Consider the following 279,313-nt stretch of genomic DNA (forward strand, 5'->3'; position numbering starts at 1 on the left):
TTAAAGAGTTTTTTTTCCTGTTGTAGGATTAACTACTGGCTCCCTCTTTGTAAGAATATATCATGCTTCCCATATCAACATATTATTACTTGGTAATGCTCCCTTAAAAAAAAAAAAGTGAAATTAGCCAAGGTATGATACTTCTTTTGAGGAGAGGGTGATAAAACTATTCTAAAAAGATTGCAATGTGGGTGGCGTAATTCCATGAATATGCTGAAAATTCACATCTGAAATAGCTGAGTTATATGACGTGAATTATATCTCAATATAATTGAATTTAGCAAGGATATTGAACATAAAACAAATATACAAGTCAATTGTATTTATATTGACCTGCAACAAATAATTAGAAAATGAGAATTTCTGAATGAAACCATTTCAATGGCATTAAAAAACATCCAATACCTATTAATAAACCGAACAAAACATTCTAAAAACTGTAAAACAGTTCTTAGGGTATTAAGGAAGACCTAAATTAATGAAGGTTTAGAGCATACTTATCGATAAAAAGACATATGTTACAAAGATAAAACATGTACTTGTAGATTTTGTTATAACCCCAATTAAAATCGCAGCAGGGGTGTGTGTGTGCATGTGTGTGGTGAGGCTACTGCCAAGCTGATTCTGAAGTTTACATAGAAATGCCGAGGGCCCAGAATAGCCAAAATGATCTTGCAGAAAACCAAAGTTAGGGACTCCACCACCAGATACCAAGGCTCCGTACAAAGCTCCAGGAGTTAAGACTGAAAGTGGGTGAAACATAGATCGATGAGGTGGAACGAAGTGTCCACCTAAGGACACACATGTATGTGGGACACTTGATCTACAGTAAATGTGCAATTACAGAACAAGAGAAAAGAAAGATCTCTTTAATAAATAGTTTCAGGTTAGTTAAATAGTCACATGGAGAAATGAAATCATTTCTCAGGTGGGTTGTGGGTGTACACAGGAGAGCTAAAACAGTGATGCTTCCAGGCGTCTGCAGTCGGGGACAGCCTCAGAGCTGGATCCTGGGGTCCGTCAGTAAAGAGGACAAAGTGCCCACCCTTAATGGATGGAAAGGACACAGAACAAATCCAAACAAAGCATACAGAACAGAGAGCACGGAAGCTCGTGGTGGGGATGCAGGTGGGTGCAAGGACTTCGATTACAAGGTCAACAGCAGAGCAAAGAAAGGCAACAGCCCCAGTGGTAACCAGTGAACGTTGCCACAGCCTGACCGTGGACTATTACACCACCCTTAAAAGTGAAGGTCTACATGCACTGGCTCTGGAAGAAACCCACATCTGGATGGTACTGGGTGTGTCTGGGTGGAGGTGAGAGGGTCCCGTGCCCTCCGGGAGGTGAGGGGGGCAGGGGGCTTGGCAGCCAGTGGGCCCACCTGGGGGTGGACACAACCACCCCCCGAACCCACTCTGGGCTCAGCGCTCACGGCAGAGGTGCTCTAATTCAGTCACAAGGATGAGAACGGGAATTGGAGTGAAGTTCAGGAGCCCTCAGTGACAGTGCTGGTGGCCTGGTGGCCTTTGCTCGTGTAAACACCCATCGTCTCCGTCCGCCCGCATCCAGGGTCAGCCAGCGGCAGAAGCTCTGGGAGGCTGTCCTGGGGGCTGCGCAAAGTCCAGCTCGTCCTCGGTCCGCTGGAAGGAGCCTGGACTCGAAGGCGGAAGAGGAAAGTTCGACGCACACCAGAGCAGACGAAGGCGCCTCGTGGCCAGCCGCTGGCACTGCTGGCCAGCCAGTGACCTCCGGCCCTTCTCGTGCCCCGCACCTCGCCGGCCACGGGGAGAAGCAGTGTGAGGGAGACCGAGTTCCCCGTTGGGAATCTGCCTGCTTGTCTGGGGTCATCACACACGCTCTGTCTCTCTTCGGTTTCAGGCTTCTGTGACCCCACGGGCCCAGCACAGCGGTCACCGTGTGCCTGTTACATAGAACAGCACGGGGAACCAAGTCCAGCAGAGGCACCGACCGTACATGACGACAGTTAGGGGCTGAGGCGACCGTCCAGCCACGCCCAGGGCAGGGATCTCTCAGACGTCCTACATGGTCTCATGAGGCCGTGGTCCCTGCTGGCGGAACCTGCCTTCTGGCCAGAAAGCCGGGTTAAACTGAGTTAGCCCAAGTTGATAGTTTTGCCTTGGGAATCACAGAAATATATAATTCAATGACAAAAGTAAACAAAAATAAAAAACAAAGCAACCCCTAAAAATGCAAAACAAATGAACAAAGTTTATATCATATAGGTGGTTTAATCACATAGAGAATAATTTCAGCTGAATTTTAAACACAAACGTTGGAGTATACACCCCTTATGGCACACATCATAGGAGAAAAGGAAACATACGGAAATATTAAACTGCATTTATAGTCCAATCATTGGCAATCGTACTGGTTTCATTAACTTTAAACTGCAAAAATACAGTTTCAAATAAAGCATGTAAGGATGAAAACAGAAAATATTGTGTTAATGCAGTTAGGAACCAAGAGTCCAGGGTTAGAGAAAAATAGACACAAATGTAAAACCAGAGAAGCTGAATTCGAGTACTCTCGCATTCGAATCGGTTATGTCAGCATACACGCTTGGACTCGCACTGTATTTTCCGCCTGTAGGAATACATCTTTCCTTTTTGCCCTGGATGGTACGTGAGCGAGGAGAGTTCAGGGGCTGAGGTCCCCAGCACCGAGACTGCGGCCTCCACACGCCTCTTCCCACTAAAAAGACCAGGGCTCTCTGGAGTCGCGACCAATGGCAGGGCCGGACGGGGCAGGAGGCACCCTGACCGCTCTCTGCCTGCGAGCAGGGCGTTCTCGGCACCCGGGGTCCCGCTACAGGGACATGGCATCAGCCTGAACGGCCCCCACCCGGGCCAAAGCTGAGGCATTTAGCATCGAATAGACCCATGGCAGCAATGGGCTGCAGAACACCGAATGTTTTTAAAACTTTAAAATCACCTGTGCCCCTCGGACGCTCTCAGGGAGACCAGCAAACAGAAGAGAAGAGGAAAGAACAAATCACGAGTTTGCCCTGGTTTCCTGCAGGAGCTGGTCTCACAGCAGCTGCCTGGCTCCAGGAGAAAGTTCTGTAGAGGCGTTGCCCCTACGTGCAGCAGGAACGGCGGGAAGGGACACTCACCCTTTGTGCCCGCTGCGGGGGGTGCGTGGGGGCGGCGTGCCGTGAGCGGGCCCGGAAGCTCCGGGTGGGGGGTGCTGCGTGGATCAGGCAGACCCCGCATCGGGGACCCCTCTCCAAGAGACGCAGGAGGAGGAGCCCCTACCGCCCGTTGACCCCAATCCGATTCGGACTCCAGACCTACCCCCAGTTTTCAGGAATTGCGGAGACAGAAGAAGTGGAAACCGCGCGAGGTGGGCACGGTGACAGCATCCAGAGCAGGGCGCCCACGGGGCACAGGCCTGGTCGTTCAAGGAACGGAGATGAACGGGGTGAAAGAGGAGGCACGTGCGGGAGGGAGGCTGCGGGGATCAGGCTCCACGGAAACAACCGCAAAACAGCAGAAGCAGCCAGAGAAACAAGCAGGCAGAGGACCCGGGAACTGACTGAATCGCGTGCTTTAAGGGAGGCCCTTCCCTGTTCCCGGGACACAAGGTCGTCCCGGCTGCAGTGACCTGACGTCCCTGATTGGATTGAGGACGTGCCACAGGAGGACACACGTGAGGTTTGTTTTCCTAATAAAAGCTTTACAAATTACCTGAGTGGATAAAAGAAGGACATTAAGCCAAAGAAGTGGAAGGAGATAGGACTTACTGATCAAACTCGCTGGTGGTTTGCCCGTCCGTCCGGCTCATAAATCACGTTTCCCCACGGCACGACGTGTGGGTCAAGAAGCTGCAGGGGGTGTGGGGGCCCCAGACCCCAGGGACCCTGGGTGGTCGCAGACTCCCTTCTGGAGGGATCACCTGTCACAGGACAGGGTGTCCAGGGGCCCCTGCAGGAGCGCCTGGCGTCCCGACCCGGGACAGGACCTCGTTGGCCTCCTGGGAGGCTCAGGATAGGGGGCAGCGTGGAGCAGGGACGAGGGCCCTGCGTGCACGCCAGGCGGTCACGCTCCAAACCGTTTACCTCCCCGCCCCCGGTGAGACCTTGGGCAAGATCACGACCTTGCTGGGCCTCGAAGTCCTCGTCTGTAAAATGGGACCCTCCTCACAACAGGGGGTTTGAAGAGTGCGTGGGGGTTTGCCTGGCACACAGCACCTGGTCTGTGGTGCTTGAGCCCAATTCCAGGGACTCTGACACTGGAACCGGGGTCTGGCAGCCAGGACCCTGCGTGTCAGAGAGACAGACAGACTGCCCCGGTCAGCAGCAAGCCCTGGAGTCCCCACGCCCGGGTTTCCACGCCGCGCCCTGCACTCATGGGAGAGAGGGTACCCCAAACGGCCCCGGGCTGACCCCCGTGTCTGCTCTGATTGGGCCGGGAGGTGTCTGGGGTCCTGCACCCCCGAGGTGGGTGTTCCCTCGTGCCCAGGACCACTGAGCCGCGAGAGTGACAGGCCTCAGCACCAGGGGCAGGACTGATGCACAACGATCAGAGGCTCTTGGGCCGGAAGATTCCTCCCACCTTCTGGGTGCAGGACAGGCTGTGGTTTTGGCTCCACCCACCCGGGCATCTCACGCCTGCTCTGCAGAGGAAGTGCCTTTCTGCACCTCCTGGGAGCTGATGGGGCTGCTGCTTTGGGAGGCGTGTTTGGTGCAACCGTTAGCAGTGGGATCCATGGTGTGTGTGGTGTGTGGTGTGTGTGGGGTGTGTGTGCATATGCTTGTGGGGTGTGTGTGTGGTGTGTGTGCATATGCTTGTGGGGTGTGTGTGATGTGTGTGGTGTGTGTGTGGTGTGTGGTGTGTGTGTGGTGTGTGGTGTGTAGTGTGTGGTGTGTGGTGTGTGTGGTGTGTGTGTGTGTGGTGTGTGGTGTGTGTGTGGTGTGTGTGTGGTGTGTGTGTGGTGTGTGGTGTGTGGTGTGTAGTATGTGTGTGGTGTGTGGTGTGTGTGTGGTGTGTGGTGTGTAGTGTGTGGTGTGTGGTGTGTGTGGTGTGTGTGTGTGTGTGTGTGGTGTGTGTGTGGTGTGTGGTGTGTGGTGTGTAGTATGTGTGTGGTGTGTGGTGTGTGTGTGGTGTGTGGTGTGTAGTGTGTGTGTGGTGTGTAGTATGTGTGTGGTGTGTGGTGTGTGTGTGGTGTGTGGTGTGTAGTGCGTGTGTGGTGTGCGGTGTGTGGTGTGTGTAGTGTGTGGTATGTGGTGTGTGTGGTGTGTGTGTGGTGTGTGGTGTGTGTGTGGTGTGTGGTGGGTGGTGTGTGTGTGGTGTGTGGTGTGTGGTGTGTGTGGTGTGTGGTGTGTGTGTGGTGTGTGGTGTGTGGTGTGTAGTGTGTGGTGTGTGTGGGGTGTGTGTGCATATGCTTGGGTGTGTGTGTGTGGTGTGTGTGCATATGCTTGTGGGGTGTGTGTGATGTGTGTGGTGTGTGTGTGGTGTGTGGTGTGTGGTGTGTGTGTGGTGTGTGGTGTGTGGTGTGTGTGTGGTGTGTGGTGTGTAGTGTGTGGTGTGTGGTGTGTGTGGTGTGTGTGTGTGTGGTGTGTGGTGTGTGTGGTGTGTGTGTGGTGTGTCGTATGTGTGTGGTGTGTGGTGTGTGTGTGTGGTGTGTGGTGTGTGGTGTGTGTGTGGTGTGTGGTGTGTGGTGTGTGGTGTGTGTGGTGTGTGTGTGTGTGTGTGGTGTGTGGTGTGTGGTGTGTAGTATGTGTGTGGTGTGTGGTGTGTGTGTGGTGTGTGGTGTGTAGTGTGTGTGTGGTGTGTAGTATGTGTGTGGTGTGTGGTGTGTGGTGTGTGTGTGGTGTGTGGTGTGTAGTGTGTGTGTGGTGTGCGGTGTGTGGTGTGTGTGTAGTGTGTGGTATGTGGTGTGTGTGGCGTGTGTGTGTGGTGTGTGTGTGGTGTGTGATGTGTGTGTGGTGTGTGGTGTGTGGTGTGTGTGTGGTGTGTGTGTGTGGTGTGTGGTGTGCGTGGTGTGTGTGTGTGGTGTGTGGTGTGCGTGGTGTGTGTGTGGTGTGTATGTGTGTAGTGTGTGGTATGTGGTGTGTGTGGTGTGTGTGTGTGTGGTGTGTGTGTATGGTGTGTGGTGTGTGGTGTGTGTGTGGTGTGTGTGTGGTGTGTGTGTGGTGTGTGTGTGGTGTGTGGTGTGTGGTGTGTGTGTGGTGTGTGTGTGGTGTGTGTGTGTGGTGTGTGGTGTGCGTGGTGTGTGTGTGGTGTGTATGTGTGTAGTGTGTGGTGTGTGGTGTGCATGGTGTGTGTGTGTGTGGTGTGTGTGTGTGGTGTGTGTGTGTGGTGTGTGGTGTGTGGTGTGTGCGGGGTGTGTGTGTGATGTGTGTGTGTGTGTGTGGTGTGTGGTGTGTGTGTGTGTGGTGTGTGGTGTGGTATGTGGTGCGTGTGTGTGTGGTGTGTGGTGTGCGTGGTGTGTGTGTGTGTGTGTGTGTGTGGTGTGTGTGTGGTGTGCGTGGTGTGTGTGTGGTGTGTGTGTGTGTAGTGTGTGGTATGTGGTGTGTGTGTGTGTGTGCACACAAGCATCACTCTGGAACCTTCCCAGCTGCGGAGTCCAGTGCCTCTCTAGAGAGGCCCGGGCCCGTGCAGGCCTGGAGGAGGGAGGACGGGCCAGCACAGGCGACACAGCCAGCCTGAGGAACACTCCAGAGCCTCTGTCTGTGCTCATTTCCACGTCACTCAGGTGAGTGGCCCTGAATTTTAAATGTACATGCACACACGCACCTACTACATACACGCCTATACCATACACTATACACATGCACGCGTACGCATACCATGTGCGTGCACATGCGCACCTGTGCATATACTATATTCACATACACGTGCATTCACATACACAGCCCGGGGCCCAGGCCAGCCTGCCCACCCGCGCTGGCCTGGAAGCGTGTCCTCGGGAGCCAGGGCCCTCGGCCCTCCTGCACGCTCCCCGGCTCAGGACAGCCAGGCTGGTTTCTGCCGCGTCTGATCCAGTGGGGCCACCCCTACCCCCAGCCGGTCCTGACCTGGGTTCCTCCAGGGAGGGCCCTGCCTCGCGCTGGGCGGGGGGCTCCCCTCTGGGTGGGAAGGGGCACCTCCCTCAAGCCTCGGTGGCATCACCTGGGTGACTATCCTGGGGCAGAAGCTCCGCGGTGTCTGGGGAGTGAGGAGGCTGGAGCTGTCGGTGTGAGTCTGGGGAGGCGGTGTCCGGGGGCAGAGGTGACGGGGTTGTCATCACGGCCCGCTGGGGGAAACAACAGGGGAGCGGCCGGGGAGCACAAAGTGGGGCTCGGCCCGGCCCGTCCCCCAGGTCTCCAAGGCCCCGGCCACTCTGCACCCTCCTCCAGTCAAAAGAAAAGTTGGTGCCATGCTTTCCAGGTCACAGTCCTGACTGTGACACCCACAGCAGAGCCCCCCGCTCCCCCGTCTCCAGACGCCATCATCGGTGGGTGCCTAACGTCGCGGGTCTGGGGACGCTTGGCTCCTCCAGCCAAGACCTGCAAAATCAGGCCGAGATGCACCTTGTGGGGCGGTGACGCACCCTGCAGCAGCTCTGTGAGGCAGTGCTGAGTGCCTGCTGTATGTAGAAGGCGGTCAAGGGAGACCCCAGGCCGGGGTCGCCAGGGCTGCATCCCGTGGGAAGAGACACACAGCGAAGTCCTGGTGGGGACAACGTTGCCATCCACCCTCCCCCATCACACCTCTCCTGATCTCTCCTAGCTGGAGAGAACCTCCCCTGGGTACCAATAAACAGGTAACTTTGTTAGAAAAGTCACGGAATTTAAGAGCAGGGTTTTATCAGACAAGAGGTGCCTAGAGGCCAGAAGCCTGAGCAGGGAGCTTCGATGTGGATCAGGGACCTTGGATGCAGAGCTGGTGGCTGGGTGGACACAGGGGGTGAGCTGGGCACAGCAGAAGGGTGCACAGACAGCCTCCGGGTGGAGGACTGCCTGGAGGCAGTGAGGCTGGACAGATGGCCTGTCCTGGAGGGGCCGTCCTCCCCCCAGGGCGTCCGTGGCTCTTCTCTGGCTGCATGAACCCTGGGCTCCAGTGGACAAGAACATGCCAGGATGAGCTGGGGGAGCCGAGAGGACCCAGGAGGGGTGAGTGAGGGGCCTCCAGACGCTGGGAGTCGTGGGAACCAGGGCTGGACGGCAGCGGGGGGCGGGGGGGCGGCGGACAAGATCTCCCTCCATTCCAGGAAGGTGGCTGCTGAGAAATAAGAGAAACCCAGCACACTTCCCTGAATGATGGTGAAAGACCCCCAGCCTGGCATGTGGGGCCCTGAGGCTCGTGCTGGGCCGGTGTTTGGCTCACACTCAGGGCCTCCGGAGCAGCTTGGATCCGAGGCCAGCAGAGGCCACGCCTCCCCGCCTCCCACCCGCCCGCCTGCAGCACGTCCCAGGCCCAGGAGACTGAGTGGGGAGCCCCGCTTTGGGGGCACTGGGTCTGTGTGCAGCTGGACCGGCCAGCTCACTTCTGCACCCGCCCTCGCAGGTGCCCTGGGGTTACCCGGGGCCCACCGTTTCCAGGGAAGGCAGGGTCCACACAGAGTGTACGTGGCCCTCCCTGCGGGGGCAGGAGGGCTTATCTGCTCCTCCCAGGACCGCTTCCTGTCTCCCACACCGATGACCTTGGGGGCACAGCCCTGGAAACTCTGACCAGCGAACCGGGGCCAACCCCTCTTTCCATACGTTGAGAAGCTCACGCCCAACCCCGCTCAGCAGCATCTGGGACCCATTTCCTGCTCCTCCTGCACGGTGTGGCCTGAGCCGCGGCCAGCTGGCTGGCCTGGGGCAGCCCCCAGCCATCCGTCAGCCCCGCGCCCTCTGGACAGCCACTGCCGGAGGCCAGAGCCCGCCTTCTCTCCAGAGCGGCCACATGCGTGCTGGGGGCCTGGGGACCTTGTGGAGAATACGCCAGAAATAAAAACAGCGGAAACCAGACCCCACATCTTGGCCCTTCCATCCTGCTGTCAGCCCCCTCAGGCTCCGCGCTCCGTGGGGCTCTCCCGCCGGCCTCCTCTGGCTCTCAGCTTCGCATCTCTGTCCTGGTGCCCAGCAGTCACCTCTGCAGCATGGTCACACGCCTGCCTGTGGGGCCCATCCCCAGCTGTGGTGGGTGACCCCCTGCCCATCCAGGTGCCCACAGCCAGGGCAGCAGGAACCCATTGCCCTGACCCCAGCAACCTGTGGGAAAGTCACCTCCAGGAGGGGTGGGGCTGGGAAGCAGCGGCCAACGCCTCGGGGTGGGGAGGGGGCACCATAGGGGGAGGCCACGTGCCCGGCCCCCTGGGCCCCCCCAGCAGGTCCCGTCCCTGCACTGGACCCAGTTTCTTCATCTGTGTCCTGTATACACAGTTACGTGGTTTCCACACACAGACATGCACACATGTATACATGTACACACATATACATGCACACATGTATGCATGTATACACATATACACATACACACATAAACAGGCACACACGTATACATGCACACACTTATACATGTACAAACATATACACGCTGTCATGGGCTGAAATGTGTGCCCCCAATTTGCATATTAAAGTCCTGGCCCCCAATATTTCAGAATGTGACCTTGTTTGGAGATAGAGTCTTCATAGGGTGTCCTAGCTTGGGCGGCCATGGCAGACACCACAGATGGGGCTTAAACAACACGCATTTGTTTTCTCACAGTCCTAGGGGATTAAGTCTGAGATCCAGGTGTTGTGGGGCTGGCTTCTCTCGAGGCCTCTCTCCTGGGCGTGTAGATGGCCATCTTCTTCCTGTGTCCTTGCACGGTCATCCCTCTGTGCATGTCTGTCCCCCAATCACCACTTCTCATAAGGATGCCATTCATGCGGGATCAGGGCCCATCCCCCATGACCTTATTTTACCTTAATTACCTCCTTAGAGATCCTGTCTCCAAATATGCTCACATTCTGAGGTGCTGGGGGTCAGTGTCTCAACATATGAATTTGGGGGTGGTGGTGGTATAATTCAGCCCATAACAGAGATAATCAATTTAAGATGAGGTCACGAGGCTGGACCCTAATCCAATATGATTGTGTCCTTTTAAAAAAGGGAGATTTGGAGAGAGACATGCACCTTGGAGAACGCCATGTGTAGATGAAGACAGAGACCAAGGTGATGTTCCCACAAGCCAAGGAACCCCAAGGATTTGGCAGAAGCTACAAGAGAGGCCTGGAACAGATTCTCTCTCAGAGCCCCCAGAAGGAAGCAACCCTGCCAACACCTTGATCTTAGACTTCTGGCCTCCAGAGCTGTGGGAGAATAAATTTCTGTCATTTAAGCTGCCCAGTTTGTAGTACATTGTTACAGCAGTTCTAGCAAACTGATACACAGACATGGGCACATACATGTACATGTGTACATGTACACATGCACAGGTATGCATATGCATATAGGTACACACATGCATACACACAGGTACACACACATGTCAGAACTTACAGAAAGCAGCCAAAGAAGTGCTTTGAGGGAAATTCATAGCTTTAAATGTTTACATTAGATACAAACAAACAAAAAGGCCTAATTATCTAAGTTTTCACCATAAGAATCTAGAAAAAGACAAGCAAATTAAATACAAAAAAGTAAAAGAAGTAATAAAAATAATAACAGAAAGTAATAAAAAAAAGAAAAAGTTAATAAAGCAAAAATTGATTTTTTGAAAATTATAAAAATTAACTCTCTAGCAGGATTCTTGAAAAAAATAGAGGAGACAGAAATCAAGAATGAGAGAAGGGATAATCAATACAGATCCTTCAAGTAATAAAAGAGAACAAAAAATATTATGAACAGCTTTATGTCAACAAGTTCAACGTAGGCAACACAAACTCTGGAAAAATACGGCTTACCAAAACTAACACAAAATGAACAGAAAATCTGAATAGACCCACGATCACCTTTAAAAATTGAATTCATCATCAAACCTGTTCCCACAAAGAAAGCTGCATGCCTGAAGGTTTCACTGTGCATTCCATCAAGGATTTAGGGAGGAGGTATTATCAGTCTTACACAGAATCATCCAGAACATAGAAGAGGAAACAATTCCCAAGTCACTTCATGAGCCTGGCATAACCCCCATCCCACACCTGACAAAAGACATCATAAGAAAAGAAACTTAGAGATGGATAACATTCATGAACATAGATACAAAATACCCAACAAAATATTAGCAAATCAAGTTCAGAGATAAATGTAAAATGAAACCACACAGTGTGATCAAGCATAGTTTAGCCCAAGAATGCAAGATGTGTTCAGTACTTGAAAATCAATCATTGTAATTCACCATATTAGTAGAATAAAGGAGTAAAACACATGATCACCTCAGTAAATGCAGAAAAGTCATTCAAAAAAAATTTAACACACATTTATGATAAAAGCTCTATTCAGGCTAAGAATAAAGTAGAACCTTCTCACCTGATACGGTCCCTTCATGAGACACGTACAGCTAAAATCCCATTTAGTGGTCAAGTACGAAATGTTGACCTCCGAAGTCTAGGAACAGGCAAGGCTGAGCGCTTTGCTGTTGTGACCACGCTATGCAACGTCGTGTGGGAAATTACAGCCAATGCAATCACAGGGCCGAGAAATCAGAGGCACACAGTGTGGAAAGTGTGTCTGTTACTAAGGGGCCGTCTTCCACCCAAACCCCTCTCTGCTCTCAACGTGGGGTTGCCAGGCTGAAACTCTGCCAACGATTCCCCTTTGCCCACCAGCTCACATTACACTCGGTCAACAGCAGATGCCAGAGAGAGCCGGGAGGGGCCCCGCACCTGGAGCAGAGGGGACGACCAAGCCCAGTGTGAGCTCCTGGGCATCACCCCTGATGGGAAAGAGCACTGCCGGACCCTTGGCAGAAGCTGAACAGGGACCGTCGGTCATGTGATCGTGTGCTGTTATCCGACAGTTGCACTGAGGATTTGTAGGGGAGAGTCTGTGCTCCCACGAGATTACACGGAGGGGCCCACGGGCATGGGGTCTCCCACGTACTTTCTGTTGGTTCTAAAAGCACTTCGGAGAGAGGGTGTGTGTTGAAGGAAATGGAATACAGTGTAGGAAATCAGTAAGTCTGAGTTAAGGTTACACAGAAAGTCCCCTCTTCTTGCAAGTTTTCTTGAATTTTCTTTAAGTTTGAAATTATTTCAAAATAAACACTAAAAAAAAAAGAAGAGCAGTTAAGTCAGGGACAAAAATCTGTTTCTCTCAAGGAGGCGGCCACGTGCCCACAAGCGCAGCAAGCGAGGAGGCTGTTTTGCTGTCGGACTTGCTGAAGCTGCACGTTTCAGCGTTGACCTTAGCTCCCTGGAGCCGCATGTTTCCAATCGGATGTTCTTTCACAGAGGAGGAAGGTTCAGTTTCTCGCGTCGGCCTCCCCATTAGCGATGCTTTCCGGGTGCGCGCACGCCTCTCTGCGGAGAGCTGAGTTGGCTCGCCTGCTGGTGCCAGGCACTGGCTGGGGGCAGAGGGTGTGGTGGGCGACCTGGGTGAGCTCTCCACGGTTGTGGCACTACGGGCGGTGGGTGGAGGGTCCCTGCTTATCTCCTGTCAAATATGGAAAGAATAATCAAATCGCCTGCTATCTCGCGGTTTTCAAGTTTTTTGTTCAGTCGTGTGAACACCAGCATGGGTGTAAATGAAGCCCATGTGTAACGGATGCAAACACGGACCGTCCCTGCTGCGTGGGAAGCCGGACTGAGCTCCTTGTGGTTCCCTGGCCCCTCTCCTGGGCCCTGTCCCTAGGCGGGCGGCCACCCGCGGCAGCCGAGGACCGGCCCAGGGCTCTGGGAGGGGCGCAGGAGACAGATCTCGCCCGTCGGTGACGGCCTCCCCTGAGGGCTCAGCACGCAGGCCCGCCCAGGCGGCTCCTCGTCCAGGTCTCCTTGCTGTGAGGACCGTGGGCCCCCGTAGGCCCCTCCTTCCAGCAGACCTGACCGGTGGTGACCGACACGGTCCCAGGGCCACTTCCACACAAGCACCAAAGCTCCAGGACCGAGACGGGCGCTCGGATCAGAGCCAGAGTCCGCGGGTCCTGCCGGTCCTGCCTTCGCCGGGGGCCTCGGCGCAGAGCCGGGCGGGCGGGCGCTTCCCGGGCGCGGAGGGGCTGGGTGGGCTCGGCGCCAGGCTGGTGGGTGCGGGTTCCAGGGCTCACCTCGCGGAGACCCCGCCGCAGGTGCTGCCGTCATCCCGTCAGACGGGGAGGAAGCGCGGGCACCAGGAGGCCGCACGGCCGGGGAGCTCGGAGCCTGGGTCTGAGGCCCTGACTCACCTGGCATCCAGCTGCCCAGAGGACCAGGCTGGGGGCGTCAGCCAGGGTCCGGCTGTCGGGGTCCTGGGGCAGCGCAGGAACGAGCGGCGGGAGCGGGGCTGGTGGGGCTGCAGCGGGGGCTGCACCCGGGGACGGCGGCTGGGCCGCGTGCAGGGCGCAGACCAGTGCACGGGGCGCCCCGCGCAGGACCGCGCTCGCAGGCAGCCTGGGGGTCGGGGCCGCGCCCGCAGACGGTGCGGGGCCGGGGGTGCCCCCCTCAGCGGCGGTCAAGCCTGGTCTGTCCCCCCATCCTGTCCCCGCTCTGCCCCGAGTCCCGCGGAGGCCACCCGCCCTCTCACCAGCCAGAAGCCTGCGGGAACAGACAGAGCCTCCTCCGCAGGCCATCGGCAGGCCGTTCACGGCCTGTGGGGTCCAGCAAAAGGAGACGTTCAGACTGTACGGTGAGCGTCACAAGCCTTCAGCCCGAGGCGCCTTCGTCCACCTGGTGGGGGCCGGGGGGTGACGCTGGGAGGTTCACGGAGTTTAGCGCATTTGTGGAGAGCCTGCGGGGGTGGGGCGGCCCCGCGAGACCCCGGGCACAGGCCACCTGCCCGGCCTCCTGGCCCCCCACGGCCACGTCCTCGCGAGCAGCAAGGAAACGAGGACCCGCAACAGCTCTGCTTAGGCTGGAAGGCGGTAAACGGGCCACTTGGGATGGGGTCAGAGGACCCCCTGGGCAGGGGACGCTCCCAGGAGACCCAGAGGGACAGCACCAACCTCCCCGCAGACGGGACGGCAGAAGCCAATCCCCAAAGGAACCCTTGTGAGCTTAGAGTGACTGTGAAATCTACTTTCTACCTAGACACTGGAGATTACAGAGGAGTATGTTAATGACAAGGATGTAGGGGAGGTGAGTGTCCTCAGCTGGAGAGCACCCTGAAGACCCGCGTGGAGGAGGCGGCCTTCCGGACGGGAGCCTGCCACGCGGTCCTCGGGTGTTAGAGACTCACCCCCTGGACCGTCACTCCAGGTCAGCCATCCGCCATCCCCTCATCCCTTCCGGGGGAGGGGGAGGGGGCTTCCAGAGCGATGGGACCACGTCGGCACACACAGCATTAGGGGTTTTACAGGGTTAGCTCACCGCCAGCTCTGCGTGGCAGGAGCCGCGGTGCGGCCGGCCCCTGCCTCCTGCCTTGAGGGAAACCTGAGCATCTCACACCAGATAGAACCTCAGGCGCGTAAGTCCCGGGGGGGACAGAGCCCCCGCCCCCCGCCCCCAGGAAGCTTCCATAAGATACAAGGGAGTTTTGTTAGAACTGGGTGGTCAGCAAAATAAGGGTCCCCTAAAGAGGCCCTGGCCCACGTCCCTGGAACTGTGAGCACGTGACCTTGTACAGCAAAGGGGCTTTGCAGATGCCACCAAGGTTGGGGACGGTGGGAGGGGAGAGAATCGTGGCTTGACCTCACGTGACCACAAGGATCCTCACAGAGGAGAGGGGAGGCTGGGGAGGGGTGGCCGCAGCAGGCCCTCCCGGGAGCCTCCGGGACCACGGCCCGGGACACTGTCAGACGCCCGTGCTGCTGAAGCCACCAGGCCCGTGGTCCTTTGTCACAGCAGCTGCGGGAAACTCAGAGAGATTTGAAAGCAACTCATTTGGGGGGAATTGCAAAGAAGCTACAACGGGAAAAGTGTCGCAAGCGAAGTGTTTTAATTCATGGGCATCGCCTAGATGGTACAAAGCGTCAGCCTCTGTAAGTTCGGGGGAGGTGGGCCATGGTCCCCGAGAGTCAGGACCCGGTCAGGATTTCCAGGCTGAGGTGGGGGCAGGGGGCGGGTGGCGCCAGGGACCCCCCAGCGGGGGCCCCGACTGGGTTCCCTGTGTGCTCGGGTGAGAGGCCCGGCAGCTGCGGCCTCCTGGTGGCCGGTGCCCTCGGCCAAGATCGGCCTCCCTGTCTGCGGGGAGCAGGAGGTCAGGGTTTGGGGTTGCAGAGACCCGGTGCCCACCGAGGAGCCCGGGGACCCCGTGCGAGGAGGCCCCCACCCTCCCGGCTCCCAGCCCCACATCCTTCCTGTCACAGAGATGCCTCTTTCCGTGCCCGCTGCCCGAGGACCTCAGCGGGAGCTCGAGCCAGCACGTGGGGGACCCGGGGGCCCCTGCCTGGCCCTGGGCCCCCTGCTGTCTCAGCGGTCCCTCTGCAGCCTGTGCGGCCCCGGTCACCCACAGGGGATCCGGCCGAGAGGCTGGACGTCCAGGTCACCCTGGAGGGGCCCCGGTGCAGGGCATGCCGACAGCGAGGGGACACAGCGAGATTCGGGGTCGCGGTGGGAGGTGTCACTGGCCGGCCTCTGCCCAAGCCCTCCCAGTTTTGGCCTTGGCGACTCCCTGCCTGGCAGGGTGGGTCACAGGTCCCGGGCCACCTCCTCCCTGCTCGCCCAGTGCCCCTGGTGCTGGCTTTTACCGTATCGTCGCCCCTGAACCAAGACTCATCCTGTGCTCTGTCCCCCCGACCCCCGCGGGCGCCGAGAGCGGGATGGCCCTTGGGAGCCGTGTAAGGGGGGTGGGCGGCACCAGAGCTCCTGGTGGGGGAAGCCCCCTGCCCGCCACCCCGGCCGAGGGGCCCGCCCGCGGCTCCTGGGGCAGGCGGCCCCTCCCACGCTGCAGGACTCTGCGGGTGTAGCCCGGGTTCCTGCCCCCCAGGTAGGGGCAGCCAGAGGGGAAACTGCGTCTGTGGGTTGGGGGTGGGGGTCTTGGTTTCTGCGGAACAGCTCAGAGGTAAGCGTCAGATAGCCGTGCTATCCCCGCAGGAGGAGCTGGGACTCTGCCTTATCGCTGACTATGGTGGACGCGCTCCCTGCTGCTCTGCACGGACTGCTTCTCCCGGGTTTCTGGTTCCCGCACGTCTCTAATTAGTAACTGCTTCAGTCTGCTCTTCGGAGCTCAGGGCAGGCCTAGGAGACTAAAGCTTTCTCTACAAACAGGAAATGGGGGACAGGGAGGGGCTTCTGTCCCCAGGAGGGCCTGCAGGCTCCTGCTGGGTTTCAGTAGCTGCCCCTGGGACACCCCGTCCTGTGCTCCTGACAGCCCCCACAGGGCAGGGGCCAGGAGGTGCGAGGTGACCGCCTGGCACCCCTCCCTGCCCAGGACAGGCGCAGCCCGGGGGGGCGAGGGTGGTGGAGGGCAGGCTGCTGGCAAGGATCTGTGTGATGCCCCACTGCGTGGGCCCCCCAGGAATCCTCACGCATTTCGGCGTCGGGGGGCTGCAGAAACACCCTGGGCGGAGCCCTTCGAGTGGCAGAGTCGGGGGAGGGAGAGCGGGGGGCACCACGCCCGGGACCAGAGGCCACAGGAATAGCCGCCACACTGCCGGCGGAGCGCAAGGCCCTGGGCGGCCGGGCGGGCGGTGACCTCCGTGGGCACAGGTCCCGCTAAGTCGTGGAGCTGCATGTGGCTGACGCGGTAGACGTCTCTTCCCTGAAAGTTTCCTTGAAATTATTTTTCCTTAAAAACTCTGATCTGATTTTGGACTGAAGGAAATTAGAACACACCACCCCAGAAGAGGCCACTTTGGCATGAGGATTATTTTGAGCTGAAAGTGATTAAGAAACAACAAACACAGGAAGGGTCTCTGCCCTCTTTTCTTCCCTTTTATAAAGATAATTCCATGTGCAAAAAAGTGTCCTCAGGAGATCATTCTTGGGCTTGAGTCTGTATAGTAAACAACCCCTGTTTCCATAGTTTCCTAGTCACCTTCCCACAACTTACCCGCCAGCCCACACCCGCCCCCCAGTCTGTTCTCCACAAGTGTCGCCCTTTGTTAAAATGATTGTATAACCACCACCACACACCCTGCCTCTTTGGAGTTTTCTTTTCTGTGACACACCCCCCAACCATGTGCATGTGAAATAAACCTTTTCCTCTGTTAATCTGGCCTTTCTCAGTTTAATTCACAGGCCTCAGGGACAGAACTTAAGAGGGTAGAAGAAAGGACTTTGTTCCCCTCCTACAGGACATTTAGGTACCCACATACAGTTCATATTGCTTTTAAACTTTGAGAAACCCTCAAAAATCTTTTCTTTTTAAAATTGTACAGCCCCCCAGGCCAAATGGCAGGGCGCCCCATCGGCCGATGGGGTAACGAGAAAGTCCAATGTCCCCACAGATGTTCTGCAAGGTTGTCCTGACCCACAGAACCCGCTTCTCGAGTATTAGAGGTTGCTTCACTATCCCAGAGTACATCATGTCCCGTGTCGGGGAGTGCACGTCCAACTTTTGCAGGAAAAGATACAACACAACTGGCCACGTCGTGTGTGGGTGGATATTCCTTCCCCACATCCTGCAGCCGACGGTGCGGGTCTCCAGCCCAGCTCCGAGTCACGGCCTGCTGGGCGTCCACACCCAGGCCTAGGATTTAGGGAAGCAGGTTTTGCTGGATGTTGGTCTGTTACGAGGAGTACTCCTTAGTCTTTTTCCTTCGAGAGAATGGGAGCTGGGATGACAGCTGGATGGCGGCCCCAGACGAGTCCCTACCGACCTCTCACAAAGCTGGGGCCGGCAGCCACGCAGCTCCGTGCTCTCTGGCTGGGTTCCTACCGCGGCCGGCTGCGCCCACGTGCCGCACTGACTCTGGGCCCTTCCCTCTGCTCCTCCTACAGACCTTCCAGTCTGCCAACACCCTCGCCTGCCCTGGGCCCGGGGCTGCCCAGGGACCACCCGAGGGCCGGTCAGTGGGAGCTACCAGGGCAGACGCAAATTCCTCCCTGTTGAAAATGAGAGAAGAGACTCCCCCTCCCCTCCCTTTCCAGAACGTCTTCCTCTGTCCTTTCCAAATGTTTGTAAATCTTTCTAATGGCTACATAAGCCTCTGGCCTGTCTCACCACTCAGGAATGTCTCCTCAAGGCCTGGGAGCCAGTGCCTTGAACTGTGATCTTCAAGGAAGGTGACTCCCTGACTCCCATTTCCTGGGGGGTTGGGGGCAGGCGGGGCAGGAACGGGCCTGACGCGTCACAGACTCAAACCGCAAAGCCTCTTTATTGCAAAGAGTGTGGTTTCTTCTGTCTCTGCCGTGGCCCCTGCAGTGGCCATGCTGTGCGTCACTCTCTGGTTTAATGCCCGCTCATCGTGGAATTGTGTCCTTCTCTGCTGCCTTTATGGAGAGGTTTCCTGGGTTGGAGAGAGACTTGATTTTCATGCTGTCCCCCATGGAGTCCTGGCAGTGGGAGGAGAGAGGGGTCGGGGCGGCCCCTCCCTGGTCACTCCCTTACCCCGCAGGCCCAGGCGAAGCCGCTCCCGGGGCAGAGCCTGGCTACTGCATCAGTCCTTGTAAAGAGCCTTTGCCAGACTCGCCTCCCCTCCTGGGTGTGTTTCCCTCCGCTGGGCACCCATTCCCCACAGCCTAGGACCCGCTTGTGCCGAGGTGGCCACTGTGTCAGCTGCATCTGATCCTGGGGGTCCGGACGTCCTGGCAGATGGGAGGCCATATGGGGGTCCAAGGCCCCGAGGGAAGCCACACGTCTTCCTCTTCCCCCCCCACCCTGGCCCTGCACACGCTCTGTGAGGCCGGACCTCACACGGCCCCACCCCCGGCCTGTGTAGCCCGCACGCCTGCACCCAGGGCCAGGGCTCCGCCTGTGCCCCTCCGTCACCAAGGGCGTGAACCTTCCCTCTTCTGCCCCAGTGCCCTCTCGCAGCCGAGGTGCGCCAGCAATTTAGACCAGCTATCCCCGCCGTGGACAGCCCCGGGCACACCCCACGTCACCCCGTCACCCAGGCCGAGCCCCACGTGGAGCCGGCCAGCTGCCTCTCAGCCCCGCAGCCCCTCCACGCCGCCTGGCCACCCTCCCACCGCAGGGACCCCCGGGAACGCGCTCCCGGCCCCCTGGCTTCCTCGGGTCTCTGGCTGTGGGGGGGTGACACGGGGCAGGAGGCGGAGAAGAGGACCTTCAGCGGAAGAGCCCCCCACAGACCCCCTTGGGAGGTGTAGCCGGCCTCACACCAAGAATTCGTGCACATGGACACGCACGCACACTCGCACACACACGTGTGCGCACAGTCACACACATGGACACACATGCGTGTGCGCACACATGTGCATGTGCACACACACGCATGTACATGCACACACAGTGCGCACACACGCACACACGTGTGTGTACACATGCACACACATGCACGCGCACGCACACTCACTCTCACACTCACACACGTACATGTACACACACGTGGACCTGGAACGCGTGCTGGGAAGGGTGCCCGCCTGAAAGCTGGTGCAGAAGCCCGGGAGGAGCCTGGCCACGGGAGGAGCCTCCGCCGCTGCCCTCGGCAGAAGTGACAGTGAGAACAGCAGCCCCGGGTGGGCCCGGGCTCCCCGCAGACCTGGGCTGTGGGCCGAGAGCTGGAATGGTTCCCAGTGTCCAAGGCCGGGGCCTCCTGGCCCTCTGAGCCACAGCCCCGCTGTCCAGGGCAGGAAAGGCCCAAGCTCACCTCCCCCGCCAGGCCGGCCCAGTGCCCCCAGGGCCGCTCCAGTTCCCAGGACCCCTGACCGCCAGGCCCAGCTGCTCTGAGCCTGGAGGGCTGCCAAGGGCTGATTTTCCTTCCCCCACCCCAGCCCCGCGCCGGCACCTTCCACGCGCCCCACCCCGCGGGCTCTCCCCGGCCCTGAATCCCCTGAGGACGGGTGCGGTGGGGAGAGGCCGACTTTCCCTCCTCCCTCCAGCCTGTGTGCGGCCATGGGCCCGAGGGAGTCGCCTGAATCTGCAGGAAGGAGGTTGGGCAGCGGGGCCGGCCCCTCCCGCCCCTGCCTGTCCATCTCCCCAGGGCCAGTGGGAGCCTCTTCCCCCAGAGCAGCCCGTCCCGCCGCCCAGCTGTGTGCCCCCCGCCTGCGGGCCTTGAATCTCAAAGGGGACGGGCTGGGAGGTCGGCCTCTCCCCATCGCCGAGCCCACGGGGAGTCTGCGGGCAGAAGGAATGAACAAGACGCTGGACGCAGAGCCAAACGATCCTTGGCCCGCTGGGCCCCAGAAACCTGCACCTTCAGTTTTTCTTATTTGCTCAAGTCTCAGATAAAAGAGAGCTGAGAACTTTCATTTTTCACATGGAGGGTAAAACCCCCAAATGTCATGAAGGGTAGGAGTGAGCTGGATGCAAAAGTGGGTTTGACTTAATGGCGGAAGGTTTGCTTCCAGATCTCCTGGGGCTCAGACGCTAGGGAGCCAGTGAACGTCCCCCAAACCACTCAAGATGAAAGGAACCGAAAAGACCCCCGCCCGGTCCCTAGGTCGTCTGTCACAGGCCCTGAGCCTCAAGGGCTGCTGATGGTGGAGACGTTCTCACTTTCCCTCTTGTCACATGAGTCTATGAGCTCTCGGTCAAGGCACGTCATAGGCCCCGGAGGACGGGTGGGTTCCTGAAGTGGCTGAGGTGGCTCTGAAAGCCCCGCGCTGGGCTCGGATGTGCGTGCGGGGTGGAGGTGGGGTGGGGGTCTTTGTTTTCTATTCCGCCCTCCGCTCCGGCTCAGGCCCTCTCAGGGCGATTCAGTCCCCTCTGCTCAACGCTGGTCTCTTGGGTTTGTACAGCCTCCTGGGCGATTCTGGGTTTCTCCCCTCCCGGGGTCTCCACACCAGGGTGGGCTCCTCCACAGAGCCAGACGCTCCTCCGCAGGCAGGTGGCCCCGGGGTCTCCTCCCCCAGGACTCCGAGTCCAGACGTCCCTCCTCCCTCCACAGACGCCGAGGGCTGGCCTCTCCCCTCTTCCAGCCGGGGCTCGGCCCAGCTCCGAGACGGGGGGCTCAGCTCCCACGAAAAGAGGGGCTGCGGGCAGCAAAGACGCAGGGACAGACAGCGTGCTGGGAAACGCTTCGGGGGACCGAGGGTGCTGGTCCCTTGTGAACCCAGAGGTGCGAGGACAGAGGGACAGCGCTGACAGCCACGTGGGCGTGGGCGGCGGGGGCTGCTGGAGGCTCTGCCTGTCCCCTCCCCTCCTTGCCTGGAACGAGCTGGTGAAGGGGCCGCCTGGATCCACGGGAGGAGAGTGAGACGGCTCGCAGACAGCCGCCCTGCGTTCCCGCCCTCGTGGCCGTCGGTGCCGCAGCCGACGTGGCCCCACGCAGCCGGTCTCGGGAGCCCTCAGGCGCACAGCCGGGCTGCAGAGTGAATCCCAGCCTCACCGTGACCCCCCGAGAACGTTTCGGGCGTCGGGCCCTCACGCTCGTCCCAGACCTCCCTGTGCCCGCCTAGGCAGCCCGGGTGCGAACCCCCAGCTGTTCCGACCAGGCCTTTGCCTTCCCCGGGCCCGGCCTCCCGTCGCTGGGCCGTGGGGCCGCCCCCTCCCTGTCACTCTGCAGAAGGTCAGGCCCGGATCCCCCCGTGCCCCCCGGGAATGGCTGGCCCGCAACACATCCAGTGACTGTCCGTGGAGAGGCTGATGCGGGGACCTTGTCAGCCCGAGACGCTCCAGGGACCTTGTCACGGGCTCCCCGTGTGATGAGGAAAAGCTCGAATCAGGCCATCCCGACGTGGCCGGCCTCCACCTCGCCGTTCACGCTTCGGCTCCCCACTTCCGCTGCTGCTAAATGAGCAGAAGTGCTTGGCGCCTGTTTACCCCGTCAGCGGTCAGATGACCTGCGTGAGTCACATTCCGGCCACTTCTTCTGGATGCATCTACCAAACATCCACTGTTTCAATCCCAGAGGCCAAGGAACTTCCATCTGTTGAGCACACACCATCTAAAACGCATCCAAGCCCAGAGGAAGCTGTGATTCAGCAGAATCCCCAGCAGTTACTCACCAGGGTCAGTAAATCTGGCCTTGAAGCTTCTGGCTCAACATTCCTCTCCTAATTCACCCGTGGATCCTGGCCAAGCGGCCGTGAAGTGCCAGCACCGTGTGGAGGGGCTCGGAAGGTCCCCGCTCCCAGGAGCGGGCGGCCCAGTGAGGGAACAGGCGGGTGGTGACCACCTGAGTCCAGCTGCCGTCGGGGCGGGGCCCGGCGCCCAAGCCGAGTGGAAGCGGGCGCCTCCCCCGGGCTCCAGGCCCACCCGTGCCCCCTGGGCGCAGCTCCTCCTCACACCCAGCTCCTCGTGCGTGGCTGCTGTGCCCTGCCGTGCGCCGGCGAGCAGCCACGTGGGTGTCCCGCGGTACGCAGTGATGTGCTTCAATCCTGCGCACAATTCCACCCGGTGGCCATACCACAACCCGTCCACCGTGGACATTTAAGGTGTCTCCAGTGTCACGCTGCTGTAAATACACTTCAGGTGAACTTGAGTAGGGGCTTCTGTAAGGCACATACCAGGGAGTGGAATCTCAGATCACACCTTAGAGGAAGGCGTCAACGATAAATTGGAACGTGCCTCCTGCCGGTACGAGGACGAAACCACACTGTGCTGCAGCTGCTGACCTTCCACGTCCCCTGAAGGGAAGTCAGGGCGGAGACCAGGAAGGAGGCCCTCTGTGCTCTGGAGGATGGGCGGAGCAGGTCTTCAGATAGTTAGATGTCTTCAGGAGCTGATTCTGTGAGCCCAACCCTTGCATCTCCTCATCTCTAGAAAAGCACTAAAGCCCTGCACGGGGCCGTCTGCTCCTCGAGACTCGCAGAAACCGCCTACAAAAAACTGTGTTTGATTGCATGTCCTCCTCCTTTACCAAGAATACAGATATACTAATCTTCCCCCCCTGCCTCTTTGGAACAGTTTCCCAGAGCTGTCTGGGATGCTGTCTCCTGGGCTGCCGTCCTCATTTTGCCCCAAATAAACTCAACTCACAACTCTCACGTTGTGCCATGTTTTTGCGTTGGCAGAGGTGACCGCTGGTTTCCCAGACGGCCTGCAGCAATCTGCCCGTCCACCTGCGTCACGTGCGGGCTCTGCCTCCCCGTGGCCTCGTGGACGCTTGGAACGGTCCGTCTTCCCACGTGAGCCATCCCGGTGGGACGGTGTCTCGTGGGCTGACTTGAATTTCCACGGTGCGTCCCGAGACTGAGAACCGTCCACGTGCTCACGGTCAGGTGGGCAGGTGTGAGAGGGGCCAAGGCCCCTGCCGACCCCACTCCCGGCCTGTGGTCACGGACCATCCCCCCGGCCTGGCCAGCAGAGCCCCCGGAGCTGGGTTTACCTGCGGACCCCTCCTCACAGGAGGAACTTGGGAAGGGGCCCGGGGGGCCATGTGGAGAGACGGCAGCCGAGCCCCGGGAGCGGACGCCCCAGAAGTCGTGGGATGCCACGGGCTGGTGCCCCAGAGCATCCCGAGGGACAGGGTGTGTGTCAGCCCCGGACCACCCGCACGCTGCCCCCGACAGCTCTGGGCTCCCACCCCTCGTGAGAGGGTCCAGCTTCCTGATCACCAGGTGGAGTCAGCCTCAGGCAGGAACGGGGGTGGGACTGGGCATCTCTGGGGAAATCTGAGGAACCCAGGAGGGCGGCACTTCCTTAGTGGGACCCCAGCCTGGGACGGGGCCAGAGAACACACCCGGGGCCACCATGAAGCTCCCAGCACTGCCTGGAGCAGAAGGAACCCCTGGAGGCGGGCGCTGCCCGGAGGGGTGCTCCGGCCCACAGAGGAGCTCTGCAGGAGGGAGAGGGAGGCGGACGGCGATGGAGTCTGTCCTCTGGGTGATACCGCCCCTCCCACCCCCGCGGGGAGCCCCGAGAGCCACTCAGCTCCTGCCGGGCTCCAGGGCCCAAGAGCCCACTGCCCCGGGGGATGGGGCCGCACAGCGGAGCTTAGCGTCCCAGCGTGACAGCTCTTCCCTGCACTTTACCTCTCCTCAAGTTACAGAAAAAAAGAGGGTGGAGGTCACTCAGCGGGCTCCAGTACCCGACCCTGGACGAGGACGGGGCGTCCAGCAGGGTCTCAGCCTCCGGCGGCGGGGGTGGCCCACGGGGCCGCGGGGTGTCGGGAGCCCTGTACATTCTGCGCACACGGAGCGGGAGCTTCGGCTCCTCAGAAAGAGACTCAAGCGTCTGGATGGCTTTGCATCACTGACCACAGGCCTCGGGAGGTGCTGGGAGGCCAGCGGTGCCCCCGGGAATGGGCCCAGGAGCGGCACACGGGCCGACCCAGGTGCTCCTGCTGTGCTTCTTCCAAGGAAGAGAGAGCTGGCGCCCGCCCCGCGCTGGTGTGGGCGCGTCAGTCCCGTGCCTGCGGGACAGGCCTGTGTCCTTTCCTCCTCAGTGCTGCTCAGGAGGTTGGAATGTCTCTGTCTCCCATTGTCTTGGCGCAGGGGGAGGGGATGGGGCGGGAGATGGGGAGGGGAGGGAGGTCCGCCTCCTGGAATTGTTTGCTGCTTGCTGCAGAGGCCACCATAAAGGGGGACGTGCTCACGGGTCTGGGGCTGCCGTGTCCTCACCTGACCTTCCACCATGGCCCCAGACTCTTGTGGCAGCGGCCAGGAGCCAGGAACGCTGGGACGCCTGCGAGACAAGTGGCCAGGCTGCTGGTGTGTGCAGGGGCACGTTGGGGGGGGAGCGTGATCCGCTCAGACGTCCACGCTTCCTTCCGCTCACTCAGTCTGGGTTTTCCTTGGGGAAGCCTCCGAACGGGGACCCGCATTCGCAGACATGCTGCTGTGTGGGGGCATCCCCTGCTCCAGGCTCCGAGGCTGAGGCCCCCGACAACCTAGGAGGCCTTCGTGGGGGGCCACCGCTCAGCAGGGTCCCCCGGGTCCTCGGGGAGACGCATCTGCAGGCCCGCCCCCCCCCGCCATGGCCCCCCAGCACCCAGGGCTGGGGATCAACTCACCTCACCGTCTCGTGCTTCTTAAGACACAGATGTGACGTCAGGTGCTGGCCCTCCCTGCAGCGTAGGGGGCTTGAGGACGGCCCCCCAGGCCAGAGAGGACGCTCTCGCTCAGAAGAGGGGAAAGTGCCGGGGGGTCCCGAAGGGTTCGTGGAGGAGACGTTCCAGGACGTTCCCCCCGGGGACCGATCTGGGGGAGAGGAGGGGGAGGCTCATTTTTCTCCCTCCATTAATCACGAGTACTTGGGTTTATGGCTGTGTTTTCTCTGACATTTGCTGAAGCCAGTATTTATTTGTCAAAGGAAAACAAACATTAAAACACCAGCTCTGTTGCAAAATGAAAGCCACATTCCAGGAAGCAACAAAGGCCTTTGCCCACCAAGAAGACTGTGAAAGGGACCCGCCACCCCACCGTGAGCACAGCGTCCCTCACTGGACGGAAGCAAGAGGCCCCAGCCAGCCCCACGCTCTCCTTTCCTCCCCCTTAACGAACCGGAGGAGAAAATCTTCATCAACGAACACGTCACTTGAGCTGGACTCTTACTGAAAAGTTAAACCAAGCGAGTTGGGGGGCCTAGAGCACAGGCCCCCCGGCCGGTCCTGGGGGCGTCAGGCTTCAGGGGGCGAGGTCCCTGCCGTTCTCACCGCAGGACCCGCACGTGGACCGTAGGAGAGGGGCCGCCGGGCTGTCCAGGCCCCGACTGCGCACGAAGACGGCCTGGGGTCTGAGACCCCGCCAGGCTCCCAAACCAGCTCCCAGAGAGGACCCGCCCGACTCCCCCACGTCCCCTCCCAGCCCAGCCAGCCTGGCCTCCCCAGGGCCCAGGCAGGGGAGCCCCCGGCACTCAGGTCACCGCCGCTGTGCCCGCCAGCACGCGCCGCCCGGGGTCACCTCTGCCGCGTGAGGGCTGTGACCTGTGGCCTCCCCTCCCGGGGCGCCCGGCGGCCCCTCGGCCTCGGCCCCGCCTCCACCCCACGTGGCGGGGGCCCCCCCGCAGCCCTTCCGTCCGCGCTGCCCACACCTCCCCAGGCCCCGCAGACCCAACAGACCGCGGTCGCACCCTTCCCCCTGCCCCGAGCCCGACGCCTGCCCGCCCCGCGCCCCACCAGGGAGGCGAGGGGGCCGAGGACCCCCACCACCTCCAGGGCAGAGCGCGTGCGCACTTCCCGTCTGTCTGCCCCGACGTCTCCTCTTGGCCAGGGACCTCTGAGTCTGAGGCGGCTCACCTGGGAGCGAGGCGGACATTCCCAGCTCCCTGTGCCGCGCACCCGCTGTCTCTCACCACGCGTGGCCCCGAGCGTCGTCCTGGTCTCCAGATGTGCCACGCGTGGTCTCGATGCAGGGGGGACGGGCGCGCACGACAGAGCCCACGGCCCGCAGGACAGGACACGCCCGGGGCTCCACGGGGCCCAGACAGGGAAGGCCCGTTCTCGCTCCCGGTGCGGGCCGCCCTCGCTGCAGGGGATGACCTGCGGCCCGTAGATGCCTGGTCACGCAGGACTGCTGCTGAAGGACGAGCCGCAGACGGAAGACAGAGAGGCGGGGGCGCACGTGGGGGAGGGGCACGGGGGCACGGCATGGGGGGCGTGCCGAGGAGGGGCAGCTCGGGCAGGCAGCGAGGGGTCCTTGCAGGAGACAGAGAACCCGGGCCGGGTTCAGGGAACCCTGCGTGAGAATGAAATTTCAGGGGACCCTTGCTTGGCTTCCAGAGAGAGGCCGAGAGCCGGAGGAAGCGCGTGGGCCCAGGAACCAGGTGTCCCTGCCGCCGAGGGACGCGCCAGCCCGGAGGCACCCGGAGCCCCACAGCGGCGTGGTGGCCACAGCGGGGATCTCAGCCGCCAGCCACCTCCGAAAAAGCCTCCTTCCCGTGGGTGCCGGGGCCACCCTGTCTTCCACGGGCCCCAGGAAGCCACTGCTTCTCTGAGGGCAGGTGCCCCCCTGGCAGAGGACAGGGAGCGACCGCCCGCAGGGCCGTCGTCTGTCCCGATGGGGGCCCCGGCGTCCCTGCCAGGAGCCGCTCAGGGGAAAACGGCCCCAAAGACGTGACGTCTGAACCCCCAGACACTCGAGTGGGAGCTTACTTGGAAAGGGGTCTTTGCAGATGGGATTAAGTGGGGAAAGGTCTTGAGAGGGGACCCTGGACTGTCCGGCGACCACTCAGGTCTGGACTTTGGGCCTCCGGGCAGCGAGACGGTAAGTCTCTGCCACCCTGAGTCGCCCGGTGTGCAGCAGTTTGTTGCCGCAGCCCCAGGACGCTCCCAGGACAGAGGAGAGGCAGACGGGGGAGAGCTGGCAGCAGTGTTGGAGGTGGAGCGCGTGCTGGGAGGCGGGCAGAGGAGGGAGCTGGGAGCAGGGGCGGCGGCCCCGGTGACTGTGAGGGGACGTCGCCCCTGCCCCGTGGAGAGGGCTGTGGCTGGGGCGCGTCAGCCCGTCCCCGCACCCGCCTGTTTCCCCCCTCAGGCCCCGGCCCCCAGCAGGGGCCCGTGGGCCACAGGCTTCCCGCTGCTCCCTGCTGGCCCAGGCCTGGCTTGACCTGCACTCTGCAGAAATCGAGGTGCAGAGGTTCGGTGGCCTCTGTCCTTCTGTCCCTGCCTTGGGCCCCACTCCTCTCTGGCCCACGTCCCCCAGGCCCCTGTGGCCGGCTCGGCCGGAATGCTGGCTGCTCACTGGCCTCTCCACGGAGGGGCACAGGCTAGTCCCCGCGATGGCACTGGGGCTGGGGACGCAGCTCCCCCAGGCGTGACCCTGCGGAAGCCAGTCGGCCTCTGAGACAGAGGCAGTGACCCCACGTGGGGACGGCCTCACCCAAGGATGACGGCAGGGGTGAAGCTCAAGGGGGCCTTTCCCCACCTCCAGCTGCGCCCGCAGTGGCTGGTGACACCTCAGTCTCCGGGCGAGGCTGCTTCCTTGCCCTGCGCCACCCTGGGGTCACGCTCCCCCTGGTCCAGCGTGCTCAGCCCGGGCGGCACAGAGCCTTCGCCAGGCACATGTGTAACCACTAAGGCCCCTGCACGCAAGGCCCAGCCCCTCCCCCATGGGTGGCCCGACTTGGGTGGGTTTTCAGCTCCCAGGTGACCGCCTGCGGAGCACCTGGCCACGCTGGCCCTCGGCTTCAGCGGAGAGGACCCTGGCGCGAGAGGGACGCACCGCGGGGGACAGAGCAAAGGCCGAGAGCCCCGAGGGCCCACCGCCTGGACCGAGGTCTCAGCCCCCGCTCTCTCCCCGCCCCCTCCCTCTGCCTCTTCCTCTGCGAAGGCGGGTAACCCCTCCGAGAGGTCCCGAAAGGGTCGGCAGGGGAGCCTACACCCTGCACGTGGTGGAGGTTCCAAGAACAAGAGTGGCTCTTTTCATGCCTAAGAGGCAAATTTTTAGGTGAAATAAAACAACAAACCAGATAGGGATGGGAAATCTCTATCGCTGAAATAGAGGTGTCTGATTTCTCTAACTCCGTTAAAACAGTGCCAAGAGAAACACGGTTAATGGTGCCAACATCAGGAGGTCTGGAAACGAGGAGTGGGGGAGAAAGTGCACTGCGGGCCCTACCTTCCCTTCGTGTGGTTACCTGGGGGTGCTGGTCACCTTCGGTAAACGGCAGGTGCAGGCGTGTGCACACCTGGTGAGGCTCCTTCAGGGAGGTGAGGGGCTGCCTTGTGGCCCCAGGACCTGCTTGTATGCTGTTTTGTTTATCTGCCCTCAGCTCTTGGTGAAACAAGTTCTCTGGTTTCATTTTCCCACAACAAAATGTGCTTTCTCAGTAAAGACAAAAGCAAACTTATGTTCTGAGGCACAGACGCCTCCAGCAAGTAGGAGAAGAAGGTGCCCTTATTTTCTGGGCGCTCACGCCCTGGGGTCAGACCGGCACACACGCCACCCCCGCCCCTGGTGTTTCCAACTCCCGCTCCACATTCCTTCCTTCCTCGCCACAGGCTTTCACCAGAAGCAGCCGCCAGTTCCCGGCCCCCCTGCCCTCTACCACCAGAGCCGAGGGTGTGGCCAGGGGGGAGGGGGGAGAAGTTAGGAGATCTGGGACTGGCCTGGGCTCTGCCCCTTCTGGGCTTTTTTTGACCGCGGCCAGGTCATGGCCTGGGTTAGCCATCATAGACCATTTGCAGAGTCTGCCAGCCCCAAGGCATTTGTGACCACCTCTCAGGCCGCTTATTTCTTAAGATAGATGGAAAGATCTAAAGATAGAGCTAGACTCAAGATAGAGATGGAGGTAGAGATGAAGCAGAGATGCAATGGAGAAGGGACGGGGATGGGGATGAAGATGGAGATGGAGGTGGAGGTGGAGGTGGAGGTGGAGGTGGGGACGGGGACGGGGATGAAGATGGAGGTGGAGGTGGAGGTGGAGGTGGAGGTGGAGGTGGGGACGGGGACGGGGATGAAGATGGAGGTGGAGGTGGAGGTGGAGGTGGAGGTGGGGACGGGGACGGGGATGGGGATGGCAGGAGCCACCCAGATCGTAAGGGAGCAGGCTTTGTCTTCCCACTTCGGTAGCTGCTTTAAGGCCCGGGGGGTGCGGGGCCCATCGGACCACGCTCTTGAGGGACCCCAGTCAGATGTGCCGCAAGGCATGGGCCGTGTCTTCAGAAGCCACATCCTTCTCAAGAGATGCTGCGGACAAACGGCGATGCCTCGCTGGGGGCGGTGGATGTGTCTGACGGCTCCCTGGAGCCTCAGGGGCTGACCTGGCCCGTGCATCCCTGCTGAGCAGAGGCAGAGTAGACAGGTGTCTCTGCACCCGCTATGGTTTCTCTTTCCATGGAAAGGAACAATTTTGTTTTAAAAGAATGGAAACAAAAGTTGAGAGACTATTTCCTACACAGATTTGATCAATTCCCGCATCTCAAAGTCTGTGGCCCATGACGGCTGACCCCGAGGTGGGGCGGGGCCCGAGGCCCAGGGCACAAGAGCAAGTTTAAAATGCACAGATGTGTTCTCCAAGGAGCCATGAGTCCCGGGAGACAGATTCCAAGCACCACCCCTGTGCTGGGCTCCCACCCGCCTGGGGCTTCTGAGCTATGTGAGGAATCTGGTCCCGGGCAGCCCCCCGCGTGCACCAGCGAGGTTGTCCCTGGGAACGGGCACAGCGGGGTCAGGCGCATCCTTTCGGAAGGAATTCGGCCAACACGTCAGGGCTTCCAGGCAGGCGGGCAGGTGGCCCCGGGTGGCCACCTGAGCCGGTCCTCGCCTGCTGGGCTCACAGCTACGGCCGTGTCGGGTCTGTGGTGCCAGGTGGGGGGACACACCGGGGCTGTCCTTTCACAGGAAATGCTTTTACAGAAGGCCCTTAACCTTTAAGCTTTCAATCCTGTTTCACCACAGCAGCTCCGTAAAGCGCTCTGCAGATAAAAGATGTTTTGAAACCAAATCTAAATACCAACGCGGGCAAAGCGCCGGGACGCTCCCCGGCCTCCCTGCAGAGTCCCAAGCGCTCGTGCATCTCAGGCCTCACGTTGTCCTAAAATAGACCTGGAGACGCACTGCGACCTTGAAAAAGGGCCAACTATTTTTACATTAGCCGTCCCAGGGGACTGCTGTAGATGACACGTCCGTGACGAATCTTTCCTCTATGTCCCTTTGAAACCTTCCTCCCACGCCGTCCAGGGATGTGCAGCGCGCAGGGAGCCTGACGGTCCTGGCTTTCACACGGTGGGGGGTGGGGGGAGCCCACGTCATCACGTGCACCAGAGGGTGGCCCCGTGGCCCGTGGCCCCGCCGGCCTGCATGGCTGTGCCCGGGCCCCCACGGACCTACGTGGGCCGGCGGAGCCCCAGGGCCTGGCTCCAGAGAAGCTCCCTGAGGGCTTCGTTTAGTTAGAGCAGCAGCAGCCCTGGGAGCTCTCACGACGTGGCGCCTCTCAGCCACCGAAGACCTCGGGGTGGGGCCCGCCAGGCCTGGAGGTCTGATGGGCGCGAGGGTGGGGGAAACACACCTTCCCTGAAGCGGTTGCCTTATTATTTCCAACCTCTAAGTTTTCCTTCAAGGAAAAAACTCTCAGTTCCACGATTCACAAATTCTGCTCTTGCAGAGTCTCCGACTCCCTAAGGTTTATGGTGTTCGCAAGTCAGTTCTGTGGGCACCCGGGGTCCCTGGCCACGGGCATCGCGCAGCGCTCTGGTCCGCTCCGGTCCCGGTGCCCGTTCCTGGCTGACGGGCAGCGGCCAGCTCTGCCTTGGCACTGCAGCTCCGACTGTGGGGTGTCCTCTTCCAGGTCTATGTGGTGCCCACTTCCTGCATTTGCTGGTGGTTTCATTTTAAACACCGCCCGTGCCCCCGCACCTGGGGCAGGACCGAAGCGCTGTGGAGACTCTGGGCACAGGGTGCACCTTGTGGGGAAAGCCCATGTTAGGCATGCTCCCCGCAGCAGCGTTCACGTTACTGCATCAACAACACGTTAACCGAGGAGGCTTTCCACGGAAACAGGCACGAAGCAGGTCATCTGTTGGCTGGTGGATAAAAAATGTGACTCTTTCCCCAGGAGCGAAGGTTCAGTTACAGCTGACGTGCTGTTTGAGGCCACTTGCTAGAACACGACCACGCTGACACTGAATTGACCCCACCGAGAACTTCTGAAACCTCACAGATTTCAGCCTTCCACCAGATTTAACTCTTTCCTGTTCTATTTCACGTTTAACACCAAGGTGACTGGGGCCAGAGGCCTGACTGGGGCCCCCCTCTTGGGCTCAGGGTGTGCGTGTTGCAGAGGCAGCTGCAGCTGGGCCACAGAGGACGGGCTGCTGTGCGCTTGAGTGCACGTGTGTGCAGATGTGTGGGTGAGTGCTCGTGGGCCAGTGCTCTCTGCGGCACAGACACCCCCAGGCAGGCACCTCTGGGTACATGCGGGCTCTGTGCTGGAAGCTTCCGGAATAAAGATGTGCTGTACTCCCCCAAATAAAACTGAGCTCAAAGAGAAATGACAGATGAGCATTTTACCGCTCTTTCTGGGCTGGAAGGAAGAGCTAAACATCAAATCATGGCTCTGGGATTCCAGAAAGTTTCCTGAAAATCTCAGGCCTCTGAGGCGATGTGACTTGCCTGGGGGCCGGGCCATGAGCAGTGCCAGGGCTGGTGACCGCTTCTGCCCGCTCCTGCCCTGGCCATGTCTTCCGGACACTGTCCTTGGTCCCTGGAGAAGGGGGAGGACAGGCCATGTGCAGACTTCCAGCTTCCCTCTCCTGGACCAGCTGGGCCAGGCTTGTCCCCGTCAGAGCACACCGCCCCCCCCCCCCCCGCCCCAGGAATGGCCCAGCTGGCTCCCCGGCAGCACTGCCTTTAAAAGCAGCTTCCCCCAGGGACTCTCGTCTTGGGAATCCCAAGCTGAAGTTGGAAGCAGGAATCCAGGCCCTAGGGGCATCCATCCTGTCCCCCAAGATCTTCTCTGGTGAGGTCACGGCCCTCTTCAGCTCTGAGGAATTCTGGATCCTTCCCAGGGCAGAGGCTGACAGGCAGGATTGTTCTGGGACAGGAAGAGGCTGTGGTCTCGTAATCCCGCCTGTAGCAGTGGGGAGCGGAGGGGGGGCACTTAGCCCGGGAACCGCTCAGGAAGAGAGGACAATGGGGAAGCTGCCCCTGCCTGCCCCGCCTCCAGGCTGCAGTGCAGAGCCGGCTCGTGGGGGTCCGTGACCCCAGGCTCTCCCCCCGCTGGCCCTCGCGTGGCGGCTGCTGGGCAGGAGTGTGCTACTTTGTCTTAAGCCTCAGGACAAGCATTCACCCCAGGAGACAGGGTTTGTCCTTGTATATTGGGGTGACTGTGATACTGGTTCCTGGTCACCATGCACCCATGACCCCCCATATTCAGCTGTGTCTGTTGTTGGCACATTATAGCCTCTTTCAACTTTCTCCCCCGTGACCCAGCCTGGCCAGCCCACCACTCCCTCCCAGGTGTGCAGGTCGTCTCCGGCTCCTCCTCGCCTCCTGCAGCCCCTTGCGCCTGTGCTGAGGCGTGATGGGGGCCTGCACCCTAGCGGCTGCACTGCGGCTTTGGGTGAGCTCCTCCCTGCGAGGCGCCAGCAGGAGTTAAGGCTGGGAGCTGGGTGTGGCTGGGGACGGACCCCACAGGTCCCCACGCCAGGTCATTGAGGGTCCGCGCGTCCCTCCACCAGAGGCCACGGCTTCTTCGGGCCCACTCCCCACAGTGCCCTTTGGATTCCTGCAAAGTCCCTCCCGTTCCTGGTGTTACCGCCCAGGGTGTCCTGCATCCTATTGGATTCCTTACACACTGCCCACAACCTTGTAAGTGATCTCCTCCTAAAATTCTCCACAAACGATTTGTTCTGAGTGTGCCCTGTTTCTCGCCAGGGCTCTGACGTGGAGAATGGTCCAAAGCTGTGCACCATGCCTGTGAAATCTCTTCCAACCTCAGTGTCTAAAAGAGAGTCATGCATGTTTTCCACTTAGAATTTAGTCTTTGACATTTATGTCCTCAACCCATGGGGAGTTAGTTATATCTTTTTGGATGTGAGTAGCTGTTTTTTTCTTGCCCCATTGACTGAGGGTATCTCCTCCCCCATCTTCCCCCGACCCACCTTTCTGTCTTTTTAACTCACATATATGTCTGCTTCTGAGGTCTCTATCCAAACCCAGTGCCCAGTTGTCTATTTGCACAATAACCTTGAATCACCTCTTACTACAATTTCATGGTGATCGCAATGCATGGTGGGGAAATCCCACTCCCTCTTCATAAATGCCCTGGATATTTCCAGCCCTTTATTCTTCCAGGTACATTTTAGCCTGATCCTAGCACATCCCATGAAATACCCTGTTGGAATCTTGATTGGAAATATAGTGAATCCATGCAACAATTTGGGGAGAATTGTCATCTTTATAACATGTTCCCCTATCCATGAATATGGTATGTCATTCCATGTATGTCTTTGAAAATTTTATCTTAGTGAAATTTTATAATTTCTACTGCAGGAGACTTACACTTTGCTAGATTTATTGTTAAATACTTGATATTCTGTGATTCTACTGTAAATATATTTTCTCTTTATTTGTTTTTATTTGGGGAGGGGGATTTCTTTACTACTCATGTACAGAAATCCAGCTGACTTTTGCATATCAACCTTCTATACAGTGACCTCACTAAGCTCTCCCACTTATAATAATATGTTTGTAGACTCTTTCATTTTTTGATTGAAACAATCATAGCCCCTGAAAAATGACAGCTTTACTTCCTCCTTTTCAGTTCTTGATGGTGTCACACTGAATGTTTGATGAGGTAGAAGTTACAGGGCAGTGGATTGAAAATTCATATGAGAAGGAGCTTTCTATCAATAATGCAGCACAAAACAGAGGGCCTGCTGACATCATTTGTGTTCTTTGTGAAGGGAGCATGAGTGAGATTGGGGCACCCCATTCCTCGGGAAGCAGGAAGGAGGTTGGTACAAAGGTGATGCTGAAGTGCATTCCAATGCCCCTTTTTTGAGATCCCAGTGCACATTTCCCCTCCCACGGGTGGCAGTGGTTCTCAAAGTCTGAGAACTGAGTTTCCAATACTCAGAAATCAGAGGTGCTTGGGGCACCTGCCTACTGTCTGGCTCACAAGTTCCCTGCTGCCTGAAGAGCAGGGGCAGCAGAGGCTCTGAAGTCCCACCACACCCTGAGCCCAGTGGCCCAGCTAGAGGCACACTCCCCCCCGGCTGTGGCATTCAGGGCTCATGGGCATCCTGCACCCTCGGCATGGAGGCTGGGCACTCAGGGTGTCCACACAGACCTGCCCTGCCCAGTAGCTGTTCCCCAGGTTGGCCCGTTGTCAGAACCTCTCAGGGGCCCACAGGACAGCCACCCAAGCCTTTCTCTGCAGATTCTCACTCCATAGGGCCTTGGGTGGAGCCCTAGCATCTGTACTTGTAGAAGTAACTCTCAGGTGATTCTGAAAACCCGGACCCAGCCCCTGAAAGGAACCACCCCAGGGTCATCCTATGGGACCACCCATGGTGAGGTGACAGGCTCCAGACTGCACTGAATGAGATGTTCTTATCTTAACATGGCCCATGCTTGCCTACAAGGAGGTTTCTGGAGACCAGGAGAGGGCCCAGGCAGGCGCAAGGAGGGGCTTAGGGCAGGGATTCAGTCCTGGGGTGGAAATGGGAGAGAAGAGTGATGGTGTCCCCAGTAGAGGCGCTGAGCCCTGGGGCGCATGTCTTGTCTAGTGGTGGAGGGCTTGCTGAAGGGAAGGGAAGTCAGGGCTGAAGACGTAAGGACCGCCACGCCAATCATGCTTGTGTTTGAATTCCTTCAGCAGGTCCCTGTCAGGATAAGATGCAAACCTCTCAGCAGGGGCCATGAAATCCTGAGAAACTTAGGCTCTGCTTGGTCTGCAGCCCAGCTCCACCCATTGCCTCACCCAGGGCCAGCCAGTCCCTTGGCAGGTACCCAGGACATGAGCTGTTTTAAGGGCATTGGGACTTGCTCTAATCCCATGTGGTATGACATGCAGACACAGACATGATGTCACGAAAGAAGAGGTTTATACACACAGAACCCAAGAATCAGGAGACACGGAACACCACGCAGGGCCACATGGGGAAGCACCAGGGTTGGTCAGGAGGCAGAGGGAGTGAGAGGAAAACGTGGGCAAGCATTAGATGGTGGCCTCCACAGGAAGGATGGGTGAGACAGGGTCAGCAGGCTTGGGACTGGCTGGTCTGAACCATTCCAGCAGGCTCTGGGCTCAGGGGCTGTCCCCGGGTATTGGTACCTGCCCTGGGTCATTAGGGCAGATGGACAGAAGCCCAGAGTGAGGGCCGCATAGAGGAGGGAGTTGGGGTGTGGGCTCTGATTGGCACCTTTGCATTTGAAAGAATTGTTTGCTGTCTCTAGGATTAGCTCACCCGGGAGGGGCAGGCCCTCCAGGATCAGCAGAGCCCTGATGTCAAGGCATAAGACAGAGAAAATAAAAGCCTGTGCTCAGCACAGGTGCACACCGGGACGTGTGGCCATGGATATCCCCTGAGCTTGGAGTCGGCCATGCTCGTTTGCAGGTGAACTGACGTTGGTGCCCCTGGAGGTGCTGGGCGAGTGGGAGGGCTGAGGCCCCGCTGTCCCTGAGGGAAGGGGTCCACTGTGTGTCTGGAGATCCCAGGCACCTCTTGCTCCACCTCAGGGCTGCCTGGGTGGTCAGGGGCATCCTCTGCGGCCAGTTCCCGCCGGGGACCCTGGGGACCTTCATTGTCACCGAGGCTTCCTCTCCAGGCCTCCTCAAGGGGCCAGCACCTCTGCCACCAGCTCACGGGGTGGGGCCCACACAGCCAGGAAGGAGCTCACACCTGTCCAGGGGCCTGGGCGGCCCCCGTCACCATATTTCTGTAGCTCGCAGCCTGTGACTCAGGGCTGGCTGGCTTCCCGGGCTGGTTTCCTTTTCCTTTTGCCATAAATACAACCAAGACAGGCTGAGGGCGTCTCTATGGGGTCTTTGCACGGACTTGTCAGGGCGCAGATGAGGGCCCTGCAGTGGGAGGAGTGGGACCCTCCAGAACCCCCTTCCAGCACCAGACGGGCCCCAGCGAGTCCAAAGCCAAGTTGGTCGGAGGGAAGGGCTGAGCCCAGTGTCCTGCAGGCCTTGGACAGAGGACACGGCTGGCCATTGGCACCCCCTCCGCCTGCCAGGCCCTGTGCCCGCCCTTTCCTCCTCCTTCATCCACAGAAACCCCAGAGGGATGGGGAGGCTGAGGTGGAGAGAAGGGCCCGACAGAAAACAGGAAAAGGGGAAGCAGATGGGGGAGCGGGGTGTGGGCGCAGAGGAAAGGGCACAATGGGAGGGGAGGGGAGGGGGACAGAGTAAGGAGGGGGCTGGGGGAGGGAGGCGCAGGGGCGTCTGGGCCCACTCCCTCCTGGGCTCACCCCCAGGTCGCCCTCCACAATTCAGGGGCCAGGAGCGCTCCCGTGTCCGGTCACGGGTCCCAGCTGCACAGGACAGGACGGGACAGGACAGCACAGGAAGGGATGGGAGAGCTTTCCTGGAGAGCCCACATTCTATCCCAAAAATTCACCCCCATTTGTAATTCTGGCCTTACAGGTTTTTATTTACTTTTCTTGTTGTAAAAGGCATCATACACCCAAAAGTGTGTCTACAAGGCATACGCAGAGTTTAAAGAATAACATAAGAATCACACCCAAATACACCACTGTCTCTTCTGGTGGCTCCAGAAGCCACTCTGAGATGAGGATTCTGGCCAAGGAGGTGACCCTAGGAGACACAGGTAGGCGGGAGGTGGGGCGGGGGGATGGGAGGGAAGCAGGGACCAAGGGCTGGTGACCAAGCTGGCTGCCGCCCTGGGTCCTGGAGAGCCCCTGTGGACCCCGGGGCTCAGGGACACCCCCACAATGGCGAGGCAGCCGGCACGCTGCTTGCTGTGTGTGTCTGAGAAAGCCCTCAGGCAGGCTAGGAGCAGGTGCTGCTCCCAGATTCCCCAGGGGGTGCCCTGAACTGGCAAGGCCCCGGGACCTGGGGGCCCCCAAAGGTGTCTGCCGCCCACCCACCTTGAGAAGAGGGACAGTCCCGTACCCCACCGGCGTCTCCCCGTCCCTGTTCATGGTGAACACCATGGGCACGGAGACGCGTAAATCCCTTGGTTTCACTTTCTGAGCTTTACAAAGAATCGGACTGTATGTCTTCTACTGACTTTCCCCGCTCAGTTATTGAGAGAATTTAATGCGGGAAGCTGGACACGGAGGCAGCAGAGGGCTGAAATCTCAAGCGGGCGCTGTGAGGCTGCCAGGGGTGAGCAAGGGAGGAGCTTGTTACCAGGGCCCGAGCCGTGCTGAGTGGGGGTCCTGACCCAGGAGGGGCTGTGACGGCTCATCTACAGGCCCCCTGGAGCCAGACAGATGAGAGAAACCCTGGCTTCTCCCTTCTTCCCACCTCTGGTCTCGCCCAGCACGTCCGTTGGCTGAAACCCCACGACAGCCCACTGATAAGGGAGCCCGGGAAACGTCGTCCTCGGGCGCAGAGCAGAGAGGGGTGGGGCGTGGGTCTCAGCGCCCGCAGGCCCTCGTCTGAGTCCACGTCCACGGCTGCAGAGTGCTCCCTGCCTGGGCGATCGGGGTTGGCCCCAGTTTTTTCTCCCATAAGCCTTCCTGTGCATCTCACCTGACACACACGTACCAGGTGTGAGCATTTCTCTAGACAGGGTTTTCCGAACTTTCTGACCCTGATATGTTCATGGTGACCCAGGGTGCACACACACAACTGAAACCCCTGGTTATGAAGCAATACTTACCCTACCGTGCGCAATGTTGATATTTACTAGTCTCTTTTCTTATCTTATTGCTATTGTTCTTGCCATCATCACCATCACCATCACCACCACCATCACCCCATCACCCCATCAACCCATCACCACCACCACCACCACCACCATCATCACCACCATCATCACCACCACCACCACCACCACCATCACCCCATCACCCCATCAACCCATCACCACCACCACCATCACCACCATCATCACCACCATCATCACCATCACCACCACCATCACCACCACCACCATCATCACCACCATCACCACCACCACCACCATCACCACCATCATCACAACCATCACCACCACCATCACCACCACCATCACCATCACCACCATCATCACCACCATCACCACCACCATCACCATCACCACCATCATCACCACCATCACCACCACCACCCCCACCCCCACCACCACCACCATCATCTCGACCACCACCACCATCACCATCACCACCGTCACCACTGTCACCACCACCACCATCACTGTCACCAGCACCACCATCACTACCACCACCACCATCACCGTCACCACCACTGTCACCACCATCACCACCACCACCACCACCCACCACCACCATCACCTCCACCGCCACCACCACCACCATCACCACCACCATCACCACCACCATCACCTCCACCGCCACCACCACCATCACTACCACCATCACCACCACCACCACCACCACCACCATCACCGTCACCACCATCACTGCTTGTGTCCCGTGAAATTGATTTCATCACTCACTAATGGGTATATATTTGAAAAACATTGCTCCAGAGTGTATGTCAAAGAACGGCATTGTGGCGTGATGCAGCATGTGCATCTCCGGCTCTACTGGGAACTGTCAGATAGTTTTCCCAGGCAGCGCAGGAGCGTTCCTGCTCCCCACCCCAACCCACGCGTGGCCAGCACACCGTGGAGTCTCTTCGCAGGTTTAATTTGCATTGTTTACTAACGGGAAAGAACAATTCTTCCTCTCTCTACAGGCCATTCCTACATCTTTTCTGTGACATTTGTTTTTGTATTTCTTTTGTCATTAGCTTTTCTCCTTTTAAAATTTGCAGATGTTCTTTATATATTCAGGACGTGAATCCTTTGTGGCAAATGTCTCTTCTCAGTTTTCGGCTCGTCTTTTCACTTTCGTTCTTGTGTCTTTTGATGAACGGTTCTTTACGGTCATGTAGTTGTCTGTATCAATCCTGTCATTTTTGGATGACTCTTTTCTGTCTTGTTTGAGAAATCCTTCCTCCCCATGTGATCATTAAATATTCTTCTATATATTCAGTTTAAAATATTTTTCCTTTTGCATTTACATTCCTTTAATGTCGTTGGAACCTATTACTATTTTTGAATCAAATTCTGAGGGAAGGATTCAGTCTCCTCCTTGACTACGCGGATAGATACTAGCATTCCTGCACCCTTTGTAAGGCCGATCCTCTCCCGCTGAGTGGTAAGTGCGTAACTGCATTCCTTTCCGTATCTGTGAGGGTGGGCTTCAGGGCTTTCTACTCTGTTTGGTTAATCTCTTTGTCTATCCCTCTGCTGACACTACACTGTCATAATTATTGTGTTCTTTCATACATCTTGATACCTAACAGGGCAAATTCCCCACCTGGTTCTTCTAGATAGCGTAACAATTCTTGGACATTTGTTCTTTCATACAAGTCTTGATTCCATTTGTGAAGTTCCAAAAAACTTTGGTACTTTATTTGAATTGCATCACATCTGAACATCTTTAGAGACACTGGACATCTTTACGGAGATTTGGTCTTCCTATTCATCAACGTGGTATTTCTCTCCGTTTATGAATGTCTTCATTAATGAATCTCCAGGGGAAAGGAATCTGCTGTATTTAATCAACAGCTTGAGAGCTGCTTGTGGGGTGGGTGTGAGGGTGTGTCAACTACTTAAGCCAAGAGATGCAGGTGCTGGCGTTGAATTGCAGTGACCTGTGCTGAGCCTCTAGGGGACACAGGGACGCCACAGCAGCTGCTACCTGCCAGGAGCGGGATTTTAAAGAGGGAATTCCTGTAAGTGCGAGAAAAATCCACTTGTTCCAAGCCTACTCATTTGCTACAATAAGCTATTTATTTTTTCACATGTGGACGCACATCAAACGTTTCATTTGTCATATTTTCGAAGTGACCTTCTAGAAAACAGTGGCCTTATGTGTCCCACTACTGCTGCCACTCCAGAGTTTGGTGTACTGAGTTGAACGGTGTCCCCACAAAGTTCACATCCTTCCAGAATCTCAGTACGTGGCCTTATTGGGAAATAGGGTCTCTGCAGGTATAATTAGTTAAGATGAAGTCACACTGGAGTGGGCCCCTGAATCCAGTGTGACTGGTGTCTTCGTGAGAAGAGAGGAAGAGACGCGGAGAAGCGCACAGGGAGGATACTCCACGTAAAGACAGAGGCGGGGACCGGAGTGACGGCTCTAAAGCCAATGGACACCAAGGATCCCGGGAGGGAGGCCTGAAAGATTCTCCCTCATGGCCTCAGAGGGGTCCAGCCCTGCCAGGGCCACCCCAGGCTGCGGCCCTGTCATCGGTGTCCCAGCGCGGTCAGGAGCGCTCTGCGAGGCCAGCAGTTCCGGGCTGGGGGTGAGGCGGCGGCCAGCCTCCGGGCTCCTCGCGGGGTCGCAGGGAGGGCCGTGGCAGAAGCTGCCCCGCCGCCCCGCCAACGGTGCCCGCGTCCGTGACCAGCACGCGGCCCCCTCGTGTGACACCAAAACATATCGCAGCCCCTCGGTGGCCATCACCCGACACGGAGTCCATATCCAGGACCCTGGACCCCTCAGGACACATCCCTCTGGGGTGACAGGGGCTGTGCCTGCAGTGGTGGCCTTGTACGGGGAGAGGCAGCCGGAGGAGGGCGTCTGAGCGCCCTGAGCTGGGCCGCTGGCGCCCCCGCACCAGCCGCACGGCCCTCCTGCCCGCGGCAGAGATGCACCCGTGTGGCGTGGGGAGCCCACCCCCGGGCCCGGCTCAGGGGCTGCTGGACCCCCCGGCACGTTCTTCAGCGGCTCCTGATGCCCCACACCAGGTGTAGCCCAGCCAGTGGGTGGCCCCTGGCGCCCAGGGTCGGGAAGGAACCACCCGGGAGAAGCTGGCGTCTCTCCTGGAGCCGCTTCAGAACCAGCCGCTTCAGCCCGGTCGCTCTCAGGCCAGGCCTCCCACGGGCCCCTTGGGTCCACTGCCCCCCTGCCCCCCGGGCCCGTACATCCCCTAATGAGGTGGTGGCACGCCCCCCAGCCCCGCACCAACACACGCCCACGAGCCCTGCTGCCCTGGGGTCTCTACGCCCCAGGGTCCCTCTTGTTCCCACCTGCCCTCCTGCTCCCTGCTCTCCATCCTATGCCCCAACCTCCCAGGGTAGCCTCGGGCCTCCCAGCTCCTTGGCTAGTCTTAACCACACACGGACTGGCCCTAAAGACTGCCCAACCTCCCAGCCACTCCCAGCCTCTCCAAGCGCCTCCTCTTCCAGCCCAAGATACCCACAGCCTCCGGCCCACACCCCAGGGTCCCCCAGCTGAGCCCTCCTCTGCCCAAGGGCGGCCCACCCCGTCCTTCCTGCAGCTGCAGCTCAGGGGAGCACCTCCCCTGCCCTCAACAACCCCGTTTACCCACCACCTCAAAATGCTCCCCAGCCTCCTCCAAGCACTCCCCACCCCGCAGGCTTCTCGCCCACCAGCCCAGCAGCCAGCCGGGTGACGGTGCTGGGGATCGGAGGGTGGGCAGACACCGCAGCTCCTGGCCGGGGCAAGGGCAGCCTCTGCGGGCCTTGCGCCCCCTCGCCGGGTGTTGATGGAAAACCATTTCTCTACACACAGCACGTCTCACACTGAATGTGTGGGCTCCCCCACCAGGCAAGGCTGCCACCGACCACCCAGAGTCAGGGCAGACCCCACGGGCTCAGGGCTCCGTCCCTCAAGACTGTCCCCCCAGACGCCACTTGCCAGGGTGGGGTCCCTGGTGCCCACAGCTCTGTCCAACTGGGCTGCAGATCAGAGGTTCCCACCCATACCTCTTCCGTTTCAGAGATGTGCTGGAACGGCTCACAGCACTCAGGAAGGCCTCTTACTTACTGTCGCCCGGCTAGCGTAAGGATGCCAGTGAAGGGGAGATGAGGGCCCAGCAGGGTCCCCGGCCCAGGAGCTCTGTCCCCACGGCGTAGGGGGCATCGCCCTCCTGGCAGGCGGGTGCGTTCCCCAAGCCAGAAGCCCTCCGAGCTCTGGACTCCTTCCGGAAGGTTTTAGTGGCAGCTCCGTACGCAGGCACAATTGATTAAAGTATTGGCCGTTGCTGACCAGGGCAACCTGCGGGCGCCCGGCCCCCACGGTAACCCGTGGCGGCTCCCCGGCCACAGCCCCATCCTCCCAGCGTCCTCTCATCAGCATGCACTCGGGCGTGGATGGAAGGGCTTGCTGTGAAGAGCAGGGACCCCCTCTCAGCCCTCCCCCCACGCGGGGAGTTCCACGGGTTCTAGACGCTCCGAGCCGGGACCTTTGCTACGAAGTTCCCCATGAGGCTCCGGGTGCGTTTCCGACGGGCTTTCTGTCTCGGCCCTACGTGTGCCGTGTCAGAGCCCTGGGCCCAGCTGTGGGGGCCTCCCTCCTGCCCCCCGCCCCCCGCCCGGCGTCCCCCCCTTGCCTGCGGCTCGACGGGGGGCGTCGGGAGCCCTCACGGCAGTTCCGGCCCAGGGTCCTTCCGTCCGAGCGGTAGGAGGCGCAAAGCTAAAGTTTCCTTTCACCTGCTATTTTACTTTTTGAGGTTTCAATAAAGTTTACTAATTTTGACCACCACCACCAAAGATACAGAGTGGTGTTTGGTTATAATCTCAGCTAACTGCTGTTTACCGTGTGCTCCCGACCAGGGGGCAACTGTCTCCAGTGAAGTGTTTTTAATGGCTTTATTGACATGTAACTGACCGCAACGAGCTGGCGATAAAGTGTGCCTTTGCTGTGGGTGGTGTCCGTGCACAGCCAGGGACCCACCCCCAGCATCCACGTGGTGCACAAGCACACGGGTGTGCGGTGCTCGGAGGTGTCCCGGCCCTGTGTCATCTGTGCTCCCTGTGCCCGCCCCGCCCCGCCAGGCCCGGGTGCACCCCCTGGTCCTCCCAGGACCTCACGTGCACAGAGCCGGAGCATGTGCTTTCCACCCGGCTCCTCTCAGGCGGCACGGCGCTTTGCCAGTTCCCGCGTTTAGTACAGATCAGCAACTAACTCCTTTTCACGGCAGAGCGGAGCTCGTCTGCGGAGGCTCCACAGCCTCTCCATCCGCCGACCTCCTGGGGACACCTGCTTGTGCACCTTCGAGTGAGGTCCCTGTGTGGACACGGCTCCCATCCCCGCACCAAGGACTGCGTGGCTGGGTGACGGGTAGGTGTACGTTTAGCTTTTCAGGGAACTGCCACATGGGTTTCCAAAGCGGCTGTTCTGCTTTATACCCACGATGAGTGGCAAGAGTTCCGGTGCCTCCAGACGCTTGGTGACATGTGGCCCAGTCATCCTTAAATCCTGGCCCTTCCATTAGGGGTGTGGGCATCTCCCCGGGCCTCAGGGCACGTCTCCGTCTCCTCGACGGCGGGATGGACGGACGATGGGAGCATCTCCTGCGCTCCCCCGGCTGGGTTGTGGTCTCTCTCTGTGGGAGCGCTTGCTCCCCTGCCCCGCTCCATCCCCTTCCCCCGCCCACACCCTTCTTCTCAGGAAGTACTGTCGGGTAGAGGGTTCCGCAAGCATCAGTGAAGTCTGGGTAGTTGATAGCATTGCTCACGTCTTCTGTGCCCTTATTGATTTTCCTGAGAGTAGAGTGTTGACATAACTGCTGTTGGGACTCTGTCTCTCTCTCCTTCCAGTCCTATCAGGTTTCACTTCATGTATCTGAAGCCTGTTGTCCAGGTACGTGCTCATCTATGACTGTGACGTCCTCTTAGAGAACCGACTCCTTCACCATTACCTAATGTCCCGCTTTATCTGTGATAATATTCCTTCTTCTAACGTCTGTTGATGTCGAGACAGCTACTCTGACTTTATTTTGGCTCACCATTGAATGGTGTATTCTTTTTCCTCCTTATACCTGAAACCTACATATGTCTATATATTTTTTTTATTAATTTTTATTGGAGTATAGTTGCTTTACAATGTTGTGTTAGTTTCTATTGTACAGCAAAGTGAATTAGCTATATGTACACGTGTATCCCCTCTTTTGTCTTTATATATGACATGGATTTCTTGTAGACATACAGAGGTTTTTTTTTTTAATCCAATCTGACCATCTCTGCCTTTTAACTGGTGTGTTTAGACCATTCAGTTTTTTTATATATATACAAATTTATTTATTTATTGGCTGCTTTGGGTCTTTGTTGCTGCACACGGGCTTTCTCTGGTTGCGGCGAGCGGGGCCTACTCTTCGTTGTGGTGCGCAGACTGCTCATTGCCATGGCTTCTCTTGTCGTGGAGCACGGGCTCTAGGCGCATAGGCTTCAGTAGCTGTGGCACATGGGCTCAATAGTTGTGGCTCACAGGCTCTAAGAGAGCAGGCTCAGTAGTTGTGGTGCACGGGCTTAGTTGCTCCGCAGCATGTGGGATCTTCCTGGGGCAGGGCTCAAAACCGTGTCCCCTGCGTTGGCAGGCGGATTCTTAACCACTGCACCACCAGGGGAGTCCTAGACCTTTCACTTTTAATGGGATCATTGATGATTGGATTAAAATGATAATTTTGCTAGGTGTCTTCTATTTAAGCTGTTTTTTTGTCTTTTATTCTTTTTCTGCCTTCTTTGGGTTCATTGAGCATTTTTTTTTATCGTGCTGTTTTATGTTCACTTGAATTATTACTTTTACCTCTTTAAAAAATTTTAGTGGTTGTCCTCAGCTTTACAATATAAATCTTAAATTAGTCAGCGTTTACCTTCCAATAGCTTTAGGCCGTTTCACATGCAGTGCAAGGGCCTTTCAGTGATACTTTCCTGATTCCTCACTTGCTTTCTGATGTTACTGTTGTAGTTTTACTTCTGTCCGTGCTATCCATGCAACACAATGCTACTGTCTTCTCTCTTGATAGCAGCTGTACTTTACAGCAATTAAAAATTAGGGAAAAAAGAAGTTTATCTTATCTTCATTTCTTGCATTTTTGGAACTCTTCATTTTTGGTGAAGATCCAGCTGGCAGACTGATATTCTTTCTGATGGAGGAAGGTCATTTATCATGTCCTGGAGAGTAGGAATGCCAGCAGTAAATTCCTGTAGTTCTTGTTTGTCTGAGATAGTCGTTTTTAATCCTTAATTTTTAAAAGATACTTTCACGGGTATAGAATTCTGACCAACACTTTTTTCTTTCAGGCCTATAAAAATATTCCTTCACTGTCCTCTAGCTTGCATGGTTTCTGAAGAGGATTCTGCTATAACTCTTATCTTTATTTTTCTGCATGTAATGTATCTATTTTTTCCTCTGGTTTCCTTAGAGATTTTTTTTCTGTCTTTTTTTTCTTGGCAGCTCGAATATGCTATGCGTAGGGGGGTTTTCGTTTGGTTTTGTCTGTTTGTTTGGCTTTGGGGGGGCATTTATCCTGAGGCAGCTGCTCTGTGCTTCTTTGATCTGTGGTTTGGGGTCTGTCGTTACCCCTGGAAGATGCTCAGCTGTGTTCCTCCAGGTATTTCCTCCACTCCTGCCACCGTCTCCTTTCTCCGTAAAACTTTATCCCAGTTTGATGGACGTTAGACGGTCTATCCTTGTCCCACAGCCCGTGGACGCCCCACACTGCCCTTTTTCTCGCTCTGTTTTCTCTTTGTGTTTCAGTTTGGATAACGTCTGCGGAGCTACTCTGAGACTCTCGGGTTCTTCCCTCGGCTGCGGCAACCTCACTGACCAGCCGACAGGACCGCTGTCCGCCTGCTTACTGTGCGTCGCCCGCTTCCTTCCGTCTCAGCAAACGGCTGGAAACGACTGAAATCTCATCAGTGGTGGGACCGCTCAGTACGCCGTCTCCATGCCGTGCGTGTGCAGCCTTGTAAGTAAATGTGTATGTGCTGGCGTGTCGAGAGCTCCTGTGCTGATAAAGCGAGCTTTAGAGCCTCGGTGTTATCCCGCGTGTGTTTTTAAAATTCCACAAAACAACCTTCTACGTTTCTAAAATAACAAATATCTATAAAATGCGTGTTTAAGCGCCAGCAGAAGGGTAGTGGGGGGCCCTAACTGGGCAGGAGGCGGAGGTGCGGGGGCGGGGGGGGGCTGGGGGACCTTAGCTTTATTTGTAACATTTGTTGTTGTCTTTTTAAAGATTTTTCTTACGTGGACCATTTTTAAAGTCTGTATTGAATTTGTTACAATATTGCTTCTGTTTTATGGTTTTCTTTTGTTTTTTGTTTTTTTGGCCGCAAGGCATGTAGGATCTTAGCTCCCCGCGCAGGGATCCGACCCGCGCCCCTTGTATCCGACGGCGAAGTCTTGACCACTGGACCAGGGAAGTCCCTAAGATTTGTTTTTCAGTGCGCTGTAATCGAGTTAGTTGCACGTCTTCAGTTGGCTCTCTCTGGATCTTACTGTGGGTGAGGGAGGGTGGAGGAGAGGAACCGGGAAGGAGGCTGGAGGCTGTGTTAGGGACAGACCGGTCCCGCCCCGGAGGCCCCGTCCTGGGGCTCTGGTGTCTCTCGTGAGAACTGGAATTGCCCTTCTCAGCAGAACTATGCCCGTGTCCTTCCTTCTTCCCTCCCTCCCTTCCTTCCTTCTGTCCAGTGATGCACGAAGCAAAGACACCATCCCTTGGTGGGGAGCTGAGTTCTACTAGAGGGAAGTGGGAAAGCCACAAGCAAATAAATGGACAACTGAACAAACAAAGGAGCAAGAGTATTAGCCATGAGGGCTTTCTAGGAAAGCAAACCAGCCCGACGTGGAGGCAAGCGCTGGGCTGCCCTGAGGACCAGGCGGTCAGGCTGAGGTCTGCGGACCCTGAGGACGGGAGTGGGGCGGGGAGGACAGAGGCCGCAGCCCTGGCACGAGTCAGGGTTGGAGGTGTTCTAAGGCTGATCTTGAACATGAGCAGACCCAGGCTGTGTGGGTCGTGTGTGGTGTTGGGGGGTGTACACAGAGTTGGGGGTTGGTTTGCACTGAGCAGTCACCCCAGCTCATCTGGGGTGGGAGGACAGGCAACTCTCTGATTAACTTGTCTGAACACGGCGGCTTCGTCGTGGCCGTGGCCGCGCCCAGGGAAGGGAAGGGGCTGGGGTTGCTGTTTGTGCTGGATGGCTGCCAGGCAGGCAGGAAGTGGGGGTGGGAGAGTCCCCCAGACCCTTCCTCCCATCCACGGGTCTTGGCAACACATCTTCCGTTGTACTGATGGGCTTCAGTGGGGACAAGGCGGTCCTTGAGAGACAGAACGTCCCTAGAATGTCCCAGGCCATTAGAAGATGCACTTGAGAATTCGGGGACCGCTCCCCTTCCCCCGTGACTCAGCAGGAGCTGCGGCGTTTCTGCGCAGCAGTGAAGCGAGGGAGTGGCAAGCTCAGAGTGCACAGAAAAGTGTGCGGTGAACCTCGGACAGTCGCTTCTACCCGCGGGCTTGGCACCTCCTCCAGGCGTGTTTCCTATCGCGGCACCACGTGACATTCGTGGTGTGGATGTGGTTTCTCCACATAAACATTTCTCATTTGATTAGATTTTTCACGGGGACGTAACAAGCCATCTCATGTATGTCTCATCGTTCACTTGCTGTTTCCAAACTCTGCTCTGACAAACCGCCCCCCCACTGTGAAAACCGGCTTCGTCGGCTGCCCGGCCCCGGGGCCCGGGGTCTGCTGGTCGGAGGCTGACGTCCAGGTGCTGCTGACCGGAAGGGCTGAGACCCGCTGGCTGCTGAAAGCACAGGCTGTTCCCGTCTTTCCTCGGGCAGGTAATTATGGAGAATCTCCCAGAGGCAGGCACCGCCCCAGGAGCTGCAGGTGCACCAGGTGTGATGCCCGGGCACGAGGTAGGGGCCGCTGCGAGGGCACCAAGCACAGAAGCCAAAAAGTGTACCGTCTCGCTGACACAGCGAGAGGTGGGGCCGTGGAGGAGGTGGAGGGCAGAGGCCGGCAGGGGCCAGAGCCCAGGCCCAGGGCCTGCACGTCCATCGTCGGGCTGCAGCTGCCTCTCAGCTGCAGGGGGCCAGCCATCAGCGCCTGAGCCCTGATGTGTGACGAGATACACTTTTTGGATACACTTTGTGTTTTTCACAGCAGCTCTGCCTACCACGGAACTTTTCTTCCTCTCCTGATGAAAAGTTACTTTCATAGCACAGCAAGCTGGTGGTGTCTCTTTGTTTTTCTTGTTTTATTTTTTCTTAAATTTATTTATTTTATTGGTTGTGTTGGGTCTTTTTCGCTGTGTGCGGGCTTTCTTTAGTTGTGGTGAGTGGGGGCTACTCTTCGTTGTGGTGCGTGGGCTCCTCATTGCCATGGCTTCTCTTGTTGCGGAGTACAGGCTCTAGGCACATGGGCTTCAGTAGTTGCAGCACATGGGCTCAATAGTTGTGGTGCGCAGGCTCAATAGTTGTGGCACATGGGCTTACTTGCTCTGAGGCATGTGGGATCTTCCTGGAGCAGGGATCGAACCTGTGTCCCCTGCATTGGCAGGTGGATTCTCAACCACTGCGCCACCTCGGAGGCCCGTCTCTTTGGACACAAGGAGAAGATACAGCACGGGCAGAGGTCAGGTGTCCTGCCCTTTCCTTGTCCCTGGCCTTGCTCTGTGCCCCTGGCCGGAGGCCTCTTCCTTATACGCCCCCTCTCTCCTCGCACAAACCCACGTCCCACCCAGGACGCGCCCACGGAGCAGGCAGGAGCCCACTGTAGAGGCCCCAGGCTTCAGCGGGGGGTCCAAGGCCTTGTGTGGGTGGGCGGACATCCATCCAGCGTCCCGGGCTCGTGGGTCCCTGCTGGACCGTGCCCCGGAGGCCCCAACCCTGCGTGTCACACACTTCTCTGTCATCTGTTGTTTCTCCCAGCGGGAGAAGCAGCGAGACCCGCCGCAGCGGGGAATGGGGAGCGGCACGAGGAACTGGGAGACAGAGGCTGGCGCCCAGGTTCAGGCCGGTCTTGCAAGGGCACCGCGGGTTCTAGATCCGCATGCGCCCAGGGGGCCCCCTCCCAGGCTCGCTTCCCACCCAGGCCTTTGCTCCTGGAGCCCCCGCCTCCCCCCCAGCCCCTTGTGGAGCCCCCGGGGGCCGGGCCTCCCCCGCGGCCCAGACTGTGCTCCAGGGACCCCGCCCAGCACCGGGCACAGCCGCTCCTTCTCTGGGGGTTGATTTGGGCCCGTCCCGCCTGGAGGTGGGGCCGCCGGCTCCCAGCTGCGCCCAGTTCCCCTGGAGGGGTCTTTGTGGAGGAGGGGAGCAGGCACAGCCCAGTGCTGCTTACGCACATTGGGGTTCCTCTGTTCTGTGTGCGTGTCCACAGTTGGCATTTTTCTACAGCGATCACATATTACTAGTGGATATAAAAGAAAAAAATAAAACTCTAATAAGGGACCTCCTAGGTGGCACAGTGGTTAAGAATCCGCCTGCCAACGCAGAGGACACGGGTCCGGGCCCTCCTCTGGGAAGATTCCACATGCCGCGGAGCAGCTAAGCCCGTGAGCCACAGCTATTGAGCGCATGTGCCGCAACTATTGAAGCCCATGCGCCCGGAGCCCATGCTCTACAGCAAGGGAAGCCACGACAATGAGGAGCCCACGCACCACAGTGAAGAGGAGCCCCCGCTCTCAGCAACTAGAGAAAGGCCGTGTGCAGCAATGAAGACCCAATGCAGCCAATAAAAAAAAACTCTAATGAGAAAAAGATGAGAAAGCCCCAGGAACTGTGGGACACACAGCAGGGAGCCTGTGATAAGACGTTCAGTGACACAAGTGAGCACGAGATGCTTTCACAGCAGTCACAGTGTTTCACAGTAAAAACTCTCACTTCTGTATTTTTTGTTGTAGCACTTTTCATGACACAGAATGCCCTTTCAAGCTGGCCCTCCCCACAAAGCCCACAGGCGTGGGCTCACCCCCTGCCGGGGGGCTCCCAACCTGGGCGAGGAGAGAGATGGTAAGCCCCAGGGACACAGCAGGACACAGCCCCGCCTGCCCTGTTCCCCGCCTCTCCTTCCCAGACCCACCTTCAGGCCCAGTGGGTTGGCTGGGAAGGGCAGGGGAGGGGGAAGAGGTGGAAGAGCCCCTGCACCGCAGCTCTCTCACCCTGGAGCAGGGCTGCAGCCATGGACAGACGGACAGACGGGCCACAAGGCACAGGAGGGGACACTGTCAGGGCCCAGGACGTGCCTACCACACATGCGAACACACCACACATACAGGGCCGTGAATACACTGAAACCCAGCAGGAGCCTGCAGGCCCTCCGGGGAACAGAAGCCCCTCCCTGTCCCCCATTTCCTGTTTGTAGAGAAAGCTTTAGTCTCCTAGGCCTGCCCTGAGCTCCGAAGAGCAGACTGAAGCAGTTACTAATTAGAGACGTGCGGGAACCAGAAACCCAGGAGAAGCAGTCCATGCAGAGCAGCAGGGAGCGTGTCCACAATAGTCAGCGATAAGGCAGTCCCAGCTCCTCCTGCGGGGATAGCACGGCTATCTGACGCTTATCTCTGAGCTGTTCCGCAGAAACCAAGACCCCCACCCGGTGGAGGATGGTGACCACAGGCTGCCCACCAGCACGGAGACCCCAGACTGGCTGGAACCAGAAGGTGGATGATGTTGACTCCCGATGACCTCACCACCAGCCAATCAGAGGAAAGTTCAGGAGCTGCAACCCTCACCCCAAACGCTGCCTTCCCTGAAAGCCATTGGGAAGTTTGGGTCTTTTGAACACGAGCTGCCTGGTCTCCTTGCTTGGCACCTGCAGTAATAACCACCATGCTTTTCTTCACCACAACCCAGGGTCAGTAGGTTGGCTTTGCTGCGACCAGGCTAGCGGACACAAGTTTGGTTCGGTTACAACGCCGACAGACACACATGCACACACCACACACAGTCAGAAAGAGCTCACACACGGACTCACATGTCCCCTTCACCCACACCCATCGACAGACACACATGGCTCATGGACCCCACCCTGCCCCTCCATCCACATATACAACAAAAGTTTTGCATTTCAATTCAATGCTGTTCTCTTTCATTTTTAAAAAATGTGGTCACAGTCCTCTAAGTTGCTTTCTCTCCTCGCCGTGGACCACGCACACACTTCTCACCAGATCTGGAGGTTCAAAGTCAGGTGAGGACGGAGGAGCGAGCAGGTGGACGTGCCGCAGGCCAGGCCCGGCAGGGCCCCCTCCTCCCGCCTTTGAAGACCAAAGCAGACAGGAGAGGGGGGATGATGCCACGGGATTGGAATCCCACAGGCCCTCTGCTGTGGCTGGAGAGCCGGCAGAGGCAGAGGGAGGGGCTGCAGGGCCGCCTCAGGAGGGCCCGGGAGGAGCCCACTGGCTGAGGCCCAGGGAGGTGGTGGTGGAGGATGGGTAGAGGTGCGTGGAGGGCGCCAGGCTTGGGCCAGGCCAGGGGCTCGGTCCCTAGGTGGGGTGAGGGTGAGGTCAGTGCAGCAGGGAGTGCCCAGCAGGGTGCACGAGGGTGGGGCGGGGGAGAGGTATGGAGAGGCCCAGAGAGTCTACACTGCAGACACTGCTCAGGGGTCCAGGCAGGACAGGACCCTGGATCACCCTTCCCCCTGGCAGTGGGGGAGGAGAGGGGTGAATCCAGGGGGCCAGCAGACTTACTGAGCCAAGGGCGATGGCTCTCCGGGGCCCCTGTTTTCTGCAGACCTCGAGGGGACCAGGTCCAGGGAAACGCGAGTTCACTTTAAGAGTCGATGCCAGGGGCTCTGCCTGCCTGAGAGGCCTGTGGGCGGTCTGAGGACTGGACCCCTTTCCACTGCCTGGAGGAAGGAGCTGGGACCTGAGGTCAGGCAGTCAGGTGGGCGTTGGGGAGCACTGGCCTGAGGAAATGGAAGCGGCCACACAGAACTCCCAGAGCTGCGGGGGGCCTGGAAGGCTCTGGTGGGGGGGCAGCTGGACCGCCGGCAGGGGGAGGGGCCTCCCGGGCCAGGGCTTGCGGGCAGGAGCACCGGGGCAGCCATCTCACGTGGGGTGCAGGGCCCATCCCCTGCGAGAGCTTCAGGTGGGGGCACAACGTGAGGAGTGGGGCGTGGGGAGCGCCACCACCCTGGGTCCCGAGCGTGGAAGCAGCGAGGCCGGGTGCGCTGCCACGACGCGGCCACTGCACCCAGGAGAAGCCTCGCTCCCCTTCCGTCCATCTGCCGGCCCTGGCGAGGAACGCCTTTGCTCCCGTCGCCCGCCTGCCCGCTGCCCCATCGGACTCAGGGCCTGAGGACGAATCCTCTGGTCACGGTCACCTTCCCCAAGAAGCGCCTGCTGGACACACTGCGTGTCCCTGGACCTTGCCCCCGGTTGCAGCCCGAGTCCCCGCTGCCTCCCTGGGCAGCTCTTCCCGAGGAGGGCGCGCGGGGGCCCACGCTGCCTGGGGACTCGGGGTGGGGGGAGAAACCGCGCGCCTGCAGCGTCAGGGGTGCGAGGCGCCGGGGAGCGGCCGCGCGTCGGGCTCCCGGCCCGCACCCGCTAGGCGCAGCGTTGACTGCGCGCCCGGGCCCCACGCCGCGCGCCGCGCCGGGCCCCGCCCCCGCCCCGCCCCCTGGCCGGCCCCGCCCCCGGCCGGCCCCGCCCCCCGCTTGGCCCGGGCGGCGCCCAGAGCGCCGCTGGCCCGGCGGGCGCACCGCGGCGGAGGCGCAAGCATCCCGCGGCACAGACGGTCCGGCGCGCTGAGCATGGCGCCGAGGTGCGGGCCGCGCGGGCCGAGGATGGGCGGGGGCCGCGGGGTCGCGCGGGCGGGGGCCGGGGGCGCGCGCGGCGCCTAACCTGTGGCCCGTGCCCTGTGCCCGCAGGTGGCGGTGGCTGCGGCCGCGGCGGCGGCGCCTCCTGGACTCGCTCGCCTCCCTGGTCCTGCTGCTCGGGGTCAGCGCGGCGTCCGCGGAGCCAGGTAAGGGCGGCCGGGACGCGAGGGTCCGCACCGCGCCCGCCGCCGCCGGCGTGCTGCGTGCGGGTCTGCGGCCGGTCCCGCGGCGACGGCCTCGCCCCGGCCCGCCTGGGCTCGGGTCCTGGGATGCGGCCGCGCTCTGCGCTCTGCCCACGCGCGCGGGGGGCCCGCGGGACGCGGCCGGGCCGGGGCCGTGTGTCGCGCGTGTCCCGCCGCGGCCATCCATTGCTCGGCCGCCGGAGTCCGCTCCACCTGGCCGCGCCGCGGGACCCGGGGAGCGGGCCGGGCAGGGGCTGGTGCGGGCCGCCCGCGTCCTGAGGTCCTCGCGTGGTGACCAGACTTCGGCGACCCTGCGGGGCAGTCGGTGCGCTCGGCGGACGGGGCTGCGGAGCCGAGGTCGTGGTGGCGGCCGTTACACGCGCGGTGGCTCGCAGACGCCCGGGCATCCGACGCCCGCCCGCTGGGCCTGTGTCGCCGTCGCCGGCCCGGTTCCTCTCGGCGCCCGAGCGGCCGCCGCGGGTCGCGCTCCCGGGCCCCGGCGTGGCCGCGCGGAGTCCGGCCGGTCTCCAGGGAGGGCAGCGCGGTGCGGAGCGCAGCCGTGCGGTTTCCAACCTGTTGAGGCAGAACTGCCCCGGGTTCCCCAGGGCCAGCCTTTGTGAGCCGCCAGGCCTGCGTCCCCGCGCCCGCCGCGGTGTCGGGTTGCGCGCGGTCCCTTTGATGCGGCCGAGCCGAGCAGCCGCGGGAGAACAATGCGCGGGGGGCCCCTGCTTGGCGGGGCCCGCTCCCCGCTTCCCCGGCGAGGACCGCGGACTGCGCTCGCCAAGGCCGTCCCAGCCGCGCGGACACTTCCTGCGCCACCGGCTTCGCGGGCCCCGCTCCCAACCGCGCGGCCGCCCGGGTCCTCCTCCCAACAGGCCCAGCAAAGGCCCGGGAGGAGCTGGAGGGGATGGGGGCGGTGCCAGACCCGAGGGGACCCCCCGACCCCAAAGAGCCGGTGCTTTATCACAGGTAGAAATAGACCGCTTGCCCTGACGTCCCTCCCGGGCAGCCCGCTCCCCGCGGCCAGAGTGAGTGTTGCCTGTGGTCACCGCAGCAGCCACACACCTGCCGCCACAGCTGGCCCGGGAGGGGCCACAGCTGGCCCAGGAGAGGGAGCCGCTGGAGGGAAGTGTCCTGGGGAGAGAGCCAAAATAATTCGTTTCATTGTTTCCAGTTGGCTTGGTCACCAGGTTAAATAGCGGCACAGACCTTTTAAAAAAGTAACCACCGCATAAATAGATCTAGGAAAGCACCTGTGTGTAGAGTAGCAGATAATTCGCGCATCTGTGTTAACCTCGGGGCTGGGGGCATTTAGGGAGAGTTTGTCCTTACAGGGTTCTGTGGTCCCCGGGGTTCTTGGGGTGCGTATGACCGCCTGGGACCACTTCATGGCCTCAGGGGCCGCCCCCTCAGACACGTGCAGGAATGGCTAAGCCTGAGCCTCTTTTATGTCTCATGGGGAAAAGGAAAGACACTGAAGCGTCCACACCCCAGCTCATGAAACTCTGTGATCAAGGAGAGGAGATCAAGGGTGATGGCTCTGAGCCTCAGAGAAGAAAAAATAAAATGTTATGTCCGTGAGCTTTGGTGAGGTGAGATCTCGTAGGGTGTTCAAGTTAATGCAGACTTGGAGGAGGTGCGGTGGGAGGGAGTGACAGTTCAAGGAATGCTGTTTTCTCTCTGTCCCGCCACGTGGCTGCGGTGGGGGTGGGGGGTCGCCATCGTCTCAGGGCCTCCGGAAGGAAGGAAGCCCCTTCCAAGGTGCCTAATGGAATGTGGCTCTTTCTGTTCCCTGGAGCTTAAAGCAGGAAGCAGGCTCTGTGGGGCGCGTGTGCCGCCCACCCCTCCCCCTGTGCGGAGAGAACACAGGTTCCTTTCCCTGCTGGGACCAAGTCCCCTTGGAATGGGATAATAATTGCCCCCCCCCCCCCGATGTTGTTGGAGAAGAGCTAATGTGTGTGAAATCTGGACTTAGCAGGGGCTCAATTTGTTCAAGAAATGCTTCAAAATTACCCGTTTGCTGACTTGAACATTTTTTTCTGACCCCAAATGATGCATTTCCCCATGTCTGTCTTTGTGCCGCACTTGATGCCCCCCTGCCAAAAAAACGTCTTTTGCTGTTTTGGTTAAACTTGGCTGCTGTGGTTCTCATGCTTCTGAGTGGCACCGTGTGCTTTCCCCCGCCCCACCCCCTGCCGGTCACCAGAGACCCGGGGGACTGTGCTGGGCAGGCCTTGTGGGCCTGGAGGCTCAGTGCTGCCTGCGGCCCCCCCTCCGGAGGAAGTACCGGAGTCACACGTGGCCATCTAGGGTGGCCATCTGCCCATGGTCAGTCCCTCAGGGCCGAGGAAGAAGGACCTCGCCTGGTGGGCATTTGTAGGGCGCCCCCTGTGGCCTCGAGCCACCTTGCCTCTGGCCTCCCCCCCGCCCCCCCCATCCCCAGACCCGCATGTCCCGCCCTCTCTCACCACTAGGCCCTCCCGGGGTCCACCAGTGGGTCCAGGTCTCGGCTGATGGCCGTGGTCCTCCCCCCCACCAACTCCCTTGGTGGGCTTGCAGGGTTTATTTGGAACAAGACGTGGCCAAGACCCCGTGGGTCCGTGTGCCTGGGGGTGTCTGTCGTCCTGAGGTTCCCGGGGACCTGAGCTCAGGGAAGGAACTCTTGTCCGAGCCGGGCTTGTTTCGAGGGGCAGCGTCCTGTCAGGGAGTCTTCAGGGTTCAGGCGCAGGACCTCTGAGATAGTCTTGAATTTCAGCAAAACTTGTTTTTCAAGGCCCTCTTGTTTTCCTTTAAAAGAAGGAGGAGGGAGAAAGTCCTTGCAAGGAAACCTAGAAGGAGAGAAACTGACTCTGTCCAGAGCGTGAGGGGCCGGGAGAGCCTGCCCCACCCACCCTGCTGCACCCTGAAGATACAGGTGCGCACGTACTCAGTGAATGCGCACATGGGCACACACACGTGCACACACGTGCGCACGCTCACTTTCTCCCCACCAGAGTGCCCGGCTCTCTCTTCATCCGGGTCACGGAAAACGTCCTGGGGCCCCATGGCTGACGGAATGGGGCACGACCCATCTTCTGACACGATGGCCGGTGGACCTCCCTCTCCCATGGCCTGAGCGCTGCTGGGAGGGGCCGGTCCGCGGAGGGGTGGCCTTCAGGCCCGGGGCTGACTTCCTGCCAGCGCCCGGGGATCCCGTGAGGTGGGTGACGGGCAAGCTGGTCGTGCCGCTGAGCAGGCCCCGGGCCCGGCTCTGTCCGCGGCGGCCGGCCGTCGCCCCACGGCACGTGCCCACCTGCGGCCCTGGTGGAGGCCGGGCCACGGCACCTGCGAGGGCCAGCCCGTGGACGGCACCCTCGAATCTCAGCTCTCTGCTCAGAGCCTGGGAGCCTGTGGATTAGCTGTTGTCTGAGAGAACCCCCAAACAGCGGCCCCTCTCCCCAGAACGCAGCTGGCCAAGCACCAGCTGTCTGATGTCTGGGTAGAAGGTGGACACTGCAGGGTGTGACATGTGAAACTACCTGGAACTTGATGCTGTTGGTGGGAGGGAGGGATAAATTATTGGGAAAATTAAAACGTATGTTTGGCGTGCTCATAAGATGACTGAGTTTGACACATTTTGACAGCAGTGGCCCAGAAGGACAATGAGAACGTGGTGGGGAGAGGTGCCTGCCGTGTGCCCTGGGGTCCCCACAGCTCTGCTCACCCGCCAAGTCACGTGGCTTCTCTGGACCCCACACCTCCCATCCCTGATGGCTTAGGGTCTGGGATGAGTCCTGCCAGGCCCGCCTCCTTCTCAAGAAGGACTGGGCCTCTGATCCCCTCCATGTCCTCCTGCCCATCTTGGGAGGAGCGTAAGGGGTGACGGGCGCTGTGTCTCTCACTCATGGTGTCTCCACATGTCCAGGACCTTGCACTGTCCACTGCATCCCTTGGGGATGCTCGGGGGAGACAGGGCACCCCGTTGCACAAGGAGCTTTCTCTGTCCCGCTGCCCAGCCCCGCCCTGTGCCGGCAGGGTGTGGACGGGTGATGTGGGCTGGCCCGAGGGGTCATGTTTTCGATTGGCAGGTCTGGGCTGCAAAGAACAGCCGTCGGAAGGAGCTTTAGATCACGGATGCACTGAGTCAGATAAAATTTGGGGGCCGCAGGGCAGTGTCTGTGCCCCGCCCGCTGGCCTGCAGGGGCGCGTCCTGCCACCCCAGCTCCTCCGGCAGAGGAGGCAAGCCCCAGCACGGCCTCCTGGCTGTCTTCAGTGAGTGCCCAGGAAGGAGGACTTGTTCGCAGGCTGGTACACCTTTCTGGAATTCTGTGCCGGCAGACGGGGACATTCCTGGGCTGATGCACCATGATGAGGCCGGGGGCACAGGGCAGGGGCGCCCAGCACTGAGCTGGAGTGACGGGTGGGGCTCTCGGCCACCCCTGGTTTCTGGAAGACCAGGAGGCTCTGTGGGGGTGCACCTGGCCCAGGCACTGGCCACGCGTCAGGGTGGATCTTTGCAGGGTATTTGCTCACAAAGGACATGAGACCAAAGCCAAAGGCTCAGGGACAGGGCTACAGGGCGAGTGTGACCAGAGCTCGGTGATGGGGGGGCCTGGGTGCAAACCACAGAAGCCATGTACGTGCTCTCGGGGGGTTGGTTTGGTGGTTCGTGGAGCCCGGATGGGGCATCTACAGATAACGCATGTTATTAATTTATTTTTTATTCGTTCAGTCATTCATTTAAATGTGGTCCGAAGTACTCAGTTTTACTTTTTATGCTGTTCCTTGAATAGATTCAGAATAAGGCACGATCAGGCCTCCTTGTTTTGAATCCAAGCTCAAATCTTGGAGCCGGTACCAGGGTCCGGCAGCTGGGTATCCTGTTTGCACAGAACCGGCTGGTGCGGGCTGGTCTCCGTGAGCACGAGAGGCGCCCTTCTGCTCTGAGGAGACGTGAGGCGATATGATATGAAAGCAGTGCCTGGAGGGCACGTCCCAGAGGCGGTTTAACCATGTCTGGGTGCCCAGAGTGCGAAGTGAGCTTTTCTCCTTCTGGGAACGTGGAGGGCCCGGGAAGAGCATCCGCCTGGCTGCTGGGAGCTGGAGGCCGGATGCGTGTCTGCGGGGCCTGGATGCGGAGGGACCGTGGCCTCTTAAGACGAAGGGACACCTTTCTTCCCCGTTTCCTTTAGGCAACCAGGGGACTTCACCTTGGGAGGAAAACCGTGGTGATTTACGTGGATGCTGCCGCTTTGACGGTGTCAGGAGGGGCAGGGCCGTGGGAGGAGAGGCAACGTTCCAGGACCCTCGGTGGGCCGGCCAGCCGCGGGCCTGATGCAGGGCCGGCCTGACCCTTGGAGATGGCCCTGCCTACCCCTGAGCGCCTCTGGACCAGCCAGTTGGCCCCGTGGAGCCAGCGTCTCTTCCAAGCTGGGGCTCACGAGTCTGGGGCTGGCAGTTGGGGTTCGCGTTGGAGGAAAGCTTGGGAAGGCCTTCCTTTCACTCCAGCTGGCCTGGGGCTGGGAGGTGGCAGGTGGTGAGCTCAGCCACCTGGCCCCTGGGTCCATTGAATTCCTCTTTTCTGAGTCATCTTTGAGCACCTCTGCGTGCACCCTGCCTGCCCCGCCCGAGCAGGAAGGTAAACAGCAGTGTCCCCAGGTGACCGAGGGCAGGGTGGACCGTTATACCCCAGGCCGGCCGAGCGCGTCCACGCTGGGGTCTGGGCTCCTTACCTGGGGAGGCCCCTCGGCAGTGCTGGGGCTGAGCGGGGCGCTGTGGTTGGGACCTTCGCGAGGGGGCCGGCATCCCTCCAGATGGACATCTGTTACGTGCCCGGGCTGAGCACTGTCACTTTGAAATCTTGCTAATGTGGTAAACAGAGAAATACCATTTCTGTGCTCTATCTTGTGAGTTTCCGTCTAGCGAGGATGAAGGTTCTGGAGTGTTCTTTGGCCTTTGCATCTCTCTGCTTGCTCTGACACCCATTCTCTGTCTGTGCTGTCTTCAGTGTCATGTCTGCCCGTGGTGTCACCTCGCGGGGGGCATATTTGGCTTGGTTTTCTAGTTTGTAGGGGATGTGGAATTTCTTAAAGCGTGGAGTTGGTTTTTCCCCTTACTTTCATGGCCTTTTCCTGGAGAGATGGGCCGTGTGTGAGGATCATGGCTCAGGGAACGGCCAGGGCTCATCCCGTGGCGGGGGGGGGGGGCGGTCGGGAGAAGTCCGAGAGGAGAGCTGTGCACGCCGGTGGACACAGCCCTGGGGGCCATGTGCTGCTTGCAGCTCTTAGCGTCTTCACTCTGCCCTGGTGGACGTGGGCTTGGAGCTAGTCCTTGCAGAAAACGAGTGTAGAGTCACTAAATCGTGGTCTCTTACAGCTAGCAGGCAGCCTGGCCGGCCCCTTTGTGTTTGCGGATGGGACGCCGTCTGCTGTGAAGCTGAGAGCCCAGGCTCAGCTTCTAATTCCAGCTCTGCTTCTGGGGGCTGTGTGACCTTTGGCAGATTCCTCGCTGTCTCTGTGCTTCTGGTCTGTGGACTGGGGAGGGCAGTGGGGCTCTGCGGGACTGAATAAGCATTCCTGCAGGGAGCTTTCTGGGATGTGTCCTGACAACCCCTCGTTGGGCTCTGGGGACACTGCATCAGGGATGGTCCAAGCCAGCCGTCAGGGCGGGGCCTGGAAGGAGGGCCTGGTGAGCACCGAGAGCAGGAGGCGGGTCCACGTGACCGGAACACGGTTTCTGTGCTTCTCACTTGGCCGTGGGCTGCGCCTGCTGAAATGATCATGTGTGTCAGACAAAGCAGCCCACTCGCCCCCGCGGCCCCGAGGTCCTCCAAGTGTCCTGGGCCGGGCGCCGGCGTGGCCCGCCCACCCACACATCCCGTGGGAGCGACTCGGGGAGCGCAGACCTGCCTCTGCCTGTTGGAGCTCGTAGAGGCGGCTGTATCTTGAGAAACTCTCCTGCTGAGATTCCACGGGGCCTCTTCTCTCTGCGAGCCAGGCCGGCTCCTGGGGTTCCTGGATCGAGGCCCCGTCCGTGCTGGGAATCCACGCTCAGCCTGATGGGGTCGACCGGGCAGCGCCTGCCCGGAGGACGGCAGACAGGACAGCGTCCCTCCTGTGCTCTGTCAGCCAGCCTTCCAGGCAGGACGAGGGGCGCCACCCTGATCCCGCCCGTGCCCACCTTTGGGGTCGGGGTCTCCCCACCTGTCCTGGGTCCTGAGGCCCCTCCAGCTGCTCCAGCCCAGGCCGCCAGGCACCGCCCGCAGGGGCCTGAGGGCTTTCCAAGGCAGGCCCCCGGGAGAGGACGGATGGGGCCCCGGCTCCGGGAGGTGCCCTGTGGAGCCAGCCCACGGGTGGGGCCGGGAGAGGCTGTTTGTACTATAAGTAATGATTCCAACGAGACAGAGCCCTGTCACCCTGCGCACGTCCACACCGGCACTGAGCCACCTCTGCTCCTTGGTCTCTGGGCGCCCGGAGAGGGGGACGGCGCTTGCTGAGCCAGATGCCCCTCCGGGGCCCGGCCCTCCTGCCCCGCGTCCAGGTTGCGGCTGTTGCTTTGATCGCTTCCCGGGCCCTGAGGCTGACCCGTGTTGTCTGCGGGGTGGCCGTGCCCCCGCGCCCGTGGGCAGTGTTGGCAGCGGCCTCTGCCTGTCCGGGGTCCTCGCACAGCCGCCTCGTCCCCCGGGGGCACCGGGGGACCCATCTTGGTCCAGGTCACCAGCGTCCTTGGGGCAGCCGGGACCTCCTGGTTTTCTGGCTACAATGGGCCTCCGTCCCCAGCGCACTCGGGCCGGCCGGAGCTGGCTGGGAGCCTGCGATGCCCTGCTGACCCTCCCTAGCTTATGCTGGGGCTGCAGGTGAGAGTGCCGTGGAGGTTTGGACCCCAGAAAGAAAAACGCCCCGTTCCCACGCACCCCTCCCCGTCGTCGTGGGGGCCGTCGGGCGTCTTCAGCAGACCCGGGCTGCCCTCCCTGCGGAGCCCCACCCCGGCCCGTGCGGACAGCCCCTCTGGCGCAGAAGCCCGAGGCCCACCCGGAGAGCCAGCTGCTGCCCAGATGGGAAAACACCACACTCACCCCCACTCCCGGACCGTGGGCTGGCCTCCCGGGCACCTAACCTCCCCGCGTTTGAGACCCTAGACGCGTCCCACCCCCTCGTTCAGACTTTCACGTCCCTTGGCAGGTGGTCTGCGGCGTGTCAGCCCCCAGGGCGCCCCCGTCCCGACCCACAGGCCCAGGCGTGCTGCCTTACATGGTAGAAGGACTCGCGGTGGGATTAGGGCCCTGAGCTGCGGAGATTATCTGCGTCGGGAGGGTGGGCTGCGTGTAATCCGGGGTCCTGAGAAGAGGTGGGGGAGGCGGGGGTCAGGTCTGGGGGGAGACGTGGCGATGGAGCAGAGGCAGCGCCTGGACGATGCGGGAGCGGGCCCCGGGGGCCTCTGGAAGGCAGCGCCGTCGCGCTGGCCCGGGGGTTTCAGCCCTCCGGCCTCCGGGACTGTGCAGCCCAGCCGTGGTGTTTCCAGACCCTGGGGTCACGCGCTGCGGCGGCCGCAGGACCGTGTTCAGCAGGCGGGGTGGGGCTGTGGTGACGGCAGATCCCCTCTTGTGAAGCGATGTTCTCAACAGGGTGACACCTCTGATGTGTTCGAAGGGCGTGGGACCCCACGCCTGTACAGGACCCCGCACGTCCTTCCTGACCCCTGCGTCCCGGCAGTCGACGCCCCGCCCTGCGCGTCCAGCACCCTGGGCTGGGGGCTCTCTGTGGAGAGGTTAGATGGGCTCCGTCCCAGGAACCTTCCAGAGCTCAGTGGGACCCCGTTCTCAGGCCCCAGGATGACCTCCCCATGTCCCCAGGTGGCACCAGGGGCTCCGACCTGCTGGGGCTGGGCTCCGACTGGCTGATGGACGCTTGAACGGGGAGGGGAGGCAGTGGGCAGAGGGCGGGTGAGTGGGGCCGGGGCAGACGGCAGGGCCCCCGAGAGTGCCTGGGTGGGCCTGCAGGCGGGGGCCCTGTGAGGGGTGCTCTCCTGGGACTCTCGGCCGGCTGGCCCTCGCAGGGCGGGCAGGTGTACGCGTCCACGAGGTCGGACAGCGACCTGCTCTGTTTGGAGAATGAGGCAGATGGCACAAAAGCATGTTCCCAGAAAGTGCCAGCTCTGCCTTGCACCCTGGCGTGCTGCAGAAAGATTCTATAAAGTAAAGATGAGCGGCTGCCGAGCAGGTGGACAGTACTCAGTGCGTGTCGGTTGGACCAGCCCCTGTCTACCTCCAACCATCTCAGGTGCCGGGTGGGCCTTCAGTTATGGGAGGTGGGCCTTCAGTTATCTGAGGTGTGCCTTCAGTTATCCAAGGTGGGCCTTCAGTTATCCGAGTGCCAGGTGGACCTTCAGTTATCTGAGGTGGGCCTTCAGTTATCTGAAGTGGGCCTTCAGTTATCCAAGGTGGGCCTTCAGTTATCCGAGGTGGGCCTTCAGTTATCTGAGGTGGGCCTTCAGTTATCTGAGGTGGGCCTTCAGTTATCTGTGCCAGGAGATTTGAAGGACAGTGAGAACTGGTGGCCAGACTTGCTTCACTTACGAAAACGGCCAAACTGGCCCATCCGTGAGGTGGGCCCCTAACATGCAAACTGCACCTTCGTTTGCCTTCACATGCTGGGTGTTGTCACCTCTCCGCCTGCGCAGGGACCTCTCTGAGGTCACACACGTTCAGCGAGGGCAGGGGTGTGCAGGCAGGGCGTGTGGCCCAGAGCTCAGCCTGGCTCCTGCGGGCCTGGCTTTGTGTCCCTGGGTGGCAAGAGACAGAGCCCAGGGTGGCAGGCAGCCGGGAGGGGCTGGGAACTGTGTCGTGGCGTCCCGACTCCTGGAAGTTGGGACGCCCCCCTACGCCCCCACCCCGGGCCGTCTGCCGGCCATCTCAGGAGCAGCCAGGGCTGGCCCAACCCAAAGGTCACTTCCTGGCCGGTGCCTCGGGGAACTCTGCGGGGAGGCCGTGCAGCTCCTCCCCGGGGTCATGGGACAGGGGAGGGGCAGGGGGCACGTCTCTGCTCAGATTCAGAAACCCAGGGCCTTGGGCGGCAGCGTTGTCCGTCGTGGCGGGTCGCCCTGGTCTGCTCAGTCCCCGCTGAAGAGCCCCACTCAGCGCATCTCAGTGCAGGTGGAGTTGGGTTTTGACTCCTAACTAGTCCGTAGACAATAGAGAGTTGAATTCCAAAGCCGTGGCCCCCACCTGCCCACTGGATTGGAAACTGCCCGCCCATCCTCATTTCCCTCCGTTTCCCCGGTTACACGCGAGTGCCCCTCGGAAATGGTCCAGGATCCACAAGGGCTCCCAGGGGCCCGGCTCACTCGGAGTCTCAGGTGTTTGGAAGCCTCTGATTTGACCTTTGCCCTCCTCGTCCACAGAAACAACCCTCGTGCCTTAATGTGCTCTTCCTGAAGGGCCTTTTTAAGCGATGAGGAGTTCCTGCTGTCTTCCTGGCTCAGGACACGTGTGTTTGGGGAGCCACTTGCTACAGGGCAGTGCTGGGCCTGAGCGTCCGGCAGACTGGGGCATGGAGACGGGGGTGGGATCCGTGGAGACCCCTCCCCGTGCCGCGCTGCCCTGAGCGGCCTTCGCCACATCAGTGGTGACTGCCCGAGCCTCAGGGCACCCTGCTCTCGGTCCCTGTGCCTGCAGACCAGCCCCCGGGAGTCCCCACTACACCTGTCCCTGTGCCGGGGCCTGGGGTCCCCGCGACCTCGGTCCTGGGCGTCCTCGTGCTTCTCTGAGGTCCACAGCTCTGGGTCCTGGCCCGGCCGCCCCCTGTGCCGAGGGGTCTGGGCTGTGCGTCCTGCGCCCCGCCGTCCCCCGGCTCCTCCTTGGTCGTCACTGTGCCAACCCTGCCCTTTGGTGAGCGAGCCCAGGACCTGGGCGTGCGAGTCGGGGAACGCACGGCCGTGGTGTAACCTGCTCTTGGGTAAGCCTCTCCCTCTGTAACCTGTGGTCACGTTGGCGCAGGTGGAGCCACGCCACCTCCACCCCGGCCCCCCCCGTGTCACACCTGGGGCCAGGTCGAGGCGCCGCGTCGTGGCCTGTGCTGTTCCCGGGGCCGGTGGCCGACCGCAGGGACGCCAGCGATGGGGGTGGGGCTCCGGCTGGGGCCCCAGGTGGGAGCAGGTGCAGGCTGCACCGGCTTCACTTGCACCAAGTACGGGAGCTTCTCTCTCGCGATTCATGTCCCTCTACCTCTGAGCTCTCTCATCACCCGCTGAGGACGTGAGGCCCTCGGATGAAAGCCCCTTTGTGCGCGGCCTGCGGCTGGCTCCGCCCTGGGCTGGCGCGCGCGGCCCGAGCAGGTATGATGGTCCTCTCGCCGCAGGAATGTCCCCACGAGGCCCCGTGAACAACGTCGCCCTTTATTCGCGCTATTAGCTCATGACGCTGCGATTTGGGTCCCGTTTTATCTGGAGAGGGAGGGGAAAGGTCGCGCTGTCTAGACACTAATCCACCACGATTGCGTTTCTTCCTCGCCCGTATCCTGGCAACAGGATTACAGCTGGCGGGATGGCATTCCCGCGGCCCTGTGAGAGCGGATTCCCAGTCCTCTCGCTCTCCGGAACCTTCTGGGGCCAGCGGTGGGTGTGGGCCGGGAAGGCGCTTGGAGCTAGGTGTCCTCGGGCCGCCAGGAGTCAGCCATGCGGGATTCCAGCGAGGAGGGGTCGCGGCTCCAGACCCAGGGGCCTCCGCGGGCAGCGGTGCGTGGCGAGTGAGGGCCCTGCTGCACGTTCCGGCCTTTCACCGGGAAGGGCAGGGCTGCCGATGGCCCGCCTCTGCTCCTCCGTGTGGCCCCCCGAGCCGGAAGGCTGGCCCCCTCTGAGGCTCCCGCCAGGTTCCCCAAGGGTGTCTACCCTGGCGCCTAGTGTATTAGGTTAGCTGGTGCCCGTGCGGGTCCCGCTCAGCACACGCTAGGCTCCTCGAGGACAGACGGGCGGACAGATGGGCTCTGGGTGAGACTGTGCTTTGTCTGCGGGAGTGTCTGCAGCCCTGTTTCGCCCTTACCGGAATTTACTGCCCCTGCGAAGAGACGCTCGGCTCTCATGTTTGAGGACCACCTGTGCATCTGATCCCAAGAATGAAGCGGGTGGGTTGAGCAGTGGGAATGGTCCCATCGCGGGGTCAGCTGTGGTCGGATGGGAGGAGGAAGAGGGTGAGCGGTGGCTGGGAGGAGGTCCAGCGTGTACGGAGCAGCGAGGCTGTGCTGGGGAAGGAAGAGCCCCGACACTTTACCTCGGAGCAGAGCTCCACGCGGCTGGCTGTCCCGTGGCCCCTGACGCGGCCGCGCAGGCGGGGAGGCGGGGCTGCAGGGTCCCGAGCACACCCTCCTTGCTGCCCACAAGGCCGTGGGTGGGAGGGGGTTGAGCACGGCTCCCGTCTGCGTCTCCTGGTGCTTCCACTCCTGCCGGCGAGCCTGGTCTGCAGCTGGCAGGTTCCAGAGCCGCTCGCGGTGGGAAGCGGGAGTCTCCGCCCCTTGGCTGTCGTGCTTTCCTTTGATTAGGAACGGTCCCATCCATCTGGCGGTCCCTGCAGGCGCCTCCCGTGGGGTCGGAAGGGGTGGGCGCGTGGGCCGTCGGCCCGGGGTGTCTTTGCTCTGAGCTGATCGAGGCTCACGTGGTTTTAAGGTCAGCCACGTGCGTGGGGTGCCTTCCTGACACGGAGCCCCAGGATCTGGGCAGTGCCCGGCAGGCGCTGGGGCTGGGAGGGCTGTTGAGATCTTCTGGGCACCGGACACCGGGGACCTGCTTGTGTGGGAGGAGCGAGAGCTCCGCGCAAGTGTCCTCGGCTCCCGGGGCCCCGGGAGACGGCCTGGGGGACTTCTGAGCGGCTGTGACTCTCACGCCTACAGGGGAGGGCACCGTGGAGCCCGCCCCACCCTCGACCCGGCCCCCGGCTCCTTTCCTCCCCCTTGACGCGTGTGCGCACACACACGCACACACACACACGTGTGCACACGCGCACACGTGTGCGCACACGCACGCACACACAGGCTCACCCTGAGGTTTAGCTGAGTGGCACTTGCACCTCAGGGTCACATCCTGCACACGCTCTGTGCCCCCGCAGCCTCGGCCCGCCCCTGCACGCGGCATCCTCTGAGCTGTCCGGCCGCCGTCCTGCCCTTCATCCTGGGGGGCCCGGGCAGGGGTGCCTCGGCTGGTCGCTGCTCCAGCCCGGCCCGCTCTCCCCAACCCTGCGCCCACCTGGAGGGAAGCGGCTGCGGGCTCCTCCTGGCCCCTCATCCGCACCTCCGTATCTGCCTCTCTGTGGCCTGGGAAAGAGACCATGGGTTGTGGCCCACGGGGCACTGGGATGGCCACTCCCGGGGACACCCTCCTGTTTGACACACTCCTTTGGGTATCCACCTGCTTCTCCTTCTGCCCCTCCCCTGCCCGGTGGACATCTGCCCCCAGATCCGGCGCCCGCACCCCCCACTGCGGCCGCCAACCTTTCCCCTGCCTGGCGCCCTGGGCGTCGGGGCCCTGCCTGCTGTCCTCCCCCGGGGTGGGGACCCAAGGACCCCCGGCACCTGATGTCGTGCCTGGCACACAGCTGGGGCTCGTAAATGCTTCTCAGATGCACGGATGCTCTTTTGAGGGTTTCTTGAGAACAACGGCTCATGGATTTGGCCGGAGCACACGGCCGACCCTGCCTGAGGTCCTGGCAGTGCCGTGTCTCGGGGCACCGGCCTGGTCAGGGCACGGGCCTGGCTCGGGACGTAGAGGCGTTCCCGCATCCCCAGGTCACGAGGGGTCTCGCCCACTCCTGTGTGGACTTCAGCGGTGCGGGGACGGACGCCCGTCGTCGTGGAGCTGCAGGAATAGGAGAGAGATGTGGACGCCCGCGGTCTGGCCAGGCTCCCCTTGCTGGACGCCGGGCGTTCGCAGACACGGAGCGGACGCGCGGGTCCCGCTGCAGGAGGCCAGGTGGTGCCAGGAGGAGCTCGGATGGGCGGTGTCAGGGTCGTGAGGCTCACGGGCTCTTCCCGCCTGGAGGGGGCACTGTCCCCACAGGGAGGTGGGGGCCTGTGGGGGAGACCCCTCCAGCCTGGAGGGCAGTTTCTAGGAGGTTCGAGAGGTTTTAGGGGCCCCGACGTGTGGCCAGCCGTCACTGCCACCTTTTCCTCATCCTCAGGGCAAATCGGGCTGGGAGGTGGGGCCCCGAGCCTCAGGTCTGAGGATGCGCTCTTGCTGGGGGTGGGTGCCTCGAGAGCGCCCGTCTGTCCTGGTGTCCCCTGGCGGGACGGGGCGTGGGGGGCCGCGTCCGCAGACCGGCCTGCGCTGCCTGCCTCACTGGGTGGCCCTCGGCTCCCTCCTCTGAGGCCTGGCCTCCTAGGGTCTGCCGGGGGCGGCCCTCACTGCCGTGTGGGCACCTTGTCCCGGCCCTGCTGTGAGGCCAGGTCAGCGCCAAGTTCCTCCACATGAACACCCAGGCCCCCCAAACCCTCCCCGTTTCTGGAAGGATGACTTTGTTCTCACTGCAGACGTGCTGTCGGCAGCTGAGGAGGCACCGTCCCTCAGGCCTGTGGTCCCCAGGTGGGGCCAGGGCCTTGGACCCAGGGGACCAGGCTCTGCAGTGCAGTCCCTGCAGGTGTGGCCGGGTGCGCCCAGCGCCCCCAAATCAGACGTTCCTGCCCTGCATCTGATTTGGAATCTAAGGTGGAGACCATGCACGAGGCTCGAGAGGGTGGACGGAGGACGTCCCCCGGGGTCTGCGTTCCCAGGGAGCCCACGTCCGGCTGGCTGTCCCGCGGCCCCCTGGCTGGAACAGTCTGGCACGCTGCGCTGGGCCTGGTGGAGCCGGGCCATCCCGGCCGCCCCGGCAGGGCCGTCCCCGAGGGGCCGGCGCTGGTGCCGTGGGGTCGGGAGGGAGCCCGGCTCGAAGACGCTGGTGGGCCGCCTCCCTGCCGGGGTCCTCGTGATGCCCGTGGTGACGCAGCCGGCACCGGACGGGGAGGGAGGCGTGGACTCACACCGCAGCGGGAGAGCGAGCCCACGTTTACTGAGCGCCTTCCGTGCGGCGGGGTCCTGGCCGCTGCGGGGCTGCGCGCGCTCGCTGCCACCTGTGGGGCACGTGTCGGCCTCCGGGAGGGGACAGAGGACCCCTCTTGCTGGGAGGCCCTGGAGCGGGTGGGGCGGTGGGCGGGCTGCGGGGAAACACACCTGGGGCCCAGGCGCGTGTTCGGGGGACGCCGTGCGTGGTCAGCCCGTGCTGGCCCGGGGACCCTGCAGGGTGTCGCCGTAGGAGGGGGTGGCCTCTGTGTCCGCGGTGCTCTGGCTGAGAGGGCTTGGGAGGGGGACGTGGCGGGGGCAGGCCCCGCTCTAACGTCAGCCCCCAAGACCCGGTCCGAGGTGTGGACCGCTCCCCGCCGTTCAGAGCACAGGGGGATCGTGGCCGGATCCCTGTGGCTTCCGCCCCGCGGTTTGGAAGGACAGGGCGCTGTCCCACCCAGCTCCCTCTGGTCCACCGCTCACGGCCCTCCCCGGCCTCCCACAGGCTGACGAGGCCTGAGCCTGTCTCTCCCCCTTCCCGCCTGGTGACCTGCTTCAGACGGGTGGTGGCCTGGGCGGGGCCGTCGGGCGGGCCTCCGCGGAATCCATGCTGATTAGGACGGTGACAGCAGCAGGCCCGAAACTCCCAGAGGCCAGAGGCTGCAGCTGGACGCTGTCGGTTTTACTGTCACTTTGGGAAGGAGTTTGAACGTGTGACTCTTGGCCTAGAGGTCTTCTTCCCGGGTGTCCCATCTGGCGTGTGATCCCGGCCCCGCCTGCGGTTTCTCGTTTTCTGAACCTCGTTTTCCTGCTGCCAGGACCCCTCCAGTGCTCGGATGCCTGACGGCCCTGCGGGGCCTGGGCAGGACCGATTGGCACGCGTAGGAGCTCGGCTGCCCCCAGGGGCCTCCCGCAGGGGCCACGGTCCCCTGGCGTGTCCTGCCTCCCTGCCTTCCGCAGCCGTGGCCCCTTGCCTGGGGAGGGCTCAGCGCTGGGGCTCCACATGGGGGGGGGGGTGCCAGGAAGGAAACGCCCCTGCCTGAGGGCTTGGCATGGGGTGACTGGGGGCCTGCGGGGACCCCCTGCTGCACAGGACCCGGGGGGCTCCTCCGAGGCCCCTGAAGGACACGGCTGTGGCTGCTGCGCACCTAATTCTGCCTGCCTTTAAGCCCTAATAACTCAGAGAGAGAGACAGACAGAGAGAGAGCGACGGCGGGGAGGCTGAGCACTGACGTCCAGGCCACAGGCGCCCTAAGCCTCGCGCAGAAACACGGACACCCGGCCGCGTGGGCCCCGGCTCCTGGCGCAGCCACACGCGTCTCGCCTGAGCACCACGGAGCAGCGTCCGTGGTTCCGGTCGCTCCTTTAACCCGGGCGAGAATCCGGGAGGGCTGCGCGCGAGTCCCTCTGGATTTTCCCGCTTTTGTGCAGGTGTCCCGCCCGGCGTCTTTCTTAAGCCGCGCGTCTGCGTCCGAGTCTTTCCAAAGCCCCGGCCCCTTCCGGGGCTGACGGCCGAGCCCCTGTCTCGGCTCCCGCGGTGCCTCAGGACGTCCAGCAGCTTCAGGAACGAGCAAGTGGCCGGCGGAGCTGCTGCCGGGGGGCGGGTGCTGGGGTCGGTCCCAGCGGGGCTGGGCCGAGGGGACCGGGAGGCCAGGGAGGCGGCGGCCGGCGGAGCGGGACCGCGGGCCGCGTTTTCAGGTGAGGGGCGGCCGTGACCCCCGGGTCCTCCTGCCCGCGCCTGGCTGGCCGCTCTGGGTGGGGTGAGGACGCAGGTGGACGGCCGCAGGGTTGGGGGCCGACAAGGACCGGCTCTCAGGGCCCCGCCCAGGTCCGCCCGGCGACCGTGTCACCAAGGGCAGCGGGGACGGGTGGTGGCGTTCGTCCCCCAGACCCCACGGAGCCGGCAGGGCTGTCGGCTGCACCCTGTTGGGCGAGCGCCGCGCCTTCGAGGACGTGCCCGTGCCCTCCGTCCATCCCAGGCTGGGGCTCAGGGCCGCCTGCAGCCTCGGGGGGAAGGGTCCTGGCAGAGGCGCCCCACCCGGCCGCCCGCGGGGTCCCTGACCGGAGGGTGGGCCTGGAGGCCAGGGCTTCGTCCTGCGCCCTCTCCTCCTTTCCTGCACCGACTACGCGTGGGGCCCGGCGCCTTCCCCGCTGGGTTTCGGGGCCACGCGCCTCCTGAGCAGCCCTGAGTGGAGACGCGTCTGAAACTGGGCTGTTCCTGCAGCAGCCAGGGCTCCAGGCTCCTGGCTGAGCCGCGTGCGAGCCCGTCCCTCTCCGCTGGCCGCGGAGGCGACATCCTGCTGTGATAACTCCCGCACCCCTGGCTTGGAGTCCAGCCGTGGACTCGTGGCGTCCGTCCCCTTTCTCCCTGGCCTGTCCCTCCTTGCAGACACAGGCTGCTCGGGCCGCCCTGCGCCCCTCCTCACAGTGTCCGGTGGCCCCGGGGCTGCTGGCTGGGGGGTGGGAGGATCCCAGACCCTGGGAGTTGCTGGGTCTCACCCACAGTCCCCGGTGGTGGGAGGAGCTGATGAGGGCCCTGCAGGGAGCCTCGGGGCGAGCAGAGGTGGGGCTGTGACAGTCACCGGGCAGGCGGGCATCTCCCGTCCTGCTGCCGGCCGGTCCCCGCACTTCCTGGGACCTCTCTTCAAGCACTGTACGCGTGTGCATGTGTGCGCGTGGGTGCACGCGTGTGTGTGTCAGACCAGCCTCCTCCAGGGCGCTTGCAGGGCCGGGTCTGCTGACACTGCTGCACGCCGTGTGCCCCGAGTGGAGAACGGCCAAGCTTGCTGTGTTGATATTTCCTCCTGTCTGCCTCCATCTCACCGGAGCTTTCATGTCAGAATGTCTGCCCCACCCCCCAGTCCCTCTCCTTCCCACGGGTGCACAGTGTTCCCGGAGACACCCGGACCGGAGCCCCTCCCACCCGCAGCTTCCGGGCGTGGACCCCAGGAGGCAGGTTCGAGGCCCCTCACTCACGGCAACCCCGAGAGGGACCTCGCTCCCCGGCCTGACTGCCTTTGCTGCCCAGATCCCAGACCCCAGACCCCACTGGGCCCATGCCGCTGGGGTGCCGCTTGGCGAAGGCGCCGCCTCCTCCAGGCAGGCCCCCTCTTGCCCTGCATCCACCCAGCATGACCTCACCTGCCTGCCTGCGTGTCGGGGCACCGTGGCCCAGCCAGGCGTGTCCAGGTGGAGCTGCCCACGTTGCACTGGCCCCTTGGCTGGACGGTGGATCTGAGTGGCCAGAGTACCGCTAGGATCAGGGTTCTGGTTTCCGTCTCCAGATGTGTGGGCTCTGGCTTGTCTGCGCTCAGCCTGGGGCTCAGGGCCGGGCGCCTCGGGGCTGACGGGGAGGCGGAGAGGGAGCGGCCCTGGGGCGCAGGCTGGCACCTGGGTGATGAGCTCATGGCCGAGCAATGAGGTGCGGCAGCTCAAGGCCCCAGGGGCCTCCAGGGGCCCCGCCCTCTGTGGTGAAGGCTGCTTCCCGGCATCCTCCCGGAAGCCAGAGCATCCCAGGGCTCCTGGGTCGGAGCTGAGGCGGGCGGCTGTTCACACGCCACCTCCCCCGTGCAGCCCTCCTGACTGCTCCCCCCCCACCCCCTCCCACCAGGCGCTCCGAGGGTGCATCTCACTGCATGGTGCCCCTCAGGGCTTCAGGGGCATGTGGGTGAGGGAGGCCAGGGGCCATGAATGTGCTGCACGATGGGGTTGAGCACATCCCAGGGGCTGGATGGGGCTGAGCCGGCGGGAGAGGCGGGCCACCCTCGCCCACGGGTGCAGGTGGTGACCGCCTGGGCACGGGCAGGGCTGGGACTGGAGGTCAGGAGGCTCCAGGACACGGGTGTCCCGTGCTCTCTCTTCTGTAGGCTTGGAACAAGCAGGTTCCTTAACTTGTTTATTGTTTTAACTTTTATTGTTTAACTTTATTTATCCACATAACATAAAACTAACCACTTTAACGTGAAAGATTTGGTGACTTTTAGTACATTCATTGTGTGATACAGCCACTGGCCCTGCGGTTGGAGAGCGTTCTCATCAGGAAAGCTTGTACCCACTGGCAGTCGCTCCCCCCTGCAACGCATCCCCCTCCCCGCGCATCCCCCTCCCCCCCGCCTCCCCCTCCCCCCCGCGTCCCCCTCCCCGCGCCTCCCCCTCCCCCCCGCATCCCCCCTCCCCGCGCATCCCCCCTCCCCTGGCGCCTGGCCCCCTTTATCTGCTTCCTGCCTCTGGATGCTCCTGCCCTGGGCGTTTCACTGGATGGAACCCTCCGCTGTGTGACCCTCTGCATCTGGCTTCTCTCACTGAGCGTTGTGTTTTCCTGGCCCACCCCCACTGTAGTATGCCAGTGCTTTGTGGGTTTTTGTTTTTTTGGGTTTTGTTTCAATGGCTGAATAATACTCCAGTGCAGGTCCTTTCACTTTGAAAGCATTTTCTGTGTAACTGAACCGTCTCTGGACTCGGGGCTGTGGCTTTCCCTAAAAGCTCCCAGCTGTGCCTGAGGGTCCTCCTCCTACCAGTCCCGGGGGAACGTGTGTGAACAGGAGAACGGGACCCTGACGGCGGCCTCCCGAGGACCTGCGGCAAGGATGGAGGGGCCCCGCTGTCTCCTTGCCACGCGGGGCGCGCAGAGGCGCGGGCGGGTGGAAGGACAGCTGCTGTTGGGTGGAGGGGGTGGGCACAGCAGGTCAGGCGGAGGCTCCCCGGCGTGTGCGGCCGGCCCGGGGTCCCTTCCTTCATGGCCCACCGTCCATGCACGCCCACCCTCTGTCACAGTGCTGCAGGCCCTGCGGGCTAGAGCTGCAGCGGGGGCCTCAGTTCCGGGTCCCCTCTGTTCCCTCCCCCGTGGTCCCTGGGGGGCTGGAGGCGGCGTCTTCCGGCTTTAAGCTCTGAGCAGGTGCACAGGCTGCAGGCAGACAAGCAGGCCCCGCAGGTGATGAGGCACCTGAGGGCAGGAGGGGGCAGGGGTCGCGGACCCCAGTGCTTCCTGGGCTGAGGTCGCTGTCCGGTCGGGGGTCCCGCTGCGTGGCCGGATGCTCTGCTGGGTGTCTGGGTCCCTGTCACCAGCGTCTCGTGGGTGCTGTCTCAGCCTCATTTTTGACCACCGCCGCGCGACCTCAGCCGCCGGTGCCCCTCCCCACCTCCCCGGGGCCCGTCCGCACCTGGGCCGGGCTCCCTGGGTGGCCGCCTCTGACCCCACCCGACGGCCGCCCCCAGTCCTCCGCAAGGGCTCCTGCTGCCAGCTCATCGCTCCTACGCTGGTGCAGGGGCCGGGAGTGTCGTGACCGTGAGGTGGGGGTGTGGGCCCAGGGGGTCTTGGTTGCGTCCCTACCAGGACCTTCTGTGAGGGGGGTCCCAGCAACATTTCCAAGCAGGTGGAAGGTCTCTCCCCAGCTCCAGTCACTTTGCCGCCCTCGGGACAGGCAGCTCGAAGCGATTAACGTGGCAGGAACAGGGCACCTCCCCGTCGCCCCAGGGGCCTCCGCCACCTGCCTGGGTGCCGGGGAGGGGGTTCCGGGTGGGCGCCCCGGGCTCCTCCACACCTGACCTGTGCGAGCTGCAGAAGGGGGGCTGGGCCTGCCCAGGGCGGACGCGGGGGTCCCTCCTGGTGACCCTGGGTCCGGTTACAAAGGCGAATGGAAGCCCAGGAATGTGGAGACGGCTCGACCTGGCCTCGGGTCTCGTGCTTCGGCTCGGCGGGTGAATTTGCTTTTACTTCTTGGCAGAGACCACACGGAGAGACCGTCTATGGCAGACGCCCCCGCTCTTTCATGGAGCAGGCTAAGGTCAGCGGGGACTGGCCAGCCCAGGGAGCCGGGGTCACCAGGCTCTGCGGCACGGTCACCCACCGCCCCCACCCCCAGTCACCCTGCACGGCGGGTGTGCTGGGCGGTGCGGGGACCGGGGGCGGGCACGGGAAGGAACCGCCAGAAATGAGTGGGGAGCCCACGCCCGCCGGGTCTGTGGTCTGTAACCTGTGGGGACTGTTGTGTCCAGCAGGCGCCCAGTCATTTGTCTTCCAGGTGGTTTATTTGCCAGGCTGGGCCTGCACCCCCGGGGAGGTCGCATTCCACACACAGCAGCTTATCTGGGCTGTCAGGCAGCCTGGGAGGGGGCCCGAGAGAGCAGAGCTGGCGCTGGGGCCCAGGGCGGCGGGGGTTTGCAGACACCTCCGCTGAGCGCCGGCGGCGTGCGGCGGCCGTGTGCAGCCCCCACCTCGCGTTGCTTCCTGCCCAGGGAGGGGGCGGGCGGGACCCACCCCATCCAGCGGCCCCAGGGGCCCGGGTGGAGGCCAGGCCCTGATGGCACGCGGTGGGGCTCGCGTTCTGACGGGGGGGGGGGGGGGTCCCACCGCCCCCAGGGGACGGGAATGTTCTCAAGGCCCCAGGAGTCGTGCTGGGTGTGTTTCTGAACGCGGCAGAATTCCGGCCGAGGTCCTGGGGAGCCCCCAGCCGCTCTCTGAGCTTTCGATATCTGTTACCTGGGACAGTTTCAGACACAGGCCCAGGACTAATGCAGAGGCCGGTAAGGGCCAGGCAGCCGGCGGGGGCTGGGTCGGGGGCAGGGGTGGACCGAAGTGGACCTTGGAGGAAAGTGAGAAGGGAGGGCCACCCAAAGGATGCCCGGCTGGCCCTGCAGGTACCTGGCAGGAGGCGCTGACAGAAGGCCTCGGGGACCCCACCCTCCTTGTCTCTGGGGACTTGGTCCAGTCAAGCTGCTGTGAGGCTTAAATGGAGCAAATGCTTCTAGGCCGCTCTGCTGAGGGGCTCAGCCTCGGGGTGGGAGGGCGTCCTGCAGGGCCTGGAGCCCCGGGGATGGGCAGGCCAACCTGATGCTGGGACCCCAGCGGGGAGCCCCAGGGATGGAGGGAGGCAGCCCTGGGGGCTCTGCGGTGCCCACGGCCGTGTCCAGGCTCCTGTGCTTGAGGCACCTCGAGCAGCCTGGAGCAGGCCCCCTGGGGTAGGACCCCTCTCCCACGCCCCGGCGGCTCCACGCGTTGAAGACGCAACGTGGGACCCATGTGAGGTGCCCCCGAGAAGGGCGCTGTCTCGTCCCCTTCTGCCCGAGGCTCGCTCACCTCTCCGTGGACGGAACCTGCACAAATCAGACAGACCCCCGGGCTGCCCGCCTTCCTTCCAGAGTGATGTCAAATGTGCGGTTGAAGGCCCCCGAGAAATGCCCCCTACAGGGCCCCCTGGCCCCCTTCCTATCAGGGCTGCGTGAGAAAATGCCAGAAAGGTTCTGGAGAAAAACAGCAGCTTGCACAGATGTTAATCCTCTTTGAAACTTGACTTAACGGTTTAGCCAAAGAAAATAACAACAGCGGTTTCGTTTTGAAAGGGGTCACGGACTCTTTTTAATGTTTGATTTCTTTTGACTCTCCAAGTCTCATAGAAGGACACAGAGGCAGAAACATGCTGAACGTGTTCAGATGGCGGTAGGAAGCTTGCTGGTAGGCTGGAACATTTTGTTCAATCTTCTAAAATTTAAAAAACTCCTTTATTTTTATAGGTACATTCTGAACAGACTTTAAGATACTGGGTTGTCGCTACCTGCAGGTGTGCAAATAGGACTGTCCGGGTCCCCAGGGAGACGGAGGCTCCGTGGACGCGCCCCCCCCCATCCCGCCTCGGGTGCTCCCAGGCTGGGCTGCTCCGGGGAGCTGGGAGGGCTTTGGACGGCCCAGAAGCGGCTGGCCTTTGCGGACGTTGGGCTGGATTCGAGTTAGACCTCTTCTCAGGACCTGCAAGGAGGCCCCTACGGTGAGGCCTCCACAGTCTCCCGCCTGTTGGGGGGCAGGTCTGGAGGAACCTCTGAGGGGCCCCAGCGGGTCCCATTCCCTGGATGTTTCTTTACACGGCGACTGGCCGTGTGCCTGCCCGGCGCCTCCACCCAGGAGGGGCTGTGAGGCTGTCGTGGGGGTGCTGAGAAGCGGGCAGCTGGGGGACAGGCGCCGGCCTCTCTGGGGACCCCCCAGTCCCATCGGTGAGCACCCTGGAGCCCAAAGGGCGTGGCTCCTCGGGTGGGGGTGCAGCAGCCTTTCTGCCCTTCGACACCGGCCTCAGGGAGCTGGATGAAGGTGCCCGCATGTGGGCACAGGTGTGGGGGCTCCTGAAACTGCTTCTCTCAGCTCAGAGACCAGGTGCTTCTCTCGTCTGACCCCAGGTCAAGGGTGACACATGCACATTGGGAGGGTGTGCCCCTCCTGCTCAGCCTGTGCCGGGGCCCCAGATGCAGCAGGAGACAGATTTGCAGCTGGGCCTCCTTCCTCAGCCTCCTTCCTACCTACGGACTGTCAGCGCAGGTGGTTTCGGGCATGTCTGAGGGGCAGGCTGGCAGCTGGGCGGAGATGGGGAGCGGCCGGGAGGTCCAGAGGCTGCCCGCATCCCCGCCCTGGAGGGCCGCGGCCTCCGAGCACAGCCTCCTGCAGACACGTGCCTTCACTGGGTGGTGGTGCTGGGTGACTCTGGCTGTGGAACAACCCCGGGGCCTTTGAACAGGCTGTTCTAGGCAGCCTCTAGACTCCAGGCTCTGCAGGTCCACATTACCAGTCAGGCTGCCATTTAAGGAGAGCCCAGGCAGGAGAACCCTGTCGGGGTGGGGGTGGAGCCAACAGGGAGGCGGCGTCTGACCCCATGGCCTGCTGGGGCCTTGCTCGGTGGCCTGCTCTCTGTGCCTGCAGCCCTGGCCCCCGCCAGACGGCACCCCCAGGTGGAGGCCGCCCCGTAGGTGTGGGGCTGGGGAGCGGGGTGGAGCAGGAGGGGGACGGGGGGACACAGCTCGGTGCCGTGGGCCCCCACCCTGGCCCCCAGAGGGAGCAGTTTGGTCCGAGGCCCGGTGGTCAGGGTGGGTGTGGAGGGCCCGTGTCTGGTGCTCAGCTGTGGCCACAGAACCATCCGGAAAGGGCAGCCCTGTCCTCGGGGAGCAGCGGGGGCCGGGGCGCTCCGCATCCTGGCAGAGGGGGCCCAGCGTGGCCTGAGCGTCCGAGGGTCCAGGGTGAGCCCTGCAGCCCTGCCGAGACCCGCCGCTGTGGGACAGATGGGCGGGCCGGTTTGCAGAGGGACCTCGGAGGGGCCTGCAAGGGGCGGGGCCTGCGAGGGGCGGGGCCCGCGGGGGCGGGGCCCGCGGGGGCGGGGTGGTGAGCAGGGGGCGTGGCTCCCACGCGGTGCGCGGGCGGAGGGGTTGGCGCACGGGGCAGGCTCCCACTGGGAAGGGGTAGGGGGGCTGGGGCCCCCCTGGGGTCCTGAAGACAGGTGGTCCCCTCGCGGGCGTGCGTTCTCTGAGCACACTTCCCCTCCGACGCCCGGGGAGCCCCCCGATGGCACGTCGCCCGGGAGCAGCGCGCGGGTGGCCTGGGCAGGGCGGGGCCGGCGCGGACGAGGGGGCCCCGGCTCCCCTCCTGGGGGTGCCCTGCAAAGCCGGGCCGATTCCGGGCCCTTGCAGGCAGCGTCCTCGGAGAAGGACCGTTTTCAGAGGGACCGCATCCGCGGCTTCCCTGCTGGGCCCGCTCGCACCCTGCCGTCGCGGCGACGACACCGGTTGTAACTGTTCCTTGATCTCCTTGGGCCTCATGGGCGGGGACCTGGTTTGAAAAGGGACCTGTCAGGACGGGGTGGGGGGTTGCTTCACTCTCCAGGGGCCTGCGGCTCGGAAGCGGCCGCCCTCAGTCCCGGCCGCCGGCCGGCCGCCCACGAGACAAAGGGCGGGGTGCGAAGGGGGCTGCGCCTGGCGCCCCGGTGAAAACAAACCGTCCTCAGATGAATGAACTTCCACTGTTGCAACTTCCTGCGGACCACATTTCTCGTTTTCTCAAAGCGGAATGGAATATCCGTTTTCAGTTTTCATCGGGAGCCAGGGGGGCTGTTAGCTAGGGGAAGGTCGCCTTTGCTGGGCGCAGGCTGGGCTGAGGCGGCGGGCACAGCTCGGCGCCCAGGCTGCAGCCGGTAAGGAGCCCTTAGAGCGGACCGTGTCCCCCCCCCCCGGGGGAGAAGGACTGTCCCCTGCTAGGGGCGGGCCGGTCCAGCTGCCTGAGTTCTGGAGGTGGGGTGTGTGTCACACACACGCTCCGGGGAGGGGGTGGGCTCCCAGAGCCGGCTCATGGGTGCGGTGCCGTGGGGCTGGGTGCACCGGCTGCCCGTCCTGCCCTTTCGGCCGATCCCGCCTTTCCCTCCTCCGGCTTCTTGTGGCCCCGCCAGCCCCAGCGGTGCCCAGGGCTGTGCTCTCCGTAGGGCTGCTGGGCCTTGTTTGGGGGCAGCTCTTCCCCAAGAGAGGGAGGGGGCAGGGTCGCCGGGCTCGAGGCTGCCCGCAGCCCTGTGCCATGTGCCTTAGCGGTTGTTCCCTGGGAGCGGCGGTTTGCTTGCTGACCGGCGTGGGCAGGTCTGTCCCTGCAGCTGGAACAAAACGACTCAGGTGCCACTGCGGGTGGTGACCCACAGCCCCTGGGAAGTTTGGGGTCAGAACACGGAGCACGGAGAGCGCTTGCTCATTTGTCATCGCCGGGACGTTTTTACTGTATTTTGTAAAGTGTTGGCCAGGACAGGGCCGGGGAAGCGGGTCCTGGCTGGTGGTTTGAGAAGCGATGGTCTGAAGGTCCCCGTGTTAAGAAGGAAACTGCGGGGAATTCCTAGGTGGCGCAGTGGGTAAGAATCCGCCTGCCAATGCAGGGGACACGGGTTCAATCCTTGCCCCAGGAAAATACCACATACCGCGGAGCAACTAAGCCTGTGCACCACAGCTGTTGAGCCTGCGCTCTAGAGCCTGTGAGCCACAACTATTGAGCGCATGTGCTGCAACGACTGAAGCCTACGCGCCTAGAGCCCGTGCTCTGAGATGAGAGGCCACCGCAATGAGAAGCCCGCGCACCACAATGAAGAGCAGCCCTGCTTGCCACAACTAGGGAAAGCCCGTGTGCAGGAAAGAAGAGCCAACACAGCCAATTAAATAAATAAATTTATTTAAAATAAAAGGAAGCTGCAAACATCAGGCTCATTCGGGACGAGGTCAGTGGCCTCCCAGTGGGGGGCTAACAAAGGACCCTCAGCCAAGAGCGAGGGAGGGAGGGTCGATCACATGAAGGTGAAAAATTGGTGCAGAAGGAAAGTGAGAACAATCCAGAGAAAGTGTTCGCAAAGTGGAGTCAGAAGGAAGCCTGTGTCTCCACAACCAAGGGTGCCCGCGACCCGTACCCCAAACATGGAAGAACAGGGCCGCGTGGAGGAGGCCCCCAGCGTGGAGGTGCAGGTGCCGCCGACAGCGGGTGAAGAGCCCACCTCAGCATGTGGGACACGCAGAGCGGCGGAGGGTCCAGCGGCCACCGTGACAAGTGACCACAAAAGTCATGCCTTCAAACGACACAGGTTGATTCTCTGAGTCGTGGAGACCGGAAGTCTGACGTGGGTCTCGGGTCTCTTAGGCTAAAATCCAGGTGCGGGCAGGACTGATCCTTCTGGAGGCTCCTGGGGAGAATCCATCTCCCACCTTTTCCAGCTTCTAGAGGCTTCCGCATCCCGGGCTCTCCGGGCCCCTCCATCTTCAAACCCAGTGGCACTGGTTCAGTCTTTCTTGTGATGCCGTCTCTTTGGTGTGGCTCTCTCGCCCCCCTCTTCCCTATTTAAGGACCCTCGTGAGGGCCGTGGACCTGTCCAGATCACCCAGGGTCCCCTCTTTATTTTAGGATCGGCTGACTAGAAGCCTTGATCCACCCGCACCTGAATTCCCAGCAGTGGTCACAGGCCCTGGGGAGTAGCAAATGCGCAGGGTCTTGGGGGGGCATGATTCTGCCTGCACATCCTCTCTCTGGCCCACAGATTCACGCCCATCCCACGTGCAGAATGCGTTCCTGTCCTGCCTGCGCCCCACACGGAGCAAGCACAGAGTGCCATCCCCCACCCTAGGGATCCCGCGTCCCCTCTGTCACCTGCGCTCTGGGAGCTTGTCTCTTGGACCCCGTGACCCCATTGTGGGGAAGCACTTCCTGTCGGCAGCATCAGAGCAGCCAGACCAGACGAGACCCACCTGGTCCCAGCGCCTGTTCCGCCGGGTGGGCGGGGGAGCTGGCCGGAGCTGGGTCCCCTCAGCCCCGCCGGGAGGCCCCGAGGTTCAGGGTCACCGAGGGTTAGGGGTCAGAGAAGGAGGGGGCGTCCCTGGGCTGTGGGCGGGAGGGGCTGCTTCCCAGGCCTTTGTGGTCACAAAACGTCGGTGCTTCGATTCTGTGAGAGGACCCCAACGTGACCGTTGCGGGGACACATCCCTGGGTGTGTGGCTCCCCCCGGTGGCCGGTCCCCTGCGTGACCGCCCTGCGCTCCCAAGACCTGGGGCCCCTTCGGCACACAGCGCAGACGGTGGCTTTCCGCCAGTTCTGGACGCGCGGAGGGCGCTCGGCGGGGGTTTGGGGGCAGTTTACCTGCACGGAGCCTGGCGTTTGAGGGGTGCTCCGTACAGACGAGCCTGAGCAGGGACTTACAGGCCCCGGCTGCGCGTTCCGCGAGAGGGGGACGTTGGAGCCCGTGGCCTGACCCGTCCTTCCAGCCGTCCACGTTGACTGCACCCTCCAGGCAGGTGCCACTCGGCGGGGGCCGGGGGCGTCCGCACAGCGTCGAAGCCACGGGGGTCGGGGGCTCTGGGGTCCCCCTTTGGCCTCACAGCCCGTGGAGTGGGCCCGAGTGGGGGGCCCGTGCAAGGGGCAGGGTGGGATCCCCGCACGCCCACCAGCGCCGACCTCTCCCTCTGGGGTCCGGTCTGCATGGAGCCCTTCCTGGCGGGCACGCACCCTCTCTTCTTCTCCCCTCGCCCCGACCTGAGGCCGGGGCGCAGCGACCCCACGGTCCTGACCCCAGGGCGGCTGAGGTCCCGGTAGGTGAGGTGGGTCCTGTGACTCGGGTGGGCGGTGACCAGAGGCCGCCTCCCGGGAGAGGCCACGTGGTGCCTTGACCTCTGTCTGGGCCCGGGCGGCCTGCGAGGGAGGCTGGGACCGGACCGTGTCCTCATCTCCTGGCCCGCCGAGGGTCGGCCTGGGGAGGGGCCGGGGTGGGCGGTAGTGACCCCGTTCCCTCTGCCCCCGCACGGGCCTCGGCCTCACGCGTGTGAGCCTGACCCTGGGTGCCCGGCCAGGGGCCGTTTCCACCGCGGACGTGGGCCTGGTGCTGTGGGTGGGGGTCCCCGGGAGGTAGCCCCGGCGGACCAGGAAGCCGTGGGGCTCTGGGTGGGCTTGCTGCCCACGCCTCGTACCCCACTCTCCCCCACTGCTCCCACCTGCCCTTGGCGACCCTGGGCGTCTCCCTGGGCGGCCGTCACAAATGACCACACACTGTGGGGCCTGAGACAACAGAAACCTCTCCTCTCCCGGTGCTGAGGCCGGGGGCTGGGGCCGGGGTGTGGCAGGGCCGCGCTCCCTCCAGGGGCTCCAGGGCAGGGTCCTTCCTGCCTCTTCCAGCTCCGGGGGCTCCCGGCGTCCTGCGGCCGCATCCCTCCGGCCTGTGCCTCCGTCTCCACGTGTTCCTCCCTGTGTCTCGGGTCTCTCGCACGGACCCTCGGTGGAGCGATCTGGGGCCCAGTTGGGATGATATTGCCTTGAGATCCTTAATTACACCTGCGAAGACCCTTCTTCCTGATAAGGTCGTGTTCTTGGGTACCAGTGAGGTTTAGGAGGTGGGCATGTCTTTCGGGGACACCACAGGCACTAGGGTGTCTCTAACACTTCCTCCTGCCATCTGTGAGCCCCCTGGGTCCCCGGGCTGTGGTGGGATGTGTGCTCACACAGCCAGCCTGTGGACCAGGCCGCCACCCTCGCCCACCCGCTCCCGCCCAGCGGAGCCCTGCGGGGCTGCACCCCGGCCCCGGCCAGAAGCTGCTGCAGGTCAGGGCCTTGCTGGAGGGCGGGGGCACTCGGGCCCAGGGCCGTGGGGGGCAGGGCCTGGGTGGGGGACGGCTGGGCCAGGACGGACCCGGAGGACGGTCCAGGCTGGGGCGGGCGCGGCTCACGTGTAGCGCCAGGACACAGCAGCCGTCCTGCAGGGGTGCGCGCGTGCCTGTCCTTAAAATAAACCCAGGCTGTGCCCTCGCTGGGCTGGTCCTGCCCGGGCACCCAGCCCGGCCTCCTTGGGCCGCTACCCTGAGTCTGGACGCCGCTGGACGCTGCCCCCCCGCCTGACCGCGTGGCGCCCACGTGGCGCAGACCATCGGCTCTCCGGCCCCTGCACCTTCCTCTTTTCCTCCTTATTTTTCATTGTTTATGAGTTCTGTGTTTATAATTTTCAAAAACATCTGCTAAGAGCCAGGATCAGGTAACCGCGGCTCTGCTCCCTGCCGTTTACGTTGCCACAGTTGCCACGGGGACGCCCCTGTCCCCGCCAGTCACCGTCCAGGCTGGCCGGGTCCCCGCCCCCCTCCCGGCCCCCCTGTGGCTCGGGGCTCCCCTGCATCGCGCCGCGGCGGCCTGGCCAGCCCTCTGGTGGGCGAGCACGCCCAGGCCCTGCCCCAGGGCCCGGCTCTGCGAGACGCGTGAGGGCCCTGCTCCGGGACGTGCTCGTGGACGTGAAATCAGAGGGGCGGCCGTGGCCCCTGGAGCGTCGGGCTCTGCCTTGATGGGTCAGGACGTGCGCCCCAGAGCCTGGCGCCTGCGGGGACGGTGACCCTAACCAGAGTGGTCGCCGGTGGGGGCCGAGCAGGCTGGCCTCTGCCGTGGGAACCGGGCCGGGGAGGTTGCCCTCCAGCCGTCCGTGAAAAACCCAGTTAATGAGCAACCACAGGCCCTTAGCAGCCAGTCAGGCCGCGCGCTGCTTCAGAGGCCCCCGCGGGCCCTCCGCGTCCTCCCTGCACCCCCGCCGGGGCCCCCGCCCGCGGAGCCCAGCTTCCAGGGGGTGGGGGGGCCCCCGGCCAGGCCTCCTGTCCCCCCGCCTGTTCTCACGGGTTCTAGAAGGTCACGGGGGCTGGGGCTGCCCTGTGCCAGGACGAGGGGTCGTGTGTGGGGACGCGTCACTGAAGAACGGAGCGGTGACGTGACGCTCTGTGGCTCCCCGTCCCTGGGACTCGTGGTGGGAAACGCTAGTCAGACGTTAGCTTCCTGGGTCAAGACCCTTCGTGTGAAACGCTGGCCCCCTCGTGCCCTGTCGTGTGTGTCACAGATGTGACGCTGAAACTGCAGATGCCGAAGGACCCAGGCCCTCTGGTGACGCCGGCTGTGGTTGACCTCAGGACTCCTAGAGAGGGGACGTGCTTCCCGCCGGCCGGCAGGGCCTGCCTGTCCCCTCCCGGCTGGCCGAGCGGGCGTCTGGCCCTCCCACGGGGCAGGCCACGTCACCGCACAGGACTTGGGTGCCGGCGTGCGGGGAGCCGCGTCCCCGGGGTCTCGGGGACCCCGCTGTGTTTGTCTTCTGAGAGGCACCTTCCCTCTGCCCCGCGTGCTGCCTGCACGCTCACCCCGTGTGTGTGTCCCTTGCTCTCCCGGCCGGTTCTGCTCCTTCGTGTCCTCTTCGTGGTGGACTCTTCCCGCCTCGAGGCTGACGCATCTTCAGCGCCCAGAGCCGGGCTGGGCACAGCAGGAGCTCAGTGCACGGTTGCTGAATGAAGGAAGGGACGATGTCCCAGGAGGTGGAGAATTAGGGACGTGGCTACCCATTGGGCCCTGAGCCGGAGGGTCCTCGCTCCTGGTCCCTGCTGGGGGCCGGCCCCCCTCCTTCCCGGGGCTCCGGACGGGATGGAGGGTGGTGGCGAGGTTGACGCCACCAGGGCGGGAGTGTGGCTCCCACGTGCCCTGTGCAGAGCCGGCGCCCAGTGGTGTCAGCCCCGAGCCCGCGGAGCTGAGCAGCTGTCAGGCAGCTCTGCGGAGGCGCCGGGCGTCCAGGGCCCGAGAGGCCCCGCGGGCACAGAATGAGCGGGAGGGAACTTGAGGCTCATTAACCGTAAGAACCTGGGTTTTGTGAGAGAGGCTGTGTGATGAGTTTGAAAAACATCATTAGCAGCAAAGAGGACCTGTCACCATATCCTTGGTTTTTTAAAAAATGGCAAATACTCCCTTAGAAAAGGAGCAAGATGCGTAGGAACTTACAAAGGAGAGAGATGTTTTCATTGAATATGTTCAAAACCTCAATCTCACAAAGAATCGAATAAATGCAAATTAAATAGCATTTAGGATTGTGTGGTTTGAAAAACATCACAGTGTCCCTCCGTTCTTTTTTTAAACAGCTTTACTGAGCTGTCATTCCCATGCTGTAAATTCACTAAAGTGCACGATTCGGAGGTTTTTAGTAAATTCAGAGATGTGGCAGCCATCACCACCGTCAGGACATTTCCATCGCTTTGAAAAGAAGCCTTGAATTTCGCCGTTCGCAGCAGCGTGCATGGACTTGGGGGCACTGTGCTCAGTGAAGTAAGTCCGGCAGAGAAAGGCAAACGCTGTCTGGTGTCACTTATATGTGGGATCTAAAAAGTGCAACACGCTCGTGACTATAACAAGAAATGAAGCAGAGCTGCAGATGTGGAGAGGAAAGCATTTATCACAGTGGGGGGGGAGTAGGAGGTACAAACGAGCAGGGATAAAAGAAGCCACAGGCCCGTACCGTACGGCGCAGGCAGTATCGCCAGTGTCTTATAAGAACTCTCAGTGGAGCACAGCCGTCAAAACTGTGAGTCACCGTGGTGTACCCCCGTGACGCATAATATCGCACATCCGCTCTACCTCGGTGCGAAAGGACACCTGTTAGCTGCCACCCCCAGCCCTAATCAGCCGCGGATCTGCTTTCCACGGACGTCCCTCTTCTGCCCGTTTCATGTAGACGGAGTCATTTGTACGTGACCTTCCGTGTGTGGCTCCTTTCACTGAACGTCACGTGTCCCGGCTTCGTCCGTGCTGTGGTGTGTGTCAGGACCTCGCGCCTTTTCGTGGCTGAGTCACGCCCCGCTGTGTGGACGGACCTCCTCGCGTAGCCGTTCGGCAGCTGGGGACACGTCTGTCGTTGCACCTTTTGGCTGAAGGGAGTAGCGCTGTTGTAAACATTCACGTACAAGTTTCTGTGCGGACACGTGCTTTCCTTCCCTTGGTGTGAACCTAGAGTGCAGCTTCTGGGGCACAGGGCTGCTCTGCTCCATCGTTTGAGGCACTGCCGGCCTGTTTTCCGAAGTGTCTGCCGCGTCTTGCACGCCGGCCAGGAGAGCATGGAGGCTGTGATTTCCCCACGTCCTGTCAGCACTGTGATCTCGTTTTTGATGCTAGCCATCATGTATCTCGCTGCGGTCTCCGTCTGCATTTCCCCGACGACGGGCGCCGTTAAGCATCTTCTCACGTGGCTGTTGGCCATGTGTAGGTCCTCAGCGGAGAAATGTCTATTCAGGTTCTTTGCCCCCTTAAAAAACGTGGATTGTCTTCTTATTGTTGGGTTGTAGGAGTTCTTTGTGCGTTCTGGGCACAGGTCTCTCGTTGGATGTGTGATCTGCAAACGTTTTCTTCCATTCTCTGGGCTGTCTTTTCACTTCCTTGTGTCCTTTGAGGCACAAAGTTTTCAATTTTGATGAAGTCCAGTTTATCTATTTTTTTGCTCATAGTTTTGGTGTCATATCTAAGAATCCTTTGCTAAATCCAAGGTCGTGAAGATTTATTCTGTGTCTTCTACTAAGAGTTTTAGCTCATATTTAGGGCTTTGATCCATTTTAAGCTAACTTGTGGGGTGAGGTGAGGGTCTACTTGCATTCCTCTGCCTGTGGCTGTCCAACTGTCCCACCACCTTTTGTTGAAAATCCTGATCTTTCCCTATTGAATGCTTTTGGCAACCTTGTCACAGACCAGTCGACCACAGATGTGTGAGTTTACTTCAGAGCTCTCAGTTCTGTTTCGCTGATCTATCTCTGTGCCAGTACCCTGCTCTCTCGGTTACTTAGCGCTGTAGGAAGGTTCGAGCTAGGGAAGCAAGTCCTCCAGTTTTGTTGTAACCCTACACAGTGTTCTAACCCAATACTGTGAACAATTCAGTGTTAACAAATTATGTAACTTAGGTGAAATGAACAAATTCCTAGAAAAACACAAACTACTGAAATTCAATAAGAAATAGATGATTTGAATAGATCTGTAACAAATGAAGAGACTGAATTAGTAATCCAAAAACATCCCGAAAAGAAAAGCCCAGCTTCACTGCTGAATTTTACCAAACATTTAAGGAAGAATTAAAACCATGTCTTCATAAACTCTCAAAAAATAAGAGAAGGGGAACACGTCCCAGCTCATTTTATGAGACCAATATTATTACCAGGATACCCAAACCATACAGATGTCACAAACAAAAACTACGGACCAACGTTTCTCACAACACAAAACTCCTTAAACTACTAACAAACCAGATCCAGCCACGTAGGAAAAGAACTAAACACCATGACCCAGTGAGCTTTATCCGGGAACGCAAGTGTGGTTTAGTGTCTGAAAATTAGTGTAACACATCAGACCTACAGGATAAAAGTGAAAATCACGAGATCTTCTCAACAGACACAGGAACGGCGTTGAAGGAGAGGCAACACCCTTTCACGATAAGAACATCCAGCAAACGAGGGATAGAAGGGAACTTCCTCACGCCAACAAGCAGCGTCTAAAAATCCGCCCCTAACATCGAGCTTTCTGGTGAGAGGCTAGACACTCCCCCCAAGATTGGGCACAAGACAAGGGCGGCCCCTCACCACTTCTGGTCAACGTTGTACTCTGTTCACAGATGACGTGATCTTATGTATGTAAAGTCCTGAGGAATCTGCTAAAAAACTGTTAAAACTAGCAAATAAATTCAGCAAGGTTGCAGGATACACGATCCACACAAAAAATTCAGTAACTTGCAGTGAATCATCCAAAAGTGAAATTAAGAAAAAAATTCTATTTACAAACGCATCAAAGAGAGTAAAATGCTGAGGAATAAATTTAACAGAGAAGTGCAAAACATATACTTTGAAAACTAAAAAAACGGCATAGAGAGAAATTAAGGAAAAACATCCCATGTTCACGAATCGGAAGACGTGACGTTGTTACGACAGCATCACTCCCGGGAACAAGCTCCAGCCCGTGCAGCCCCCGCCCCATCCCAGCGGACGTCTTTGTAGGGGCTGGCAAACCTATGCTAACAGCCATATGGAATTTCAAGGCACCCGGAATAACAATCTTGAAAAAGAACAAAGTAGAAGAACCCCTTCGTTCTTAAGGGAGTTTTCAGAGCCTGTAAATGTGTCTGCTTCGCTTTGGGGTGGAGCTCGGTTGGTTCCTGTGGAGTCTAAAACGTGGCTGAGAGAGCATGTCTGGATCTTTGTTTTGTGAAAGTAAACCTAAAGGATGTCGGGTAAGGGGAATGGGTGGTGCACCCGCCACGGGCGCTCAGGGAGGGCGGGGCCCCTCCCAGCCCCGGGGCCACCTGCCAGGGGGTTCTGGACGCTCTGCGGGGTCAACACCCACGTGTGGCCCCGGGGACCGACGTGCCTGGAAAGAGGTCCTGCCACCCTCTGCTGAGTCACCCGCATTTCCGGAGACAAAGCGGGTGGAGGGAGTGTTCCAAGCGGACGCGGAAGGAGAGCACTGCTTTCCCTGCGAACTTCTCTTGTGGGAGCGCTTCAAACCTGCAGACGCGTCGGAGGGACAGCGCGGGGTTCGCTCACGTACGTCCTTCACCGTGGCTCCCCTTGGTCCCCAGGCCTGTCCGTGCCTGTACCAGGGTGCACAAAACCCACACACCCGTGTCCTCGAGCGCATCCACACGCACATCCCCGTGCAGGTGCACGCGCTCCTGCGTGACGTGGGTGCTGCGTCCCGACCCGCTGTCCTGCTCGTCCACGTGCATCTCCTGAAGCGACGATGCCACAGCCGTCCACCTGTCCTCTGACGTACAGGCCACGTTCAGGGGTCCTCGAGGTCCCAATAGCGTCCTTTAGGAAGCTGGCCCTTGTCTCTGCTCGGTGGTCCTGGGAGCACGGAGGCGCCCCGTGGCACTTCGTGGCCGTGGCTCCTCCGCCTCTTACGCTAGAGCGGCCCCTGCCTCCTCGCCTTCCCCACGTGGATGTTTTTGGAGAGTCAGGACGCTGCCTCGTGAAACGCCCCGTCTGACTTGTCCGGCTGCTTCCTCACGTTTGGATTCAGGCTTCGGGTGAGTGCCCTGGACAGGCGACCGCGTGGCCTTCCGTCCGGTGGTGGGAGGGCGCGGGTGTTTGGTTTGGTGGCGTCGCGCGGCCCTGGGGGGGTGCCTTTTCCCTGAGGTGTGTCGGTGACTCGAGAGTCCCTGCTCTCCAACCACACGGCACCCGCCGACCCCTGCAGCAGGGGGCTGCCACCTGCCGTGCTGACCTCCGCAAGGGCCGGCCCCGTGGGGGTCGGAGGGTCCTGTGTTTCTGTCACCCCAGGCTAGGGTGGGGTTGCAAGAGCAGCCCCCCAGCTGAGTGCAGGGCGAAGCTTGGTGCTGATCTGGGAGCCAGAGGTTCCTGTGGGCTCCGCTGTCACCCGCAGAGGAATCTGGGTTTGGGGCTGGGACACCCTCCTTCCCCCCAGGCGGCACCTCCCCCACCCGCTCTGCCCAGCAGTGGGGTCTCGGCCCTCGGGGGAGCCGGGGGCTCAGTTGAGGGGGTGCACCCGGGGCCCTGAACCCAGGGCCCCCACTTTCCCGCACGGGGAGGAAATGGGTTAAAGGACACCCGAGGACAGAGGGGGTGGGCTGGACAGCCTGGTGGTTAAAAATTAGACGGTGTCGCAATGTCCCCGCTGCCCGAAGTCCTGGCGTCTGTGTGCTCCGCTCTCACTGGTGGTGCGGCCAGGCAGGTCCCTGGGTGACCGGCACCCCCGGGGGGGAGATGTCCTTGGGCCTTGACCTGCAGCCCAGCCGCCCGGCCTCCTGGGTCATGTGTGGGCAGCCGCAGGCCCGGGACGGCGGCGTCCCTGAGACCCGGGCCGAGGCCGCCCTCTGAGCGCGCAGCCTGGGGCCTCGGTCCTGGACACGCTCACCGCTTTGTTTCTTGGGTTTGCTCTGCTCACGTGTGGGTGTTTTGTGCTTTTTGAAAATGAAAATAAAAGACCACATTATTCAGGAATCCAAACCAGACGGGCCAACAAGACAGAACAGACCCTGGCGCAGGGCGGGGCGGGAGGCGGGGCGGGAGGCGGGCAGGTCTCACAGCTGCGGGAGGCAGAACCTTCTGGAAGTTCTGGGTGCTGGGTCCCCTTGGAGGGGGTGGCCGGCCCCTCGGCCCCCCGGTGCTTGGATGGGGGCAGGATCCTGAGCCAGAGAGGCCCGTCCGGTGAGGGCAGCGCCCAGGGCCCCCGGGGAGGCGGAGGCGGGCGTGTGAGAGGGTGGCCTGGAAGGCCGCAGATTGGGGGCGTCATTCCCGCGAGAGCGTGTGAGCCGAGCAAGTCCTAACGCCCGTCCGAGGGTTGTGCAGACCCCGGCCTGGCGGGACTCCCCTGCTCACCTGGAGCCTCCTAGGTGTCCAGAAACCCAGAGACGACCGTGTACACGGGAGTGAGTGGACACGTGTAGGCACAGACCCAAGACGTGCACACGTGTGTGTACACAGACATGTACACACGCTCAGATGTAGTCATATGCCTGTCAGAGACACACGCACACACACCGATAGACGCACGTGCACCCGTGCACCTGGCGAGCCCTGGGGGTGAATTAACAGGGGTGACGGTGTTCGCTGCTTTGGGCCACGAGCCGCTGTGTGTGTTGTGGATGGAGCAGAGGGGAGGGCCTTTCAGGAAGGTGGGGGGGTGCCCCTGCAGGAGGAGAGAAGGGGCATCCACCCAGAGCTTTGCTGGGGGTCACCTGGCACCCACGAGGTGCCTTCAAGGGTTCTGGCCGGCTCGTCCCGTCCCCCAGGTGCTCGCAGAGCCCGTGGAAGAGAAAGCTGCCTGCTGTCTCCACCTGCCCCGGAATGCTCTTCTGTGATCTAAATTACCCTTGTTCTGTTCAGTGGCATCCAGGAGCCTTCAGACAGGAACCTGGTGTCCTCCAGGGGAGTTTTCAGCCACCAGAGACAGTTCTGCAGGCACGGGGAAGGGCGGGGTGGGAGGAGGAGCCCGCCCACGCAGGAGAACTTACCTCAAGTCAGGACACAGCAGGTGGACCCCAGGTTAAGAAAGAACAGAAGCTACCACACCATCGAGGAGTGGGCGTCGTCACCAAGGCCGGATCCAAGGCAGGAACAGCGAGCACAGAGGATGGGGGCTTGAGGGACGTGTGAGAGTTTGCCAGGTGGAGACCACAGCAGGAATCATGCCGTCATTGGCTTTTGGCCCCGGACCTGGTGAATCCCCAGGTCACCAGGAATCCCTGGATCCCGGTCGCTCCTGAACTGGGTGCTGGGGGCCCGGGGCTCCTTGGCACAAGCGGGACCTGCCGTGGCTCCTCAGAGGTCAGCCCTCTGGGCAGCCCTGGGCTGTCTCCCTTCTGGGCACCTGTGTGTGGTCCGGTGGGTTCTCCAGGTGGCCACTCTGGGAGCTTAGATCAGCACATGCATCTTCCCAGGTGCCTCTCAGGCTTCCCCAGAGGCAGTCCCGCCTGGACGCCGAGCTGCTGCCCACGTCTGAGCTTCGGGCCCGGCTGGCGGGCGGCAGGCAGCGGCGAGCCCACGTGTGGCTCTGTGGACACTGTGGCCATTCCTTGGTGGGGCAGCGCCCTCAGGGTCCCCCAGGGCCAGGTAGATGCTCAGACTCCTGGAACCCTCGAGGCCAAACTTGGCCGATGGGCCCAGGACAGAGCTCAGCTCCCGCAGGGAGGGCCGTCCTCAGGGCAGGAGGGCCTTCACCCTCAAGCCCCGCAGGCGTTGGCGTCTTGGCCAGGGTCCCGCCAGGGCCTGCCTGGCATGGAGTCACCGCGTGCAGGGAGGCCCTGCGATGGCTTCCAAGGGCCGTTGCAGGCCCGGCCTCTGGGCTGGCCTCTCTGGCATCACGGTCCCCGCTGACACCATTGCCCGGGTTTCAAGGGGACGACGAGGGAGTCACCCACGGTCACAGGAGCCCAGGAAGGCTGCAGACGTTGCTGGGCAGCCTGTGGTCCGCTGCGAGGCCCTTGGCCAGCGGTTCTGGTACGTGAAGCCAGCAGGGAGCCCACAGAGCCTTGAGGGCGAGGAAGGGGCTCTGCAGGGCCCGCGGGGTCCCAGGCTCCTCTGGGCTCCACAGGGGCCTGCCCGTCCACACGTGCGTGTTGGGGGAGTGCGATTAGGGGCTGCTTCGTTTCCCGAGCTCCCCGAGAGGTACCTGGGGACACAGGCTCCGTGCTCCTTGCTGGGAGCGGCTGGGACCTTTCCCAGTGGGTGGGAGCCCCGGGCAGGGCACACAGGGTGGGGTGGGTGGTCCCCTCAGCCCCGAGGCGCTGGGGCGCGCCCCCTTCAGACCTGGGCCTCTGCCCTCTCATCTGGGCTGAGGAGCTGCAGGGAAATTGGCCAAATCCCTGCCGGAAAGGAGGCCGGGACCTGGGAAGCAGGGTCCCCCGGGCTGCTGGGGGCGGCGGGGAGGTGGTAAGACCCGTGGAGGCTGCGCCCTTGCGTTCTGATTGGACAGCGCTAAGTCACCATGAAACTTTCCAAACTGCATGTAAATGCCTTTGTAATACCCTGCGCCTGGGGAGAGGGAGGAAAGCCCAGGTCACCAGGTCGCCGTGGCGGGGGCGGGGTGGGGGGAGTGCTGGCCTAGGCACCCCCCAGCCCCGCCTGTGCACCGCTCAGTGTCTGCTCTGATTTCTCCCCGTCTAGGGCACGCAGATGAATGGGGGGGACCCAGGGGCTGCTCTCTACATGATGGGGGGGCACAACTGCCAGGGCCACCCTAACCCAGGGGTCTGCGCGCTCTCTGGGCCGGGCCTGGAGAACAAAGTGCTTTTGGAATCGTGGCATCTGACCCAGAGATAGCTGTGTTTCGACCATGTCAGATGGTTTCCCTCAAAACCCGTTTTCCCCTCCTTCTCCGCCCCCATGGGTGACTCGGGGAAGATTGTCCCACCTCCACGATGGGCACGGACGCCAGAGAAACCAGCGCCGACAGGACCCTCCGCACGGACGCGGACGGGAACTCCGTCCGGGGCCCTGAGGTTCAGACCCCGTGTGTCCGCGAGGGGCTGGGCCCGGGCGGGGCCTGCTGCAGCCACCGTCTGCCGGGGGAGCCTGGTCTACGCCGTAGGCTCCCTGAATGCTGCGGTGTCCGCGTGAGCGTGTGCGGGCACGTGTGCACGCGAGTCTGTGCACGTGAGTGTGTGCGCACATGTGTGCAGGGAGCCCCCTGGACCAGCACCTCAGCAGGTTGCCTCCTGGTGGGAGCTGAGTCCTGGGGCAGAGCCGTGCTGGCATTCTCCAGAGAAGGCGGGCGTGTGATGTTCCAGGAGCGCTGGGAGGCGACCGTGGCCTCCAGAAGGTGGGCAGGAAGGGCGAGGTCGGGGGGATGGGGGCTGCCACTGGATGGCGGTGTGCCGCTCAGGGCGGCGGGGCCCACAGCCACCGTCCCCTTGGCCCCCCGGTTCCGTACTCCTGGCTCTCCTGGGAAGCGCGAGCGTGCCGGTGAAGGCAGGGCCGGGGCTGGGGAGTGGCCCCTGGGAGTAACCGGGGGCCCGTCGGGGGGACGAGGGCGGCCCCACCCTGACGGGCTCAGGGGCTCTGCCTCAAACGGGCCGCGAGTCCCTCTCCAGAACGTGCCCGGAGAAGGGGAAGGGCCTTTGAATTGCTGTCCTGAGATTTTCCAGAGACTTTCAGGCATAAAATCACATTAGCGGCAGCGAATAGCAAGACTATTCTCTGGGCGTTTCTAAGGGTTCTGGGATGGGTGGGGGGACCCAGATGTTGGCACACGGGGTGCCCCCTGCCTTTCGAGAGGGGACCCGGTGTTCAGCTGTCCTGAAACATGAGTTCTGATCCCAAACAGCCCAGCCCTGCCCTTTGGACACCGCTGACCGGTGGCATCCTTGGCGTCCTGAGCGGGGACCCCCGACCGCAGCCTGGAGAGGACGGGGTTCCGAGGGGACTCGGGCGGAAGGGGTGGCTGCGTGCGGGGCCCACGTGGGGTCTAGCGTGGAATGTGGTGGTAAGACCCGCGTGTGTGTGTGCACGTGTGCGGACGCAGAACGCGGCCCACGGTGGAGGTGGGAGCTGAGCCCTGGCCTGGTGGGCAGGCGCCGGGCAGGGAGGGGCAGCCGTCATCCTGGTCAGACACCTGCACAGGCCGTGGGTCCAGGCGAGGCTGCTCCTGGCGCCCGGGGCTTCTCCCCAAACCTGAAGCTGGCGCTGGTAGGACTTCAGGCCACGGGGCAGCATCCCGTCGTGTCTTGGACAGAGGAATTGTGTCGTTTGAGGTTTTATGAAGGGCAGGAGGCGGGGCTCGGTGGAAAGAGTCCAGCTGCAGGCTGGCCCGGCTAACCTGGCCTCCGGAGCCGTCCCCAGGGTGGGACACCCCCAGAAGGGGTGCCCCGCGATGCCTGGAGGAGGCTGGCACCTGGGGGCTGCGGGCAGGGCTGAATCCCTCAGCCCCCCAACCTGCACATGGGCTGAGCTCTGAGGTGTGGGGGTGGAGGGGGAGGACCTCTGTCTGTCTGTCTGTCTGTCTGGAGCCGTCAGTCTTGCCGGGCCCATAATCTCCCTTTGCCCTTGCATCGACTCCCAGCTGCTATGCTCTGTCCCTTTGGCGCGATTCTCAGGAGTTGACCAGAAACCCCCAGGCCTCAGCGAAGCGCTGATGGGAACTCAGACGCCGGCAAGCTCAGCCGGGGCGTGCGGTTCCAGCCCGTGAGGCAGAGGGCCTGTGCGTTTGAGCAGGTTTTGAAAAGTGAAAGAGGCCGTGATCTCTGGCAAGATGGAGCGAGAGCGGTCGGGTGTCTGCAAGGGGACAGAGCCGGGAGGGCTGGGGAACACTGAGCAGGCCCCCGGGACTGGACGCTGACCGTCTCAGGGCAGCAGCTGCAGCGGCAGGATGGACTCACAGAGAGTCCAGTGGTTTCTAAGCTCCAGCTTTGCCCCAGAGCCGTGGCCAGAGGCCAGGCTTCCAGGCTGTTCCCAGTCGGAGCGGCTCCACGTGCAGAGGGTGCTGGCAAGGGGGGCCGGGGCTGCACCCCGGTGTCCCGAGGTTTCCGTCCCTGCCCAGGGCGGACGCCCCGAGAGCCTGTGCTAGGTGCTTTCTCTTGGGTCCGGGCTCTGCAGGCTGCAGGGTGAAGAGGAGGGTCCTTCTCGCAGCTCCAGAGCACGCAGGAGGCCCCCCGCCCTGGGGGACCCGACCAAGGTGCTGGCCTGGAGCCCTCCCTGTGCATACACCCCAGAGCAGGCCCTCATGGACAGTTTGGGGGGCCCGGGACGGTGCCAGCGTCCAGCAGAGGGGGCTGGGAGTTCCTCGGACGGCTCTGCCAGTGCCCTTGGCCTCTGGGTCAGGGGTGGGGTGGGGGTGGTGTCTGCAGCTGCTTTAAGGAGGTGTGAGGCGGTCTCGGTCTCCAGGGGGCCTGTTTCCCTCCGAGACTGGAAAGGTAGGAGGAGGAGCCGCCCGGAGGCATGAGCGGGGCACCGGCTGCCGGCCTGGGGGCGGGCGGGAGGCGGGAGCAGGCTGGCCCCACCTCCGGGCAGCAGAGGCTGCCCGCCGCTCCGCGGTGCACACAGCCCGATGGCTCCCGAGCGCTGCGGCCGCCGCGGCCCCTGCGGCCCCTGCGGCCTCCTGCTGCTGCTTGCCTGCTGCCTCGCGGCCGCCCGGGCAGACCTGATATCCTGGCTGTGGTCCACGGCCACGCTGGGCTCCAGGCCCCAGGACAGCTCCCCCGTGCCGCCCACGGGGGACACCACCACGCACGTGGCCCCCCCGAACGACCCCACCCAGCGGTGGAGAGCCCCTGCCAGCCCCGAGCCGCCTCTGGAGAGGCTGGAAGGCGGCCGGACCCAGGCCCCCGCTGCCCCCCTGGCCTCCCCCGCGAGCCCGGACACGAAGGAGGAGAATGTCGCCGGCGTGGGAGCCAAGATCCTGAATGTGGCTCTGGGCATCCGGAGCTTTGTCCAGCTGTGGGATGACACCACCCCCACCGAGAGCTCCCCGAGGGCGGGGACGCCAGCCCCCGAGAGCCCCACGCACCCCGTCGCCACTCCCGGACCCTCCGGCGCCCCCCAGGACGACGGGACCACCCTCTGGCTGAGCACCGGGGCCCCGAGCTCTCCAGACACCCTGAGGACCGAGGCCGGCTCCCTGCCAGCACCCACCCAGCCTCCGCCCTCCCCGGGCAGGCCCCAGGCACTGCTCAGGGAGCCCGCGGTGCCACTGCCGCCTCCAGGTAGAGCTTCTCTCTCCTCCGCGCCGGCTGGGGAGCCTCCCTGGGGAAGCCAGCCGCCCCCGGGGCGGCCCCAGGAGCTGGACGGCGAGGGACTCTTGCCCGCGGCAGCGCGGCCCGGCCCGCAGCAGCGACACCCTGACGACCGCAGGCTCACGCCACCTCCGCTTCCCCTGGTGACGGGCTCCCCGGGCACGCACGCTGCCCCCTGGGCTCTCCCCTCTGGCCCCCCCGCCAAGCTGTCTCAGGTCGCGCTCTCGGCTCTCATCGGGGACGGCGGTGCCTGGGCTCCCCACGCGGCTGGTCCCGCGGGGCCTGGTCTCGCTCACCGCTCCGCTCTGCTCGGGGCTGCCGTCCCCACCGCCGCCGGCCGCTGCCTGCCCCTGCCGCCCTCCCTGGTGCTCTGCGGCCACCTGGGCATCTCGCGTGCCTGGCTGCCCAACCACCTGCACCATGCGCGCGACGAGGAGGTGCAGGCCGCGGCCCGCGCCTGGGGGGCGCTCCTGCGGACCCGCTGCCACCGCTTCCTGGCCTGGTTCTTCTGCCTGCTGCTGGCCCCCCCCTGCGGCCCGGGCCCGCCGCCCGGGCCCCCGCCCTGCCGCCAGTTCTGCGAGGCCCTGGAGGACGCGTGCTGGAGCCGCCTGGACGGCCGCGGGCTGCTGCCCCCCTGCGCCTCGCTCCCGGCCCGCGAGGACGGGCACTGTGTGTTCATTGGGCCGCCCGCAGGTATCGGCCGGCCCGCCGCCCGCCTCCCGTCGGTCCGGCCAGGAGAGCTCGGCCGGGGCTGCGTGGGCCGCGCCGGACCTCGTGCCCCCGGGAGGCTGGGTGGGGTGCGCCGCCTGCTCTGCAGGGGGAGGCCGAGGTCTGGGGAGGCCAGGAGGTGTCCCTGAGACCAGAGGCTCTGTGCGCCACGGCAGATGCTCTGAGGTGGCCTGTCGCACTCCTGCCGGGGGGGGGGGAAACCGAGGCACAGAACGGTGACAGGACTTCCCACAGCTGCCCCGGCCACGGCGCCACAGCGTCTGAGTCCCCTGTGCCCCAACCTGCACGGTCGAGGGGGCCGCGGGGGTGGGGGGCTTGCTGCTCTGCAGGTCACGAGGTCCTTACCGTCCGGTGGTCAGGGAGCACGCGGGGCCCACGGGGGAGCCCCGGAGCCCCCCCGGGAGCTCCAGAGCGTCTCCGCCTCAGGGCAGCGGGAGGGCCATGCCCTCCTGGGGGCCACGTTGCCCACCTGGACCGCGCCCCCATCGGCACGTGCCCAGTAGGGGAGAGGGACCGGCCTCCGCAGCCCCCTCGGCCCCACAAGCCCCCTCTGCGTCTGTGGCGGGGCTGGACCCCTGAGCGGGGCCTGCTCCGTCTGCACTGGCCGGCCTGTCCGTGCCCCGCGGTCCCTGTCCTGCTCCCACCCCCACCGTGGTGCCGTGGGGAGCAGCCTTGACCCGCTCCCTGCTCTGCGAAGGCGTTGGGCTTTGGAGCTGGGCCAGTGGGGGTGGGATGGTTGTGCTGGACCCGAGAGGGCTGTCACCTTGCTGGGCCCTGAGGGGTGTGCGAGGCTGATTCCCTGGCCAGGCCTGGCACGCAACCAGGAGGTGGCTGCCGGTGCCCAGGCCGGGGCAGGGCAGAAACAAGCGCCCGAGGTGGGTGGTCCCCACCCCAAGGAGGAAGCAAACCAAAGGCTGGAGTGGAGGGGGGCGGGGCCGCGGCCTCACAGACAGGCGGACGGGGACGCTGCTCCGGGGGGACGGTGGCTGAGCCCTGTGTGTAAGCAGGGTGACCAAGAGGCGTGTGCGGAGCCCAGGGGCCCTGTGGCCGTCCCCGCGAGCGGGCCCAAGGGCGGAGGAGGGGCCGTGCCCAGGGCTGCTGGCACAGAGGTCATGGATCGCACCCCGGAGGAGGGGGCTGCAGTGAGCTGTGTGTCCCCATGGCCCCGCACCGCCAGTGCCCGGACGCTGGGCTAGCCCGGGCTCCCAGGCTCTGCGCCCCAGCTGGCTGGGCCTGCCTTGCCCTGTGCCCACCACGCACGCAGGGCGGGGGCAGCCCCGCAGGCCGGTGTCCTGCCGGGGGGCCCCTGTCCCCACGCAAGGGCAGCTCCACCGGGCAGGGGGAGGGGAGAGGGGAAGGACCAGGCCCGCCCACTCAGGGCCCTGGACACACACACCTCCTGCTGGGCCTCAGGCAAGGCCCAGGTCCCTGGGGTGCGGGTTCAGCCACCGCGGGCCAGGGGCTGGGGCGCGGGGCGGGCCTGTGCCAGCAGGGCCCAGGCAGGGCTGCGTGCGGTGTGGAATTTCCCTGACTGCCGCTGGCCCGGTCCGCAGAGTGGCCCGAAGCGGACGCCCCACTGGACGTCTGCGCGCTCTGGCAGGGCCCCGGCCTGGGAGGGAGGCCGCGTCCTGGCGGAAGCCTGCGGCTGTCTCCTGTCAGCCGGCTCTGTGTTCATCGCACGAGGGCCCTCCTGGGTGTGGCCTGGCCGGCGCTGTCCCACGGGGCGTCCTCCCCTTCCTCCGGCCTCTTGGTGGGGGACCACCCGCTGCCGGCCCCTGTGCCGGGCTGGATGCTCCCTCCCACCCCAGTGTGCCGGGGACTGGGGAGGCGGAGAAGACGGGCCTGGTGGGGGCGGGCTGCCCCTGGGATGTGACTGACTCTGGCCGAGCGAGGTCCTTGGGGCCGAGGGGCAGGGTTCGGGGAGCAGCGCAGCTGTCTGGGGGTGGGGGAGGCCCGAGGCTTCCTTCTCAGGGCCCCACCCCCATGACACCAGCACCCCCGTCCCTCCCCTCCAGGGTGTCCTGCGGGCGGTGGCAGACCCCGGGCAGACACGGCCCGCTCCCCTCACGGTGGCCGGTGGTGCGTGCACGGGCTGCAGGCCTCAGTGCCGGTCCCGAGGAAGGAGAGAGCAGAGCGGCCAGAGCTCAGAGGCGCCTTCCTCCCGCAAGCCCGGGCCGTCCGCGCCTGCCCCTCAGCCCTCAGGGCCGCTCTGCTCTCGTCGCGTCCTCCGCGGCTCCTCCCCGCGTTAGGTTCTCACCCCAGACCTAGCCGTGAACACACTCATCGAGGTCCAGGACGCGCAGGGGAGGGCTGGACACAGCTCCCTGCTGGTGGGGCATCTCTGTGCGTCTGCACAGATGTGGCGTGTGACCGCAACTCGGGCTGTGGGGTCAGGGGTCCGAAGTCGGTCTCTCTGGGCCGAAAGCAAGGTGTGTGCGGGGCTGCGTTCCTTCTGGGGCTCCAGGAGGATTCTGTCTCTGCATCTTCCGGCCTCTGGAGGTGCCCACGTTCCTTGGCTCGTGGCCCTGCCTGCAGCGTCGAAGCCAGCAGTGCGGGTGGCCGGGGCTTCTCAGGCCGCGTCTCTGACTGTGTGCCCGGCTGGGGAGGCTCTCTGCTCCGGGCGTGGTTCGAGTGGACAGTCTCCCCATCCCAAGGGCTGTCACCGTAATCACACCTGTGTGTCCCCTGTGCCAAGTGCAGCGACACTCACGGGTTCCAGACGTTGCAGGACGGACACCTTTGGGGCCCGTTGTTCTGTGGCGGCAGCGTGCGTGCACGTGTGCGCCCACATGGACTTGAGAGTCCTGCTCCGTGGACGTGGGATCCCGCTCTGTGTCCCTGGAAGTTCCCTCTTCCTGCATAGAGTCTGGGAAGCGTCCCTGTCCCTGGAGGGCGGGTGGCCCTGCTCAGCCTCCCGATTTCTCGGTTCCTCACCTGTTCACGTCCGTGTGCACGACTCGGGGCCTGAGACCCCCCGTGCGGCCCAGCTTTGGGTGCGGGGTGACACGCCCCGCTCGGAAGGCCCAGCCTTCTTCAAAGACTCCTCAGAGGCCCTCGGGCATCTTCTCTCCTGGACCGTCAGACATGTCCCCGAGGCTGTGATTGGTGGTGATGGACGTGGGCGCAGGCTGGAATGTCATAAACGTGTGGGCACGTCCGCAGGGATGGGGTCGCCTCCCCACGTGCCTAGGATGCTGCCCAGCCCTGCGAGTTTCTGAGATGTTTCTTCTCTGTGTGCTCCTCTGGGGTGCTGAGATGAGGTTCCCTCCCCCACAGCCGTCTCGACCCGGGGACTGCTGCCGTGTGTGAGGAAGGGAAAGCCTGGACTTCCTTCAGACACGTGATCCGCTTGTCTTACCGCGGCGACTATGTCCCATCTTAACAGGAAGGTGGGGCAGGAGAGGCCGGGGTCTGCATCCTGCCCTCCCGCGTGCGTCCCGGGTGCCCGGGGTTGGTACCGGCTCACCACATCTCACCACCTGTCAAAATCACCCTCCACGTTGTCCCACTCACTGCCTTTCCTCTTGGATTCTGTTCTTTCTGATAGTAGTGCTGCAATATTTGCTCACATTTTGTTATTATTTGCCTAACTTTTTTTAAAAGGCTTTACTTTTTAGAGCAGTTTTCGGGTCACAGCAAACTGGAGAGGAAGGTACAGAGAGTTCCCGTGTGCCTCCCGGCCCCGCCCCCATCAGCACCCCACCCAAGGGCGCACTTGTCGTTACTGCTGAACCTGCACTGACACATCCTAATCACCCAGGGTTCAGGGTTCACTCTCGACACGTGCAGGGACAGGTAGCCACTGTTGTGGCATCACACGGGGTATCTCCACGGCCCTGCAGACCCTCCGTGCTCCCCGTTCACCACCCTCCCGCCCCCGCCAGTTCCTGGAAACCGCTCATCTTTTTACCGTCTCCATGGTTTTGCCTTTTACAGAATGCCGTAGAGCTGGACTCATACAGTCCGCAGCCCTTTCAGATGGCTTCTTTCGCTGAGTCACAGGCATTTACGTTTTCTCCATGCTTTTCTTGACTTACTAGCTCTTCTTTTCGGCTGAATGATATCCCGTCGTCTGGATGGACCACGGTTTGTGTATTCATTCACCTGCTGAAGGACATCTTGGTTGCTTCCAGGTTTTGTCAATTATGAGTAAAGTTCCTAGAAACGCCCATGGTTTTGTGTGGACATAAGTTTCGACTCCTTTGGGTAAATACCCAGGAGCATGCTTGCTGGTTTCTGTAGTGAGAGTGTGTTTAGTTTTGTGAGAAACCACCAAACTGTCGTCCAGCCTGGCTGCACACCCCGCGTTCCCACCGGCAGTGAACGAGCCTTCCGGTTGCTCCCCGTCCTCCCCGGCATTTGGTGTTGTCTGTGTCCTGGATTTTGGCCGTTCTGATAGGTGTGTAGTGATATCTTGTAGTTGTTTTATTTTTAGTTTTTATTTTTATTTTTGGCTGTGCCACATGGCTTGTGGGATCTTAGTTCCCCAACCAGGAACTGAACCCTCGCCTTGGCAGTGAAAGCGCTAAGTCCTAACTGCTGGACCGCCAGGGAATTCCCTCATTGTTTTAACTTGCATTTTTCTGATGACAGCCGATGTGGAGCATCTTTGCGTGTGCTTATCTGCCATCCGTGTATCTTCTTTGGTGATATGTCTGTTTAGATCTTTTGTCCATTTTTAAATCAGGCTGTTCATCTTCTCATCGATAAGTTTCAGGAGTTCTTTGTAGATTTTGGCTAACAGTCCTTTATCTGATGCGTGTTTTGTAATTTTTTTCTGCCAGCCCGTGGCTTGTCTTCTTATTCTCTTAACTGCGTCTTTTGGACACAGAAGGTTTTCATTTTTAGGAAGTCCAGCTTGTCAGATCTTTCATGAATTGTGCCTTTGGTGTATCTAAAAACTCATCACCAAACCCAAGGTCATCGAGAGTTTCTCCCATGTTTCCTTCTAGGACGTTTGCATTTTACATTTAGGTGTGTTAGAAATTGAGTTACTTTTAGTGAAGGGTGTAAGACCTGGGTCTAGATTCTTTTTTTTTTGGGTGTGCTGCCCAGTTGTTCCAGCACCATTTGTTGAAAAGACTGCCTTTTCCCCATTGTATTGCCTTTGATTTTGTATTAAAGATGAGTTGACTGTATTTGTGAGGGTCTGTTTCCGGGCTCTCTGTTCTGTTCCAGGGATCTGTTTGCCTCTTCTCTCGCCAGTACCACACTGTCTGGAGGACCGTAGCTCATCCTAAGTCTTGAAGTCAGACGCCGTCAGTCCTCCCGATTTGTTCTTCTCCTTTCAGTGGTGCGCTGGTCTTCCCCCTCTCCCTGTAAACTTCAGAACTGATTTGTTGATAGCCTCAAAATAACTTGCGGGGTCTTGACTGGGATGGCATTGCGTCTATAGATCAAGTTGGGAAGAACGGACCTCTTGACGTCGTTGAGTCTTCGTACCCACGAGCAGGGAGTCGCTCTGCATTTATTTAGTTCTTTGATTTCTTTTGTCAGAGGTTTGTAGTTTTCCTCCTGTGGATCGTGTGCAAATATCTGTCACATTTGTGCCTGGTGGAAATGTAAATAAGCATTTCATTGCAGGAGGTGCTAATGTAAATGGTATTTTGTTTTTTTTCAATTTCAAATTCCACTTGCTCTTTGCTGGTATATAGGAAAATGATTGACTTTTGTACGTTAATCTCGTGTCGTACAACCTTGCCATAATCACTAGTTCCAGGAGTATTTTTTGGACAATTGTTTTGGATTTTCTACATGTTGATTTTCCTGTCATCTACAAATGGATGGTTTTGTTTCTTCCTTTCCAATCTGTGTGCTTCTATGTCCTTTTCTGGTCTTACGTCATTAGCTGTTGAGGTGAGAAGGAGTGGGGAGGGGGCACCCTTGCCCTGTACCTGGTTTTAATGGGAAAGCTTCAAGTGTTTCACCATTAAGTATACCATTAAGTATGATGTTAGCTGTAGGTGTTTGTAGACAGCCTTTATAAAGCTGAGGAAGTTCACCTTTATTCCTCGTTTACTGAGAGCTCTTATCATAATAGGCACTGGATTTTACAGAATGCTTGTTCTGCATCTCATGAGAAGACCATGTGATTTTTCTTAAGTCTGTTGATGTGATGGATTCCATTAACTGACCTTCAAATGCCGAACCGACCTTACGTCCCTGGGCTGAATCCCACGTGGTCCTGGCTGGCCTGTTTGCTGAAAGGGAAGCTGTCTTCCCTAGCAAGGCCCCCGATGCCTTGATCCGAGGCGAGTGTGGCCCACCAGAGGCCCCCCGGCTTGTGTAGCTCCCGCCCACTGTGTCCCCAGCGAGGCGTTCCTCTGAGCTCCCAGGGCCCGGCTCTCTGCCGCGGTGCTGGTTTCCTCCCCAAGACAGCTGGGCCAACAGCGTGGGCCAGCGCCTCCAGCACAGCAGCTGTCCGATCTGCGCGGAGGGGTGGCCACATCCCCCGTCAAGACTCCTGTAATTGGAGAACGGAGCGGTGATCTTAGGGCCGTGGCATTCGGAGGCTGACGGCAATGGGAACCATGCAGAATTTCACGGAGAGGAAACGGGAGAACTTTGGGAAGGAGCGGCTCACGCATCTCTGGGGTCCCTGGGGTTGTGCCTGTAACACGCTATTGTCTTGCAGCCCAAGACATCAACGGCTGCGGCATCTTGCGTTCTTCATGAATCTGGAAAAGTTCTCGTTGCCCGGGAGGAAGGCTGCTGCTGGGGCACAGCCATGTTTAACTTTGGGGACAGCTGGGTTGGGACAGACTGGCACTCAGTCTGGTGAGGGTCCCGTTTCCTAATCTTAGAGCATCTCCCCGCGTGGACACTTGAGCCCCGGGCACTTCTGATGCAAAGGGACCATACCGCAGCCGCCATCTGGGTGGACAGCAGGGTCTGTCTCTGAGTGGGAAGGGACTGCTGGCCTCCCAGAGCCCAAGGTCTTCGTGAAAGTCCCCCTGCCCCCGTGAGGGGCTGTCTGCCCTGGGCAGCTGCTGCGGCCAGACCACTGTTCCGCGGGTGCTGCTGTCTGCACTGCCCTGGTGTTCCCCACTTCTCGCCGGCATAGGGGTAGGTGAGGCCGAGGGGGAGTCCACGTGGCGGGAAGTCGGCGCAAACAGAGCCACCGCCATCCAAGTAGGACCAGCCTGGTGGGTACCCAAAGCCCTCGTCCTCGTGCGGGTGCCTCTTGTCTCTTCTCTTTTTATATTTTGTCCTCAAGGGGGTCTTTGAAAGACACAGCTTGTCTTAGGAAGTTGGGATCCAGCTATTCTTCCCTCTGTCCGTCCCAGGAAGTCTCAGGTCAGCCTGACCCTGCGCGCGGGGGCCAGACGCCAGGCGCCCACCACGCACGGATGCACTGACACAGCCACGCGGTCACCTTCACACACAGCCACGCGCACTCGCGGGTCACCGGTGCCTTGGTCAGGACACCGGCACGCCAGCAGCCGCTTCCCAGAAGAGCGTCTCCTCCTCATTTTGGAGGCAGCGTACACACAGAGGGTGGGGCGGGGGGGCCGTGGCCAGACCGCGGCCCCCAAATCCCTGCTCTGCCCGGCACCGTGGGTGTTCTGGGAAGTCGCTGGTGAACGGGCCTCTCCCCGCGTTGGTGTTTACTCCCTTCTGTGTCAGCCAGTGACCACACCCCCTGGACAGAGTGGTAGGCCTGCCCCCCTAGCCCCGACACCCCTGGTCCCAGAGATCATCAGTCCAGGCTATTGGTGGCCCCTACCACCCAGGAAGTAGCCCCATCCGTGCCGTAGCCACGGCTTGGGCAGGTCCAGGCACCGTGGCTGTGTCCCTGCCTGGGCCCTGGCCGCCGCGGGCGCTCCGTAGCACAGGGGGTTGGGGGTGAGAGCCTCAGGGGCATCGGAGAGGACGGGCGAGGCCGTGTGGGGCTGGAAGTGTGAGCGGGGAGGAAGAAGGCCGGCCCCCCTGCTGGGTCGCCCCTCACGCAGCCCCGTCTGGGTCGGGCGGTCGTGGCACCCTGCGTGGACACGGGGCAGCGAGGAGCCCCGCGAAGCAGCCACCGCCGGGTAGACCCCCCCACAGACCTGGGAGGCCCCGGTGGGGTTTGCTGTCCCGAGGGTGAGCCGACATGGAGACCACAAGCGAAGAAGGGCCCCCAAGGAACACAGCCCCTTTTGTGGCCTCCCTTCCTAGGAGTGTCATTCGTTTCCAGGCTGTTTCGAGCGTAGACGCGGCTCAGGGCACCCTGTGTGCACCTCTTTCTCTTCTTCCTAATGTTTCACGTCTTTAAGGGAAACAAACACCTCGCCCGGGTGGGGTGAGGATGCCTTGGCCTGTGTCTGGAGCATTTCTCCTGTGGTTCCAGCGTGGGAGTGGGGGGGGACCAAGGACCAGGGTGAGGTCCGAGCATGGCGTGGGACTGGGGGCGGGGTCTGAAGGGGGGGTGGGGGCGGGCTCGAGCCTGCGGGCACCGGGCAGCGGGCTCCCCGTGCTCATGGGGGCGGGGGCCCGCCCCTCCCGCCACGGTACTTTGGGAGTGTCTCTGCGCCCCCCTTGCAAGCAGTGAGCCCACGGGAGCTGTGCGGCGCCCGGAGGGGCAGGTGGCTGTCGTGTCCCCTCTGGGGCGGGGGCGGGGGCGGGCTCGGGGGCAGTCGGGCCTGTTTCCCCGGGGGCGCGCGGCCTCACGGCTCTCTTTCTCTCCGCAGAGAGCCAGGTCGCGGAGGTGGGTCTGCAGCAGCTGCTTGGGGAGCCCCTGCCGCGGCACGTGGCCCTGGTGCACGACCCCGCCGTGGGGCCCGCCTACGAGTTCGGCGCAGACGGCGGCGGCGGCGGCGGCGGCCAGGCGGCCCGCAGCCTGGTGCCCGGCGCGTCCTTGCGCGCCTTCTCCCTGCTGGCGCGCGTGCGGCCGGCCTCGGCGCGCGCGGGCGTGCTCTTCGCGGTCACGGACGCGGCGCGGGCGGTGGTCCTGCTGGGCGTGAAGCTGGCGGCGGCGCGCGGGGGGCAGCAGGAGCTGCAGCTGCTGGCGGCGGAGCCCGGCGCCACCCGCACGCGCACGGCCGCCAGCTTCACGCTGCCCGCGCTGCACGGCCGCTGGACGCACCTGGCGCTCAGCGTGGACGGCGCGCGCGCCGCGCTCTTCGTGAACTGCGAGGAGGTCGAGAGCCAGCCCCTGGCGCGCTCCCCGCGCGGCCTGCCGCTGGAGCCCGACGCGCGCCTCTTCGTGGCCCAGGCCGGCGGAGCCGACCCAGACGAGTTCCAGGTAACCACGACGGCCCCCGTGCCCAGGGCCGGGGACGATGCCCCTTCCGCCTGCCGCAGCGGCTCGGGGTACCGGAAGGCCCGGGCGGAGCCGGCTGCCAGGCCTGGGGGCCCTCGGTCCACCGGCTCCGCCTGGTCGTTGACTTCCCTGCTGCGCTGGCACCGCCGTCTCCCCGGACGCCCACCTCTGCCTCTGTCAGGGGCCCCACCCTGTCTGTGCACGTGTGCCTCTGCGTGTGTGTGCCGTGCCCTGCGCCGACCCTGGGGCTCCGGGCCCCACGTCCAGGTCCAGCAACAGCCCACGCACCTGGAAATGAAGACCTTGAAGACGCAGCTGCAGAGTGCTGAGAGTGGTCCTTCCGGGGGCCGGGCCGGGGGTTCATGCCATGCACCAGCAGTCACCGTGCTGGTTATTATTTTTGCCAAACTGTGAAAAGGCCCCACGGCCGGTGAGCCTAGGGCGGGCCTCCGCCTCAGAGCAGCAGGGGCAGCGTTTCCCCAGCAGTGACCCGCATGTGGCGGTCCCCACCCTGTCCCCTGTTCGCTCAGGCCTGGCCCTGGGCTTCGTGTCTGGGGGGAGGCAGAGCCCAGACCCCTAGCGGGGTCTTTCTCCTGGGTCCTCGGCCCCCACGCGCCTGGGAGCCTTTGCTGGAATCCCATGTCCTGGAAGCAGCGTGTGGGCACCCGCAGCAGGCGTGGACACACAAGTCCCTGAGTCTCGTGTTGCGGCCGCCCGGCAGTTGGCACGGCCCGCCCAGCCGTCCAGACAGGGGTCCCTGTGTGTGCGGATGGGGGTTGCGTCCCCGGGGGACAGACAGTTAATTATTACCCAGACAAAGGCTGCTTGGTTAAAGTTGTTAAAGTCCTGGTGACTCGGTTCTGAAAGCTGACCTTTCACCTTTGGCAGGAACTTTCACCCCTGGGGTCTGGGAGCCAGCAGGACTTTGGTACCAAACTGGGCCTCTTTGTGTTTTCATTTTGATCCTCAAACTTGATTAACTGGAGCGAAGTCCCAGGGAGCCGTGCTCTGGGGAGGGGCTGTGCTGACTGGTGACTTGTGGTGAGATTTCTCAGGCTTTTCTAGACGGAAAACTCCCCTTAAGTTCTGTGACTAACACTTTAACAGAAGAGTTGCTCATGTGCTGGTGGGGACAGGGCTTGCCTGTCTCACGGGGCTAACAGAGGACACCACCTTCCTGTGGCGGGGACACCCAGAGGGCCTTGCCAGGCTGGGGTCATCTGTGCAAAACACACTTGCCGGTTAGATACGTAGGCAGACAGTGTCTGGGTGTTTTGATGTGCATTTCTTGGTTGTGAGTGAAAACAAACTTTAATATTTTATGTGTTTACTGGCTGTTTGTATTTCTTCTTGTGACTGGCCTGTTTCTGTCCTTTGCATTTTTGTTTTAATGGTTTCAACTGTTTCTCATTGGTTTATATGAACTCTTTATATATGAAAGACACTGGTCATTTGTTTTATACACTGCAGATTTTATTTCTCAATTTTTCATTTGCCTTTTCACCTAGTCATTTTTTGAAACCACTGGGGTATTTAAAGTGTTTATGTAGTTAAATCTGGCCTGGAAAAGACATCCAAAAAATCTTGGAAAATTAGAGATACAGAAGCAGAGAGGACTGTAGGGTCCTTCTGTCCGCCTCTGGCTGGAGCCCTGCTTACCCTGGGCAGGTGCTGGCCCCCTCCCCTGGTGTCACTTGTGTCACTTCCAGCCGAGTCCAGTTCCCTGTGGCTCCTCTGTCCCCACAGACTCCAGTTCCAGGAATCTCTCTGTGGGCGTTTGATCAGACTCCAGCCAGGTGAGAGGTGAAGCGTGTTGCCCGGAGGAGTAGACAAGATGGGTTTAGGACAGGGTTTGTCGGCCTTTCTGAATTCAGACTCTTGGGAAAGACCCTCTCACGTGTGCGGTTGGTAAGCCTTGGCAGAGGTGAGCACAGAGTTTAGGGTGCGTGATGAGCCGGGGTGTCCCCGCCGACGGTCACCGGAGCGGGTTGCTCAGCCTCTCGTCGACCACCCAGTGCTCAGCCCGGCTTCCTCCTGACGATCCCTGCAGAACCTTTGTTGTTTTCTCCCGTCACAAAAATTGTGACCGTCCTTGGTCTTTCCGGTTCATTCTTCTTCTTGAGCTTATTTGGTAATAAATATCTCTTGGGAAATCCCTAATGCCACTCAGTTGTTGCAACATTTTGCTTAAAATGTTACTTCCAACTCTTTTTCAGTGCTTATTGACCTAATTCTTTTTTTTTTTTTTTAACTATTTCAGATACTCTGTACTTGAATTTTCTTGACAATTTCTCTTTGTTGAGTGTGTCCCTGTTTTCTCATTCCTACTTGTTTTTCTCTTTATGAAGCCATCTTCCTCTTCATCCAGATTTCTGTTGAGGCTTAGTCATCTGTTTTCTCAGGCCCCCTGGGTCCCTCGTCCAGAACCGGTACTGGGCCGGGGCAGGACTGTGCTTGGGAACGAGAGTTGTGGCCCAGCTTCCCAGGCTGCGCTCCAGCTGTGCACCTCATGTTGAATGTTTGCTGCTTTTGTTCTATGATGAGGGCGCTGGAGGCTGTGAATTTTCCTCAGCAGGCAGCTTTGTTGGCCACGTTATATAAGAAGTAAGCAGTTGGTCACTGAGGCCAAGAGGGTGCCCACCCCCCACACTAGGTTTGGGTGCTGAGGGTGGCACACAGCAGGCAGGGAAAGTGCTGGCCTCCTCTGACACCCCCAGTCCTCCCGCTGTGACCCCCAAGTCCAGCCACAGCAGACCTGCTGCTCCTGACTGAGGGACAGCTCGCGGCGCCCGAGGGTGCTGTCACCAGCTTTTCCAAATACCCCTCTGTCAGTCATCGGAAGTGACCTGGACCTGTAGCGTAACTGGTTACAGTCCTGCAGCAGTCACGCAATTTCCTGACTTCATGGGATGGAGAAATAGGGGGAGGGTTGCTTGTCATAGAATTTGATGCAGATAGTCGAGGAGGTGGGGCTTGATACAGGAAGCTGGTCAGAAGCGCTCAGCCCAGGACTTGTAGGAAATGAGGCAGCCTTGGTGTGGCCCAGTCATAGCGACAGCTAGGGTAGGTGACAAGGGACCAGGCAACTGGGGGTCACCCCGCAGAGGGTCAGGGGCCAGGCAGGGCCCACCCAGCCCCTGTGCAGGCTCGTTCAGCCCCACTGCCCAGGGCCGGGTCACGACCCTTCCAGATGGAGCAGACGGGGTGGGTGGGAGTCCCTGGAGAACTCTGGGGTGCCCGGAGTTGGGGTCCCAGGGAGGCAGCACCAACACCAGTGACTAGGGACGCGCTTTCGTGGCCTGCGGCTCTGGTCGTCTGCACACAACTCTAAGACCCGTGGCCCTAGCGAGGCAGTGACAGGACAGATTTGAAGCGGTCTGGATTTCACAACCTCTGGCTCCAAGGCCGCCCAGTGTTGGCGGTGGGTCTCGTGGCCTTTGTGCGCTGGTGTCTCCCCGGCTGAGCGTGGCCCCGGGCGGCTCCCGCCCCGCGGCCGGCGGGTCCCTGCTCCTCTGCTCCGCGCTCCTCCCGGCGTCTGGCAGCCTCGTGCCGAGCGGCCAGCCTGGTGCCGGGCGGTGTGGGGCCAGAGCCCCGCAGGCCTGTGCTTGTGGCGGCCCTGGCCTCGCGGGGCAGTGTCAGTGTGGGGACAGTCACGCCCGGATGCCCGGCTCCCCAACCTCCACCTGCCGGGGGCCTCGTGCCCTCCCCCGATGGCTGCCACACACAAAGTGCCCCCGGGGCCTGTCTAGAATTTTAACGTCGGGCCCCTCTTTCTGCCCCGGGATGACTCTCTGTCACCTGGGGACCCCGTCCCTCCTCCAGCAGGGCTGGGTGGGCCCGAAACTTCCATCCCTGACACGCTGCTGCCGCTGCCCCGAGCTCAGTGGCCGACCCCCTGCATTTTTATGTCCAGAATGGCCTGTGCTTCCCGCAGGTGCTGGCGCCTGGACGGGGCGGGCGCCTGTGTGCTGCCCTCACGGGAGGGCAGGCGTGATTGCGGGGTTCCTGCTCCTGGCCTGAGCCTCTCCACACGCGTGCTCCTGTGCACACACACACGTGTGTCCTCCCACACACAGACCCTCCACACGCCCTTCCCAGCAGCTCACTGCCCTGCATGGTGGTTGGAGCATCTCAGGATTCTAGACCAACCACTGCCCACAGCTGAATCCTTTCCCCGTGGCCGGGTGGACCGTCCCTCTGCAGACCAGAGCTCCAGCCCGGGGTGGCCTGCCTGCCGCCAGCCCCTCGCGGCATCTCCTCTGTCCGCAGCCGGGTTCTGCCCTGAAGATCCACATACCACACGGGGCCCCCGGACCCCGATGCCTGCTAGATAAACTCAGCACAGCCCTGAGCGGTCAGTCAGGCCGTCCTGTGACCTGCAGCCCTGGACACAGCCCGAGTTCCCCAGCGGCCACTGTGAGAAGGGCCAGCCCCACTCTGACCGTGGGCCTTACAGGGATGCTTCAGGCTGGTTCGAGGCCCTAAAGGTGGCATTCTTCTCTGGGGGGGATGGTGGCGGGGGACCTGCGGGAGGCGAGGATGGAGCTACATGTGAAGAGGCAGAAGCAGCTTTGGACACAGGTGTTTGCGCTGGTTCAGCTGAAACAAGGGACCAACCTCAGGCTGAGGGAGACAGTGCTCCGTGTGCCCGGTCACTTCCAGGAAGACGCTGCCCCCCCCCCCCCCCCCCCGCCGTGCTGCCACCCGCCTGCCAGGGGCCAGGCCTGAGGACGGCAGCGCTGCCCGTGACCCCACCTCTCAGCCCTGTGGTCTGTCAGCTTCCCCTGGAGGCCCAGACATCAGCAGGCAGGTGCTGGACCTCACCAGGCCTTCCTGCAGAACCTTCTGGAATCGCTGGTCATCCCCAGTCTAAGAACCGTGTACCTCCTGCCGTGGTGTGGGGGTCGGAGCTGCAGGAGGGGCGCCCCGGGCAGGCTGGGCCTTGACCACAAAGACACGGGCACTTCTGCTTCAGAGCTTCTGGGATGAGCTGTGGTCAAGCGGGGAAGACAGTGAGAGTGACCCGGGGTCCCACCAGTGGACACTGTTGTCCTCGCCTTCGGGGACCGACCCGTGGGAGGAAGCCGTCGTCAGCGACCTGGTGGCCCCGTCGGCGGGTGAGGCCACGGCCGTCTCGGGGACCCCGAGCGGGGCCCGCCCCCCCGATCAGCCCGCGTGCGCACTTGAGAAAGGGGGGGTCACACGTGCGCGGCGGAGCTGAGGCCGCCTGCCTGCCCCCCGCCTGCACCCTCAGCCCCCCCATCGCAGGCCTGGCTGGGAGCTGTGCTGGGGACATGATGACCCCATGGGAGCTGGGGGCTGTGGGGGCCCCCTCGCCCCCACCCCCCGGGCCAGCTGACCTCATTCGCCTCCCAGGAGCAGGTGTGTGCCTGAACACGCTCACCCACGTGTGCACACACACACGTGTGCATACCTGCATGACACATGTACACACTCCCGTAGACACGTGCACACACAGGGAGGTGGGGTGTCCCACCCCGTAGGCCTCGCCGTCCGTGGGGGTAGAGGTGCAGGGGGAGTATGGAGCCGGGCAGAACTGACCCTCGGGAGGCAGTCCAGGGGGGCTTCCTGGAGGAGGCAGCCTGGGCTGGGCCTGGAGACAGGAGTGGGGCCCTCAGGCAAGGGCTCAGAGGGACTCTCAGGGGTGTTTGTGGGCTTGTTGTCCCGTGGGGAGCAGGACGGCCGTGAGCCGGGGGTCAGTGGTGAAGGGAGCGTGAAGGGGACTTAGGGATGGAGGGGAGCACACGGCCCAAGCACGGCCCCCGCCCACCACCCGTGTTTATACGGCTCGCCACCTCGAGAGGCTTCTGCATGTTTCAGTGGTTGGAAAACCAATAGAAGAAGAAGATTTTTTGACGTGTGAACATGTCGGTGACCCGTACAGCCTGGTGGGAGCAGCCGTGTCCAGGGTCCGCAGACTTCTGTGGTCCACTTCCCGGCACAGCCGCACAGCAGCGGCGACACACACCTGGAAGTGCGCACCGTCTGGCCGGTGACCCAGGAAGCTCACCAGCTCCTGCCCTGAGCCGGTCCGTAGTAAGAGCTGTGAAGTGTGCATCTCCGCCTCGGTGAAACGTGTTCTCTGTTTACACGATGCCCTGAGTCCCTGTGGGTTAAAATGTTAAGTAGGAAACAAGAAATGCCAGAAGAGCGTGTGTGAACACCCGTAGCCTCCAGCGGCCTCACGCGTGTGGCCCCCACTCTCGGCCTCGATTCAGAACCTGCGGTCGTGCCACCCTCTGGGAGCAGGGGGCCTCGCGGCGAGGACCCCGGTGCAGCCGGGCTGGGGTCCTCAGCCGTCGTGCCGTCCCAGCCGCTGGCGGCCCTGCCCCAGCCTCGGGCCTCGGGCTTCCCCTCAGGGCAGGGCTCCCACACCCTTGCCACGGGCTGACCGTCCACACTCGGGGTTCAGGATGCCGCCCAGCAGGTGCCTGCTGACCCGCGCCTCCCCCACCTGGCGCCGTGTGCCTCGTGCCCCGAGGGCATGCCCCCTCCAGGGACACTGCGCTTTGCCGACCTCTTCTCGCGCTGGGACCGGAGAGGGGTATGCGTGCTGTGTCCTGGCACCTCGCGCGGGGCCGGGACCACGGGCGGGAACGTGGAGCTCGGGAGAGGATGCTAGGCGTTCGTGTGGCGGAGGGAGGGAGAGAGGGAGTGACGTCACCCGCTGTGGCATCACCGCTGTGGTGTCACCTGGGGCCGTGTCACCCCTGGAATCGACCGCGTCGTGCCTGGTTCCGAGCCGGCTGCGGCCCGAGTTGGGGTCTCCTGGGCTCTGGGCCTCCTGCCTCAGGACCGCCGGCGACCTCCCCCTCCCTCTGTGCTCAGGGCCGGATCTCGGAGCTGAGGCTGCGCAGGGACCCCCAGGTGCGCCCCCTGCACTGCCTGGACGAGGACGAGGAGGACGATGACGACGGGGTGAGTGCTCGGGGGGGGCCCCTCCCCTCCCCCACCCTGAGGGAGGAGGGGCCCAAGGCTGGGGGTGGGTGGCCTTGCCTGGAAACCCAAAGTGCTAGGACCGGAAAGGTCTCTTCTGAAAGATGCCACTTCGGGCTGATGTTACCTGGGGTTACGTTTCTGTCTACCTGTGACGTCAGAGAGGGCCTCCCTTGCCTGGAATTTTCCACGTAGATACACGTATGGAACCCAAAGGTTAAAAATCACCCCTAGGAGAGCCAGCCAGTGACGGAGTCACCAGTAGTCGCTGGAGCCAAAGTGTGTGAGTGTGTGTGTGTGCCGTCGTGTGCGTGTGCCGTCGTGCGTGTGCCGTCATGCGCATGTGCAGTTGTGCGTGTGCAGTCCTGAGTGTGTGCAGTCGTGCGTGTGCAGTCATGCGTGTGCAGTCGTGTGTGTGTGAGTGTGTGTGCCGTCGTGCGTGTGCAGTCGTGTGTGCGTGCAGTCGTGCGTGTGCGTGCACACTGTCCCGTGGGACCTAAGGCAGAAAACACACCAGGTCTCGTGTGTGAAGGACAGACAGGCGGGAGACCTGCGTCCCCGGGGCGGCTGCAGGTCTTGGCCGCGTGCAGCGAGCAGGACAGGCGCGAGGGGTGCAGCCTGCGCGCTGAGTCAAGCCCGAGGGTCCCTGCGCGGGCCCCCCCTTTGGGCCGTTTCCCAGGACAGGATGGCCAGGAACGTGTTCCGTGCGGGGCTCTGCACGTCCAGCCAGTAGCTGAGCTGGTTTCCCAAGGGCCCTTCTTCCACGCGGTCTGATGGACACGTGCCCTGTCGGGGACCCGGCGGACCCACGCACAGCCCGCCCTCTCCCCCCACCCCGAGCTCCCGGGGGGGCTGGGGGGCTGTGGTCACCGGCTTGTTTCCTGTCCACCCCGCAGGCATCTGGAGACTTGGGCAGCGGGCTCGCGGACACCCGGGAGCATCTCAGGGAGGAGTCGGTGAGAGCTGGGGGCGCTGGGGTGGGGTGTAGGACACGTGTGCACACGCGTGTGCAGCGTCTCAGGGCTCCCTGGGTCACTGAGACAAGTTCCCCCTGGGACGGGGGGCTGGGACTCGGGCTGAGTCGGGGACGCGCCTTCCCGGCTGTGTGTCCTCTTGGGAGGGCATGTTCTTTGCAATCCGCTGTCTGGTCCAGACCTTCCTCGGGCGTCTGAGTGACCTTGACGTCTGTTCGCGTCTCCCGTCAGCTGTGGGGCCGTAAGGAGCTAAGGAGCCGACCCTGTTCGGCAGCCCATGCCGCCCAAAGCCGCGTGCAGGGCTGGGAGTGACAGGGGTGCCACCTTCTCCCGTTTGGACACATTGTGTTGACCCCACCCGACCCCGCTCCAGCGTCATCTCCTCCCAGGGCTTGGGCGTCGAGGGGCCACGATGGGGCGGACTGCTGCGCTGTCCTGCGGTGCACGGTTGGTGGCCGCCTGCCGCCAGGGGCCCCGGGGCCCCCTGGCCCTGCACTGGGTGGAGCCACTCTCGGGCGGCAGCGCTGGCTCTGGCGCCCGGCAGCCCCCTGGACGGGGTCAGTGCCCACGATGGCCATGCCTGGGGTGTTGTGGCCTGTCCACTCCTCAGCTGTCTCTACCCAGGAGTCCTGGGCGCAAACCACGGAGACAGCGGTGTCCCCACTGTGCTGGAACCAGGGCGCGAAGTGCTGCGGCCACGGGGCCTCTCTTAAGAGGCTGGGGTGGGGGTGGGGGGGGCCGCTGGAGTCCTGCCGCCTGCCGTGCGCTACCCAGGAAACCATCCCTGCCAGCTCCTGCTTCAGGAAGCCCGGCGGAGGCCGTGGTGAGGGAGGCTGGCGGGGCCGCACGGAGGCCTCTGCAGGGCTGGCCTGGTCCAGGGCACGCACGGCCTCCCGGCGCCCCCTGCACTCTCCGTGGTCCCCTGGCCCTCCGCCCTCCCCACGCACAGGGTCTGCGGTGTCAGCGTAGCTGGCGGGCTTGGGGTCCCTGGGAAGCTTCCCTACGGCAGAGGGTTGCGGCTGGAGGGCGCGGCCTGGTGTCCAGCCCCGGGCACCGCCTGTCCACCGGGCAGTGGGGGAGCCCTCGGACGGGCCCCACAGGGGTGGTGGGCCCGGGCGCCTGGACCTGCAGTGTCTCCCGAGCGGTGTCGCCAGGGGGCATCTGCCACGTGTGGACGCGCGGCCGCAGGAAGCGTCTTCAGGCGCCTGTGCCCACGTCCGCGAAGCTCCGTGCACCTCTGGGGACAGGAGTGGGTTTTCAGAGCAGAGCCACCTCGCGCCCTCGGGTCGGGGGGTGGAGAAACGGGGCTGTGGGTGCCGGGTCGTGACCCTCGCCGAGGACACGTGGCAGCGGCCTCCCCCCCAGCAGCAAACTCGGAGGCTCCCTCCCTCTGCGGCGCCCACCGTGGTGATAGCCACGCGCCCACCAGGCCGCGGGCGCAGCCGGGGCGCCCTGGGTCTCCGAGGGGCCGTCCTGAGCCTGAGGGGGGGGGGCCGGGAGGGTGCTCGTCCCGTCCCTCCAGGTGTGGACGTGCCGCCGTGCAGGGCGAGGAGACCCTGCCCCCGAGCGCTTCCGGAGAAATCGGCTCTGGAGGCCCTGCAGCCCCGCCCCCCATCTAAGGTGGAGCCCCTGGTGGTTCCTTCCTACCTTCCCCGAGATGCGTGAATGTCTCATTTTGCGACCAAACGCGTGTAAAGCTGACAGCTCTGCCGGCACCTGCACTCGCGGGCCACACGCGTCGCTGAGTGACGGGCCCGCCTCCCCCTCTCTCCGCAGGGCGCACCCCTGGGACCCAGGCTCCCCGAGGCGCCTCCAGTCACGTCTCCGCCCTTGGCTGGGCTTGGCTTCGGGGAGGATTTCAGAACCGAGGAAATCGAGGAGGAGACCACCGCATCTTCATTAGGAGGTACAGCTCTGCTGAAGTGGTGTGTGTGTCCGTGGTGCGTGCATGTGCATGCGGTGTGTGCTCCCAGCACGTGTCTGTGTCTGTGTCCGTCACACGTGTGCCCCGTGGGGGAGGCTCCGCGCCTGCCCTGCCCCCGCGCTGCCCTGCCTGCCGGTCCCCAGCTGCTCCGTGGACGTGGTCTCTCCTGCATTCTGTTTCTCATCTGCTGCTGCTCCTGAGGGATTTGTGGGCCCGTCCCGAGGGTGCTGCCACTCCCCAGCGTGGGGACAGTGGGGTTACCAGGAGGACATGAGGGAGGAGGTGCAGAGGTGCCTCTGGGGCGGCATTGGGGGGTCGGGGATTCCCGCACCCCCGGCCCAAAGGGTGCACAGGCTCAGATGTGCTGGAGGCAGGACTGGGACCCCCGGGCCTCACTGGGCAGTGGACCATGTCTGTGCACAGCTGCCCATCGCCACGTGGCAGGTGCCCACAGAGTCAGCTGCGCGCGGCAGGGCCCGCATGTCCTCTCACCATCGTGGGAGGAAGGTCTTCCTGCACGGCGCCCAGGGCTGGCATTCAGGCTGGCGGGATCCTGCTCCCTGCAGCTGCGGGACTGAGGCTCCAGGGTCCTCACCGCTGTCAGCCGGGGTCGTTCTCAGGTTCTAGAGGCCACCGTGCTCCTCGGCTCCCGGCCCAGCCACAGCAGCGGGCTCCTTCTCCTCCTTCTCCTGCCCTGGGTCTCCTGACCTCTCCCCTCCTGCCTCCTCTTCTGTTTGGGTTCCACCCTGATAACCAGGACACTCTCCCCATCTTAACGTCAGCTGGTTAGTGACGTGTAGACGACATCTCCAAATCCCTTCACACGGTGCCCAGGTCAGCGTCTGATGGAGTGACCCTGGGATGGGAGTCTTAGGGAGGCACCTATAGAGCTCTGTCTGCTACACGTGTGTAAAGGTTTTAGAAAATTATACAGACTTTTTTTATCTCGAAGAACAGAATTTACTGCTTTGTAAAATTACTGAAATAACACGTGTTCGATGCAGGCAACTTAGAAGCAGAAAAGAATCACGGGAGAGCATGGACCGTTGTCCCCAGGTCCTGGCTGTTCACACCCTGGCCAACCCCCCCACCCCCACCCCGTGTTCAGGGCACACGTGCTTGTCACACGCGTCGTGGAGACGCTTCTTGAGGGCACAGCCGGAGCCCCAGCCTCCTGGGGGGGGGTCGCGCCCCGCCCCGGCCTTGCTGTGCTCTGCGGCCCGGGCCCCAGCCAGGGGCTGCCCCGGACCCCTTAGGAGGTGCCCCCGGGGGTCTGGGATCGTTGTTTGGTTTACCTTTGTTTTGAGGTGTGATCGACGTACGGTAAACTACACATATTTGAAACACAGTGTGAGATGTTTCGAGCTACGTGTCCAGCCCTGAAACCATCCCCACGGGCAAGACGTGAAGGCATCCGTCAGCCCCTTTGCCGCCTCCTCACCCCCCGCCCCAGGCACTCGCTGACCTGCTTCGGTCTCTATAGATGTCGGTGCTTCTTAGAATTTTACGTCTGATCCACCCACTCAGCACTGATCGCTCGAGCTTCATCCTTTTTGTTACCGAGTTAGCGCCTCCCTGTGCGGTGGGCGCCTGGGGCTGTTACGGAGAAGGCAGCCGTGGGGTTCACGTGCCGTGTCTGTGGCCTCGTGTGCCTTGGGTCTGCATCTTGGCTGGAGTGGCTGGAGCACGTGATGCGCACGTGTGCGGTGGTTCAGGAACCCTCCGTGCTTCTCCACGGCGGCTGTGCCGCGTTAACCTCCCCCTGGCGTGTGGTCCCTCCACCAGCACTCTGCACCTCAGCGCTTTCAGTTGTAACTGTCGTAACGGGCGTGTGGCGGTGTCTCCTGTGGCTTTAATTTCCATTTTCCTGGTGACTGACCTGTTGAGCATCCTCTCATGGGCTTACGTGCTATTCCTGTGTCGTCTTTAGTAAAAATCTGTTCCAGTCCGATACCCGTTTTTTAATGGGCCGTTTGTTTTCCCTTCACCAGCTTCTAAGAGTTTATGTATTCTGGATACGGCTCCTTTGTCAGGTATTTTCTCAGTCCGTGGCTGTCATGCCGTTAATAGTGACTTAGAAGCGCGCAAACTTCTGACTTTGATGAAGTTAGATTATCCGTTTGTCCTCTGTGGGTTTCACTGTCGGTGTCACGTCTGAGAAGCCGGCCCAGTGTTAGGGGTTCACTCAGGCCGGGGACCCGCGGGACCGACGCTCGCACGCGGTTCCGGCGTCCTCTACGAAGCCGCCCTGGTGTTCTGTGTGCTTCGCGGTCTCGTGTGAATTTCAGATCCCGAGTGTCAGCTTCTCCGAGACGGGCTGCTGGGGTTATGATGCTGCAGGTCAGTGTGGGGACTGGGCCTGGGCATCTGTCTCCTTTGGCTTATGTAGGTCTTTGCTTTCTCTGATTTTTGTGGTTTTAAATGTTCTCCGAGGCAGGGATTTTAATCTCACCTTAAATCGTGCGAACACTGGAAGAGGCCTGGGAGGTGTCCTCCCCAGGCCATCGCGCGGCAGGACGGGGTACCCTCCGGCCGACGTGTGACGTGGTGGGTCCGTGGGGGTTGGGGTGGGGGCTGGTTGGGGCAACACGGACGGGCGGGCCTGCTTACTGGGCAGGGCAAGCCCAAGCGTGGCCACAGGTGGACACGGCGGGGGGGGGGGGTTGCGGCCCCGATGTCTTCTGGAAACAGGCCCAGGCGTCCCCCAGAGCTGTGCGACCCTGGACACTCAGGTCCAGCCCAGGCCCCGGCTCAGCGCCCGGCACTGTCCGTGCGTGATCAGGACCCGCAAGGGCAGAGTCCCCTCAGGAAGCGGGCCTGGACAGCAGCTTGAATCCTGCGTTGTAATTGACTCAGGGGTGCTGACGCTGTCGGGGGAAGGCTTTGGAGGACATCCTCAGAGTCACCCCCAGGTTCCTGTCCACCACGAAGGGCGGGCGCCAGCCTGCACCCCGCGGAGGGAAAACCCGCGGACAGGAGGGGGGACTGCAGGACGGCGCGTCGGGGCCAGGCGTCCACGCCGCAGGCACTCTTCTCGGTGTTGTTCTGTCGCTTTCCCAACTGTGGGAACCATCTTAGCTCAGGCCGAGGCTGGACCTTTAATGGCTCCTGAAGCCCCCACATCACCGTCCCCCAAAAGAAAGCCACAGGGACACGGTCGGGCCGAGGGGAGGCTTGGGGTGGGTGGCCGCACCGCAGAGCGTGGCGTGTCCCGCGTGTGTGGGCCTCCCTGCCAGGAGACGCCTGGCGCTCAGGGAGAAGGGGCGTGAGGATGCCGCCCCTGAGATGCAAGCACGGGGGGGGGGGAGGGGGGGCTGCCGCGCGTGCTGGGGGCCCGGCCGGGACGGAGCGCCAGGCGGGGGGCGGTCCTGGGGACGGTCTGACGGCACCTCTGCCTCCCCCAGCTCAGACCCTCCCCAGCCGGGGCACAGGCGCCACGTGGGACGAGAGAGTGTGGAGCCCCGGGAGCGGCCTGGCAGAGGTGAGGTCACCCGGGGACCCCAGGGCCGTCGGGGACCCTGCTCTGCTCCCTGGCAACCCTGGCAGGGCTCTGGGGCTCCTGCCCGTCCTCTGTGCCCCCATGTTCCACCCAGAGGGTGTCCAGCTGGGGAGGCTCCCGGGCCAGAGCGCGTGGGGCGGGGGGGGCCCTGTTGCTGTCAGCACCCCCGTGCCGGCCTCACGTGTCCACCAGCGTGTCCATCCTGCATGCCGCCTTGCCTGCTCCCCGTGCCTGTCTGTGTCCCCCCGTGTGATCCCGCGCCCAGGACACAGGCGCGCGTGGTGTGCCCGCCCCCAGCCTGTACCCTCTCCTCTTCGTCCCCAGCGAGGCCTGAAGGGGCAGAAGGGAGAGCCAGGTGCTCAGGGCCTCCCCGGCCCTGTCGGCCCCCAGGGTCCCGCAGGCCCGGCCGTGCTGAGCCCTGACGCACAGCCTGTTCCCGGGCCGCAGGGACCCCCGGGACCCCCGGGGAAGGATGGCGCCCCCGGAAGGGACGGCGAGCCCGTGAGTACTGTCTGCCGTTCGTCCAGCTGGGGGTGGGAGCTTGGCCAGGAAGGGAGGTGGCCAGGTCCTGGGGCTGCAGACGGCCGCTTCCTTCCCCGGGCAGAGCGGGAGGTGACAGGTGCAGGCAGAGCCAGCCCAGGGCAACACAGCGGCGCGCCCGCGGCGCCCCGGATGGAAGGTTCTCCAGCTCCGAGCAGAGAGCCGCCCTCCGGTGGGAGTCCGTGCGCAGAGGGGCTTGGGGAACAGGGCTCCGGGGCCGTGTTCAGCTCGGGGCGGGGTCAGGGCTGTAATTCTCTGTCGCTCATGGTTTCTCTCCCACTTTACAGGGGGACCCTGGTGAAGATGGGAAACCGGTAAGTAGCCTTTTCTCTCAGAACCTGTTTCATCTGTGATGTTTGCACAAGACCCCCAGGCTCCCCCCCTCCCCCCCGACCCTGTGACTCTTTTTAAACTCAACCTACTAGAGAGATGTCAAAATGAAGCCATTTTCACAATGCAGCTTACCTTTTGTTAAGAAAATGTAGGTCTAACAGTTGATAGAAAAATATAAAGTTATGTGTGTATGTTGAGATGTTTAGGCTACCAGGAAACAAAAAGGAAAGAAAGAAAAGGTAAAGCTTCCAGATTCTTAGAGAAAAAAAATAGATGACAGAGAAGCTGCCTGAATGTGGGTGTGGGGTGGGCGCAACACGTAGAGAAGAAGAGAAACACGCGTAGGCGAAATCTCACATCTTTGGCAGATGAGAGCGTTTCTATCTTAAAGCACTCAGTTTGGATTTTTAAACATCAACAAATGCTGTTTCCAAGAAGCGATAAAATGACACAAGAAGGTTCAGATAAAGATTTGGGCAACAACAGACCCAGAAAGGTGCCGGGGAGGCAGGGAGGGAGGCTCGGGGGACGAAGCGGAGACACCGCAGACTTGACGAGAGACGTTGGGGAGGACGGGAGGGCAGTTGCACGTGGACTCGGTGCCGTCCTCCATCAGCCTCTTCGCCCCTGGGCACAACGCGTGGCTCCGTCGGTGGGAGGAAGGCTCTGCAGAGCGAGGTGCGTGCACACACGCTTGTGTGCGTGCGTGTGTGGAATCCAGCGCGATAACTGGATTAACCCGCTCCGGGATCAGGGTGCGTCGGGGCCGAGAGGTCGGACGAGCCCCCAGGGCACAGGGGCTCAAACACTGCGTGTCCTCCGCCCACTCACCCAGGCGGCGCCCACACGGCCCTTCTGCCCTCGGTGCCCCCGCAGCACACGTGGGCACACGCACGTGACGGGCAGGGTGCCGCCCTCCAGCCTGGTGTCCACGGGATGCTGCGGTCACCTCTGGGGTGCCGCTCCCCGGCGGGACCCTCGCATCTCCGAGGTGGGCGGTGCCCCCCTGCGGCCCCCACGACAGCCCCGTCTGCCTCGTGGGCACGAGGCCGCGTGTCGGTGGTGGCTTGGCTGGGGGTGGGCGCGGGGCCGTCTGCTGAGCCAGCCCCTGGCCTTTGTCTTCCAGGGGGACACTGGGCCGCAGGGCTTCCCGGGAACCCCCGGAGAGGTGGGCCCCAAGGGCGAGAAGGTGAGAGGTGACGGGCCGGGAGCGGGGCGGGCGCGACCCGAGGTGGGGCCGGGCACCTGGTCTGACCACGGCCTTCTCTTTCAGGGGGATCCCGGGGTCGGCCCGAGGGGACCCCCAGGACCCCAAGGGCCTCCGGGGCCGCCAGGACCCTCCAGACACGACAGGCTGGTGAGTCCTGCCTCTTCCAGCGGGGGTCGGCCCCGGGCCCAGCAGAGGGGCCTCTCCCCGTGCCGGGCTCCCCGGTGCCACGCTGCTCGGGCCCCGAACCGGTCTCCGCGGGGGTGTCCAGGCCCGGGCTCTGCCCCTCCTCGGGTGTTTCCATCTGGTGGGGGGGACAAGGTCACTGTGAGACGCGCCCGGGGAGCCCGGCGCAGGGGAAGGCTGACCGCAGCTGGACGGCCTGGGCTCCCGGTGACGCGGCCTCTCCCCGCAGACCTTCATTGACATGGAGGGCTCCGGCTTCGGCGGCGACCTGGAGAGCCTCCGCGTGAGTGTCCCTCGGCCGGGGTGGCCGCCGGCCTGGCGTCCCCCGGCACCGGGGAGCCCGTGGGGCGGCGGCAGGGCCTGGCGCGGTGTGGGGGCATCTGTGGCGGGCGCCGCGTGCCGTGACCGCGCTGTGCTTTCTGGGTCCAGGGCCCTCGAGGCTTCCCCGGCCCCCCGGGACCCCCTGGCGTCCCAGGCCTGCCCGGAGAGCCAGGCCGCTTCGGAATGAACAGCTCGGACGTCCCCGGACCTGCAGGCCTTCCCGGAGTGCCTGGGCGGGATGGGACCCCTGGGCTTCCCAGGCCCCCGGTAAGGCCCTGCTCCCGCCGCCTGCCCTCGTTCCACATCCGGCTGCCCAGTGGGGGGCCCTCCCCGTCTGGGCGCCAGCCCCCTCCCACCTCCGTGCTCCCCAGTCCTCCCCACCCCCCGGATCCTCTGGGGGGGCGTCCTCTCTGGGCCCCCAGCCCTGTGGTTCTGCCTCCTGAGCCGCTGGTGACCACACACGAGGCCGTCACCTCCCCGCCCTCGGCAGGGTCAGCTGACTTCACAGAGGCCGCCTTGGGGGTGACTCGGGTAGGGGCGGCCCTGCGGCCCCCGCTCCTGGCACTGGGGACCCCGCACGGTGGCCTGGCGGGTGCCCCGAGGTGTCCCTATTCAGGTGGGGTCACAGGAACCAGGTGTGCGCAGCCTGGTTTTCACCCAGAAACGTGCTCGGGATGCAGGGTCCGTAGGGACGTGCGGTTTTCCTGCTGAAAGCGTGATGACCCTTTACTGGGAGTCCACAGCTGGTCACCAGCCCACCCTCCGTGCGTGAGGCCACCCCTCCCCACAGGGCTGGCGGCCCTTCTCATCCTCCGCAGTTTGATTGGTGTCTCAAATTAAACTAGAAAAGGGGAAGAGAGAAACAAAAACCTGAACAGAGCCGTCCAACGCCCTCAACCACGCGCTGTGGGCAGGCCTCCCGTCAGCCGTGGGACCCGGGGCCGTGTCCTGGGAGCGTTTCGGGTGTCACACATGCAGATAGGTGGTCGTCTGCTAACCCACACGTCATTTTCGGCGCGTGAATTCCACCTGGCCTCACACTCTGCCTTGCTCTCCCCAGGGTCCCCCAGGTCCTCCAGGAAAAGATGGCCAGCCAGGACAGACCGGCCAGAAAGGCAGCCTTGTAAGTCCTCCCCGCTGGCGTCCAGGCGGACCTAACCTAGTGCCACGGTGTGTGGGTGTGGGGCTGGCGCGGCCTCGGGTCACCAGGGTGGAGAAATGCCACAGGGCAGCGACGCGGGGCTGTGGGCTGTAGTCGGACAGCGGGCAGCCCTGGGCTTCACACGCGGGCTTAGAGCGGCCATGGGGCCCCTGTGGAACTCAGGCCCTCACTACGTGATGTCGTTTCTTCACGATGACAGTTGGCCTAACGGTTTTGAAGAATATGGACGCTTTACTTGATTTGGATATTTTATGTCAAGTTTCCATTTTGGTTACATTGACACCGGAGAAACTTTCAAAGCTGCACAGACCTGTAACCGGGGCCGTGGTTTCCGTGTGGGTTTTTGGGGATGCGCCAGGGGAGGGGCCCGCACAGCCACGTGGAGACGATACTTCCCTGCGATCCTTCAGTGAGAACCTGCCTGTTTGGGGCTCGGCAGAGGAGGCTGGTTTCAAGGGAACCCTCTGTGCTTAGGGCCTGCTGCTTTGCAGCTGTCGAGGTGGAAGAACGCTCCTCTTTGGGGGGTGGGGCAAGGCTTGCCGCTGCGCAGGGAGGTCAGCCCTGCCGCCCCACCATGGCTGGCCTCCCGAGAGCCTCCGTCCCCACCTGAAACGGGGTGATGGCAGGAACAGTCAGGGAGGTGCCAGTGCCAAGAGGAGACACTTGGAGTCTTAGAGAAGGTCAGTACGAGGGGAAAACTTGCCCTCGTGCGTTGGAATAAAGTAAGTGGAACGCCGTCTGCTCTCTCTTGCTGCCTGCAACCTGGTCCGATTGTGTAGTAATTGTCCTCTCCTCCTGCAGGGTGAGGCGGGCGCTCCAGGACCCAAGGTACAGACAGAGCCCCTGGGCTGCTGTTCTTCCTGAGCGGGATGGGAGGGTACGGGGGTGGGGGCACGGGGGTGGGGGCACGGCGGCCGGGAGCCCCCGGGCACTGATCGTGGGGTCCGGCCGGGAACCACCCTGGCGGCAGGCACCACGTTTGTCCTGCAAGACCGTTTCCACCCGAGTTCCGGTCTAGGGATGGAACGAGAGCAGGTGTGCTCGGAAGCCGTCAGCCTGGCAAAACCCGCGTGATGGGGTCCGCGGGGGCTGCAGGGGGCGTGGGCTGCTGGGGCGCCTGTGTGGTCCAGAGTGTCCCTGGCGCTCTCACACAGGCCTGGTCCTGGGGAGCCCAGCCCGGCCCCTCTGTGAGCCTGACGGGCGGGCACTACCCAGCCGTCTCCCCGGAGCGAGGGCCCGGCGCCGGGGGCGTTGCCCAGGTGGTGCTGCTCCAGGCTCGTCTGCCAGGAGGACCCACGGGGAGGAGGCGGAGGGAGGCGGGGTTGGAGGAGCCTGGAGGGAGGGGCAGGTTCAGGGTGGAAACACAGGTGTGTCACCGTGCACATGCACACACGTGTATGCACACACCGGCATGGGCTCGAGGGATATGTGGGGAAGGCTGGCGAGGCCAGAAGGAAGAGGTGCCGTGGGGTGTGCCGGCCCCTGGTTTGTCAGGTGTGAAACGCTGGTGAGAGAACACAGGTGCGCTGGGAGTGCAGCGGCGCCTGGGGTTTAGTGACACCCCGAGGGCCGAGAGAGGTGACCTTCTCTCCCACCCGCACAGGGAAGCAAGGGAGACCCCGGCCCCGTCGGCGCTCCTGGGGAGCACGGCCTGGCAGGACCCCCTGGACCGGCAGGACCACCGGGGCCCCCCGGCCCCCCCGGGCCCCCGGGCCCAGGACTCGCCGCGGGGTTTGTGAGTACCCGCGGCTCCCGGCCCCCAGGTGCCCTCAGTCACCCGCACGGACCGGCACTGACCGCAGCGGCTAGACCGGGGCCACCCCCTCCTGGGCTTTTCCCGGCTGCTGGCGGGGTACCCACGTGGGGGCACCGGGTGGGAGTGTTCCCAGCCCAGCGCGTCGGCCCTGCCGTCCCCCGGCCCCGCTCAGCTGGGGCCCTGCGACCAGCGACCCCGCCCTCGGGACCCGCCCGCTCGGGTGGGCAGGCCTCTGCCCGGCCTGGGGCAGGTCTGTGAGGAGACCCCAGACACGCGTGTCCCCGTGTGCTCTCCTCCAGGACGACATGGAAGGCTCCGGGGGTCCCTTCTGGTCAACAGCCCGAGGTGCCGACGGGTCGCAGGTACTGCCCCAGAGCTGGGCTCGGTCCGCTTGGGGGCGGGACCGCCTGGGGTGGGGGCGCGAACCTGGGACCGGCCTCCCGCGGGGACCAGGAGCAGCCCCGCGGAGCCGGCGAGCTGCCCGCGTCCAGGACACTGTCTGCCTCGGGGCCACCAGGGAGGGAGTCGAGTGTCCAGTGTGGGGAAGGCTGCTGGTGGTCAAGCTCAAGGATCACGGGGCAGGATGGGCCCCCAAGATGGGTCTTCCTGGGAAATACCAGTCCGGTTCCCTTTTGGCTGTAACTTAGGGGAGTTACACTGTGTTGACCCGAGCAGAACTTTAAATAAAAATGGGGACGGTCCTATGAGATCCCACCTTGTTGTGCCATCGACGTGTGCACTGGTCAGGCTTAGGTCCAGCTGGAGCGCCTGGCGTCCAGAGGTAACCGAGCTTAGACCAGATGGACACGTGAGGGGCTGTCCGGGAGCAGGACGCCTGGGACAGGCAGAGAGAAGGCTCCCCCAACCAGGGCCCCGCGGGGCTGACACAGGCTCCACTGGGAGTCCCTGCGGGACCTCGAGCCAGTGTCCGGCTTGGCTCCTGGAGTCTCAGCCCAGCGAGAGGGTGCAGGGACAGGCCTCCTATACGGAGCACCGTGGATGAGGACTTTCACTTGGGCGGAAGCTAACGGCGGTGAAACAGAGCGGGTTCTCCCCTTTACGCCAGCAGCTCTCCCTTTACGCGTTAGGAAGGTTTCGTTTGGGGCAGTGGTGGCCGGCTGCCTTGGCATCAGCTGAGATGCAAGCCAAGGTGACAGGCGAGGTCGCGGGATAGGGTCCCCTCCTTCACGTCCAAGGACACAGCTCCCGTGCCGCTTGACCCCAGAGGGGTCCATGGGCTGTTTCATGGCCTCGAGGGGATGGAGACCCTCGGGTGAGGTGAACCTGCCGTTGCTCCGCGGCAGGGGCCGGAGGGCAGCATCCCCTCCCCCGTTCAGATGCGCGGTTTCTAGGGAGTAAAGTGAGAGTTGCCTGGTGTTGGGGGGCCCTCCCTCCCGCCCGCGGCCGATTTGTGTGCCACGTGTGGGGTGCCTGGTGGTGCTGAAACCCTCTTGTGGGGCTTCGAGGTGTGCGGGCCCTGTCGACGCGTTTGGTTTTCTGCCGTTTTCGGTGAGAGCTGTGAGCACAGGATGGGGGAGCGTGTGGGGCGGGAGCCGCACTGAGCTGGCCCTCTGTCTTCTCTGCCCCCAGGCACCACCCGGCCTGCCCGGAGTCAAGGTCAGTGAGAGATGTGTCCGCCCAGGGCGCCTGCTGGTCAGCACCCCCCCCTCCCCGCGCCCCCGACGCCAGGAGCCGCTGACCAGTGGCCCTGAGCTCCTTGTGGAAGATTAACAAACACAGAAAAGCCTCACGGGAGGCGGTCCCCAGGGCTCGGCTCAGTGGGGCGGCGCCGGCCCGTCTTTCTCGTCCCTGGTTCCACACGCCCGAGGTGTGCGCCGACCTGGGGAGGGCGAGGGGCTCAGGAAGGAGCCCCCAGCCCGGGCAGTGGGTGGCGCCCGGCAGAACCCGGGTGCTTCTGTCGGGCCGCCCGCGGGCTCCTGCCTCCCTGCTCGGGCCTGCCCCAACCCCGTCCCTGGAGGAGAGCCGCCCTCACCCAGCGCCCCCCCCCACGCGCACGGTCCCGGGGGTGCAGGGCCCCCACGCGTGTCAGCCGTGCCACCCCTGCTGTGCCCCCGGTCGCTTAGAGCGTCCTGCTTCGACGTGCAAACCTTGGAGACAGTTTAAGGTTGCTTTTTAGATGGACGTGTTCTTAGCTTCCTAAACTGTGAGAGGTGAGGTCACCCGGCTGCAGCTGCTCCTTGGAGGAGAGCGGCGGCTTGGCTTCCAGAGCCGTCCAGGCCGTGTGCCCTCCGTGCGTGGGTGGGCGCGGGGTCCGGGGCCCTCAGCCCTGAGCTGGGGGTGTGGGGTGGGCTCACCTGGAGGAGAGGTAGGCGCCGCCTGGCGGGGCCGGCGCTCGCGACCCCACAGAACCCTCTGTCGGCTTTAGGGGGATCCTGGAGCCGTGGGACCACCAGGGACCAAGGTAAGGACGTTTCCGCGGGTTCAGGAGATCCACGGTCATTAGCAGCCCTGGTCTGGGGAGAGGGGCTCGGCTGGCCCCCCCGGCCCCATTGCCCGGGGCCTCGGTAAACGGTCAGCATCGTCCTCCCCCGTCCTCCTGTCCCCCCGGGTCCCCTCAGGTTTTCCCACGGGACAGCTTTCCTCCCGTCCCAGCTCCACGGTGGAGTCCTCCGACCCCTGCCCCGTCCTCTGCCCCCACGGCGCTCCCAAGGAGGCCGACCAGGTTGAATCGCCCGTGGCTGTGAACCAGTGGCCAACAGAAACCTCTGGTCAGCGCCTGGGCACGTGGCCCCCGGGCCGTGGCCGACACACGGGCTCTCCTTGTGTCCGATGCAGGGAGAGGTCGGAGCAGACGGAGCTCCTGGGTTCCCCGGTCTCCCCGGCAGAGACGGCGTGGCTGGACCCCAGGTGAGTGACCGCCAGGGCTGCCGGGGCCGCCCCCCGAAGTAGCCACGCCCGTGGGAGAGCTGGTGCCCTGCTGTGGGTCCCAGGGTCCCCAGAGACCCCCGCTCCAGGGGACGTGAGTCGGGGGTCCAGGCTGCCAGAGGGCGTTTCCCGTGTGGCTGACACCCCACGCCCCAGGCCCCGTTTACTCAGTGAAGGAAAAACCCCACATCTTCACTCGGGGCCAGTCCCCGCGGCCTGGGGTCTCCGGGAAGCGGGGCTGGTGTTCCGTTTAAGATGAACTGTTTCCTTCCTGTCTCCACAGGGACCAAAAGGAGAAAAAGGGACCCAGGGAGAGAAAGTGAGTGCGTGGGGGGTGGGGGGGGGAGGCCCGTGGCCGGGGGGCAGGTGCACGGCGGGCCCGGGGTGCTGCCCTCTGCCCCACGCCCAGCCGCGTGCCCTGCAGACGTGGGGCGGCGATCCGGGCTCAGCGCCTGCCCTGCCTGGGGTGCCCACGCCCAGCCGCGTGCCCTGCAGACGTGGGGCGGCGATCCGGGCTCAGCGCCTGCCCTGCCTGGGGTGCCCACGCCCAGCCGCGTGCCCTGCAGACGTGGGGCGGCGATCCGGGCTCAGCGCCTGCCCTGCCGGGGGTGGGGGCTCTCGGCCGCTGTGCTTGGCTCCCGGGCGCCCCCTCACACCCCGTGGGCACCCGGAGCCCCTCCAGGTCCCGGCGGGGCTGCCGTTCATCGCCCTTGGGACGCTCTCTTCCAGGGCGACCCAGGCCAGGATGGCGTGGGGCAGCCTGGCCTCCCGGGCCCCCCCGGGCCGCCCGGGCCCGTCGTCTACGTGTCGGAGCAGGACGTAAGGACCCTGTGTGGGTGGGCGCACACTCTGCCCAGGGCCCCCAGCCCCGCCCCCCGTAGGGCCGCCCCCAGAGACGCCGGGGTCCCGGTCTGCTGGTCCTGTGGGCCTCTCCGCGTCGACGCCGGGCCTTCCAGAGCGGCCCTGCGGTGGCGCTGTTGGTCCGCGTGTCACCCGCCCCAGCTGTGACGTGCCCCCTCTGGCCCCCCGCGCACAGCGCCCGGGAGCGGGCCCCCTGTCCGCCTGATCCCGGGGTCCCGGGCCCGTTCTGTGGTGCAGGAGGGGGTCCGGGGGCGCTTCGTGTTCCTCTGAGGGTCCTCGAGCCCAAAGCCAGGAAAACGTCTTTCACACTGAACTCCTGGTGTTCTTTGCGGGTCTTGTGTGGGTGATGTCATGGGAGTTGATGTCTCATGGTAAACGTGGTCCTCTTCCTTCCTCCTCCGGGACCTTGGCTCTGTTGACGCGTGGACAGAGGGCGCTGGCCAGCGTGCCGGGCCCCGAGGTACGTGCGCCCCGGGAAGGGCTGGGCGCCGGGCGCTGCCCCCCGCGGGTCCTGACCGTCACCTCTGTCTCTCTGCAGGGCCGCGCAGGGTTCGCTGGCTTCCCCGTGAGTACCTGCCCCGGGGTGCGGGGCCTCCGCTTCACGGGCGAGGGGCCGGGCGGGCGCCTGTGAGGCCGAGGAGCCAGAGCAGGAGCCCGTGTCCAGCCGGGGGTCTCGGGCCGGCCTCCGGGGCAGGGCTGGGGGTCACTGGCCCCGAGGCAGGGGCGTCCCGGGCAGCCCTCTGTGTCTCCCCGCAGGGACCCGCCGGGCCAAAGGGAGACCTGGGCTCCCGAGGGCAGCAGGGCCTCCCGGGGCCCAAGGTGAGGGGCCGTCCGGGGCCACGGGGTGACTGCTGTGGGGGGGCCCCGGGGTGAGGGGCCGTGCCAGGAGCCTGCGGCGGATTCCCCTCCGGTCACTCCCCTGCGCCCGCAGAGGCCCCGCTCACGGCCCCGTGCTCTGGGCTGTCACGCTGGTGCTGAGCGGGTGGTTTTCAGCGGGGGGGTGCAAGGCCCGTCGCTCCCCGAGCCGGCCCCCCTGACCCTCCACCCCGTTCCAGGGCGAGAAGGGTGAGCCGGGCACGTTCCTGAGCCCCGACGGCAGAGCACTGACCCCTGCCCAGAAAGGGACCAAGGTGAGGGGGCGTCTGGGCCCCGTGTCGCCCTCTGTCCAGGCTGGGGCGTGTCCCCGTGCACGCGTCCGGGACACAGGCCCCGACCCAGAGCCTCCTCCCGGCGGCTGCTTCCTTTCCTCCTGGGTGTGGTCAGGGGCCCCTGGGGCTGCCCGCTGGGGGGTGCCCTGCGGCCGCCCGACGGTGCCTTCTGGTTTTCTGTTCAGGGTGAGCCCGGCTTCCGAGGACCCCCGGTGAGTAGGCCCGGGCGTCCCCGAAGGGCACGCGCGTGTGCTGTGGTGTGAAAGGACACGTGGGGCTGCCGGGGCACCGTCCCAGCTGCACCCCTGGATCCGGGGGCAGGCGTCGGGAGGGAGGCCGTGCGGTGGGAGGCCGGTCTCTGCTCCCCTAAAACCCGGCTCCCCCCGCAGGGTCCGTACGGGCGGCCCGGGCACAAGGGAGAGATTGGCTTCCCCGGACGGCCGGTAAGTCCGTGGGCCTCACGCCGGGCGTGGACAGCAGCCCAGGCCCGCGCGGACGAGGGGCCCAGAGGGGAGTGGACGGCACACCCTCCTCTGTCCTTCCCCCGGGACCCCCACGCCCAGCGCGTGGCCGTCTCCAGCCCCGCTCACGGGCAGCTGGGGCCCCAGAGGGACGGACACGCCGGGGAGGCCCTGGGTGGGGCCGGGAGCGGCTGGGCCCGCCCCCCGGGCCCGCGGCCGCAGCGCTGGCCAGCCCCCCGCGGCTCCCACCCACTGTGCTCTGCCCCAGGGGCGCCCCGGCGTGAACGGACTGAAAGGGGAGAAGGGGGAGCCGGGAGATGCCAGCGTGGGATTCGGCCTGAGGGTGAGTGTCCTGCGTCCCGCGGGGCCCGCGGGGCAGGAGGCCTGGCCGCGAAGGTCACCGGGGGAGGCTTCTGAGCGGCCTCGCGGCGGGGCCAGGCCGTGCTGGTTCTCGGACACGCAGACCCCGTGCACGCGCGCACGCACACGCGCCAAGGCCACCGGACGGTGCCCCAGCGTGGTCTTCTCGGGAGGGCCTGCAGGCACGTGGGTTCTGGGGTGGGGTGGGGTGGGGTGGGGTGGGGTGGGGTGGGGTGGGGTGGGGTGGGGTGGGGTGGGGTGGGGTGGGGTGGGCCCCTCCCGCGCCGACCGCCTTCGCGCTGCAGTTGCTGCTGCCTTTTGAGCCGAGGGCCTCAGTTCAGTAATGTCACCGGTGGGGCCGTCGGGACACAGCACTCGCTTGACCCCGCCGGGCGCCCAGCGGGCCCGCCAGCCGCACCTGGTGCCTTTTCCCCTGGACCACCCCCCCCCCAGCCTGGCCGGGCGACACGGCGTCCTGAGGGCTCTTCCGTGTTTTCCATCGCATCCGCGTCACCTGGGCCGCCTCCTCCTTGTGGACCAAACCCCAGCTGTGGTTTGGTGAACACCCCAAGGCGGGCAGCATCTCGCAGAGCTCGGAGGCGGGGCGGGGCTGGCGCGGCTGCAGCGAGGAGGACGGGGCTCGGGCTCCCCGCGCTTCTGGGCTGGCGAGGCGGTGCGCACCCTGGTCGGCCGGCTGCCTGGTCCGGCTCCACGTGGGCCTGAGCGCACGCCCCGGTTCCGTGCCAACCCGCCCTCCTCGGCCGCAGGGCGGGGGGAGGGGGCCCGGGGGCCCGAGAGCCGGTGCACGTGAGGTCCCGGGGTCGTGTCCCCAGGCACCCTCATCACTCAGGCCGGTCCTTTGTCGAGGGAGCCGCTGCTTTCAGAACAGGCTCCTCTGACGCTAACCAAGTCGGCCGTCCGTCCTGTTTCCGGGAGCGGGTGAAGCCCGCGGCGCTGGCCTCCTGGGCTCCGTCTGACCTTGGAGACACAGCTGACCTTCACCCCGCTGGCAGTTAGTAACCACACGAGCCGTGTCCGAGGTCGTGTCCGGCCCAGACGGCCGCCCGCACGTCTCCCACGGGAGGGCTTGAGCAGGACTTGGATCTGGGAGCGGGAAGCCGACCGCTCTGTCCTCAGGGAGCCCACGGCCACAGAGTAAACTGGACGCATTCTCGACGTGATGTTTTCCGACGTCACCGTGATTCTCAGAAACGTTCCTGCCCACGTCTGCTGTTCTGGCCGGTGTCGATGGCCCGACCGGAGCGTGACTGAGCAGGCTTTCTCTTCCCCACACAGGGTCTGCCTGGCCCACCTGGGCCGCCAGGGCCCCCAGGCCCTCCCGGGACCCCCGTCTACGACAGCAACGTAAGTCAGCGCGACGCCTGCCGTTCCCACTGCCTCCCCCCACTCGGCCCTAGGCTGGCCTCCTTTCTCCTCCGCTGACGCCAGGCAGGGCTGAAGCCCAGGCTGGGACTGACCTCCGGGGCGGGTGCCACCCCCCAGGCAGGGGCAGCCCGAGCCCTGGCCTCTGCGTCCCCGGTGGGGGTGCTGCGGGGAGGGGGTGGGGGGGTGAGGCCCAGGCCCACCTGCCTTGTGGGCTGCGTGTGGTGGGCGGCTGGTTCGCAGACGCGCCCCCGAGGGGGGGGGGGAGGGGCTGCCTAGCTCCGGGCTCCTGAGCACGCACCCTGTGGTCCTGGGGGGGACACCCCCGCTTCCCAGGCTCAGGGACGTGATGTGACGACCAGAGCCTGTGACCTCCCCTCCCCCTCCCCACCCTTCTGTCTTGGGGGTGGGGGGGGCTTGCGTGGCCTCCCAGACCGCGGGCGGGTGGGGGCCTCAGTCTCCAGAGCGTCCCCCTCAGTGGCCAGCTTTGGTCCGTTCTTTGCAGGCGTTTGTGGAGCCTGGCCGCCCTGGACCCCGGGGACTGCCAGGTGAGGGTCCCGGGGCCTCGGGGAGGGCAGGTTGCCCCTCCGGCCACAGCTCAGAGCGGGGGGTGGGCGGCCCTCACAGGGGAGCCGGACGATCCGGGCCCCCCCGTCCCAGGGGACCACGGCCCCCTTTGCTGGTCTCCTGGGTCCTCCCAGCACAGCCTTCCGGGCGGCCCAGCTGTGGACGAGAGTGGACACCGAGCGGCCACCCAGTGGCCGTCCACAGTCCGGCTCCAGCTCCTTGTCCAGGCCTGCTGTTTGGTGGAGCCCCTCCCTGCAGGAGTGGCGTGGCCTCTGGGAGCAGAGGCTGTAGCCCCTGGGACACGACCGGCGGGCGCGTCCGCTGGTCACCAGCTCTTGCTCTGACCGTCCCCAGGATCACGCACTGCCCCGCCCTGGTCCAGGCCTGCAGTGCACACGGCACCCGCCTGGGTTGGTCCGTGCGTGGGCAGGAGGGCGTGTCCCAGATGCCTCTGTCCCGCGTCCAGTAACAGGCACTGGGGTCTCTGTCCCTCCAGGGCACCAGGGGCCTTCTGGACCGAAGGGTGACAAAGGAGACGTGGGCCCACCAGGGCCGCCAGGTGAGAGTGCTCTGGGAGCCCTGGGCCGAGGGGTCTGCGCGTGTCTCGCCTGCCTGCCTCCTGGAGGAAGGAAGCCCCTCTGGGCTCAGGGGGCCCTGGCCGGATGCCTGGTTGGCCCCACAGCCTCGGGGCAGGGCTGGGGGCTGAGAGGACGGGGGGCTGAGGCGAGGGCCGGGCAGGACGTCCCAGCCCCTCTCGTTGAGGAGCAGGGTGGTCCCCGTGCGCACCTCCCAGGGGAGACCCCGCGCACCCTGGGGGCATCCCTGGGCCAGGCCGTCCAGCGGGTGAACCCCCAGCACCCCGGATGTCCCCCGGCATGGCGGGAACCCCCGGCTGAATCCTGCTTCCACAGCGGATGGAATCAGGAGAGCAGGTGTGACGCCGGGTGCAGGCCGGGCAGAGCCGGGCGCTCTGGGCCCCGGGCACTGCCAGCACCAGGGCGGCCGAGGGCCGGGCCTCCGGGGGCAGGGGCTGCACCGGGGCCGCGGTGAGCCTGGGTCTCCCCCACGAGCTGCCAGAAGCAGAAGCAAACCCTCCCCCTGAGGAAGGTGAGCTCACTGAGGGCCTGGTATTTCCAAGCGGGCGAGCCATTGGCCGGCACGGACGGGAGTTTCCAGGCTCGGACTTAACTGTGAGGATGAGGCCAGACGTCGAGGAGAGGAGACGGCGGCACGAAGCTGGGGTCCGTGGGCATGAGCTGGGTTTAATCCTGGGACTGAAAACCAGCCTCTGGACGCGAGGATTCTGTGCGACGTCGGGCGGATGGGACACAGCCGAGGGCGGGGGGTCGGCACGGACTCTGGGCGAGGCACCGGGAGGTCGGACGTGTGGGGGTGGGGACACGCGGCGGGGGCCCGGGGTCCAGGGAGCAGAAGAGCACCTGAAGGCGTCACGGCCGAGCTTCCAAACCAGGGAAAGGTCCGAGGAGCCCTTCACGCGAAGGGTGGACACGACCCACAGCGGATGCCTCGCCAGGATGAGAGGAGCCAGAGACCGTAAAGGTTTCCAGACATTGGGAGAAAGTAACTGCTCACCTAGAATTCTGCATCCGGTGAAGACGTCGTTCTACAGGAAGAGGAAGTGGGCGGCGAGGCCATTCCCGGACACGCGCCCCAGTGGGGACAGCGAGGGCCCTTGGGGAGGAGGGAGTGGTACCGATGACGCGGGGACGGGGGAGGAACAGCAGGAGGGACAGCGGGACCACGTATCCCCGCGCGGCCCCATGGCGGTGAGGTCGCACCCCCGAGACCCCAGCCTGGCCTCGGAGGCCGAAGCCTCGTCCCATCAGACCCGAGTCAAGGACGCGCCTGTCCCCTCGGGGACCAGCCAGGACAGACGGGAACACGCCCCTGATCCCCGAGGGAAAGGAGGAACAGCGCAGGGAAAACTCGACCCGGAGACGGCAGGAGAGCAGAGACCAGGAGCACGGAACCAGGAGGCGCAGTGAAGACGGATGAGACCCAGGTCTGTCGGGGCGTGTGTTCCGTGAGAGGGTCCCCTCTCCTCTTCAAAGATGGACATCGCCAACCAGGCAAGCACAGCTGTGCCGCTTACGGGAGGACACGCCCACGTGTAAGGGCTTGAGAGCTGAGGGGAAGGGGGGTGGAAGTCTGGTGAGAAGGGAGCCGTGTGTGCACCCACGCACGTGTGTACGCCTGTGTGGGCTCATGAGAAGTCAGACAAGTGTATCTGAAAGCAGGACACACTGCCAGAAATTTTTTTAGACGTCCATAATGATAAAGGGGTAAACTCGCCAGGAAAGTACAGCGATTCTAAGTGTCTGTGCACGTAACAACATAGCTTCAAGGTATGAAAAGCAAACATCGACAGAACTAAAAGGAAAAACACACACATCACTCGTTACGGGGGGGAGTCTGTGGGTGAGGAAGGCAGCAGACGAAGGGCTGGGTCCGTTGGGGGGTGGGATCTGAACCACGGTGACAGCCTGGCCCCCGGCACCAACACGGGAGGCCGCGGGCCCGTGCCGGGCACACGCCAAGTCCCTGAGGCCTGCCTGCCCTCGAGGGAGCATCGAAGACACAGCAGAGCCGTGCCCACGGAGCAGGGCGCCTGCGGGCGAGGAGAGGCCGCGGTGGGCGCTGGAAACCCCGGGGCTGCAGGACCAGGATGAACCCCAGGCCCGTGGTTCAGCCCGCAGGCATCACGTCACCCCAGGGTCCGGCCCCCACCTTCATCAGGTCTCCAGGGGAAAGGCCACGGGCCAAGGGTCAGCCAGGGTTGCCTTCCCACCTGGAAGGAGCGAGGGTCTCGTCTGCTCCTCGTCTGCGAGGTCACAGCCTTACGTAGCCTGCGCTTCAAGCGTCCAGCTCAGGACGTTGGAAAACAGATTTAACTCAAAGAAAACAGGGGAGATGCCGTGAATGAAAATAAATGTACGTAACAGGAAGCAGTGAGAAAGCAGAAAAGTCAAACGTTGGTTCGTTGAAGAGTCATAACCTCCCCTCGTGGGCCTGGTGAAGGAAGGAGACAGCGAGGGACAGTGAAGACAGCTGCGCCCACGCCCTGGGAAGAGCGGGCACCCCCCCCCTGCCATCTGCAGCGGGGCGTCGGGGCCACAGCGGGCGGCCGGTCATCGCTGCAGGTGCAGGAGAAACGCGCGGTGTGACTCCGGAAGACCTAAACCCGCTGTTTTCACAGACGACGCCTTTGTGAATGTCAGCAGTCCAACGGGATGTGCAGAAAAACTGGCATCACTAATGAGAAAATTTACCAAAGTCACAGGGCCGTTCACAAAAATTGATGGCTGGTCATAGACTAAATGAACCCTTTAAAAGGCACCATTTAGGAAAAGATCAGGTTGGTTGCCAGAGGTGGGGGGCAGGGTGGCGGGTGAAGGTGGTCGAAGGTACCAACATCCGGTTACAGGACACAGCGTCCCGGGGAAGGCGGCTGCAGCCAGCACCGCTGCCCGTGTACTTGAAGGTGCTAAGAGGGGCCTCCCGGGTGGCGCAGGGGTTCAGAATCCGCCTGCCGGTGCAGGGGACCTGGGCTCGATCCCTGGGCTGGGAAGATCCCATGTGCGGCGGAGCAGCGAAGCCCGTGCACCACAACGGCTGAGCCTGCGCTCTGGAGCCCTCGAGCCACAACGGTCGAGCCCGTGAGCCACAACCACGGAGGTCCATGTACCTAGAGCCCGTGCTCCACAACAAGAGAACCCACGGCAATGAGGAGCCCACACACCACAAAGAAGAGTAGCCCCCGCGCGTCCCAACGAGAGAAGGCCCACGTGCAGCAACAAAGACCCAGCACAGCTAATAAATAAATTTAAAAAATTTTTAAATATTTTTAAAAAGTCCTAAGAGAGAAACGCTCTCGTCACAGGGAGAACCATGTCTTGTCCTTTGTGTGTGTGTGTCTGTGTGCGGCGCTGGCGGTTAACTCCGGCGCTGGTCATCGCGCAGCAGACGTGAGGCTGTTGGTCAGCTGTTCCCCGTGACCGTCTGCGGTGCTGGGGTCAGGGATGAAAATGAAGGGGAAGAGGCGCCGTGAACAAACATACCAGAAAATATCAAGTAATTGGGAACAAGTGTAACAAAACACGCAGGGGGTCTCTATACAGAAATTACAGCGCGAGAACGAGACTCGGGATTCAGGGGCGGGGGACGGGCGGACGAGGCGGGAAGACAGCATCTCCCTGAGGCCCCCCGACATCTCCCCCCGTAGGGCAGTTCCCGTTCGACCTCCTCCACCTGGGCGCTGAGATGAAGGTGGGTGACCCCCTCGCCCGCGCACTGCCCCCGTCCCCCCGACACGGGGCCCCGGAGGCACCCAGGACGCACCCCTGCTCCGTCTTTTGGGAACTGGGCCGGCCCAGCGGGAGGCCGGGAGGCCGAGCCCCGTCCTCACCCGGGAGGCCTGGGCTGCGGACGCGTCACCCTGGGCCTGGGGGGTCAGCGCCCGCTCCTGCCCGTGCAGCACCAGCAGCAGGGCCGTCCGACGAGCTCTTCCATCCACAGGGGGAGAAGGGTGACCGAGGGGCCGCCGGGCAGAAAGGAGAAAGGGGCGAGCCCGGGGGCGGCGGGTTCTTCGGCTCCAGCGTGCCCGGCCCGCCCGGCCCCCCCGGCTACCCTGGGATTCCGGTGAGTCTGGCCCCCGGCCGCACACGCAGGCCCCTCCCGAGCCAGAGCCCATGTCCCCAGGGTCGCTGGGGACTGGAGCCGAGGGCAGGTCCACCCTGCGGGCTGGGCCCCGAGGGTCGCCCTCCCGGTTCCTTGCCCGCGTGGGGGCCCCCACATGGGGGTCTGGGTTGGGCACCTGACCTGGGGACACCTCCTCTCTCCTGCTGGCGCTGTTCTCCGCCAGGCCCCCTCAGGAGGACCCTCTGTCCTGAAAGCGTCTGGGGGACCGGGGGCCCCAGCTTCCACTGGGGGACGGAGAGGAGGGGGCCCTCGGGGCTGTGCCTCTGTGGGGGGTGCTCGTCTGCGTCCCAGGGCCCTGTCCCAGCGGAGGGCTCACGGGTGGGAGGGCTGGGCTTCCCAGACCCCAGGCGGGGGCGCAGGGGTGCCTTGGGGGCCGCACTCCCTGCAGGGGCTCATGGCAGGTGTAGCCCAGACCCACAAGCTTGTCTGTCTCCGGCCCGGGGACGCAGGTGACAACGCCTCGCGTTTTGTCTTCCACCCTAGGGTCCCAAGGGAGAGAGCATCCGGGGCCAGCCCGGCCCTCCTGGACCTCAGGGGCCCCCTGGCATCGGCCACGAGGGACGACAGGGGCCTCCTGGGCCCCCTGGACCCCCAGGGCCCCCCGGACCTCCCTCCTTTCCCGGCCCTCACAGGCAGAGTAAGTCGGGTGGGGAGTGGGCCCTGGGCTGCCGCCTGACGCAGGCAGGGCCACTGTTCCCACCTCTGGCCTCCCTCTGCAGCCATCAGTGTTCCAGGGCCCCCAGGCCCGCCCGGGCCCCCAGGACCGCCCGGATCCGTGGGCACCTCCTCAGGGGTAAGCACCACCTGTTCCTGGCCTGTGAGTGGGGACCCCACGGGGAGGGCCCTGAGACGTGGTTTCCAAAGCGGGAGTGGGGGGCCCGGGTGCGTCTGGGGTCTGAGATGGGCAGGGGAGGAGCGTGAAGTGGGGGGCGGCGTTGAGACGGTCCCGAGGGCGGGGCTGCTGTGTGAGGCCGCGTGGCCCAGGGACGCGGAGGCTGAGGTCTCCCCGTGGCGCTCACGGGGCCAGCCTCGCGAGGAGGGCGCCACTCAGGTCCTGAGACTGTCGCAGCCGCCGCGCCCCCCCCCGTGAGCCCAGAGGCTGCCCCGCGCAGGGGACCCCACTGGGCTGCGCTTCCAGCAGGTGAGGGTCTGGGCCACGTACCAGACCCTGCTGGACCAGGTGCCCGAGGTGCCAGAGGGCTGGCTCATCTATGTGGCCGACAGGGAGGAGCTGTACGTCCGGGTCCGGAATGGGTTCCGGAAGGTTCTGGTGAGTTCTGGGCAGTGCGCTCCCTGCACACGATGGGGGGCCTTCCCACCTTGCTCACGGGGCGAAGGGTACAGAGGAGGTGGGAGGGGGGGTCCTTGCGTTGTGGGAAGCCCCGGCGCCTGGGCGCGGGCGCAGGGACCGGCCGGGCGGGGCCCCCGGGGGCGGGGCAGCCAGGGACCCTCCCCCCCACCCGCGTCCCTCCGCGTCTGTTAGAAGCTGTCCTGTAGCAGTTTTAGGTTCATAGAGGAGTGACTCTCACTTTGTAATCTCACAGATGTGCTTATCGTGTGCCGGGCGCCGGGTGGGGGGGCGCCGGGGCAGAGCCAGACCGGCTCCCGTGGGGGGTGGGGGTGGGGCCGGTCCCAGGGTGACCCCCGTTCTCTTCCAGCTGGAGGCCCGCAAGCCCCTGCCACGAGGGACGGTAAGGAGCCTCCCTTCTTCCCACGCCCGTCTGGGGGCCTGGGGGGTGGGCCCCCTGCGGGGGCGGGGCACAGACGATGCTCATTGCCCTCCGCAGGTGAGAGGCTCCCTGCAGTCCCTGTCTGTCTGCCCTCGTGCAGAGGGCTGGGCGTGGGCACAGCCCCTTCGGGGTGCGTGGCCGTGGGCACGGGGGGGCCAGCACGTTGCAGTCTCCCTCAGCAGGGGTCGCGTCCCCCGGGCGGTGGCTCCCTGTGAAGTCATGTGTGGAGGGGTCCCGTGTGGGCCTGTCTGCCCCCCACCGGGCTCTGGGAGTCCGTTCTTTCACGCAGCACCTAGTCCTGGGCCTCCTCCGGCTGCTGGGCAGTGTCCTAGGCACGGGGGCCGCTGTGCCTGACACAGGCAAAGCCCCCGCCCCGCGGAGGTGACGTTGTGGGAGAGACGGGCACTGAGATAGTAGGTGACTCGGCAGTAACACATAATTGTATACGTATAAGCGTTTCATACAGATACACGAGTTAGTCACATGACTTAGGATCGCGTTAGACGCTATTACCGGGTCACGGGTACGCAGGTAGCAGGCGTCACAAGGTGCTGGCTGCTGCGGGAGAAGGATGGAATCGGGAAGCGAGCGGGGCCCCGGGGCTGGGATTTGGAGGTCAAGGCCACCGCTCTGAGGTGGGAGTTGGGCAGAGGCTTAAGGGGCTGCTGGTGCCGTGGCTGCAGCAGGGGGTGTGGCCGGCCCCAGGCTGCCCGGGGCCACAGGGAGGAGCCGGCTCCAAGGGTGATGGACCGGGGGCTGGGGCGGAGGGTCACGCGACCCGACGTGCCGGGCGCCCCCGGGGCTGGCTCACCGCCTCCGGTCCGGCCCTCACCCGCCCAAGAGCACAGCCGGGTGCCGACGACGGGCGTGCGGGGCCGGGCCGCGGGACCCGCGGGTGCGGGAGGCCTGGCTCCACGGCGCTGTTCGCCTCTCCGTCTGCAGGACGAGGTGGCAGCCTTGCAGCCCCCGGTGGTGCAGCTGCACGAGGGCAACCCCTACCCCCGCCGGGAGCCCCCCCACCCGACCGCGCGGTCCTGGCGGGCAGACGACATCCTGGCCAGCCCCCCGCGCCTGCCACGCCCCCAGCCCTACCCCGGGGCCCCGCACCACGGTGCCTACACGCACCTCCGGCCGGCGCCCCCCACGGCCTCGCCCGCCCACACCCACCACGACTTCCAGCCGGTGGTGAGTGGACCACCCGGCGCTCTGGGGGTGGAGGGTCTGGGGCGGGCACCCACCCTCCGGCTCCCCGGGGTCCACCCCGCCTGCTGGCATCCCGGAGACCCACGGGGGGGGGGGGGGGCGGGCGCGGAGACCCGGGCGTCAGGGCTGACACGCGGCTCCCCCGCAGCTCCACCTGGTCGCCCTCAACAGCCCGCAGTCGGGCGGCCTGCGCGGCATCCGCGGCGCCGACTTCCAGTGCTTCCAGCAGGCGCGCGCCGCGGGGCTGGCGGGCACCTTCCGCGCCTTCCTGTCGTCGCGGCTGCAGGACCTCTACAGCATCGTGCGCCGCGCCGACCGCGCCGCCCTGCCCATCGTCAACCTCAGGGTGCGTGCGCGGCCCCGAGCCGGGCCGGGGCCGGGAGTCGGGTGGGCACCGGGCAGGTCTTGCCCCTGTGGCCCCCCAGGCACCCTGTGGAGCCCCCACCTGGCCCCTGACGCCTGCCCCCGCCTGCCAGGGGCCCCGGTGTGTCACCAGCTTCGGGAGGTGGCCCGGTCCCTCGGGCCGTCCCTGCTCCGGTGTCCGTCCGGGGCTGGGCGTCCTGGCACCAGTGCCCTTCACGGGGTTTGCTCCATGGCTCCTCCCACGAACGGAACCCTGTGCTTTCTGGATACCCCGAGCCCCGGGGTCCCTCAGGACCAAAGGCGGTGGCCTCACTCCGGCCCAGGGCCCAGAGCTGTGGGCGGGTGGTGTGGGGCCGGTCCACCTTCAGACAGGTGCGGGCGTGGCGGAAACCAGCTGGCCGCGCGTCCCTCTGGCGGGAGGGGAGCAGGGACGGGATGACCGTGCTTCCCCTCGCAGGATGAGATGCTGTTTCCCAGCTGGGAGGCCTTGTTCTCGGGCTCCGAGGGCCAGCTGAAGCCCGGCGCCCGCATCTTCTCTTTCGACGGCAGAGACGTCCTACAGCACCCCGCCTGGTAGGTCCCCCGTGCGGGCGCAGCAGCTCGGGGCCTCTTGGGACCTGAGTCCTGAGCAAAGGGGCGACCTCCTGGCTCCGAGCCTCCAGGCTGACCCAGTCCTAGTACCCACGCGCGGCTTAAAACACCCAAGTCCGGACGCGCAGGAGGAACGGTAAAGAGCGTTGTTTGTGGTGTCGGCTGAAACGCCCGCATCTGGCCTGCTTTCCCGGCAAGTGCCCCCACCTCCCGCCGGGGAGCCCGCCCGCAGCCCCCCTCTGTCCGTCACGTAGACATCACAGCGCGTTACTGCTGTAAATTCCTCAAAGTGGAATCTCTGGGTCGGAGAGCACGCGCGCCCACCTCACAGGCGGGCAGACGTCGCCCGCTTGCCCTCACGCTGGCCTCACGCCCGTCGTGCCGCTGTTGGCAGGTGTGGGGGGCCCCTGTTCCCTGACCCTCGGGGGGGCTCGGGCTGTCAGAGCCTTCACTGAGGGGCCCGTGTGGGGGCCCTGGGCAGGGCTGTGGTCTCCACCGGCCGAGGGGCTGGCCCGAGGCAGGAACCCCAGGGCAGTTCCTCGTTCCTAGTGAGGAGGCTGCACCAGGACGGCCTTCACCGAGCACGGGCACGCGAAGCCAGGTGCACCCGGCCCCAGAGGGCCAGCCGTCGAGGTCCCCGGGCTCTGCTGCCCCTAAAAGCGGCGGCAGCTCGGGGTGTGATCTGGGAGGTGGAGCCCCCAGGACGGGGCTGGCCTGACTCCCGGCCACCTGAGTTCCCGCCCTCCCAGTGGCTCCCACGTCCCACCAAACCCCCAGCTGTGGGAGACACCCTTTCCTGCCGGGGTGGCCTCCGGCCTGGGGGGCGTGGGGCGGTGAGACTGACAGCCGGTGCCTCTCGCAGGCCCCAGAAGAGCGTGTGGCACGGCTCGGACCCCAGCGGGCGCCGGCTGACCGAGAGCTACTGTGAGACGTGGCGGACCGAGGCCGGGGCGGCCACGGGCCAGGCCTCCTCGCTGCTGGCGGGCCGGCTGCTGGAGCAGAAGGCCGCGGGCTGCCACCACGCCTTCATCGTCCTCTGCATCGAGAACAGCTTCATGACCTCCTCCTCCAAGTAGGGCCTCTGCCGGCTCCACGAACCGAGGGACGGACAGACAGGGGGCCGGAGAGGAGCCAGGCGGCAGGCGGGCGCGTGGAGATGCCCGGGCTGGGCAGGGACCTGGCTGGAACTCTTTCCTGTATGGTTCACGTTTCATGTAACCCTCCAGAAATAAAAGGAAGCCAAAGAGTGTATTTTTTAAAAAGTTTAAAACAGCCTGGTGCCCAGACTCTTCCTCCTGCCCCTCCCCCATGGCCTGGGCACCCACGCTGCCCTCTTGGCCCAAATCAGATCGGGGGGCACCTTGGCCAACTTGGAACCTCCTGCCCGGGGAGGCGCGCCCCCACGGCTTCCTGGGAGCCAAGCGGGGCCCCCATCCGCCCGGGCAGGTGGCGTCGGCGCCGTTTCCTGCCCAGAAGCCCTTCCGGCACCGACGCCAGGCCCGTCTGCAGAGCAGCCACGAGGAGGCGCTGGGGCTGCCCCCGCGGCCTCCCGCCTCCCGGGGGTCACTGGGCCTGGGGAGGCCCCCTTTCCTCAGCCTCTGGCAGCAGCTCCCCGACTGGAAGTTTCCACGCTCGACGCCCCACTGCTGACCTCAGGCCCCTCGGCACGCCCGCCCTGGGCTCCGGGCCCGCCCTGCCGTGTGGGCCCGTCTGCGGTCCTCTCTGTCCCACGCCGGCTTCCCAAGTGACCCCTGGGGTCACAGGCGCAGAACCTGACTCCGGCCCAGGCTGTACTGGGAGCGTCTTGGGGGGTCCCTGGGCCTGCTCCTTCCCCGACTCCACCTGCCCAGCGCTGCCCAGCACATCCTGGGCCCCAGCGGGGCCCACGCCCAGGCCCCTCAGGACCTGGGCCAAAACTGCCTCCTGCTGAGCCTGGTGCCAAGGGTCAGGTTCACCTTCGCAGGACGTGCAGGCAGAAATCCTCGGAGGCAAAGGGGACGGCCACACACACAGCCCACAGCCTGCACAGGCCTGCCCAGCCCAGCCCTGGGACGGCCAAGGCCGCGTGGCGGGGTCGGGCCGGCCCAGGACAGGACTGGGCCGTGTCCACAAGTGGGCCACGTGTGCTTGGACCCTGCTCACCACTGCCCGCACCAGCACGTCTCTGCGAAACGCACGTCATTGCCCTCCTGTGGGAGGAGTGAAGGGGACGTTGTGGGGTGCACGCGGATATGTCTGGGGAAGCTGGCAGGGTGGCCAGAGCCCAGCTGCCCCAGGGTCTGCGGTCCGAGCACTGTGACTGTCGGGCGGAGGGGCTGGTCCTGTGAACTGTGTCTGTGGTTTCCAAACAGGCACCAAATAAAAATGACCATTTACACGGATACTTGGTTTGTAAGCAGCTTTCACTGTCATGAGTCCCTGGGAGCCTCTGTCCCAGACAACCCAGCCGACCAATCCTGCTGAAGAGCGCAGGCGTGCACAGGTACGTGCAGGTGGGCAGATGTGTGCAGAAACACGCAGGTGTACACAGATACATGCAGGCGTGCAGGGATACACGCAGGCGTGCACAGGTATACTCAGGTGTGCAGATGTGCGTGGATACACACAGGTGTGCAGATGTGCGCGGATACACGCAGGCGTGCACAGGTATACTCAGGTCACATCGATACACATGGCTTCCCAGACACCTGGTCGTCCCTCAGTACCCACGGGGCACTGGCTCCAGGACCCCCACAGACAGCAGAGCTGTGTGCGGGTGTTCTGGACCCTGATATGAAATGGTGTGATACTTGCATCTAAACCACGCACATGCTCCTGTATACTTTATCTCAGGTTACTCATAACTTATAATACCTAATACAAGAAAAATGCTATATGAATAGTTGTGAATACAATGTAAATGCCATCTAAACAGCAGCTGGCCCGTGGCAAATTCAAGTTCTGCTTTTTGAAGCCTTATGGAATTTTTTAAAAAGTATTTTCAGTCCACAGTTGGTTGAATCCTCAGATGCGGACTGCACCGATACGGAGGGCCACCACGGTGTGCACTGCTGTGCATGGATATACACGCGTGTGCAGACGGATACAGGCGTGCGTGGGTGTACACAGAGATGTGAGCGGATACATGTGGGAGGAGACACACACGGGTGTGCACACGTGTACACGGATGTGCGATACAGACAGACGTGGATGGACGAGGTGGTCCACGGATGCCACGCGTCCCCTACACACACCCGTCTTCCCTCTCAGGGTCTCCCTGGGGGCGGCCAGCAGCCCCACCAACTTTTCAGAGCCGTGAAGGGAGGCGGTGCGCACCCTGGGCGTCCAGACCCAGCCCCCGGGTCCCCGCAACTGCTGCAGGTGTCTGGCCCCGAGGGACCGTGCGCACTGCCTGGAGCAGGGGCTCGGGTGCCCCTGGAGCTCGGGACTGCGGGCGCAGGGGCCAAAGGGAGGCCCAGCGCCTGTGGGGAGACCGCAGGGGGACCGGGGGGGACCGGGGGACCGGGCCGCTGGGCCAGCCGCTGCCAGGAGGGTGCTGTGGGGGCCGCCGCGCAGAGCCCTGCCTCCCGCGTCAGCAGCCAGAGGGGAGCCCCCCCACCCATCAAGCCCCGCCAGCTCCCTGAGCACGGAGGGGGCCCCGCCCCTTCCCAGCAGGGTCTCGCGTGGACGCACCTGGGACCGCCCGCCCCACCTGACCCACGTCGTCGGCTGTGACGTGAGTCGACCCGCAGGTACAGCCTCTTCCTTGACCCTCAGGGCACCAGCGGTGCCCCGCTCACCCAAGCAGAGCTGGGGCTGGGGGGGGGAGGGGCTGCCAGCTCCGGCGGCCCCTCCTCCACCGGGCACCCTGCTCCGAAAGGAGGAGGGCCTCTCCCGAGGACCCGGGACGAGGGGCGGGTTCCGCTCAGGACAGGGTCGGTCCTCGCCTGGGGCCGGGGTCGGGGCTGGGACCCTCCCTCGACCGGGTGGACAGGTGGGGTCGGGCGCCCCCTCGCTCATGTCCGCTTCACGTGTCTGGGGCGGAGCGCACCGCGGCACGTCTCGGGAGGCACGGCGGGCTCTCGGGCCGCGCGACGGCGCCCAGGGCGGCACGGGCGAGTCCCCTCGGGGCCAGCGCGTGAGCCGCCCACCACCGGCAGGGCGCGGCGTCCACCCAGCTCCGGAGCGAGGGGCAGAGGGGATCTCGGCGGAAGCCCAGGATGGGGGAGCCGGTGCCCGGCTGCCGCCCGATGGAACGGCCACCCCCAACACCCCAATTCCACCCCAGAAACAAGCCAGACGAAGGTCCTCATTTATGTCAGATTTTTTAAAAAACGAACAGAGCATCGTTTAAAATAAAAGTACCTGGACAACCACCAGTGTCCCAGTTTAGCCACGGGCTCAGGAACGCGGCCCCCACCCCGGCCCGCAGGGCCCGGGACACTCCGTGAGGGCGGGGCCCCTGGAGTCTGGAACCACCTCGCCGGTTCCCCGGGACACGTGGGACCTGCCTCCCAAGGAGGTGAAAGTGGGCACGTGGGCCCCCCCCCGACAGGCCACGTGTAGGCAGGGACAACAAACCAGCCCTCAGTGGCCGGGCAGCTGCCTGCGTGTCCCCGGCAGGCCGCGGGTCACGGCCAGGGCACAAAGCAGGGCTGAAGGGTGCCCCGCTCAGGGCGAGCCGAGGACCCCCGGCAGAGGCCCTCGGGGCGTGGGTCTCGGGGACTGACCTCCGGGGCCCGTCAGTCACAGCGCCACAGGCGGACCACGTGGGTGGTGCTGACCCCCAGGAGACAGGCGGCGGCTGGGCGTGCGGCAGCTCCGAGGTCAAGGCCCAGGCTCAGCTGCCCCTGCCAGCGCCGGGACAGAGGTTGGGCAGGGTCAGGCCTTGGCCTTGGGCTGCTGGCGCTGCTCCCCTGAGGCCCACACACCATCGTCCTCGGGGGCGGGCGGTGCAGCCCCGTCCCACAAGGCCTTCTCCTGCGCGGGGCTCATCAGCTCCTGGGCCGGCGGCAGGGGTTGGTGGCGGCCCCGTCGAAAGTGGCGCAGGCCCACCAGCACGGCCGCCAGGAAGTAGGCAACAGAGAGCACCAGGAAGTACACGAAGTAGACGAGGAACTGGAACAGAGAGGGCGCGGGTGAGGGGGCGGCGGGCACCCAGCCTTGCGGCCCTCCCGCTCGGAGGCCGGGGAGCATGGGGGGCACCCAGGGGTCACGGAGTCGGGAGCAGAAGTGCTGAGTGAGCACCTGCACACCCAACACTTCCGTGCCTCCACGATCTGCCCCAAGGCACTCTGATCACTTTGTGTGACAGCAGATGTGCGCTTGGCTCTGGGGCCAAGTCCTCACGAAGGACACCTGTGCGGGCAGAGCCTGGCGGAGAACAGGCCACCCAAGCGGACCAGCCTGGCCCCCACGGCCCCGAGGCCGGGCAGCCCTGCACCCTGGGGCCAGTGCAGCTGCACAGCAGTGACGCACAGGGAAGCGTGCCCAGCACATGGGAAACTCCCCCCTGATTCTCAGACTGCAGGGGGCAGGGGGTCCAGGGTGGTCTCCCTCCTGTGTGGCCCCAGAGCTCCACTCCCCCAGGCGATCTCCCCAAGACCCCCTCGGCACCAGCACGCTCAGCCCTTCGAGGAACGTTCAGAGGCAAAACCCGGAAATGAACCGTCGGGGACTTGGCTTCCGGGAAGCTAGAGTTGGCATGTCTTGCCTGTTTCTCCCCAAGCAGGATTAAAACCCTGGACACTGCACAGAGGACACACAGAGGGTGACTCTGAAAGGTGGATGTGGGGGGAGACCAGCTGGGACCCTGGAATCCAAGGAGCAACATGGCAATGTGTTCCCTGGGCTTTTTTTCTTTCTGCTGCATGTATTTTTAAAGGAACTAAAGAAGCCAGCAAACCAGAAAGGCCAGAAAACACAGGAAAAAGCACTCAACAAAAGCTACTCCGACCAAAGGATCAGGAGAGAGACCGCCCCACCCAGCAGGACAGGACACGGATGAATGGGAAGTGCTCTACTCCAGCCAGACCCCACCCTCGTGACCCAGGTTATAAAAGGCCCCCAGCCCCATTGGGTGCTGTTGGTCAGGGCCCAGTAGGGAGCTGGGAATGTTCACCCCCCCAGAGGCCACACGGAAAGCCTGGACTTTCACTTCCGTCTGGTGGTGCCCCCTTCTCCCTGCAGAGTCAGGACTTTCACCCCACCCAGCAGCAGTGAGAATGCCCCACCCCCATCAGTGTCACTGGCGGCCACAATGGGGAGCTTGCACCCCAGCCCTTGCCTAGCAGTAAAGAGAAGCCCCCCTACCCCCACTCCTCAGCGTGAGGAGGGCTGAGTGGGGTGCCTGGAATTCCTCCCCGCCTTGACGTAATGCAGTGCACGCCCCAGTCCTCTGCTAGGGTGGTGTCAGAAGAAGCCAGCTAAAACAGAAGGATTAAATAAGAGCCAGAGTCTCATAACATAATAGCCAAAATGTACAGATTTCATCAAAAAAAAAAAAAAGTCACTCGGTGTACTCAGAACCACAAAGATCTCTCAACGAATGAAACACAATCAACAGACACCCACACCAAGATGACAGGGATGTGAAAGTTATCTGAGAAAGACTTTAAAGTAGCTTTTGTAGAAATGCTTCAACAAGCAATAACAAACAGGCTTGAGACAAATGAAAACAGTCTCAGAAAAGAAACAGAAGAGATAAAGAAGAAACATTAGAATTGAAAAATATAATAACCAAAACAAAAACCCAGTTAATGGCTTCATCCACAGAATGGAGGGGACGGAGAGAAGAATCTGTGAACTGGAAGATGGAACGGTAGAAATCACCAAATCTGACCCACAAAGAGAAAACAGAGAGGAAAAAAATCAGAGTCTCACTCCTTAGAGGACAAAATGTAACACTGTGTCATGGGAGTAAAATAAGAAGAGAGAAACAGGACGGGGCTGAACAAGTATTGAGGAAATAATGGCTGTGACAACTTTCCAAATTCGGCAAGGGGCATAAACCTACAGATTCAAGAAGCTGAGAGAACCCCAAACAAGACACCCCCACCAAATCAGACCAACACACACCATAGTCAAATTTTTGAAAGCTAAAGACAAGGAAAAAGGAAAGATCTTGAAAGCAGCCAGAAAAAAATGACATCTTAGGGGAAAAATAATTAGAATGACAGTGGATTATTCATCAGAAACCAGAAAGGACAGAAGGAAATGACAAATTTTTCACATACTGAAAGAAAAAACTGTCAACCCAGAAGGCTATTTCAGTGAAAAAATCCTTCAGATGTGAAAAATAAATCAGACATTCTCAGATAAAGAAAAACTAAAAGAACAATTTGTCACCAGCAGACCTGTCCTAAAAGAATGCCTGAAGAAGTTTCTATAAACAGAAAGTAAATAATAAGAAATCTGGAACATCAGGAAGGAGAAAGAACACAGTGACCAAAATTGTGGGTAAACACACTTTCCTTCTCTTCAGTTTCCTAAATGTTTGACAGCTGAAGCAAAACTTATAACCCTATCTTAGGTGGTTCTAATTGTATGTAGAGAAAATAAGAAAGACACCTGTACTATAAATGGTAGAGGGAAAAGTGACCTAAAGAAGGTGAGATTTCAATACTTCACTACAACTGGCCATTTAATACACAAAGCAACCATCAAAAAAGTTATCACAAGAGATACACTGAAAAATACAACAGATAAACCAAAACGAAATTCTGATGAATCTGAAAATAACTTATGAGAAGGCACACAAAAAAGAAAACAGAAACAAAAGGCAGAGAGAATAAAAAGAAAACAAAAAATGAAATGGCAGACATAAGGATTAATACATCAACAATTACACTAAATATAAATGGTCTAAATAAACCAATCAAAGACAGAGATTGGCAGAGTGGATTAAAAAACATGACAACTGTATGCTACCTACAAGAAACTCAGGTATAACAATATAATCAGGTTAAAAGTAAAAGGATGGAAGACAATATATCATGTAAACATTAACAAAAGGAAAGCAAAATGGCTATATTAATATCAGGTAAAGTAGACTTCGGAGAAAAGAAACTGACCACAAGCAGAAAAGGACATTATACGATAAAAGGCTCCACCCACCAAGACACGCATGTATGTGTACGCAACAGAGAGCTGCAAAAATGTGAAGTGAAAACATGATAGAATGGAAAGGAGAAATAGATAAATTCACAATTACAATTGGAAACCTCGACACCCCTTTCTCAGCAATAGGCCAGACAAAAAATCTGTAAGGATAGAGAAGAAATCAATACCACCATCGACCATAAGATCTAACTGGTAGTTACAGAATACTCCACCCCAAAACAGCAGAATTCATATTCTTCTCAAGTGTCCATGGAGCTTATAACAACATAGGCCACATCCTGGGCCCTAAAACAAACTCAGTGAGCTAAAAGGGTTGAAATGATAGAGACTGTGTTCCTGATCACAACAGAACACAATCAAAGCAGAAATAAATAACAGGAAAACATCAGAACACTTGGAAACTAAACAACACATTTTGAAACAATTATAGGTCAACTAGAAAGTATGAAAGATAAAAATACATTGAAATGAATGAAAAAAATGCATTATATCAAAATCTGTGGGATGTAGCTAAAGCAGGCTGAGAGGGAAATGTATAGCAAAAAATGGAAATATTAGAAAAGAATTCTCAAATCATTAATCTAAGCTTCCATCTAAAGAACCTAGAAAAAGATAAGCAAAATAAATCCAAAGCAAGTAAAAAGAGGAAATAAGACAAAAGTTCTAGCCAGTACAGTAGGCAAGAAAAATAAATTAAAAACATTAAGAAAAAAAAGACCTCCCAAAACTAATAAGTGACCTCAGCAAGACTATACAAAATTAACACACAAATATCAATGTATTTCTCACACTCAGAGGTGTTATTCAGTTCTGAACCACTGCAATAAAGTAAATATTGCAATAAAGCAAGCCACACAAAACTTTTGCATATAATAATTATGTTTATGCTATACTATAGTCTATTAAGTGTGCAATAGCATTATGTCTAAAAAAGCAATATGCATACCTTCATAAAAATATTTTATTGGTAAAAAATGCTATCATCTGACTATGCAGGGTTGCCACAAACCTTCAACTTGTAAAAAAGTCAGTATCTGCGAAGCACAAGAAAGTGAGGTACAATAAGATGAGGTCTGTCTGTACCAGCAACGAACACCTGGACACTGCTGTGAACGGAACTGTGTCCCTCCAAAATTCATTTGTTGAAGCCCCAACCCCTAGTGTGACTGTATTTAGAGACAGGGCCTTTCAGGAGTGATTAAGGTTAAATGAGGTCATGAGGGTGGGACACTGATCCAGTAGGACTGCTGTCCTTATAGGAGACAGGAAGACACCAGGAGTGCACACGCACAGAAGAAGGACCACGTGAGGACACGAGGAGAAGACGGCCACCTGCATGCTAAGGAGAGAGGCCTCAGGAGGAAGCAAACCTGATGACACCTTGATCTCAGACTTCCAGCCTCCAGACTGTTAGAGAACAAATCTCTGCTGTGTAAACGACCCAGTCTGGGATATCCTGTTATGGCAGCCCTAGCAGATTAGTGCAGACACCAAAATTAAAAATATAGTATCATTTATAATTGCTCGAAAAAAACACTGAAAGTCTTAGGAACAAATCTACAGCACCGCAAGTACCTGCATGTTGAAAACTACAAAATGCTGAAAGAAATCAAAGAAGTTCTAAATAAACGGAGAGACATTCCATGTTCACAGGTTGGAAGACTTAACACAGTAAAAGACGTCAATTTTCCCAATACTGAAAAACAGGCTTAATGTAATCCCTAGCAAAATCCAAGCAAAAATTTTTGTAGATACTGACACAATGACTCTAAAATCTATAGGGAAAGGTAAAGAAACTATAACAGCTAAAACAATTTTGAAAAAATTTCAAAGTTGGAGGAATCAGTGTACCCATTTTCAAAACTTGCCATCTAGCTACACAAGCAGGAGGTGTGGTGATGGAGAAGGGCAGGCACATGGCTTAGCGGAACAGACAGAGACCCCAGAAACACTCGCACGGAGACCCCAGAAAAGGCAATTCAGTCTTTCCAACACATGGTGCCCCAGCAACCAGACATCCCCAGACAAAGAAAGAAAACGATGTTAACTTCACACCTTACCCCAAAAGTAACTCGAAACAGGTCACAGATGCAGATGTAAAACCAAAAAGCTTTTAAAAAGAAGCTAGGGAAGGACTTTCCTGGTGGCGCAGTGGTTAAGAATCCGCCTGCCAATGCAGGGGACATGGTTTGAGCCCTGGTCCAGGAAGATCCTACATGCCACAGAGCAACTAAGCCTTTGTGCCACGACTACTGAGCCCACGTGCCACAACTACTGAAGTCCGTGCACCTAGACCCCGGGCTCCACAACAAGAGAAGCCACCGCACTGAGAAGCCCGTGCACGGCAACAAAGCGTGCTCTCCACAGCTAGAGAGAGCCTGCGTGCAGCAATAAAGACCCCCCTCCCAACAAATTAATAAATAAATAAAAGAACCTGGGGAAAATCTTTGGGACCCATGGCCAAAGAGTTATTATTATATGTGACACCACAACCAAGATCCACGAAAGGACAAACACGTAAATCAGACTTCATCAAAACTAAAAATTTTACTCTGCAAACAACCCTATTAAGAAGACGAGATGGTGAGCTAAGAACAGTGAGAAGACATTTGCAAAGCACACATCCGACAAAGGACTAGCATCTAGAATATACAGACGTGCTTAAAACGTGAGCGAAAAAACAAAGGACCCAATTAAGAAATGAGCAGAAAAGTAAAGAAACCCTTCCCCAAAGAGGATGTACAGATGGCAGCTGCACAGGGGAAGAAGAGCCTCGCAGCCGCAGGGAGGGACCAGCACTGCACACCATTCGGAATGGCTGAGTAGCAACGGCGGCCACACGGACAGCCGGTGAGGATGTGGAGGAACCGGATCCCTCGGGCGAGGCCGGTGGGTGCGTAAAATGGTGCAGCGACCGTGGAAAACAGTCTGGCAGCCACCACATGACTCAACAACTGCACTCGGGGCGTTTATCCAGAGAAATGGAAATCTGAGTTCACACGAAAAGCCACAAACAAACGTGTAGAGCAGCCCCCAACCGGAGGAAGCCAGGGCTCTGGGCGGTCAGTGGGTAAACGAGCCGAGGTCCAGCCACCGCGGAGCCTCCCGCGGCAAAGCACCGGAGGGAGGCAGCCACGCGTCTCCCGGAGCTGGGCTGAGCGCGGAAGGTGGTCCCAACACCCACTGCAGGGTCCCACGTGTGGACACGCGCAGCAATGACAACGCTACGGAAGTGGGGGGCAGACCACGACGGCCAGGGGTCGGGAGGAGGCGGGGTGGGGCCAGCGTGGCCGCAGAGGGGCGGGAGGGACACTCCTGGCTCGACTGTGTGCGGTCCGTATGCCCCGGTAGTGGCGGCACCCAGAACTGCTGGAGGTGACGGGTGGGGAGGCTGGGCCCGCGTCACCTGTTACCCGCAGGTGAGCACGTGGTGACCCAGAAAGAGAGTTTAGCTTAATAGACATGCCAGCAGGGCAGCCCCCACGTGCTACGTGCTGGTTCCCCTGCCCGCTCCACCCCCACTCTCTCCACCCAGGATGGAGGGAGGGGGCACCCGGGGCACCGCGCGTGGGAAAAGTGGGCAAGACGTGCCGGGCGACCTTCCTTCTGGACGCCACCAGGATCTCTAACCACGAACAAAGCTCTAGGGTTACCTTTTAACCAGGATATTAATCCAGCCAGAGAAAAATCAGTATATTGTGGTCAGCTTGGCCCGACGTGGCCAGAAGCTGCCACGTGGGAGGGGCTGGGGCCGGGACAGCAGAGGAAGGCCCCGCCCAGCCCCCAGCCTCGGGCCCCTCAGAAGCCCCACTGCCCAGAGCTGGACCACCAGGGCTCCAGGGAGGGGAGGCTCCCCTGGGTGCTGGGGCCCCTCCAGGGCCTCCCAGGCCAGCTGGACGGCTGCTGGGCGAGGCCCCATGCGAAGGCCAGGGAACAACGTGCTCCCCCTGGAGGCCACCGCTCTGGGAGAGGTCTCCCCGGAGGGTGCCTGGTGAAGGCGGCCCCAGCCCACCACCCCTGGACCGCAGGCCTCGCGCTCTCCAGACAGCCCCTCCCGCCCGACCTCCCCCCCACCCCCACCACCGCCCCAATCAGTGCAGCTGCGCACGCACCTGTGGCCCGAGTCCAGCTTGGCCACGTGCTCAACCGCAGTCCCCAGTGCTCAGCCACGGGCGCGGGGTGTGTGTCACTGCCGGGCCAGTGTCCCTGGAGGGCCCCACAGGTGAAGCAGGGCCGAGGCCTGCCTGCCCGTGTGGACGCAAAGGGCCGGGGTGCAGGCGTCCTTCACCAAAATGCACATCCAGACCCCACCCAAAAAGCCAGTTTCTGAACAAGTGGGTCTCTCATGCCCGGAACTTCCTCCCTGGCCAGCTTTGGGGTCACCAAGGCACCTCGGGCAGAGGGCTGGGACTTCTCCATGGACCTAACCAAGCCCCAGGGAGTCCGGGCTCCCAGCAAATGGAGGCCGCATCCCACAGGCAGAAGGCAGGGCAGGGCGGCCCGAGAAGCCCGGTGACAATCCCTCCCCCGGCCTGTCCTCTGCCTAATTCCGCTCACTCGGAGCAATCCTGCTCTGGCTGAGGCCACCCCGAGTGTCCTCCAGCCTCACAGTGAACAGGAATTCTCAAGATCTTCTTGGGAGACCGAAGACCAGCCTAGAACTGGACGGACGGAGGAGACGGGAAAGGGGCCAGCACGCACGAACATCAGCCCCGAGCTCTGCTCTCCTCCGCCCTGCACAGCGGAGACAGACAGCTGTCAGTGAGCCAGGACCACCACAGGCAGGGACCTGAACAAGGGCACACGAACACTCAGCCACACATCTGTCCCTCCTAGGACCTCAGTCTGGGGGACGCCCAGGGCCGGAGAGGGTGCCTCCAGAGTGACCTGCACCCAGGCCGGCCTCGGAGGCCCCTGAGGTCTCACCACACTCGATGACACGCGCCCACCGCACCGCCCAGACGCAAGTGGCGTTTACAGCCCCAGCCTGAGCCCCAGGAGGGAGCCACCCAGGCTGGCTCGTGACCCTCTGCCCCCTGCTCTCTGACCCTTCCCTCCCTGCCCCTGCTCAGCCCAGAGGGTCCAGCTGGAGATGCTCCTGCCTGCAGCGGGTCTGTGGTCTGGGTCCCGGGAGGGGCAACACCACAGGCCGAGTGGCCACCAGGAGGCCTGGCCAGGACACCCCCCAGAGGCTTCCCTCCTGGAGGAAGTGAGCCCAACATGGGGGCTCACCTGAGAGTGGACTGGGAGGCCCAGGCCCCGCTTGTCGGAGACGATGAGGGTGATGATGGTCTTGAGAACAGTGGCGAGGAACGTGTTGACTCCGAAGACCAGGGCGCGGAGCTCTTGAGAAAGAGAAGACGCGATCTGAAAACTTAACAGGGAAGCAGCCGGAGGTCAGATTCAGCTGGGGGCGAGGTGCCCACGGGTCAGAGGACTCAGGTGCGGGGCAGTGCTCCCAGGCTGCCAGGAACAGCCGCGGGGTCCGCGGAGGCCACAGGGACCGGCGAGACCCGCCCGACGCCCAGGCCGCCCACCGCTCCGGGGCCGCGCTCTGAGCTGGACATCCCCTCGCCAGGACTCGTAAAGCGAGGGCAAAACCAGGTGCAGGAGGTGCAACCTCGGGGGTCGGTTAGCGTCTCCGGGTAACTCCAGGACAGAGTAAGTCATAATCGCTACAGGGTTCCCAGAAAATCACCCTCACGAGAGCAGGGTGTGCACAAGACGGGGCACAGCACCGACAGCCCACGAGGAAAACTCCCAAATAAAGTCCTTTGTCATTAAATGGTTCAGTAAGTTAGAGAAAGAACCGTAAAACAAAGAAAGCAGGAGGAATTAATATGCTGAGAGCTTCCAGTGCTCTGCAAAGAAATTAACATTTGAACGTACTTCCAATTAAAAGCCCCAAAGTGCCTTAAAAAAAAAAAACTGAACAAGAAGTGTCCTAGAGTTCTGAAGAATAAATGAACAAAAATACCCAAGAAGCCTTTAAAGAGAATGACCGGGAAGCTTCTGCTGGGGGCTGGGGGCAACGGGGACAAGAAGTACACGGAGGGCCAGGGTGAGCAGTCATGTGACCAACGGCACACTAACTCCAAGAAGAGAGCTGGTGGACCAAAGGCCCCTGACGACAGATTCGCTCCTGGGAGATGCGAGCTGGGCCAGGTCCCGCCGGCACAGGCAGAGCGCCACGCCGCCCACACGACTCACTCAGTCGCTGCTGCAAGGACTCCGCGCGTGGGATTAAAGCAAACGGTAACGTGGCAACACATACAACGAAAGGCTCCTATCACGTGGTAGATGCAAAGTGCACCAAAGATGATCAGGAAAAAGAAAGCCCACCAGAAAAAGAATCCACCGTATAAACCGGCCAGGACACCAGGGAAAGGTAACTGGCCCGCGGGCCACCCTCTACCATCCTCGGCGGCTGTGTGCCTGCCTGGCCAGCGTCTGCAACGTCTCTGAAACCCCCTTCCAAAGCACGTGCCCTCTGACCTGGCCAGGCCCCTTCCAGGACCCACCTGAGGCCGTTATCAGAATCTGGCAAGAAAAATGCAGGTGAGAGGGTGTGGCTCCTGTGTTGTCCATCACAGGACGATATCAGAGACGGCGGCCTCATCCCCACAAGGACCGACAGCTGTGCCCTCCGGACACAGCTACGCAGTTACGAGGGGCGGGGGTGCCTAGTAACCCCGGTTCCCTCCAGGCAGCCCGATACCCACGTCAGCCCCAGGGGCTGGGGTCTGAGGGGTGTGCTGTCTCCACACCTTTCTGCCTCACATCTGACCTTTCTCGCATTGCACTGGGTCTTTCAGCCGCGAACGCCTACGGCTGTGACCATTAACGAGAACATGCGACACCCGAAGTGGTCCTGAGAGAACTGAGGAAAAGGCACCCACAGCCCTGGCGCTCTTCCCGAAACCCTGACAGTGACAGGAGAGGTGGGACGTTCACAGGCTGAGAAAGCGTCGGGGGAGGGACGTAGCATCCAGTCTGCGCGGAAGGCCAGGCCGGGGCCACGGCCACAGGGGCAGGAGGGCGTCAGGAGCAGACATCGTGACAGCAGGGCCAGGGCGGTCGGGGTGTCTGGGCAGCACTGGCCCTGAGGGGCAGGAAAGGAAGGACACAGCCCAGGGCAGGTGCAGGCCGCAGTGGAGGGGATGCTGGGTGCCGGGCGCTCCCGTGAGACGGCTCGGGGGAGTCAGGCCACCGTGCCGCGGGGCACGGCTGCAAAGGGTCAGGAGTCTGAGGATGCTGTCCGAGCTCAGCACTAGGCAGGGACAGGTGCTCGCACGTGGGTGTGACCGGAGTGCACGGTCCAAGTGGGGAGGGAGGTGCCCCCGGGGAGGTGGGGCTGGGAGGGGAACCAGGGCCAAACAGCTGGAGACAATGACAGCCCACCTGCCGGGTGCAGGAAGTGTGAGCGCGTCATGAACATGTGTGCTGCATGCACAGCGTGAACACAGGTGGTGTAAGTGTGTCTGGGGTGACCACATGGTGTGTGTGTGCAGCTTTGCGAGAGGTCCTGTTCAAAGGGTGCATGAGGCTGTCCGAAGCCAGCGGGAGGTGGGCCAAGGAAGGTTCTGGAAGGCACAGGTGGTCGGCAGGCAGCTCCCGGGACGGCCCTGGGCGGGTGCAGGCATCCCCAGAGCTGTGAGGCACACGAGGGCCTCAGGGGACGGGCTCCCCAGGGCAGAGGGCGAGCCAGGCCACCCGGTCACCCCCGGGGCTGTGAGCCGCCACGCCCAGCAGTGCGAGTGGGAGGGGAAGGGAATGGCCCAGGACGGGACCTCAGGGCCGGGGGCCTGGGAGGAAGGGCTTCCTGAGGCCCAGTCCCTGTGGACACCAGTGGCTCAAGCGGGGAGCACAGGGGACGCCCACGTGGCTCCCTGCCCGGGCCTGGGGTCCCGGTGGCCGGGGCAGGGCATGCTGCGGACGGGTGCGGCCCTGGCTAAAGGCCCCCGTGGCCCACGCGCCTCCTGACGTGAGTGACGCCAGCACAGCTGCTCCACGCTGCTCGGCACACACCCCTGCTCTCCCCACGGAACCTTCTGGAAGGAGGCCTCTCGACGCACACAGTGCCCACCGGCCGCCCACCCCCAGCTCCGGCCTCTCGGGAGACTCCTGCCAGCGGCCCGCACGGCCCAACTCACGTGGCGACGGGCACCAGGAACTGGTAGGAGCCGCGGAAGAGCACGAAGGCCGCGTAGCACAGCCAGATGTCCCTGGTCTCGTACATGAGGAAGACCAGCCCGGCCTGCAGTGCCGTCACCAGCGCAACGACCAGCTTCCCCCACAGGGCCCAGCGGATCCTCACGAAGCCCGCGGCAAAGGAGGTGACGGCGCCTGGCGAGACAAGACACGTCACCGCCGGCCTCCCCCAGCGGTCACGGCCACCCGGGCGGGGCGCGCGGGCCCTACCGAGCAGGGTGGAGGCGGCGTCCGCCCCGCCGTTGTAGACCCTCGCGGTGTCCGTGGTGGGGTTGACCACGTTCCACAGGATGTGCACGTAGTAGACGATCAGGTAGTAGCCGGCGGAGTTGAAGACCCACCAGAGGGACCAGAGGCGCAGCTGCGGCTGCCGCACGGTGCGGCCCAGCTCGCGGAGCAGGCGCGCGAGCGCGGAGTCCCGCCAGGCGGCCGGCGTCCCGCCCGCGGGCTGCCCGTGGCCCGGGGTCATCCGGTCCAGCTCGGAGGGCGCGGCCCCGGCCCGCGCGGGCGCGGCGCGGTTGAAGAAGAGGCTGCGCTTGGGGCGCTTCAGGAAGAGCGTGAGGACCAGGCTGAAGATGAGGAAGGCCAGCGAGATGTAGTTGAGCGTGGAGAAGGGCATCCGGCCCGTGGTCACCAGCAGCTGGCCCAGCACGGAGCTGGTGAAGACGCCCAGCAGCACCGAGGCCCGCGAGTAGCCGGCCACGCGCTGGTAGTGGGCGGGGGGCACCAGCGCGAAGAGGTAGGAGGAGTAGGCGATGCGGGCGGCCATGCTGACGCTGAAGAAGAACTCCATGAACTGCATGTGCAGCACGGACGCGCCCAGCAGCAGCAGCAGCCACACGGCCACGTAGCTCAGGGCCTGCAGCAGCAGCACTGGCTTGTAGCGCAAGTAGTCGGTCAGCAGGAAGACGGGCACCAGCACCGCCAGGTAGGAGTAGGACAGCACCGGCGTGATCTCGTTGGTGACCTGTGGGACAGCGGGCACGTGACCCCGAGCCCCCGGAGCGCCGGCCGCCCGCCACGCCTGCTGGGCCGGGCCGGCACACAGGAGCCCACCAGACCCCACGCGCGCCTTACCACAGCGCCCCGTCAGGGCTCCTCGGGGAGCCCTGTCCTCCAGAGACGTGCAGCCCGTGGAGGAAAATGCATATTGCTAAGTGAAAGAGGCACGTCTGAAAAGGCTACGTATTTTACATTTTATGATCCCCACGTGTGACATTCTGGAAGAGGCAACACTAAGGAGAGAGTAAAAACAAAATCAGTGGTTTCCAGGGGCTGGGAGAGGAGGGGGTGAGTGAGAGCACAGGGGACTTTCACAGCCGTGGAACTTTTCTACATGACCCTGTAATGATGGACGCAAGGAATGAGGGTCACAGAGTAAACCCTAACGTATCATTATTGTTTCATCAACTGCAGCAAGTGCACCACTCTAAGTTATAACAGGGTGAAACTCGTGGTGGAGAAATATGAAAATCCTTTAACCGTTCTGGGGAATTTTTCTCTAAGCCTAAAACTGCTCTAAAAAATAAGACCTATTTTCAACCCCCCCACACCCCCCCCAAAAAAAAGAAAAAAACGTGCAGCCTGTTAGGTCTCTCCAGGGCAGCCGGGAAAATGGAGAAAAGCACAGCCAGACACCCAAACCGCGCCCTACCCTGACCCCACCCGCCACGGGTATGCTTCTCAGGCAGCAGCTCGGTACTGACACATGCAGACAGCTGGTGAGTACACTGAAAATAATCAGTAACTACACGCTAAGCCACACGGGTCCAGGCTTGTCTGTCTCCCAGGAAATAAAAACATGATATGACTTCACCTTAAGTCTAAGGATACAGAAAACATCTGTGACCAAAGCACACTCATGCTGGCCCCCGAGGAAGGCCTTCAGTGGCTGGTCCCGCTCGGTCCCAGGGCACAGCGGATGCTGGCGGGAAGGCCCTGCAGCCACCCCCCACACTGGCCGTGCAGGAGACAACTGGGCCCTCGGCCCCCGCCTCGTCAGGGGGACGTGTCCAAGGCAGCCTCAGCCGTTCAGCTCTCTACTCAGATGGGGCAGGCCCAGCAGGACGCTCCTCCTGGGCACGCAGGGCAGAGGCCAGAGCCACGGACCTGCTTGGGATGAGAGCCAGGTGTGCCCCAGGAAGGGCCACCCTGAAGCCACCTAGGCCCACCGCCCAGGAAGAGGTCCCCGCTTCCTGGGGGAGAAACATGGGAGGCACCCTGTGCTCAGAGCCCCTCCCAAGGCCCAGGTGGGTTTTCAGCAGGTGGCCTCTCCCAGGGCCTCCACCTGACCCCACCTGACCCCCCCAAGGGCTCTGCCTGACCCCGCCAGGGCCTGGCCATGGCTCAGATTGGCCAGGGGCAGCACCAGGTGAGCCTGTTGAGCTCTCAGAGGCTTTGGCTTCCCTTGGGTCCCACCTGACTCAGGGCACTAACCTTGACTCGGGCCTGACCACCTGCTAACACCATGGGGCAACCCCTGTGCCAGCCCAGGGGGCCCTCAGCCCTGCAAGGCCAGCAGGCACCAAGGCCCACTTTACAGATGCCACCAAGGACCCAGAGCCGAGCCCAGGCCGGCATGCGGGGCCCAGCCAAGCCCACCGCTTCCCGGCCAGCTCACCCATGGGCCTCTACAACCCTCCACCCAGGACGTGCCGCCTGACCAGCCAGCCCCAGGACAGCGCTTCCCAGTCTGTGCCCAGGACCGCAGGCTGGCACGCATACTCTGCAGCCAGGGCTCTCCTGCCTGCCGGCCTCCTGCGCCACACACCCACCAGAAGCCACAGCTGACCCCCAAGTCTGTGGTCCCCGAACAGCAAGCACTGAAGACACCAGGACAGTCCAGCCTGACCCCAGGGGAGAGTGAGCGACCAGCGCTGGTCCCAGAGCTGCAGGGGTCAGAGCCGGGTTTATGGAAAATTCCGGGAACATCAAACAAGCCCTCAGTGAGTTGACGAAACCTCTTGGCAGACGGCTTGCACAGCTGCAAGGGCCAGGGGGTCAGAGCTGAGGGAGACCAGCTGGTCTTTCTCCGCCCCCGACCCCTGCCCACACCCCTTGTTCCGCTCTCCTCAGGCTGGGCAGGCACACAGGCCGTGAAGTGCCAGAGTACAGGCACCCACAAAGGCCCTGGGGCAGGTGGCACGAGCACGGCCTCCTACCGGCCCCAGTGCAGCTTCGCTGGGCCACGTTCCCAACACTTCAGTTTGGACGGGCCGGGTCCAGGCTGATGGGCGGGACGCAGGCGCTGTGCCCAGGTCACGATCCAGGTGGCTTCAGCGCAGCGGCTGCTCTGGAGTCAGGAGGCCTGCCCGGGGCCCCCCAGCAGTCAGGACAAGGACAGGGCGCTGTGTGCTCTGAGGGCCAGCGGGGCCAGGGGAGCAGGGCAGGGCCAGGCCAGGCCACAGGGGACCCGGATTCCAAGAGGAGCGGCCTCAAGAGCCAACCCCTGGCAGCACCCAGACTCCCGCCTGACGGGGCAGCCGTCACGGAGGACACCCCGCGATCCCACCAGGACAGGCAGGGTCAGCCATGCGCCAGGAGCTGCGCCCTTCACGGAGCAGGGGTCCTCACGGGGCGAGGCAGCGGCTGCAGGACCCACCCCGGCGGCTCAGGTGCAGAGGGACCGCGGCCCGACGCGCACAGCAAAGCTCGGCCCTCCCGGCGGTGCTGCATGAGCCGGGCGGGGGCAGCACTGAGCGTAAACCAGAACGAAAAGCGGCAGCACGAAAGCACACGGCAAGCAGGGAGGAGCCAGCATAGACGGGAGAAGTCTGGCCCATGGGACCCGACCCACGGGACCCGCCCCACGGGACCCGCACAGGAAGGCAGATCCCGGCCGGCACGCGGGAAGGGGAGGCTGGCCAAGGCCCCGCTCCGGGGACGGCCAGGAGCGCGGGACCGCGGCGGGACGCGCAGGCGCAGTGGCAAGCTCTCCCGTCTACCAGACGCGCAGAGGCTCGGCAGCGCTCGCGGGTGCTGGCGCCCACGGGCGGGGGAGCCTCGCACAGGGGGCCGCAGCGGCACTGCGTTTCCTGGGGGGCACGTGGAGACCCCGGAGACCCCTGGAGCAGGCGTGGGCAGGCACGCTGTGGTTTGAGGCCGTGGGCGCAAGTTGGACAGAACCGGCCCGAATCTGTACGGGAGAAGCGGCCGTGGCCACAGACCCGCCGGGCTCTTTCCAGAGGGGCTTCTGCCATCCGTCCTCTGGTCACGTCCAAGGCCTGGTGGGCGGTTTAATTTCTGGAACCCACTATTTAATCAGTTACCGTGTGACCTGAGAGGGCAGGCGGGAGGAGTTCACAACAGAGATTTTGCTTCTTATTTCAACAGAGAGGCCCCCTCGGGCTCATGCCTAAGTCATCTCAGCAGTGGACCACAGCCCCCTGCAGAACAGAGCGGTGTCCGGGGAACTGGCCGATCAGTGATGGAGGGACGTGCTGGGCCAGCTGCTCGAAGGAGGCAGGCCCCCCACCCGGACTCACCTGGGAAGGGACCCCTCTGGCCACTGTGCTGAACGTGGGGGTGGACAGAATCACACACACGCAACTCTGAACCCGTGCACGCGGCCCGGGCACGCGGGTGTATCCATTTCCCAAGAGGGCCACTTTGAGGGGACAGGCGTCATCCGCCTGGCGACTCCGTGTGACTTAATTCTGGGGTCGGTGAGGGGCGGGGGGCGAGCTCTGGGCCAGGGAGAGGCAGGGGCTCCCTGAAGAAATCAAGTGGGAAATCCCGGTGGGACCCGGCGGGGGGCGCGCGCCAGCGCCGGGGATGCAGAGGTTGCGGCCACCCTGGAGGGACAGACGGGGATGGGCGTCCAGGGCCAGCCTCTGGGGCAGCGGCCGGTCCTCAGGCAGAACGAGCAGGGGTGCTGACCGGAGCCTGGACCGTGCACGTGATCGATCCACGGGCTCTGCGACCTTTGGTTTCGTTTCATTTTATGGAGACAGAAGCCGGCAGGGGCACGGCCTCCGCGGCCTCCACGCTGCGTTCAACCCCACAGGCTCCCGTCCAGCGTAAGCCTATCAGTCAGCTTCCAATGAGAGCCTCAGTCCTCGTTCTGAACAAAAGGCAAATTCCTTCCGTAATCCCTTTGGGCAAACGGGCCTCTGCTGGAAACAAGGGTCCGGCAGGCGGGACAGGCGGGGGCCCCGGTGCCCCCCCCTCAGAGGCCCGCGGCGGGCAGGGACCCCCCGCCGGACCCGCCGTCGCTCTAACTGTCCGGGTGGGAAGGCCACGGCGGGGACCTGGTGGCCGTCAGCCCCCGCAGCCCGCGCAGCTCTCCAGCTCCGGCCCGCCCCGCCCGCACGCGCCCACATGCCTGCTTCTGCGTGAAGTTCTTGCTGGGGCCCAGGAGGTAGGGCGTGATGAAGCTCTCCCCCGGCCGCATCTGGGCCATGAAGCCGTAGAAGCAGAGGTAGGACACCAGGCACCACCACGACTGCTGCGCGCGGCCCAGCCCGGGCTCCGCCGGCGCCTGCTTCTCCTGCTTCTCCACCTCCGGGCCGGGGAGCGCCATGCTGCCCAGGCCCCCGACGGCCTGCAGGAGACCTGGGGGGTGGGGGGAGAGCCAGAGTCAGGGAGCTCAGCAAACAGCTCCCGCCCCCCAGAAACTCGGCTGCGCGGGGCTCCCGCGTCCTTCCATCGAGCTCAGCGTCACACAGAGGGGAGGCCCCGGCCCCAGCCCCGGGCCCCAACCTGGAGCTTGTGCCAAATGAGGTGCCAGGCCCAGCCAGGCCCAGCGCTCACCACCTCCGGGGACTCCCACAGCGTAGCCGCCAACCACGTGGGGCCCACAAACGTTCAGTAAGTACAACTAAATGCAACGTAAGATCCAGGTCCCCAGGGACACGAGGCTCCTTTCCAGTGCTCACAGCGCCGGCTGCGGTCGCACGCCTCCCCCGGACCCCTCCCCGGGGTCTGACAGCCTGCCCCTCGTGGTGTCACAGCACCCGGCGCATCCAAGAGCCAGACCCAGCAGAGGAGCAGTCGCGCCCCCGAAGGCCCAGAGGACGTGGCAGGAAGAGGCCCTGCTGGGAGGCACGGCCCCCCGCTGGGAGGCCAGGCACACACCTGGCCACTGCACGGGGCTCAGGGACAGGGGCAGAGACCCCCAGGGGCCACGGAGGCCAGAGTAAAACTTCACCCCAGGGCCACGATTTCAACACAGGGCTGTGCGCGCAAGGGGAACTACGGTCGGGTGAACGGGCTGCTCTTCCTTCCTCCCGTGTTTATTTCTGTGTGAGGGAAGATGGGGGGGCAACAGCAAACTCCCTGAATGACCTGCGGCCACCAGGCTTGTTCACGAGGCTACGAGGGGCGGCAGGGTAGGGGTGAGGGGGGCAACAGCGGCCTGGGAGCTGCAGGGTCCTAGGACCGAGGTCCCATCGTGCTCCAAGGCCAAGTGAAACACCAGCCGGGGGGGGGGGGGGAGGGGGGACCCGGGCCCCTCCCCCGGCACTGCCCCTACCCGGGGAGGTGTGGCCCCCCGCCCAGAGCACACAGGGCACGTGGCTCCAGCAGAAAGCCTCTGATGTCTGGGGGATGGACATACAGCCCCCCACGCCGCTCCAGCCCCAGGGGTCCCCTCAAGTCCACTCGCCCACTTCCGGGGAGCTGCTCCCTGGGTGCTGGGAAAACACACTCAGCAGCTCCGCTCCCAGTGGGCAGTGCACTGCCGGGAATTTACAAAGCCCAGGGTCCCCAGGAGCGGGCCCCCACCCCCTCGTCCCCAGGGTCCCCAGGAGCGGGCCCCCACCCCCTCGTCCCCCAGGGTCCCCAGGAGCGGGCCCCCACCCCCTCGTCCCCAGGGTCCCCAGGAGCGGGCCCCCACCCCCTCGTCCCCCAGGGTCCCCAGGAGCGGGCCCCCACCCCCTCGTCCCCAGGGTCCCCAGGAGCGGGCCCCCACCCCCTCGTCCCCAGGGTCCCCAGGAGCGGGCCCCCACCCCCTCGTCCCCAGGGTCCCCAGGAGTGGGCCCCCACCCCCTCGTCCCCAGGGTCCCCAGGAGCAGGCCCCCACCCCCCGTCCCCCAGGGGCTCAGGGGACCCCTGTTCTGAAAGGTGTCGTCTCCAGAGGTGACAGAGACGTCCCTACCGGGCGTCCCCCGAATCACGGGGCAGGAGTCTCAGACACCAGAGCCCAGCAAGCTCACCGGCTTCTTCTTTCTACTTCCTGGACTCCACAGCTTCTGAAACCCCGAGGCGGGGCTTCTGAGACTCCCAAGAGAGCTTGTCAGAAGCGTGTCTGAAGGTCTGGGACACACCCCAGGACTCTGCACCCTGACACGCCCCCGGGCACGCCCACACAGGTGACCCAGCACGGGGAACGGGCCCTGCCTGGGGACTCGCCGTTGGTCCCAGATAAGAGCTCCGCCTCCAGTATCTCAGGCCGGCACGGCCACCCCGCTCCCACCAGCGCTCAGATGGGTCCCAGGGCCCCGGCGTCCAGCCCTGAGGGTCCCAGCAGTGCTCCAGAACCACAGCACAGTGGTGGGTCACCGCCCTCCCCAGAAGCACGGACATACAAGGGTCCACATCCTGTGATGGCCAGGAAGCTTGGGGGGGGCGGGGTAGGGGGGCGGGGTCCGTGTCTGCTGACACCCCGGAGCAGGGCAGGAGGAACGGGGTTTACCTGGGGCCTCAGGGAGTGTCCCAGGAGCTGCGGCCCCTCCCTCCCAGCCCCACCCCTGCAACCTGGGGATGCTGTGCTCAGTGCTGGAGTCCCTCACCTTCTTCCTGAGTTACAGGACAGCAGGAAGGAAGAAGGGGCCTCTGCCCGCCAGCAGGGAGACGCCCAGGCCTCCTCTACTCTTGGATCACGGAATACACAGGACCAAGGGCTCACCCTGCGCTCACGTGCACACGTCTCGCCTCTGGGTTGCAGCCCATTGGCTGGCGAGAGCCTTCCCCCTGCAGTCTCCAAAATCATTGGCTCAAGTTGCTTCTGAGCCTCAGGCCCGACTCCCAGCAGGGGCGGCGGAAGGAATGCAGCCTCTCACCAGGGCTGGGGGCAGGCCATCACCCGCTGCAGAAAGCGGGACTCCAGCTGCCTCTGTGCTTCTCACTCAGCCTGGGCACCAGGCACCCGCTCTCCAAGCACAGGAGCGAAGATGCCCGCCCCGGACAAAGGCAGCCTCCTGTCCTAGGAAACCTTTACCGCCCCGTGGCGCCCGGTGACCCCTGGAGCCCAGCCTCTCCCTGCCCCATGCCAGGGGAGCAGAAACAGCAGTGCGGACCCAAGAAGCACAGAGGCACGAGACCCCGCGGGGCTCCCGGCAGAAATGGCCACTTTCTTTCCTGCTTTACGTTCCTTTCCTGAGCACTGCTTTAAAATCTGTCCCTTGCACCCACACAAGGCCCTCCTCCAACTTCCTGTGGGGGGCACAGTCCTGGCCTGCCCTCCACCAGCACCCCTGGCTCCCCACAGCGAGAGGGCCCCCGCGGGCACACCCAGGGCAGAACTGTGTGGAGGGGCCGCGAGGCAGCGCTGACCTCCGTCACCCGTCCCAGGAGGAAACGCCCCCACAGGCCTCGCTGAGGAGAGAAGGGCCAGGCCCCGAGGAGCTGGCATCGCGGCGGGCCGCTGCGGGACCACCCCCCGTGGCCGCGAGCGGTGGCTCTGAGATGCACGAAAGGGACACCCGCCACACGAGGCACGTGCATCCCTGCCACGTGCCGCCGCACGCACGTCCCAAAACTTCCAAAACAGGCGGAGGGCTGCCAGCTCCCAGGGCTGCACTGCAGGGTTACCGGGAGGAGCTCAAGCCCACTCGGGGGAGCACGGGCTGCCACACAGGAGCAGCAGGGACGAAAGGCCACCCGTGCTGGGGCCTGGGGCTGGGGTGCGGAGGAAAGGGCGGGCGCGCAGGCGGATTCTCCGCAGTGAGGCAGGGACCCCGCGGGGAGCTCCGAGGACGGGGGCGCCAGCACTGCGGGCAGCCTGGGACGCGGCCGCTTCCAGACGCATCCTGGCGTTCCGAGCCTGCCCTGATTGCAGCCTGCATCCGGAGACCTGCGGCCGCCCCCCCGGCCCGCGCGGTGAGGCATCCCACGCACACGTGGGTGTCCGCCCATCCCTGCACTCTCCGGGACAGGTGTTCCGGACAGGACAGCACCCGGGGAGAGAGTCTCACTCCCGCAGAGGAGTGGAGTGTCCCACCGCCCGGACAGCCTCCAGCGCGGGCTCCAACCGCGCCCGGAGCCGCTCGAGCGAAAGCTGTTCACACCTACCGACGCCGGGCGCAGGAAACCGGTGGCTTGGCTGGGGACCAGACGCGCCCCGGGGGCTTCCCCGCGGGCCGAGCGGAGGCCGACCGGGGCGGACGCTGGGGGCCTGCGCGGGGGTTCCCACGGGGGCCGAGGCCGCACGTGGGGCTCACTGCCCCCGCGCCCACTCGGGACCCCCGCAGCCCTGGCCCGCGCCCCCGCGCCCGCCCCGGGACCCGCAGTCCGTGCAGCCTGCGCTCTCGCCGCGCCCCGGAGCCCCGCACCCCGCGCCCACCTGGCGCTCGGAGCGCGCGCACCGCCCCCACGCCCACTCGGGAGCCCCGCGGCCCTCGCCCCCGCCCCGGGCGCCTGCAGAGCGCCGAGCCCCGTACCTGCGCGCTCGCGGCCTCCGCGGCCCGCTGCCGGGGTGGACCACACTGCCCACAATGCCCCGCGGCAGCCCGCTTCCGGGAGGCTGGGGGAGGGGGCGCACCTGGTCCCGCCCCCGCCACGCGTCACGCGGACGCCAGCGGCAGCGTCTCGGCCCCGCGCCCCGCGCCCCGGCGAGTCGGGGCTCAGCCGCACCCCAGCCCACCCGGTCGCCGCCCCCTGGTCACGCGCGCCCGGCCGCCCCGCGCGGGCGACTCCGCGTGCGTCCACCCGCCCGGCCGCAGCCGCCGCCGCGCCCCCGGACCCCGCTCCCGCGCTCCTCGCGCGCCCCTCGCGGCTGCCCACCCAGCGCGCGGCTCTGGTCACGCCGATCACAGCTCGGGGTGGGCCGGCGGCCTCCGGGAGGGCCCTGGGGAGAGGCGCCGCTGCCGCCCGCAGCCGTGACCGCCCCTTGGACGAGGGCAGGCCCCCCGCCTGCGCACCGCGGGTCCCGCCGCCACCCTCTGCTTTTTCTTTCAGGTTCATTCACTCTGAGATGTCCCTCTCCTAGCCAACCCGCACGCTCAGGCCAGCGACGTTGGTCCCTGAGCCAGGCAGGACAGGACTGCAGGGTGGGAAGGAGCCGCCTGCCTCCGCAGCCGCCTGTGCGGAGGACCCTGAGCCACACGTGGGCTGCGGGTTGGCTGGGGACTCCGGCGGGCACAGGCTCAGCCTTCCCGGGAGGCAGCGCACATTGGGGCAGGGGCACAGAGACAAAGGAACGGCCCGGAGGTCTGGTTGGAGGGGCAGAAGGTGCCCTGGAGGGATCCCAGGGAGGGGAGCGCTGGTCGGGTGTGAGGCTGTCCCAGTCTCCAGGCCAATGCCTGTCCCCCCCACCCCAACCCCACCCCCTCCTCACGGCAGGACCACCCCCCGGGCTCGGCCTGTCTGTTGCAGTGAGGCTGTGACGCTGAGGGACGCTGGCCTCCGAGTCACGGCAGGGAGGTTGCGGGAGCCCAGGCGGTGACCCTCAGGTGGGAGCCGTGGGAAGCAGCCCCGGTGGCAGCCCCGCTGCTCCCCCCTCCTCTCTGCTGGGAGGGGGAGAACCTGGAGGCTGGCCTCACCACCTAGGAACGTGGCTGCACACTCCCGCTGCCCTAAAGGCTGGCACAAAGGAGCGTGGCCACCAGGCACCCGGCACCAGAGAGCCCCTGCGCTCGGCCAGGACTGTGCGCTGGGGCCTGGCCCAGACCAGCAGCGCCGCCCCTGGGGGCAGCACAGGCAGTGCCCGGGGACCAGGACGGGGAGGGCGGGTGCCCGTGGCGCACACACGGGGGTGCAGACAGTGGCTGCCCCGAGCAGGCACACGGGGAGGACCAGGGCTCTGTCCCCCAAGTCCCTCACCCAGGGGCCTCTCTCTGGCCTGTGGGCATGTGCAGAGCCCAAGAACAGAGCCAAGCTTCCCTCCAGTCCCCGGCCATACCGAGCTCAGGGGTCCTGCAGGAGCTGGGCCCAGGGCGGGGTGGAGGGGGCACTGGCCAGAAGGGGGGCTTGGGTTCAGTGCCCCCGGGGGCTGCGGCTCCTGGCTGGGCCGTGGCGCCCCGCAGCAGCCCGTGGGCACTGTCATCTGGAGGCCGCTTCTCCATGGGAAGAGGGAAGGGCTTCCGGAGTCTAGGATGCAGTCCTGTTACCAGGAGCAGCCTGGATGCCAGGGCAGGGCTCCCAGAGGCCCCGCAGGTGCAGCGGGCTGGAAGGTGGGGTTGCCAAGCAGAGACGTGCAGAAACAGGTGGTTTGGGGGGTGAGTGGTCGTTTTGGGGGTGGCTCTTGTGCTCCAGTCATCACAGCTCTAAGTGGTTCTCTCGGCTTTGACGTCTGTCCGTCCGATGTTTACGTGCCGGCCCTGTGCACGGGGAGCTGCTGTGGGGGTCGCAGAGGGAGTGAGAGTGGGTCCCTGGGTGGGCCCACGGTCTGGAGGCGTCAAGGTGGGCCCGGCAGCGCTGAACCGCAGCCTCACCCGCCTGCAGGCGCCCATCACGGCTGCTTACAGAGATGTCCAGGGTCTACAGCCCCATGAGACCCTCCCCTCCTGCAGGGGGGCTCCGGTGCCATCCGCAGTGGTGAATAGCAGCCCCCAGCCCGTGCCTGGCCCGCCAGCCCTGTCTGCCCCACAACGAGGTGCCCAGCCTGCCCGCTCCAGGCGTCCCCAGCTCACACCCCCGGGACCCCCCAGAGTGCACCCTGGCCCCCGTCCATCCCCTTCTCTCCCCACCACCCGGCCGAGCCCGGCACCCCACGTCCAGGGTGAGACAGTGAGGGGCCTGCCCGCTGCCGTCCAGGCCAGCCTGCCGGGGTCCCCTCCGGGGCACAGCTCCTCCTAGGAGGACTTCGAGGGAGGCTCGTCTTAGGGCGTCGGGGGTGCCCAGTCGCCCAAAGGGCTTCTCCCAGGCTTCGGGGGGCAGGTGGTGGACTGCTGCCCAGGCCCCTCGGGCTCTGTGGGGACACCCTGGCCTACCCCAGGGAGATGGTCCCCCCCCGAAGGGAGCGGCCAGGGACGGGGATTGGGGGTGGCCCTGAGCTGAGCTGAGGAGCGAGTGGGGAAGGAACGTGATCATCTCACAAACCAGAGGAGCTGACTGTCCTTAGTTGCAAAATGCCCAGGAAGGGGGCAGAGAGGGGACAGGAGCCAAGGGGACCTCAGCTGAGTGTGACCAGGCTGAGAGGTGCAGGAGCCTGGAGAGAAGGAGGCGGGAAGGAGAGAGACGGGAAGAGAGACCAGAGAGGTGGAGAGGGGGGCCCAGGACAGGCGGTGGTGCTCAGCCCGGGAGGGACCCAGGGCTGTGGACCCGTCCAGCACATCTTGGCCACCCCAGGCTCAGGGCCTCTTGGGGAACCTGTGGCCTCTGGCCTGGACGGCCAGTGGGATGGACAGTGCCTTCCCCCAAGCCTTGGCCCCGGTGACGCAAGGCTGAGCCCAGACGCCTGCACACACAGGCCCGCGCACGCACGAGTGCCGCGGGCGCCCCAACGGGCAACTTCTGGAAAGAGTCCCGCAGAGGCAGCCAAGGACCCGCCCACTGCAGGGTCAGGCCAGGGCCCGGCTCTCGCCCTGAGGCCCTGGTCTGCACGACCGAGCGGCCCCGAGGGTCCTGCTGCCTGGCAGCCTGGGCACCGTTCATCCGTCCCTGACAGAGTGTGTCCGGGGTCTCTGATGCCCAGAAGACTGGGATGAGGGTTCTGGGAGGACTGAGGCGACTGCCCGGGAAGGAGGACTAGGGAGTCGGGGCACCTCCGGGGCTCAGGGCCCGTGGTCGTGGGTGGCACTGCCTTCAGATGGAGGCCTGGAGTGTCGGCGCTGGGGGTTCAGGACATCAGGGCAGGGGCCTGGTCCTCCCCTGGGGGTGTCACGGTGCTTGAATGGTGCGGTGGGGTGGGACTTGCCCTGCCCACTCCTGCCCCTCACTCAGATGCGGCCCAGCGGAGAAGCTCCGAGAGTCACCCAGTATTGCAGCGGAACCCAGGAATATGCAGGGAGAACGTGGCCACGAGCAACCACGAGGGGACGCTGACTCTGTGGCCAGACTCAAGAGATCACATGGAACACACGTAATGAGTGTGTAGAAGACGTAAGTCCCACTAAGGACAATTTTGATATTATTTGTTACATAAAATGCAGTATGCATAGAGAGAATGGACATTTTTCCCCAAAAATTCCCATGGAAAAGTTTAAAAGATGACCCCAAAACAAGCTGCAAATCAAAGCTGAAACCAATTTCAAAAAATGACAAACAGCTTAGGCCTCAATCTCACATCTTCACTCCATGGAAGTAAGTATTGAAGGTGCCAGAAAGCACGACCAGCTCTTGAGTGGTTGGGAATGTTCCCTTGTTCTGCCCGGTGAGCCGCGGGGGGAGGAAGCAGGCTCCTGTGGGTGGACCCCAGCACCAGCGGGGCGGCTGTGGACAGATGGCCCGGGGAGGATTCCCTGCTGAATGGTGCTCACCATTTCCTGGCTCTACATTAAAATTAAAGGAGCACAGCAGTTAACTCAGAAACTTGAACAGAAACAGAACAAAATGAACAAAAGAAAGTAAAAAAAGAATGAAAAAAGGAGAAAGACAGAAATTCATTAATTGGAAAGCAAATAAAACTTGATTTTTTTTTAAATCCAAAAGAGGGTTCCTGAAAAAATTAAAATAACAGGGCGCAGGGAATGCTTCTGTCCATTTGACCAAGAAACACAGTAAAAACAAACGTCCCCGTTGGGCTGGAGGGCGGTGCTCACAGTTTGGGGTCCGTGCGCAGGCCCTGCCCCTGAGCGGACCACTGGGAAAGACCGCGATGCCTGGGGGAAGCTGCACAGAGCCCAGGCCGTCCCCTCCGCCTCCCCGTCTCGCCTTTGGCAGAACCTCGGTCTGCAGAGACGGCTGCCTCTTCATTTCATGCAGCTCTGCTCCCGGTCTCAGGAGAAGCTGTCTGTTTTATGAAACTTGGCAAATAAAATTTATGTTCGTTTCTAAGACTAAACAAGACAAAGTAGCCAAGGAAACTCGGAGGAGAAGAGCCCCTCATAACTCACTGTTGCACGGCAGTGGTGTCGGCCGTGGCTCCAGCACACGGCGGGGCAGGCGAGGACCCGCGCTGCTCCGGGAGCAGTCCCCAGGGCCAGGCCCCCATGGGCCGGGGGCACACAGGGAGGCGGGAGGCCCCAAACCAGAGGGGTGACTCACGCCAGCAGGAGGCATCCTCCCGGGTCGGGGGGCAGGAGGGGAACTTGGGGGACGCTGGGGGGACGGGGGTGGGGAGGGCGGCGGGGTGCGGCCGGGCGCTGCTCGGTGCTCTGCCCCGACCACGCGTGGCCACCCCTGCAAGACCCGAGCGCACCAGCCTGGTTTCTGGGGAGAGACCGACCGCAAAGTGCAGGAGGGACTTGGGGGTCCGTGGCCTGGGAGGGCGGCCCTGAGGCTGAGCGGGCGGGGGTTGGTCTCTGTGGGAGGTGTGCACGTCACGTGGAAGCGGTGTGGCCTCCGGGGTGTCTCGGCCCAGAGAGCACCTGGCCTGCCCCCCGCGCACCTCAAGGCTCCAAGGGCGCTGGGACTGACCCGCAACCGCGGTGCAGGGTGCCAGCGCCCCATCCCCGCGGCAGCCCCGGCTCCCGGCGGGGGGGTCCAGGCAGGGGCCCCTCCGCGCCCCCCCCCCAGCCAGCCCTGCCCCAGCCCCTTGCTCCCTCGGACCCCCTTGCTCCCCACCCTCGTCTCCTGATGCCTGTTTCCCTGTCAACACAAGCTGGAGCTGCACCCCCAGGAGATGAGGGAGGGAGATGGGGGTCCCACGGCCTTTTCACCCGCTTAGGGCAGTGGGTGAAGGAACCGTGTGGCGTCCGACAGGCAGCCACCAGCTACGTGTGAGTGCTAGAAGCCTGGCTAGGAATTGAATTTTTAACTTCAATTAATTTTAATTTAAATATGACATATAGCTAATGGCTTCCCAAAGGGACAACACAGGTCTAGAACTTTCACAGATGTAGCTTTTAAACTGAGGTTTGTCAACTAAAAAAAAAAAAAGCACAACATGAGAGCCGTGAGTTCAGTTTTATTCGGGCCCTTACCGGGGACCATAGCCCAGGAGACAGCTTCTCAGTCGCTCTGAGGAACTGCTCTGGGGGCGGGGGTGTGGGGGGTGAGGGGGAGGGGAGGTCTGTATATGTGTGACTTCAGTGAAGGCGGTTGTACAACCCAACACACATCTTGGTAGAAGGCTGCTGCTGGCCACGAGGGACAGATGCCTCCGTTAATGGTTTTACTGCTTTTCTAGGAAGAAGAAGATGCAAGAAATTGGGCTCATAGTTTTCTCCTGAAAATATCTAAGCATCTGAAATCCTGTTCTTCCAGTTTTCCCAGACCCCTTCACCCAGAGCGCCTCATTCCTGATCTCCATCCTGAACTCCTCTCAGGGTGTGTTAAAGGTCAAGACTGCGGCGCCCAGTGACCTAATCCTCATAGAACCAGATGGCGAACGACTTTCTAGTCATCGGAGTCATCACCCACTTCAAACGAGTGTTTGAGAATGTGGGTGCCCAGCGGGTATCCAGCTGTTCTTGCTCTATTTTGTCCAAAGACTATTCTTTCCCCCACCGAACTGCAGTGACTCTTGTGTTGAGAGTCAGTTGTCTGCGTACGTGTGGGTCTTTTTCTGAACTCTGTTCATTCCCTTTGATTTTCTGTGTGTCTGGGCCCTCCCACTTTCTTCTTTCTTAAAACTGTTTTTGGCTATTGAAAGTTCCTTACCTGGTCATGTAAACTTTGAATCAGCTTCTCAATTTCTACAAGTAAAAAGCCTACTGCGATTTCGATTGGATTGCGTTGAATCTATAGACCAACTTTAAGAGGATTTTCACCCAAGCAATGAGCCTCCAAATCCAAGAATATGGTACCTCTCCCCGTTTTTAGACGCTCTTTAATTTCTCTCAGCGATGTTTTATAGTTTTCAGTGTAAAGAACATGCAATTTTTCATTTTTTTTACTGTAAATGGTGTTTTTAAATTTTTATTTACCTATTTGTTGCTGATATGTAGAAACTATTTTTGTATGAACTTTGTATCTTGTAACCTTGCCGAGTCACTTATTGATCCTAGTATTTTTGTATCGATTTCTCAGCTTTCCTGCACTCACAACCCTGCCATCTGTGAATAGAGACTTTCACGGCTTCCTTTCCAATTGTTACGCCTCTGTTTCTTTTTCTTGCTTTATCATGTTGCCTCTCATGTGAGAACCAACATCCTTGCCCTGTTCCCAACCTCAGAGGCAAAGCATCTGGTCTCTGGCCACTGGCAGTGGACACAGCCAGTGATTTCAGGGCTGAATGGAAACCCCTCTGACCCTCAGATGCTTCCTGTAGCCAGGGTGTCACTCCACATGAGAGAGAAGGCTAAGGACGCCCGTGCTTCTGCAGGGTGAGGAGGGTTCTTCCGTGTCCTGGGAACAGAATCAGGCAGGGCAGCCTCCACATTCAAATTCCCCCTCGCACTGGCCCTTTCCCCACTGGGTATGTTAGTGTCTTCTGAGCATTTCCCTACTGTTATTTGATGCTATCATTATTCTAAACAGCCTTGTGGTGATTTCCAAGGGGTCTAAATGTCCCTCATCTCTCCCTCGGTGGGCTGCTCAGTGGCTGTTGGGAGACCTGGAGGAGGGGTCAGCGCCTGCAGCCTGAGGTCCACCCTACGCTGCGCTGGCGCAGGAGGTGTCGACAGGGGCTGGTCCTCCCGGGAATGCTATAGCGGGCTCTGCTCTGGGAGGCAGGGGACAGGCCAGGGAGGGCGGGGGCGAGGCTGGCCCTCAGCTCGTGGGCTCCCTGGGAGGACAGAGGACCAGCTCAGCCACCACCTGACTTCAGGGCTTCACGGGGAGGTGGTGAGGCAGTCGGACCCTGGCCCAACCTCCCCAGGTTCCCTGAGGGCCTGGGTGGGGGGCCGGGCCTGGTGAGCTAGGAAGCGGAGCGGGGCCTGGCTCCGAGGCATCCGTGCTCCTCTGCCCCCTCCCCGGACCTTCGGGGGTCGCTGCTCCCCATCCTGCTGCTGGGCGTTTCTGGTCAGCTGGGGGGCCGGGCCTTCTTGTTACCATGATGACGGCCGCTCTGTGCCCCGGGGCCACACAGACATACGGAGACAGAGATTGTGGAGGACGAGAGAGATGGCTTCGTTTTTCTGCCAGGCAGAAGGGAAGACACAGCAGGCTAGCACCTCAAGAACCATGCCCCCCGACCCCACCTCCCCAGGAGTCGGGGAGGATTCTATATGCGGGGCTCGCAGTCTGGGGTATGTAATAAGGATCGAGGTGGTGGAGGTCTTGCATTCTTTTTCCTTCATATTATTTCAAAACAGTCCTAGCTTGGCGTCAGGCCGCCTGATAACTGGGGTCCGGCAGTCTGTTAATTGTCCGTGTGCCTCTGGTTTATCAGCTGGAGACCTTTTTGAAATGCAAAAAAAAAACCCCAAAACACTACGGGGGGTGATTGGTTACAAGGTCCTGTGGAATGCAGCTTCCAAGTTGTTAGGCTTAGGAAGTGAGAGGCAGGGTGTAACTCAGGCGGAGTTAAAGGTGATAGGCGCCCCATGTAATTTGTATGGTGCCAGGGAGTTAGCTTTTTGAAGTAAAAATCTAGCTACTGCAGATTCGTTTCAGCTAGAGTAAAACAAGGAATGGTTAACTCTTTGAGGCCAGGTTATCTTTCTCCCCAGCCTGTTTGACGTTCTCTCTGGTTCCCTTGCTCTCCGGAGGAAAAAGAACAATCCCTTCTACCTGCATTGCAACAACTTCCCCCACGGCTCCCGCATTCCCCCCACAGCAGTGGGGAAACCCACTTCTATTTGTGTTGCATCAGTTCTCGCTGTCGGGGAGGGGCGGGGGGAAGGACCGCCCCTCTGCGGCTCTCTCCGAAGTGTTCAAAGCACCCAAACCCTCCGGGTGGCCGTGAGACCCAGGCATCGCCTCCAAGGAGCTGGGGGGCCGGGCTCCGCCTGTGGGCCGGGTGGGGGCCACGAGCTGAGGGAGGAGGCCCTTCTCCAGGCGGAGGGCATACAAGCCAGAGAGAGCTCCGCAGCTCTGCTAACAGCGAAAGACAGCAGGGGGCGGGGGGGGCGGGGCTGGGGCGCAGCTGACTCCGCAAGGCTGCTGAAACCACATCCTGACTCGTGCACAGGAACTGCTGTGTCTGGAAGAGTCGGAGAGCAAACTCGGGGTCCCACACGGTTGCTGGAGTGTTGCTTTCCGTGTGTGCAGGGTGTGTGTAAAGAAACTGAGAGCGCTTGAGCTGTCAGGTCTAGCCCAGAGACTCCAGGGCCAGTGGGGTCAGAGCTTGCTCCCCCTCCCTGCCCCTCCGTCCCTGCCCGCCCTGCAGCTCTCCCCTCCCTGCCCCTCCCGCTGCCCCTCCATCCCTCCTCCCCCCTGCCCCTCCATCCCTCCTCCCCCCTGCCCCTCCATCCCTCCTCCCCCCGCCCCTCCATCCCTCCCTGCCCCTCCCCCTCCCTGCCCCGCCCCCGCCCCCTGCAGCCCTCCCCCTGCCCCCTGTGTGCACTCAGGTTCTCTCCCCTGTAGATCTGAGTCTGTGTCACCTGTTGGTCCCCCAGCCCCTCTTGCAGCCCCAGAAGGCGGGACCATCCCCTCACCAGGTTCTGGGCCCAGAAGAGGGAGGCCCAGGGCACAGGGGAGCAGGCTCCGGGGCGGGGCCTCAGGCCGGGTCTTTGGCCATCCTGTGCTTCTTGCTTCTCTGTGCAGTGAACCAGGAACCAAAGCAGGAACCAGAATGAACCCACCTTGGCAAGAGCCTCAGGCGAGCAGCCAGCCACCAGGAGGCAGTGCGGCTCAGCCTGCAGCGGTGCGATGTGTCTGACCTGGGGACACTCAGGGGACCCTGGGGGACCAGGCTGGCACTGCTGCCCAGGGAGCGTGGCTGGAAGGGCAGGCCACACATTTGGAATTGGGCCCAGGGCCAGCACCCGGCAGCCTTTAAGGCATGTGGAGACCTGGCCCCGGGGTCTGAGCATGTCACCCCCTTGTGGCTCTGCCTGACACAGGGCCACCCATGAGCCCGCCCAGTGCCCGCGCCCAGGTGATGGCAGGACGGTCACGACACGTACCACTGCTTTGTGGGGCAGGAGGAGCTTTTTCTCCCAGCAAAGATTCTCCCACGGTTGGAAACGTGCATGTTCCCAGTGAAGAGGAAAGTTTGAAACTTACACTCAGCTAAAAATAACTCCATGCTTGTTTTGCTTTTATGAAATATGCTTGCTGTGCTGAGAAAAACAGAAAAACAGGATGACCTAATAATCCAGTGTCACTTTAAGATGTTTTGCTAAAAAATGGAATGTTCAGCACCTGCTCTTGTAAGCTTCTGTTTGGAAACCTCCATGCTCTGTGAACATGTGCACTATAAAAGTAACGCTCACCCTGAGCTCGGGGCCCAGAACTTTAGCGAGTTAGCTCTTCTGGTGCCTCTGGCTTAATAAACCTGAGTTCTCCAACCCTCCGAGTGTGGTGCTTGGTTTCTCAATGGACCGATTTCTGTAACATTTCTGGAGGCCCCAGCGAGATTCCAACCATGCCAGCCCCTTGAGCTGCCAGACAGGTGGCTCGGCCAGGCCGGGCAAAGGAGCTCTGAGACGAATGAGGAGGCACACCACCTGACGGTACTCCAGGTTCTCTTTCGGACCAGTGCTCCAACTCTCCAGATGGGGGGGCCCCAACCGGACTCATTGGAGGGATGGACCAACTCACCAGGAATGGCCATGGGATCAGGTAAGGCCCCGGGGCACTGAACCCAGTCAGATCCTGTCTCCAGATGGAAGAGGAGCTTGATCACCTCCTACGGTCTACAGTAAGAAGACCACCAGTTAGGGACCTTCCCAGAGCGGGGAGGCACTGTGATAAACTCTGGTCTGAATGTGTGTGTGAGTGAGCGCCCTGGTTCGTCCTCGTTCCAGGGCAATTGTGTGGCTCCGTGGCCTTCGTGGCTATGGAGTCTGAGTGGGCCCTAACCTGCAGTTCCGTGGTGACCTCATATGGCTCAGGGCACTGTCTGTCTCTGGGGGACCCAGTCCCTCCCTGCGAGTCAGACCCAGGCCAGAAGTTTACACTGGCCCACCAAAGTTAACAGGCACCTAAGTTCTCCATGGGAACACAGCCAGGGGGGAACCAGAATGGTCTCCTCTTCTGAGGGGGCACCCACCCTTGTTTGTTTTTGCTACACCGACACAGGGCAGGATAGACAGAGGCGGGGGGAGACAATTGATTACTGATTTGATTTAGCAATTGTGTATGTCCAAACGGCCCTTTTGCCCTAGGGCCCTCCGCCAAGATTATTTTCTTAAAATTTTACGGCTCACTCTCCCCTTCCGTCAGCTGACTCTTTGAGCCGACTTACTGAGAAATTAGGTTTTCCCCGAAAGACTTGCCCCATTTGCCAGACAGATCTGTACCTCCCTCCCTGTTGGTCCCCTGGATCAGTCCACGCAGAGCGGCACACTCTGACGTGTTCTTCTATCCTTTTGTATCCTCATTACGAGGCTGCCTTCCTCTGTCACCTTTCCTTCATAATCCCCTGATTCTGCAAGGATTTCAGGCTCTTCACTTAGGTGATGAGTACGCATACTTGCTCCCTCCGCCTGCTCAGTGCCCACAAGAGGGTCAATCACCCCAGACCCCCTCTGGAGCTCCACCTGAAGTTATTCCTCCACAAACCCCATTACAGGAGACCGCCTCCTTTCAGCCCTGTCTCCCTGAGACATTTGACGATCAGGGCCATCTTTAAGGAGGCACGAACTCGTGCTGTCTGGGAATGCTGGGCTTTCCAGGAGATGCGACATCAGCACTACCTGGGTTATCAGGCCCTAAGACAAGGCCCTTCCCATGTGCGCCCCTCTCCTCCCTGGTCAAGGAGGTAGATTACACTTGTCAACGTGGGGGGTAGCTCCTCTAAGCTGACTGTTTTGGATTGTATGATGAAAAAGTTTAAGAAAGGTTTTTCCAGAGACTATGGGGTTAAGATGACCTCAGGAAACCTCCACACCCTGTGAGAGTTAGAATGGCCCACCTTCAGGGTGGGATGGCCCATGGAGGGTACTCTAGACCTTCCTACGGTTACAGCTGTGTACCGAGTGGTGACAGGGACCCCTGGGCACCCAGACCAGTTTCCATACATAGATTCCTGGTTGCAAATTGCCGTTCAGCTGACTCCTTGGGTTTAGTTCTGTGCAAATAGGCAGGGACAGTGTAGGATCCTCGTGGCCCAACTGGCTCCAAGGACAAGCAAAGAAAAGCCGGCAAAGGTTATCCACCAAGAAGACCCCGAAGAAGACCCCCTGTGCATCCGCCCTATATGCCAGCTGCTCCGTCAGTTCCTGTTCAGCCTCCTCACCCTTTACCAGACAGCCCTCCGCCATCTGTGTCTCCACCGCCTCCAAGCCCAGAGCACCCTCCAAGCCCCTGGTGACTTTGCTCGGCCAACCAACCAGTTCAAAAGCCCACAGCCCTGAAGATGCCCTTGCAAGAGGCCCGAGGCCCTCCCCAGGTCAATGAGGATGGCTCCGTCCAGGCAGGACACCCAGTCCTTTATTATCAGCTCTTCAGCACCACCGACCTTCTCAACTGGAAACACCACACCCCGTCCTATTCGGAGAAGCTACAAGCAATGGTTGACCTCCTTGAGTCCTTTTTTAACACCCACCAACCTACCTGGGATGATTGTCGCCATCTCCTCCTGACTCTCTTCAACACCAAGGAACGCTGCCGGATCCTGTCAGAGGCACAGAAATGGCTCCAAGGGCAGGCACCAGCTGGTACCGTAGATTGGGCAGCCTGGGCTCTGGGGGCTGCACCGGACAATCGACCCAACTGGGACTTCAATGCCCCAGATGGGAAGGACTCCCTTGATAAATACCGACAAGCCCTGCTGCAGGGACTGAGGGCAGGAGCCAGAAAACCAACCAACATGTCCAAGACAACAGAAGTGCACCAGAAGCCAGATGAATCACCCATGGAGTTCTATGAGAGACTGTGCGAGGCGTTCCGGGTGTACACCCCTTTTGACCCTGAAGTGTGGGAGAACCAACGCATGGTCAACGTGGTGTTCATGGCCCAGTCTCAGGCTGACATCCGCCATAAGCTTCAGAAGCTTGAGGGCTTTGCTGGAATGAATGCCACCCAGCTGCTGGAGGTCGCAAACAAGGTGTTTGTGAACCATGACCAAGAAACCCAAAAGGTGGTTGACAAGCCCATGAAGCAGGTGTCCCTGCTGGCTGCCACACTGGGGATCCCAGGTCCGGTTAAGCAGACTGCTCCCTGCAGAAAGGGGAAGCCAAGAGGAGACCACCACTATGTCGCGACCAGTGCGCCTATTGCAAAGAGACCAGACACTGAAAGAATGAATGTCCCCATTGTAAAGGGACAGCTGAAGGGTCAAAGAAGTTCAGTCAGCCCAGCAGAGGAAGGCACCAGCCTGAGCCAGCCGTCCAAGACCTTATCAGCCTGGCCAGAGTAGGATCGGGATATGGAGAACCGGGCTTCCTGATCCTGCGCCCCCGGGAGCCTATGGTCGCAATGAAAGTAGGGGGCCAGTCAATGACTTTTATGGTGGATACTGGAGCTGAACACTCTGTGGTGACCACACCTGTGGCTCCGCTCACAGGTCAAACAGCAACTATCACTGGGGCCCCAGGGGACAGGACTGACCGCTCATGTCAGCTAGGAGGCCACCTAGTGACTCATGAATTCCTGTACCTACCAGAGGGCCCCATTCCTTTGCTGGGCAGAGACTTGCTGACAAAGCTTGGGGCACAGATCACCTTTGTCCCCAGGAAGCCCGCAAGCCTCACCCTGGGGAGCCAACTAGCTCTGATAATGGCTGTGACCGTGCCCAGGGAAGATGAATGGTGTCTCTGTTCTTCATAAAGAGAACAAATGAATCCAACTATCCTGATAGAAGGGTTCCCTGCTGTCTGGGCAGAAAAAGGGGCCCCCAGGTTTGGCCAAAACCCATGTACCCATCATGGTGGACCTGAGGCCAGGGGCCACTCCTGTCAGGCAGAGGCCATATCCAGTACCGTGAGAGGCATGTCTGGGAACTTGGGACCACATCCAACGCCTGCATGATGCTGGAATTCTGATCGAGTGTCAGTCTCCCTGGAACACTCCGCTCCTACCAGTCAAGAAGCCTGGAGGGGAGGGCAGACAGCAGGATCAAGCAGTGTCCGCAGCATTTCGTCTTGTGGAACTGAAAATCACAGCCACAGAAAGACAGAGAAAATGAAAAAGCAGAGGACTTTGTACCAGATGAAGGGACAGGATAAAGCCCCAGAAAAACAACTAAATGAAGAGGAGATAGGCACCCTTCCAGAAAAAGAATTCAGAATAATGATGGTGAAGATGATCCAGGACTTTGAAAAAAGACTGGATGCAAAGATCAAAAAGTTTACCAAAGACCTAGAAGAATTAAAGAGCAAACAAACAGAGATATGCAACACAATAACTGAAATGAAAAATACACTAGAAGGAACCAATAGCAGATTAACTGAGGCAGAAGGGTGAATAAGTGACCTGGAAGACAGAATGGTGAAAATCACTGATGCGGAAAAGAATAAGGAAAAAAGAATGAAAAGAACTGAAGACGGCCTAAGATACCTCTGGGACAATGTTAAACGCACCAACATTCGCATTATAGGGGTCCCATAAGGAGAAGAGAGAGAGAAAGGACCCGAGAAAATATTGGAAGAGATTACCATTGAAAACTTCCCTAACGTGGGAAAGGAAATATCTACTCAAGTCCAGGAAGCGCAGAGAATCCCAGGCAGGATAAACCCAAGGAGAAACACGCCAAGACATATAGTAGTCAAACTGACAAAAATTGAAGACAGAGAAAAGTTATTAAAAGCAAAAAGGGAAAAACGACAAATAACATACAAGGGAACCCCTGTCAGGTTAACAGCTGACTTCTCAGCAGAAACTCTGCAAGCCAAAAGGGAGTGGCACGATATATTTCAAGTGGTGAAAGGGAAGAACCTACAACCAAGAATACTCTACCCAGCAAGGATCTCATTCAGATTCAATGGAGAAATCAAAAGCTTTACAGACAAGCAACAGCTAAGAGAATTCAGCACCACCAAACCAGGCCTACAACAAATGCTAAAGGAACTTTTCTAAGTGGGAAACATAAGAGAAGAAAAGGACCTACAAAAACAAAAACAAAACAATTAAGACAATGGTAATAGGAGCATACATCTCGATAATTACCTTGAATGTAAATGGACTAAATGACCCAACCAAAAGACACAGACTGGTTGAACGGATACAAAAACAAGACCCATATATATGCTCTCTACAGGAGACCCACTTCAGACCTAGGGACACATACAGACTGAAAGTGAGGGGATGGAAAAAGATATTCCATGCAAATGAAAATCAAAAGAAAGCTGGAGTAGCAATAGTCATATCAGATAAAATAGACTTTAAAATAAAAAATGTTACAAGAGACAAGAAAGGACATTACATAAAGATCAAGGGATCCATCCAAAAAGAGGAGACAACAATTATAAATATATATGCACCCAATATAGGAGCACCTCAATACATAAGGCAAATGCTAACAACTATGAAAGAGGAAATGCAAGGCAGAAATAGAGACACAGATGTAGAGAACAAACACATGGACACCAAGTGGAGAAGCGGGGAGGGTTGGGGGGATGAATTGGGAGATTGGGATACCAAACTGTACACTCTAAATATATGCAGTTTATTGTCTGTTAACTGTATCTCAATAAAAGTACTTAAAAAACAAACAAACAAACAAAAAACAAACACTCAGTCAAAGAAAAAAAAAAGAAGCCTGGAGGGAACGACTATCGCCCCGTCCAGGACCTCCGTGCCGTCAGCAACGCAGTGATCACCATCCATCCAGTGGTTCCGAACCCTTACACCCTCCTGAGCCTCTTACCCACCCAAGCGAGCTGGTTCAGCTGCCTCCATCTCAAGGATGCCTTCTTTTGCCTCCGGCTCTCACCAGCCAGCCAGCCCTTGTTTGCCTTTGAGTGGGAAGACCCACACACCAGGAGAAAGACACAGCTGACTTGGACCCGACTGCCACAAGGCTTCAAAAACTCGCCTAGCTTGCTTGGTGAAGCATTGGCTGCAGATCTTGCTGCCTTCCCTGGAGAAGCCTTGAACGGTACCCTACTCCAGTACGTAGATGACCTGTTGCTAGCCAGTCCCACCCAAGAGGACTGCTGGAAAGGCACCAAAGCCCTATTGGCCCTACTCTCCACCACGGGGTACAAGGTGTCATGGAAAAAGGTGCAGATCTGCAGACAGGAGGTCAAGTACCCTGGGTCTGTCATATCGAGAGGGCATCGGGAGCTCGGACATGAAAGGAAGCAAACCATCTGTTCAATACCTTGGCCAAGCACCAAGAAAGAGGTCCATGAGTTCCTCGGGGCTGCCGGATTCTGCCAGATTTGGATCCTGGGTTTCTCTGAAACTGCCAAGCTGTTGCACGAGGCCACAGCAGGGTCTGGTAAGGACCCCCTAGAGTGGGAGCCTAAACAAGAAAAAGCCTTCGAGGAGATAAAGAGACTCTTAACCAGTGCTCCAGCATTAGGGCTGCCAGATGTGATATGGGACTTTAACCTCTTTGTGCATGAGAAAAATCATACTGCACTGGGGGTCCTCACACAAACAGTTGGGCCATGGCTGCACCCGGTCGCATATCTGTCCAAACGACTGGATCCTGTGGCCGCGGGATGGCCGCCATGTCTCCGGGCATTAGCTGCTACAATGGTCCTGGTCAGAGAAGGAGACACGCTTACACTGGGACAGAATATAAATGTGAAAGTCCCCCATGCTGTTACCACGCTGATGAACAGCCAGGGACATAAATTACTGACCAACACCAGAATGACGCACCATCAAGGACTGCTCTGCGAAAACCCACGGGTCCGCCTCAAGATGGTGCGGGCGCTGAATCCTGCCACCTTCTCACCTACGAAGGCGGGAACCCCCGATCACGACTGTGAAGAGGTCCTGGATGAAACCTACTCGAGCAGGCCAGACCTGACGGACACTCCCCTCCAGAACCCAGAGCTGGAACTCTTCACTGACGGGAGCAGTTTTGTCCAGGAAGGACGACGCAAAGCAGGTTATGCAGTAACAACAGCAGATGAGATAATAAAGGCTGAGGCCTTGCCCCAGGGGTGGTTGGCACCATGGGCTGAGCTGTGGGCACTCACCCAGGTGCTGAGGCACGCCGAAGGGAAGTGAGTCAACATTACACAGACTTGAGGTATGCCTTTGCTACTTTGCATGTTCATGGAGCCAGCTATAAAGAAAGGGGACGACTAACAGCAGGGGAAAAGGGGACCAAAAACAGAGAAGAAATCCTTCAGCTGTTAGAGGTAATTTGGAAGCCTTCCCAGGTGGCAGTCATCCATTGCAAAGGCCACCAGAGAGGAACGGATCCAGTCAGCAAAGGAAATCGGTTGGCTAACCAGGCAGCCAAGGAGGTGGCGACCCAACTGAGTCCCACATTGGGCCCAGAGCCGATCTCTAAGGTCCTCTTGGCACCAGAATTGCCCCCTCCCCAAGGTATACCAAAGAAGAAGATCAGTGGGCTTTAGGTGAGGGAGGAACTAAAGGAAAAGAGGGCTGGTGGAAGCTTCCAGACCAAAGACTCTTCGTCCCCAGTGCTATAGCAGTCCAGCTGGGGCAGCAACACCATGAGACAACTCACTCAGGGAAAACTGCGCTAGAAAGTCTACTGAGCCGCTACTATTTTGTTCCTAAGCTCCCAACGCTGTGTGCCCCGGTCCGTGCTAGGTGCGTGACTTGTGCACAAAACAATGCCAGCCAAAGACCAAGACCAAGGCCAGGGGTGCAGATGGTTGGGACGTTGCCCTTTGAAGATTTAGAAGTGGACTTTACCGAAGTCAAGCCTTACCAAAGCTATAAGTATTTGTTTGTGATAGTCTGCTCCTACTTGGGGTGGGCTGAGGCCTACCCCACACACACTGAACCTGCATGAGAGGCGGCCAAGGCCCTACTAAGAGACACAATCCCCAGATATGGGCTACCTCCCTCCACAGGGTCTGACGACGGGCCAGCTTTTGTGTCTGAGATAGTCCAGACCTTGTCCAAGGCACTGGGAATCAAATGGAAGCTTCACGCCGCTTACAGGCCACAAAGCTCAGGGAAAGTTGAGGGCCTGAATTGGACCCTGAAGACTACATTAGCTAAGCTCTGTCAGGAGACCCAATTACCTTGGATCGACATGCTACCCCCAGCCTTACTTCGAGCCCGATGCACCATGAGGTCCTCAGGCTATTCTCCCTTTGAGATCTTATACAGGAGACCTCCTCCAGGGATAGGGAAGCTCAAGGGAGACCTCCAGCAACTCGCAGACCTGGAGATGTCTCGACACCTCCAGGCGCTGGGAAAGGTCTTCCGCTGTATTACCAGAGACACCTTAGAAAGGACTCCCATTCCCTTGGGCAACTGGGTTCATCCCTATCAGCCAGCAGATGAGGTATGCGTGAAAGACTGGAGGAAGGAACCACTTCAGCCAGTTTGGATGGGCCCTCATACGGTCGTCCTGGCAACCCCTGCTGCTGTTAAAGTTACAGGAGTCACCCCGTGGATCCCCCACACCCGGGGGAAGAGAGCAGCGCCTCTAGAAGGGCAAGCGACCTAGACGGCCAAAGCTCACCCGAACCAGCCGCTTCGGGTCTTCCTACGGAGACAGCCGAGTCCCGTCTGAGATCTTCAGCCCTGCTCCAGTCACTGCAGGGCTGACTGGTCTACACACGTCGGAAGCTTGAGGAATTCGACGAGGGACATCTGAGGGTCAGGGTTACGATGACACCCTCCCTTGTAGGGACTGGTCGCACCACTGGCCTTGATGTTTTTTATAGGCTAAACACAAGCGGTCGTGTTGGCCATAACCTACCCAAAAGTAATGGAATCCCGGAGAACTCTTTGGGGGTTGGTTTTCTTACCTGGGGGGATTCAAAATGCTTGTGGGAAGAGTCCTGCTCCTCCTTGACCTGCTTCCTTTCACCTTGCCTCTTGCCCTTATTCATGGGGGTAGTTTCCAGCCTAGCCGAGGCCACCGCGGATAGGAGGGCCACCGCACCTCTCCTGTCCCTGAGAGGTTACCATCCCCTGGGCTTAGAAGATCAAGAAGTTGATGCCTTATAAGATTTAAGGGGCATCAAGAGGGGGAATTGAAGAGGAAAGTTAGAAGCTTACACTCAGCTAAAAATAACTCCATGCTTGTTTTGCTTTTGTGAAATATGCTTGCTGCGCTGAGAAAAACAGAAAAACAGGATGACCTAATAATCCAGTGTCACTCTAAGATGTTTTGCTAAAAAATGGAATGTTCTGCACCTGCTCTTGTAAGCTTCTGTTTGGAAACTTCTACGCTCTGTAAACATGTGCACTATAAAAGTAATGCTCACCCTGAGCTCGGGGCCCAGAACTTTGGAGCATTAGCTCGTCTGGTGCCACCGGCTTAATAAACCTGAGTTCTCCAACCCTCCGAGTGTGGTGCTTGGTTTCTCGATGGACCGATTTCTGCAACACCAGCACCAGAAGTCTCCACTGTCTCCCACCCAGCCGTGGGCATATACCCTGACCTTCCTGTGCTGTGTGGCCACCAGCAGACCAGACCCAGCCCTGGACCAGCAATGGCCCTGCAGTGCCACATGGCTGGAGGGCAGTGGGGCCCTTCCTGGATGTGGGTCCCCGCAGAAGGGGGCTGGGGCAAGCCCCGCACCCTGGGGTCATCCTGCGGGCATCCTGGGTTCATCCTGCTGCCCAAGAGAACCAGAGACGCTGTGCATTTAAGGTTTGAGTGACAGGTCCTGCCTCGGGTTGTAATGGGCGTGTCTCCGGGACGGAGTCCCAGAGGACGTGCAGTAAGGGCTGCTGCTTCACAGCTGCGGTCCGCACCCACCTCACCAGCCCAGTCCCGATCGTGCCGACATCCCCGGGCCTGGCTATTATTGTTACTTTTTTAAATGTGCCAAGTTAACCATGATTAAGTGCACAGCTCAGGTTCACTACGTAGACTCATGCTGCTGTGCAACCATCACCACCGTCCGTCTCGAGAACGTTCCATCTTCCCAAACTGAACCTCTGTCCCTGTGAAACACTCACTCCCCAGCCCCTCCCCTCGACCCCGGCCCCCACCATCCTGCTTTCTGTCTCTGAGTCTGACTCCTCCTGGGACCTCATGCACGTGGATCAGACGGTGTCTGTCCTTCTGTGACTGGCTTCTGTCGCTGAGCATTGTGTCCTCAAGGTTCATCCGTGTCGCGGCAGGTGTCAGCGTCCTTCCTTTTTGAGGCTGAGTCATATTCTCCTGCGTGGATGGACCACGTTTTGTGGTTTATACATCCATCCGGCCTGCCGTGAACACGTGGGCAGCTTCTGCTTTTGGCTGCTGTGCTGCTATGCTATTATGTTTACTCATTGTTACTGACAAACCAATGGGTGAACATTTTTGTTAGTATTTTGTTAGGTTTTCCCTACTTTATTTTACTTTTAACCTACTGTCCAGATTTGCCAGATCCTAACATCACACCTTCTTTCCGTTGTTAATAGAAAATCCAGGAGCCAGCACTCCCTAATCTCACCCCCTCCCCTTCCCGGGGGACCCTGTTGTGAGTTCGGGTCTGTAGGGCTGTCCACGGTTTGTTTCCGAAACCTCGTCCGCTGTTGTCTGACCCATTTTAAACGGTTAAGGAAAAGGCTCTGGAACCGGCTTTTCTCTTACTGCCTTTTCTGAAAGCGAGGTCGCGGAGACGTGTCCTGTCCTGACCACCAGGTGGCAGGCCGCGCCTGGCCGCGGGTCCCGGCTCCGTGCGCGACAGCCACGCGCGCGCCTGAGCCCGGCTGGACGGGAGCCATCCTGGTGGCAGGGGGGCAGGGGGGCGGGGGGGGTGCAGCGTGGAGGGCCGGGCCAGGAGGGCATGGGGCGTGCGGCGGGAAGAGGAGAGAGGGCAGGGCCCCCCCACCTGGGTGGGGTGCAGACACCACCCCACTTCACAAGCAGCAGGGGCCCCGAGGGCAGCAGATGTAGGGACAGCCGTGGCCGCCAGGCGGGGTGCAGGGGGTCGGGGACCCGTGACCATGTGCCTGCGTTTCGGGGGGCTCCCTCAAGGGCAGTGGCCCGCTGGGAATTCTCCTCCAGCCGAGGGGCCCAGCGAGGTGCTTATCCCTGCCCGTAGGAAGGCGTGGACGGGGCCCGCCCCGCCGCTAAGCCGCTGCCCGGAAGCACGGCTGTCGCGGACCCTGCGTGGGGCGATGCCGCCCAAGGGGGAGCCTGGCCCTGGGGGCCACAGACGGGACACTGGCGGGAGAGTCTGTCAGCAGAGGGGTCCCTGGGGAGACAGTGCTCACTGGTGTGGGGTGGCGCCCGCCAGATGCCCACCAGCAGAAGCATCACTTGGAACCTCGGGAGCAGGGTTTGCAGCAAGAAATGGGCTGGAAGAGCACAGGCTGGGCGTCCAAGCTGAGCCCGCGGACCCTCCCCTGCCCTCCCCCACCCTCCCCCCCACCTGCTCTCGCGGGCCCTCCCCCGCCCTCACCTGCCCGTACCTGTCTTCACTGGCCCTCATCAGCCCTCCCTTGCCTGCACCTGTTCTCACCTGCCCATACCGTCCTCTCTGGTCCTCACCTGGCCCTCACCTGCCCTTACCTTCCCACACCCGCCCTCACCTGCCTATCCCTGTCCTCAGTGGCCCTTACGGTGCCCTCCTTTGCCCTCACTGGCCCTTTCCTGTCTTCACCTGCCCTCTGTGACTCTCACCTGTCCTCACCTGTCTTCACTGGCCCTCACTGCCCTCCTGGCTCTGGGACCCTCACTGACCAGGCTGCCGCCCCTGGGCCCTGAGAGCTGACCGTGGGTGGGCTGGTCAGTGCGGCCGCCTGAGGGTGAGGGCACCCCACCTGGGGCCGCACTGCACACCGACTCCTGAGGCCACTTCTTTCTACTGACTCTGAGCGGTCACTGCGTCCCTCGGGCTGGCACGGCCAGGCTGCGGGGGGGCCGGATGGGGAGGGGAGCAGGACACCGGTGGGGGAGAGAGCCCAGCGTGGACCCCGAGTCTCCAGGGGAGCCCCCGCCTCACCTGCCCCAGGTGGCACCTCACCTCTCCCCGAGGAGAGGCCTCAGAACCTGGCCAGCCTCGGGCGGGGCTGCCGCCTGGCCTGCTGTTTTCAGCTGCTTTGGGGCAAGAGGAAGGGGTGTAACAGAGTGAGCCGGTGAGGGTGAGCTCTCTGCCCTCGTGCTCTACGCGGGCAGGAGCCCGGTGCCCGAGGGCAGCCCAGGTCAGGGCCCAGAGCCTCGAGGCAGGAAGAAGCTGGTGCGTGGGCACAGAGACACGGAAAGAGGGGCTGAGGGTCTGCATCTGACGTTTTTATGTGAAAGCCCTGATTTTTAACTAATAAAAATTTTAATTAGTTAAAACTAATTAAATTGATTAAATTTGTACTAATTAAAGCTAACTGAAAGCACGGAACTGACTGAAGCACCAGACACACCAACACACCGTCTGCTGGCAGGGGGGCCGGCGCCGCGGGAAGGGCCGGCGCCCGGCGGACAGCCAGCAGCAGGGGGACGACGCGGGCTCCGCCGCTGCCCGTCCGTCTCCCGAAGGGGCCGTGTAGTCACATGGTGCCTCACAGCCAGGGTCCCCTCGTCCTGCTTGGACGGGAAACGGGGTCCTCTTGGAGCTGCTGCTGGGTGGGAGCGAGGCCGGACTCCTCCACGCAGGCTCCCGGGGGTCCGCTGGCCTGGTGCTGCCTGGTCCTGGGGCCCCTGCCCACCGAGTACCCCCCGCCCCCTCCGTGCCCCTGGGCTCCCCGCCCCCCACGCTCCCCCTGCGTCTGGTCCACGTGGGGTGAGCCCAGGGGCTGGCTGGCTACCTCCCTGTCCCCACCTGCTCCCAAACCCTGTGCCCCCCACCAGGAATGGGGTGACCTCTCGGTCTCTGCTCACTCCCAGGGGTGGGCAACAAGCTTGGAGATGGGGGTGCCTGGGGGGCCCCGGCACGGGACCGTCTGCCCGCGCGTGACCAGCTCTGGCCTCGGTGCCTGAGAGGGGTGTGGCCACAGCAGAGGAGCCGAGAGGAGCTGGGGGGCAGAGACCCAACCCGAGGTCCCTCATGGAGGTGGCAGAGGGGCGCTCGGGGCTGGGGCAGGGGTGGGGACGCGTTTCGTGTTCTGAGGGGACCTGGGGCTGGGTCGCTGGGCGGACCGCCTGGTGTGGCCGTAGGGCCAGCTGAGGCCGCGGATACGGGGGCAGCTGTGTGAGCGCCTTCGCCCCCTCAGGTGACTCAGTCCTGACTCACCCGGGGGAGGGGGGACAGGCTGGCGCCACTCACCCGGCAAGGTGCCAGTGCTCTCGTGCCGCTGTCCTGGGAGAACGCGACGGTCCACGGGTGACAAGAGGGGCGAGCGCGTCCGGCTCAGACCAGGAGCTGGCGGCTTAGTCGATGGCGCAGACCCCCAGCGTGAGCAGAAACTGCCGCCCATGGGGAAACGGGGCATCAGTGAGCACACCCCGCCGCCCTGGGCCTCGGTCCCCCGAGAGCGAGGCGGTGAGCCCGGGTGGGGGCGGGGAGCTCCTCCCGTGTCTGACAGCAGAGGACGCGTGGTTTCAACACCAGCCCGGCCCGTGGAGGGCGCACCCTGGGAACACCTATTTGGGATATTTTTAGAGCTGTGCTTTCACAATGAGGCTGCCCTGCCCCCGCCCCAGCGGGAGAGGTGAGAGTCCAGGGCCTCCTTGACTCCGGGGAGGCTGATGCCTCACAAGCCGGCCTCTCCAAAGCCGGGCGGGCGGGGCGGGTGGGGCCTCGGGGCGGGCGGTGCTGGGACTCTGCGCTGCCGGCTCCGCGCTGCAAGCCCCTGGCCTCCCGCGCCAGCCGCTGAGAGGTCCTGAGCTGACTCCAGGGGGCGGGAAGGACTCACCGCAGCTGCTTCCCTGCAGTGGGGGCCCCGAGAGCCCCAGGGAGGCAGGGGGGTGCTGGGCAGGCAGCACGAGGCCCACAGGTAGTGATGGGGGCATAAGGTGACCATCGCAGGTGGTTCCAGGCCGGCCTAGCCTCCCCTTCAGGTGCTCTGACCGCCCTGGGCCTCTCCCCTCCAGGGACGCGGGACAGGGCGGCACTGGCTGTTTCCTCGGGCCCGTGCGCACCGCGGGTGAGGCCCAGCCCCGGGGTCTCTCACTCCCTGGGGCAGCTGTGGGCACGACCGTCCTGCCGGGGTGCCAGCCCTGCCCTGCCCGGCACGGTGCCCCTGGGAGAATCTGGGGGGCTGTCTCCGCGCACCCTGCCCCGGAGGGGCCCACGGAGGCCCCCGGGGGTCAGCGACAAGCGGCCCGCGAGCCCAGCCGCCGGCCGGGGCCCCTCTGGGTGGCGTGTGACAGCACCCGATTCCTCCTGAGACCCAGTGGGGGCGGGGCGGGCGGTAACTGGGAGGGAGGCCGGTCTTCCACCCGGTCTTGCTCTCAGGTGCGATGACCTCGCACGGCACGGCTGTGTGGTCCACGCAGCTTCCTTCCCGAGCGAGCTGGCCGCGGCCCTGCTCTGCTGCCCCCGCCCTGGGCCGCGAGGAGCCGCGAGGAGCTGGCTGGGGGCTGGGGAGGCTGCCATTCTCTACCTGCCTCTGCTTCTGGGGTCCGTCCGGCTGGAAGCAGTGAAGCGAGTCCAGGGGCAAGGACAGGAACCGGGGGACCACCCGGCCCCCATTGCCCTCCTCCCCTCCCACGGGGCACACCGGCCAGCTTGCCCTGGGACAAGAGGACAAAGCCACGTCCTCCACGGTGCTGTCCTGTCTCTCTCGAACCTCTTGTGCACATTTATCAAGGGAATAGCCGCGTTTTTAATTTGGAAAAATGACTCTTAGCTCTTCAAACAGCACAGAGGAGCAGAAGATGGACCAGCAGCCGGGGCTGTGTCCCCCTCCTCCAGCCCCCGGCCTCGTGCCCCGGGGACCCCACTGTCAACCCTGGCAGGTGACATGGCCTCCAGGTCAGCTCCAGTAGGATCCTGCCCTGTCCCGTGGTGGTCCCCAAATCCACACTTCACATGAGGGCTGTGACAGGGGCCACCCAGACAGACTGGGATCATGGAGGGGACCCTGAGGACAAGCTGTGGCGTCCACGAGGCTGGCCTGCCACGGTCCCCTGGGAGCCCTAGACATGGCCCAAGACAGAGAAGCAGCGTTCGGTGCTCTCCGCTGACTCCCACTTTGGTCCCTCTGCCCTCCTCGTGGGGGATTCTGCACCCAGATGTTCTTCCTTCAGCCCCAACCCAGCTTGGCTCCATCAACCGTGGTCCTGCCTGGACCAGCCGGGGGTCTAAGGCTTCCTGTCACCCCTGGACCTGCTCTGCCCACCACAGTGGCCACTGGCCGTGTGTGTCCTGTCAAATGAATTAAGCAGAAATTGAAATCCAGTTCCTGTGTTTCAGGCCCTCGGTCACATGTGAATGGACAGGGCGGACGTGGGCCGTTTCCATCGCTGCGGACGCTTCTGCAGGCAGCGCTGACCAGGGCTTCCTTCCTTGGCTGCCCAGACGTGCCTCTTCGAGGCTCGAGCCACGCCAGCCTCCCCCTTCCCCAGGTCTGACCCATCCCCACCCAGCTTCCTGCAGCAGAAGGGACGAGAATGGACACTGTGTAGGAGGTGACCACGGGGACCCGGGAGAAAGAGGTCAAGGGGTCGGGTCCTGCATTCAAGGTGCAGCACGTGAGCCCAGAGGTCAGTATCTGCAGGTCTTGCCTCTGCCCCATCCCTGGGATGCGGCTTCTCCCGGGGAAGGTGGGGCAAGCAGAGGGTGTGATGGGGCCTCTGACGTGTGGCCGGGCAGGAACGCCGGGAAGGGTCCGAAAGTCCTGTGGCCCACGCTGGAGTGACTCCCCTGCCATCGGCTGGAGATTTAGGTCAGCCATGAGAGCCAAGGGAAACACTGGAAAAATGTTAGAATCATAAGAGAATTAGGTAAAGTAACTAGTTAAAAAAATATGTATGTGTGTGGACATATCTAGAGTAAAGTATAAGATATTTAGAAATAAACTGAACAAGAAATGTACAGAATATGTATGGGGAAACAATGAAACTTTGGGGACAGACATTGAAGTGAGCAGGAGATGTCCCCGGGGCCGCAGGGGAGGCTCCGTGGCGCCGTGTGGTGTCTCCCCCAGGACAGATCTGTACAATTAGCACCATGTCCATCAGGATACATGCAGCACGTTTTTTTCAGCTTGGAAAGTCATCTCTAAACTCATCTCCAGGAATGAATGTGTATAATGGAATTGCTTTCTGTTTGCAGAGGAGTGGCTGCAGGAAGAGAGTGGTGCTGATGTGAGGAGCCGGCCTGGGCTGGGTGGAGGCTGTTACATGTGTCCGCATCCACAGGGAAGGGGCTGTGCTGGGACACACGGCCCTTGGGGAGAAGAGGAAGGTAGGTTCAAACTTCAGGGCATGCAGAAAAACAACTCCAGGTATAAACATCAATAACCACAGAGATCTGGGGATGCTGAAGGCAGAGATCACGAAGGAAGAGACTGCTGGGCGTGCCTACACTCAGCTGCAAACCTCTTCAGGTCAGAGAACAGGGATGCGGCCCACGGCTCACCAGGAACACGTCTGCATGGAGCCGCCTGGCAGGGCTGGTGTCCTCAGGCAGCACATGTGTCTGATAAGCACCTGTTGAACCAACAAGGAAAGGAGGCGAGCACATGCTGAAACGCGGGCGCCCAATGGCGATGACAACTGCTCAAAATAAGAACTAAAAATAGTCACATTCAAGTCATGAGCACACCCTGTTGTGACAGTCCAACTTGCAAAGGTTTTTAAAAAAACTTAGCCAATTTTTTCAGGGATTTTGTCTTTCTTTTATTGAATAGGTAGTATATTTGCACAATTCGAATGTGAAAAAGTATAAAAGGTGAGGCAGTGAAGTCTCCCTCCCACCCGCCCCCTCTTCCCCTGGGGCCCATCGCCCCAGCCCCACCCCCACAGGTAGCCTCTGTCCAGGGGAGAATCCCCCGGAAGCGTGCCAGCTGGCACACACGTCCACGGCCCCTCCTCGTCTGCGCGGCTGCTGGTGGGCTGTGCACACTTTCCCCTTTGCCTGGGAAAGCTGGGAGATGGCTCTGAGCCCACACATAGGAGCTTCGAGTTCTTTCCTGAACGGCAGTGAAGAACTAATCACCTTGAACATTCACCATTTCACTGGTGCACAAGGATATCTGTAAAATCCTTTCAAGGACATAAAGTTTGTTGTCAAAGTGGCCCCAGTGGCGGGTGGCGGTGGGGGTGTGTGTGGAGAGGTTTATTTTAACTGTGACACCCAGTTCTGGTGACCATGAGGGCAAAAAGCCCTGGAGACGGCTGGTGTGAGAACGCCCACAGGTCAGCGGACGGGGGCATCCCCTGAAGGTCAGGGACGTGTGTGAACAGACCAGTAAGGGAGGATCAGGGTGCAGGTTAAACAGTGCTTTCCCCGGGCTGACTGGCAAAACGTGGGAAACTGGCTGGGATGTGGGCCACTGGGACCCGTCGAAGGCCGTGGAGTGTGAAGTGGGCAGCTGTCCTGCAGTGGGGCCTGGCGCTGACGGTCAGATGAAGCCCCGGGGACACTGTGGCCCCCAGCCTCCTCCTCTCCCAGAGCCATGCCGGGCACAGACTGCAGCATGATGGGACCACAGGCGTGGGACAGGCTCACATCACCACCTGAAGAAGGAAGTGGCGGATGTGCTGGGGGCTCATGGTGGTGCCCTGCAGAGGTTCATCAGCCCCACAGCGTGGACGGCCCCATGAGCCACGTGGTATTTGTCTGCCAGTGAAGGGTGAGGTCTGGATAACACACAGCTTTGAGCAAATGGCTTCTGACAATCACAGTTGAGGTAAAAATAAGGAACAAATAGTGAGCTTACATATACGCTGAAAATAAAGAATGGAATAAAAACGTGGGTTCTCTGTTGGAGTAGCTCGCCATCCATTTGTAGTAAAACAAATTCCTGCTGGGGTAGAATGGCGTCACATCTCTCCTTCCTCGGGGTACTCGGATGTTGATTTTACAGGGTCTTTTTAACCAGGACTGCACACGCACCTCCTGGCCTGTCCCCACTCTGGCCAGTGGACGTGAGCAGCACGTGCTGGACCCTGTGCTCGGAGGGGGTGAGGTGCCTGTGTAGCTGGGAAGATACCACTTCCAGGAATGTGCACGGAATCAGCAGGATTTCCCTTCTGATTCTAAGACAAATTATCAGGCCTGAACCAAAAGCCATTTCTGTGGAAAATGACACTCAGTCAGCCCTCATCACACATACACCACACTGACACACGACCCCCCCCCCCCACACACACACTCTCACCAGATGTAGCACACACACACCACACCCGCATGTTAAAGGGAAGCCCCATAACTTGCCTCTGGGAAGTTTTTCAAGGGACCAGCTCTGACAACTTCCAATTCCAGTTCAGATGGACTAACAGAGCCTAGACTTACTCTCCCACATGAAACAATAGGAAAAAAAAAATCCAAGAAGCAACAGTTTCAGACACTGGAAAACAGGGTGCATAAGAAGTGTCCCCTGAGAGGAGAAACTAGCAAGGTGTGACCCAGAAGCGCCTGAGCTCGGGGCAGGGGAGTTCCTGCTGCAGCACAGGGAAGGGACGTCTGGGTGGAGCCCACAGGGGAGTCCAAGAGGCGAAGGTGTGTGGGAACCACAGCACAGAGTCCCACTGCGAAAAGAGCTGCACAGAGGAAATCCTAGAGGCCTGCAGCGGATCCCCATCCAGCAGTCAGGTGCACACGGACCAGTGTGTGTGTGTGAGGGGAGTGCCCAAGGCCAGGGAGAACCACCAAAGCAGAAGGGCAACCCTCAGAGCACACACAGTGCCAGGAGTGGTGCCTGCTTCCTCCAGCCAGAGTGCAAATCCTCACAATTCATGGGCACTGAGCAGAGCACCCTTAGAGGAGAAAAACACCCCCTCGGCTAAAGGCTGCTCTGGTCTCGCCTTAGAAGTTGAAAGCAAGTCTTGAGAGAAACAAAATGTAATGTTTCCAAGTCGCTTAACTGAGTTCCAGAACGAGCTCAAGCTTGCTAGTCAGAACACAAAAACATCCAGCACAGGAAAACATGATATCTAGCATCTGAGAGGAGACCATTAGGTGTCCAAAAAAAGCAGGAAAATGAGGCTAAAAATCAGTCAATAGAAACAGATCCAGAAATGACAAAGAAGCTACATTTAGTAGACAAGGTCATTAAATCAATCATTATAACTATATCTTTATATACAAGAAGGTAGAAAAAAAGTAAGCCTGATAGAGAGAGACATGGAAGATGTAAAAGACCCAAATTAAACTATGAGAGATGAAAACTACAATGTCTCAGGTGAAAAAGACCCTGGAGGAGATTAGCAGTGGGTTAGACATTGCAGAAGAAAAGATTAGTGAACTTGAAGACACAGTGCTAGAAACTGTACCAAATGAAACACAGAAAGATATTCTAAACAAATAGAAAAGAGTGAGCTGTATGACAAGTCAAGTCCTCGAATATTGTTACCAAAGTCCCCAAATATATAAGGACAAGTATTTGAACAATGTGAATGCACAGATCCAAGAAGCTCAATAAACCCCAAGCACAAGAAATATTAAGAAAATAACACCAAGGCACACCATGATCCGAGTGCTCAAAATTAGTGGCAAAGAGAAGAAATCTTGAAACCAGTCAGAGGGAGGAAAAACCCTTTCTGATAGAGGAACAAAGAAAAGAGTGACAGCAGACTTCTCACAGAAACAGTGCAAATGGGAACACAATGGAGCCACATCTTTAAAGATAAAAACTCAGCCTAGAATTCTACACCCAGGAAACTGCCTTTCAAATATGGAGGTGAAATAGACTTTTTCAGACATGCAAAGGCTGAAAGACTTCATAACGGTGGACATATGTCATGAGAAAGATTAAAGGAAGGCCTTTGAGAAGAAGGAAAATCTGAATAGGTACAAAAGAATGAACAGCATCAGAGGTGGAAAATATAAGGATAAATAGAAAAGATGCATTTTAAAAATCTCTGAAAATATAACTTCTTAAAGAAAAAAAGGCGTATTGTGGGGTTTATTACAAACTTAGAGAAGTAAAACACATAACAACATCGCATACAGGCTGGGAGGGAGGAATGGAAATGTACTCTTGTAACATAATATTACTCTGGTAAATCAAGGTTGTCTGCTATAAACCTTAGAGCCACAGATAAAAGAAAAAAAAAAACAAGAATTATGGCTAATAAGACAACATAGAAGATACATGGAATTAAAAACTCTATTAATCTCAAAGAAGGCAAAAACAGGAAACAACACATGAGACAAATTTAAGATAAACAGTAAGAGGCTAGATTTAAACAACCATATTAATAATCAGGTTGGTGTTCTAATGGCCAAAGCAACCCAACTGGAACAGAAATTGTAAGACTGGATAGAAAAGCAAGATCGAACAATATACTGACAACAGGAAAAACACTTTAAATGTAAAGATACAAGTAGTTTAAAAGGAAAAGGATGGAAAAATATTCACCATGACAATACTATTAAAAAGATAGTTGGAGTGACTCATAACATCAGAAAAAGTAGATATCAGAGCAAGGGACACTGAAGACATAAAAAGGATTATTCTGCAATAAGAAAGGGATCGATTCATTAGGAAGACTTGACACTAGGCGTTTACGTGCCGCATGACAAAGCTTCAGACCACAGGGAGCAAGCGCTCTGGAGCTGGAAGGAGAAGTGGGCACAGCAGCCAGAGCAGCTGCAGATCCAGCTCCCACCCCCACAGCTGAGGGCACAGATGCACAGAGGCTGAGTAAATGCACGGAAGACGTGCATGATGCTATCAACCAGATTAATATTTGTAGAATATGTCACCCAACTGCAGCAGGACACACAAGCTTTTTGCAGTACACAGATAATTTACAAAACAGGCCATATTCTGGGCCAGAAAACAATTCTCAGTAAACTTAAGGGTCCACGTCATTCAAAGTGTGTTCTCCAACCGCAGTGCAAGTCGATTCAGCATCGGTAATAAAACTGGATCACCTCCAAATATCCAGAAACTAGAAACAGATACCTAGATGACCTACAAGTCAGAAAAAACACGTAGGGAAATTAGAATATTTTAACCAGGATGGAGATGAATACACAGCTTATCAAAATGCACGGTTTCCTTTTTCTACTTTTTCCGCTTTAATTGAACATCTTATATGATTCCGTTTATCTCCTCTCATAGCAGATCAATTTTTCTGATTTAAAAAAAGTTGTAAGTGTTCCTCCTAGAGTTTGCAGTGTACGTTAAAACATGACTAGTGAGGTTTATCTGAGGTTAACCTAAGTCGGCTTCATGTGCCGTAGAGGTGCCTTACCGCAGTGTCCCCAGTGCCTCCTCCAGTCCCCTGTGCCGCTGCTGTCGTGTGTTTCCTTATCCAAAAATCAAGTCATCCAAGACACTGTTACCATTACTACTTTGAACAGTCATATTTTGGATCTATTAAGAATAAGGGTAAAAAGGATTTAATTTACCTTTATTCTTTCTTTATGTAGATCCAAGTTTCTGACCTTTATCATTCTCTTTCACTGAAGAACTTTAAAAAAAATTCTTCTTGTAGAGCATGTCTGCTGGCGATGAATTCCCTCAGTTTTTGTTTGTCTGAGAAAGTCTTTATTTCTCCTTCACTCTTTTTTGTAAGATTCTTTAATTAATTTATTTATTTATTGGCTGTGTTGGGTCTTCGTTGCTGCACGTGGGCTTTCTCTAGCTGCGGTGAGCAGGGCCTACTCTTCCTTGCGATGTGTGGCCTCCTCATTGTGGTGGCTTCCCTTGTTGCCAAGCATGGGCTCTAGGCACGTGGGCTTCAGTAGGTGTGGCACACAGGTTCAATAGTTATGGTGCACGGGCTTAGTTGCTCTGCGGCATGTGGTATCTTCCTGGGGCAGGGATCGAACCCACAGCCCCTGCATTGGAAGGTGAAGTCTTAAACACTGGACCACCAGGGAAGTCCCTCTCCTTCACTCTTGAAGGGCAATCTCATCAGACATGGAATTCTAGGTTGGTGGAGGTTTTCTTTCAACACTATAAATATTCATTCCACCCTCTCTTTGGTTGAACGTAGATGCACAAATTCTCAACTGAATGTTAGAAAATCAAGCCCAACCATACGTAAAAAGGAAAATACATGATGATGTGGTGAGGTTTATCCCAGGAATGGGTTGGTTTAACATTTGAAAATCAATTAAGAAGCTCATCACAATAACAGACAGAAATAAAGAAAAACCATACGGTCGTCTCAGTAGATATAGGAAAGCATTCCTGACGAGCCTTAAGTGCACATTGCTCAGTGAAAGAAGGCAGGCTGAAATGGCTACACACTATGTAATTACAATGGTATGACGCTCTGGAAAAGGTAAAACTTTCGTGATGGAAAAATATCTGTGATTGCCAGGAATTTGTGAGGAGGGATGAGGGATTGTGTAAGTGAAGCATAGGGGATTTTTTTTAGCATGGTTACATTATTCTGTATGAAACTGTAACGGTGGATATATGATGTCATGCAGTTGTCAAAACCCATAGAACTTTACAGCACAAAGAGTACACCTTATTGTGTGCAAGTCAAAAGATCATTTGGGAGGTTGGGGGATCCCAGGACAGAATCCAGAATGTGACAAGACAATGTAACTGTATCACGAATGCGTAAACATCCTCACGAGGAGGGTGGGGACTGACAGCCCTAGGAATGACACTGCTGGCACAGCGGCTCTGGGGAACAGACCGGCTCGTCCTTAAATTTAACCTTCAAGGTACACCTTCCATGTGACCCAGGAGTCCACTCCTGGGTGTTTACCCGAGAGAAACAAACACCTGCATTCATTGCAGCTTTGTAATCACCCCAAACAAAAGCTCAGCCCAGTGTCTGTCACTAGGGGACCCTGGACGTGGGGCAGCCGTAGGGGGGAGGCCGGGCAGCCACAAGGGAAGGGACGGCTGCCCCTCCGTGGGGGGCCTGGGGGGTGAGGGCTGTGCCAAGTCACGTGGTGATGCCAGACCCAGAGGTGACTGCGCCGATGGCTCCGCGTATCTGGAATTCTGGAAACGCAGCGTAACCGTGGTGACAGGAAGCGGTAGGCGGTTGCCGGGGCCAGGGGGTCTCGGGGGGCAGGGAGCAGCTCTGGGGTGACGGGGTTCACGACCCTGGTTCCCGTGCGCCCCTCACAAGCCTGCGAAGGCGGGCACACAGTGTGTGTTCCCCATAAAGCTGTGGGCAGAAACACGAGCCGTCCGAGCAGTCGGAATTGTGGCTTTTCGGTAAAATCTGGGAATTGTCGGTGTTACAGGCGCGGGGACTGGGGTGGGGGAGCCTTAGACCACAGCGCTGCCTTTTGCTTTGACCTCAGATGTGTGTAACGTTCTTTCTGGGCTTCAGAATGATAAACGGACATTGAAAATGCCCAAATCTGCAAACACAAATAATAACTGAAAGTGGCAACCACTGCGTCCTTGGACCTGATTCAATTCCATCTAACCTCTTTGCAGAGCAAACGGCTCGGAGGGAAGGAGTCGTAATGTTTAAGACAAACGTGTCTTCTGAGTTCTGTCTTTGAACATGTCTCGTGTTTAAAAAGTAGCCCCACTAAGCGCTGGCTTCCCTTGGCCCGCCGAGCGGAAACGCGCCCCGCAGACCTTCTTGGCAGGAACGTGGCCGCCCGCTTGCCGTCCCGACGGGGGTGACCAGATTTAGTCCCCGGCACCCGGGTGGAAATTTCCAGAGATGTTTATCCTTCGTCACGTCTTTAATTTGTCAAATGGGCCTCTCTCGCTCCGGTTGCCAGGTTCACACAGCTGCCAAGGCAAGCGCTGGCCGGCGTGCCCAGGGAGGCGTGGCGCTCTCGGCGTCAGACCAGACCCGCTCCCCGGGGGCCTGATGGGGATGGGGTGCCGCGACGCGCTCAGTGGAGCCAGGTGCCCGCCTTGCTCCCACAGAAGCGTGTGCAGCACCCCCGTGGTCCCCCGGGAAAGCCCGGGCTCTGGTCCTCACTTCAGTGCGGGGAGCGGGCGGGTGCAGGTGTCTCTGACTCATGAAGTGGCTCGTGCCCCCCCACGCCCCTGCCGTGAACAAGCTCACGTTGGGCAAGAGCCCGATCTACTCCTTCCGCCCTGACCTTGAGGACACAGATTCTTCCCTGGGCCCGGCCTTCTCTTCTTTGCAGTGAGGATTCCCCTCTAGTAGAATATTCTAGGGCTCTTCGGACCCTGATCTGGTGCTTTTATAAAGTTAAAAAGAAGAAAGGATGTTTGTTTCCTATGATGCAAAAGTAGTTAAGTGTCGGCGAAGACACGAGCAAAGTTGAAAGCCTTCAGTGGGTCCCTGCAGCTCTGCTTCCAGGGAAAACAAGCAAAATCTCTGCTAGGATGAACTGTGCAGCTGTGCCAAAAGTCAAAGCCCAGGCTTCTGGGAACACACTGGGACACAACAGCACTGGGGCTGTTTTCAGCAGAGACAGGAGATTTAACCTGACGCTGGGGTAAGGGGTGCAGTCTGAGAATAGCTCTCAGTCTCCTGGCCTGGGACAAGTCTGAGGATGAGGAGCTGGAAGAGGCAGCCTCCACCCCATCCTCTGGCCCTGGATGTGGGTGTGAAGATTGGAAATAGCAGCTACTCTGACATCATGAGGGCAGCCACCCTGAAGAGAAGATTGACAGGTGGAGGGCTGCAGAAACAGATATCTGCAGTGATGGGCCTGGGAACCTGATCACATCACACCTGAAGTCTGCTCTACTCTAGATTGTCCTGTCTCAGGAGGCACTATTTATTAGCAAGTTCATGTTGAGGCCAGTTGGGCATTCTGTTTCTTGAAACTTAGAGGGTCAGGTCTGACAGCGGCTGGGAAGTGTGTTTTCTGGAATCAGAGCACGTTGAACTCCCAGCCGTTGAAGTTGACCTTGTGCTGGTTCATTCGTGCAAAGCACGATAACGCAGTAGCACAGGGCTGGCCCCACAGGGGAGCGCCCACCGTGTGGCGGGCACCTGCCAGGTCCTCTCCGGCAGGCACTCACGCCATGCTCCAGAAACGTCACGAGGAGGAGCTGTAGTCCCTTCACCTGCAGAGCAGGAGACAGGCCTGGGCCGCCTGCTGGGTCCCCAGCCTGGAGGGGCGGCTGGGGGGCCACACCCGGCCTCCCCGCGAGCCCCTGCACGGCACACTCACCGGGGCCACGCGAGGCCCGCAGGTGGGGGGAGGGCCTCCCGGTGGACTGCGGCATCTGCTGGTGAGCTGCTGTTTCCCTTCCCTGGCCTTTTTCTCCTTCACTGGACCCACGGAGGATGCTTTTGGAGCTCCTGTAATCTGCACATTCCCAGCACAGGTCTGTGTTTCTCTGCTTTGATTCTTTAAAGCAACACAGTACACATTCTCTCTGCTTTGTTTCTGTTTATTCTTCAAAAGTATCTACAGTCGTCATTCGTGTGGGATTGTGTCTCTAAGGAGTTTCACGGCTTTTCCTTTCCTCCGCGTCTGGGCAGGGGTGGGGAGTGGCCAGCACCCAGCTCTCTGACCTGGTTCTCACAGGGTCTTTTCTGCAGCACCCGCTCAGGCTTTCACACTTGAACTTCCTGGGCTCCCACCTGCACCCTCCCTCTTCACCTCCATCTGCTGTTTTCTGCGAGGACGGTTTCCTCCTTCCCTGCTGGGGACAGCCGACCATTCTCTCATGCTTCCATTTCTGTGGCCCAGCGCGTCTGGCGTGGGGTCCACCCTGCCCGCAGGGGTGACGGGGCCTCAGGGCCGTTCCCCGTTCTCCTCCCGACGTGCAGCCGTCCCGGCGCCGCAGCCTGTGAGGCGGACCTCATGGTGTCCCTCTAGGACAGTGAGGCTGTCACCCAGCAGGACCCTCCGGGTCCTCCCGGGCCAGACCCCACCCCCCACGTCGTCTGCCTGCCTCTTGTTTGTAGAAAGGCTCTGGTCTCCCAGGCTTCCCCGGAGTCACCAAAACCTGGCTCAAGAATTAATGCTTGGACGGATGTGAACATGCAATAACAGAAAGTAGCAGCTGGGTCAGAGGAACTGGTAACAATTTAAATAATAGGTCAGACACATGGCAGTCACAGAATCTTTAGTTCCTCCCTGAAGTGCCTAGATAACAGCATCGGACTCACATTCCTGAACAGTTTTTCAGATACTAAAGTCCCCACCAGGTGGAAGACGTTAACTACATGATGGCCATGAGCATGTAGGCCCCAGTCTGGTCAGAACCAGAAGGCTGATGACTGAGATCCCTGCAAGACCACCCTGTGAGGTCACCACCTACCAATCAGAAGAAAGTCACACACCCTGCAGCCTCACCCCACGTGCTGCCTTTAAAAACCGCTCCCTGAAAGCTGTCGGTTGTTTGGGTCTTTGAAGGACAAGCCACCCATCTCCTTGCTGGCCCTGCAGTAAACCTTTCTCGGCTCCCCTCTCTGACAGTTTGTCTGGCCTCACTGTGCGTCCGGCACAGGGACGTGGGTTCAATAACAAAATGAAGGAGTGAGCTAGGTGTCCCAGGCCACCTGCCTGGGCTGGTCACAGGCCCCCACCCCTGCCACAAGCCCTCCTCCGTCCTGAGGGGGGTCTTCCCGGCCCTAAGCAGGCTGGACCCTTGGGCCCTCGGCCCACGGGAGGGCCCTTCCCAGCTCTGGTCACAGTTCCGAGGGGGAGGTGCCCGCGAGCCGTGAGGTGGACGGGTGGGGCTGTGGGGTGGCGGCCCGAGCCTCCCTGGAGGCGGCGGAGGGGTCCCTGCCTCCCCGGCCCCTAGCGCATCAATCACGGGCTCGGTGAGCACGGCCTGTGTGTTTATCAAGGCGTTAGTGTTTGTCACATTCAGAAGGGGCACAGACACCCTGACTTTCTGAGGACGATGGTGACATCATAGTTTTTAATTTCCATCCTTTTCCAGAGAGAGAGAGAACTCCCCTCCCTCCCCCCACACATGCCTGCTGCTGTTCTGGGCACGGGGGCCAAAGGAGGGCGTGGCTGCAGGCCTGGCCGGGTCTGTCGGTGGCCAGGGGTCTCCTAGGTGCTCGCGGGCTTCGTGCACAGACACCATCTAACTCACTGCAAACTGGAGAGAGGGCGGGACTGGCTCCTGCTCTCATCGGCTCCTGCACAGTCTCGTAGGGAATAAAGGTGACCCCTCGGCCTGGGAGCCTGTGCGCGGGGTGGGGGGGGGGGACTTAAGGCCGACAGCCGGCTGACAGTGCCCGAGGGCTGTGCGCCGAGAGCTGGGGCAGCGTCATCGCCCATCGGGGCCCCATTTGCTGCCCACGAGCCCCCAGCACCGCTCAGCAGACGTCTCTCCCGCTTCCCCTGGGTCTCAGAGCCGGCAAGACCTCCCTGTGTTGTGTCTGTGTCCGCGGGAGTTTGGGTGGTGCTGTTGACAGACCCGCAGTGTGGGCGTTGGAGGCGCGGTGTCTGTGCAGGATGCGGGGCCTGTAGAGGGAGGCGCGTGGGAGTCCTTGTCGCCGTGACCTCCCCTCCTCTGTAACTCACTCACACATCCTTCCACAGTGACGGGGCCCCAGCCCACGTCCAGCTTACAGCCACGTAGGCACAGACCGGAGCCCGCCTGTGTTCCCGGGCCGTGGGGTCAGCCGCTCCACCCCGAACACCCTCCCCAGAGTGCAATGTGGACGTCTACACTGCCCAGCCCACCTCCAGATTTCCAGGTCTGCACCAGCCACGTCTTCCCAAGCACCGCTCCCCAGACCCAAACCCTGCAGCGGCCTAGCGCTTAGCCTCTGTCCTTCTGCTGAAACTCCGGCTGCGTCTACCTTCAGCGGCCTGAGAATGTCCTCTCCATCTCAGAGCTGAGCTGGCCACCGTCCTCCCTTGTCTCAGAAGGAGCGCTGCTCGCCTCTACAATGTGGACGCTTTTTGAGAAAGGACGGTGAGGCCTGGGTAGTCACGCGAGCTGGGTCCAGAGCCAGGGTGGACCCTCTGTGACCAGATGGGTCCTCGTAGGAGGCTCGCACCTCTCCCAGGGTGTCCTGCCGGGGAGCTGGGGTCCCGACGGTGCTGGGAGATTCGCTTTGGGGCAGGGCTCTGCGGTCGGGGGGTCAGGGTTGCGCTGCACACAGCAGCCACTCCTGGAAAGTCTCCGTGCATCTTGTACGGGTGCTTCCCAGGCTCGGACATCTCAGATCAGGGGCTGCTGCACACGGATGCCTCCAGGGACCCCTGGGCGGGCGGCTCCGTGGAGCCCTGCCCTGGGGACACACGGGGCTGGCTCCTCCCGGGGAGGCCCCCACGGGGATCAGGTGCGCACGGCCCCTCCCCTCTCCTCCCCTCGGCCCTTTCCTCTCAGCCACTGCCCCCCCCAGGGGAACCCCCGCCCCTGGGCCTCTCAGAGCTCCCGGGTGGGTTCATCGTCCCCTGACCTCTGGGGACTGCCGGCTCTGCAGGAGCATTGTCGTGGCCTTGACCTTTGCCCTGGACGTGTTGGGGGGGGCAGTGAATCCTTCCCCCATCCCCGCCAGGCGTGGAGGGCAGGGGGCCGCCTGGCCAGGGCTGGGTCCCTGGATTTGCAGAAATGCTCTGCGGGGCCTTTTCAGCCAGGCCTGGGGCCCGTGATTCCCCTGCTGGTCTCTGGCGCCCGAGCCGGGAGCGCCGGGGCAAAGGCGCGCGGTCCCAGGACTCCTGGGGAGGGAGGGAGGGAACCACGGTCTGCCTGGACGTCCTGGGCCGGCGGCCGGTAGCTGGGAGCCGGGAGCTCCCCGCGGCCCCCTCCCCCGCCGTGTCCGTGTGTCCCGGCCGCCCCCGGCCGGGCCTGTGCGGGAGGCTTTGTGGCCGCTGCTGCGGCGCGGAGCTCCCTCCCGGCTGGCTCGCAGGCAGGCACAGAGGCTTCACCCCCGGCCCGGCGTGGCCACGGCGGCAGCAGCCTTGCCCGTCCTGTGTCCATGAGCTGATTACCGTCTCCTCCTGCTTCCCGGGCGCCAAGTGGCTGGGTTCTCCAGCTTTCACGGGTATCAACTTCCTTTGGTCCCTCGTTTGTCCTCTCACGGGCGACAAGAAAGCTTCCCCGCTCCCGGAGACCCCAGCCTGCTTTTTGCCCCTCCTCCCCCAAAGCCTCACCGCTCCCGGCACTGAGGGGGCCAGGGCTCAGCGCCCAGCGCCACGGCCTGGCGGGCGGGGTGGGGGGCCTGTGAGATGAGAGGGACACGTCCTGCTTTTCATGGGTCATGAGCTGCAGTTCTGTTTCATTGGAATCAGGACGGCAGGGCTGGTGGGTCAGGCCGTGGGGACCCCGGGGCCCCTCTGTGTCCCCGCTGGGGCTGGTTAGCCTTCCCGGGGGGCCGACACCCTTTGCGTCCCCCAGGGTCAGACCAGGGCCTCGCACGAGAGGTGGCCTCTTGGGAATCCCACCTGGCAGCAGGCGGCTGGCCGGGTGTGCGGTGGTGGTATCTGGCCCCGGCTCCCGACACGGGGCTCCTGACACGAGGGTCCTTGTAAATTCCCACGTGACAAGAGCGCCAGGAGCACCTTTTGTCCTAACGCCGTGACTGGGTGGCTCCTGGGTGGGGGGTTAGAACCTTGGAGCTTTCAGGCCCCCCGGCCCCTCATTTTCAGGGTAGGGAGGAGCGGGAGGTGGGGTTACCGGTGGGTCTGGCGTCCGCACACCCCCTCCCGCAGCACGAGGCTCGGGGGGTCTGTCGGCAGCGTGTCCACATGGCGGGAGGGTGACGCACCCCACTCCGCGAGGACGGAAGCCGCTGCGTGCGGGACCCTCCCAGACCTCGCCTGGGCGTCTCTTCATCCGGCTGCTCATCTGTGTCCTTTATTACTTAATAAACTGGTAAACATCACTGTCTCCGTGGGTTCTGTGAGCCGCTCTAACAAATTAACGGAACCTGAGGAGGGGTCGTGGGAACCCCGATTCACAGCCGCTGAGTCAGAAGCGCAGGCGACAACCTGGACTTGACCCCACTGGAGTCCCCTGTGGGGTCTGCCGCCCTCCCCAGGGAGCCGCGTCAGCCCTGAGCGAGACTGCGCGACGCCCGGCCAGGGTGGGGGAGGCGCCCCGTGCGGGGAGGACCAGACCCTCGGTGTCAGAAGTGCTGTGTGTCACAGGGACCACGGGAGTGTCTTCCGGACTCACCAGGGCCTCCGTGAGGACGGGAGGCCAAAGGTCAGCTCCAGCTCTGTCCAGACTCAGGCAAGCTGGACTGGCCTCAGTGCCACACGGAAGCCTTTGACCCCAGATGCCTCCGTGTGCCGGGAGTTTGGCACCTGTCCAGTGAAGAGGCCCCGTGAGAGAGGCCCGCATCCCGTCTGCGGGGCGGGAGGACTGCCGGGTGACCCCAGCGCCTGCAGGGCGAGGCCAGGCCCGGGACCTCAGACCTGGCCTCCTGCAGACGCTGTGTTCCTGTCCACAGGCCCCCCAGTGTCCTCACGTCTCTGCCAGGACCGCCTTCTTCCTGAGCATCCAGCACCCTCAGAGGGGACGGAGGCCGGGTAGAGAGAGGCCCTGTCCCCTGGGGGCTGGTGGAGCACCTTCCAGAGTCAGCGGCTCAGGCAGGCTCGCGCCCGGGGAGCACGGGCCTGGGTCGGAGAACACCAGCCACACGCCCGCCCGGTGGGACCGCAGCGCCCTCCTTCAGGCCCAGGCTTTGCTCACCTTCCCAGACGGGTGGGCCTGCTCCGGGGAGGCTCCTGCAGGCTCTGGGGAGGCTCTCCCTGCACGTTAGCCGTCCCCCAGCCCCTGCCCCCTGCCCCTCTCACCTGAACCCTGCGGCAGCTGGCAGCCCGCCTCCTGGCCCTGGACCCCGCCAGCTGTGCCCGCCTCTGCCCGGCCCGGGAGTGATTTGCACCTATTTGCAGCCCAGAAGAGGCAGCTGTGGCCTCGTCCCACGGGGGGTTTCTCAGAACCAGGAAGCTTTTCTTGAACTCGGTTCAACAAGAATTGGAGAAATCCGATTCGACACGTGGCTTCTGGCTCCTGCCAAGCGCTGGGAACCTGGGGGCTGCGGCAGCGGTGCCGGCAGACGCCCTGGAAACCCGCGGGGCCGCGCACCCTGCCAGGACGCTGCAAGGCCCGAGGGGCTCCTGGCTTCCCAGGCCCCCCATAAAAAGAGTAAAAGTGCTGTTACCACTATTGATAGGACTGATGCATTAATATTATACATGAAAACATCTTCTTTGAGTTCAACATTCTTTGTTTTTCTTATGATTTTGAAAGTAATTAAACATTGACGGGGGCCCAAGCCTGCCAAGCAGGGGGCTGGAGAGGCCGAGGGTCCCAAAGCCCCGGAGACACTCGGGGTGTGCAGGGTGGTGCCCCGTGCGGAGGCGGGGGCGGTGGGGAGGGGCTGGTGAGCCCCGTGGGGCGGCAGTGGGCACACGCAGGCAGGGGGCTCGTCTCCCCACCCCACCTTTGCACATCTGGAGCCAGGGCACAGTCCCACTCCCACCCCGGATGCAAAGACCCCAAAGCAGTGACCAGACGGTCTGCCCTGGGCTCCGGGCCCGCAGGCAGGCTCCTGGCCTCCAGGCTGTGCTGGGGGAGGACACTGGTGTGGTTGGTGAGCCTCTGATGCCGGGGGCTGGTGTGGTCCACACTCCAGAAACTTCCAGGCCCACAGCCTCCCCGTCTGTGGGGGAGCGAGGCCAGCGGGGTAACCGGGCAGTAGAGAAGCGGACTCCTCTGAGGGACCCTGATCCTCTCCTCAGCCTTGGGGGTCCTTCTGGGCTGAAGGGTGTCCCCTAAATTCATACATTGAAGCCCTGAGGCCCAGCACGCAGAACAGGGCCGTAGTTAGAGACTGGGTCTTTTGGAGGCCATGTGGGCGGCCCTGAGCCCACACGACAGGCGTCCTCATGAGAAGAGGGGATTAGGACAGCGATACGCACAGCGGGACGACCACGTGGGGACACAGGGAGGGGACGGCGTCCACGCGCCCGGGAGACCGGCCTCGGAAGAGCCTGCCGACCCCCCCATCTCAGACCTCCAGCCTCCAGACCCAGAGGGAGTGAGCTTCTGCTGTTGAAGCCCCCACCCAGCCGGTGGCACTTTGTCACGGGGCCTCCTCTCCGTGGGGCTGGGGCTCTCTGGTGGCAGCGGGCACGGCCCGCTCGCCCGGCCGCCGGGACCCTCCCTGCCGCCCCCCCAGCCACGCCCTGTCGAGGGCCCTTGTGAACTGCTGGCCTCGTCCGTGTCCGTACGGAGGAAGCCGGAGCAAGGTCGACTTCCTGACGGGGGGTCCGGGGACAGGATGAAGGCAGCTGCCCCTGCAGACCATGAGGCGCAACCGGCCGGGCCCTCGAGGGGCGCCCACGCGGCTCCAAACCAGGCGGGCCACCGCAGAGCGTGTGCGGGGCATGCGGCTGCGCTGTGTCATTTGCCCTCAGGTGGCCCGTGTCTGTTTCTGCAGCTCCGATGGGACCTTTCCCCTGCGCACTGGCTGTGATTACTGCCGGGAGTTTGCTCACCGCCCTCTCACCTGCATCCTCCCACTCAGCCCTGAGCTCCGGGCCAAGCGCCACGTCGCCAGGTGTCCGTTCCCCGCTCCAGTCAGCCCCCCACCCCCTGCACTGCGATGTGCGTCCAGAGGCTGCCCCGCTCCCAGGGGCCCCAGACGCGTTCCAGCCGCTGGTCACTGTCTGCCGTGTGAGAAGCGGGCCCGGCACCGCGCCCATCTTCTCTGTGTCCCTGGAGGGGGAGGGGAGCCTGCAGGCGGCCCACCGCACACGCTCTCCTGCCACGTCCCACTGGGGAGAACCAGGCTCCGGGCCACACAAGTTCCAGGGTGGGCTGTCGGGGACACAGCCCTGGACGTGGCCACATCCCCACCACGTCCGTCCGCAGGCGCTGTTGCAGACACGTGGGTGGAACAGTGAGAAGAAAAGGGACGGATGCAGCCTCCGGGTGGGGGGACAAGACCCTGTGGGTCTGGAAGTGACCAGTGTGCTGGAGGAAGGAGCAGAGAAGGGTGGGTGCGGGGCGCAGGGAGGGGTGACGTTCGGGTGGGGTCCCCAGGTGGGACGCTTCATCTGCGTTCGCGGGGGACACGCACATGCCCCACCCCCTTCATTATGGATGGGACCAAGTTTGAGCCCAGGTGCCATGTGTTTCCGGGGAGGCCAGGATGGGCGCCTCCTGCAGGGGACGTGGTTCTGTTTGCAAGACCAGGCGTGAGCGGCCGGTGCGTTTTATGACAAATGGGTTGACGCATGTCTGTGTCTTAACCCGGCCACTGGGCCTGGGGAGATAAGAATCCCCAGGGATAAAGAGGTTTTTAAGAGGAGCTGCAAGGATTCACCCAGGCTTCTCCCCACCATGCCTGTGTGTTTTCCAACACATTTCAATTCATGATGAATGGATTGATGTCTAAATATTGTGTTTCTTCTTTCCATTGAAAATAGGCTTGGTGTGATTAACTCACTGAATAGATGTGACACAGCGATGGGGAAACCAGCTGGATACCTTTTGCAAGGAGAGTTAGTCATACTTTTCAACTGATTTTTCTTTCCTCCTTGTTTTTAGCTAATTGGTATGAAACGAATATGTGCGCCTGACAAGGGTAAACATGCTGAAGGCGATAAAATTAGAGATGCAGGTTTCTGTGCCCTCCCCTTGCAGGCTCCAGTTCTCTCCCCACTCTCGTGACCGCGTGTGCTCCCAGAAGACGCACATGTGGAAGGGGTGGGCGTGTGCACACGTGTAAGTTTAATGCATCAGTGAGATCCGTGACGGTGTAAGGCTGCTCTGCGTGTCGGCGCTTTGAGTAGGTAATACCTTCCCAACAGTCCCAGCGCACTCTTCACACCCTTGTAGTTTTTGGCTATTGTTGTCTTTTTTTTTTTTTAATAAATTTATTTATTTATTTGTTGTCTGTGTTGGGTCTTCGTTGCTGCACACAGGCTTTCTCTAGGTGCGGCGAGCGGGGCTACTCTTCACTGTGGTGCACGGGCTTCTCATTGTGGCGGCCTCTCTTGTTGCGGAGCACGGGCTCTAGGCGCGCAGGCTTCAGTCGCTGCAGCACATGGGCTCAGTAGTTGCGGCGCACGGGCTTAGCTGCTCCGTGGCATGTGGGATCTTCCTGGAGGATGGAACCTGGGTCCCCTGCACTGGCAGGCGGATTCTTACCCCCTGCGCCACCAGGGAAGCCCCTATAGTTGTCTTTTGAGAAAGATGCATATAACTTCTACTGTGGTCATGAACTTGTACTTCTGTCAGTGTCTGCACACCCTGGGCACACACGCATGAGCCCTCCTGCACAAATCACGTGCATGTGAGCACACACATTTACACCCTCAGACACGCTTCCCATCTGCACTCCACACGCACACAACCCCAAACCCTTACACACACATTGGCCCCTCTGCACACACCCCGACATACCCGCACACATGTACCAGGGAAATGTACGCATGTCCACACCCCCCATCCCTCCGGCCCCCACGCACACTTTGCACACGCACCCTGTATTCTGCCGTGACACAGGATCACCAACTTGGTGGCTGAAAGCAGCAGACGTTTGTTCTCACCGTTCCAGAGGCTGGACGCCCGGACCCAGGAGCCGCAGGGCCGTGCGCCCTCTGGAGGCTCCGGGGGGCTCCCCGTGTCCCTCTCCACTCCTGGGCTTGTAGTGGCATCACTCTGGCCTCTGTGCCGTCTTCTCATGACCTTCTCCCTGTGTCTGTGTCTCTGTCCAAATGCCCCTCTTCTTCTTTTTTTTTCCAGATCTGTATTGGAGTATGATAGCTTCACACGGCTGTGCCAGTTTCCGCTGTGCAGCAAAGCGCGTCAGCTGTGTTCGCATGTCTACTCCTTCTCTCCAGACAGTGAACGTTTTCCATTAGAGAAACACAAGGATTTATTGTCCTTTGTACAAGTCGTCGGGGTTCATCTTAGATTGGCGGATTCTGAGTTATTCTCTTTAAAAGAAAATAGCATTAAAAAAGTTTTGTCTATCCAATCAGAAAGCAAAATACATGACATTCACTCAAAACACAATAAGTAACACCTTCATCATGGGGACGTGAGACGCTCCCTTTGTCTCTCCCCTTCAATCTACAACCTGGAAAACATCCGTAACTCAACAAACGTACCTCTGCCTAACACACTAGGATGCCAGAGAATTCCACAAAGCTGTACCTCTAAGGTGGAGGTGGCTGGAATACATAGAGGAGGCAGAACTGGGAGAACAGCGAAGGTGGTTCCAGAGCCCTGGCAGCTGCAGCTGAGCCCGCAGCCCCACAGAACCCAGCCGCACGAGAGGAGGCAGCACACAGGATACTGACCTCCCAGCCTCAGCGGCGCCCGTGGCCACAGGGAAGCAGACAGCAAGGGCAAGGAGGCCGGCAGCCCAGTCCATCCAGCTGCGAAGGCCTCTGTGACTACCCCACCCCCACCCCCCTCCAGCGGCAGCAGCCACCGACCAGACAACCCAGGTCACGACAGAGGTACGCGTGGCCCCAGCGACCTCCCCACCCCCCGCCCCAGCGGTGGCAGGTCTGTTGTCAACTACAGATTGGCACTTGCCATTGGTACCTGCCACCTACCTCTACAAGGATCAGATCCCGTGCTGCTGTAGCTGCTGGCTTTCAACACCCTCTGAGAGGAGTTCAGGCTGGAGAGCAGAAATGAGGCATTCTGTGCTCTGGGAAAAGCTGGCAGAACAGGTTTTCAGACGGTTAGATATTTTCGGAAGCCGATTTTATGAGCCCAATTCTCGTACCTCCTCACAGCTAGAAAAGCACTGAAATCCTTCATGGTGACGTCTGCTCCTCGTGACGGGCAGAACCTTCTGCAAAAAATATGTGTTCGATTACATGTGCTCCCCCTTCACCAAAACCACATGCACGCGGACCTTCCCCCACCCCCATCTCTTTGGAGCAGTGTCTCAGAGCCGTCTGGGATGCCGTCTCCCGGGCTGCAGTCCTCATTTTGCCCCACATAAAACAACTCGCAGCTCTCACACGGTGCATTTCTTTAAGGCGACACTGTCACTCAGAAGACCCCAGGCATAGCAGAGGCACCTGCCATCCTAGTTCCTCACGTGGTGGCACCTGCGACACTCAAGTGCCCGTCTTCTTATCAGGACACTCGACTCCAGGAGGACTTCACTGTAGCTTGATTACATCTGCAAAGAGCCTGTTTCTAGACAAGGTCGCATTTACAGGTTCCGGGTGGGCATGGGGGCCAGTACTCAACCCATTAACCACCCCCCCACATACACACGAATTGACGCCTCTGCACACATTTACCATGCACACCGCGCACACACGCACCCCCGTGCACACACGCACACCCCACCCACACCCCCATGTGCCCCTCCCCTGCCCCATCCGCCCCCCTCTTCCCATGCAGCACCCACCCCAACCCTCGGGTACTGCCTCGTGGCCCCCCCCTCCCGAAACTGGAGCTGAGCAGCTGTGAGGCTCCCGCCCCGGCTGTGGGCTAAGCCCAGGCTCAGGAGCGGGCCACACAGTTGCCGATGGCTAGTCCTGCCGCCCTTGCAGGGAGGCCACCAGGCAGCCGAGGGCCCTTCTCGTCCAGAGGGCCCCCGACCGTGCTGGGCCTTCTCCCACCGGCTGCCGTTTCCAGGCGTTTTCATCTGTGGTTCCAGAACCTGGTTCTGTGTAGGGGCTCCTCCTGTGATTCCGTAGGAGACCTCGGGCCAGGAGTTGGGACACTCAGGGGCCTGCTGTAACCCACTGGCCCTACGCTGGGCTGGAAACCTTCCCTAACATCTGTTTTCTTAGGGGGAGTTTTACCTGAAACGAAGCATTTGTGTAAACAAGCAGAGAGAGTCTTTACACAGAAGGGCAGCTTTAAAAACCCAGGCTCCAGGACTTCTTAGGTGGCGCAGTGGGTAAGAATCCGCCTGCCAGTGCAGGGGACATCGGTTCGATCCCTGCCCCAGGAAGATCCCACATGCCGCGGAACAACTAAGCCCATGAGCCACAACTATTGAGCCCATGTGCTGCAACTACTGAAGCCCACACACCCAGAGCCCGTGCTCTGCAACGAGAGGGCACCGCAATGAGAAGCCCATGCACCACAATGAAGAGTAGCCCCCGCTCGCCGCAACTAGAGAAAGCCCGTGTGCAGCAACAAAGACCCAACACAGCCAATAAAATAAATAAATTAATTAATTAATTTAAAAAAAAAACAGCCCAGGCTCCTGGGTGGTAACGGGGCGCTGACCCTCTCGCCCCCCTGGGTGGTCAGGCTTGGCAGTGATGGGCCAGCCACGGCCTCAGCCACGGCCGCAGCACACTGTCGTGGAGTGCCATGAAGGAAGCCCACGACCCAGCCTGAGGGCACACAGGAAATACTGCAAAACATGCAACACCATGTGTGAGGACTTCTTTGTAAATGTCAGAAAAATAGAAGGTAGTTAAGACACCATAAATCTGAAGAGTTTGACTTTATTGAGAAGTCTCCTAGAAAATACAGCCGCTATGTCATTTTCCAATTGTTTGTTCTAGTAAAGCATCCTTTCCTCCACTGGGTCAGCTTCAGGCTCCCCAGGTTCACTCACGCATCTTCTCCTGCACGTCCGTCTCAGGCAAACCACGAACACGTGTTCTATTGCCTCACTGGACATTTAGAAGGTGAAGTAGCCCTGGCTCTGGACGAGGGTGTGGCAAGTTTCTTCACATGGCTTTGGACGCTCCTGTGGCCACTTTTGAAAAACACAGTATGTCATGTCCACACTCTGACTACCGTATTCACACCCATTCTGGGTGCAAAACACATGCTTCCCCCCAATCAAACCCCCCTCCCAGTCTCATCCCCTTATGGCACCAGCCCAAGTCCAGAGTCTCATCGTGTAAAACAGGTACAGGTCCCCGAAGTGCCTTGTGGACAAGAATGTCCCCTGCCGCACCAGTAAACAAAGGATGTTGTGGTCATCAAGCCACCGCAGCCGCCCCCAACCCTGCACCCTGAGGGGATCTGGGATGGGGAAAAAGCAGGATACCGGCCCCCAAAAGCTAAGGTGCATGTCAAAGGGATGACTTCAATGAGCCCAGACTCTTGCATCTTCCCATACACAGAAAGGCACTAAATTCATTAACGCGAGATGTCTGTTTTTCTTTAATTAACAGTCATCTTTTGAAGTTCTGACTACCTGCACACCCTGGCTCCTCCCTTGCGTCTTCGGAGCGGTCCCTCAGGGCCACCTGAGAGGCCGTCTCCCGGGCTTTCGTCCTCAGTGTGTCCGCCGAAGAGAACATAGCTCTCCACTTCTAGGTTGTGCTTTCCCCACCCCACCCCCCAGCCACCAGCTTCCCGTTTGTTTCTAAGGTATTTCCTCAGGTGCAATTCCCCTTGACCTTGATCTGGAGATCTAAGAGCTAAAGGGGTCAGACTCTCATGCTGGGGAGGGAGGGGCGTGAGGGCACGGGGCGTCACGGTCCACACGGCTGACCCGGTGGCCAGGGCCCCAGGCCCCCGCACGGCAGGCAGCAGACGCGCCTGATTAGGGCCGAGGGCGCTCCTTGGGAGGGCTTGGCTCTGTCCTGGCCGCTGCCTTTGTGTTCTCGGCGCCCAAAGTCATCCTCCCTTTTCCAGGAGAAACGGCCCATACCTGCACCCGAGCGCCTTTCTTATTCTGTTTCCTGAGCGTGCATGGTTGATGTCCCGGAGACCTCTTTTCATGCTGAACTGCCTCTTTTATTCCAAGTGACAGTGCTTCTGTCACTACAGTTCTCGCAAAGACTTTGTGGACTGCCTGTGGATCTCATGGGGGGGGCTTGCTCCATTAGACCAAAGATGCCCCGACACGCCTCTCAGCCTTAAACCCTTCTGCAGGCTCAGTAAAAGGCATGACAGCCACGCTCAATTGGACGGTTGCCTGTGGCCACGTTTCACCAGCTGGCCTCCGAACCTGATCTTTGCCCCGGGTCACGCTTCAATCAGTTCAGGCGGCTATAGCAGAACACGGCAGATGAGGCGGCTTAGAAACCACAGAAATTTCTGTCTCACAGTTGTGGTCGTTGCAGAGTCCAAGGTCAAGGCAGATTCAGCGTCTGGTAAGAACCTGCTTCCCGAATCACAGAGGGCTGTCTTCTCGCTGTGTCCTCACCTGGTGGAAAGGGAGAGCTCTGGGCTCTCCAGCCCCTTAGAAGGCACAACTTCCATTCACATGAGGACTCACCCTCATGACCTAGTCACCTTCCAAGGGCTCCACCTCTTCCACCATCGCAGTGGGGATTAGGAGTCCAACATGTGAATTTGCGGGGACACGAACATTTAGTCCATAACAGGGCATGTTCTTGCAAGGAGAACACTTTGCTGGTTTAAAGACGCGTGTAAGAAATAACACTGAAGCTGGCCGAATCCGGAGTCCTTTATGTTTCCCCTAAATTGTGCTCGAAACCGGAAAGTTCCTTCATTATTTCATCCATGCTTTATTTTATGAAGCTAAAAGAAACCAGTTAGCACTCATGACACTCTGCCTGGAGGTCTCTTCCCTCAAATCCACGCGCTCACACAGTGCCTTTCCCGCCGGGGTGGTTTAACCAACCTCCTGCTGCTCTGGGACAGCGGCCCCTCCCCACCTTCCCCTGTGCCCCTCGCCGACCTTCACCTTCGCCAGCAGCTCCTTGAGTGGCCTGAGGTTTTGGTAGCACCTCACTCAAAGGTGTTGCCCACTTGCCAATCTGTGCGCCTGTGGAACTGGGCCCCCCAGAGGGTGCCCTTCCTCATTCACACCAGGGCTGGTGGAGGCCAGGTCTCTCACCTGAGAGTCCCCACCTCCCACCCGTCACATGCTCCCCACCCACGCCCAGCCCAAGCGCTCCCTCCCCGTGAGCCGACCTTGGCGTCTCGCCTCGAAACTCCTGTCTCACGCCACCGTCTGCTTCTCTCGCAGAACCTGTCCAGGGTCCCGGGCTGCACACCTTGTTCTGGACGCGGTGACCTCCGGGGGGCAGAGCCCGGGGTTCCCGGAGAAGCGCCACACCTGCCAGAGTGAACAGGAGCATCAGGAGTGAGGCTGCTTTGCTTCTTGCTCCCAACCTGAGCCTGAAATGAAGAATAAACATCTTCGAGGACAAATAAACGCCCCGGAGGCTGTGATGGCGCCTGTGTCCGCGTGTCACTCGGCGCGGGACGCCGAAGAAGAAAGGGATGCTGCCGACTGCTTCATGCTCACTGAAAGAACTCTTTCAGAGTGATCAGGTGGGTTTTCATCTCCTCTCTGTGATACCAGGCAGCTTCCATTTTCAGAGCTTTGATGTGGTCTTTTTTGGCCTCCTCTTCACACTCATGCGTCTCTCTACCTTCTTGAACATACAGGATCGAGTTATCAGACCCGCTTTAACGTTCTTAGGTGTTAATTCCGTTACCCCTGTCTCGTCGGGGTCTGTTTCTATCGACAGACGATCCCAGTTATGGGTTTCATGTCCTTGCTTCTTTCCACGGGCCGTGATTTTAAACGGAACACCAGACATTGGGAGGTTTGTATCATTGGGTGCTCAGCTTTTGGTATTGCTTGAACTATCTTGGGGTTTTGCTGGGGTCATTTTAAGGCTTGCTTTGAAGCTTCCTTAGTGCGGGTCCTTTCCTCTGAGGCTAATTTGGCCCCGTCGCCGAGGGGATATCCTTGTGAAGGCCCCTCTGACCACCCCCCACCCCCCATGGGTTAGGGGGTCTTTGCTGTCTGGGTGGAGGAAACGGGAACTGCCCTGGCCCTGCGTGAGCTCCCGGGCTTGTTCTGCCTGCTCCTCGCAGGGCCTCTTTCCCGGGTACAGACAGCTTCTCCACGCGTGTGCACGGATCTCCTCAGCCCTAGACTCGGGGGGACTCCCTGCAGTTACCTCGCCTCCCCCCTCTCTGCAGCCGCCTCTTCTCTCGTACTCCGTCCTGCAAACTCTAGCTGCCTTGGCCTCCCAGCTCCTAACTCAGCCTCCAACTCGGCAGGACAGGACGCCTGGGGGACTTTCAGGGCTCACCTCACTGGTTTCCAGTCTTCCAGAGATCACTATCCAATTCTGCCTGGTGTCCAATGTCTAAAAAAGGTCTTTTCATATGTTGCCCGGCCTTAGAGTTATTTTAGGTGTGAGAGTAAACCTGGACCAGGTATCTCATCATGGTTAGTGGTTTTGTTTCGCCCTCATTCTTGAAAGATGATTTTATGGGATGAACCATTCTTTGTTTAAACTTATTTTCCCCCACGCCTTTGAAAAGACCACTATCTCAAGGTTCCACTGATGCTGTGGAGACACCAGCGCATCGTGATTTAATTGTGTTTCTTTCTTTTCTCTGCTGCTTTTATAATCTTTGAAAGTCTCCAGCTTTGGCATGGTGTGTGTGGCATGCTTACCTTTCTCCACGTTTGCCCTGCTTACAGCCATGAAGAGGCTGGAGTCTGACGAGTGACATCTTTGCTGCTCACGATCTCGACACACTCCTCAGCCCCTTCACCCGCTTCCTTATCCTGGAGCCCGGATAGGCCACGTGAAATGCTAACCACGGACTGGGGGCTGTTTCCTCTCCTTTCTTTCTCTGCACTGCATTCTGGGTGACTTCTCTGCATACAGCCTCCAGTTCACTAATTTTACACACATCTGCATCTGATCTGCTGCTTAATCTATTCACTGTTTTCTATGTCATTTATCCTTTTTTTATTTCCATAATTTTTTCCACATCTGCCTCCTCCGTGTTGATCATCTCTTGTCTATCTATTTCCAAACCTTCTCTTGTTCCTTTCAGCAAGTTACCCCCAACCTGGGGCCACAATGAGCTTCACCTTTGTCTGGGTTTTCTCGGTTTGTCTCAGGGTGGCGTGACCACTGGCCCTGCACCTGTGAGCGTTCTCAGAGCAGACAACGTCTTTCCTTTCCTCCGTCTCCTATTCCACCCAGATCCTTCTGGGGGTTGGGTTTTCCTTTGTGCATGGTTCTTCAGAATGCCTGGTGCAGAGTGGGGGTCTCCATCCAGACCCCAATCCTTGCCCGGCTCTGGGCCTCCCCCTCCCCCACTAGAGCCTTTTGCAATCTGGGTTCTAGGTCACAAGGGCCCTCTGACCCCAGTGCACGCTTGCCAAGTTGCTTCTGCATTCCCACTGCTTCCCTTGCTCACGGCCAGCTCGGCCGTGCTTTAAAAATATCGTGAAGTATGTTTCCAAGATGTTTGGGTGCTCGGTACGGGAGGGGTGTCTTCAACGGGAAGAGCAGACACTTGTTTTCCTGGGACGTGTCCTTGCTCCCCTCCCGCTTTCCTCCAGGGGAGACGGAGAGGGATGGGTGTCCCCTGCCCGGGAGCAGAAGCGGCCGCTGGGGACATCTGCGTGGACTGTTCATGGTGCCTTCTGCCCGTTTCACGTGTGGGGACAGCAGGGCTCATGAGGCTGGACAGCCAACCCTGGTCACCCAGCCAAGAGCAGGACTGAACCAGGCCTTCCTGAAGGTCACGGCTTTGCAGCCCTGCTCCCCGGAGCCGACCGGGCCACTGGGGAGCAGGAAATCCAACCACACCCGCTTCGGGGCCTCAGGGCTCCGCACACAGTGGTGCAGAGCTGGCACAGTCTGGCCACACTGCCAACACCTCCTGCACCGCAGTGACCACGGCCACCTGGGAGGGATGGTCTGTGCGAGTACCCAGGCGGGGGTGGGGACACTGGCCTCCCTGTCCACCTGCTCTGTTCTCGTGGGGCCCTCCCAGACCTCCAGAGGCTGAGCCCTTTGGGGGTGTCACGTTCTGAGATCCTGCTCCCACTGAGCCCCAGGTGCCCCCACCTGCCCTTTCAGCGGAGCCGGCAGTGATTTCTGCAGAGAGGAGGCACGAGCTCTCTCCTTCCACCCGTCATCCCCGGCTGTAAATGCAGCCTGGCACGTCGGCAAGGCCTGATCAAATATTCATACCCCTGCGCTGCCTGGATGGCTGGGCGGGGCCACAGAAGGTTCTCTGCTCCATCAGACTGTGGAAGCCACGCAGGGGCCAGAGGGGAGGCCGGGCCGAGGCACCAGCGTCTCCGAGGGGAAGGCCCTGGTTGGGGCAGTAGAGGCAGCCCCAGGGAGCCTCAGGCCGAAGAGGCCCACGACAGGGCTCCAGGTATGAGGGACAGAGCAGAGCTGCCCTGTGCACGCCCGGGCTCTCCGCCCCTCACCGCTGGGCCACCGCCCGGGTTGGAGAGCCAACCCCTCCGGCCCCAGGGCCTGCCTCATCCCATCTGGAAGCCCGGGGTCTTCACTGAGGGTTCTGTGGGGAGAGCCGGGAGGTCAGCCCTGGCACAGGCCCACCTCGCTGACGCTGTCCCTCCCTCTCTGCTGACCTGGCCGCTGGCCCCTCCCCTGACGGCTCCTCCCCTCTCCTGCTGGGAGCAGGAAGGGACCCGCCAGGGCCCACCGCTGCCACTGCATTGGGACCACGCCACCCGTAGGGGCCACCAAATGGGTGCGTGCATCTTCTCCAGCCAGGGTCCCACCTGGCCGCGGAGGACGGGGTGGGGGTGGGAACTGCACCACAGGCAGGGGGAGGGGCAGGGCGGGGCAGGTCCAGGAGGGGCTCCCGCAGGGGGGCCGGATCCGGTCCTTCCCCACAACCTGCCTGTGCACCTGACCCTGGGGTGGAGGCTCCACGTGCTGGGGCAAAGGTGAAGGAGCCACGAGGGCTCCGCCCCCCGGGGGCTGCGTACCAGCGAGAGAAGGCCGAGGGCTTGCAGGGGGCTCCGTGGGGGCGGAGGCGGCAGGACGGCCAGGCCGGGGCTGGGAACCGTCGCGCTGGGCGGGAGGAGGGGTGGGCGATGGCCGCGGGCGCGGCGGGGGCAGTGGGGCTGGAGCGCGCCCGGGGTCTCACGTGGGGCCGGTGGCCACGGGGAGGACGCGGGTGCTGACTCCGAGAATTAGGAAAACGCGGGCAGAGGGGTATCATCCGAGGGTCCTTCTGTCACTGCGTTAGGGCAGACGGCGGGGTGGGAGGCACCACTGAAGAGGCTCTGGGAATAACGCAGAAGCCCTGCTGCGGGCGGGCGCGGGGCGCAGGGAAGGGGCTGCGGGAAGCTCGGGAGCCGGGCGAGCCGGCAGCTTGTGGGTTGGACGCCGGGTATGAGAGACGCGGCTCTGTGGGGAGGACGCGCCGCGAGGGCGGGGAGGTCGCGGCGGTGGCCCGCGGTGACCCCGGGCGGGGCCGCAGGGTGACTGGCCCCGCGGGGCCGGCGGGCCAGGGAGCCACGTGGGCGGCAGGAAGGGCGGCCCGCGGGGCCTGAGGACGGACGCGCCTCCCCGAGAGGGGACGCCCAGCGCGGCCGCGCTTCCACGAGCGGCCCAACGGCCACTTCGACAAAACCTGCCCTCCGCTCCCTCGGGGTCCGCGGCCCGCCCCTCCCCGCGTGGGCCCGCTTCCGCGCCCCGGTCTTTGGACCCGCGTGGCTGGTGACCGAGTGGCCGGCAGGAGAGAGTGTCCTCCGCCTGGGCCGGCCCCCACCGGCCAGCGCGTCCCCCCGCACACCTGTCCCTGTGCGCCTGGCTCTGCTGCCCGCGGGCCGGCCCTGCTGCTGGCCGCGGCCCCACGCGCGGCGCTGCTGCGGGGGGCGGGGGGGAGCCCGCAGGCTCGCCGTTCCCTGCGCGGCTGTGCTGCCGTGTCCAGTGCTCGTTCCGGAGGGACAGATGTGCACGTGCGCGCACACACGCACACGCACACGCACGCACACGCACACACGGACATGCACGCGCACACGTGCACACGCACGCGCACGCACAAGGATGCGCGTTACCGCAGAGCTTGGAAGCGTAACAGGAGGGGAGCCGCGCGCGCCCTGACTGCCGCGCTCACACCGGCCTTGGGCGCTCGTGGCCGCGAGCGAAGCCCGGGTGAAGCCGCTTTGGGAGGGGTGGAGGTTGGGGGGCGGCTATCACAGGTGGGGCGCATTCAACAGCAAAAGAAGATCATTAGCCATTTTACGTGTGAAAGGGGCGCAGAAGCCTACAATTTAAAAAGTAGCGACAGGCGTCTGACCGCGAATTAGAAGCCGACGTCGCTGTCGGGTGGGTTGGTCCCAAGAGGGCGGGTGACTTCGCCGCTGGAGGCGACGGCTCCCGAGGCGCCCGGCTGCGCTGGGGCCGCCCTCGCTGTGCGCGCGTGTCTGGGTGCCCTGCGTGTCAGCTGAGCTGCCTTTCTGCCCCCGGCCCTTCTGCCTGAGCCGTGGGAGCAGCATCAGGGGGTCTGACCAGCTCCCGGAGATCCGGCTGCAGGGACTTCCAGGCAGAGGTGGACGGGTCAGGGTGGGCGTGGGGGCCACACAAAGAGGGTCCGCAGCCCTCCCCTTTGGCTCAGCGCTTGGGCACTTCAGCCCACCTGGGCAGACACCCCCCGGGCCCCCAGGGACCAGAGGCCCTGGCAGACACTCTTGGGCCAGACGTGCGGCTGTGGGACCAGCAAGCCCCAACGTGGGAGACCCCCTCCACCCCCGCAGCTGGCTGGGCCAAGCAGGCAGTGGCCGGGGTCTGTGCTGCAGACCCAGAGAAGCACCCACTGGCCACCCCGGATCCGAGGACCCCGCACGCGGAGGGTCGGGGCCAGCACTCCGGTGGTGCCCTCAGACGGCTCGTTCCTCTGCATCCTCCTCCCCTGAACATTTCATTTTCAGGCAATATTTTAAAAACATAAAATCTTGACAACCAGCTTCTGCTTGGCAAGGACAGATCATTCTGATTCGGGTGGAAGTGGCCGTGTCCTGCTCTGAAAGGAGGTCCAGGCGGCTGACACAGGAGTGGCGTGCGTTTCCTCTGAGGCCCCTGGGGCAGAGGGGCTCATGAAATATTTACAGCAGAAGTGAATAAAACATGCAGCTGTAGACTCGGGCCAGGAAGCGCCCTCACTTCCCTACAGCCTGTGCAAGTCCTTGAAAGAGACGCTGCTGCTTTGGTTGCTCCTGGACACCGACTGAGTGTCTGGCGTGACCCCCCCCAACGTGGTGCGCGTTGGCCGTGCCTGGTGCCGACATCCACGCTGGGACACGGTTGCCCACCTGTCCCATCTCCCAGGTCTCCAGGTCCCCAGGTCCTCACCACCGCCCAGGCCGCCACCTGCTGTCAGCACATGTGAAGTGCGTCCAGATCTCACGAGGCCCGTGTGAGAACCACGCATTTCAGAATCCAGCAGGAGCCCTCATGGCCCCTTCTGTCTTCCAAGCAGACGTCACAGATGGGCCTGAGCTCTGAGCTACACCACGGCTTTATAAAACTACAAGTTTTCAATAAAGAAAGAAACCCCAATTAGGGGGAATTGAGCAAAGCTGGCGAGATAGGATGGTGTGGTATTTGCATCTCAAACTGGGGTGGTTTCTGGCAACGTGCCAGGTGTGCACAGACTGCAGGACAGGTGTGAGTGTCTGTGTTGCTCGTGGGCTTGTAGTCATGAGCAGTGTCTTGACACAGACACGTGTGCACATGCTGTGTCGCTGCACAGGTCTGGGGCACAGGGAGTGTGTCCAGGCGCCCCCCAGAGGACACTGCAGGGAGGCCTGTGTGGTGTAGGAAGAGCTCAGGGGCCCTGGGGACACCGCGCTGCTCCCGCCACACTGGCTTTGGCTGCAGCCTCCGGAACACAGGCCCGACCCCTAAGGCAGGAGGGGTCCAGACGGCCAGAGCCAGTGTGCCTGCCCGTGACCGCCCAGCACTCACATTCCCTCCCAGGCTCGCGCTCGCACGGGCCTCCCGCCTGAGCCAGAGCAGTGGTCCTCTTGCAACGGGAAAGCCCGGAGCCCCCTCACCAGCGAGGGGCCACCCAGGCCTCAGCAGCTTCCAGTCGGGGCTCTGGGTGCTGTGCGTCCTGCTGGCTTCGCTGAGACCCCTTCCCGACATCTGCGTCCTGGGATGCACCCTCGAGGTCTCCCCCATGACCTCCCTAAATGCAGCGGTGGGAGCCCAGGGAGGAAGGGGGGGCTCGGGTGGCTGTGTGGGGGCACACGGGTGCAGCAGGGAAGGGTCCCAGGAAGAGCTCTGTCCTGGCGCCTGTGGCCCAACCCGAGGGTGTGGCTGGTCCCCTCCCCCTTCCCTGGATCCGTCACAGAGGAAGGTGACCCCCACCACACCCCCGAGGGATGGGAGGGGGTCCTCCCCACACTGACCCGTGGTTTCCCGTGGACCCAGGACTGCACCACGGACAGCGTCTCCTCCTTGAACTTCAGGTAAGTGGAATCGCACAGCCTGCTCTCTGTTGGGCCTGGCTTCTTCCTCTCCACCTAATCTTGGAGAGCCCCCGTGATGCTCGGTCCTGCCCCGGGAGAAGCACGCGTTGCGTCCGTGTTCCTTTGGCTGACGCTGGCCTTGTTCCCGGTTCGGGGGTGAGGAGCAGGCTGCAGTGCACCTTCTCGTCAAGGCTGCTGGTGGACGGAGGGGCCGTCTCTTTGGGGTAAATGCCCAGAGGGGAGTTGCTGGTCCACTGGGTGGGTTTAACATCACTGGAAACTGTCAGTGCGTCCAGGGTGGCCGTGCCAGGCACAGCGGGTGCTTCCCGCTGCTCCATCCTCGCCAGCACCTGGGGTGGTCCGACGTCCTCACTGCAGTCATCCTGGGCGGAGTGCAGGGACGTCTCCTGGGGGCTTCCCTGCTCACCCCGCGGCTGAGGCGTGACGCTGAGCACCTTTTCATGTGCTCATTGGCCATTTGAATATCCTCTTCTGCACAGTGTCTGCTCAAGTCTTTGACAATTTTTTGTTGGGTTGTTTGTCTTTTTCTTATTACTGGTCATTCTTTATATATTCTGGATAGAAGCCCTTTGTCCCGTCTTTGTGTCGCAAATATTCTCACCAACTATTTTCATTTTTCTTCATGGCACCTCGTGATGGGCAGAAGCTTTTCATCCTGACGGAGTCCGGTTTATCATTTTGTCAGGTTATGGTTGTGCTCTCCTCCTGCCCGAGAAATCCTCACTGGTGCCAAGGTCAGAGGCATTCTCCCCGTGTTCCTCCCGAAGCGTCCCAGTGTCTGCACGCCTCCTCCCCGTCCTCCTGTCTTGGACCATCTCAGGTTGTTTTCCGTGTTTGCTGAGAAACAAGGGCCGTGGTTCCTATGTTCCATATGGAATCCAGTTACGGCAGCACCAGTGACTGAAAACAGTTTCGTGTCCCACCCAAGTGGCCGTGTCTGGGGCGCTGTCACCGTCGAGAGTGCTATTTGGAGTTTCTGCTGATGCTCTTTAACAGACGGGGGATAACTTCTGTTTCCAGTTTTCTGACTTTTTTTTTTTTGGTATCACAGGTTGGATTTTATCCATTTTTTTCCTGCACCTACTGTGCTGATAATATGGCTTTTCTCCTTTAATCTGTCAATCTCATCGGTTGATTTTGAGGTCTGAAAATGAGTTTCTGGAGCAGCCTCTCTTAGTCACTGAATTCAACTTGCTAGAACTGAGTTTAGGATTTCGTGTGATGTTGGGGGGGCGTGCAGCCTGTGGGCTTTGGTGCCAGGGCTGTGCTGGTCCTTGGTGGGTTGGGAGTGTTTCCTTGCATGTTTCCTGCAGGAGCAAGTCCTTCCTTGAAATCTCGCCAGCGGCCCCTCGGGGCCTGGAGTTTCCTTTGCGGGAAGGTGTTTAATTCCAGATTCACTTTCTGTAACAGTTACAGAACCTCTCAGGGTTTTTAGATCCACTTGTGACAGCTTCGGTAAGTCCTGTTTTTCGAGGAATCCATCCATTTCTACGGGTGTGAAGTTGCTTTGCAATCCTTGTCTTAACCTTCTAAGGCCCACAGGCCCCGCAGCGATGGCCACCTTTTCGCTCCCGAGAGCAACAGTAATTTGTGACTATTTTCTTTTTTCCTGTCAATTGTACTAACCATGGAGAGGAACCAAGTTGCAGGGGTGTTTCATTATTGCAGGTGGTCCCACCCTGTCCCCTCCCTCTCTCTCCTCCACGTGACCTGCTCTTTTCAAGCTCCTGGAGACGGTCGCACTGCTTCTGGCCCACCCACCCCATCCCACCCCGTCCATCTGTCGGCCTCAAGGACTCTTCACTCCAAGGTGATGTGAGCGGCAGCCGTGTTCTTGGGGGTCGGGGGCGCGTCTCTAGATCCTGGGGAGCAGCAGAAGCCGCGGCTGGAGCCTCGTGCGCGGCGTCAGGGAAAGGACAGCGCCCTGGCCCTGAGCCCAGGCGGGGGTGGGGGGGGGGCACCCTTGGAGATGGATGGTGCGGCTCTGCGTACGGAGGTGGGGTGACCGAGGCTGCCAGCTCGGGTGGCCAGGGAGCAAATCTGAAACTTATTTAGGCAAGGAAGACATCTCAGCTCTCCTCAGGCAGCTATTAGCTGAGAACACGTCACACCCAGAGCATCAAATTTTAAATAAGCCCAGAAGTGACTCAGACGCCGTCTGACAGAGACTGTCTCCTGAAACCTGTGATGGCAGAGATGAGATGAAAGTCAGAGCCCTCAAAACAGCACAAGACCTTGGGGGTCGGAGCACCGTGTGGTTCTCCAGGGAGTGGTGCCGCGGCTCCGGTCACGGCCCCGAGCCTGTCCCCGCTGCTCTCAGGAGGGACGCTTTGTTCCTCACTCACCGGGACAGACGCCCAGTGCTGGCCCAGGACTGTCCCCTGGGGGGCGTGGGGAGGTAGAGGCCCAGGCCCCCTGGAGGACTTGGGCCTGGCCCCCAGCCCCCGGGCTTGCAGTGCACAAACGGGGGAGCTTCTTCTCTGTATTTGCATATTTAATCTTCCACCGTGAGAAAGAAGCTAGCCTTTTCTGACATGCAAACACAGAAGGCAGGCCACCGTCAGAGGCCCCAAGAGGTGCGCACCACGCGCGCAGAGATGAGTCGGGGGGGGGGTCAGGGGGCAGAGGCCGCCGGGGGCAGAGACCGCCAGGCGCCCCCGCCTGGACCTTCTCTGCGTCCACCTGGGCTCTGGCCAGTGGATTCACGGACCGTACAGTGCAGCTCTTAGTAAATGTCATTCCCGTCGAGGAGGGCAGCTGGGTGATGCATTAAAGGACAAAAACTGGAAACCATAGTCAAGGGGAAAAGGCATCGGTGATACCTTAGGGGCTTCACAAGTGTGTAATCTGAGTCTCAGAGTAAAAGCCGAAGAACTATTTAAAGAGATAATGGCTGATAATAACACTGATGAAAGATATCAAACTCCAGATTCAGGAAGCACCAAAACCACCATGCAGGAAAACCGAGAGAACATCTCAGCTCAGAACGTCAAAATAAAGAAGTGAAAACCAAGGACAAGGAGAAGAAAATGAAAGTAAAATAAAGGATTTCCATAACCACCCAGATAACTGATAAAATTCACCCCTTGCACTGTGCACACAGGACTGTGGTCCCGGGTAGGTGTCAGGTGATGAAGGAGCACGAAGCTGAGGTGTGTGAATGCAGGGACCTGGACGTGTAAAGCTACAATGATAATTTCCTATGGGAGTAAAGCGTATACGCAGTATCGAAACCACACAGCGCAGGACTGGACGAGGGTGGGAAACTGGCGGGAAAGGGGCAGAGACTTGCCAGAGTGCGGCAGGGATCCGCCGCCCTGGCCCAGCCCTGAAGAGCCGCCCCGCTGACGCTCAGGGCTGTGGGCTACGTAGTGGCCGTTGATTTAAGGTTGTTAGTTCTGAGGAGGTTTCTTATGCAGCAGACCTGACTGATACAGAAATGGCCTCCTAGGAGGGGTCCTGTGGGGACCGACACCTCAGTCCTCTGACGAGCAGAGCCGGGGGGATGACCTGGCGGCGGGAAGCGTGGCAGCCCAAACGACTGGCAGAACTGTGGCCTGGGAGGGCCTGGAAGGTGGAAAACACACCTGCCAAAGCCGTCAGCCCCCTCAAGAGGCTTCCCAGGCAGGACTGGCATGAGTCCTTTGGCTTCTTCCAGCTGCCAGCGGTGATGCATGAAAGGAAAGAGGAGGTACAGCATGGTTCCGTTTGCAAGCTGACTGCGAGGGGGCACAGAACGGGAGGCGCTTGCTGGGCTTCATGGCTGGAACGTCTCAAACGTTCTCCGAGTGCTAACTGGGCTCAGGGTTGGTCCAGTCGAGGGGCAAGACCCCTCTGAGCAGCTGCAGGCAGGGCTGGACTAAAGAGCTGCTGGGAGTGGACGTGGCCCCTCGGAAATCGGATCCCTCCCAGGTAGAGGGAGCCGCCCCGGGGAGAGCGGGTGTGGATTTGGGGGCAGACACTGGCTCTTTAGTTCTTCAGTCTTTGAATGGCGAGGACCCAGGACTTCAGGCCTGAGGCTGTGGTCCCGCGGGGCTGGGGGTCCCGGGAGGGGATGAGCCTGTTTTACGTGTGGAGGTTGAAGAATAATTTGGGGCCAGAGGGCGGCCTGTGGTGGATGCGTCTCTGGGTGTCCCCGGACCCCGACCTCGGCTGGAGACTCACTCTAACTTAAGCCACCGTGGCCAGTGGGGCGTGTGCAGAGATCCAAAAGCATCTCGCTTCTCTGGAGAGCCTGTGACTGCTGCCACGTGGCCTCTGGTGGACGAGAGGCACATGGCCTCGTCACCCTGTGTCCCTGCTGGTCAGCCTGCCTGTCCCGGGATGTGCGGGAGGCATCAGGGACCACCCAGCCAATGGCCAACCCACCAACTGGCACAGAGGCACGGAGAGGGCAGCCCGGGGCGGCCGGGCGAGGCCCACATTCGTGAGACAAACGCAGGGCTCATGTGCTAACCTCTAGGTCTGGGTGGTTTGTTACACGGCAGAGGCTGCCTGATGGAAGCCCCATCTCACAGCCTCCACAGAAATCCGTTCCAGGGAGACCACGGAACTAAAAATGAGAGACGAAACGTTTTCTACAAGACGATACAGGAAATTGGGGTAGTGTGAGATCAGGATGTGTCTCCGTGGTCTTAGGATACAAAACCACTAACTCTGAAGGCAAAGCTTGACACATTCGGCTATATTAAAATTAAGATCTTTTGTTGTTTAAAAAACTGCATTAGGAAAGTGGGCAGACAAGCTGCAGAGCCGGGGGTGGTACTCTCAGTGCACAGCCACAGGCTGATGAAGTCCTGCAAACCAAGAGAGGAAACAGCAGAGACGTGGCAGAGGCGGTGAACAGTCCCTTCTCAAAGCGGATGTTCAGACGGGCAGTGAACAAACAAAACGGCGGAAAGCCTCACCTCCATCAGGAGAGCACATCAAGCCTCAGGGAGACACCAGCACTGGCCTGCTCTGCCCCCACCCCGGAGACTGGGGCCAAGTGCTGCTACCACAAAGGGACAAGGACCCGGCTCCTCCAGAGGTGGGCACGTCCACCAGCCCAGCAGCCCGTCTGCGCCCCCGGAGAGGCGCTTTGCTCCGGGAGACACGGGGACATTAGCGGCAGCTTTACCCCAAACATTCGAAAGCGGAAAACAACCCGCGTGCCCACAACCGTGTGTGGGTAAACAAGTGGAGTCTGTCCCCACAGGACGGAGCACAGACAGGAATGGAGGACAGCGCAGCCACCGCGCGGCCGCATGTCGTGTGCGCCACCCGCCCTCCACGTCTGGGCCCCGGGGGCTGCCGGGGGTGGCAGGAGGGGCTGTGCGTTCCCGACCGGCGTGGTGGCTCCCCTGCAGGGCAGAGGGTCACCCTGCCCCACACTCGTGCACTTGCCCTGCATGGGGCGTGCTGCGGGCAAAGTTAAAAAGCAGAAACATGCAGACAGGCGCACCACCATCTCACGCCTCTGGCAGGGCAGACTTTCCACGGGTTTGTCAAGACAGGGGACGTCCCTGGCGGTCCAGTGGTTAAGACGTCACCTTCCAACGCAGGGGGTGCAGGTTTGACCCCTGGTCGGAGAACTAAGATTCCCACATGCCTCGAGGCCAAAAAAAACAAACATAAAACAGAAGCAATATTGTAACAAATTCAATAAACACTTGAAAAAAATGGTCCACATCCAAAAAAAAAATCTTAAAAAAAACTTTCTCAGGACGACAAAGCTTTGTGGATTCTGTCAGCCCCTCCTCCTGTCACCTCACTTGGGTGAACATCCCCAGCTGAGGGGCCACACTGCGTGCCAAAGTAGTTTAGAGCATGGAAAGCACACACACACATGACCGGCATGGACTGCGTCTGCAAACCCTTCACCTCCCGGCACCCCCACCAGCTGGCCTCGCGCCCCGTGCCCGGGCGAGCGATGCCGTGTCCATCCCAGGCCAGGCCCCAGAGAGGCCGGCACACCCTGCAGCCCCGCGGTGACCGCAGTTGCCTTCTCCCGGGCCCCGCCTGCTAGTACCCACGCCTGCGGGCCTCCCACGGGGCTGCCTTGGGGAAGGGCCGCGGTCTCTGCTGAGATGCGCCCACCCGGTCCCTTGTCTCGCGCAGTCACCCTCTGGCTTCCTGTGGGGGGCGGCCTCCAGGCCCCGGGCCCCCTGCTCCACCTCCCACCCGCGCGCCGTGGTCCAGCCCCACCGTGCAGTTTCCTTTGCTTCTCAAGCTGTGTTCAAGGACACAGATACCACAGAGCGCATTTCAGAAAAGTTGGGAGTTTACATTTAAATTAAAATTCTGAATTCATCAGTTCTCTGAGGCATTGTCAAAGTTCTGGCGTTTAGGACGAGCTTGGGTTTCTGGAAATTACAGTGTGGGCATTGCAATAGGCTGGACAGTGGCGACCGGATGTCACATCCCCTGGAGCATCCCGACCTGGTCTCAGGCAGGTTGTCTCCCCCAGGGCATCTGGGGGCCTCTGCTCTCCTTAAGGGGCCTGGACCTGGGCTGGGCTCCCAGGGTCTCGCACGTATGTGTCAGAGCCTGAGTCTCCGTGTGGTCATGGGGGAGACCACTGTGGGGGAGGAGCCCGTGCGCAGCGGGCTGGCAGGGCTGGCGGGGCTGGGGGGCTGGCGGCCTCGGGAAGGCGGCTGCAAGCCCCGCTCTCTGCACAGGTGCTTCCTTGGATGGATCTGTGCCCGGTCAGTGCCACCGGGCAGGTCGGACACAGATAGCACAGCTCGCCAGGGCGCGGCAGGGAGTGGTGTGGACCGCGGGGTGCCTGTTAAGCAGAACCAGGGCTTCCGCGTTTCCTGAGCAAACAGGGCCAGGGTGGGTGTGCATCTGCACGGCCCAGCCCGGCCTCCTCTTCCGAGGGGCTGAGCATCTTCAGGGGATGGGCCGCGTGCTGGGCTCTCATCCTTGAGGGGCCAGCCGCACGCAGTGCCCACCACTCACCTCCCCTGTGGCGGCCGGCAGCCCTGCTCCTGTGGTCAGTGCACCAGCCCCTGGGCCCGCCATGACGGCACCGCAGACGTGATGACTTGCAGCAACAGAAGGTTATTCTCTCACACTCTGGAGACCAGAGGCCGACAGGATCCCTGGGCAGAGATCAAGGTGTGGGCCGGCCGTGCTGCCCCAGAGGCTTTGCGCTCTCCCAGGCCCTGGTGGCTACCATCCTTCCTTGACGTGCGGCCTCGTCACTCAGTCTGCACCCCTCCGTGGTTGTCCCTGCCCTCCTGTCTGTAGTCAGAGCTCCCTGGGCCACTCTCTTACGAGGTGCAAGGGCACCAGGGCCACCCGATAACCCAGGACGGCCTCTCGTCTCGAGGTCCCTGCCTTAAGCCCAGGCCCGCGGCCCTTTTCCCACATAGGGTCACACTTACAGCTCCAGGGAGGAGGACGTGGACAGCTTTGGGTGGCCAGTATCCACGGCCTCCTTCCCTCTCGGAGCAGGCGCAGACCACGATTCCAGAAGCGTCCTTGCTACTTCCGGGCTGCCGGTGGCCTGCTCCTTCCAGGGTGGTGCATCTCCAGGGAAACGCCTCCAACTCCGGCCAGCGCCTCCCAGCCCTGCTCCCGGCAGCTCCGCCGTCGTGGTAAGGGCCTCTCCCTTTAGTTTCATCTCATTCATTTCCAACTGTAGAGTCAGAACGGGTCCTGGGGGCCCTACGTTCACCTCTCCCACAGACTCTGCTTTACCGTCGGGGACCCCGAGGCTTGGTGGGCCGACTGCCTTCTTCCAGCCTCCTGGTGCGTTCTGGCATGTTCCGGCACGTCCCGCGTGTTCCGGATGCTGGGTGCACCGTCAGGAGTGGGGCAGGAGCCCCCCAGCGCCCTGCCCCCGGAGCTCCGGTTCTGGAAGGAGATGCGCAATGAGATGGTGACGAGGACGGTGAAGGGACCCGTGTGGGCCGCGGCAGAGATAAAGGGGGCGGGGGGGGCTCCTAACAGTCGCCACCCCTGAGCGACCTCACAGGGAGGAAGGGACCCGCCCGCTGGCAGAGACGAGAGGCCGCTTCTCGGGGCTTCTAGCGCAGAGGAGGAAAACGCTGCGGTCAGAGAGGCTGCCCCAGGCAACCTGCCCTCACCCAGGCGGCCGAGAGACCTCGCCGAGAACCGGCCCCGCCAGCTCTGCCCTGCTGTCTGGAAGGAGCTGCTGGGTTGGGCCACCTCCTCCCTGCCCCGCCCGGCCTGGTCCCTGGGAGCTGCCCCTCCAGGCCAGCAAGACCCTGGGCGCTACCAGCAAACCCCGGGGACGGCGTTTGTCACCTGGGCTGGGGGACGGCCTGGCGGGAAGTGGCTCGTGCAGAGTTTGCAGGCTGAGGGTGAAGGAGACCCCCCCACCCCAGGCCTCTGTCCTCTCCCCCCACCCCCGCTCCTGGCCTTTGCTCCCTCTTCTCCACGGCTGCGGCTGCAGGACAGGCTCACACTCCTGCGGACACACACGGGGCTCGAAGAAGCCTTCCGACAAGGAGGGTGGTCCCCAGACACGCCCCCCAGCCGGGCTGCCCACCCCCGCCTCGCTGCCCCCTTAAAGTGCTTCCACGTAACTTTCGGGGGATGCTGTGTGGTTCTCCCGTGAGCCTGGCCCAGTCAGGACGTGGTGTCCACCCCCCGCCCCCGCTCAGAGCGGGTGCCTGGGCCTCGCCCTTGGCCAGAGGTGGTGACGCAGGGGGCTTGCCGTCCCCTGTCCCGGGGGACGAGAGGAGGAGGGCGGGGCTCCTAAGGCCTGGCCCCTCCCCGCGAGGGGACGGACAGTGTGACCTGCCCAGGCCTGGGTCCCACACGCTCAGCAAAGCGGTCGATTCCCCTTGGGAGGCGGGTGCTGCGGCGCTGTGGCCTGAGCGGACGCGGGGGTCCGGGGCAGTGGTGTTTGGGGCACGTGAGACCCTCGGCGGCCCCATCCGCGCGGCCACGTGTCGTTACTTAACTTCTCGCGTAAGCAGGTTGCTCAGAGGGGTGCGGATTTTCCGAAACTCAGGAAATAAACATCTCTGCATTGCAAAGCCGCTCTCGCGCCAGAGTATGTGCCAGGCAGCTTAGGGGGAAAATAAGCTTAAGCCGAACACTGTGGTTTCCAGTGACGGGCAGCAGGGCGACGATGTGCTGTGTTTCCAGGAGGAGGGTTAAGCCGCAGCCCTCCCCTCGCAGGCTCTAAACTCCCGGGAAGGATCCGTCGTTTCATCCCCGTCAAAATCACCCGCAGATGTCCCCCCCGCGAACAGTTTAATGTGGAGTTTGCTCCCAAAGTAGGTGTCATTTGTCACCGCAAGCCATGCACGGAGTGACAGGACACCCGGGGCTGCGGGGGCCCAGCTTCTGCTGAGAGGACTTGCTTCCCGGGCTCTCAGGACTGAGATCCTCTGGGGGATGGTCCCTTGTCCGGATGGCTGTGATGCTGAGCTGTTAATCCCAGGGCTTAGGAGGGCCTGGCCCCGCTTTGGGCTGATGAAAATTCTGCTCTCACAGAGCTGTAAAGGCGCAGGCACCGTCGGCGGCGTGTGCCTGTATTGCTGTTTCTTCTTTTTAAGTTAAATGCAGGGATGAGCCGCCCACCCTCGGCAAGGTCCTCGGCAGCTAGGGGCAGGGCTGGGGGGACGGACCCAGCGGCTCCGCTCCTGAGAGACCGAGGTCACCGACGTCACACGTTTGGCCACTGTAATCCCTCCGAGCCTGGCGTGGGAGGGTGTCCCACATCATCACGCGTGGGCCCCCAGCCGCCCCACCACGTGGCTGTCAATAGGACTCAGCCTCCAGCCTCCCCAGGGCTCCTGAGAACTGGGACGCGCACAGCTTCACGGGCACGGAGACCCTGTGCGCTGCCTGTGCCCATCAGCCAGAGCCAGAATCACTCACCCCAACACGTGCGGCTTAAAGCAACAGCCGTCACGGCCCTTGCCCGCTTGGCTCAGGACCGGCCGGGGCTCCTCTGGGCGGCTCCCCCTTACTTGCACTTGGTCGATGGCTGGGGGACCACCAAAGGCTCAGTCACGGCTTGGCCCAGCCCCCCGGGCTGGGAGGGCTCAGCAGGTGGGCCCCAGGAGTTCCCGCTGTGCCCACGTGTCTCTGCCCGTGCCCTCTCCAGCACAGCGGCTCCCGGCCACCTTTGCTCTTGGTGCCTCAGGACTCCAGGGAGAGTGGCCCGAGAGAGAGAGACACAGGGAAGAGCTGAACTGTCCCTTCCCGCCTGGCCTCAGGTGTCACGCTGTGTCACACACACCGTGTCTGAGTGAGGACTTCACAGGAGTCCGCTCTGGGCCGAGGGGAGTGGACACAGTGTCGTGTCTCCATGGGTGAGCTGCGGGCCATGTGCTTGGTCTCCTCACTGCTACAACCTGGGCGCGTGGGGTGGGACACCGTTGCACTGGCAGGTTCCTTCCGTTCAACCTCAGAAGAACAGGAACCTTCAGTAGCAGCAACCACGTGCTGGGCACCAATGACTCCATCCCCACCCGCCCTGAGAGAGGAGCCATCACTGAATGAGAAATAACGAACACTGTCCACTTACAGCTCTTGGCATTTTGTTCTCTGCTGTTTCCAGTTTTCCTCTTGGCACTTTGTGTATTTTTTTTAAAACTATTTAGAATTAAAAAAAAAAAATTCTTTAGGGACTTCCATGGTGGTGCAGTGGTTAAGAATCTGCCTGCCAATGGAGGGGACATGGGTTTGATCCCTGGGCCGGGAAGATCCCACATGCTGTGGAGCAACTACGCCTGTGCGCCACAACTACTGAGCCTGCACTCTAGAGCCTGTGGGCCACAGCTCCTGAGCCCACGCGGCTAGAGCCCACGCTCTGTAGTGAGAGAAACCACAGCAATGAGAAGCCCGTGCACCACAACAAAGAGTAGCCCCTGCTTGCCGCACCTAGAGAGCCTGCATGCAGCAACGAAGACCCAACACAACCAACAAATAACAAATAAATTTATTTAAAAATTTTTTAAAATAAAAATTCTTTAACCTGATGAGTGGCCTTAAAACTTTGTTGGATTACCTAGAAATCAGTAAGAAGCATCTGAACAAATTTCCCCCAATGGATGTGATCTAATTAAAAATATGTGCAGGATTAATTGTGCTAAAATAGTAAATACACCACAAAACAGACACTAACGTGAGAGAGGACGAGATGAAATGAAATAAACAGTCTTTCAAAACGTTCATTTATTACTAAGAAGAGTTTGCACTTGATTTAACATTATTACTCATTTAAAACGAGTAATTACGATGCTCTTTCTGGAGGCCAGTGTGAACGAGGACGCTCGTCCGTTCTGACGCCTCGGTCCATCTTGTGAAACCTTGATCCAAGCTCTCCTCTGAAACGGGCTTCTCTGGATGCTCAGCTGCCTGAGCTAAAGAGGACACCGCCTGAAATATGCAAATTCAAACAAAACAGCGCTGTTGGCTGCACCTACAAAATCACGACACTGTCTGCTTCCCTAGGTCCGCCAGTTATGCAGACACTTTGGTGAGGCTCAGCTGGTGAATTTCCATCTACCCTGGCACTGATCACGGTTCTTGCAAACTAAGTAAGAGTTGCATTAGTATATTTTTAACAAATGGATTCAACACTCACTGAAACTTTTTATTTGGAAAATTGTTTTAAACAGATTAGAAAAAAATGTTTCTATCTTTTAAAAATGAGCAGATATGGGAACGTTATAAGTGACAAATCTAACAGGTTTGGGCTACAAAGTCACATGACATCAAAAACAGTTGAAATACTGCCCTTCGGAGCACAGAGCTCTTTCTTTTAAAGGGCGGTTAATTCAAACTGTTAAAGACCTCACTTTTACCTGGAAGGGACAGATCACGTGAGCCCTTCTGCTTTTTGTTAAAATGCTCGACAGCTCGCACCCCCAGGCCTGCCCAGGCGCTGTGGCCTGCAGGCAGGTGCTCTGCCTCCGAGCGGCCTGCGAGGCCCACGGGCTCGTGCGCCCGTGCTGTCTTCCAGCTGTGTGTGCACGTGTGTGCGCGCGGGTGTGCACGTGCGTGTATCTGCTAAAGTGCTTACTGAAGTGAGACAACGTCGTCTGTGAAGCCACATCTCGGGGCACAGGGCTGCTGGAATGTGGCCCCTCAGACCCTCTGCCTCTCCCTGTAGCACCAAACGCCTGGGGGCCTGGGGAGGTGTCCACGTGATCCCACGCCCCTGCCTCGTGGGCCACACCCTGGGGCCCCACACCCCGGGATCCCTGCCAGACGTCCTCGACAGCTTCCCGGGGCAGACCTGGTCCCCGGTGTGTCCTCTGGGCCTGCGGCGGCCATGCAGGGGCCGTTTTCAAAGCGTGGTGGACAGAACTTGGCCGGGCGGGCTGGCTCATCCACCCCAAGGGTGGGACGTGCTGGGGACAGGAAGAGAGGGGTGGGCTGGGGGCCGAGGCAGCAACCGGGGCCACGGAGAAGCCGGGTGGGCCCCTCAGTCATCCCCACGGCGCTGGGAGCGGCCAGGGAGCAGAGCCCTGCGTTCAGCAGGCGCCTTCGTGCCAAATAAAGGAGGCGCCCGCCCCTCCTGGACGGAGCCTGGGGGGTGCTGCCCGCTGGCGGGGTGCAGGGACAGCGCACACGGGGCGGAGGCGGCCTGTGTGGCCCGTGTGGGGTCGGGTCAGGAGACCTCCGGGCTTCCTGCTGCCCCCGGGGTGGGGGGGTCACGCCTCACTTGGAAGCCCACGGCCCTGCTCTCTCAGCACCCCTTACTGTCAAATTCCCCACATCAGTCGCTAAATCGTTTGTTTTACATCCAAGCTGGTTGGGGGTGGTTCACTGCTGCATCTTGGTCCCACGTCCTTCTTCTGGGCTCCGTGTCCTCGTCCTGGCCTGCGGTGCGCGCAGGGGCGTCGGGGCAGCCTGACCCTCCGGTCTCCGCGGGTCCGAGGTGCCTCCTCGGCCTCCTGCTCATTGCGGCGCCGTGAGCGCCGGGCGGTGGCGTGTGACTCCCTGCCCCTCTGTCGGTGCGTCTGTCCAGCTCAGGCTGCCCTGTCCTCTCTAGTCACCTTCGAGGGTTCTCTTCTTTGGGGGATCCTGTGTCTTAATTTTGCTGCTTCCATATTTCCCAGTCTTTAGTCCTGTCTGCGATGGGCTGAATTGTGTCCCCAGAATTCATATGTTAAAGCCGTGACCCCCCAGGTCCTTGGAATGTGATTGCGTTTGGAGAGAAGGTCATTAAGGAGGTAATTAAGGGAAAGTGAGGTCACCAGGGTGGGCCTCAATCCTCTCTGTTTGTTGACACACAGAGGGCCGACCATGTGCGGACGCGGGGAGCAGACCGCGTCCACACGCCCAGGAGACAGGCCTCGGGAGGGACCAGCCCTGCCGACCCCTGGGTCTCGGACACCCGGCCCCCAGGACTGTGAGGGAGAAACGTGCGTGGTGCCTGGTTGCGGCGGCCCGAGCTGACCCGCGCCTTTCCACACGGGAGGACTCTGTGTCGTCACCCCTTCGACCGCAGCCTCTGCTCACTCGCTGCTGCTGCGCCGTCGATGGCCTCATCCTACCTTCCGCGTCTCTGAGTGGCCCGTGTTTTAGGGGATTTAACCGTCCCGGGCTCCTCTGGGTAATATTTCCACCTCTGCGCTCTAGTTGGTTGGATCTCGTTTCCACACTGTCTCTGTTCGCAGCGTTTCACCTCCGTTTTCACTTCTATGATTGCATTGTTTCATTTCTGCAGTTTCTAACCTCCTGCCTCTTTTCAGCGTCCCTCACTCTGCACTCACGCCGCCCTCGACCCTCTGCCGTTAGTGCCCGGGCCGCGAGCCCCGGGCTGCCCCCCTCTGCTGCCGGCTCAGCCCTGCTCAGCGTGAACAGCCCCATCCTGAGCTTGGCTTCCAGTGTGTGGAACTGTCTTCCCAGGAAGATAAGCGTTTCCTTCTTCCCAGGCACCAGGGACTCCAGCCACATCGGACCCGTTTGCCTCTAATTTCTGATCCGGGGACCCCACTCCGCGGACGCACGGAGGCTGGGGCCTCACGGTCGCGTCTCACACGCTCAGTCTCTGCTCCTCTGGGAGACCTTCCTCTGCATTTCCGCCTCGAGGCACGTGGACGACGTCCTTGCTGGGGACCCGGAGCGGCAGGACCCTCTGTCTTTTTCCGTGGGGAGGTGGCCTCACTGCCAGAGGCTGCTGTAGGCTCTGCGGAGGCCGCCCGCTCACCGGCACCACGCCAGGCCTGCCGCGGCCCTCGCCCCCATCAGCCCCAGGACAGCTCCGGCTTTGACTGCTCGCTTGTTTTGGACACCATACATTTCCCTCCCTCCCTTCCTCCTTCCCTCCCTCCCTCCCTTCCTCCCTCCCTTCCTTCCTTCCTTCCTTCCTTCTTCCTTCCTTCCTTCCTTCCTCCGTCCCTTCCTTTCGCTTTTTTCTTTTCTTTATCTTTTACTGAATGAAAGATTCCTTAAATTTCATAGCGCTCTTCGGTTTTCAAAACACGCGATTTCACACAATTCCGTAATAAGCCCCTTCCGCCGGCCCCTGTATGGCCCCTCCCCTTCCCTCTCCCCTCTGGGCATCACTAGCTCGTGCTCTACATCTGTGAGTCCGCTTCTTTTTTGTTTTATTCGCTAGTTTGTTGTGTGCTAGGCTCCGCATGTAAGTGACATCATACAGTATTCACCTTCCTCTGTCTGACTTATGTCACTCAGCGTAATGTCCTCCAGGTCCATCCCTGCTGCTGCAAATGGCAAAACGTCCCTCTTTTTCAATGGTTGGGTAATATTCCATTGTGTACATCTTTCTTCCCTTTGAGCAAGGCTGCAGAGTTAGCATTTTATTGCTGATGTTGTCTGTTCTTCGCCCAGGTTCCCTAGAAGGTAGAGCCTGAGGCGAAGGCTTCTGTGCTAACGTTCCGTGGGGGCTGCAGTCCTGGAGAAGTGGGGGCGGAGGCAGGAAGGCAGCGGAGCTCCCGGGGAGGGCCCTGGGGCGCGCGTCCCGACCGCTCCTCCCAGAGGGGCTGGCGGCCTCCGGACTCTGGCCGGTCTGCGCAGGGGCAGGGAGAGGGCAGAGCGGCTCTGCCTTCTCTCGCTGGTCCGTCTGCCCCACAGGTGTTTCTTCTCCCCCTTTCAGGTGGCTTGTGCACGGGGGGACATGTCCTGGTGCAGCTGACCCCTCAGAGCTGACAAGAAAGCCCCAAGAACGCAGGCTGGCGGCCTCCATCATGACCTGGAGGACAGACGGTGCCGGGGGTTATTTCCACGTGGCCGAGGGGACAGAAGCAGCCACCCCACGGACCCAGCAGCTCACAGGGGCTGCAGTGGCAGCAACAGCCACCCAGCCCTGGGACTGCCGGAGCCAGGCCAGGGGCTGCCAGGGCTCCTGCTGGACCTGAAGGGGTCCAAAAACCGACTCCATGACAGTCCAGCCCTTGCAGCGCCACCTGAGAACAGATGCCCTTACTGATCTCCTGAGGGGGCCGCGCAAGGATGATTTTTCAAGATGTGGTCTAGTTGCAATCTGCTAAAAAGCCACAGACCTTGTTCCCAAAGCACGCAGTGGCCTGCTGCGTGCCAAGTCCCAGGCCGCGGTCATGCCCACCACCGCCCCCTCTGCCCCGTTCTCCTCGGCCTCCCTCAGCCAGAACGTGGCTGGCTGGAATTGCCTGCCCAGAGGAACCGAGGCTGCCTGTCCCCGATGAGCCGCGGCTGCCGCAGTGGCCCGGACACGGAAGGGCCCCGGCTACTCTGTTGGCTCCCGGTGTGTCCTCCCAGCCCCGCGGGAAGCAGCGAACCAAGCTCTCCGTGGCGTTTGGGGCTGATGATCCCACGTGTACGATATGTCTGTTCTCTGCTTGCCTGTCCACTGGCATGAGAAGCCCGAAGTGGCCAAAAGGCAGTCGTGCTTCCTGTGTAGTGGAGACCCTGGTGGAAGCAGGCCCCACCCTGAGTAGGGAATCAGGAGCCCTAGCCCAGCAGCGACAGGGAGCTCTAAATGCGCAAGCTTACACCCAGGGCCACGGTGAGAGGGGCCAGACTTGCTTCCGTTCCGTGGCCCCTGGAGCTCATGTCCAAGGTACTAAGGTCTCAGCACCACTTACTGAATGTTGCTTCAGCACAGACTTCATGCTGAGGATGGCGACTGACCCTACAGGGGGCTGGCCCAGAGCCGCACCTCGGCTGAGCCATTAGCAAACCTTTCCATCATTCACACTAGGTTGGCTGCTTCTGGAGTGATGGGCACATGGTAACACCAGAGAATCCCAGGGTCACGTGCCCGTGCTCATGCGTGTGCTGGAGCGGTCCTCCAGGGAGCTGCCGCCACCCCCGGTGTGGCCGGGACGTGGGCGTGAAAGCAGAGAGCCCTCCACCCCCACCCTCGAGACCTGAGCTGGGGCCCGCAGCAGAGGTGGGGAGGGAGAGATGCAGGCTGACGAGGATTTCAGACCAGGAGCAAGAGCGACAGGGCACAGAGCCCTGTCGTCCATCAGCCGGGTCACCAAGCATGGCCGGGGAGGAGGCGGGAGACGTCCTCAGGCTTATCTGGATGTCAGGTTTGGGGAGGACCTGCCTTGGCACCCCGCCTGCTAAGGGAACCCCTCTGCTACTCTGCTTCTGTTCGTATGGCCTAGCGTGGGCCCTGGCTGTTCATCTTGGGAGCAGCCGGCAGGGCGCCTGCGAGACCTTGTGATGATTTCTTGGTGGCCTTGCCTTGTTGGCGGGTTTGCAGACCCTCAGCCCCCTCACCTCCCTGCCCCCGTGGCTGGTAATTGGGAGAGGGGATTCACAGGCCTCTCTGGGAGCAGATCAGTTTGTGATCCCTGTATAGCAAGGGTTTCTTCCCCCTTAATTTATTTTTTTTAATGGTAATTTCTCAACATTTACATTCTTAAACTCTCACCTTAAAATTCTCATCAGAGGTCCTTGACGGCAGGAGGAAAGTCCAGTAAAGTAGAGGGTGGTGCAATTGAGAAATGAGGACATAGGTGGAACCTTAAGAAAATTGGAACCCAAATAAAGTCTTGGGGGGCCGGGTCGAGCCTGTCCCCTCATCCTCCTTCTATGACAGAATATTCAAGGAAACAGTTCCATGAGTTCAAATTGGTCTCCACTGATGTTAATCAGAGGTGATTATTTATGTCAACAGAAAAGTCCCATGTGACCCTCAGCAAAAAAGCAGCTGATGAAGAAGAGTCGCTTTAGAGCCTTAGGTGTAGGTGCGGAGACACAGGGTGTCTGCCGTGCCTACCCCAACCGGCCCTGGACCGGTGGTTTCCCTCCAGGCTCTTCTTGTGAGCCCGAGCCCGGCACTTAGAGGGAGGGAGGGTGGCCAGAGGCCAAACAAAGACCGAGTTCTCCCCTCAAGAGCCTGAGGTGCCCTCGGGGAGAAGGGGTGGGCTTTGGCTGCCACGTTCTCAGGGAGCTGAAAGTCTCCCCAGAATAAAGGGAAGTCCGGATGAGCTGTGACGTCACTGCTGCTCGGGGAGGCGTGCGCAGATGTGTGTTTCTTTTCAGAGGAAAAAGGAGGCAGGACTCTCTTGTTTATGCAAAATATCAGAAACCTTGCACAGGAGGAAAATAAAAGTGGGCTGCTCTGCTTGCAGTGGGGGAGGGGCAGAGGCAGCGGAGGGCCTGGGGCTTGGGGGCTAGAGCAGTTTCCTCTCTCCCACCCCCTCGCTCTGCCTCTGTCTGTCTGTGTCTGTCTGTGTCTCTGTCTGTCTCTCTGTCTCTGTCTCTCTCTGTGTCTGTCTCTCTGCCTCTGTCTGTCTGTGTCTCTGTCTGTCTCTCTGTCTCTGTCTCTGTCTGCCAGAAGTGGCTTCTTGGCCCGGGAGCCGATGCTGCCCGAGCTGGGAGGTGCCGTCAAGGGCCGGCCGCGACTCACTGGCTCCGGTGTGCAGGCCGAGCGCAGGGCGGCAGCCGAGCCCAGCGCCCTGCGGGGGATGAGAGTGCTGGGTGAGCCCCAGGCCTCTGTCACGGCAGACCTCGCGGCACAAACGTGCTGATTTCAGGCTAACAGCCGAGCCGATGGGCTGGTGTTTCCTCACAGGTGCAAGCGAGACCCCTGCTCACTTCCGGGGCGTGTGTCCTTTGTGTCCCAGAGCTCCTGCTCCCACGCGTCGTCTGAACCCAGCTTTCTGGGAGTGGGGTGCCTTTCTGTGTCTACAGCGAGGATGGCTGTGGCGGCTGGCCCCTTGGATCTGCAGGGCGCTCTGCTGGATGTGGTACGGCTCTGGGGGGACTGAGTCTCACAGGCAGGCAGACACAGGGCAGCCTGCGGTTCAGGGCACAGGGTGGCCGCGGGGCGACGGTCAGCTGGCCGGGCCTGACGAGGGTGTGGTGGAGTCCAGGCAGCTGCAGCACCGCCTGTGAGCCCTGCTCTCACTCCTGTGTGTCGCCCTCGGATGCCCCTCCCTGCTCCCCGCTCCTTCCCGTGCACGTTCCAGCCATCACATCACCGGAGCTGGGGCTCCTCAGACCCTGGTTGGACGTAGCTCTGCCTCTGGGCAGGTGCCACCTCCCCCTCCGGTCGCAGGCCAGGGATGTGGCCGGTGACTGGTCAGGAGCTGCCCCTTCAGCAAGCGGACGGGAGGCCCAGGGTCCCCCGTGATCGCCCCACCTCATAAAAATCACGGTCAGAGGCTACCGCAGTGAGGTGAGGTAGGGCAGGTGCGTACCTCTGATTCCACGTCTCAAGGGAAGCACCTGTGTGCCGCCCAGGTCTGGTTTACTTGCTTTCCAATGTTTCCTCCGTCACTTGGCTAGCAGAGTCACCTCTGAGCACATCTCAGAGTCACCCGTGACCCAGCCCTGCCTCGTCCAGGTGGCTTTCTGTGATGGGACAGCAGCAGCCCCGCAGGGCAGGAGAGCCGGGGAAGAGGGCCTGAGAAGAGGCCCTTCCACCTCTGTGTTTTGTGAAGGGGGTTTCAGCAGCACTGCTTCTGTCCCCACTCGGCAAACTGTGTCCTAGAGTTTCAGGCTGAGCGTCAGGGGTGGGTGTGAGGACCGTGTGAGTTCTCACGGCGGAAGGCCAGGAAGGCGCCAGGCCCACAGCAGACTCAGGTCGAATGCTGCAGACCTCTCCCCGTGGCGGGGGTGCTGGGTGCTGGGTGTGAGGGCATCCGGGGGGCTTACCCATCTGGGGGGATGTCGGCGCAAATTACCCTGGGCCTGCTTTCTGCATTTAGCTATGTTCCCGTCCTTTTAGCCCTCTGATCTGGAGCCCCCAGGCTCAGCCAAGATAACGTGTCCCCCCGCCCCACCTCTCTCGTGGCAGGGGTGTGTGAGACGGTCAGGAAGGCTGAGCGCTGGGAGACTTCCCAGGGCTCCATCTGACATCATTCCAAGCAGATGACAATTTCATGGCCCCTTCCCTCCCGCTCCCTGCGCCCCCAACAAGACACCAGGTAGTTATTTATAAACGCGGGCCCCTGGGGGTGCTTCTCTCGGGAAGGATGGAGGCAGTGACAGCGATCTAGAGGGCGGCCGACGCACATCGCACACCCGCGTATGCTGGTGCTGGTGGAGTGGAGGCCTCCAGAACACAGCCCGCGCAGGATCTGAGGCAGGGCGGTCCGCTTAGAGGGGAGGAGCCCAGGCCTGCTGCAGGCCCAGGCCCAGCTGCTGCAGCACGGTGGGGGCGGGGGGGGGGGGGGGCGCGGCTGCCCTCAGCGGCCTGGCTGTCAGAGATCCGCTAATCTATGAGAATGTGCTGGTGACACGGATTGCCTTGTGTGTCACGGGCGGAGGCACGAGATAAGTGGCTTTTTTCCTCCCAGGGCTGCAGGAACTGGAAATAATTGAAAGTTGTTAGGGTCCAACATGCTGTCTCAAAAACACTATCATTACTTTCCTAATGACTAACTGTGTCTCAGGAGGCGGCTGAGAGGCCGAGGCTCCGGCAGAGGATGGGGACGTGGGCGGCTGGCAGCCTGTAATCTGGGGGGGCTGAGGGTGCTCTGCCTGCACACCCGCCCTGCTCTGGCCTCTGAAGCGAGGTCCCAGGGTCCCTCTGGCCCCTCTGCCTGCAAAGTCAAGGTGAGGCTGACAGCCAGGCTACCAGTTGGGACACCGAACATCCTTACAGGCCTGGTCTCTGGGGCTCCCTCCTCGGGGTCCGTGTCCTGCCCCCATCCCTTTTGTTCACTTCCTGGCATCATGCCTCCACCTCCTTCTCCTGCTGCATCCTCCTCCCTACCCCAGAGTGGTCCTTCTAGAGCACATGGTTAACCACGTCTCCCTGCTGGGACAGAAGGTGAGAGGTGCCCCTGTACGGCTGGGACAGGCTCCTGAGGCCCGTGCCTCGGAGACCCCCTTCTTAGGAAGGCCTCACGCCCCAGATGCGACTAGCCGCCCCCCGCCCCCCCCACCCCCGCTTCTCCCAGGGCTGCTGCCCTTCTGTGGACCCACCCTCAGCCCTTCTGCCCTCTCGCCTGGACCCTTTCTTTCTTAAAGCTTGTCTTTGAATTACACGAGTGACATGTGAAGACAAACAAGCACACAGCTCTTCCTGACCCGTCCCCGAGCTCTCACTGCTGCCCTGCGTCCGCGAGGGACCGTGCAAACTTTCTGCGTGTTGTCCAGCTTTGCGGGCTGCTGAGTGCCGGGGGGCCCCCCTGTGCACTGTGGTGAGGCTCTGGGCGCTATGGTCGCTTCTAATGCTTCCACGAAAAGAAGAGGTCACAATGGTGACCTCTGAGTGGGTGGGCTTCCAGTGGCCCTCCTACCACCGGGTCACCAGCCCACAAAGGAGTTCAGAGGAGAGGTCTGGGAAATGCCTCCTGCCCCAGTCCAGGGCAAAGAGTGCCAACGGTGCCGTAAGCAGGGCTGCTTGCAGAGGACCAAGCTGTGTTCCCAGGACAGTCCCCAAGCCCTGCCCTGGGGCCTGAGCTGCTGGGATCAGAAGTCCCACGCTCCTGGCGGTGTCTGGCAACCCGGTTGACCCCTTCTCTTTTCCACTGCTTAAGGAGGCTGGGAAGGGCTGAGACATCCCCCTGAGGATCTGGGGAGGGGGTCCAGCTCTGGACAGGGGTTGCGGGGGTAGGGCAACGTCCAAGAACCCCTGCCCGGCTCCGCTGCCCGCCTGCCCTGCCTCGGTGCCTGTGACCTGGCTCGAGCCTTTAGAAGCTGCCCTGCAAGAAATAATCCTATGCTAAGAACAGCTGCAACGCTGGGATGGGACATTGGGGTTCAGTGCCTCGAAAATGACCATAATAGAAACAAAACAAAGCAGAACGCCGTCCAGGAAGTATAGAAAAAGGGTAATGGGACAAAAACACCCGAGACATACTCTATCCCCTCTGGTCACCTGCGGACAGGAGTGCCGTCCAGGCACCCGCGAACATCTATGTGCAAGCCCACCGCGTCCTGGGTCTGCCAGGAGGGTAGGCGGGCACGTGCGGCCAGACTCGGATTCCGCAGCCCTGGAGGGAGATGGGGCATCTGCTGAGGCACCGGGACAGGCGGGGGTCCGGCTCGCGGCAGGTGGGGGGGATGGCAGGGCGCAGTCCCAGGCCTGGAGCACTGCCCGTTTTCTCCATCACCGCGGGACCCGGCCCCCTGGGAGAGGCGGGGGCTGGCGCGCACCGCCGGCAGGTGCAGGTGAGCGGGCCGCCCTGACCGTCCAGGCCACGCCCCCGCCCCTGCAGGGACCCGCCCTTTCCGCCACCTGTGCCCTCCTCCCCCCGCCCCCATCTCCTCAGTCCGGGGACCCGCCCCAGGCCCCGCCCCCAGCTGGTGGCCCGCCTCCTGCCCTGCCCCCATTGGTGGCCTCATTCTGTCTCGCACCCCTCTGCCCTGTTCTGGGACCCGCCCCACCGCACCCCACCTGTGGACCCGCCCCTCGCCCCGCCCTCGTCCCCGCCCCGCCTGGGGACGCGCCAGCCCCATGCCCCGCCCCATGCCATTGACGTCCCCGCCCCGCGTTGGGCTTCGCCCGGCTCTGGCCCCGCCCCCACGGTGACCCGCCCATGGCCCCGCCCCGCCCCCTCCACGCTAATTGGTTTCTTTCTGCAGAGCCTCCTGATCTCGGATTGGCCGCGCTCTTCGCCGTTCCGCCGTTCGATTGGCCTGCGGCGCCCGCTTTCGCGGGGACCTGCTCCTCGGAGGGGCGGAGCCAGCCGCGGCGCGCGGCGCGGGATTGGTCAGCGGCGCAGAGGGGGCGGGCCCGCGCCGCGCGCAGTGCCTCGCCTGGAGCGCGAGGAGCGGCTACCGCCGCCTCAGTCGCCTCAGTCGCCTCAGTCGCCTCAGGTTCCGTCGCCTCAGGCTCCGTCGCCGCCGGGATCTCCTGTCCCCACCCCCCAGCCCCGCCCCGGCCGCCCTCCCGCGGGCCGGCCCGCGGGCACGCCTTCTGCCGCGGGACAGGTGAGCGGTCGGGGGCAGGGCCGGGGATCGGGGTGGGGAGTCGCTGTGCCGGCCAGGGGACCCGCCGGGCTTGGAGGCCGGGCTCGAGCCGGGGTCCGGGCCGGGGTTCGGGGCCGAGAATCGGGGGTCGGGGTCGGCAGACGGGGTCCGGGTCCCGGCCGGGGTCGGGACGGGGGATCGGGGGTGCCAAGCCGGGGCCCGGGCCCGGGCCGGGGGTCGAGGTGGAGCCGGGGGTCGGGGGTCCGGGCCGGGCGCGGGGCGCAGGTCTCTCCCGACCGAGCCCCGCCGAGAGCCCGGGAGACCCCCGCCCGGCCGGGAGCAACTTGGACGGCGGCCGGGTCGCGGGCGGGCGGGCGGGGCGGGGCGGGGCGGGGCGGGGCGGGAGGCGGGCCCCGCGGGAGCCCGGGGCGCCCCCTCCTCCGCGAGCGCCGGGGCGGAGCGCTCGCGGGAGGATTCCGGAGTGGAGTGACGGAGGGGCTTCGGGCGAGACGCGGCCCCGCGGGCCCCCCCAGCCCCCATCCCGAAGTTGTAAACGGGGAGCGCGCTTTCGCGGCCGGGCGTGAGGGCTCGCGGGCCGGGAGCGGCCGCCGCGGGTGTGCGCCGCACTTTCTGAGGCTTGCGTTTCCGAGCGGTTTAAGTGCCGTCGCGTGAGGCGCAGCGCTGCTTCGGGGGGGGCGCGGGGCGGGGCTGCGCGCGGCCGCCCTTGGGTCCCCCTGCCTCCCGCGCGGCCCCTGCCCGCTGGGCCCCGCGTCTGCGTCTCCCGGCGGCGCCGTGTCAGAGCCGGGAGCGGGGCAGACGCGCCGGGCGCGGCTTCCCCTCTTTCGGTTACTGTGTTCTTCTTTCCTTGGGCAGTGGGTCAAAAAAGTGTTGATCATTGTTCCCATAAGTGTTCCGCTCTGGACGTGTTGTTTACGGAGAGTGTTGATTTATTTCTTTTTGCCTGGTGGCGTTTCTGCTTTTTTTCTTACCGCTCTGAAGTGTATTACTTGCATCACACAATTGAAAGTTAACAAAAAGCCACACCTTGTGCCTAGGGTGGATCATCTTCCTCCCACCTCCTTTGCGGCACTTCTGGGTCTCTTTGGCTCCGCGTGTGAGCGAGCGGACAGCGCTCTGGGTGATGAGGATGTATGATGTGCAATTCACCAATAGGAATACTAGTGTAGCGGGGCCTCCACGGCAGACCTTTACAGACTAGACGGGGCAATAAACAGACCCTCCAGTTCACACCGTTCCTCTGGCACAGGCCCGCCCACATCTTTCCGAAATTTAACTTGGCCTCAGGGGGTGAACTGCTGCCCCTTTTCTGTCCTTTGAACTTGACTTTAGAATTGGGAACCAAAGGAAGTGTGCAAAGGTGCTTTCTTATTGAAGAAAACTGGTTTCCGGTCCCCTCACGCACAAGAACAACTCATCATCTTAAAACGTTTCAGAGATGTGCATTTTGGCCCAGAGACTGCTTGCAGAACAGTGACGCTCTGGAGGGATTGTTGACAAGATCCAAAATGATCTCATTGATCCTCACTTCAGGGGAGCTGGAGTAGTTGTGGGTGGTGTGTTCAGACTTGGAGATCTACCAGAAATCAAGGAGTCTTCAAATACAAGTGCAGTCACTGACTGATATTGGTCACTTTTGAGCACTGATGTTTTTCTCTTGTACGTAGTAGATGCTGTTATTTACACAGTGCAAGTTCATTACAAGTGTGTTAGAATTTATATAACCTCATGCATTTTCTTAGTCAGTTAATACTCAATATTATAAGGTTTTGAAAAAGGGTTTGGTGGTAAAAGGAGTTTTTGTTTTGTTTTGTTTTGTTTTGTTTTGACTGAAAAGGTTGGATATCTTGTGTAGAATTCAGGGCTTTGAGATTGGTATTGCCACAGGTGGTGCTGATTGGTGGTGATATTGGACTTCAAAACATCACTTTTCCAGATATCTTTATTAATACTCAGAGTTGGAGAAGATATGCAATTTTATTATTACATTTTAAGATATTTATTAGAGAATTTCACTACATGGGTTCATTTTGTTAGATGTTTAAAAAGAACCTTTCTTTTCCTTGATGCTGGAAGGAAGCTGAGAGCATGCAGCGTTTATATTTGCAGAAGTCCCGTGAGGTCCTTGAAACAATCTAGCCATTCAAGGCTGGACGCTGTTTCCGTTTCAACAATTTCAGTTCCTGGACCTGTAGCCATGTGTCAATGGCAAAGTCATTCCTATTTTCACAGAAATCTCAGGGCTTTATTGTAAAAGTGATCACTGAAGCAGATCTTGGTAGATGAAAGTTGTACATCCCTTTGGTGAAGAAGGCTGTCCTTTGGGCCATAGCAAAGAAAAATACCTGCTCATGTATTGGAATCACTCCCAAATTACACGTTAGAATGAATAGTATAGATTTTGGGGCGGCCCTGGTGTCTCTTAGCTTTCAGCTGTGGCTCAAGGACTCTTACAAGCATCCTGGATCCACTGTCCATGGTGCTGAATATGTGTCATTTATTTCTGCGTGGTTTTTTTTTTCCCCCTTAAATTTCCTTTCCATTGTGAGAGTGGTTTTTGGAGTTTTAAAATGAATTACAGAACTCACACTATTAAAGAAGAGGTGAACAAGGAAATTCTATTGAACCTGAATGGAAGCATGCCTTTTAAAAACTCAAGGCATGTCAATGTATCTTTTTTAAAGCAGGTAATTGTGCTGAGTCAACATTTACTTTGCTTTGCTTAGTCTCCTTCACCCCAGGTGAGGATTTTCTTGCTACAGTTTGGACATCAAGTAACAAACCATTGCTATTAAACGAGATCCATTTTGCTTAACTAACACCCTCTTTTAAAATGTACTCTTTAAAAAAAAAAAGTACTCTTTATTATAACATATACATATATTTGTATGTAGAGGCAATTTGTTTTTCCCTAAACAGGGTTGCTGTTACCCTGAGCCTAACGCTCAGCCTCACTGGTATGCTGCTTCCCAGCCTTGCTGGAGAGGGACTGGAGCCCTCTGAGAATGTGGTGGGGCTGCTGGGCAATTGCCAGGCTTTCCTGCTGTGTCAGAGCAACATCTACTCTCTTGTCTATAGTTTTGAGTACATCTTTGTAAATCATTTTAGATAAATCCTTTATTTCTCTTGAGATTAATTTTGTCTGTTACTTTAGAATTGCCCCACAGGTTAGCAATAAAAAATAACGGGTGTCACTTGTGATACAGAGATTCTTCCACATGATAGTAAATTGTGCATCAAACAAAGCAGTGGATTGTTGAGGTGTGTTTGTTATGAACATCTGAACTACTCCTTTGGCCCTGTCAGCTGTACACTTAACCCAGATTACTCTTTGACATCTGTTTTGTTGAGGGAAACCCAGGGCAGCTTCCTTCTGCCTCTTCCAAGTTTCAGAAACACTCTCTGAGTGCTACTGTTTGGCAGGCCCTGTGCTATGATCTGGGAACCCACAGGGGAATGGGACAGAGTTCGTATCATTGAAGGACTCACCACTTTGGACTGAGGAAAGGACATGAAAACAGATGGTTACGGGGGGCCCCACTCAGTGCTGCAGTTGGGATACACAGAAAGCTGGGTTGGTGTGTTGAGGAGAGGTGACTCATTTAGGCTGGGAATCAAAGAAGGCTTCAGAGAGGAGGTGGCCTTTGGGCTGAGCCCTGGAGTTTGGGTTGTCATTGTTTGGGCATGGATAGGTATACACTGATTAGGAAAAGACCAGAAGGTTGGTGTTGTTGGAGGACATGGTGTATGATGGTGCTGAGGCTGGAGGTGTGGGGGATATTGTGAAGGGTTGGGACTCTGCTAGAGATGCGTGTGTTGAGGTTGGGGCGGGGGGAGTTGAGGAGAGGTGTGGTAGGCAGAATAATGGCCTCCCAAATCTGTCTACATCCTAATCTCCATAACCTGTGAATATTTTATATGTCAAAGAGGATTTAACGTAGCAGTTGGAATGAAGACTGCTAATCAGTTGATTTTTAAAACAAAGAGATTATTCTGGATTGCCCAGTGGGCCCAAAGTTATCACAAGGGTCATTAAATGTGGAAGAGGGATGCAGAAGAGTCAATGTCAGAGTGACGTGAAATGAGGAGGACTCTACCCTTCATTGCTGGCTTGATGGGGGCATGAGCCAGGGATTTTACAGGCAGCCTCCAGAAGCTGGAAGAGGCGAGAAAATGGGTTCTCCAGCCAAGCCTCCAGAAGGGAACACAGCTATGCTGATACCTTGATTCTAGCCCAGTGAGACCTGTGCCTGACTTCTGACCTCCAGAACTGTAAAATAATTAATTTGTGTTGTGTTAAACCATTAAATTCAATGGAAAGTTTTTTAGAGCAGCTACAGGAAACTCATGTAAGTTGGGACTCTGCTCTACAAAGTTTTAGCTGATGAAATTTAAGGAGGAAGTAACATGGTCAGATTGGCTGTAGAAGATAAACTGATCCAGATGCTATTTAGGAGGAGGTCGCCCTAAGTAAGCACAGTTGTGATCCCCAGTTTCATCTCCTGGCAAGACTGGCTTCTGACTTGCCTTTACCTGGCCTGAGTCCCAGTTGAAGTTTTCCTCTAAGCAGCCTGCTCAGCCTCCATCCCTGCTAATTGCCATGTCCCACTGGTCCACTTTTCTTCTGTGCTGGGTACTCAGGGGAGAGTGGCTCAGGTATACATCTACACGTGGGATTGTGCGGTCTTAGGGCAGGCCCAGTTCCAACCTCAGAGCTGTCATTATAGTATTTTCCAAAGGTTTGTTTCTTTATATCCTTGCTAATCCTTTATACATTCAGATGTTTAATTGCTGTCAGTTGAGCAGATATGAAATATCTCACTGTTTTAATTTCTATTTCCTTGATTACTAGTGGGTTTGAGGAATTTTTTACCCATTTATTGGCCACTTGGGTTTTCAAGTCTGTAATTTGTATTCTTATATTGATTGTCTGTTCGTTGCGTGGGTTGTCCTTTTTATAGCTTTACAGAAGTTCTTTATAGATTCTGGATTTTATTTGTGTCCTATTTTTTATCCTTTTAAAAATGCTATTTTGATGAACAGATGTTTAATTTTAATGTAGTCAAATTTATCAATCTTTTTCTTACTGTTTGTGGTTATTAAGTCTTACTTAAGAAATCCTTTGTTACCCCCATGGTCATAAGATATCTTCCTCTTAAAAATTAAAAAAATTTTTTTCTCTTTATATTCTACTTTGAACTTATTTTTGTGTGAGGCGTGAAGTAGAGATATGATTTTAGATTTTTTCTAAATGCATAACTAATTCTACCAGTACTATTTATTGAGTACCATCCTTTCCCCAGTGATCTGCAGTGCTGCCTTTGAAACATAGCAGACCTCACAAATGTGTGGATCTGTTTCTAATTTCTCCATGCAAATAGTGATAATTTCATTTCTCCCTTCCTGGTCCTTAAATCTTTTATTTTATTCCATTTTATTTTTTGTCTTATTCCCTTTGTTTGGACCACTAGACAAAGTTGCATAGAAATTGTGGTAAGGCTATCGTAATATTGTTTTTCACTTTAAAGGCAATGTTTTCAAAGCTTTAAATATGAGGTTTGCTATGTATTGGTAGATTCCTTTTAAGGAATGGGTTAAGGATGGTCTTATCTACTAGCAACTTGATAAAAGATTTTTTAAAATCATTAATAGATTTTTAAATTTATCAAATGGTTTCTTTACCTATTTAGATAATTTTATGTCTTTTCTTCTTTGAACTCTGAGGTGAAATATTTTAATCTTTTTATTTGAACCATCATTGATTTCTTGGGATAAACTCTACTTTTCATGATATACTACATTTAAAAATTATTATTGGACCCAATATTGTAATATTTCACTTTTGATTTTGGCATGTATTTTCATAAGAAGTATTGACTAATAATCTTTTCTTGTGTTGCTCTTAATCAGATTTGGTATCAAGATGATGCTTCATCATTTCTTTAATAATTTCTGAAAGGGAAGGAGGTTTGTTCCTTGAAAGTTTGGCAGAGTTGCTTCTTAAATGTTCTAGATCTGGACCCTTGTAGAACATGGAGACTCTTGTAGTTAATCACTTTAGAAGCTGGTCCATTCTGCTCACATTTCATTAACTAGAGGGAGTTGTTCTGGACATGCCTAGTTTCAAATGGGGCAGGAAGGTGGAGGCTTCCATGTTCTGGAAGTTTAGGAGAACTTCATACTGGTAAATGTTAGTAATATTTACCACACTATGGAGGCTAATTGATGTCAGTGCTGCTGAATTAGCCAAAATTAAAACTGTGTTCCTCTCTATGTCTTGTTTATAGTTTTTGCAAGTATGTTGTCTATCAGGGAACCAGTTAGAATATGAAGCTAGGCATCACATTTGTTTGTATTTCTTGTGAACAAACCATCCTGCTTACTTTCTCCAGAATGCACTTTGGGAATTCCTGCCTCTCCACCTCTCCTTATTGCAGAGGAAAAGTCTCCCCTTCACATTCCTTCCCACTAATCTAAATCTTAACCATCCTTCAAGGTTGGAACAGGACCTGCTGAAGTTCTCTACATGAACTCTGACTCGTGGTGAATGACCTCTTCACTTTTTACAGTACTCTCCTGCCTCAGAGGTGCAGAGGACAGGGTTCAGTTGTGTTTATGAGTGATTGGTTGATCAGAAGAGTCTTCACATTCAGGTGTAAGCTTCCCTTCTTTGTCTGAGCTCTGCACTGGGAAGCTAGGTAAACTAGACAGACTGTATGAATGAAGTTGACCCCACCATGATCCCCACCTCCTAGTATTCATGCCCTTGTATAATACCCCCATCCCCATTGAGGTGGGACCTGTGACGTGCTTCTAACTAGTAGAATAACGCAAAAGTGATGGGATGTGATCATAATTCCATTATTCCATCTTGCTAGAAACTAATTTAGAGACTCTCTTTGCTGGCTTGCGTAAGTGTTATGTTGGAGAAGCCCATGTGGCAAGAACTGCAGGTGACCTCTAGGAGCTGAGGGTGACCTCCAGAGACAGCCAGTAGGAAGCAGGGGCCCTCGGTCCTACAGCAAGGAAACAACTTCTGCCAACAACCTGAGTGAGCTTGGAAGCAGATTCTTCCCCCTAAGCCTGCAGATGAGAATATAGCCTAGCCAACATCATAATTGCAGACTTGTGAGACCCTAAGCAGAGAATCCACTTAAGCCTGTTCAGACTCCTGATCCACAGAAGCTGTGAGATAGTTAACGTGTTTTAAGTTGCTAAGTGTGTGATAGTTTGTTATGCAGCTATAGAAGAGTAATGTACCAAATCTATACTGACCTCCCAGTTACGCTCACTAGAAGTGGGTTTACGCTGATGAAGGGTGTTTGAATCTATCTGAGGTAATCAGTCTTTTATTATTAAAACCTTTTTCTATTTGTAAAAGAATTGGAACAGGCAGAAAATATAAAGCACAAAATTAACATCATCTAGAATCTTACTACTCAAGGATAGCCATTCGCTCTACTTTTATATATGTATGATGTGCATTTCCAAAGTTGGGATTCATTCCATGATATGTTTTATGAACAACTTTTTTTTCTTTGTAGATAGTGAGCATTTTTGTGTCATATCATATTCTTCTAGGTATTTTTTGATTTCCTCTTTGATTTCTTCAGTGATCTGTTGGTTATTTAGTAGCATATTGTTTAGCCTCCATGTGTTTGTGCTTTTTACAGTTTTTTTCCTGTAATTGATTTATAATCTCACAGCGTTGTGGTCAGAAAAGATGCTTGATATGATTTCAATTTTCTTGAATTCACCAAGGCTTGATTTATGACCCAAAATGTGATCTATCCTGGAGAATGTTCCATGTGCACTTGAGAAGAACATGTAATCTGCTGTTTTTGGATGTAATGTCCTGTAGATATCTATTAAATCCAGCTGATTTATTGTGTCATTTAAAGCTTGTGTTTCCTTATTAATTTTTTGTGTAGATGATCTGTCCATTGGTGTAAGTGGGGCGTTAAAGTCCCCCACTATGATTGTGTTACTGTCAATTTCCTCTTTCATAGTTAGCATTTGCCTTATGTATTGAGGTGCTCCTATATTGGGTGCATATATATTTATAATTGTTATCTCTTCTTCTTGGATTGATCCCTCGATCTTTATGTAGTGTCCTTTCTTGTCTCTTGTAACATTTTTTATTTTAAAATCTATTTTATCTGATATGAATATCGCTACTCCAGCTTTCTTTTGATTTCCATTTGCATTAAATATCTTTTTCAGTCCCCTCACTTTCAGTCTGTATGTGTCCCTATGTCTGAAGTGGATCTCTTGTAGACAGCATATATATGGGTCTCGTTTTTGTATCCCTTCAGCCAGTCTGTGTCTTTTGGTTGGTGCATTTAGTCCATTTACATTCAAGGTAATTATTGATATGTATGTTCCTATGACCATTGTCTTAATTGTTTTGTTCTTGTCTCTGTAGGTCCTTTGCTTCTCTTATGTTTCCCACTTAGAGAAGTTCCTTTAGCATTTGTTGTAGGGCGGGTTTGGTGGTGTGGAATTCTCTTAGCTGTTGCTTGTCTGTAAAGCTTTTGATTTCTCCCTCGAATCTGAATGAGATCCTTGCTGGGTAGAGTATTCTTGGTTGTAGGTTCTTCCCTGTCATCATTTTAAATATATCATGCCACTCCCTTCTGGCTTGCAGAGTTTCTGCTGAGAAATCAGCTGTTAACCTGATGGGAGTTCCTTTATGTGTTATTTGTCATTTTTCCCTTGTTGCTTTTAATAACTTTTCTCTGTCTTTAATTTTTGTCAGTTTGACTACTATATGTCTTGGCATATTTCTCCTTGGGTTTATCCTGCCTGGGACTCTCTGCGCTTCCTGGACTTGGGTAGCTATTTCCTTTCCCATGTTAGGGAAGTTTTCAACTAGAATCTCTTCTAGTATTTTCTCAGGTCCTTTCTCTCTCTCTTCTCCTTCTGGGACCCCTATAATGCGAATGTTGGTGCATTTAACATTGTCCCAGAGGTCTCTTAGGCTGTCTTCAGTTCTTTTCATTCTTTTTTCTTTATTCTTTTCTGCATCAGTGATTTGCACCATTCTGTCTTCCAGGTCACTTATTTGTCCTTCTGCCTCAGTTAATCTGCTATTGGTTCCTTCTAGTGTATTTTTCATTTCAGTTATTGTGTTGCATATCTGTTTGTTTGTTCTTTAATTCTGCTAGGTCTTTAGTAAACTTTTCTTGCAACTTTTCGATCTTTGCATCCAATCTTTTTTCAAAGTCGTGGATCATCTTCACCATCATTATTCTGAATTCTTTTTCTGAAAGAGTGCCTATCTCCTCTCCATTTAGTTGTTTTTCTGGTGTTTTATCTTGTCCCTTCATCTGGTACAAAGTCTTTTGCCTTTTCATTTTCTGTGCCTTTCTGTGGCTGTGATTTTCAGTTCCACAAGATGAAATACTGCTGATACTCTTTGATTGTGCTGTCTGCCCTCTTGTGGAGGAAGCTGTCTAGGAGGCTCCTGGGTGCTTCCTGATGGGAGGGACTGATGCTGGGTTGGGCTGGGTGAGTGGAGCTCAGTAAAACTTTAATCTGATTTGGTGGGTGGAGCTCAGTGACACTTTAATCTGCTTGTCTGCCAATGGGTGGGGCTGTGTTCCCACCCTGCTGGTCGTTTGGCTTGAGGCGACCCAGCACTGGAGCTTACAGGCTCTTTGGTGGAGCTAATGGTGGACTCTGGAAGGGCCCACGCCAATGAGCACTTGTCAGAACCCCTGCTGCCAGTGCCCCTGTCTCCTCGGCGAGCCACAGCTGCCCCCTACCTGTGCAGGCAACCCTCCAACACCAGCAGGTAGGTCTGGTTCAGTCTCCTATGGGGTCACTGCTCCTTCCCCCTGGGTCCTGGTGAGCACACTTCTTTGTGTGCCCTCCAAGAGTGGAGTCTCCATTTTCCCCAGTCCTGTGGAGGTCCTGCAATCAAATCCCACTGGCTTTCAAAGTCTGATTCTCTGGGGATTCCTCCTCCTGTTGCTGGACCCCCAGGTTAGGAAGCCTGACATGGGGCTCAGAACCCTCAGGACTTCTGCAGTATAACTGTTCTCCAGTTTGTGAGTCACCCACCCAGAATTTATGGGATTTGATTTTAATGCGATTGCGCCACTCCTACCATCTCATTGCGGCTTCTCCTTTGTCTCTGGATGTGGGATCATATCATGTTCTTCTAAAATATGATTTTGAATGGCTGCATACTATTCCAATGGCTGTCCGATTTATTGAACCACTTTCCTATAGCTGGACATTTATGCTTCTTTAAAATATTTACCATAATAAATAATGCTTTGAGAAGTATCCCATAGAACTCGTGTGTATCACCAATTACTTCTGAAAGATAAATTTCTAAAGGCAGAATTATCATTTCAAAACTTGTAGGTGTTTTTAAGCTTTTTATTAGTTAACCACCCAGCTTCCAGTGTTTCTTTAAAAAGTATACAACTCAAGCATCTGTTTCTGTAACTCACCAGGTTGGGATAGGACAGAACTATTGATTTTTGAGCATTTAGGTTCCTGTTTTCTTAACCCTGTTTGCAAAGTGCTTTTAAATTATTCATTAAAGTGCAGTATTCTATTTATAGACACATTTGTGTATGAGATCACTCCCTTAATGTCTGGGTAAAAAGCCTATGAATTGCTGTTATCACATCCCTATCTTTGTAAATCCTTTTCTACTCCTATTCACCCTTTCTTTTTTTTCAACCAAATAGAGACGCTGAAACACATAAGGTCTTGTAGCTCAGATGCTTACTCAGATGAAATGGCTGTTCTGAATAAACCCTTGTTCTTTTCTTCTCCCCATTCATTAACTAGTTGACTTCAAAAAGATGAGCGATCAGAAGAATATTATTAATTCAAAAATATTTTTTCCTGATTCATAAAATAATGAATGCTTATTTAGAAATTTCATAAAATAAAGATTAGCATCAAAAGCAGAATAAAAATCTTTAATTCCATCTCCCACAGATGACCAGTATATAAACATAACTTGTTCATACTAGCCTATTCTTATAATGCATTGATTAGATTCTGATGACTAATATTTTAGGAGGAATTTCTGAGTCCATGTCTGTAAGTGAAATTGACCCACAGTTTTCTTTTCCTGTAGCTGGTCACTGTCTAATTTGAGATGAAAGCCTAGTTTATTAATTTGCAGCTTTTATCTTTTACTAATACGTACATTTAAGGTGGTACATTTCCTTATAAATAATGCTTCAACTACCTCATACAGAGTTTGATTTGAGGTATTTTCATTATTGTTTAATATGTGCTATGCACTAAATTGTTCCTCAAATTCCTATGCTGAAGCCCTAACCCCCCAAAGTCATAGTACTTGGAGATGGGGCCTTTGGGAGATAATTAGGTTTAGATGAGGTCATGAGTGTGAGGTCCTTATGATGGGATTAGTGCCTTATATGCAGAGACAAGAGAGCTTGCTGTCTTCCTCTTTCCTTGCCATGTGAGGACACAGCAAGAAGGCAGCCATCTGCAAGCCAGGAAGAGGGCCCTCACCAGAACCTGACCATGTCAGCACCCTGATCTCAGACTTCCCAGCCTCCAGAACTTTGAGAAATAAGTGTCTATTGTTTAAGCCACCCAATCTACGGTATTTTGTTATAGTAGCCTGAACTAAGACAATGTAATTTCCATTATGATATTTTTCTTTGATTTGTACGTCATTTAGAAGGATATTTTACAATTTCCAAACATATGCATATTTTCTTATTTTCTTCTTTTCCATCACAGTTGCATTGCCCAAAGAGCTTGCTCTTTATTTTAATCTTTTGAAATTTGCTGATGTGCCTTATAGCAGACTATGGTCTATAAGTTTTCTCAAATGTTTCTGTGTGCTTGAAAAGAATTAGGTTCTATGTTGTATATATTCTATTCAGCTAACTTGATAAGCATATTACTCACATCTGTTTTCTTACTACTTTTTTGTCTAGTTGTTATGTCCATTACTAACATAATTACACAATTTCATTATGATTATGGATTTATCTTATTTCTTCTTCAGTTCTGTCAATTTTTTATTTATATATTTTGAGACTGTGTTATTAGGGGAATGCAAATTAAAAATTGTTATGTCTTCCTGATGAATTCTGACTTTAATTATTATGAGTGGTTCTCTTTATCTCTAGAAATGTATCTTTGCCTTTGTGGTGTAATGTATCTGATGCTAATATAGCCATCCCAGATTTCTTTAGGCTCATATTTGCATATCTTTTTTTTTAAGTCATTTTACTTTCAGTCTTACAATATTTTTATACCTTAGATATGTCTCTTGCAAAGACTATACAGTTAGATTTTTTCCATCCAGTCTCATAATTTTTGTCCTCTAATGGGAACATTCAACTCATTTACATTGAATGTAATTAATGATCTATTTCTGAGTTTAAATCTACAAACTTATTATATGATACTCTTATTCTACATTGTCTGTTTCTATTTTTCTCTTTTCTTGTATTATTTGAAACTAATATTATGATTTTAAAGAATCATTCTACTTTTCCACTACTTCTAGTACATTGGCAGTTATATGCTATTTTTCTTTCTTTTTGTGGTTACTGTATAAATTAGATAATGTGTTATTAACTTATACAGATAATGCAGTTATACCATGATATATCTCTGGACCATGCAGAGATCATTTTCTTAGAATACTTGAACTCCGTTCACCCCTCCAGATTTATGTGTGATTGTAATTGTATATTTTAATTCTGTATGCTCTTTTTAAACTCAACTAAGTAATATTAACTGTGTTAGTGGTGGAACTTCACCAGTGGTCCAGTGGTTAAGACTCTGTGTTTCCACTGCGGGGGTCATGGGTTCAATCCCTGATGGGATAAGATAAGATCCCACATGTCACGCAGTGTGGCCCAAAAGCAAACAAACAAATAAAAAAAAGTGTTAGTATCTGACGTGCTGTCAGTGTTCATTTAGATTTATTCACATCTTTATCCATTCTTTACTTTTCGTTGGTCTCTGACATTTCTCACCTTCATTTTGGGGTCATTTCCCTTCTGCCTGAAGAGCCTTCTTTAGAAATTCCATTTTTGGTCATCAGCTGGTAGTACATAAACACTCTTGATTTTTTTCTAAAAGTATTTAGATTTCACTTTTATTATTTTAAAAGTTCCTTTAATTTACTTAAAATTTTTTCAGATATAATTTACATGCCATAAAATTCATGCTTTTAAAGTTTAGTTTCAGTGGGTTTTGGTATAGTTACAAGATTGTGCAGCCATCATCACTACCTAATTCCAGAGCATTTTTATCATGTTAAAAAGAAACCTCATACCTCTTAACAGTCACTTCCCATTCCTTCCTTCCCCCTAGCCCCTGACAACCATTAATCTACTTTCTGTCTGTAAGGTTTTATTTAATGTGTACTTTTCATATGAGTGGAGTCATAAATATGTGGCCTCTGGTGCCTTGCTTCTTTCACTTAGTATAATAATGTCAAGGTCTATCCACGGTCCACTGTAGCACGTATCAGTACTTCATTCCTTTTTATGGTTGAATAATATTACATTGTATGGATATACCACATTTTGCTTATCTATTCATCAGTAGGTAGGTATTTGAGTTTTTTTCTTTTTTCTTTTTTGTCTTTTGTGAATAATGTGCTGTCAGCAGTCATGTACAAGTTTTTGTATGAATATATTTTCAGTTCTTTTGAGTGGATATTAGAAGTGAAATTGCTGGGTCAAATAATAACTCTAGGTTTAACTTTTTGAGTAACTGCCAAACTATTTTCCAAAGATGCTATACCATTTTACATTCTTACCAGCAATGCATAAGGGTTCTAGTTCCTTCACGTCTTCACTAACACATCAGTTTTTTTGATTATTGCCATCACAAGCACACACCCCAGAACCCACTAATGAGTCAGCACTAGCCCTGGGAACCCCCAGGTTTCTGCAGCCAGCTGCCTTATGACCTGGCCCCATCAACCAGTGGCTGGTAGCCTCAGCACTAGGCAAGGCCTGGCAACCAGCCATAGTGGGGGGTCACCATGCCTACCCACAGTAGTCAGCCTACCACAAGAGAGAAGGACCTGTGTAACACACATTGGGGGCAAATCTAGATCATATAGCTCTGGTCACCAGAAGGGAGTCTTCTACTGTGACTCATAGGACATCTCCTAAAAAAGGCCACCTCTCCAAGATTGAGAAAAGTAAAACCAGCAAGTTGGGGAGAATGAGGAGACAGAGGGGCATGTTCCAAAGAAAGGAACAAGATAAAACTCCAGAAAGAAAACTAAGTGAAGTGGAGACAGGCAGTCTACCTGATAAGGAGTTCAAATGATGATCACAGAGATGATGAAAGAACTTGAGAGAAGAATGGATGAGCAGAGTGAGAAGTTAGAAGTTTTTAACAAAGGATTAGAAAATATAAAGAACAAACAAACAGAGATGAAGAACACAATAATGGAAATTAAAAATACACTAGAAGGAATCAATAGTAGATTAGATGATATAAAGGAAAGAATGAACAAGCTGGAAGACAGTGTATTGGAAATCACTGAAGCTGAATGGGAAGAAGAATAAAAAAGAAGGGAGGACAGTTTAAGAGACCTCTGGGACAACATCAAGCATAGTAACATTCATGTTATAGGGGTCCCAGAAGGAGAAGAGAGAGAGAGAGAAAAGGGCAGAGAACATACTTAGAGACAAAATAGCTGAAGACTTCCTTGACTTGGGAAAGGAAACAGACATCCAGGTCCAGGAAACAAAGAGTCCTAAGCAGGACCAACCAAAAGAGAATTACACCAAGATACATTGTAATTAAATTGGAAGAAATTAAAGGTAAAGAGAGAATATTAAAAGAAACAAGGGAAAAGCAACAAGTTAAGTACAAGGGAACTCCCATAAGGCTATCATCTGACTTTTCAGCAGAAACTTCAGGCCAGAAGAGAGTGGCACAATATATTTAAAGTGATGAAAGGGAAAAACCTACAACCAAGAATACTTTAGCTGACAAGGCTCTCATTCATTTTGATGGAGAGAAAAAAAGTTTACAGACAAGCGAAAGCTGAAAGAGTTCATCACCACCAAACCAGCTTAACAAGAAATATTAAAAGTAACCTTTCTTTCTTTCTTTCTTTCTTTCTTTCTTTCTTTCTTTCTTTCTTTCTTTCTTTCTTTCTTTCTTTCCTTCCTTCCTTCCTCCCTCCCTCCCTCCCTCCCTCCCTCCCTCCCTCCCTTCCTTCCTACTTTGGTCTCCATTGCTGCATGCTGGCTTTCTCTAGTGGTGAGCAGGGGCTACTCCTCATTGTGGTGCATGGCCTTTTCATTGTGGTGGCTCCTCTTGTTGTGGAGCATGGGCTCTAGGCACACAGGCTTCAGTAGTTGTGGCTTGCAGGCTCTAGAGTGCAGGCTCAGTAGTTGTGGTGCATGGGCTTAGTTGCTCCATGGCATGTGGGATCTTCCTGGCCCAGGGAGCAAACCTGTGTCCCCTGCATTGGCAGGCAGATTCTTAACCACTGCACCATCAGGGAAGTGCCAAAAGGAGTTCTTTAAGCAAAAAGGAAAAGCCCACAACTAGAAACATGAATATTACAAAAGGAAAAATCTCATTGGTAAAGGCAAAAATACAGTAAAGGTAGTAAGTCAACCATGTATAAAACTAGTAAAATAGTCTATATACAGAATAAGTAGCTAAAGGATACACAAAACACAAAGATGTAAAATATGATATGAAAAGAAGCAATCATAGAGGGAGAAGAGTAAAAATGCAGGGTTGTTAAAATACATTTGAATTTAAGAGATCAGCAACTTAAAATAATCATATATGGGATTTCCCTGACAGTCCAGCAGTTAAGACTTCATGCTTCCACTGCAGGGGTATGGGTTCAGTCCATGGTTGGGGAACTAAGGTCCTGCATGCTGCATGGTGCAGCCAAAAGAAAAGAAAATAATCATATATGTATAGCTGTATATAACCTACTGGTAACCACAAACCAAAAATCTGTAATAGATAGACACACACAAAAGAGAAAGAAATCTAAAGGTAACACTGAAGATATTCACCAAATCACAAGGGAAGAGACCAAAAGAAGAAGAAAAGAAGAAAAAGGAACTACAAAAGCAAACTGAAAACAACTAACAAAATGGCAATAAGTACACACCTATCAATAATTACTTTAAATGTAAGCAGACTAATGCTCTAATCAAAAGACATAGGGTGGCTGAATGGATACAAAAATAAGCCCCATCTATATGCTGCCTTCAAGAGACTTACTTCAGATCTAAAGACACACACAGACTAAAAATGAGGGGATGGCAAAAGCTGTTCCATGGAAATGGAAGTGAAAAAGAAGCTGGGGTAACAATACTTATATCAGACAAAATGGACTTTAAAACAAAGACTGTAATAAGAGACAAAGAAGGAAATTACATAATAATCAAGGGATCAATCCAAGAAGAAGGTATTACAATTGTAAATATATATGCACCCAACATAGGAGCACCTAAATACATACAGCATGTATTGACAGACATAAAGGGAGAAGTTAACAGTAACACAATAATAGTAGGGGACTTTAACACCCCACTTACATCAATAGACAGATCATCCAGACAGAAAATCAATAAAGAAACCTAGTCCTTAAATGATGTTAGACCAAATGGAATTAATAGATATATATGGAGCATTCCACCTAGCAAATGCATATTCATTTCAAGTGCACATGGAATATTCTCCAGGATAGATTACATGCTAGGCCATAAAATGAGTTTTGTTAAGTTTAAGGGAATTGAAATCATATCAAGCATCTTTTCTCATCACAATGCTATGAGAGTAGAAATCAACAAGAAAAAAGCTGCAAAAAAAAAAAAAAACCTGCAAAAACAACAACAACAACAACAATAACAACAAAGAAAGCCCACACAACCATGTGGAGGCTAAACAATATGCTACTAAACCACGAATGGATTACTGAAGAAGTCAAAGAAGAAGTCAGGAAATACGTGGAGACAAATGAAAATGAAAACACAATGATCCAAGAACTATGGGATGCATCAAAAGCGGTTCTAAGAGGGAAGTGTTCGTATATAGCAGTACAGGCCTACCTCAGGAAACATAAAAACTCTCAAATAAACAACCTAAGCTGACATCTAAAGAAAATAGAAAAAGAACAAACAAAATCCAAAGTTAGTAGAAGGAAATTGTTAAAAATCAGAGCAGAAATAAATTAGAGGCTAAAAAAAAAAAATAGAAAAGATCAATGAAATTAAGAGCTGGTTCTTTGAAAAGGTAAAGAAAATTGATAAGCCTTAGCCAGACTCATCAAGAAAAAAAGAGAAGGTCCAAATCAACAAAATCAGAAGTGAAAAAGAAATTATAACTGACACCACAGAAATATGAAAGATTGTAAGGGATTACTCCAAAAAACTATATGCCACTAAAATGCACAATGTAGAAGAAAAGGAAAAATCCCTAGACATGTATAATCTCCCAAGACGGAACCAGGAAGAAACAGAAAATATGCACAGACCAGTTACCATTAATGAAATTGAATCAGTAATAAAAAAATTCCCAACAAAGAAAATTCCAGGACCAGATGGCTTCACAGGTGAATTCTACCAAACATTTAGAGAAGAGTTAATACCTGTCATTCTCAAACTACTCCAAAAAAAAATCCAGAGGAAGGAATGCTTCAGAACTCATTCAATGAGGCCAGCATTACCCTAATACCAAAACCAGACAAAGATATCATAAAAAACAAAAGAAAATCATAGTCCAATATCACTGATGAACATAGATGCAAAAATCCTCATCATAATATTAGTAAACCAAATCCAACAGTACATTAAAAGGATGATACACCATGATCAAGTGGAATTTATCCCAGGGATTGAAGGATGTTTTACCACCTGCAAATCAATCAGCGTGATACACCACATTAACAAATTGAAGAATAAAAATCATATGACTATCTCAATAAATGCAGAAAAGATTTTGACAAAATTCAACATCCATTTATGATAAGAACTGTCCACAAAGTGGGTATAGCAGAAACACACCTCAACATAATAAAGGTCATATATGACAAGTTCACAGCTAACATTATACTCAGGGATGAGAAATTGAAAGCATTTTCTTTAAGATCAGGAACAAGACAAGGATGCCCACACTTGCCAGTTTTATTCAACATAGTATTGGAAGTTCTAGGCATGGCAGTCAGACAAGAAAAAGAAGTAAAAGGAATCCAAATTGGAAAGGAAAAAGTAAAATTGTCATTTTTGCAGATGTCATGATAGTATACTGGAAAAATCCTAAAGTTGTCACCAAAAAACTACTAGAGCTCATCAATGAATTTGGTGACATTCCAGTATATAAAATTAATATATAAAAATATGTTGCATTTCTATGCACTAACAATAAACTATCAGAGAGATTAAGGAAATAACCCCATTTGCAATGTCATCAAGAAGAGTAAAACACCTAGGAATAAATATAACTAAGGAGGTAAAAACCTGTACTCAGAAAACTGTAACACATTGATGAAAGAAACTGAAGATGATAAACAGATGGAGAGAGATACTGTGTTCATGGATTGGAAGAATTAATATTGTTAAAATGACCATAGTACCCAAGGCAATCTATAGATTCAGTGCAATCCCTATCAAAATACCCATGGCATTTTTTTCACAGAGCTAGAACAACTAATTTTAAAATTTGTATGGAAACAAAAAAGATCTGGAATTATGAAAACAAGCTTGAGAAAAAAAGAACAGAGCTGGAGGTATCATGCTTCCTGACTTCAGACCATACTACAGAGCTACAGTAATCAAAGCAGTGTGGAACTGGCAGAGAAACAGACACATAGATCAGTGGAACAGATTAGAAAGCCCAGAAATAAACACATGCACTTATGGTCAATTAATACATGGCAAAGGAGGCAGGAATATACAATGGAGAAAGGACTGTCTCTTCAATAAGTGATGTTGGGAAAGACAGCTGCATGTTAAAAAATGAAATTAGAACATTTTCTCATACCATATACAAAAATAAGCTCAAAGTGCATTAAAGACCTAAATGTAAGACCCCAAACCATTAAGCTTCTAGAAGAAAACATAGGCAGAACACCCTTTGACATGAAATGTAGCAGTATTTATTTTTAGGACTTGTCTCCTAAAGCAAAGGAAACAAAAGCAAAATAAACAAAAGGGGATTAAGAGATACAAATTATTATGTGTAAAATAAATAAGCTACAAGGATATATTGTATAACACAGGGAATAGAGCCAATATTTTATAATAACTTTAATGGAGTATAATCTACAAAAATTACAAATCACTATGTTGTACATCTGAAACTGATATATTTTAAATCAATTGTACCTCAGTTAAAATAAAATATAGAAATTCTAAACCCAACATGGTATTAGGAGATGAGCCTTTGGGAGGTGCTTAGATCATGATGTTGGAACCTTCTCAAATGGGATTAGTGCCTTATAAAAGAGCCTCCAGAGAGATCCCTAGGCTCTTGGACCATGTGAGGACATAGCAAGAAGGCACTGACTCTGAACCAGGAAGGGCCCTCACCAGAAGGCAACTGTGCTGGCACCTTGATCTTGGACTTTTCAGCCTCCAGAACCATAAGCAATAAATTTCTGTTTTTTTATAACTAAAAGAAAAGGAAAGAAAAGAAAAGAATGTGTTTTGTGTGTTTTGAATGGGTTCTCTAGTTATCTGTTAGGTGTAATTGTTTTATAGTGTTGTTAAAATCTTCTGTTTATTTGCTGATCTTGTCTTTTTCCATCATGTATTGAAAATGGGATATTGACGTTTCCAACTATTGTCAAATTGTCTAATTGCTCCTTCATTGGATCAGTTGTTAGGTACATATGAATATCACTGTTATATCTTCTTGATGCGTTGGCTCTTTTATCATTATAAAATATTCTTTCTTTGCCTTTAGTAACAATTTTCATATTGAAGACCATTTGGTCTGATGTTAGCAAAGTCACTCCAGCTCATGTTTGATTACTGCTTACAAGGTAAATATTTTTTCATCTTTTCACTTTCAGTCTATTTGTGCCTTCGAATTTAAGAATGCCTCTTGTATATTGCATATAACACATTTAAAAATTCCATTAACACAGTTTCTGCCTTTAAATTGCTATGTGTAATGCATTTTCATTTAGTGCAATTTTGGTAAGGTGGTGTTTATTCCTGCCAGTTTGCTAATTGTTTTCTTTTTGTCTTGTCTTTTTTTGTTTTCTGTCCTCTGTTACTGCCTTCTTTTGTGTTAAATAGATATTTTCTAGTGTGTCCTTTTAATTCCCTTGTCATTTCTTTTACTATTTTTTGTTAGTCATGTTCTTAGGGGTTGCCTGGAGCTATAACAATTTGGATAATTTCAATAGTTTTTAAAAACTTTGCTTCAGTATATCTCTGTTTCCTGCCTGCTCCTCCATACTGTTATTGTTCTACAAAGTACATCTTTATACATTCTGTGCAGATCAGCCAGATTTATAATTATTGCCTTTTGTGGTTATCTTTTATTTCAGATAGGAGAAAAAAGTTACAAACAAAAATTACACTTATATTATCTTTTTTACTTCTGTAGTTGTTTACCAGTGTTCTTTATTCATTTACCTGGATTTGAAGTACTAGCTAGTGAGTGTCATTTCATTTTAGCCTGAGGGACTCCTTTTAGTATTTTTTTGTAGGGCAAGTTTTCTAGTGATACAGTCTGTCAATTTTGTTATCTGAAAATATTTTAATTTTTCTTTTGCTTTTGAAGGATAATTTTTGCTGGATATAGAATTCTTGTTTGGCAGTCTTTTTCTTTTGTAATTTTGAATTTGTCATCTTACAACCTCTAGCCTGTATGGTTTCTAATGAGAAATGGGCTGTTACTTTAATTGAGGGTACCTTTTGCATGGTGAGTTGCTTTTCTTCCTGCTTTGAAGATTCTCTTTGTCTTTGTTTTGATAGTTTGATTATGATATGTATAGGTGTAGATATCTTGGAGTTTATCCTTAGATTTTACTGAACTTCTTGGATTTGTAATTTTTTAAATCAAATAGGTAAGTTTTTAGCCATTATCTCTTCAAATATTCATTGTACCCCTTTCTCCCTCTTCTCTCCTTCTGAGGATTTCATTATGCATATGTTGGTATGCTTGATTGTGTCCCTGAGACTGTTCTTTTTTGTGTGTGTGTGAGGAAGACTTTATTCAAGGGGACTACTACAATGGTGTTTTGTATTAGGGCAGAGAGATTGGGCTCAACTCCTGTTCATTTTTCTTCCTAATTTTACTTTCTGTTTCTTAGATTGGAAAAATTCAGTTGACCTATCTTCAGGCTTGCCAGTTCTTTCTTGCCTGCTCAAATATGCTATTGAATCTCTCTAATAAATATGTCATTTCAGTTATTGTACTTTTTAGCTCCAGAATTTTTATTTCATTCCTTTTTATAATCTCTGTCTCTTTACTAATAGTCTCTATTTGGTCAGACATCATTATTTACATTTCGTTAATTCTTTAGACCTGGTTTCCTTTAGTTCTTTAATGTATTTAAAATAGGTTGTTTATAGTCTTTGTCTTGTAAGTCCAACATTAGGGCTTCCTGAGGGATAGTTTCTGTTGATTGCTTTTCCCCCTGTGTATAGGCCATATTCTCTTGTGTTTTTGCTTTTGTTTTTTTGTATGTCTTATAATGATTTGTTTAAGACTGAACATTTAAATCATATATATGGCAACTCTGAAAATTCGAGTCTGAGATATTTGGTGGTGCTGTTTTTATACTAGTTCTTGTTTGTTTGTTTAGTGACTTTCCTAAACTAACTCTGTAAACTTTATATTCTTTGTCTTTCAGTTCCACTGAAGTCTTGGTTTGGCTAGCTTAGTGGTCAGCTAATGATTGGACAGAGATTTCCTTACATGCTGGAAATCAATATCTCCTAGTCTTTCCTGAGGGGCCCTGAGTGGATCTGTATATTGGGGGCATGCTTCAACATGTAATGAGACAGTTTACAACTCTATCTTAGTCTTCACCTTCTGCTTGTACAGAGCCTCAAAGTCAACCCAGCGTGAGCTCTTACAGCCATATCAAGTCTTTCCTGGGCGTTCACACAACCTTGGGTATGTGCACAGCTCTCCATACATGATGTAGCCTTCTAGATTTCCGGGGGTATATTGGAGGTTTTCAAATCACCTATAGACAGCCTATTCCCTAGCTTTTCCTTTTAAGCTTTTGGTTAATTATTTGCTCCAGCAGTTGTACACTGTCTCAGGCAGTTACAAAACCAAACAATTGCCTCTAACTGTTTTGACATATATCTCTGAGGAAAATGCTTTTCTCACTGGGCAAGCTCTGACTTAGGTCAAAGAGAGCCTTGCAAGTGGAACCCTTTAGCTATGTCAAATAATGACAGTTCTCTGGGAGTAAGTCTTTGAAGGAGTTCCAGCCCTTTTCTGTCCTCTTCTGTGGCTGTCAGGCTGCTGGTTTTCACTATGATTGTAGGCTGTCAGTTTTCAAGACTGCTATAGAGTTGAGGTAGGGGTTAGGGGAAATGGTGGGATAAGACAAGCTAGAACACCAAAATTTGCTGTTCTTGAGGTTCAACCATTTTTCTTTATCACACACTCCCCAGTTGTGGCAAGCCTCTGGTTAAACTCCCAGATTTCTGAAAAAGTTGAATCTGACAGTTTTTGCTGTGTTTTCATTGCTTTCATTGAAGAGGGACTTTTTGGAGGTCCTTACTTTGCTTTTTTTACTGATATCACTTTCTCACCTTTATTCTTTCTTTTTCTTTTTCTTTTTCTTTTCTTTTTTAGCCACACTGCATAGCATGTGGGATCTTAATTCTCTGACCAGGGATCAAACCCATGCCTCTTGCAGTGGAAGCTTGGATTCTTAATCACTGGACCACCAGGGAAGTCCCTCACTTTTATTCTTAAAAGAATTTTTTCCCATATATTGAATTTTATGTTGTCAGTATTTTCTTTCAGCACATTAAAGATACCTTCCCACCATGTCTGGGTTTTATTTTTTCCTGTTCAGACATCAGTAGTCAAGATAACTGCTGTTTCTCTGGATGTAATCTGCACATTTCCTGTTGCTTTTTTTTTTAAATAAATTTATTTATTTATTTTATTTATTTATTGGCTGCGTTGGGGCTTCGTTGCTGCACACGGGCTTTCTCTAGTTGTGGCGAGCAGGGGCTACTCTTCATTGCGGTGCGCAGTCTTCTCATTGTAGTGGCTTCTGTTGCTGTGGAGCATGTGCCCTAGGCACGTGGGCTTCAGTAGTTGCAGTACATGGGCTCAATAGTTGTGGCTCACGGCCAAAAAGTTCATTTGGGTTTTTCTATAAGATGTTATGGAAAAACTCGGGCAAACTTTTTTGCCAATAGTATTGATCTTTTTGTGACTGGCTTGTTTCACTTAGCATAATGTCCTCAAGTTTCACCCATGTAGCATGTGCCAGAAATTCCTTCCTTTTTAAAGGCTAAATAATATTCCATTGTATGTATATGCCATATAGACTTATCCATTTAATCTGTCAGTGGACACTTGGGTTGCTTCCACATTTTAGCCATTGTGTATACTACTGCTATGAATATAGGTATACAGATATCTCTTCAAGATGCTGTTTTCAATTATTTTGGGTATCTATCTAGAAGTGGAATTGCTGCATCATATGGTAATTTTACATTTAAGTTTTTGAGGAACTGATACTCTTTTCCACAGAGTGTAGTGTTTTTTTGTTGTAGTAAAACATATATAAAATTTACATTTTAAATGTTTAGTTCTGTGGTATTAATTACATTCACATTGTTATGCAACCATCACCACCATCCATTGCTACAACTTTTTTCATTTTGCAGGATTGAAACTCTGTCCCCACTAAACAATAATCTCCTCTCCCAGTCCCCTGGAAACTACCATTCTACTTTCTGTCTCTGTGAATTTGACTTTTCTAGGTACCTCACAGAAGTGGAATTACACAATTTTGTCCTTTTGTGACTGGCTTATTTCACCTTGCGTAATGTCTTCAAGGTTCCTACATCGTGTAGCATGTGTGAGAATTTCCTTCCTTCCTAAGGCTGAATAGTATTACATTTTATTGTTCATCCATTCATCTGTCGACGGATGTTTGGATTGTTTCTACCTTTTGACTGTAGTGAATAATGCTGTTAAACATGGTTGTAAAATATTTGTTTGAGTCCCGGTCTTCACTTCTTTGGGGCATGTTTCTAGAAATGGAGTTGCTGGATCATGTGATAATTCTGTTTAATTTTTTGAAATACCACCGTACGATTTTCCACTCTAGCTGCACCAGTTTACATTCTTACCAACAACGTACAGGATTCCAGTTTCTCCACAGCCTTGCAATCGCTTGTTATTTTCTGTTTCCAGTGGGCATGAGGTGATATTTCACTGTGGCTTTGATTAGCACTTACCTTATGATTAGTAATGTTGCACACCTTTTTATGTGCTTATTAGCCATTGATAGATCTTCTTTAGAGAAATGTCTATTCAAGTCTTTTGCCCAATTTTAACAGGGTTGTTTTTGCATTACTGCAAGTGTAGTTTTTTGATAGTCTATATTGGGTAATTCTGACTTATGTCTTTGGGGATCTGTTTTTGTTTTCTGTGATTTGTTTCTTGCTCATAGTCTAATTCCTTTGCGTGTGCTAGACATTGTATTTGGCAGAATTATTTTGAGGAATAATTTGAGACCTAGGATGATTGTGTCACTTTTGGACAGGTTTTATTTTGTTATCTCTAAGCGTCTTTATTCTTAAAGAAGCCACCTTACTCCCAGTGCGGGCCTGAAGCCAGCCAGATAAGCAAACAAGGCAGCTTGTGCGGGAGGGCTGGCTTGCTTTTCAGGCCTTCTCCATCTTTAGGGTTTATATCTCTTTGAGCTTCCAACACAAATTGAAGGCTGATTTCTCAGAGTCTGACTCATGCTTTTACTCTGTGCCTGTAGCCTCCAATTTCTGGATTATTTCGGGTAACTTCAGCATCTATAGTAAAACTCCCAGATGTCAGGACCTTACACAGAAAATTTACTTCTCCTTCGCATAACAGTCCACTGTGAATGTTCCTCACCAGTGATCAGCTTTCCTCTGCATGGTGATTTGGGCCTGGTGCTTGGCTGCTTTGGTCCTGCTATCTGCTAGATTGGTAGCATGGTATAGGGCCTGAACTTCCTTTTTGTCCAGCTGGCAGATGGGGAGTGTAGTTTGGAGGCCGCACACATGCTTCTCACCCATGTTGACCCGGACATGACATGTACAGTAACTGCAGATGTTCCACTGGGGAGAACTAGTCATGTGGCCCACCAGATGCACGTGTGAGGCGGGCGAAGTGTAGTCCATGGTTAGCAGCTGCATGTCTATTTGGTGGACAGTCAGCTCTGCCTCAGTCCTTCCCCTTGGCCCTGAAATATCTGTGCACATTCTTCTTTCCCAGCTGTATTACATTCATCTTCCCCAGGGAGACAGTTGAATCCAGATGCGGCTCTTTAGGTTTGATGACTGAATTAACACACAGGTTATCTGCTGCTCATACTGTACAATAATGGAGCCAAACCATTAACAATTGCAATGGAACAAATCTTCCATTTGAAAGGGGAGAAATGAAAGATAAACATCAGTCCTTCATTCAAAGCAAGTGTGACACCCTGAGGGCAGGTATTATGAAGGCATCTGTCAATGGCTATTAAACAGAGGCCACCAGGAACTCACCTGCCACCTGTGATAGAACAGGTGGGGACCACACACAGTGGGAACCGTGGGGCATTGAGGTGAGAGGGTGTTGGAAAGAATCTGTTACAGGATTTGGGCTTTGGTTGGGTGGTTCTGGGGAGGGGCCAGGAAAGTGGGGTGCTGTCAGCAAGCAGGGAACACGTTATGAATGAGTGTCTTAACAAATCTGTAGGCAGGGTGGACGAGGGCAAGGCTGACGCTGCCATTGGTAAGGAAGCAGCCCTCCCCGTGTTGGCCAGGAGAGGCCCGTCTTTTGTCCTCTGTGGGCACAGCTGCCTGGGGCCTTGGGGAGGATCTGTTCCTTGAGATCTGGGGCTGTCCAGATTCCAGAGCTTGCTTCCACTTGTGGAATTTGGAGGCTGGGGATTCTGACAGTCACTGACTTATTTTAGGCTCATGTTTCTTTGGCAGTAGAATTTCCCCCCAATTCTAGTAGCTTCTGACCTATTTACTTTCAGCAGTTCCATGTGCCAGTCCCTACACCCCTTGTTCTTTCCTGGTCATAACCCTCTGGCCTGGTCATTATCTTTGCTTTCTTGTGCCTGTATCTCTCTGTCTGCTCAGGGTATCTTGAAGGCATGGCTGTGGGTGGAGAGAAACCCTGTTATCTGATCTTTGTGAACAGCTGAGCCCTCTGTTTAACCAAGGAGTCTTCATGGGCCTACGCTTCTCCGAACAGTTTCAGCCTTACATCTTACTCTTGGGATGCAGAGGGGGAGGCTTTTCCCTCGAGGCTAGCCCCATGTTTCTGGACCATCTCTAGGTGATTCCTGTCTCTCTCAAGTCGGCCAGTTTTTGTTTAAGCCCTTCTCTTGCTGTGATGCCTGTTTCGGCAGAGCAGGTGTTAGTCACCCAGGCTGCTGGCACTCCTTTTTCTCCTGTCCCCGAGCTGGAGGCTGGGCGTTAGTGTGGTCTGCTTTGCAGTGCATGAAACAGGGCTTCCTTGTTACCAGCTGCCTGACAGCGGTTCTTACTATGGCATTACCCCTGTTCAAAGAAGCTGTTTGCGTCCTAATTCATCTCTGTTGAAATATGTATGTAGTGATAGAGAATGGAAAAGCGGAAAATTTCTGATCTAAACTCTTTCTTTGAGGATTGTTTGAACCATTTTCTATTCCTTCATTTCTCTACCACTTGGATATGAAGCTGTACATTTGTGGCTGTTTCCTAGGTAGATATTACAAGAGCACGGTCCTGGCAGCTCATCTCTCTTGGTTTTAACTATATTCACATTGGGAATTCATGCCTTTTCTGATTTCATATAAGAAGGAAAAATTAGATGCTTCAGTTTTGGGGAACTAAATTGGGATGTAAATAAGATAAATAAAATCAGTGAAGGAAAGCACTTTGAACCCAAGTTGCAGTGGTGTCGAAGATTCGCAGGGCCTCCCTCCCTCTTTGCCATATGGTGGCTGAAGCCTGGGGCCCTTCCCTTGCTCTGAGTCTGTCTTTGCTTTGGAGAAAGGGGGATATGAGTACCTGGCCTGGATCCTCTTGGGGAATTCTCCTGTGGAAGCAAAATGAGATGACTGACATGCAAACATGCTCAATAGTAAAACTCTCTGGGCGGAAAGGGCATTATTATTTCATCCTGAAGTACTTTTGTGGATAAATAATTTATTGGCACACAAAGTTCATCCTCTGAGGCCGAGTGCTCCTACAATAATGTACCCAAGCCAACCTTGGAAACTTAACAGCATCTCAGAGTGAGGAGGGCCAGCGGGCACGTCCCTCTGTGATTTTTACTGAATTGGGTGTTTTTCCAGGGAGTTCTGAGCTCTATTTATAATTGTCCTTAAGCAAATAAGAAACAGTCCCACGTGGTGACCCTTCACGCAGAGCGCAGCTTACTGTCACCTGTAGATGACACAGTTAATAGTCGCCATGATACTTAGTGGCCCAGACTGGTAGTTTACGCTTTCATGGACTTTTAAAACAGATGAGCTTTGGTAATAGAGACATGTTTCTTACTGATGTCTTCCATAACCCCTTATGATTAAACTGTTGCTGAATTTCCTAGACTTGATTAATTACCTTATTAATTAAACAGATAAATAATGAAGTAGATTATTTTGCTTACTGAGAAATTGTTAATCTTGAGGTAGCTGTACATCTCTAGGTCCACTTAGGAAGCTGGAATTTTTCGTTTAATGGTCTTTTCAAATTCATGTATTATCCATGTGATCAGCGTGGAGACTGACACTGACAGAGGTGTAGTAGCTATTTTATCTCAGGGCACTGGGGTGACATGTGGGCCACTGGTCCCCACAGGGGCTGTGATCCTGGCTTCCGCCACCTCACTTCCCTACTTCTTAGAGTTCCTGAAGCTGGGCTCCAGCCCTTGGGCACACAGCAGCCCCCTCCCCAGCACCCTTGGCTCTGAGGACCTTCTTGCTCTTAGATACACCCCACACGGTGCCTGTCATCTCTCTTTTTCTTGCTCTGGGCACTGCTGCAGCTCTGGGCACAGCTTCTCCTGGGCAGATGAGGCAGCCTGGGAGCCGGTGGAGTGTCCGCACTGCCCATCGCTCTGTGGCCAGGCCCCGAGAGTCTCTCCCATCTGGAGGACGGAGCATGGTGGGGATGAGGCCCTGTGCTCTGCTGAACTTGTGAGAGGAGCCTGGCTGTCAGCCCCTTTCCTTTAGACCCAGGAGGAAGCACCTGGAGCCAGAGGTGTGGGGTCTGCTTGGTGAGGCCAGGGTCCTTGGCTGGGGCTGTCTGCCTGTGGTCAGATCTTGTTCAGGTGGGCATACCCTCCAGACAGGCCCAGGCTCAGCTGGGCTCCACCAAGGGTGCCTCAGGGCGAGGCCCTGGCACTGTTATCTGCAGCACCCATTAGGCCAAGAACCCGATGGGAATGCTGAGCTGGAAGTGAGTTGCACATCCTTACTGGACAGAGGATTCAATTCCACCCTGAGGCGAGGACTCTCTGCAGAGTGGTTGCGGGGCTCTCAGGTACAGCACCCCCCACCCCATAAGGCTTAGGCTTAGGCCAAGGCCGTAGGCCTGTTGCTTTGCCCGTCAAGGCAAATGTGAGATTCCCAACCCCTTGTTGGCCCCCTAGCACCCTCAGGACAACAACAGAAGCTGTGATATATGGACCTCAGGGCTCTCCGAGACCGTTTCAGGGGATTAGTGAGGTCAACACTGTTTTCATAAGGTCCGGAGACTTGATTTCCTTTCTCACAGTGTCGACACCTGAGCTAATGGCGCAAAAGTAATGGCGAGAAAAACTGCTGGGGCCTGAGCACCATCGCGGGGTGGGGGTGGGGCAGTGTGCAGACTCCAATAGTCCTTCAGCACCACCACTGCACACAGAGCTCCACTTGCATGCCAAATGAATGTCCTCCACGAAACAGTAAGAATTATTAATTTAATTAAATCTTGACCCTTGAGCACATATCTTTTAAATGTTCTGAGAGACAGACTGGGAGTTTGCACAGTGCACGTCTGCAATGGATGGAATCACGACAGTTGTTTCGAGGAAAAGCAAGCGCATGTGCTTTTGTTGGTTGGGGAGCTGAACTTGCTCCTCTCCTCATGGAATACTGTTTTTACTTTAAAGAATAACTGACAGACAGACCATGGTTATTATACTTGCGTTTTTGGCAGACAATGTCTGAAAATTGAGCTAAGTGAGCCTGTGATTTCAAAGGAACTACCTGCCTGTATTTGCTGCAACTGACAAAATTTGAGTTTTCAGTCAAAAATTAGAATTTTGAAAACTTGTGTCTGCCATGGTGAGCTTGATAGCTTCCCAATACTTAAAGCTGTTTCTGATGAACTCAGTGGTACTATTAACAAATGTGATTTTCTGACATTATGTACTGAAATGTATTCGTGAAAGTCCATGTAACTCAGTGAGCCAGTGTTTTCCAAAATGACTACTGAGTGATGTCACACCAACCACGCATAGATGAAATATATGTTTGGGGGCAAGATTGGTAGATAATGGGTTTTAATGTCAATAAAAGTTTATTGATGGGGCTGCAGATTCCATGTTGCAAGTAACCTTTAAGAAATGACCACTTGCCAAGTGTTGATGTCATATCAAGAATATCCACGACAATCTGATAAACCTATGCAGATACTCCTGTTTCCAGCCACATGTCTGGGTGAGGACGGGCTTTTTTCACATACTTTAACCAAAACAGCGTTTCACAACAGATTGAATGCAGAAGCAGGTGTGGCAATCCAGCTGTCTTCTATTAATCCTAACATTAAAGAGTTCCAGAAATTCTTCTCACTAATTTATTTTTGTTTGGAAAATATAGTTATTTTTATTAAAAAGTGTTATTTTTGTTATTTTGTAATGGGCTTATTATTCATTGTAAATGAATTACTGAATAAATAATTTTCAAATCTTTCTGTGTTAATTTCAAATAAATATCAATGAATAGAATACATTTAAGAAATAATTTGAGGAAAGAAAGGGGTCCTGAGTCCAAAAAGTTTGAGAACCACTGGTCTGGTGTCATAGGCAACTGTGGTGCTTGAGTGGAAACGCGGGTGGTTTTGGTGAGGAACCTCGGGGAACCACTGAGATGAGGAGCTGTCCCCAAGCACTGAGGCAGAGAGAAGACTCAGAGTTCTTTATTTGTTTGTTTTTAGGTGAATGCTAATAGGTAAGTGGGTTCAACTGAAAGATTGACATTGGTAAGAAACTGAGAGATTCATTTCAACTTTCATATTGTAAATAACTTTAGAAATTAACATCAGAATTTGATTTTCAAGACAAAAGCCCTACAAAGCAACCAACTGAGTCAGCTTTATTTGTGAGATATGGAAATAAAAGCTTACTTCTCTAAAAAAAAAAAAAAATACAGAAGCCCTATAGGCAGTTCTGCTCTGTGATGGAAAATCTGTGTAACCCAGATTGTTCAGTTACTCAACAACATTTATCAGTACCAGCATTCTTAGAGGGGTATAGACTTCTGTGCGAAGTGCTAAAAGGGAGACCAAAGGTATAACAGATGGTTTTTTTCTGATGCTAAGAGGTTTTTTTCTCCAGTAATTCATGAGGAAGAGAAGGTGGGTAGGACAAGTTCTCAACTGAAAAGTTGCGTGAGAAGATATTGGACAGAGGAGACAGGAAAGTCGTGCCTGACTGCAGCAGCTGCTCTGCAGCAGAGCTCCGGGTGGCTGAGGAGGCGGGAGTGACCTGGGTCTGGTCCTGGAGCTGTCTGGCAGGTGAGATCCCCTGGACAAAGATGCGCATTTCCCTGCATGGTGTTAGTCACTTGTGGTTCCCGGGTGCCCGTGGAGGAACAAAGGTGAAGAAGCGTGCCTCTCAGTGCCTCTCAGACGCAGGGTGGTCATCATCCTTGGGGGCAGTGCCTGGGGTGTGGAGGTGTGTCCTGTGCGCCCCTGGCTCTGCCTCAGCACCTCTCCCTGGGTGGTAACTCTGGGCTGGTTCTGTACTTTTCATGGAAAGAACAGTAAAGCTTCTTCTAATGAGAATTGGGGAGTAGGGAATTCTGATTAATTTCATTTCCCTTTCAGTTTCCAGACCATCAGAAAAAAATTTTAAACCCTAAGATTAAGTTTCTGATTTATTACCTAGACAATGTTAAACATGGTTGAATCTTTCTAAAAAGACAGGATTTTGTAGGACCTCAGCACATCATTGACCATAGAATATTACTGTTCCCAGCCTCCTGGGTTAGATCTCCTATCTCAGAGCAGAAGTGCCTGCAGGGAGCACTTTCACTGTCACTCTCATGAGTGAGTCCTGTCCCCAGATCCTTGCTAGTAGAAATGAAGTCAGAAACCTGGCTTCCTGTCCCCGATATGACAAGCTGCATGTGCCTTTGAACTCTCTTAAAGCCTGTGTCTCTTTCTGGAAACTGGGTGTCACTGAGGTTGGTGTCTAGTGACCAGCAGGGAAATGGGTGTGTGGTCCAGATCTCTGCCAGAGTTGAGTGGAGGGAAGGCTCCTCAAACTTTGGCTTCCTTTCTGAACGCCATCATCACCTCCCACTGAATGAGTCTCTCACGGGAATCTCAGCCTCCTTGTCCATCGTCCCATTCCCTGCTCCCCCAGCACACACGGACAACCACACACACACAGGCACACAGGCCCAGTCTCCAGCACGAAGGAACAACGACAGTGGGGAGCAATGTCGAATTGCTAGCCTTCGGGGCGCTTGGAAGAGCCCTGGCCACCCCTGCCTGGAGACAGTTTCCATTGCCTCTGAGACGTGGATTAGGCGGTCTGTGCCCGTCTTAGTTCCCTCTGACATCTTTCATTTCCTTGGCCTGAAGGCTTTTCTCCGTTTGTGGGCCGTATCTGAGTCGCTACGCGGAGCGCAGGGCTGTGGCACTTACGGTACTGAGCTGGCTGGTCTTTAAATAGCACAGCGCCTATAAACAGGATCACCTGTTTTACAGCCTGGTATTGAAGAAAATTGTTCACAGAGAATTCTGAATGGCTGTTGGAGCGTTAGAAAGGCAGTAAAATGCTCCTCACTCCGCCCCTACCGTGAGGCAAGACTGTCTGAGAGCACACACACCATATCAGAGACATTTCCTCTGGGCTGGGCCGAGTCATCCCTCAGATGCATTACACTCAGGCTGCATCAGGATGAAGAATGGCCGGACCAAAATCTCCTTGATTATCGGAAACTTAGTCATTTGTTCTCTGAGTCAGCTTAATGGCGTGTAATGTTCACATCACATTCTTTTGGGCCCAGGCCAAGAACCAGCATGTTTGCCAGCGTTTCAGCAATGAGCTAATCAGACTTTTGGCTCCCACATTCCTGGCCAAGAGTTCCGCTGGAGTTAATACTGTCACTGCAGCAAACCAGGGTCCTCACAAAGGTTGCTCTTTCTTTTCCTGTGTCATATGCTGGCCCCTGCTTTCATCAGATGAGCCCTAAGCCCCTTCTCCTCCAGAAGTCCTTCAGGCTGAGGCTCTGAGATGTGATGCTAGAAATTCAGCCCAACAGATTATTTACTGAAAAGCCCTGTCCTGACGGCTGCCAAGGATGTAAATACAGGAGAGGGTCTTCCATGTAATCCAGGGAGCATGTAATCCACTTGGGGGTGGGGCATGATGCATGGACATGTGGGTCCTCAGTACCATGAAGTGTCAGCCACACGTCATCAGAGAAGAGCAAGAGAAGGGTGTGGAGCTCTGGGGAAGCAGGCACTTTGGAAGGATGGAAGAAGGCCTTGGAGAGGACAAACATCTCAGCTGCGTCTTGGAGACTGTGGAATGAGGGCTGGCACGTGGTAGGTGGGTAATAGGTGTAACTGTCCTAGCTTTATTGTTACACTTCTGTTTTCTAACTAGTAAAATAGAAAAAAGTGTCTTCCACATCTGCTGGCGCCTAGCTTGTGAGACAACAGGGAGCTGCCTGGGGAAGGCGCCCAGGTAGGGTGGGCACCTGGCAGCTGGTGTGCAGTGACCGAGAGGTCTGAGGGCCTGGGGGTTGTCCACCCTCTGCCACTTCTGCTGCCACAGAGTGGATGGAGGAAGCGCCCTCTGTAGTGTGCGGAAACGCGTAGTGCACATCTGATTAAGAGCGAGCTGTGGTGGCATGCTCTGTCTCTGTCTTACTCATAAAATACTGTCAGTAGAGAAACAATCTTTTCGTGATTTTTGAAAAGTGTTTAGTGTGATAAGGGGAAAAAGTAAAAAAATAAAAACAATGAAATCAATAGAGAGGATATTCTCAAAAAGTGTGTGCCCAAGCAGGAATTCAAAAAGATGTTTACAGGAGTTGTCGACAGCTCTGTGGTGTTCCAGTGGACGACCCACCCCAAGGCGGCTCTGTATACACCTCCTCCATGCTGACAGGCATTTGGGGTGTTTCCCATTTGGGGCTATTAAGAATAAAACTTCTCTGACTATTCTTGTAGGTAGACACTCATTTCTCTTGCATAAATACCCAGAAGTGGAATTGTTGTGTCATAGGGTTGGTGTCTGTTTATTTTTAGTAGATAATTGCCAGTTTTTCAGAGTGGTTGAGCCAGTTTGCAGTCTATCCAACCATGCCCAAGGTTTCAGTTGCTCTGCACCCTCAGCAGTACT

At 59.0% G+C, this 279,313-nt stretch overlaps 3 protein-coding genes and 1 long non-coding RNA gene across 15 annotated transcripts; 3 read left to right on the top strand and 1 right to left on the bottom strand.

Moving 5' to 3' along the window:
- Window positions 1-47,142: 47,142 nt before the first annotated feature.
- On the top strand, window positions 47,143-51,463 carry LOC130829792 (uncharacterized). The gene is made up of 3 exons (XR_009047661.1): window positions 47,143-48,149; window positions 50,213-50,321; window positions 50,886-51,463. It is a non-coding gene; the product is annotated as an uncharacterized LOC130829792 (long non-coding RNA).
- A 1,517-nt stretch (window positions 51,464-52,980) lies between these two features.
- On the top strand, window positions 52,981-141,933 carry COL18A1 (collagen type XVIII alpha 1 chain). 6 transcript variants are annotated; one of them, XM_057696344.1, is made up of 42 exons: window positions 52,981-53,069; window positions 53,176-53,270; window positions 104,959-105,512; window positions 112,380-112,469; window positions 113,384-113,443; window positions 115,238-115,367; window positions 118,790-118,866; window positions 119,209-119,385; window positions 119,712-119,738; window positions 120,884-120,946; window positions 121,031-121,114; window positions 121,380-121,433; window positions 121,580-121,738; window positions 122,532-122,594; window positions 123,435-123,461; window positions 124,237-124,368; window positions 124,689-124,751; window positions 125,980-126,006; window positions 126,776-126,811; window positions 127,186-127,257; window positions 127,559-127,594; window positions 128,005-128,094; window positions 128,567-128,596; window positions 128,675-128,701; window positions 128,893-128,955; window positions 129,192-129,266; window positions 129,470-129,496; window positions 129,674-129,727; window positions 130,014-130,088; window positions 131,402-131,470; window positions 131,994-132,036; window positions 132,552-132,614; window positions 136,299-136,342; window positions 136,592-136,714; window positions 137,258-137,411; window positions 137,494-137,567; window positions 137,913-138,044; window positions 138,433-138,465; window positions 139,447-139,689; window positions 139,856-140,053; window positions 140,528-140,643; window positions 141,524-141,933. In XM_057696344.1, exons 1-42 carry the CDS (start codon window positions 53,059-53,061, stop codon window positions 141,735-141,737), a joined length of 3,984 nt encoding a protein of 1,327 aa, XP_057552327.1. In that variant the 5' UTR covers window positions 52,981-53,058; the 3' UTR covers window positions 141,738-141,933. The 6 variants fall into 6 exon arrangements, with proteins under 6 accessions (XP_057552327.1, XP_057552328.1, XP_057552329.1 ...); XM_057696345.1 differs by having other exon boundaries at window positions 137,916-138,044; XM_057696346.1 differs by lacking the exon at window positions 129,470-129,496.
- Window positions 141,934-144,701: 2,768 nt separating this feature from the next.
- On the bottom strand, window positions 144,702-166,606 carry SLC19A1 (solute carrier family 19 member 1). Of its 7 annotated transcripts, XR_009047800.1 has the most exons (7): window positions 164,069-164,173; window positions 162,296-162,525; window positions 157,183-157,939; window positions 156,915-157,107; window positions 153,994-154,135; window positions 152,874-153,495; window positions 145,747-145,758 (listed from the first exon to the last, which is right to left on the bottom strand). XR_009047800.1 is itself a non-coding variant. In XM_057697866.1 (6 exons), the coding sequence occupies exons 2-6, from the start codon at window positions 162,491-162,493 to the stop codon at window positions 145,522-145,524; spliced, it is 1,527 nt and encodes a 508-aa protein (XP_057553849.1). In that variant the 5' UTR covers window positions 162,494-162,525; window positions 166,572-166,606; the 3' UTR covers window positions 144,702-145,521. The 7 variants fall into 7 exon arrangements, 6 of the variants coding, with proteins under 6 accessions (XP_057553849.1, XP_057553850.1, XP_057553848.1 ...); XM_057697866.1 differs by lacking the exons at window positions 152,874-153,495; window positions 164,069-164,173 and adding an exon at window positions 166,572-166,606 and having other exon boundaries at window positions 144,702-145,758; XM_057697867.1 differs by lacking the exons at window positions 152,874-153,495; window positions 164,069-164,173 and adding an exon at window positions 164,703-164,795 and having other exon boundaries at window positions 144,702-145,758.
- On the top strand, window positions 162,689-167,013 carry LOC130829910 (basic proline-rich protein-like). Its single transcript, XM_057696453.1, has 4 exons — window positions 162,689-162,780; window positions 163,748-163,934; window positions 164,283-164,463; window positions 165,401-167,013. Exons 1-4 carry the CDS (start codon window positions 162,689-162,691, stop codon window positions 167,011-167,013), a joined length of 2,073 nt encoding a protein of 690 aa, XP_057552436.1.
- Window positions 167,014-279,313: the final 112,300 nt, after the last annotated feature.

This window comes from Hippopotamus amphibius, chromosome 10, assembly GCF_030028045.1.
Source record: "Hippopotamus amphibius kiboko isolate mHipAmp2 chromosome 10, mHipAmp2.hap2, whole genome shotgun sequence".
NCBI lineage: Eukaryota > Metazoa > Chordata > Mammalia > Artiodactyla > Hippopotamidae > Hippopotamus > Hippopotamus amphibius.

What these genes read in the sequence shown, in the direction of transcription:
- COL18A1 (XM_057696344.1), top strand. An exon ending in CCCCCGTCTACGACAGCAAC is followed by an intron (nt 131,471 to 131,993) that starts GTAAGTCAGCGC and finishes CGTTCTTTGCAG; the next exon opens with GCGTTTGTGGAGCCTGGCCG. An exon ending in GTCCTACAGCACCCCGCCTG is followed by an intron (nt 140,644 to 141,523) that starts GTAGGTCCCCCG and finishes TGCCTCTCGCAG; the next exon opens with GCCCCAGAAGAGCGTGTGGC.
- SLC19A1 (XM_057697866.1), bottom strand. Translation starts at nt 162,493, where the DNA reads ATGGCGCTCCCCGGCCCGGAGGTGGAGAAGCAGGAGAAGCAGGCGCCG. An exon ending in TTCCTGGTGCCCGTCGCCAC is followed by an intron (nt 154,136 to 156,914) that starts GTGAGTTGGGCC and finishes TTCCCTGTTAAG; the next exon opens with TTTTCAGATCGCGTCTTCTC. An exon ending in GCCTCCCAGTCCACTCTCAG is followed by an intron (nt 145,759 to 153,993) that starts GTGAGCCCCCAT and finishes TCTCTGTTCCAG; the next exon opens with TTCCTCGTCTACTTCGTGTA.
- LOC130829910 (XM_057696453.1), top strand. Translation starts at nt 162,689, where the DNA reads ATGAGGTGCCAGGCCCAGCCAGGCCCAGCGCTCACCACCTCCGGGGAC. An exon ending in CCCACCCCCTCGTCCCCAGG is followed by an intron (nt 163,935 to 164,282) that starts GTCCCCAGGAGT and finishes ACGCCCACACAG; the next exon opens with GTGACCCAGCACGGGGAACG. An exon ending in TCCAGAACCACAGCACAGTG is followed by an intron (nt 164,464 to 165,400) that starts GTGGGTCACCGC and finishes GGCTCCCCACAG; the next exon opens with CGAGAGGGCCCCCGCGGGCA.